Source organism: Lycorma delicatula, chromosome 2 (genome assembly GCF_047948215.1).
Source record: "Lycorma delicatula isolate Av1 chromosome 2, ASM4794821v1, whole genome shotgun sequence".
Classification (NCBI taxonomy): Eukaryota; Metazoa; Arthropoda; class Insecta; order Hemiptera; family Fulgoridae; genus Lycorma; species Lycorma delicatula.
The window spans coordinates 382,656-587,293 of NC_134456.1; the positions used below are offsets into that span (position 1 = coordinate 382,656).

Below are 204,638 nucleotides of genomic sequence, written 5' to 3' on the forward strand. Positions count from 1 at the left end.
CAGCAGTTAACCTGTTTGTAATAAAATGTGTATTAAATTTCATTATTATAAACCATAATTGAAATATATTCTACTTTTAATATTAGACATTTATGGGAGGCCATTCCACCATTTAAACATTTTAAAAAGAGCTCTTCTGTACAAAATAAAAGTTAAAAAGTTTGTACTTTGCTTGTTTCATACATTTTTTCTGGGAACATTACTTAACTTTTCTATAAGTAATGGCTGACCATCAATCAGGTGAAGATTTGTTCTGTAAATTTATTTTATATATAAACATCCTCCACCTATGAAGCAACATGTTCTGACTGATTTGATTCATCAATGCCCAGCAAAAAATACTGTAGATAAATTGATGAAAATTTGTATGCATGTTCTTCTTACAGTTTAAGTGCACATTAAGAAAGCATTTTTGAAATTTTCTTTTTAAAGGGTAAAAATGAGTAACAATAAAATTTACAATTTTTTGAATCTCAGTACCAAATGAAGATATCAACTTGATTTTTGGTGTGTGTTATCTTCAGGCGAATATCTAAAAACTAATTCCTAGATTTTTTGAAATTCCGAGTTTAAAGGTTAAAATGAATTTTGAATTTTTTGAAACCCGGCTATTTTTAATTTCTCAGCAACAAATGAAGATATCAATTTCATTTTTAGTGTATAATTTTCATATATATATTTTTTTATTTTTTTTATTTTTTGTCTTTAGTCATTTGACTGGTTTGATGCAGCTCTCCAAGATTCCCTATCTAGTGCTAGTCGTTTCATTTCAGTATACCCTCTACATCCTACATCCCCAACAATTTGTTTTACATACTCCAAACGTGGCCTGCCTACACAATTTTTCCCTTCTACCTGTCCTTCCAATATTAAAGCGACTATTCCAGGATGCCTTAGTATGTGGCCTATAAGTCTGTCTCTTCTTTTAACTATATTTTTCCAAACGCTTCTTTCTTCATCTATTTGCCGCAATACCTCTTCATTTGTCACTTTATCCACCCATCTGATTTTTAACATTCTCCTATAGCACCACATTTTAAAAGCTTCTAATCTTTTCTTCTCAGATACTCCGATCGTCCAAGTTTCACTTCCATATAAAGCGACACTCCAAACATACACTTTCAAAAATCTTTTCCTGACATTTAAATTAATTTTTGATGTAAACAAATTATATTTCTTACTGAAGGCTCGTTTAGCTTGTGCTATTCGGCATTTTATATCGCTCCTGCTTCGTCCATCTTTAGTAATTGTACTTCCCAAATAACAAAATTCTTCTACCTCCGTAATCTTTTCTGCTCCTATTTTCACATTCAGCGGTCCATCTTTGTTATTTCTACTGCATTTCATTACTTTTGTTTTGTTCTTGTTTATTTTCACGCGATAGTTCTTGCGTAGGACTTCATCTATACCGTTCATTGTTTCTTCTAAATCCTTTTTACTCTCGGCTAGAATTACTATATCATCGGCAAATCGTAGCATCTTTATCTTTTCACCTTGTACTGTTACTCCGAATCTAAATTGTTCTTTAACATCATTAACCGCTAGTTCCATGTAAAGATTAAAAAGTAACGGAGATAGGGAACATCCTTGTCGGACTCCCTTTCTTATTAGGGCTTCTTTCTTATGTTCTTCAATTGTTATTGTTGCTGTTTGGTTCCTGTACATGTTAGCAATTGTTCTTCTATCTCTGTATTTGAACCCTAATTTTTTTTAAATGCTGAACATTTTATTCCAGTCTACGTTATCGAAAGCCTTTTCTAGGTCTATAAACGCCAAGTATGTTGGTTTGTTTTTCCTTAATCTTCCTTCTACTATTAATCTGAGGCCTAAAATTGCTTCCCTTGTCCCTATACTTTTCCTGAAACCAAATTGGTCTTCTCCTAACACTTCTTCCACTCTCCTCTCAATTCGTCTGTATAAAATTCTAGTTAAGATTTTTGATGCATGACTAGTTAAACTAATTGTTCTGTATTCTTCACATTTATCTGCCCCTCTGCCCCTGCTTTCTTTGGTATCATAACTATAACACTTTTTTTGAAGTCTGATGGAAATTCCCCATTTTCATAAATATTACACACCAGTTTGTATAATCTATCAATCGCTTCCTCACCTGCACTGCACAGTAATTCTACAGGTATTCCGTCTATTCCAGGAGCCTTTCTGCCATTTAAATCTTTTAATGCTCTCTTAAATTCAGATCTCAGTATTGTTTCTCCCATTTCATCCTCCTCAACTTCCTCTATAACACCATTTTCTAATTCATTTCCTCCGTATAACTCTTCAATATATTCCACCCATCTATCGACTTTACCTTTCGTATTATATATTGGTGTACCATCTTTGTTTAACACATTATTAGATTTTAATTTATGTACCCCAAAATTTTCCTTAACTTTCCTGTATGCTCCGTCTATTTTACCAATGTTCATTTCTCTTTCCACTTCTGAACACTTTTCTTTAATCCACTCTTGTTTCACCAGTTTGCACTTCCTGTTTATAGCATTTCTTAATTTCCTATAGTTCCTTTTACTTTCTTCATCATAGCATTCTTATATTTTCTACGTTCATCCATCAGCTGCAATATATCGTCAATATACGTGCAATATACGTGTTTAATTGCTTCATCAATCTCTTCGTATACACACTCTACCTCATCATCATCATGGGCGCTTGTAGGCATATAGACGTTAACAATCGTTGTCGGTTTAGGTTTTGATTTTATCCTTATTACAATGATTCTAACGCTATGCGTTTTGAAATACTCCACTCTCCTCCCTATCTTCTTGTTCATCACTAAACCTACTCCTGCCTGCCCATTATTTGACGCTGAGTTAATTACTCTAAAATTACCTGACCAAAAGTCGCCTTCCTCTTCCCACCGAACCTCACTAATTCCTACTATATCCACATTTGTCCTACCCATTTCCCTTTTTAAATTTTCTAGCCTACCAACCTTTTTCAAGCTTCTAACATTCCACGCTCCGACTCGTAGAATGTTATTTTTTAATTTTCTGGTGACCCCTTCCTTAGTAGTCCCCACCTGATGATCCGAACGGGGGACTATTTTACCTCCGGAATATTTTACCAAGGAAGGCGCCTCCATTATTGCTATGTGAAAATGCAGAGAGCCACATTTTCTTGGAAAAAAAGCAGCTGTAGTTTTCCATTGCTTTCAGCTGCGCAGTACTCAGAGGACTGAGTGATGTTGATACGGCTGTTTAAGTCGTCCTGACTCACGCCCCTAACAACTACTGAAAGAGCTGCTGCCCTCTTTCAGGAATCATTCCTTAGTCTACTCTGTATCCCTGAGCACTCAAGCCCCCTCACCAACGGCAAGGTCTCATGATTCATAGAGGAGGCATAAATATATATATATATATATAGAAAACAAATGATAGATTTTTCGAAATTCGGCCTTGAAATGTGTGAAAAAATGTAAAAAGAAAATTGAACAAGGAATGCAACTTTTTTACATTTCCGACTATACTAAACAATATTCACTAGATTGGGGCTTGTAAATATTCTTCACATAAATATCTAAAAACAATTTTCGGGTTTTTTCAATTTGGATTATTTAATGGTTGCGATGGGGGTACGGTGGCTAAACCAACACAACTATTGTTACTGTATGTGTGACGCGACTGGCACCTGATCTATTTATTTGACTAAAACACATAAAATAAAAGTAATTAAAAAAATTTTAATAAGAAAGAGAAACGAATTACGGTCACCTCCTAGTGGTGTTTGTCGGGTAAAGAACTGGGTAAAATACATTCTTACTCGTAAAAGTTCGGGTAACCAGTAAAATGACGGTTCCTTTTATAATCACTCACTACAGTGGTTATAAAAGGTTTACAGTGGTTCACATGTACTGGTTATCAACACATAATAAAATTAATTTATAAATTTTAATATAAAATTTTTAGGTAAATCATGTTCTGTAATACTATGTATTGAAAGAAAGACAGATTAAAAAAATCACATAAATTTTATTTTGATTTTTGATTCATTAAAAACTGATGATTACATCCAGATATCTTTTTGAATCCCAATCAGGCATGGCATTTACACACATTACAAAATTGGCATTTCATTTCATCCTCTGAAACAATACCTAACGGCAGCCTGGAGATATGTATTAAATAATTCTCCATGTTTGGATCCCTTCCTTCGCAGCCTAAACTTTACAACCTTACTCCACTCATGGTTACGACTAAGTTTATGTTTTTAAGATTTGGTTCATCTGTGGGCCAGCAGTATTAATTTAAAAAAAAAATTAATTGGTAAGGTGGAACTCCAGAAATATGTCGTAAAAGAAATTCTGTTTAAAATATCCTCCACGTAATTTTGCGTTTGATTCCAGAAATTGTAGATTTCGCTTACAGTCAAAATAGTGTAAGGTAACGTCGATAGATAGCAGCACAACTTCGATTGTTTAGTAAAATAGTCCTTTACAAAATATGCAGTTTGTTAAAAAGTAAATGTTAGCATAAGATTCTGTCATTAAATTTATGAAGCAGTGGTGTATTTAAAACTCTAATTTACATTATTTATTTTCAACTATCAATTACTGATGATGACAATTTACTGCATTCCTGTGGTTGTCGGCATGCTTTGATATGCGGAGTAACTCAATAAACAGTACTAATCTTTCATCTGACCAATAGCATCACCGTGTACTCTGGCGGATTGGATGTATAATAATCCTGCGGCATTCTTCTGAGCCTGGTCGTCGCGCGTGTGTTTTGTCTATACCGGGTTCTGTGATTCGCGTGTATTATGTGAAATTTAGGGAATTTATATGAAGTGTTGTTGTACAAAAAGCAAGTTATGTGGGAAGCTAGGTTATTTTACCACTAGAATGTTAGTGGTGTCGTGGGTCGCCCTGAGTAGCTGTCTGATAACCTGTGTGAACGGTGAGTACTGTGCAATAGTAATATATTTTCGTATTTATTAACGGTATCTGTCATCTGATCTGAGTGGAGTAATGTTAATGAGAATGATAATTACTTTTAGTTTTATCATTTAACTTATTTTGCTTACCGTTTGGATATTTATGTATACATAGGTTAGGAAGCACTGCTGTTTTGCAACATAGAATTTTCATTTAATTTTGAACGTATTTATAGAATATAGCAATATTTATATTGCATTTATTGCTCCTTATCTATATAAATACGTATATCATTATTTTTAATGTTAAAAATATTTGTTCTGTCTGCAGTAGAATCAGTTGTCTTGTCCTGCTCTGAAGGGTGTAAAAGCCCCCTTTAAATAATGCATTAGTATTTCTTGTAGAGCAGGTCTATCACTCAATTCATATTGGATTTTAGAGGATGGTGGGACTCTAAAGATCTACGTAATGGCTCAGGCAGTGTCGAACTATGTTTTTTTCATAATATTGTATGAAGCGGGATGGTTTGATTGGGCTGGGGATTCGCTTATTGATAATGCTTAGGTGCTTTGTTCTATTGGGGCTGGAAATTACATTATCGTAGGACTATAACACCATGGGGAAAATCGCTCTGCGATCTTTCATTAACTTAGACTTTGTGGTGTGAACATATTAATAGATTATGTTGGAATTTCTTGATGAGATTGAACAGATCATTTAAAATCACTAATTTGTTAAGAGTTGACAAAATAAATGAAGTTATGTAGTAATTGTCTTACTTAATTTAATTGCAGATGTGAGAGTAATGTTTATTTGATTTGGTCAAAGTAAAACTGTCCAAACCCAGTTTAAGATAATTTTAATTTACTTTTTAATCGTTCCGTGTTATGAATTGCAGAACAAAACTAAACTCTACCAGCACAAGTCTGTGCTGGTACCTGATGAAGGGCAAAGGAGTGGAGAAATGTGAGGGAACTAATTATCTATATTGTTTATATACTGTTCTATGCAATAATAATTACATATATATATATATATATATATTTTTTTTTTTTCAAAACAAACATGAAAATGGTTCACTCTTCTCATTACTTGTCATTACTTGTCTGATTGTTACTCGTTCAGAGAAGTAATATTATGAATGATAAAAATGCCAGACCCTGGTTTGAAGTTGAATTCAGAAGTAGCTAATAAGAAGTAATTTTTATTGCATTATTGGTTCTTCAAGTGTAACTTTAAAACAAACTGGTATTTCAGGTATTCCGTTAGTTTAATTATTCAGTGATTCTCATCATTTTTTTGGATTCCTTTTTTATGTTTTCTTATCATTGTTATCAAGCTACTTTCTAAGGTAATAATGAGTGACGTTGGACTTATTTTTCATCGGTGTTTATATCTTGTTTGCCACTTTATTTCAACTCGTCTTTTTCCTTTTTACCCTTCAAAAAATTATCCTTAAATAAAATAGGCTGAACTCATTTTCTCCTCTACTTTTTCATCTTCTCAATCACATTTTCTTATTTCTTATTCAGCGTTTCAGTTCTGTAGTTTCATTAATTTCTTTGTGTTCATTGTGTCCCGTGAAAACATTACTATCAATCTACTAAAATAAGGTGCATAGGTGACAGGCTTATTTGACGTACTTCCAAAGTACATAATTGTTTATTACCTTGTTGTCTGTCCCTGTTCGAATAGTAGTCGTTTGATAGGATATGAGACTTGTAACTCGTGTTGCTTTTTTTTGTGTATAATACTGTTGTTTGCAGTAATGTTTATACAGCGATTCACTATATAAGTTTGAAGCTTGTATGTGAGAACATGAAATTGCGTTAACTTTTATTGTGTAATGAAAAATTCCAGGCCTGATTGGAACTTGATCCAACATTTTTTTTTTTTTTTTACATGAAACTAACTAAAATTCTACCTCTCTTGTCACAAAGGTTGGTGGAGTTTTGTTTTTGGGTTATTTGTGTTAAACTAAAATATTCATTTAAATTAAAAATCTGTGCAGTTAATGCGTTAGTACTGTTTATTTTATTTAGCTTATGATTTTACTTTTGTAAATAAAAGAAGCTTACTAATAATAAATATAGATTAAAGGTTTACAAAGATATTTTTAAAAGTACATGTATGGTGCATATCACTTCTTACCGGCGAAAAATTGAATAGATCTTTTTTGTTTACAGACAACATTTTTAAAACTTTGTAAAAAATAAACATGTATTAACCGTACAGTTCCCTTCGCACTGGCTCCTATTTGCCTTACTGCTGCTCTGCTGCGATACAATTTTAAAGTTAGACATATTACAAATTAATTTTAGTGAAATAAGAAATGAAGTAAATTAAAAAGTCTTAGGTAAATTAACTTGAGTTGTGATTGTTCCGTTGAACTTTGTAAGAAAAAATTCCAAGCAATCCCATTTAAATTACTTTAATTATAAGTGAAATTAATACAAGTTAGTAGTTCAAAAGTTGTACTTTTATTTTCTACAAATAGGAATGATTCCAACGGGCCATAGAAAATTTTAAAGTATAGAAATAGAGTCTTTTGAATTACATTTTGGTCGCTGATTTTATATAAGACATGTAATACGTATAATTATATAGAATATTTCATATTAAATTAACTTTTAGTACGACCGTTGTTGATTATTTTTTTGAGCCGTTTTTTATTTCATGATTTTAGTTAAACGTTTAATAATTCTATCGTTTTAATGTTAAGTTTGCGGTAAGGTAGTAGGCATTTGCTCTCTACACACTTCATTTTAACCGACGTGTTAGTACCTTATTAAAAAATCAATCGAGTTAAAACTCTTGATCTTAAGCCGGCCTTAAAATTATTACTACAGATTAAATTTTTTTTGAAATTCCTTTATGTATTAATAGTAAAGTAATCAAAATATTGTTAAAAAACTTATTTTTCTTTTGTCTTGCAATACTGCTTGCTTGGTGCGGCTTGGTTTTTCATATGAAGGCTAGAAAAAATAACAAGAGACAGCATTTTTCAAACTCTACTTAATTCCAATCGATATTCCCACACTCAAGCTTAAAACTTATCTGATGAATTAAGCGTTATCGGTTGTTATAGGAATGAAACTGCAGTTAACATTAAGTAATATCAGTGATATACAAGAATCGGTTTATCGATATAAGCTTGGCTTCACCCGTTAGGATTGTATCCTTCATACTATTTAATTTGTAGGATGATACCGTTTTGATTGTTCCCGGTGTTGTAAGTGAACAAACAGGTTGCAGAAAATGTAGTTTATTTCCATATTACTCTGTGGCAATATAATTTTTTCCCTCGGTTCAGTGTTACATTACTTTTTATTACGTAGTTACATTACATTATTTGCTTATTAATAGTCTTTCTGGGGATCTATTTTTATTTAAAGTTTTCCTACAATCTTTTTTGTGAAACCGGAGTCATCAAAGGAAGTTCCTTCTCAAAACCAAGTAGAGTCATCTAAATCATTGCTGAATTCTGAGAAAACATCTTTTTGAAGACGGTTAAAAACTTACAATTTTGATTAGATACGAACTACATATAATTCGGTAGTATTCAGAAAGGCAAAAATCATCTTAACTCTTTCACAGTACACTCCTCTACAGCTATAAATGAAAAGCGTTATATTTATTTTTACCACTTGGAAATTATTTTTTCTCATAATGTTTTGATCCCTTTGGATGTTTTTTGACCGATGGTTTTTTGTCAATTGGATATTTAAAATAAATTGTTTTATTAGTATTTAATTTTTTTTTTGTCCGCCAATTCAGTTTTATTAGTTACATGAAATATGTTTGGCAATTTCTTTTCTGGATACAGAGTTATGGGCAACCTTCAATTGCACTTTTAAGTGGTTACAATTTGAAAGATTCTTTCGTTTTATTTGCTGGTGTAGCGAAAGATATCGTGTTAAAATATAGCCGTTATAAAAAATCTTAAAATAATTTACGATTTATATTTATTTTAGCGATCAGTTTATGTATTTTTTTTAGGTATATTTACTTTACGGGTCGTATACGTAACGCGGAAAATAAAATAGTATACTAATTTTTAAAAGTTTGTTCCTTTGTACGCTAAATACGTCGTTTATGTAAAAGGCCGAAGCTTGAATTTTAGCGATCTATGTTAACAGGATCTATTTCTTTAAAGCGAGTAGTTAATTTGTTTATGTAGCTTGCTGTAAACGTAACGGTTGTGCACGATTAGATACGAGACAAGCCGTTCACGATAATAATATTATAGCTATTCCGAAAAATTTCAAGCATTCCGTTCCAGATGTACTCGAAAAAGTGAACAACGAAGCGGTTTCCCGTCTTCTTTTTTTGAGCCGAATAAAATGTTGCCGATCTCCGTGGCAGAGAGAGTAGTAGCGCCTCGGCTTTCATCCGGAAGATTCCGTACGGCCAGGAATGGCATTTTTCATACCCTACACGATTTCCACGAAGTAGCTTAAAGCTTTTCTTATGAAATAATTATTTACAAAAGAAAATAAGTAGCGCTAAATGAAGAATAGAATATAATAATGCTGACGTTATTATAGAATAATGTCAACAGCTACAATTAAACTACGATCGATAGGATTGTAGGATTTTATTTAAGGATAAGGATTTTATTTTTCACACCCGTTAATTTCCAGGATACTACCTGAAATATTCTATGTATTATGGCGGAACCGTCGTATCGTAAGACTGTAGTTTATCATCTTAGCTAGAATCGATATCTGTATTCGATTTTTATCTTTAGTTAGGCGATGGGTCGTTCACTTTTTAGAAGCTTTAGCCGAGTTATTACCAAAAATTCATTTATAAATGCTGTCGTTATTTAATAACATCAAGAATCATTTTTGAACAGACGATTTTATTTTAATTTTGTGCGCATCTTGCAGCAGATTGGCATCGGAAAGCGAATTAAATTTCAAAATCCTTGCCGACCGTATATCCTAAGCCCAGAAGAATAGGGAAAATTAACCTAGAAGATAAAAAAATGTTTTAATTCTTAAATAAATTATATATAGTCGAATTAAAGTAGATATTTGACTTTTGACCGATAGACTTTCTCCCGTTAGTCTCTAGAAATAAATACGCGTGTGGAACTGACGATTATCATAATTGCCGTAACCGACGATTTTCTTGAGTTTTTATTAGCGTATTGCATACAACAGAGTATAATTTGTTTGTTACTGATAGTTATACCGCTAAATAATTTTGATGAATATTGTCGTGTAATGATGAACGTATACCAGGAGTATAGTTTACGTTTGTTTTTTTTAGTTTCTTATTTCGAATAGAGCTTATTCGATCGAAGTATGTATAAATGCTTAATGAAAATTATTTTAATACGGATACATAATCGGTGCAATTTGATAGAAATCGTTTTGCGTATTAGGAATAAGTACGATTCCCGGTTGTTATAGTTGTTTATGTTTGTATTATGAAAGAGGCTAGGAAGAGTAATACGGAAGTATTAGGCTTGTACCGCCTCCAGTTAGGAAAGAAAATCTTCTGATCGGTCGATCGGCAGTGTTCCTTCTGTTAATGTACGCCAAGGATGCAATAAATTCCACCAAAATGAAAGCTCAAGGCCCTATAAGGAACCGTGTGTTCATCCTATATAAAATCTCTTACGGGATCGTAATTTTACGTTAGTTGCGTGTTGCTGGAATTACATTTTATTATTTTTACTGTCTTAGAGTTATATTAAGCGTACGGTGAAATAGTTATTTTTATTAATTAATTTTTTCTTTTACTTAACGATTGTGGTGAAAATTCGGGCAGTCATGTGGAAGTTGCGTAGAGGTCGGGAGGCCGAGGCATTTGGGATGCGGTTTCGAGCCGGGCCAGAACCGGATCGGAACGGTGATCACAATGCACCGGAGCTAAATTTCGTCCAGTTGCCCATCTCCCGTCTGCGGAAAAGGCTACAAAGCCTCGCGATGGAGGCATGGCAGCTTGAATGGCACACCACGACTAAGGGTAGATCCTTGTATAATTTTATACAGGATTTGGGAGGATGGTATGCCTCGAGTTCTTTCTTAAGGGCGTCGGGTGCCCAGGTGCTCACCAACCATGTGAATCTAAACCAATATCTGTTTCGGTTTCGCCTGGTGGCTGATGAGTTGTGTGTCTGCGGGGAGGTCCAGTCTAATGTACATATGATGTACGACTGCCCGGCCCTTGGGGGGGCCAGAGACCGTGCCACCCTGGAACTTAGAGGCCAGGGGGAAACCTGGCCGCTCACAAGCGGCGAGGCAGTGTGGCGAGAGCCGCACTGTCGGACCGTGTGGGAGTTCCTCGATGAGGTTGCTATGTTCAACCGTCATCGGTAAATTTAAGGGATTCTTAATGTAATCGCATTCGGACTCCTAATAGCTTTGTTGCTTGAAACCAACCTTGACAATAGGGCTGGCCATCAGCCAAATCAGCTCCAAGCGATGTTAAATGGTGGACAGGTACTAGCTGGCATACAGCGACCGAGGCGTGGCAGCCAAAATTGCTGTCCTTTATTTTATTGACTCTTATAGTTTTAAATTGTTACAAGGGGTGCGCCTCCCCGATCTAGTTTTATGTTGACAAGTGAGCGATTGGGACACTTCAGCGGGTGCTGTATGGCGCCCTGCTTGATTCGCTCACGCACGTTAGGTAGCTCATTAGGAGCTTTTAGGATTTGGGTCGCTAAACCGTTATGAGGCACAGTAGCCGTTCTTGGCACGGAACATTTGGTCTATGCTCTAGGGCGACCGAATGGGGTGGTGGTGGGAGAAATGCCAGTTAACCAAATTTACTTAACGATTGAAAATTACCAAGTCGATTATATGTATCGCTTACGTGTAGATAATGTTAAGAGCGAGAACTTATTATAGTGAAACAGAGTGGTAAAGTATAATTAAAAAAAAAAAAAAAATACCGTTAACTCACTTTAATCAGATAGTTTTCATCTAAAAATTCTTTCTTAATTTTTTTTGCATTTTTTGAAGGAACGGGTCAAAATTCCAGGTATCTTTTTTCTCCTTTCTGTACGAACCGTACAAATAAGTATCGACCCTTGTTTTCTTGTTTTTATTTCAGAAATGAAGTTTTTGTAGAACACCTCTTTTCTACCTTCAGTTTTTTTACTTTTTTCACTAACAAACTGCGCGTAGTCTCATTCCTTATCCTTTGACAATTATACCAGACTTTCCGTCGTCTGTAATGTGTTTTTTCTATCGTAATATAACTTTCTTTCGTCGTTTAACGAGTAACCAATTTTCCACGAAATATTTATCGGTAGGTTCCGTTAACAGGTGATTGTCTAAAGAGAAACTACTTCGACTTTATTACGTTATAAATAAGGGTTGTTTATACCCTTTTGACGTATGTTAATCGGATTTATAAATTATATGCTTTTCTACGTATTATTTTTTCGTAATTTATAAAAATCGTTTGTCCAAGTTTTTTACTTTTGATATCTATAACTAAATAACTTCTGTCGGTTTGTTAGTTATTAAAAGGTAAATAATGCGTTGTACAGTTAAAGCTAGTTTTACCGGATACAATATTAATAAAACTTTTTAAAATCATTTTCAAATTCAAAATGAAAATTTCTGTCGCATTAAAATATACCGTTAACATTTCGGGATAGGAATTTATTCGTACGATTTGTTATTACGTGTAGCAGAATAAACGTGTAGTGTACTGTAAGGCTGGGTGTCACCTAGACGGGTTTGGTTCGCCGATGTGCATCAGTATATTCGGTACGGGGAAGAAAAAACTACTCGTAATTTTACTCGGTAAGCCTGGCACGTGATGTTTGTTATCGCTAAAAACGGTTGTGGCATTTTCAGAGGTGACTGATGCTTTGTAAAGGAAAAACAGGAAAGTTAGGGTGGAGTTTTAAATAGAAAATAAATATGCGACGCACCTTTAGCGTTTAAAATTCAACAAATAGTCGATTAAGTACGACTCACGGGATATATTATATCGCTGTTATTACAAATTATATTATACAATAATATAGTACGGACTTGACGTATAATTTGTATATGGCTGTGCGATAATTTCTTAAATTCATCAAATTTGTGTCGCACATCCTAATAGTCGGTAGTATGGAATCCATTTCAGTCTGCCGAATTAAATAGTACGATTCACCTAAAGCAAACTGTAAAAGCGTAAGACCGTTTATTATTTGAAATGTATCGCCTTTATACAAAAATAATTGAATATAGTGACGTAAAAATATTCTACATTTAATAGATTTTGGTTTTTTAAAATTTTTATTTTCTATCTTGTTACAGTAAGAAGGAAGCGTGTGGTTTTTATACTTCATTAGGGTTCGTCACAGCGAGGTCTGTGTCGTGCGGGCGTATCTGTATCTTGTCTGGTGTGTAAGTCTACGTTTAGGTTTGCGGTGGTGTGTTGAAATGTCGAAAGCAGCTGTGGGGGTGTCTGTTGATGCTGGTGCAAGCGGCAACCCTGCCCGTACAGTACAATAAGGACGATATAAGCTTGTCGCCTGGCAATCTCCGGCCGCTTGTGTACAGGTATGCTGTATTTGCTAGGCGTGTAATATTCCCCGTCTTGCGTTTTTGTTTGCGTGAAGCTAAAGCCCGCATATCGTCCTTCACCCTCGTCAAAGCTGTCACAGTGTCTATAGACCCCTCCCTCCACGTTAATAAGAAATAAGATAAACCTTACGCACCTTTTTCCCTCCGTTCCATTATCGACGTATTATTGTACGGTAAATGTGTCAGTGTTATGTTTTTATGATTTTTATCTATGAATTTCAGGTATATTCCCTACTTTTTAACGGTACGTAGTGTGAGTGCGTGCGTACGATATTTTTGTCTGTAGGGTGGGAGGAAAGACCGAATGTGTCAGCCGGACACAGACCGACGCTAATTATGACAACCTTGAACTGTTTAATTGATAAATGAGTGTGTGTTGTACACGCTAAACCGTAGCGTATCGGTAAGTGTTAAAAAATTCTCGATTGTACTATCTTGTTACGGGTTTGCATATGTAGTAAATTAAGGTATACGGAATGCTTTTATGATGTCGACTAATCGCTTTATTTATTATCATCTCTGTCGCGTTATAAAATTCACGGGTGGTTTATTATTGTCGCTTGTGAAATATATATTTTAAATCATATTATATGATAAGCGTTCATTAATAACTTACTCTAATTTTTATTATTAGAGTATGCAGATTAATTTTTAGCTTAATAAAATATTAATAGTTTTTATTTAGATTAACGCTAACTAAAAATTTAAAAAATCGAATCAAAAGTTAACGGAAAAATCGGTAAGTTGCATACATTAGAGCTCAGTTTAATTAAAAAATAATGTTACAACAAAGAAAGCTTGTGTCTCATCGGGTATGATGCATTTCAATGACTTTTGAGGTTACCGCGAGCCGACTAAACGCATCGGCTTCCTTTTTATTCTGAAAACGGTATATTTTAAAGCGTTTAGTTGTAAATTAATTTTTAATATGATAATCGTTAGGTGTAATGAAATACTAACAGAGATTCGAGTTAGAAAACCGTTTACCGATAAAGCCAAGGTTCAATGGTGCTGCATTACGTTAACTGTTATGCATTAATCTGTCTACATTCATTTATTATTTATTATTACATTACTTTATTTATGAAGCGAAATTTTTTAAATATATTCATTTACATGTCTCGGTATTAAGGATAAGTTAACTTCGAGGTTGTCCTCCGTTATTCTCCCCAGAATTATTTTGTTGGTATTTCTGGCAGAAAATTGCAGTAAAATTTCGGGGAAAATATTTAAAAAATTCTTATTAAATCAATACGCATAAAAAAGGTTCATTTTTTAAAAGTATTAAAAAAATTGCAAATTGAAATGATTAAATATAAATTAACGAAAAATAAACCGAGATAATATTATTTGAAACGTTAATTACTTACACACGAACACAAATATTTATTGCGTAAGCCAAAAAGCGGCAGTATCTTCCAGAATCGGTTGAAACATGTTGCGATCATCCGTTTTCCCTTTTTTCCTTATAAGTAGCCGTAAAATTCTCTTGATATCACTGATTTATCGCGCATTTCATTTTTGGCTACCTCCCGTGGTCTTTCTATTTTTTGAGTATGCGCTTCTGTAAATGGATCAACGAAATTCGGCGAACGGTTCGCAGTATTGTGCGCATAATCCTGTTCGGGTTACGTAAACCGTTGTGTGCTGCCCGCAGATTAGAACGGAGGACGGATGAAAATATGTTTAGCTTAAACCGGCATTACGAATGACTATTAGGTATTTGCGAATAATAAAAAAGGAAGAATTAAATTAAGAACTTGTTTCAACAAATTATTTATAAGTTCTTTCATATTCGTTGTCGCAACAAAATTTATTGATTTTCTAAGTTCTACTCTAGGTACTGTAGCTAATTACATTTCTTTTTATCATATGAGGTCTTAAATAAAGTAATGAGACTCGTTGAGAAAACCTTTTATTTACAACCGATTATACATAGACTCTTAACACCTTCGAAGTAGTTCCCTTGGAAAGCACGCAACACTTCCCATTCTTGATAGCATTGTTGGAACTCAGAAACCGGAATGTCCTTCGTTCATCAGGTCGGTTACATTTTTAAAAATGTTTTCTGCTGTTCCAAAATGATGTCCTTTGAGTTGTTTTTTTTTTTTTTAAGTCGGGAACAGGAAAGAGTCACAGGAACTCAAGTCAGGTGAATAATATGGTTGAGGAACTGCAGGAATGTTTTTCTTCGCCAAAAACTCATTAATTGAGAGTGCAGTGTGGCAAGGTGCGTTGTCATGATGCGGCATACAGTTTTCTCTGACGGCTGGTCTTGCGGAGGCAACTCTTTTCCGCAGTCTTTCAAAAATTTCTCGGTAAACATAGTGATTTACAGTCTGTCCTGTAGGCAAAAAGTACTTATGGACAACGCCATAACTATCGAAGAAACAAATTAGCGCGGTTTTGATTCGGTCATTTTTGAGTTTTCGGGACGCGGTGAGTTTGAAGTGTGCCATTCCTTGCTCTGGTGTTTTGTTTCTGGGTCGTACTCAAATATCGAAGATTCATCATCGGTAATAACGTTTTTTAGAAAATCAGGATCGGTTTCAATTCGCCCTAGAAGATTGCGACACAGTTCCACCCTGTTATTTTTCTGTTCAACAGTGAGGTTTTTGGGACCAATTTTGCACTTAATTCGTGTCCAATTTGTTTGTCAAAATTTGATGGACCGTGGTACGGTTCAAATTCAATTAATTGTTCTGCATTCATTCTGACTGTTAATCGCCGGTCGTACCGTATCAAGTCTGATTCGCCCGACATTGTCGTCGCTTTTTGACGTTAACGGTCTTCTAGGGCGTGGATCGTTCGCAACTCATTCCCTGCCGTCTGAAAATGTTTTAAACCGTTTAAAAACCGGGGCTCGTAAAGAGCGTCATCTTCATACGCCTTTTTCAATTTTGAAAAAGTTTCAGTAGCATTCTCACCGAGTTTAACTCAAAACTTGATCGCACAAAGTCGCTTATAATTAGTATCGCTCATTTTTGTAACGACAAAAACTCGCGTCACGAAAATTTTTTTGTTTACGTCTCGTGGCGGCAACAATAGACTAAAAATATTAATACCTTATATAAATCGGCTGTTCATATAACCGTATTTTTACTAGTAACTTAACAGTGTTGCCAAAAAAACAAGTCTCATTACTGTATTCTCAGACCTCGTATTAATCCTTGAATTATCTTCCGGCAAGTGCGGTGAACTTGCTGAAACTGTAGGCCACTTTTGTGTCGCATTATCGATTTTCTTAATCGGCAGTTACCGGCTCGGTCGAATAACTTTATTTTGTTCACGAATAACATACTATTGTGAACCGTACCGCAAATTTTATTTCCCGAAGCGCGTTAGGGTATTATTTTAAAATACTTTTTTCTTATTTAATTTTATAAGATCGTGATGGTAATTAGTTTCAGCGTGTTAACGCGTTTACGGGTCCGACGTGCTATAAATTCTAATATTGATCTGTATATTTACGGATTGATTTATTTGAATCTTTGTTGTTATTTCATCGGAGGGTGTTGTATTCTATTAAATAGACTATTCCGTGTCCCAACCTTCTTTATTTGTTTTATTATGTGTATAAAGCGGTTAGTGTATATAATGTTTTAAACAAGCGTGATTTGTTTTTATTATGTGAATCTGTTGTGTTGTATAATAATCATTAATAATTATAATCATCTCGTGCTCGAGTCGAACAAGAGATGAACAACCGTGTGGGAGTGCTAGAATGCCTGTGAACCTCTTTTCTCGTATATATCCAACCGATTCAGCTTCACTAGACTGGCTGCGAGTGGACCTATGTTGTGTGTGTGTGTGTGTGTGTGTGTGTGTTAGATGTTGGAGCCACCTGTACGATCGCAGCCTTATGCGTTTGTTCCTTCTGTATTTTATCTCCTCTTTCTTAACGCACGCGCACACACGTACAAATACATATACATGGTATATTTATCTCTCTCGTTCACTCCCTTTTACCTCTCCCTCCCGCGTCTGTCCCGACCCGCCTATTAGATGCCATACCTCGTTATTCAAACGAGTAGTGGGCTTGTTGTGTTGTGTTATGTTGAATTCTCGGTTGTTGTATCGCCTTCTGGGTCGGTTTTATACGGTCTGAACCAATAACATCGGACACACTCTGTTTATAAAACAAAACATCATTCTTAACTAAACCGAAGATGCTTGTTGGTTACGCTACCCTTCTCTTCATTGATTATATTTTTACTGAATTTTTTTTTACTTTTTTTTATTATAGGTATACTATTTTTAAAAAAAAAAGAAAAAAAGAAACAAAGTATAAATCGATTTATAATATATACTGTGTTAATAATTGTTATTATAAACAATGTTTACTGCTTTTTGTAATAACTTATGCGGTAATCGATTATATTTCAGATCATTTTTTTTTATTAATTTAAACGTAAATTAGTAAATAACTGAGCTTTGGAAAGATCGCTGTAGTTATCCGAGCTTGATAAAAACAAAAGAAATAAGATAATAAATATCAAATTAATTATAATAAATGATTATTTAATTAATAATTTATTAAGAAAAAAATAAATTTAATATTCTTTTTATTTGAAATAAGTCGTAATTAAAAATTATATAATTTATACTTGTAAAATAATAAATAGAATTTTGTAGGGATTCAAGGAAATACGGCAGACTTGAGAAAAATGATCATCTGTATTCAGAATATTAGGTTGGTTTTGAGCGATATATTTTTCCCTTCTTTTGAAAACGGTGATAATTTTTATCGTCGGATGAATTAAATGTTTAAGCGTACCAGGCCGCGGTCATTTTGTTTTGAAATGTTTTTAAATTAATTTTTTTATGAGGTCTGTTCAGAAAATACCGGAACTTTATTTTTTTTTAAATTTATTATTAATTTTGCCGATTATTGGTCCTTGTCCCGTTCAAAGTACTCCTCTCTCTCTCCTATTCAAACACTTTTCTCAGCGTTGTTTCCATTTCGCGAAGCGGTCCTGGATAGCTTCACTTGAAATAGCCTTTAAGGTCATCGATAGTCTCAAATCGACGTCCTTTCGTCACCGATTTTAATTTCGGATATAAAAAAAAATCCCAAGTTGACAGATCCGGTGAGTAGGGAGGCTGAAGGAGGATAGTCATCTGGATTTTTTTGGCGCAAAACTGACGAATTGACAAAGCTGAGTGTACGGGTGCTTCGTCTTTGTGAAAGAACTATGAATTGTCTCGCGACAATTTGCGACTTTGTTTGCAGATTTTTCACGTAACCGTGGTAAAACGCCTTGATTGATATTAGCCTACGCAGTGATTCACCTTGAGGCAAGAATCGAAAAGGAACGATTCCATTAAAAAACAGAGAATATCACTTTGACGTTGGACGGAGACCGACTTGTTTTCTTGGGGCGTGTTGAATCTTTTGCCGAGCCGTTGTGACGATTGAACTTTTGACTCGATGTCGTAGCCGTAAAACCCGGCTTTCGTCTCCCGTTGTGATTTTTGCGTGAATTTTTCATCGTCATCGGTTTGTTCAAGAAGTCGCCTACAAACGCCCGCTCGTCCTGCTGTTCGGTCGTCAAACGAGGAACAAACTTAGCGGTAACTCGATGCGCGTTCAATTTTTCAGTCAAAATGTTACGGTACGATCCACTCGAGATGCTAACGTCTTCTGCAAGTTCTCTGACAGTCGATCGGCGATTTTCACGCAGCAGATCGTTGATTTTCTGAACGCGGGTGTCATCGGTTGAAGTCGAAGGCCTTCTTGGTCGAGAGTCATCTTCAGTTGACTGACGACCGCTTTTAAATCGTGAAAACCATTCGTAACATCGCGTACGACCCGGAGAATCATCTCCGTAACCTTGTTTCAAAAGTTGAAACGTTCATGTGAAAGTTGTCCCCGGTTTCACGCAAAATGTTATGTCGTATCGAAGATCGCGCTGCAGACACTTATACACGTTGCACTTAAATTACAATAACACGAAAACTAAATGAGATTTTAAAATCGAAAGTCGATTATATTAAAAGCTCTTCTCTACGCCTATTCGTGTGTTTTGGTGTTAAATTTTTAGAATTTTTCTTTGTCCTTAATCCTTTAAGGTTAGGTGAATCCGTTGCGTCTAGTGTACGGGAGGATTTTCAAAAATAAGAATTTTTTCTATACTATTAGTTTTTATATCGCGTAACGACTAATTAGTTTTACAGGTGTACCGTCGTGTATTTTGTCCTTAAAAAGAATTTTATCTTAACGCGTCTGTTTGTTAACTTCTTAGCGTTATGAAATTGCGATAACTTACGCCATTAAAACAAATAAATAAACAAAAATCCACTTTTTATGATTTAGGCGATGTATTAAAAAATGTAATTATTTTAAACCGAAAATTTATTCGTTCGTGTATTAATAATTATAAATTAAGCGTCCGTTTACAAAATTATTTACCGTTTAGTTTTATAAGGAAATCGGTCGCAGTGATTTTCAAACATTTGTACTTCTACAATAACAGTCGCGTCTACGCGAGTGTTTAGTTTGAATCTGTTTTCTGTGTAGATGGAATAAAATATATCGTTTATTATTATTAATTTTTTTTAATGCAATTATCTACACAAATGTGCTTTTTTTAGACAAATATGAAAGTTTTAGGTTAAGCTAGGTTCATCTTTGGATCTTGAGACCAGGACTTATTAATTAGAATCGGACAGGAACGGCGGGCAGGAGACGGAGAGAGAGTATTTCCAATACAAGTAGTAAACCGGTCTGGTCTGCTTCGTATGAAAACGAAAGCGCTCCGTGAGTCACGCTGGTACTGCTGTTCATCGTTTTTGCTAACCTATGCGATTTCCTTCCATTACTGTCATCGGTTTTCAAACGATTGAAGATAAAGGGAACAAAAGGACTCGTTTCTGACTGTACTTCAGTCTACATGAAGTCTTTTACCGGTCGATCTTCACCGGTCTGTTACTGGTAATAACAGTTTTAGTTTGGAATGATTACGTTAAAAATTAAAAAAAAAAAAAAACCACCCATAAAAAGTTTAGTAAGAATACCGAACAAACATTTTATTATTATTACTTCATTCCTAACGAAGCTATCTGTAACTTCTTACTATTAACACAAGATAAATCATTATTTATCTTTTTTTTGGCGGTTTTTATGGCGCTTATAATTTTTTCAATTATTAAAAATTAGTTTTTCTGCCATTTTGGGGGTCTTGCACTTCATTTACAAATTTGATATTTTATGAATTTTTTGATGTTCAGCATTTTAAAAAAATTAGGGTTCAAATACTGAGATAGAAGAACAATTGCTAACATGTACAGGAACCATACAGCAACAGTAGCAATTGGAGAACATAAGAAAGAAGCCGTAATAAGAAAGGGAGTCCGACAAGGATGTTCTCTATCTCCGTTACTTTTTAATCTTTACATGGAACTAGCAGTTAACGATGTTAAAGAACAATTTAGATTCAGAGTAACAGTACAAGGTGAAAAGATAAAGATGCTACGATTTGCTGATGATATAGTAATTCTAGCCGAGAATAAAAAGGATTTCGAAGAAACAATGAACGGCATAGATGAAGTCCTACGCAAGAACTATCGCGTGAAAATAAACAAGAACAAAACAAAAGTAATGAAATGTAGTAGAAATAACAAAGATGGACCGCTGAATGTGAAAATAGGAGGAGAAAAGATTACGGAGGTAGAAGAATTTTGTTATTTGGGAAGTAGAATTACTAAAGATGGACGAAGCAGGAGCGATATAAAATGCAGAATAGCACAAGTTAAACGAGCCTTTAGTAAGAAATATAATTTGTTTACATCAAAAATTAATTTAAATGTCAGGAAAAGATGTTTGAAAGTGTATGTTTGGAGTGTCGCTTTATATGGAAGTGAAACTTGGACGATCGGAGTATCTGAGAAGAAAAGATTAGAAGCTTCTGAAATGCGGTGCTATAGGAGAATGTTAAAAATCAGACGGGTGGATAAAGTAACAAATGAAGAGGTATTGCGGCAAATAGATGAAGAAAGAAGCGTTTGGAAAAATATAGTTAAAAGAAGAGACAGACTTATAGGCCACATACTAAGGCATCCTGGAATAGTCGCTTTAATATTGGAAGGACAGGTAGAAGGAAACAATTGTGTAGGCAGGCCACGTTTGCAGTATGTAAAACAATTGTTGGGGATGTAGGATGTAGAGGGTATACTGAAATGAAACGACTAGCACTAGATAGGGAATCTTGGAGAGCTGCATCAAACCAGTCAAATGACTGAAGACAAAAAAAAAATGAATTTTTGTTAGAACCAACTTGATAAGTTCGCCGTTATTACAACATTTTAATTTTGGCGGCCATTTTGAGGTGAACCCCACGACCGATTGCGGCGGTTCGTGTATTTTTGTAATCCTCTAACAATACTTAATCCGAAATCAAAATCCGAAACAAAAAGTGTTCACACGCATACATACTATACGTGCATATTGAATTCAATAGCGAACCGTTCGTTCGTTGAAAAATGCATAATCAGTAGGTTAGTTTTGTTAAGCTGAAATAGAATATAATACTTAAATTACTGATAAAAGTGTACCGTTAAACGATTGCAAATTAACTTCGCGTAGCGGTTGCGGTTTAAGTGTTGCTCGTGTTGAACGGCACTTTTATTATTTAATTGTTAACATACATTTTATCGCTTTCTTTTTCCTGTTTAGTCTCCGGGAATTACCGTTTAGGTATTACTTCAGAGGATGAATAAGGATGATATGTATGAGTGTAAATGAAGTGTAGGCTTGTACAATCTCAGTCCCACACATTCCTGAGATGTGTGGTTAATTGAAACCCAATCATTAAAAAACACCAGTATCCACGATCTAGTATTCAAATCCGTGTAAAAATAACCGGCTTTACTAGGACTTGAACGCTGGAACTCTCGACTTCCAAATCGGCTGATTTGGGAAGGCGCGTTCACCGCTAGACCGATTCGGTGGGTAGATTCCGTAGGTCTTTTTCTTCTTTTTCCTGTTTAGCCTCCGGTAACTACCGTTTAGATAATACTTCAGAGGATGAATGAGGATGATATGTATGAGTGTAAATGAAGTGTTAGTCTTGTACATTCTCAGTTCGACCATTCCTGAGATGTGTGGTTAATTGAAACCCAACCACCAAAGAACACCGGTATCCACGATCCGGTATTCAAATCCATGTAAAAATTCCGTAGGTCTACACGTCCAAATTATCACTATCAGCTTTGAATAAAATGCTGTTTAAAATTACTCTATTGTAAACTACGATACCGTTTTAGTGAAAACGTTTATTTAATTAAATTATTGTAATTAATCGCTAGTTAAATTTATTTCATCTACGATTACCTAAGGTAAATTAATATTTGTAATCGTGTTTTACCATAATTAGAAACAAAATTACAGATTCCAAAAAGTACAGTAACCTATTTTAAAGGTACAACATTTCTGATTAGGTACAGATCGACAGACAAGTCACTTTGTTCAATACGTATAAGGAACTAAGGACTGTACTGTTGTGTTATATCTCCATCTCTATCGATAGCCAAACAAAACAAGTAATGCGCTCTTCCACGAATATGAACTTCGCTTAGTCGTTTAGTAGAATTTGTTTTAAGCAGCGACTGAAGATATAATAAATCCACAAAAAAAAGTCTAAATTACAATATATGTATCGATATACTCCTTCACGATAAGATCGGGTTACCGGTTTACTAACCTTTCTTTTTCCTGTTTAACCTCAGGAAATTACCGTTCAGGTATCACTTCCGAGAATGAATGAGGATGATATGTATGAGTGTAAATGAAGTGTAGGCTTGTACAATCTCAGTCCCACACATTCCTGAGATGTGTGGTTAATTGAAACCCAACCGTCAAAGAACATCGGTATCCACGAAATAGTATTCAAATCCGTATCAAAATAATTGACATTACTAGAACTCGTTACATCTTATTCATCAAAACAAACGCACCAGTTTTTTAACGTTTTTTAAAAAATAATCATTTCTGACTGAAAGTTGTTGTTTCTAGAAAAAATACAGTTATGGAAAACCGTTGATCGAAACTCTCATATCGTGCGAGTTCAACGAGAAAACATTTGGCAGTTTAGATTTTTTTTTTGCTTGTTTCTGGTAAGCGTAAATTTCTGGTAGTTTAAATAACAGCATAAGATTACCTTTTTGTCCTGTATAAATTAACGGAAAGGTGATTTGTGACCGAAATAATATCGTTTTCGGAATTAACGTTATGAAGCTTCAGACTTATCGGCAAAGATCTATCGTGAACGATGTAGATTGTATAACGGAAAAATTTTGTAGTCTCGTAGACCTAGGAGTCTACGATTACGAATCGTATTGTTGTACGAGCGCTCGTACATCCGGTATTGTAGATACGATTCAAGCCGCATTACGTATTTCACAGCCGGTTCTCCAGAACAGTCTAATGCCAGATTTACTAGAGAAAATGAGGAACGGTTTCCCCGTTTCCTTTTCTGGACCGAACATACTATAGCTCATCGACATGTAAAACCCGCTGAAACGCAGGTTATATTCGGCCCTGTAAGCGGGACTTTCACTGTGTTCAGCGTACGGATCGAATACCCTCTGAGCGATGCATTTGTACCGATCGCTTTACGTATGTATTAAACGAGAAATCGATATCCAGAGCGGTGAATACTCTTGAAATAACGATTTACTCTGTATTTCCCGTTCGTTTTTTACGTCCTGTAAGTGTTTGCATTTTATTTATCGATCGATTTAGCTGAAATTTCCCCCCTGTTATCAAAAATGTGGACACCAGCTTTACGAAGTATTTACCCTTGAGATCTAACGGTCTTTTGTTTTGTGGCTTTCGAACGACTTATCGATATAAAACTTGCACTTTCAAACGGAAAGTTATGATCTTTGTGTCGCTTGATAAAAATTATGACCTATGAGTTCGATAACCGGTAAAAGATATTTAGATGTACTAAATCATCTAGTTATCGTAAAGTTATTGTTAAAAAATGCGCGGTTGTTAAAAAAAACTTTTTTTACGGATTAACTTCAGTTTGATTAATTTATTATCCTTATTCTGTTATAAAAATGAAACTTATAAAAATACTGGTTTTAGCGTGCTGTTACGACGGTAGATTACTTTAAAATAATTTTTTTCTCTTACGAAAATTTCGTTTTACGTTGAAAGATCTCCGTTTTTTTAAGCGGAAAAGTTAGCTATGTTTAATCTTGAGAGGAGAAAATGTTACCGTAGGGAACAGCTTCTACCGTATTTAATTTACCGGCTATTAGAACAGTTGTCTTTCTTTTTGTGAACGCATTTTTTTTGCAGTTGTAATCCGTGTAGGACTGCTGTAGATAGTTCACTTATCGGATTACTTTTCTGAATTTCATTGCCGTAAGCCGTAATAACTGGATTTGCGATCGTTATACTTGCGACAGTAAAAATAAAAAAATAAATCCTTACTTCCTAACAGTCATTTTACATCCAGGACTCCTTTCTTATCCGGTGAAGGTCTACGCTTCACCCTAGAATTCTGCAAAAAAGTAACTTGAACGATACGCCCGGTACTTCAAAATCGATTATGAAATCGTTCCGAATTTTGAATTTTTCTTGCCGTTGAATATTGTCTTCAGTCGCTCGCATGTTTTTTAAACCCGGATTTCTCGAGTTTTTCCGACTGTAACGATGCAAATAAACGTGGCAGATGTCATCCTCGCGATTCCCATGCGACTTACGTGAAGTATCAACGATTTTTATCTTCCTTAAGCGACGATTGAATTTACTATGATCTTTATAAACGACTATCCACATCGCAGATAATTTGTGAGAAGTGTAGATAGAAGTAATGATATGATTTATTATTATGACTTTTTTAATTGTTTTGATGTTTGTGCGAGATTTCGGCAAATCGGTTAGTAAAGACAAAAACCTATAGCCATAGGCAGCCGAAGACGGTAAACATTTATGAGACACATTACACATTCTACTCAATGCAACTACTGTAGGCATCAATTTAGAATAATGTGGATGTGTGTGTGTGTGTGTGTGTACGCGCGCGCGCGTACACACACACACACACACTGTGATATCTACTTTAGAAGAAATTTCGAAATTTCCTTTGAATCTGTTTCTTGAGGGATTTCAGTATCTTATGTAGTACTGCAAAAGGTTTTGTTTAAATCTCTCCCATTCCCTCAACAAAACATGTAATCGACAGATTATCGAGAATTTTTAATATGAGGTGTTTTAGGAGTAGAAGGGAGTGAATACTAGATCGTGGATACCGGTGTTCTTTGGCGGTCGGGTTTCAATTAACCGCACAAACTCAGGAACGGTCGAACTGAGAATGTACAAGACTACACTTCATTCACACTCGTACAATAATATCATCCTCATTAATCCTCTGAAGAATTATCTAAACGGTAATTACCGGAGGTTAAACGGGAGAAAGAAAGGAGTAGAAGAGGTATAGCCGTCTTTTTCGGATTACGTAGAGGGAGGACTTGTTTTTTAATTTTTATTTTTACTTTTCATTTTTTGCGCAGTGATCGGTATTTAAAGTTTTTTTTTTGTAAATCGGAGTAAAGAGTGGAGTGCGACTCTTTTTAATCCATAACAAAATTTTCTAAAATTAAAGATATTTTTTGTCATTTTCCTTTCTTAAATAATTAATCACTTTCATTGCTGTTAAACACAATATTACGATTTTAAAATTATTAAATGCCGTTGAGAAAGTTTTGCGACCAACTTTTCACTTTTTTGTTGATCGAATCCAATTTTATTGTTCAAATAATAGCCCGACATATCGTTGGGCTATTTTACGCTCAAAGTTGCAATGAAATAACGCCAACATACGGTAGTGACGTTGACGTTTGTTGTAATGCTTTGCTAGAACATTATTGTAATAACCCACCGAGTCGGTCAAGTGGTGATCGCTTCTTCCCAAAATCAGCCGATTTGTAAGATCGAATATTATACATCTATAAAGTTCCTCGACGATAAAAAATCCAGCTGACTTACATCCTAAAATCCTAAAATACGAACTGTTCTTTTCCATAGCAGATAACATTTTAACTTTTTCCCTATTTGGGTTTAGAGCAAAGGGTCGAGTAGAATTTTACAATAGTATTCGCTTTCTGATGTCGAACTAACGTTAAACGCATACGTATATCGCCGTTAAAGGTTAAAAATGATTCCCGATGTTATTAAATAGCAGCATTTATAAATGAATGTTGTTCGCTTGGAATTAACTCGGCTAATGCTGGTAAAAGGCGAACGACACACCGCTGAACTGAATAAAGATATCTAAATAGGTAAATTAAAAAAAATTGAACTAAGTAAAACGAATACTGCTACCGATTCCGGGTAAGACGGTGAACTGAATCCTTATAACCCAACAGTCCCGCCTTAATACCTGGAATGTCTCGGATAGTATCCTGGAAATTAACGGAAGATTAAGGATATAATCCTAATTTCTCCAGGCTAGTTTTTTCCTGTTTACCCTCTGGCGATTACCATTTAGGTATTACTTCAGAGGATGATATGTACGAATGTAAATTAAGTGTAATCTTGTACGATCTCAGTTCAACCGTTCCTGAGCCGTGCGGTTAATTGAAAACCGATCGCCAAAGAACAACGGTATCCACGATCTAGTATTCAAATCCGTATAAAAATAACCGACTTTATTAGTCGAACGCTGGAACTCTCCAAAATCAGCCGATTTGGGAAGACGGGTTCACCGCTAGACCGACCCGGTGGGTCGCTCGAGGCTAGTTTACTATTAATAAACCGTTTCCCGCGCATCATTGATTTTAAATAATATCGATGTAGTTTGGTTGCGCGCTGTTGACATTACAATAGGAAAACGAACGTAATAACTAATGCCGCTATATTCTCTTTTGTAAATAATTAATATACCGCATAAACCTGAAGCTTACGTGTGGAAATATGAAACGGAATTCTTTACCGATGAAAAATATCTTCCTGACCGGAATTCGAACCCGGGACCTTCCGAACGAAAGGTTGAAACACTAATACTGCCACGGAGGTCAGTAACATTATATTTAGCTCGATTAACAGACAACCGAAAACCACTTCGTCCCTCGCCTTTCCGCGTACGCCTATCGTGGGATAATCGATATATTTTTTTTATACTAATTATACTACCGTTGTGAATGACTTGTATCTCGTTTCAAATCGTATACAACCCTACAGTTACGGCACAAAATATAAATAAACTATTCTTAAATGTAAATATGTATGTATTCAATCTTGCGTAAAACAGCTTGCTAAACTGAAGTTTCGGATTTTTGTAAAATAATCCGTAAAATAATGTTAACTTAAAATATATTCTACTAAAATACGTGTTTTAAAAATAAGTCGTACAAAAATGTAAAAAACAAAACACGTTGATTGCTGTAACAAATATAAATCGTAGAGTATTTTTACCAAAAATAGATTAACAATATTCTATAAAAGCTGCATCGCGTACGGCATCGTTCGTCACAACAGCAAATAAAACGAAAGAATCTATTCAACGATGTCCGACTGAAAGAACAGTTCAAGGTTGTTCACAACTCCGTGTACATAAAAAAAAAATGTGTTAAACGTATTACAAACCGGTACACAAAAAGTAATTAATAATATTAATATATAAAAATAAAGACGGCTCTCAAATCGATCCGAATGTATTTGTTTCATGATTGGACACCGATTTGATGTATTTTATTTCGTGCAGCAACTTCCTCTAGCGACCTCCGCAGTTAGTTTCATCAAATATAGTGCAATGTTATAAACCCACCGGGTCGGTCTAGCGGTGAACGCGTCTTCCCAAATCAGCCGATTTGGAAGCCGAGAGTTCCAGCGTTCAAGTCCTAGTAAAGCCGGTTATTTTTACACGGATTTGAATACTAGATCGTGGATACCGGTGTTCTTTGGCGGTCGGGTTTCAATTAACTCAGGAACGGTCGAACTGAGATTGTACAAGACTTCACTTCATTTACACTCGTACATATCATCCTCTTAAGTATTATCTGAAAGGTAATTACCGGAGGCTAAACAGGAAAAAGAAAAAGAACATTATTGTAGTGGTGTTTGCTAATAATTAAATTAAATAAGTTAGCTTTGTGGCCGACTGAAACCGAATGCTATATCTGTAATTAATTTTGATACATTTTTTTGCGTTCTTTACATTTGTGCGGTAAAAGAGCTCCGATTACTTTTTATGATAGTCTTCTTAGCGTAAAATTTGTAATAATTTTACTATTCTTAAAAATGTTGCCGTCCGTGTCAGTTCGTACACCGCATCAAAACGTTTTCGTACGATTTAATGTTCCAATTTTGTGAGGAGACAACGTTCTGAAACGGTTCAAATAGAAGTATACATGTTTAATAATATACTTTGGGGGTCAAGACCCCGAAGTTAAGATTATCGCCTTAATTGATTTTTTCTGTTTATATTAATTAATATTACGATAACGTTAGCGTTTTCAATAACCGTTATTATCTCGTTCGTTGATTATTTATTATTATTATTATTATTATTAGTTTAGCTAATAATTCTTTTTTATTAATTAACCTTAGACCCTTCATCGGTTTTTTTATATTCTTTTTACAGTGTACTTTTTTGTATAAAAATAGACGAGACAGAATGATTTATTAATTTTATTTTTCTTATTAATTATTATCGACGTGAATTTATTATCTTCTGTTTGTTTATACTACAGGGTGTTCCATAAGTTTCTACGCAAAGGGAAAATAAATAATATTTTTGTGAAGGTCGTGGTGTATCAGGAAAAAATAGCGTCGATGGTTCTTTCTTTGTGATGATTTACGCTTTACATCTTTTCCAGATACGCCACGGCCTTCTTAAAAAAATGTTTACTTTCCCTATGCACGGAAACTTATGGGATTACGTGTTCTTCATTTCGAAACAGCGTTAGCTATGTTGAGCGTATTATTATTATTATTATTATTATTATTATTATTATGCTTTTACTGCCAACATGGGACCACTTAAGTCAATTTTAGTTGGATCTTTTCTGAGAAAAGCGTGTTATTTTACTCTTTCGAGCTGCCCAGTATTTCTTCATCCGTTCAGATCTTGCTTTCTTTTCTTCATCCGTAAACACCCTCTTCGTTGTATTTTGTCGTTTGTCTGTCTTTTGTTTAAATCTAATGCTTTTATCTTTTAGCTTTGTAATTTTTCCAGTTTTATTCTGTAGGTCGGTCAGGGAAATTCCCAATTCTTTCATATCTTCTCTAATTTCTTTGATCCATCCTACTTCTAGCTTTTGGAACCAGAGCTTTTCAATGATATTTCTTGACGGTCTTGTTTGCGGTGTCCTTATGAGATGACCGAAGAAAGAGATTCTTTTTTTCCGCATAGTATCAGTAACAGGCTCTATTTCTCGATACACCACCTCGTTTGGCACAATCCACCATCGGCCTTCTTTTTGGTGTTTTTTATCGATACACGTTCTGACAATTCTCCTCTCTATTTTCAGAATTTTTTCAATTCGGTTTTTCCGAGTGATTTTGAAAAGGGTCTCGCTTCCGTAGGTGACTTCCGGCTGTACTACAGTTTTATAATGTTTAAGTTTTGTTTTAGCAGAAAGGCATTTTTTGTTATATGTTGACCGAGTTAATTTTTGGGATTTAATCATTTTATTTGTCCTGTTTTGCCATGTCACTTTTTCATTTAAATTATAAGTTATTATTTCCCCTAGATATTTAAATCGTTTTACTATTTTAATTTTTTGATCGTTTACCGTAATGCGCTCTATTACCAGAGGATCTATGGCCATCAGTTCAGTTTTTTCGAAAGAGATATGAAGCCCTATCTTTTGTGCTAGGTTTTGAAGGCTCATGATTTGTGTTTTGGCTTCTTGAATATTATTTGCTAAAAGAGCGAGGTCATCTGCAAATCCTAGCCGATTTAGTGCGATGGAGTTTTTCTTAGTACCCGTTTTTATATTTTTGGGATTTATTTCATACCATTTTCTCATGACAAATTCGAGGGCGCAGTTAAAAAGGAGTGGTGAGAGGCCGTCTCCTTGCCTCAATCCAGTTTTTATGTAGAAGGGTTGAGAGTGTTCACCTCTGAATTTCACTCTGGACTGGGTATCGGTTAAAGTTAATTTTATCATGTTTACGAGTTTAGGGTGAAGGCCCAGGTTTCTCAGAATATTCAGCGTGGATGGTCGGTGTATACAATCATAGGCCCTTTTAAAGTCGACGAAGGTGATTATTAGTTGTTTTTTCCGTCTTTTATATAAGTCCATCATAAGTTTTAGGGATATTATTTGCTCCGGGCAACCTCTCCATGGCCTAAATCCCCCTTGGTATTCCCCAAGTTCCAGTTCAAGTTGGTCTTTGCATCGTTTGTATATGATTCTAGACAGGATTTTGTATGTGCAATCCAGGAGAGATATGCCTCTGTAGTTTTCAGGATTAGTTTTATCCCCTTTTTTTTTGTAATGGATGGATGAGGGCTGTGGTCCAGTGTTCTCGAAGTTTTTCTTCGTTCCATATTTTCACGAGGCATAGATGTAGGGAAGCTTTGACTGAATAAACTGATGAGTGTTTCCAGAGTTCTGCGAAAAGCTGGTCTTCTCCGCTTGCTTAGCCGTAGAGCGTATTATATAATTAAAAAAAGGTTTTCGTAAAGACACCTGTATTAATTTTTGTTTTTTGTAGTGTTGTATGCTAAGTGATGTTTCCAAGAATTTTTGTAAAGAATATTTGATTTTCTGTCGTTGTGAGCGTTTCATTTTATAAGTATTACAAAGATGTATAACTTTTGCTTATCTGTTGTGATAATTTCATAAGCGGTTGCTTCCATCTTAACATCCGTGTTATTTATTATTTTGAACATTTCTTAAAATGTCGGTCGGTTATGCTTCAATAAAAATTTAATAATAGTTAAAATCTAAAAAAAAAAAATTCTTACTTATATAGTTTTTTCCATTTTTATGGACGTATTTTGCTTTACTGAATTTTTCTAAAAGTTAAAAATTCAATCGTATAAGGAAACGAGTTTTTTCCTTTCTCTGATCTCTTATTGTAAGTCGGCGTGCTTTATTCGGCACTAAAGCCTGTTGTCCTATTATGTGAAGTCTACTCTGTCGCCTAGACAAAAGATGAAGGGAGGAAGTAAATTCCTGGATTAATAAAGGGTTAAGCATTCTTTTACCGTTCTTCTGTCGTTAATGTTCGTCGTTTTAAGATCGAATCGAATGAAAATTGATTTTCACACTCGCGTATTTTATCCCGTATTTAAGATTAAGAACCTTCTGCGCGTTACGTAACCTTACAGAAAAATACAAATATCTACTCTCTTTTCTAAATTTTTACGGTTTTTTATTCGAGGAAAATTACATTTACGTAAAAGATGATGAAAGACGAATATTTTAGCGTAAGGGAATCTGATCGAGCCTGACCGGATTTAAACCCGGATTGTTCACGACTCTTATCACAGATATATCGGCCTTTGTAACGATGCGAATGATAATTCCTTCTCGGAATCGGTACGATTATTATTTTTATTTTTATTTTGTTTTTATATATTTATAGAACGTATACTATTCTTTTATGAAGAATACAGACATCTTGGTAAAATGCGATTACCGATTTATTCATTATAGCTCGCAGAGTTTTCAGAAAATTCTTTCGTCTAACCTTTAACCCTAGAATGGTACGTATACGCCTATTAGACGTAGTTCAGTAGTTGAACAGCCGCCATTTTGTTTTGGAGGAGAATAATACCCCTGCCTTCTAGATATACTACACCTGACTCTCCATCGGAGGATTAGTGTACTTCAAAGCTCAGAAGTGTTCACATCAAGGTCAGTGCATTTTTTCTAACAAATCCTACCACGCCTCTCAGGCGTGTCGGTACTATTCTTGATGTATTTTTTTTTTTGCTAAATATAGCAAGCTATAATGCTTACATTATTTATTTGCACAATTTTTTTATGAAAAATAACGGTGACAAGAAGCCTTTGTCAAGATTTCACTTCCTCATGAAATTGGCCGATCAACTGTCAATTCCGTGGATGATGGAGAGACTGAAACAGTCACACATGCCTCACAACCTACGAAGCATCATAAAAGATTGTCTCGGTGTGGCGGATGCACCTGTTGAAATACAAGCGGCATCAAAATCTGAAAAAAGGCAGTATTGTACGTACTGTTCTTATAAGAAGAAAAGAATGAGTAAAGTGACCTGCTGCAACTGCAGAAAGCCAGTGTGTGGCGAACATTGTTTCAACATTTGCCAAGTTTGTAAAAAATAATAAATTTATGACCAATTTTTGTTTAAATCTCATTAAAGTGTTTTTTATATACCACATCCTTTCATTTAAACATTTTTACCTGCTTGAAAAAATTCCTGGGAATCGAATTCAAATTTATTTTCTATAATGATGTTTTCTTACTTGCAGTTTTGTTTAATATTTTAATTCTAAGAGCAGTTTTTCATTCTATGATATGTAGTAAGTATGCAAATAGAAGAAGATTTAACATTTATTGACATTTACAGAATTTAAAATATTTATTATACCATTTTTTGGCACTTTTCAGGGCTGTACGTCTATAAGACGTATAGGTACCATTCACTATTGTTGTGTATACGTACTATTCTAGGGTTAAATTAGCAGTGCGGTCTTTTAAGACTGATGTACGAAAAGTCGTGACAAATCGTTTACGTATTAAAAGTTTTGTTTACCTAAAGTACAATCCGATTAAAAAAAAATTGGATTTGGGCTTGTTACATAATACCGTTATTATTCGTTATATACAGGGTATTTTACTACGTTACGTACATTCTTTGGCGGCTCATTATACGTGTAAAAATAAAGAAAAAAGTACATATAAAAATAAATAAGGAAACGCTTCGTTAACGAGTTACGGCTGGCGAAAGATTTCGGCCAGATTTCATATCCTTTAGTGAAAGAAGCTATACAGAAATTTTTGGGACGTAGAAACGTAAGCTAATTTGACGGTTTCATATGAAATTCAATATGATAAATTAAAAAAAAAATTAGTCCGAGAACCGGTAACTCGGGGAGTTTTTTAAAAAATCGTCGAAAAACTCATAAAAGAGTCCAAAACGCCCTTTTTTATGATCGACTGGTAATATCTTTGTTAAATTGCCAATAAATTTATAAATTTTTTTTTAATAAAACATGTAGGACATTTAATTATAAACGGATTAATATAAAGTAAACAGAACGTGAATAACAGTTAAATAAAGTGGACTTATTTGAAGTAACACAAGGCTTAATTTAACGGGAAACTTATTTTTATCGATAACCTATTTGTTTTTTTAAAACAGGGGAAAAATGATTAAAAAAAACAGAAATTTCTGTTACGTTATACGGGAAAGGGATAGGGAAGTTTCCGGGTTATAACCGAATTGTGTATTTAAGTCTTTGTTAAAAAAAAATGATTTTTGCTTACTCAAAAAAAGTAATAATTTTTTAGAAGAAAATGTTGTTTTATAAATCGACAGTACAGTAACAGCTATCCAACAAGTTAAGTTTTCTTGAATCGTAATCGTGTTGTTTTGTAAGCTTACAGTCGTTTCAGTTAATCAGTGCGATTTTCCTGTTAGTATAAGTGATCCCGTTAAAGCTCATCAGGGCTATTAACGGGGGGTGGGGGTGATCGCAATCGTCACAAGGTGGGCGTCTTCCCCTAAGGAGGTTGGGATGTTAGTACAAGTAGCTGCATTGCACCATCATTTTGAATACGGTCGGTTATCGAAGTAATAATGCCGTACTTATTTTCGAATGAAGAATATGCCGATACGATGTTCGTTTGTAATGTTTGTAAAGGCTGTGCTACGGCCGCTGTTGAAGAATGTATCGAATTCGCAGGATTCCAAAAACAGATTAGCGCGGTAGTAATCCTATCCTTATGACTGTTCTCTTCAGCGCGATGTTAGCGTCGATGAAAGCATTATTTTGCTATTCGGCGTTGTTCCAGGACGCTTATAACAACCTATCCGTATCGTAAACAAAATTACATCTACATCCAGGAGACTCTGTCCTTCGCTTGGCGTTCTGCGATCGCTTAAATACTCATCGACTACTCTTCGAGTAATTTTATTTATCCGCGAGTTTTAACTCGTGAAAGCGTACGCTAGATTAGAAACACTCACCGGTAAAAGTGAACCCCATTACGACGGTAGAACTAACTTGCAACAGCGATTTGCTATTAATGTATAGCGTAGGATTATTCATATTCAGTCGATCGGACCGTTTTTTTCCAAGGGCGGTTAACAAGTAAGGCGTATTTACAGTTTCTTCAAAAAGAATTACAGCCGTTATTTGAAGATTTTCCTTTTGGAACACGACGCCGGATGTTTTCCAGCACGACGGCACATTTCTGTCGTATTGTTTCCGTCAACTTAACTCAGAAATTCCCGCATAAATGTATCGGTCGAGGCGGTTCACGATCCTGGCCACGATCTTACGCCGATGGATTTTTGTGCGGTTGTATAAAGCGTAACGTTTATAAGTTGAAAGTAAATACCCGAAAGGAGTTACTTGCCCGTATTCCGATGCTTTTGCGCTGTTAAAGAACAGCCCGATGAACTAAAAACAGCAGCACCAGCGCTCGACAAATGTGCATTGAACTAAATGGAAACATCGAAAATTTATTGTAAATCTTATTAATTTTTTACGTTAAAAATAATTTTCCAGTTAAATTTAGCTTTTCATCGCTCTAAATAAAAATCAGTTTTAATTATCAGTTTACTTTGTTTATAGTATTCGATTTAGAATTAAATTTCCTACAAGTTTTATAAAGAGTTTTGTCTATTTATTGGCAATTTCACAAAGTTATTACAAATCAAGCGTAAAAAAGTGCGTTTTTCGACTCCCGTTTTTCGCCGGTTTTTTTTAAAAACGCTACAGAAGTTACAATTCTCGGACTACATTTTTTCAAGTTGTCGATTGAATTTCATATGAAACCGTCAAATTAGCTTAGATTTTTGCGTCCCGAGAATTTCTGTACGGCTTCATTTCATTGGAGGAGATGAAATCCGGTAGAAATTTTTCGCCAGCCGTAACTCGTTAACGAAGCGTTTCCGGACCTATAAATTATATATACTTTTTTCTTTATTTTTACATGCGGAATGAGCCGCCAAAGCCTCTGCGTAAAGCGGTTAATCGCTCTGTATAAATCATAGTAATATCCAGTGTTTGTATAAATGTGCCGGTCGTTAAAATCTACGAGATATTTCTTTATGTAAATTTCTCTTCGATTCTGTTTACGAAAGCGTGCACCAAACCAAAACATAACAGCGATGATTTTAATTTAATTTAGCCCAACCCGTGCGAGAAAAATACTTCTCTTCGCTTTTAATATAATGAAGTAATAATTAAAAAATTAAATATTGCGATAAAATTATATATATTTATCTTAAAAAAAAAGCGTTACTGCTATGTTAATATTTCATGAAGTAAAACCAAAAAAATTTTGTTACTTCAAGGTATTCCTTCAGTACCCCATAAGCTGCTGTCTGTTAAACCACTGTCGCTGATTTTCAGATTTATCAAAATATCTTCAATAATATTTTCACAAACCGTCTGATTCTTGTGCTTTTTTCTTCTTTAATTACACGTTGAATGCGACTTTTCAAAGCGTTTGCATCTACTCTATAAAAAATCTTCTATCGATAGTTTTTTTACTACACTTAGCTTAAACGTTGTGTTATTACTCCCGGTTAACCTTTGACTTGTGCCCGTATCAATTCTATCGGGTTAAAGTTGCAACGATATGAAGACTCGACGATAAAATTTTTTTTAATTTTGCCATTTCATGTACTTAATAATGAATATATATTTTTTTATTTATCTGATTTTACTTATCGTATTAGTTCTATTTTTAATATGCCCTCGGTGTACGCGATTTTCTTCGATTCTAACCGTTCGGTAATTTTCGATTTTGAGTCGAAGCGTTCGGAATGTTTTTCAGTTTTCAGGTAACGGTACGGTATATTTTCGATAATTTTTTTAACCCGCTGCATAAAATAGTCGCCATTCATTTCATCGTGATACTCTTGGGAAGATCTGGATTCAAATACCCGTTTTAACTTCTTACGCGCGTTATAATCGATCGTTTACCTGTTACATCCGGGCTTTTCACCCCGGTCGACGAGTTTCATAAAAGCGTTTTTGCGCTCTTTTTTTCTTTATCCACACATACTTATTCCTGTACGTGTCCCGCATCAACCCGAGTTTCATCTACGCGATAAATTGTCTTGTCCTCTTCACGAAATCGCTTATCGAATACTCTACGCCGTGAAACAATATCTTGGCGTTCGGTCGGTAAAGAATTATTTTTTGCGGGCGTGAAACGAAAATTCATCGATTTAAAATACGATGCGTGTAATGTACTCCTAAAAAAATTCGGCGGGTCAGAATCTGTATTCACGGCATTTAATATTTTGTTCAAGTTAGAAAGCTAACCAGTTTTCTGAAATGGAAATAAAACTAACGAACCTTTTTTCTGATATCGCTTTTAGTAAAACCGTCCAACTTTTCAGTCGTTTTCACAACCTTTCGACAGCAACAGTAGCAATTGAAGAACATAAGAAAGAAGCCATAATAAGAAAGGGAGTCCGACAAGGATGTTCTCTATCTCCGTTACTTTTTAATCTTTACATGGAACTAGCAGTTAATGATGTTAAAGAACAATTTAGATCCGGAGTAACAGTACAAGGTGAAAAGATAAAGATGCTACGATTTGCCGATGATATAGTAATTCTAGCCGAGAGTAAAAAGGATTTAGAAGAAACAAGGAACGGCATAGATGAAGTCCTACGCAAGAACTATCGCGTGAAAATAAACAAGAACAAAACAAAAGTAATGAAATGTAGTAGAAATAACAAAGATGGACCGCTGAATGTGAAAATAGGAGGAGAAAAGATTATGGAGGTAGAAGAATTTTGTTATTTGGGAAGTAAAATTACTAAAGATGGACGAAGCAGGAGCGATATAAAATGCCGAATAGCACAAGCTAAACGAGCCTTCGGTAAGAAATATAATTTGTTTACATCAAAAATTAATTTAAACGTCAGGAAAAGATTTTTGAAAGTGTATGTTTGAAGTGTCGCTTTATATGGAAGTGAAACTTGGACGATCGGAGTATCTGAGAAAAAAAGATTAGAAGCTTTTGAAATGCGGTGCTATAGGAGAATGTTAAAAATCAGATGGGTGGATAAAGTGACAAATGAGGAGGTATTGCGGCAAATAGATGAAGAAAAAAGCGTTTGGAAAAATATAGTTAAAAGAAGAGACAGACTTATAGGCCACATACTAAGGCATCCTGGAATAGTCGCTTTAATATTGGAAGGACAGGTAGAAGGGAAAAATTGTGTAGGCAGGCCACGTTTGGAGTATGTAAAACAAATTGTTGGGGATGTAGGATGTAGAGGGTATACTGAAATGAAACGACTAGCACTAGATAGGGAATCTTGGAGAGCTGCATCAAACCAGTCAAAGGACTGAAGACAAAAAAAAAAACGTTGCCGATTATTTTTTTCGGAACTAGTTAAGGGTTTTCCCGGTTTATGTTTCACGACAGAATCTCTCGTCGTTAAAACTCGTTTGACAAAAAACACAGGGTGAATTAAAATAACATCGAATAAAACCGCTATAAAACCGTATCCTAACGTATGGAGTAACACGATAGCACAAACGGTCTGAATTTTTTTCTTTTTTCACTGAATTGAAGCGTAAAGCATTACGAATGATGTTATCGTTATTAAACATCGATAACCAAGACTCGCAAATTTTTAATCGCTTGTCATCGGCATACTATAGCGCCAGACCGCTACATTATTATACGCGTAAAACGATAATCGCACGCGGGAATGACAGAATAATTCAGACTGAAATACTGAGATATAACTCGTACGTGCTTAATTCGTACTTATATCTGCCGCACAGTTTCGTCGCACGACGATTAGTTACCTCCATTATTTAGTAAGCGTTAAGAATCACCATCGCTAGCGATAATAAATGTGCCGCAGAAGTAAAAGGAAGAATAGCGCCGGCAAAAGGAGCTTTCCGGGATAAAAAGAATATACCGAGTGATAATCGTACGAGTTTGCAAATAAAGAAACGGTGCGCTAAAACTTATGTCTGGAGCGTTCTAACTTATAGATGTGAAACATGGACGCTTGGGAAAGCAGGAAGAAGAAGACTGGAAGCGATGAAAATGTGGATTTGGAGGAGAATAACAAGAACAGGCTCGGTGGATAGCAGAAGTGAGTGAGAGGAGGTCCTTGCTAAGAAGAGCGAAATTGGTAGGACATGTAATAGGATATGACCGGTTGAGGGAAAAAACCTAGAGGTAGATTGAGAGCCATCATCAATAATGTTAAAGAAGAGATGGGCCTTGGTTCATATAATGAGAAGCGGAGATGAGAGTGATGTGGCTAAATCGACAAGGCGTACGTAGCCTTTGAGGGAATATATCGATAGTATGTTGTAATTTAGACTTTGTTTTGTGGATTTATTATATCTTCAAGTCGTTGCTTAAAACAAATTCTACTAAACGACTAAACGAAGTTCATATTCGTGGAAGAGCGCGTTACTTGTTTTGTTTGGCTATCGATAGAGATGGAGATATAACACAACAGTACAGTCCTTAGTTCCTTATACGTATTGAACAAAGTGACTTGTCTGTCAATCTGTACCTAATCAGAAATGTTGTACCTTTAAAATAGGTTACTGTACTTTTTGGAATCTGTAATTTTTTTTCTAATTATGGTAAAACACGATTAAAAATATTAATTTACATTAGCTAATCGTAGATGAAATAAATTTAACTAGCGATTAATTACAATAATTTAATTAAATAAACGTTTTCACTAAAACGGTATCGTAGTTTACAATAGAGTAATTTTAAACAGCATTTTATTCAAAGCTGATAGTGATAATTTGGACGTGTAGGCCTATGGAATGTACCCACCGGGTTGGTCTACTGGTGAACGCATCTTTGCAAATCAACCGATTTGGAAGTCGACAGTTCCAGCGTTCAAGTCCTAGTAAAGCCAGCTATTTTTATACGGATTTCAATACTAGATCGTGGATACCGGTGTTCTTTGGCGGTCGGGTTTCAATTAACCACACATCTCAGGAACGGTTGACCTGAGACCGTACAACAATACATTCATACATATCATCCTTATTCATCCTCTGAAGTAATACCTAAACGGTAATTCAGAAGCTAAACAGGAAAAGAAAAGGCCTACGGATTCGCTAGTAGTTGGAAAAAGCTGCGGAATAAAAAAATCAAATATTACCTTAATATAGTCCTTAACCGGTTTCTTTTGCAGTGTCCCTAGAAATATTTTCTGTGGTAGGACACAGCCCTCAATTTTTGAGCTTGACTCGGTTTCACTTCCACCGGAATTAATTTCTAATTCGTTTTTACTACCTGACGTCTCATCATCGTCCACCCGTATGTTTATAATTATGTTTTCAACGGCATCTTCCGTTAACGCATACATTTTCTTGTAAGAAGCCATTATTTCCCGAACTTTCGACACCAATCTTTTACAGTAATTGACGAAATTGCATCTAATGTAACCGCTTTCAGTTCTGTTAATGACATGTGGGACGCATTGCGGTCTCGAATTTTTTTTAAACCTAGATCCCAAATAAATTCAACGGGTTAAAATGCGGGTAGTAAGGTGACAATCTAAGCGCTGTAATTCCTTTGTTATTTACTATTTCGTCTAATTCATGTTGTAGTTCTGGGAGTATAGTTTGGCAATTTCCTAAAGTTCTTTTTTTTGTTACATCTGGGTCGTAGTTAATTTTATTTTTGGAGCCGTTCTTGATTATCTTTTTTTAATGAATCGAATGACGGAGATTTATTTCTTTTAATATATTTTGCTAAGGCGCGTTATCTTTGACTAAATACTATTTGTCGGTAGTCCTGGGATAACTTGCTTTTCGATATACGAGGGTAAGTCGATTATTATCCGCAATTTAGTTCTATTTTTGTTTATGTTGGTAGTACTGTCGTGTCGCGTAGACGGTGCACGCGTGGTTTAATTGTTGTTATGTCCGTGCAGGTTTGATGCTGCTAGGTTAGTTCCGTTATCGCCGCCCTGCCGTTAACCGTGGCCGCTCCGCTTTCTGTTTGCACCGAAGAAGAGCGACGTTCAGCGATCTGTTTTTTGCGGTCGGAAGGTGTATCAGGGACCGAAATTCATCGATTCAAAAACGGTCGCACAAGTGTTACGCACGACGAAGGAGCCGGACGGCCGTTTACCGCCGCAAATGAAGAAAACATTGAGCGTGCACGTGACATGGTTTTCTTAGACAGGGGCGAGTAACTACCGATGAAGTGACACATCGTCCGCAAATTAGTCACGGTTCTGCCTACGAAATCATCAACAACAGACGTTGATTTCATAAAGTATGTGCAAGACGGGTCCCAAAACAACTCGCACAGTCGCATAAACAAACGCGCTTGGACATCTGCCAAAAACATTTGGGTCGCTATGGTAACGAACCGGACATCTTCTTAGATAGAATCATCATCTAATGTCGGATCATTAGATCCGACATTAATGACGGATCCACGACTATTTTTAAGTAACAATTTTGGAATTTCCAATGCAAAGGACTGAGAATATTTATCACTTTTATTAGTAATAACACGTCTGCAAATTACATAAAGATAAGGATTACTACACGTCTATTTTAAACTTAATCTATAATTCTATAACTCACGCGACTGTGTTCGTCTTATCATTACTTAAAACAATCGCCAGAAATTTGTACTTCATTTACTTGTTAATCCTTTTTTTTGTACGATATGTTTTCATCGTGCCTGTGATTTAAAGTACATCGACTAAGAAAACGATCGTTCTTATTATAAAATAAGAGGCAAATAATAAAATTCATTATTTATACAAAAATAGCCGTAATTGTAAAAGAAAAACTGACGTTTCATTATTTAACATTGAAATTAAAACGACTTCATTAATATAAATAAAGCCTAATAAATAATATAATTTTATGTAACGCTATCACGATGCGTCTGCGTCCATACGTAGAGACGGTAATGTTTAAAACAGCAATATATCTTACGGCGCAAGTCGCAGTTACTTTACTAGTACCGCTGGAACGTGACTGTACCCAGCAGTAGTTTGTAAACTCTCCGATCGTGCGATTCGCTTTGTCAACTACACAGGGCGTTTCATAATGTTATTCGGAGTTTCGATAATTCATTAATAAAAAACTATTTCGCTCGTAAGAATAAAACAAGTACTGTACGAAAGAGTACTTCAAATAGTCTTTTTCCACATATACTAGGCAGTTAGTAAACCGTTTGCTCGCTCGGTGTTGACGGTAGAGAAAATGGCTGCCACGGTAAGCGAGAAGTCGTTTTGCGTGTTAGAATTTCACTTCAAAGTCAGTAATTTCTGCGCAACGTGCGTTTCGGTTGAAATTTCAAGGAGCCACCTAGCGACAATTCAATTCGTGCACGGTATAAACAATTCAGCGAAACCGGTCGTCCATCAACCTCAGAAGTCAATGTCAAACGTGTGCGTGCAAGTTTCATTCGCAGCCCGTCAAAATCGACTACGGCTGCAGGCAGAGAATTAGGAATTCCGAAAAGAACGGTGTGGAGAGTTCTCCGTAAACGTTTATTATGCAAATAATCTTCAATAAGTCTTCAATTAATCCGGCGTCTTTCTCGTGGAGATAAAACACGTAGGCTCGATTTTTGTTTACAGTTACAGGAAAAGATGTTAGATGAAGGTTTTGTAAACGAGATAATTTTCAGCGATGAAGCTACTTTTCATATTAGCGGAAAACGCCTGTGCGTTATCATCGCCCGGAATTTTCTTTAATAAAAAGGTAAAATAACACTTAAAAAATAAAACCAAATAAGGTTAAAATTAATATAAATTATATAATAAAAAATTTATAACTAAGTTAAAACAAAAGTTAAAAAAGTGAAATAAAAGTAAAAAACTAATGTCGCAGACGTAGTCTTTAAAATATAAAAGCTAAAATAATAGAAAAAGGAAACTATATAAAAATTAATCGATTCCGGTACTCGGATAATAAAATTAAAGACAGAACCAAAAAAATCAAAATTGAAAGTAAGGGAAAAAATTTATCAAAAACTCTTCTAGTATAAAAAATATATAAAATGAGATGTTTGAACGAGTTTGGCAAGAGCTAGACTTTCGTGTTGATGTGTGCCTTATATTGAACATTTATAGATTTTAACAAAAACCGTTTGAGTCCCTGCATCACCCTCGTACAACTTTCATTTAGGTAAGCGAAATACTTTTTTTGTACTGTATTTTTGTAACTCCTAAGAACATTATGAAACGCCCTGTGTAATATAACGTATTTTATTCTTTACAATTTTCGTAGATAAATGGTTTTTTGTTATGAAACATCGTAATTGAAAAGCAAACAATTTGTTTATTAGAAATATTTTTTCTTTATGAGGAAACATTTCAAAAATTATGTTGAATAATTTTGAGAAATATTTAAACCGTCGGTAAACTACTACGTTGCTTTTTATTTTCGTGTCGGATGTAATTTAAAATTGAAGAAATAGCAGCATTTCAGTTTGCGCCTATATAATATTAACTAATCTTGATCGGTGTTTGTTTGTTTGTTTGCTCTGAAAGGGTTTACGGATGAACCGCTCTATACTAGGCGTTCCAAAACTTGCATTATGGATTTTTCAAGTAGATATACAATTTTATATCATTGAAAATAGTAGAATTTTGCCTTAATCACGTATAATATTTACCAGTGTACCGTTGTTTTTGACAAAAAGTAATTTCTGGCGTCTCTCACTCGAATGCACAAAAAAAAAGTAACGGGACAAAAAATTAAATCTTTATAGTTTTCGATTTCAGGGTGCGTTTTAATCAAAGAATTTTTACATTTTATATACGAATTTTGAAGCGTCTTCGTTGGAGAGCTTATCTTGTACATTTGGATCGAGGAAGCCTAGTTCTGCTTATTTTTGGCAAAGTAATTTTTTTTTTACTCGCCGGTAATGCGTTCGATAAGAATTTTAAACTTCATTGTATGTTAGCGAAGCGGGGAAATTTAAAACTCCTGTTTTTATTTTAAAATTAACGTTTCTAGTTTTCTATCGAGTAAGATATACAATTTTGTTTGTTAAAAATAACGCTCGGCAGTTGCGCACCGTTACTATTTACGCACGCTTGTAGTCTTAGAAAACTTAAGTCCTTATATAAGATTCGACAGACCGACGGTTCTTTGAGCAGAAGGGTCTTGAACTGCGTGTTAGGCGGTTCGTGATACGTCGATGTTTTTTCTGGCGTTCTAACAAATTTGCTGCTCCTTTGTGTTTTAAAGTTAATGCGGATCTCTAAAATTTTAATCCGTAATTTAATCGCACGGACAGACGGTATCCGTCCGTGACGCGGAATATTGAACAAATTGCAAAATAATCTTCGTACATTTGTCGCCGAGTCACCGTTTCTATATATCGATTTAATTCAGAAAGCACGACGCGCACGTGACCGCCGTTCCGTGTTTACTCGACGGCATTTAGACTAATATAATAAATTCATCGAGTTTTTATCGCCCTCATCCAAACGTCAAACGAATAACCAAGCTTTTAATTTTCTCGCTTCTCTGACGTGCACCGTCCTTTAATGAAAACCGTCGATCTTCTTGGAACGGCTTTTGTTTGCTTGTTACTTGCCGAGGATGTATTTATTAAACGATTTCAGACGGCGAGAAATAAAAAAAACGAAATGAAATAATTTTTAAAGGGTTTCACCTGAGGTTTTTTCAAGTGTAAAATAAGATCTGCAGCCGAGACAGGAATACCGGATAATATAGTTTTGTTACCGATTCAGAACTTATTAAAACTTGCTTTGTAGTCGTGCCAAAAAACTAAAAGTCTTATTTTATTTATTGATACGCGTAGTTTTATCGCGTATGTTAGATGCCGTAACAAAACGATAGTAGACGACCGGACATGAAACACTAGTATCGACTGAAAATATCCCATTCTAGGAAAGTAACCGGTCGTTATCTTCGCATCTTCACTACGTCGAATATATATTTTTATAGCGGCATACTTTTTGTCTTGTTTCGGAAACGATTTCATAAGTTTTAAATTATACGGGTCATTCTTATTTCTATTGAGAAACTTTTTCATTTTTAAACGTCGATCTCTAATTTATTACAATCGATCTTCCAATCGAAAAAGGCATTATACCACTCAAAATCAGTATCTGTTAATAAACGACATTATAATATTTATTTTCTCAGCGTGTACGTTGCAGTCTGTTTAACTAGTGAAGCAACCCTCACGGTCCGATTAGATGAGGATGATATGTATGACGTGTAAACGAGGTCTAGTCTTGAACAGACTCTGGTCGACCATTCCTGAGACGTTTGGTTAATTGTACACAGTATCCGCCGTCTAATATTCAAATCTGTAAAAAATTCGACTAAATATTACTACGATTTGAACCTCAGAATCTTCGACGTAAAAAATCAGCTGTTTAATGCAAGATTTAAAATTTTCATGTCTTTGCAATTTTTGAACTAAACAAAAACGATTAAGGAAGACGATTTTATATAAAATTCTGGTTTTTCTTACAAAAGCTGTAAAATTTTCACCACCTGCGAGTCGTTTTCCGAGAGAAAAGGAGGAACTGGAAAGTAAAGGTAGAAAAAAATGGTAAATCCTCGTTTATTTCCAAATTGTAAAATTATTTCGTAGGCTCATTCCCGGACAAGCGATAAAAAATCAGCGAGTCCAGCCCGATGAAACGGAGATGATTTTCATACCTGTTGTTCAGTAGAGCAGAATACAGTGGCACCTTCAGCATATTCAGTCATGCATCAAAAATCTTAACTAGAATTTTATACAGAAGAATTGAGAGGAGAGTGGAAGAAGTGTTAGGAGAAGACCAATTTGGTTTCAGGAAAAGTATAGGGACAAGGGAAGCAATTTTACGCCTCAGATTAATAGTAGAAGGAAAATTAAGGAAAAACAAACCAACATACTTGGCGTTTATAGACCTAGAAAAGGCTTTCGATAACGTAGACTGGAATAAAATGTTCAGCATTTAAAAAAAATTAGGGTACAAATACAGAGATAGAAGAACAATTGCTAACACGTACAGGAACCAAACAGCAACAATAACAATCGAAGAACATAAGAAAGAAGCCCTAATAAGAAAGGGAGTCCGACAAGGATGTTCCCTATCTCCGTTACTTTTTAATCTTTACATTGCACTAGCGGTTAATGATGTTAAAGAACAATTTAGATTCGGAGTAACAGTACAAGGTGAAAAGATAAAGATGCTACGATTTGCTGATGATATAGTAATTCTAGCCGAGATTAAAAAGGATTTAGAAGAAACAATTAACGGCATAGATGAAGTCCTACGCAAGAACTATCGCACGAAAATAAACAAGAACAAAACAAAAGTAATGAAATGTAGTAGAAATAACAAAGATGGACCAATGAATGTGAAAATAGGAGGAGAAAAGATTACGGAGGTAGAAGAATTTTGTTATTTGGTAAGTAGAATTACTAAAGATGGACGAAGCAAGAGCGATATAAAATGCCGAATAGCACAAGCTAAACGAGCCTTCAGTAAGAAATATAATTTGTTTACATCAAAAATGAATTTAAATGTCAGGAAAAGATTTTTGAAAGTGTATGTTTGAAGTGTCGCTTTATATGGAAGTAAAACTTGGACGATCGCAGTATCTGATAAGAAAAGATTAGAAGCTTTTGAAATGCGGTGCTATAGGAGAATGTTAAAAATCAGACGGGTGGATAAAGTGACAAATGAAGAGGTATTGCGGCAAATAGATGAAGAAAGAAGCGTTTGGAAAAATATAGTTAAAAGAAGAGACAGACTTATAGGCCGCATACTAAGGCATCCTGGAATAGTCGCTTTAATATTGGAAGGACAGGTAGAAGGGAAAAATTGTGTAGGCAGGCCGCGTTTGGAATATGTAAAACAAATTGTTGGGGATGTAGGATGTAGAGGGTATACTGAAATGAAACGACTAGCACTAGATAGGGAATCTTGGAGAGCTGCATCAAACCAGTCAAATGACTGAAGACAAAAAAAAAAAAAAAAAAAAAAAAATTACCAGCTTTTATTACTGTGCGCAAGCGTACTGTCGGGTTAATTGTCTGCAATAACTCGACTGTTCGTCGATGGATTTTTAGACATCAGGTGTCATTTTGCTCAAAATAAATTCTTAATAAATTTTGTAATAAGTAAGAATTTTATCGAATAAATAATTACAAAGGTACTGACGATTAAAAAATTAAGATGGCCTCTATTTAAGGTAACGTTTTCAATTTTTTTTATTTTGTGGAATAAGACACAAGTATTGCGTTTGTCAAATTTAATTACCCGCTCCTGAGAAATTGCCTTTTTTTTGGTTGAAAATCATAAAACGGCATCCGGAAGGAAAACGCAGAAAAATAGGACTTTTGCGTCCCGGAACATTCCGTATAGCTATTCGGCAGTCCGTAAGCGATTTAAATGGGACTTACTTTTTTTACGCCTTTATGTCCCAAATTTAATCGATTAGTTATTTGATCGTTTACAGGATCGTATTCCATTCGCTATCCCAGCGATTACACCGATGAAGCGTTCGTTCGGTTCCAGTTATAATGTTATTCTTTTTGAAAATTTAATTTTTTAAGTCTGCGTCAAATTTACACAAACTACCAAATATTTACCGACCGTTTGCCGGAATTTGTGGAAGAACCGATCGGTATTATTTATATATTTTTGAATCGGTTTTATTATATATGTTACAGTTGATTTTATTTAAAATACGGATCGGTCGAAAAAGGTACCGGTATTTCGTAAACCGCAAAATATAAGAAAGTATCGATTCGATTAAAAAAAAGAAAAGAAAAGAGAATCTGGTGATACGACGTAAACAGATTATTACTAAGACTTTCTGTAGCGCTAGATTTATAATTTTTATTTAAAATTTTCCACAAATTTTGTTGAAGCGTCTCGTGTAATATTTTGAACGTTAGAACGCTTTAGAGGTATGTATCGTTTACATTGTAAAGTCGAACGCTAAAACCTTTTGTGAAAACACAATTTTTCTTCTTCGTTTTTTATAACATTGCACTCTCTCTTTTTCCCTGTTTAGCCTCCGGTAACTACCGTTTAGATAATTCTTCAGAGGATGAATGAGGATGATATGTATGAGTGTAAATGAAGTGTAGTCTTGTACGTTCTCGGTTCGACTATTCCTGAGATGTGTGGTTAATTGAAACCCGACCGCCAAAGAACACCGGTATCCACGATCTAGTATTCAAATCCGTGTAAAAATAGCTGACTTTACTAGGACTTTAACGCTGGAACTCTCTGCTTCCAAATCGGCTGATTTGGGAAGACGCGTTCACAGCTAGACCGACCCGGTGGGTTAATAACATTGCACTATATTTGATGAAACTAACTGCGGAGGTCGCTAGAGGAAGTTGCTGCACAAAATAAAATACATCAAATCGGTGTCCGATCTTGAAACAAATACATTCGGTTCGATTTGAGAGCCGTCTTTATTTTTATATATTAATATTATTAATTACTTTTTGTCTACCGGTTCGTAATACGTTTAACACATTTTTTTTTATGTACACGGAGTTGTGAACAACCTTGAACTGTTCTTTCAGTCGGACATCGTTTGAATAGATTCTTTCGAATATTTGCTGTTGTGACGAACGATGCCGTACGCGATGTAGCTTTTATAGAATATTGTTAATCTATTTTTGGTAAAAATACTCTACATTTTTGTATTACGACTTATTTTTAAAACATGTATTTTAGTAGAATATATTTTAAGAAGTTAACATTATTTTACGGATTATTTTACAAAAATCCGAAACTTCAGTTTAGCAAGCTGTTTTACGCAAGATTGAGTACATACATATTTACATTTAAGAATAGTTTATTTATATTTTGTGCCGTAACTGTAGGGTTGTATACGATTTGAAACGAGATACAAGTCATTCACAACGGTAGTATAATTAGTATTAAAAAAATATATCGATTATCCCACGATAGGCGTACGCGGAAAATTGAGGGACGAAGTGGTTTCCGGTTGTCTTTTAATCGAGCTAAATATAATGTTACTGACCTCCGTGGCAGTATTAGTGTTTCAACCTTTCGTTCGGAAGGTCCCGGGTTCGAATTCCGGTCAGGAAGATATTTTTCATCGGTAAAGAATTCCGTTTCATATTTCCACACGTAAGCTTCAGGTTTATGCGGTATATTAATTATTTACAAAAGAGAATATAGCGGCAATAGTTATTACGTTCGTTTTCCTATTGTAATGTCAACAGCGCGCAACCAAACTACATCGATATTATTTAAAATCAATGATGCGCGGGAAACGGTTTATTATTAGTAAACTAGCCTCGAGCGACCCACCGGGTCGGTCTAGCGGTGAACCCGTCTTCCCAAATCGGCTGATTTTGGAGAGTTCAAGCGTTCGACTAATAAAGTCGGTTATTTTTATACGGATTTGAATACTAGATCGTGGATACCGTTGTTCTTTGGCGTTCGGGTTTCAATTAACCGCACGGCTCAGGAACGGTTGAACTGAGATCGTACAAGATTACACTTAATTTACATTCGTACATATCATCCTCTGAAGTAATACCTAAATGGTAATCGCCAGAGGGTAAACAGGAAAAAAACTAGCCTGGAGAAATTAGGATTATATCCTTAATCTTCCGTTAATTTCCAGGATACTATCCGAGACATTCCAGGTATTAAGGCGGGACTGTTGGGTTATAAGGATTCAGTTCACCGTCTTACCCGGAATCGGTAGCAGTATTCGTTTTACTTAGTTTTTAATAATTTTTTAATTTACCTATTTAGATATCTTTATTCAGTTCAGCGGTGTGTCGTTCGCCTTTTACCAGCATTAGCCGAGTTAATTCCAAGCGAACAACATTCATTTATAAATGCTGTTATTTAATAACATCGGGAATCATTTTTAACCTTTAACGGCGATATACGTATGCGTTTAACGTTAGTTCGACATCAGAAAGCGAATACTATTGTAAAATTCTACTCGACCCTTTGCTCTAAACCCAAATAGGGAAAAAGTTAAAATGTTATCTGTTATGGAAAAGAACAGTTCGTATTTTAGGATTTTAGGATGTAAGTCGGCTGGATTTTTTATCGTCGAGGAACTTTATAGATGTATAATATTCGATCGTTTGTGTAAAATTTTGGAGCGATTGATTTAACATTAAAAACGGGAACCGATTTGGTTTTACGCGATGCGTGTTTGGTTTTTAATTTGATATTATATTGTTTTTTGCTTCGACTATATTAAGACGTTGCAAACCCGGCTGGATTTTCGGAGATTTAATTGTTATTCGAGTTTTGCGTATTAATAATATCTCATATTTTTTATCTCTTATATATTATTTGGTGTAAAAATGGACTAATAGATTTGATAAAACACCTAATTTTATTTTGAAAATCTTTAATTATTTTTTTTTTACCCGGATGTAGGCTATTTTTTAGCTTAAAATTTCTATGAATGCCGCACTTGTTTCTAACTGAAAATCTACTTATACTCTCATTCTTTAAAAAAAAGAAAATTAGTGTGAAAAAATGAAAGAAAATACAGTTAGTTTACAGTAATTTTGATTGTTGGTATTTTTAAATTTCTTAAAGACAAAGGGTTAAGTTAGCGTTGTGAAAGGATGTATGTATTTGTATGTGCGCTTGTGTGGATAAAGGAATCGTTATAACGGTTAACTATAAAGAGGAAAAAAATTACATCGGTTATTTTTAAAATTTTAATAAAAATAAAACGATAGATTTTTGAAAGACCTTAGTCGGTTTTAGTAACTTATCGTGAACGTCGATCGAATACACTTGACGATCAAGTATTTTACCTGGATGTAGTCGTATTGTTTAGGTGTAGAGTAATTTACTGGCAGATTGTAATACCAGATTACGTTAAGTTTAATGAGAATTTGTTTGGTTTTGTACACAACTATATTTTTAGTTGTGTTTGCTTTATAACCTAAAAAATATTTTGAGCTGTAAAAAATGAAAGATCTTTTTGATGACGGCATTAATGGAACGGTCGTCCTGCTATGATAAGAATAATGATTATAGTGTCTGATTTTGATAAGAAATATTTTTGTTTGTGTGTGTGTTTCTATATATATATATATGTCCGGTAATGTTAGTAGTTACTTGGGTATTGTACAGATGATCAAAGAAACAACTCGGCTTCAAAGAAATTCCATCGCGACTTATAATAAAACACGCTGCCGGCACTGAATCATACGTTGTATACGATGTTCCGACAACCCTCATCTACTTGTTTGAATATATACCACCTTGCTGATTGCTTTTAACTTGTCTTCGCCATTGCATTTTGTAATCGATCTGGATTCTTTTTTAAACCGTAAAAAAGTTTCGCGATTTTTTTGTTTGTTTGTATTACATTCTTTTGATTCACAAAAGCATCCGTTTCATTTCATAAAATAAAATAAAAAAAAAAAAATATATATATATAAAAACAGATTAAAAAAAAAAAATATATAAAACATGGTTTTGCGTCGAGAGTATGTGAAAATAATATAAACCTATCCGAATTTAAGCGTTTTTAATTACTTATGTTTGTGTTTAAATAGTTCATTCGTTTCATCTTTCTTTTATTTCTCCGTAATCCGTAGCCTCTGTCGTTCGTTAACAGGAAACTTTTCCTAATTTAAACCAAATAACACGTCATACGCAGATCTTAGGAATTAATTTTTTATCCGGTTAAAAATTGTAATATTTATTTATAAGAAGAAAAGACAGGATATGTCTTTCGTTCATTCCTTTCTGTGTTGCAAATCGTCTTTGCTATTTTTTTAATCTTTTTTACTTATGTAACTCGTGTACCGATTATAAATATTTTTTTATCCGAATGTATTTCATTTAAAATTACGGTTATAATCTTGTTTTATTTGTTATTATTCGTTATGTAATTACTTTTTCTTGAGATTGCTTGCGGCAGTGCTTCTTTAGCGATTAAATCGGTGAAAAATTCCCGACAGGTGGGGTTTGAGCTCCCGTTCAAAGTTTTCAAAAATATTTTTTGAAAGTTTTTTAATCGCTATTTTATTTTTATCTTTTGCTTTTCGCCTGCTAAGTGGAAGTAATGCGGTATTCTGCTCCGATTCCCGTAGAAAGGGTTAATGTAATTTGTTACTTTATATATTATATTCCGGTCTTTCTTATGTTTGTAATATTATTAGCGATATTGGCTTTGTAGAATTCCTCGCGAAAGAAAAGGTTTTTTCCTTAGAGTTATCTTTTAAAGGAACCGTTCGATAGAAAATTATTACGTTTAGTGTCCGTTTAAACCTTGCTGTATGTAAGTTAATTCAAAATAGATGCTAATTAATTTGAAAAACAGCCTTTAGAATTAGACGAAAAAAGTACCCCGTTTTCCGTTTGCTTCGGATTAAATTTTATAGAAAATTAATGTTTTAAAACGGTTAAAAACCCTGTTGACCAAGAAAACTTTTATCTCCCGTTTACGTATTATTTAAACATTTTTCCGATAGTCTACCTTAACGGGCGGAGGTTTTTTTGTAAATCGATATATTTCGGTTCTCGTTAAAGATAGGATTTTCTTCGCCGTTAAAGATCGCTATTACGGTACGTATGTAGTTTAATAATTTCAGTTAACATCGTGAAGGAAAAGAGATTGCGAAGAAAAGATTAATCCCGATTAAAATAGGTGGCAATTCATTACCGTTCGACCGTTCATTACTGAAGGGTACGATCGCATCACAGTACACAACATCGAAATAGAAATAGGAGAATGTAATTACAATGTTTTCTAGTTTTTGTTAAAATTGTCGCTTTATTAAACCGTCAACCGTCGACAAAAATTACGAGATCTGTTCAGAAAATAACCGAAGTTTATTTTTTTAATCTTTATTGTTAATTTTAAGATTATCGGTGTTTGTTCCTTTTAAAGTTCTCTCCTCCCCTACTCGCACTTTTCCCAGCGGTGTTTCCACTTCACGAACTATTTCTGGATAGCTTCGTTTGAAATGGCCTATGTGACGTATTTACTTTAATGTCATCGGTAGTTTCAAAACGGCATCCTTTCATCACAGTTTTAATTTCGGAAACAAGAAAAGATCGCAAGGAGTCGCGTTTGCCGAGTAGGGAGGCTGAGGGAGGATAGTCATCTTATTTTTGGTACAAAGCTGAGTGTGCGGACGCATTGTTTTGGTGAGGGAACCGTGTGTTGTCTCACCACAACTTGTGTCTCTTTTTGCGGATTTTTCATAACCGTTGTAAAACGCCTTGGTATTGCGCACGGTTCGCTGTTTCACCTTGAAGCAAGAATCCGTATCGTACAATTCCATTAAAATCGACAAAAAACATAGAACATCACTTTGACGTTGGACGGAGACCGACTTGTTTTCTTGGGGCGTGTTGAATCTTTTGCCGACCCGTTGTGACGATTGAACTTTTGACTGGATGTCGTAGCCGTAAAACCCGGCTTTCGTCTCCCGTTGTGATTTTTGCGTGAATTTTTTATCGTCATCGGTTTGTTCAAGAAGTCGCCTACAAACGCCCGCTCGTCCTGCTGTTCGGTCGTCAAACGAGGAACAAACTTAGCGGTAACTCGATGCGCGTTCAATTTTTCAGTCAAAATGTTACGGCACGATCCACTCGAGATGCTAACGTCTTCTGCAAGTTCTCTGACAGTCGATCGGCGATTTTCACGCAGCAGATCGTTGATTTTCTGAACGCGGGTGTCATCGGTTGAAGTCGAAGGCCTTCTTGGTCGAGAGTCATCTTCAGTTGACTGACGAGCGCTTTTAAATCGTGAAAACCATTCGTAACATCGCGTACGACCCGGAGAATCATCTCCGTAAGCTTGTTTCAAAAGTGGAAACGTTCACGTGAAATTTTTTCCCAGTTTCTCGCAACGTTTTACGTTATATCGTCGTTCCTGAAAGTCGCACATTATAAAAATCGCTGCTAACACTTAAACGCATCGCTCTCAAATAACAATAACACGTAAACTAAACGAGATATTAACGATCCAAGAACATGCGGTTACAGATGAGGTTATGCGGAACACGGTGTTAACCGTACGTCACTAAATATTTCTGTTAGTGCGTAATTAAGAATGTTCGAACAGACCTCTTCTACGTCAAATAAAAATTGTTCTTAAACTTGTTTAATGTTAATTTTTTTTAAAGAGTTGTAGGACAAAAAGTAGGAAAACATTTAAAACAGGCGATAAATAGGGATAATTTTTTACTTGTAATGTTAACTGATTTCTGTACATTTCATTCCGGTAAATATAAAAATAATCGGTAACGTAACAAAGAGCAAACTTAGTGCGGTATAAAATTCTATTTTCTCAATTAAGTACGCCATGAGGTATAACCTTTCAAAGTCAAAATTTTTCTTTAGCGACTGTCGTTATAAAAGCTAATACTAGCTTACTCGGCTATTCTGTAACGTCGGAGGATCATTTTTAGATCTAGTTTAAAATAGTTATTTGATTTGAACGTTCGTGTCGGCATCGAGTGAAGTAAAGTCACTGAAACAACTGGATCGGGCCGGTCTAGACTAGACCCGTACCTTATATGTATTCTAAATAAAATCCTTATGTCGCCGAGTCTTTAAAGTATCTTATATTGTAGATCTTATATCTCACTAAACTTTATAAAATACGAAAGAAAATAAATTAGGAGGGCGCCAAGGGTTGAGCACGAATGATGTCACACCAAGCGTATTTTTTTGTCGGTTTTATTACGATTAAAAAATAGACATTTTTAATTAAATTTAAAAAAAAATATATAACTTCGGTAGGTGAATAATATTTTTATTTTTTATATATTTTTTTAGTTAATCGTGGGATAATCTGAATTAGCGTAGAGCTTCTTTGGACGTCTTGTGGATTCCAGTGTTATTTCGTGGTTTTTTCAAGAGACATTATTTTTACATTGAATTATAAATGTTTGTTTGTGTGTGTATTTTATTTATTAATTTTTTTTCTGAGGTGGGTTGAATGTTGGAAAGAGTGCGAAGAGCGGGGTGGAGTGGGGCTGGTTTTTGCGGTGTAGGTGCCGCCGCGGGGAAATATGAAAATGATTTTTGTCTCCTTAACGAGATAGCTATTCTCTATAATACTCGCTCTCTCTTACATTTTTTTTATCTTTTTCTTTCGCTCACAACATTTCTCGGCCACTCCTCTATCATCCTTACAAGTTGTTAGTCGGTCTTCTTAACTCTCCTGCCGGCTGGTTCGTCGTTTTCGTTGCTGTACGTTCATTTCTCTTCTCACAATTTACTCTTGTCTCCTTCATCCGTACAGATAAATTACTTCTCGACTGAGATAAAAGATAGATATTCCACACCATGATGCCTCCTTCATGTTTTTATTTTTATAATTAAAATAAATAAAATCTCATCTTCGCTTAAACCTTTTTGTTCGTTTTTTTTTTTTAACAGCGGCGCTTTCTTTGTAACAACCGTCAAATTGTATTACACTTATTGTTGTTCATTTGATGAGGTCGAACCGTTAAACGTTATACATATAAAACTAAAATTAACCCGCCTGATTTGATTAAAGTAATTTTTTAACTAGTTAAATATTTATAAAAAACGAATCATTTTTAAATAATTATAGCGCTAATTATTGTGCTATTTAAAGACAAATTTCTTTCGTTTAAGAATATATATATTTTTAATTTTCAAGTACGTATAAGATAGTGACATGCGTACTTAATGTACGGGTTGTAATATATTGATCAGGTCGGGTGAAGCTGTTATTAAAATATCCTTAATGAATATTTTTACTTTCTTTCCCCGATGGCCGCAACGTACTCTTTCGGTACGTTGCTGTTGGTCACGAAACGTACTGATAGCCGGGGAAAAATAGTGGAATATAATGTTACAAAGTTTTCTAATTATAGAAAAAGATAATTTTCCAGTTTGTCGTAGTACATTTGCAAAAAACCCTACAATTTTTTTGTTGATCGTTCGATAAAAATCGTTTCTTTGAAGTTAGACTGTCGATCCATTTTAATAGTTTTTGATCGTTTGCGTATCGTGAAATTTAGATCCGTTGTTTTCTCATCACGAAATATTAACTTTCCGCGGCGTGTCTATTCGTATGTTATAAGCCTAATACGTAATTATGTATACTTAATCATCGAGTTCTCATGATTTATACCGTAGTTAAAAACTCTTTATTACTATAATAGAAACAAAAATATTTATTTGTTCTCCGATTAAATCACTACGTGGCATAAGACAATTCTTTTTTTTTTTACAAAGGAGAGAAATTTCGCAGTCATGTATATATATGAATAAAAGTAAAATATAAATGTGTACAAATGCTGATCAAAATGTTAGCATACACACACGCGTGCGCGCGCACGCAGGTCGCGCAGAGAAACGGGAAAATTTTAAATAGTTGAAAAAATGAAGTAAAGTAATTAACCTTTATTTGATGTTGAAAATATGTTCTACAAGAGTGGAATTTTCAGTATCCATTACTTTTTAAAAATTACTTCATTAAAGCGCTGTCCATTTTTTCTTACGCGTTCAGTAAGTCGATTCTGAAAGTTTTGCTTAGAGGGACGCAATGTGTTCTGCGGGATGTTGGCGATTTCCTCTTCGATCTGTGTTTTGAGCCGGGCAAGGTTTCTCGGTCTGCTCTTCAGATGTCCCTGTAAAACGAAATCGCAGACCGAAAGGTCTGGAGACCGGGGCGGCCAAGTGATGTTAGCAGTCCCTGAAATTATGCGATCCCTAAACAAACGTCTCGCTGCTGCCGTAGATTGTAGTGCGATGCGTTAGGCGGCTCTGTCCTTTTGAAACCGGGTTTGCTGAAGTTCAAGATTTGAAGAGGATGGATCCTAGGAGCAAAAATGTCTCTAGTATTTCGACTTAACGTTGAGACGTCACAGTGACAGCAGAGCCCCCTTCATCTTCAAAGAAGTAATTGAACTTACATCTTGCTAATTGAACTTACACAGTAAGTTTACCGCTGTGTAACGGACGCTGGTGAAGCTGAGCGTGGTTTGTTTGTGCCCCGCAGTAACCGATGTTCGGGGCTTCATCTGACATCTAAAGATTTCCGAATAAAGTTAGCGTTGTCATCGATTTTAGACAACAGTTTTTCACAAAATTGCAGACGTAATACGCAGTTGTTTGGTTTCAGTTTTCGGATAATTTGAATCTTACAAGGAAAAAATGTCAGGTGATGGAGTATTCTTTGCGCGTTCAATGTCCGAGCTGCAATGAAGAGGCATTTTTTCGCATCGGCGAGGACTCCTTATCCGCATCCGAGCACTGTGGCTTACGTACTGACAGTATACACCCGCTAGGTTTTTTTTTAAAAGCCAAACCGGTCTCTTCAAAGTTACGAACCCAAGTTTTGATTGCGTGTGAAGAAGGAATTTGACGTCGGGGCGGGATCTTATAGCGTCGCCGAAACACCGTTAGCGCAGCTGTCAATAGTTGAACTAAATAAACCGCTCTGTTTTATATCCCCACTGGAGGGTTTATCGGTCGATTAGAGATTGGAGTTTTCTTACCAGCGGTCGTAATTTTATGACGCTTAACGGTAATACTTGGTGGATGTGTAGCTTTGATATCTATTTCATTCTATTTTTTTAACGGTCATTTGACCGGTTCATTTATACGTGTCGTCAACCTTTTTTTCCCTTCAAATCAAAGGCTCAGTCGCGTCAACTTCTAATTTATTTTTTTTTATTTACGGATGATAAAATAACTGCGTTTATTTATGTTATTGCCGCTTAGTTAGTGCGTCTATATTTCCTTGTTCGATCAAAAGAATATAACCAGAGTTCTTTTTATTTGCCGGTTAAGTAATCTACCTTTCGATTTTGTTCAAGTTTTCAAAATTTTGAGGGAATCCTTACCGTTTGGAAAAAAAACGTATACTTGCTAATCGAACTCGACTCTATCTCGCTTCGTTCCTGTCGTACAGACTGCAGTTCCTATTATCCTATTACGATTTAAAAAGGGAGTGGCAAATGTTTGATACGGTTATAAAATAGTTATCCCTAAAATTTCTACTAAGAGCGAGTAAAATAAAAAGATATGTTTGTACGGGATTAAAAAAAAATGTTTGATTATAAAATTAGGCGGCTAACCTTATGCACGGTTACTCTTTTAAATAGTTTCGTTAGTTTACGATTTATATTTATAATATTAAAGAGAAAGTTGATGAAGAGGAAAAAGGGTCGGCAGTTATAAGTGTAATTTTTTAAGATTTATTTCTTGAAATGTTTCTTAATAATATGCGTTCTTAATATTCGTCTTATACTCTGCTTTTTCTGTGGAAATTTGTGAGCCTGCCTTTCTGGCCCAAATTGACTCGTTTCAGGCCTTTATCTTGGGAAGCTTTTTTACGTTCTCTTATGACTTTTTCCAAGACTACATCAAAGAGAAGAGGAAACAGTCTGCCCTCCCCGCAACAGAATCCTTTCTTGATTGAAAAAGGATGAGATATTTCCCTTTTAAATTTAATTTTGGACTTTGTGTCTGTGAGAGTCTGCTTGATGAGATTTATTAGTTTTGCGTCTCGCAGATTATTTAAGAAAGTTAAACGATCCTTACCGGTAATTAAATCATAGACTTTTTAAAATCTACAAAGGTGATCGCTATTTTCTTGTTTGCCAAGTTGTATTTTCCGATGACTGTTTTCAGGCTAAAAGTCTGTTCTGCGGTAGATCTTTCTTTGCTGAATCCACCTTGATACTCTCCAATTTGCGGATGAATTTGTTCTTGTAATTCTTTCTTTTAGAAATAATTTTATACGTAACCGGCAGAAAGATATTACTCGATAATTTCTGGCCTCCTCCGTTTTGTCCGCTTTTTTTTGTGAGTTGTTTTCCACTCCTTTTTGAGTTCTTTTTCCCCGAGTTTCTGTAAGCATTCTATACGGCGATGAAATTATACTATAGTTGGCATAATTTCACATTTCCGTTATGATGGAGTCTTCACCGTACGCTTTGTAATTTTTAGGCCGTTATATTTTTAATTCCTTCAGAGTTGGCGGTACCGTGTCTGGGAACCGTCGTTCTGTTTCTATTTCTGGGAATCTTTCCTCTGGTTCTTCACTTTTTAGTTCCCCAAAATATTACGCCAGGATTTCACAGTTCTCGTTGTCGTTAGTTGACATTTATCCGTTCTTTCTTTTAAAGCAGAGACTTTGATGAGTGCATTCGGTTAAGTTCTGCTTAAAGATTCTGTAGTATTTTTTTATATTTTACGGTTGAAAATTAATTAGCGTTTTTTTATTGAAAAAAAAAAACTACTAATTTTTAAGAAATTCTTACGTGTGATATACAGTTATTGTAGAATTACCGTACCGATGCAATAATTGTACCTTTCGTGTCAGGTTTTAGGAATTTGACGTGAAAAGTCAATCGTTTACAGAAATAGCATACCGATAATAATTATATGAACCCCGTGCCAAACTTATTAGAGGTAATGAGGAGCTAAGTGGTTTCTCGCCGCCTTCTTTATCGAGTCTAATGTATTGTTCCGTATCGTTATGCCAAGGCCATTAAAGTACAAGCAATAGTCAGCCCTAAAATTTAATCTTCTTTCTGTTACCTGCGGGGTTGCCTGTAGACTAGGTATTGTTCTTTGAGAGAAAGGAAGGAACTACGATTAGTAGTGCCGTTTGTACTTCAGATGTTCAATATGTATTAGAGCCGCTGTTAAAACAAGGACAATTAGTCCGTAGAGTACAGGCTAATAAAGTTTTTTTTTTATGGAAAAAATTGCATTATAAGTAAGATTTATATTTAGCGGCTGTTCAAATTTCATTAAATTCGGTCAGTCATTTTTTAACCGACGTAGAAAAATTTTTATTAATAAAATTGAATCTTTAGTTAATTTAGATATTTTACGTTAGTTTTCTAGTAGTTTTTAACGGTCTTAATGAGAGACGGATTCTATAGTTTGTTGAATTCTTCTTTGTATGTTTGCCGTTCTGTAGCTCAAGAACAGTCGATTCGATTTGAATAACATTTTTATAGTTATAAAGTTTATTTTCAGAAGGAACGATACGGTAGGTTACTTTTCAAAGAAATTCCTGTGGGCGTCACCCCCGCTTAATCAGTACTATTTTGCCATTTTTTCACATTTATCTTCCTGGCATCGTAGCTGTTGAACTACTGCAAGAAGGAAAGTATGGTAATCGATACAAAAAACGGGGTTTGGCTTTTTCGCATTTCTCAACGTTTCATGACCCAGGGACCTCCCCCAAAAAAAAAGTTTGGGGGATAATGTTCGTATGGACGTATCGGCGTGTTTGAAACGTAATAATGTTTAACTCGATGAAGCGATTTTGATGTAATTTTGTACAGAAATTCTTGTATACGGTGCAATTTGCCGGGAAAATTTTGAAGTCAGTATATCCAGGGATCGGAGTAGATAGTTTTTGGGATAAATTTTCTCAAAATTTTGCAAACGTAATCCTACTTTATATTAAGTTCAGCTCATGCGCGGATGATTTTTTTACCATATTAAAAAAATTTGCCCAAAAATTACCGTCTTCCCAAAATATTGAAGAAAAGCTGTCTTTTTATTTATTGCATTTTTTGTAACCGATTTTTTTTGTGTCATCCTAAGCTTAGTAGTAGTGCAAGTGACAAAAAAAAAATTATTGGGGGCAATAATGGTGATGGAGGAGCCGATCTCCTTTAAAAATATCGATTTTTGAAACTTTTTTGGTTTATTTGAACTTATAATAATAATAATAATATTACAATAAAATTTCATCAGATTTCATCCCATTCAAATTTACTCCTTTTATTGGTTGTAAATTTTTCAGTGAAAGTTTTGTTAGTTTCTTCCAGTTAACGTAGTTTACATAGAAAAATTAAAAAAAAAAACTTGTTGGAAGGTGATGTTGAACTTGGGAGAGCAGAAAAAACTAAAAATACCGATTTTATGAATTTTTTAAAATTGCTTTTGGTTTATTTAAACGTGTAATGATAATTTTACAATAAATTTCATCGTAAATTATCCCCACCCCAAAAAAAATCTTAGGTAACCTTTTTCATGTAATTATTTTTCCGCTGAATAAAAATTAAACGACCGATGCTAGGAAATTATTACAACAATGTCGACAACGTTTTTACATTCGGTTAACAAGTTTAATAGAAAATTAAAGAATGCAGGTATAGATGATACTCGTATTTTGTAAAATATTTTTTAACATTCTGAACTGGAGGATGTTAAAAGTTCTGTCTTTCTGGTAACAATATTTTTCTTCGCGTATTTTATTTTTTTAACAAAATAACTCTACGAGAACAAGAAAAGTCAAGGTAAAAAAAACCAACTTTTTAACAAAAATATTTTTTCTGAAATCTCTGACGAAGACCTTCTCTCTCTCTCTTCGATCGTATTCTCCTGGTGAAAATATATTTTTCCCTCGATTACTCGTTCTTTGTCAGAAACGTCATCTTAACAAAAGCGCTAGCGATCGTATATTTTTCACTACATTATTTCAAACATCATTTGATTTGGATTATTTTTAGCTAATTTTTGTGATGTTAAAATTAATTTTTACCCAATTTTTATCAAAGACTACTTATATTCTTGAATATTTTATATATACACACACATACGTACGATGCGGTTCAGAAAAAAACCTCATTTTGGGTATAAATAAAAAACCTGCATAGATAAAAATATTTTATTATGTACAACTTTTTTTTCTATTTAGCCTCTGGGAATCACCGGCAGATATTACTTCAGCGGATGATATGTATGAGTGTAAGTAAATGTAGTCTTGTACATTCTCAGGTCGACCGTTCCTGAGATGTGTGGTTAATTGAAACCCGACCGCCGAAGAACACCGGTATCCCATAATCTAGTATTCAAATCCGCGTAAAAGTAACCGGCTTTACTAGGATTTGAACGTTGGAACTCTCGACTTTGAAATCAGCCGATTTGTGAAGACGCGTTCACCACTAGACCAATCCGGTGGTTTATTACGCGCAACTTAAAACTACAGCTTTTGATCTATTTTTCTACATAGTCGCTATTTAAATTATAGCATTTGTTATAGCGTTTCACTAATTTACAAATACCTTCTTATTAAAATTCAGCCGCCTGGATATCTACCCTACCTTTCACGGCATATTGACGTTTTCAAACTGCTGCGACGCAAGCAGTTACTTCAGGAGTCTACTGTGAAACTTTGAAGAAACTTAGGCGAGCAATTGAAAACGAACGTCGCGGTTTGCTGTCATCCGGGTTTTTTTTTCAATGCTCGAGGAACTCAAGAATTTCTCAGTCGATTACAGTAGAGAATTTTTGATTATCCCCAATTACAGCAATTTTTTTCTTTTTGAAGAGATTTTCATCTCTTCACTCGCACGAAGAAGTGGCTGGCATCGCGGTATTTCCGTGATGATTACGAGTTCAAAATACCGTGAAAGGTCGGTTACGTACTCAGGCGGCTGAATTTTATGAAGAAAGTATTTGTAAATTAGTGAAACGCTACGACAAATACTTGAATTTAAATGGCGATTATGTTGAAAAATAGTTAAAAGTTATAGTTTTAAGTTGTATTTTTATCTATGCAGGGTTTTATACAGAGCGATTCAAAGAAACGGAAAATTTTGAAAGTCGTGTCGGTAGCTGTGGGCGATGGGCGATCGGTACCGCTTGATAAGTGGCGCCAGCCTCTCTAACTTAACCGGCCATTTACTTGTCGTGGATCCTTGGAGCGGTGCGCAACGTGCATTTGCTATCAAAGCGTTTTACAAAAACAATGACGGTGCGGAGGGAGCGCGTAGAGAATTTCGCCGTATTTTAATCGCACGTGCGATTAAAATACGGATATCTAATTTTGAGGAAACCGGTTCGGCGATGAAAAAGAAACCTCCAGGCCGTGAGCGAACCGTCCGTACACCGCAGAATGTTCAAGTTTTATAAGATGCTGTCACACGAAGTCCACATCCGTCGATCCGTCGTCTCTCGGCATCTTTACGATCGCATAGTTCAAGCGTTCGAAGAATGTTAGCGAAGGACTTGGAATACCGTCCGTACAAGTTGCAGATCGTCCAGGAACTGAAACCGAACGATGCGGTTGTGCGAGCACGATTCTGTAATGTAACGCTTCAGAAGATAAACGATAACGAAGAGTTTGTTCGGACGAAGCGCATTTCCACCTCGGTGGATTTGTTAACGAGCAAAATTTCAGATACCGGGCGCAAGAAAATCCTACGCGGCTACACCGGCGTCCGTGGCACAGCCAGAAAGCGACCGCGTGGTGCGCTATTTCATCTTACGGTGTTGTAGGCCCTTATTTTTTTTGAGGATGACAACGGTCTTGCGATTACAGTGACGTCGGCTCGTTACGTAGCCGCGCTTGAAACCTTTGTTGTGGAACAACAAAAGAGATTTCCACCGATTCTTAACACGGCCTGGTTTCAACAAGACGGAACAACGTCACGTACTGCGCGAATATCGACGGCAGCTGTACACCGATTGTTTGGACGACGTGTCATTTCACGAAACGGTGACATAGATGGCCTCCCAGATCGCCTGATCTCTCAGCTTGCGATTACTTTTTGCGGAGTCACCTTAAAAGCAAAGTTTTCCCCGCAGTAGACCTGCTACAACGGAAGAACTGAAGGCAAAGATCCGAAAAGCGATTGCGGAAATTCCAGTCGAGATGTTACGTCAAACCACCGACAATTTAACGAAGAGACTTCGTGAGTGTTTACGTAGCAGAGGAGGTCACCTGGAAGATGTCATCTTTAAAAAATAAACTAAAATGTACGTATCCTAAAATGGCAACATCTGTATAATTACGTGAAATAAAATGAATTTTCTAAAAAAAATCTTTCATTAACGTTATTTAATTTTTTAAATTTCCCGTTTCTTTGAATCGCTCTGTATTTATAGTTACGGAGGTTACTTTCCAAACCGCCGTCGTATATATGTATTATTTTATTTTATTCTTTAACAGTTCGTGGAATCTTCGGCTATTTTTGTTATAATCATAACTAGAAAGTATTTATTCATAGCTGCTATAGGTATAAATAAAGTAGATTAAAATTCTCGCTTTATGGTGTTTATTACAGCCTGTTAAAAATTAATTAAAATATTAGAGGTCACTGCTAATTTAAATTGCATGTTTGCTCGTCGATTTAAACGTTGTTTATTTTAATTATCGATTTATTTTATAAACGAATGACTTTACTGTGACGTGACACCGATCGTAGTAATATTTTAATTTTATTGAAAACGACACTGAATTAATTCAGCGTCTTACGATGTTAAAAAAGGTTATTTTTAGCCGGGTCGGTAGCGAGAATATATTTGCTTCTAATACTTTTCGATTGTCTACTCGTATACTAATTTATAAAATATAATGAAGAAGAGCGGATCGATCCCGTTGTCCGACGGTTAGGGTCATTTTGGTCAACCGGGAGTTACGGATAGTTATTATGAGGTTATATTACGTACAAACATTTCGTATCGTCTGCTTTTTTATTCTGTTTGTATGCGTCTGTGTGGGGTCTTAACAAAACGACAAATAAATAACAGCGATTATATCGTTCCCTGTAACATAGGCTCGTTCTATTATTTTTTATTTCTCTAATGCTGCCTTGATTATAATAGACAGATGAGATAGGATTCACCGTGACGTAAAACCGGATTAGAAGGATGGCTTGTTAATTTAGCGGCCAGTACAGACCTTGTTAACGCGGCACAACTTGCCGTATTTTTGTTTTGGATTTGTATTTGTGTGTGTGTGTCTGTGTACACGCGCGGTGATTATGCACGTAGACATGTTGAAATTAAATTACAAAATATATAGAGAAAATTCTACAAATTTATTTAACAGTACTCTAAATTATTATTTTAAAAATATTTCTCGATGCTGTTGCGTTTCATAAAGGTTTATGCGAACTTTTTACTCTGTGAAAAATAAGCATTCGACCCCCGCTATTGTTAACGCTTTGTTAAATTCGAAATTTGGAACGTGAAATACGTTTAGTTCAAAAACATTACCTTCTCCTTCGTTTTCCAGGTTCTTGTTTATTTCGGATATGTTAAATATAAGAAGTAACAAGAGATAAATATACAGAAAATAACACGGACCGTCAAGAAAAAACATTGTACGAGTATATATAATAATTAAAGAGTGCCGGTGATAATTTTGTATATTTTTGTACGCGGTATTAGTATAATTTTTTTCCAAATCGTTTAAATTTATCTAAATATGTATATATTTATTTATATAACCTATGACAATCTCGGTAACGTAAGGATTCCAAGGGTCATCGCTCCTTTTTGGGCGCTCGTGTAAAAATAATTCTACGACCAAAATGTTCAGACAAAACGTGAATTAACAATTACGATAGCGATTTAAAAAATCTTTATAGATTTCTGAAAACCTCTTCCGACACTTTTCCATCCCGTGTTGTGTTGAATCGGCGACGACTATGAAGCTTGGCTTCTTTACCCGATAATCACCCGACATACGGGCGATCGTCTTTTTGTACGTCCTGATTACCGGATCGGTCTATTATACTATCGTTAAACTAGTTAAATGTTAATGAGGCGTATCGCAAAGAATTCCCTGCGTTTTAACAGATGAATTGTGCGTATAGCAAAACCCCTAGAAAATAACCGAAGAAAAAGAACATCGATGAAGGAAACGGAATCACCGTTCGCCTGCAAAGGAATACGGTGTATTTTTATACTTATATTATTAGTTTACAGATAGATTCACCTTCAACCTATTTACGGACGTTGAAACTAAGCCCGTCTACATACGTTCAAACAACCTCTTCTAAAGGAATATTTTAGATCACACCTGCAGACGGCGGATGTACATTCTGCTCGCAGTATAGGGAGATCGAAGTACTTTTACCGATGATGGGAGCAGTACCTATTAATTATTACGTAGAACAGCTCCGCCTACATTCTGCAACAAATTATTTTTCCTTCGCATACTGAAGAACCACTTCGGGCCTCATTAAGGAAACCTTCGTCCGTCCTTAAAATCGTGTGACTTGTGAAAGCGTTCCGATTAATCGGTATGAACGTTCAGCCAAATTTCCGCTGGAGATAATGGTGATCCGTATAGGAAAACAATTCCCGTAATCTTTGCGCCTGTTAAGAGCTCTATTTATCTATATCTATGAAATTTCTTTATTTTTTATTTTCTGCGTAATCGAGAAATAATTTGGTGCGGACCGAGTATAGAAGACGTATCGGCTTTAAGGATCGGGAAAATTGAAGTCGACTAATAGAAATATCTGATGCTCTTTCTGATAAAAGAGGTAATCGGCCAAACTTTCTGACTTGTTTATCGACGTTTGACGTCTCCGATTTAATCGGTTTGTCGATTAGTTTTACTCTCTTCGTTTATTAATCTTTTTCATCAGACTTAAAGGAAAAAAGACGTTATTGCGGGCGTGATATTTTTACTTGTACGAAAAATAACCTGTAACTTACACGAGAATTTTCCTAAACCGTCTACTTTACTAATATTACAGTACGCGTTTAATGAATACGCGCCTGCCTTTTCGTTTGTGAAGTCCACAGTCTACCAGTAGTAGTTAAAATTTTTTATCGATCGTCTGTTTTTTATTTCTGAAGTACATGTAATAGCCGGTTGTCTGCCTAAGAGTCCTACGTTTTATTACTTTTTCCCGTTTGTTACATATATTGTTTTTAAAATAAGTTTATCGTTTTGTTTTACTTTTTGTTCTCGCGGAACGGGTAACGTAAAAAATAGTTTTTCCTTAAATTTAAAACCCGCACGGGGTTAAAACCCTGTCTATTTTTTATCGTCGGTCATGTGACGATCATCCGTGAGTAGTGTAGATCTAGATCCGTTTTTCAAAGAGTATTCCTTGTGAATAAATTTTCCAAACTTTTAGGAGTGTTGTATACGTCGCTGCCGATTAATAACTATAGACGATGCGATTCATTTTGCGCCTTAGTATTTATTTTATTTACGGTCTTGAAACGCCGGTGTCGTTAATTGGCTTCTAGTATAAGTTAGTACATGTATTTTTATACTTATATTATTAGTTTACAGATAGATTCCGGCACCGGTCTTAATGCAACCGTGGCCGTGGCCGGTAGGGTTATAAGTTCAATGTATTAGGTGTAGTAAGCCCTTCCTATTATTCTTACGAGTGTATACTTCTTTCGCATCGTTTCATACCTGCCCGTCCATCTCAGTCTTCTATACGTTCTCTTTCTCTCATTCACTCACGCTCACTCTCTCTCTCACACACACACACACACACACACTGGATCTTCACTATAACCATTCATTATAATAATTATTGACCAGTACACAACGGAGCAGCCCAGCAGCCTACAACACAACGAAATCGGTATATATAAAACAAGCATCGTGATCAATGTAACTGACTGTACTCGCTTATCTGTTATAGTTGGTTGTGATATACACACACACACACACACTTATACCTGTTGTCTATACCTTATATTTGTAGTACAGTCGTATTCAAAATAACATCGAGCTGCCGCTATAATGCTAGACTAGAGTACTACTACTATTACACCGATCTTGTTAAACTACCATGACTTATTAATGTTTCCTTTTATTATACCTTATGTTCTTTTATTTTCTTTCTCGCTCTCTCTTTGAATTCAGTTTTACGTTTGTTTATTTATTTATTTATTTATACTCTCAAACTTTAACTAAATACGCTAGTACGGGTGGTATATTTTGGAAAATTCTTAGGTAATTGTGTAAATATAGCTTATCCGGTGATATAAACTAAAACAGAAGAGTATCGTCGCCGTAAAATTATTAGTTCTCGGAAGCGCAGAGTCTGGATTTTTCACCCGAAAGATTTCTTTAATCGAATCCTAATTCAGGGTTGCGTACTTTAATCTGCTACAAAATTTCTCTCTAATTATTTCTACTTTTCTTGTAGCGGGACGACTGTGACATGTTGTTGCCGTTATAAATAAATCTTGTAACGGCTGTTGTAGAAATTAAAAAAAAAACACAACTTTATTTCGGGTTTTAAACTAAAAGGTCTACCTCATTTGGAAAATAACGAGATGGTTTTCAAAAGAATAAACCGCAAAAAAGTCGATAAAGAAGTACGCTCGGCCGATCCTATTACTTAATACGATTTTTAACTGCTGAATTCTGATAACGTAAACGATATTTTTAGTTACCTTTGTAACGGAATTTTTTAACTAATAGTAGTAATCGGGTGTTGAGTTACATTATAGCTTAGCTGGGATAAGATATACAGTAGCTTACATAATTGGGATAGTCGATATTCCATACACGGTTTGTTGTTCTTCCTCGAAAATAACAAGCGGTTTTATTCTCCCGATTATCTTCTCAAACACAAACGACAACTTTAAGTTACTTATTTTTAGTTTAAAATAAAAACCTATTATATAAGTCTATATATTTTGTAATTTTCATCGGTTTTGAATAACAATCTGAATCCGATAAAAAGAATTTGTATTAAAAAAATTGTATAATCTGATCGAATTTTTGTTATAAGAAATCGTGTCCTATTTACTGATCGGCATTCATTAATTTATTGAAATGTGACCGATGTTTAAACGATTACGGCATATTTTTTATTATTAATGTATTATCTTTCAGTGAGGAAAAAAATAAAAAAGTTATGGTTTTTAATGCTGTTTTTCATTACTTTCTATTGCGCCTATCTTTTAACTTAAACATATTAGATTTTATAGCTGACATCCTCACTTATCTGTTTCATCTATTTATTTTTTCTTTATACTCTTATTCTTCTCAAGTTTTTATCTTCCACGCGTTCTTCCATCATCAAATTAACAAAATCTGAATTCATTAATACGCGGCCTAGTCGTCTCCACGTGATTTTTTGTTTTGCGTCTTCGTTTCGAATTTTATAGAGCCGCTAATTATCAACATCATTCTGAAAAAAAAATTCTTTTCCGTTCTATTATCCGTGTTTTTCACTTTTTACTTCCGTAAATCGCTACACTCGACACAAAGAAAGCTCTCCTTCGTTCGTTCTTTGTAATTTTACTGTTTACTTAGAATTCTTTCGATTTTGGTATATTGTGTTCCGCGTCTTAATATTTAATTCCTCATATCGCATTTTGTTACCTTTTTTTTTAGTCTTATTTGCTTTTAAATTCAATTTTTCTCCTAGCAATAAAACCCTGCCGCTCAGTATTTTTTCTGATTGATTTTTACTTTCTCCCAAAAGTACGATGTCGTCGGCGAACCTTAACTATTTTCTCCTTGAATGTTGTTCTACTCTCGGAATTTCATCGGAACCTCAGAGACTGAACTCTCAGAAAATGGATAGGATGTGTTATCATCTGTTTGGTGAAACGTTTTAACTGTTATTTATAAATAAGCTTCGTTTGAACGAGCAAAATTTGTATAAGAAAATCTTTGTTTAATGAATAAGCTACTCTCGATTCCCTTGCATTTTGTAATTATTTTTTTCTTCAGAACCACAAGAATATATGACGATCTGGGCTATTACATTTATTTAGTTTTTGGTTTATTGTCTTTTGAAATTATGTTCCATTCATAATAAATTTCTTGGGCGCTGATCTAGTATTTTTTATTATATATATATATATATATATATATCCGACGTGATTGGTAAATTTCAAGACGGTTTCTGTCACTGCTCATTAGAAGGGGGATAGATTTTTCCACGTTTATGGAAGAGGAAACCTGCTTTGTCTTCGAAACGCCCTGAAAAGATCACCGCGATATCTTTATTCAGTAGAGAGTGGAATTCTGGTTAGTGAAGACGTGTTTTCGGCTCTTGGCGGATTATTGATTTCGCAAATCGGTTGAAAAAAAGAAACGACGAGTTTGTGGTGTTATTTTATTTGAAAACCGGGAAATCAGCTTCGGAGACTTACGAACCTTTAAAAACAGCTTTCGGGGATAAATGTCTGAGCCGGTAAAATGTTTTTATGTGGTTCAACAGATTCAAAGATGGCCGCGAATAAGTCGAAGGCGATTCCCGGTTCGGCCGGTCCTCGACTTCGAAATCCAACGAAAACATTGTGAAAGTTCGCGATTTATTTTGCTTTGGCCGTAGACTTATATTTAGGGAGACGGCTGAGGAATTGAATTTAAGTTTTTTGCAGTTTAGTCGATTTTAACTTAAGATTTGAACATGTGTCGAACGTCCGCGAAATTCGTTCCGAAGTTGTCAGACCGGCGGAAACAACACTGACTTGAAGCGTCCCAAGAAATTATTTTCGAGCCGAAACCGACCCGGATTTGTTAACTACGTTAATTGCAGGCGAAAAATCATCGGTTTACGGGTATTACCCGGAAAACAAAGCCGCACACAGTCCTTGTAGTGGAAGCGTCCCAAGTTCGCTACGACTGAAAAAAGTGCGACAGTCGGTCGAATGTGAAGACGATGTTGGTTTTCTTATCGTGCAACACGAATTTGCCCGTAGGGGTCGGTTAGCCAGGAATACTACAAAAATATCCTTCAATTTTTACGCGAAAATGTGCAGAAGAAAAGGCCTGATAAATTGGCTCCTCCACTTCGACAACGCACCGGATCATCGTGCGTTTTCGAGTGCGGAATGTTTGGTCAAATTCCTGTGCTTTCGCAACTTTCTTATTCCCTGGATTCTTAATCCCTTCCGACTGCTACGTATTTCCTAAATTGAAATTTTCGCTGAAAGGGGATCGATTTGACTCGATTGAAGACATTCAGGCAAATACGGAGCGGGTTCTTAATAACCTTACGAAAAACGATTTTCAGGAATGCTTCCAAAAGTGGAGACACCGTTGGAATCTGTGTGTTCAGTGAGAAGGGGCTACTTTGAAGGAGATGAACGTATACGAGATACGTATTTTTTTTAATACAATTCTACTATAGTTATAGTCGCCGCCAAGCTACAGCGAGCTTAGAGTGGCGACGATTAATGCCCGACGTAAAAACATGTTCTCGCTCTTACTAATTCCCCTTACCAAATAATTACTCTACTTTAGGTAGATTTCATAAGAAAGCTACGTATTGCAACGGGTACCACGATTCGACTTCAAAAAATTTCGACAGATCTTCGCGTTTCACATCCCCCAGACCGCAAAACCACCGTCACTTCAAATGTTTATATATACATTTGTATGTATATATATATAATTTTCACTTTTTTGTGGACACGATAACTTCCGTAATTTTTCGCCAATCATTTTCAAATTGTTCCTTAAAAGTAACTCGTTCGAAAATCTCGATCGAGTTCGTTAACGGCCAAAATCGGACCACGGGAATGGAAATGGTGGTGAAGAGGGGCTTTTTACGAAAAAACAAAATATCGCTATAACTTTCTTATTAAGTAAAATATCGAATTCGTTTAAAGTTTCTATTATTTTTTGGATAAGAGCCTAAAACTTATGTAAGTAAAGATTTTTGATATCGCCAAGTATCGGTCCACGGAGTAGGAAAAATGGGGTTTCGAAGACAAAAAAATTATACCTCTTTTAATAGGCGCAGTATCGAATCGGTTTAAAGTGGTCGTTAGTTATCTAAACATTACGTAAAACTTTTATCTGAAACAATTTTATGCGACTTACGGCAAGGAATGACCAAAATTTTGCTGAAATTGTAAGAAGACGGGCTTGTCGTACGTTAAACGGTGAAAATTTTTTCGCACGCAACCGTTGTCGTATCGAGTAAATTTGAAGTTTTTCTTAATTTTAAGGTGGAAATCTTTTTTATCCTCTACTTAGCACCGGTGAAATTTACCTCCGCTTTTCGGCGTGCCCAAAGGGATTTTTTAATAAATGAATCCAACAATTTTGAAACGATATACGGTCGGCTAATTCTGTACTCTACTTTGTAAAATCTAATAACGGATGACAAAATATTATCTATTACTAATAACTGTAATTTTAATTAGTTACTGGAAAATAAATTATCCGTTTAATCCCTCAGACCGTGATAAAAACTTTATACAGAGTTTCGTATACGAGGCCCAGCCGATGTACGAGCTTGTGACGTCACGAGCAGACTGCGTATTACTACTCGGCCTGAAAACATCAACTCCGCGTATCGGATCTATTACTTATTATCATACTGTACGCGGTAATAACTATCATATTTACTAATTATAAACGATACGTAATTAATTCTTTTATAAATTATTAATTTTTAATAACGAACAAAAGCTTACTTGAATTTTCTTCACGCATCTAACTCGTACTTGTAGCGTTCACCATCGCCGCTAAACGAATCACTGTCCTTGACACTTTCATTTTCTTTTTCGCTATCGAAGTCTACAGGTGTAATATAACGTTTTATCGTTTCATCTATCGGTGATTTTTCAATATTTTTTACTTTTTCACAATAGGATTTCCGTCATCTTCATTATCGGAATTAATTTTTCAACATTTGTGAAAGAAAACGTGTAACGACTCGCCGCATGTCATTTTTCGGCCGATCGTACCATCTTCATTGGATTCAGATCAAGATGGTACGGTGGCAGTCTAAGAACACGATGCTCATGTTTTTTTTCAAAAGTTCATCCAAGTCGTATTCTTGTACTTTAGTTTTACGTAACTTTACCGATTCATATAACTGCGGTTTCAGCATTTTTGAACCGTACGGAATTTGGGTTTTCTGCAGTCGATCGGTCGCATCTTTTCTTCTGGAGTTAGAGTTAGTCGCTTTATCGATACCTGTATTGCGATAAGGGCCGTTATCAACAACAACTACTGACATCGGTAGAAGATTTGGAATCGGTTTTTCGCGTGCCCATTTCATGAAATTGTCTGTATTGTCGTCATGATAGTCGCTACTTTTCGTCACACACACATGCGCGTGCGCGCGCGCACACAAATTAATTAAAAATATTTATAATTTTATTTAAGTATAATATTTTTTCGTTTATTTCAATGTTTTTAACTAAAGCGCGCGCGAATACCGTATTTAATTCGCGCAGGTGTGGTAGTGCTATCGGCGATGGTCGGCACTAACTAATTTCACAACTTAAATAGAACAAATTTGTCTTGTACGGTCGGCAGACTGGCGCGGCCGATAGGCTTAACGCACCAAGTACCGGACGATGAAGTTTGAGACGCAGCCAGACCGATCTCCTTTTTTACGCTTTAAATATTATTCATTTATTTAATTCTACCGCTCGCCTGTGACGTCGCAACGTAGCAGTAGTTTAGAGAATTTTTTGGGAAGGGGCTGCGATTTTTTAATTGTTATTTTTACATATTGTTATTTTTTAATCGTTAACAAATGCGGCTAATAAAGATACGACCTTAATCGGGCGAAATCTGGAGATACTGAGGGTGACCTTGCTCTACAGCCTCACCCCCTTGACCTTTTAAGTTGAAAATTTAACGGCGTCAGCGCTCCATATATAGAAGTAATCCGACCGAGTTTGTTCAAAATCGATCCTCTTGTTCTGTAGATATAAGGATTGCAAGACAGAACGCACACGTACATACGAACATCCGGAAAATTTCCATCTGGGGTTTTTTTTTTGGGGGGGGGGTTCCTTAGGCGTCAAAATGTCAAGTTCCGGTGAAAATCGCATATGCCAAATCGTACCGATTACAATACTTTCCCTTCTAAAGCTATAGCGCTATCTAATGGGGAAAGTAAAAACGTTCTCGTTAAAGATTCGATAGGCAAGAAGAGTTCTACGTGTAAACTTAAGTAAATACCGGTAATATGGCCGTGAGAACTTAGAAAATGATTAATAAATTTTGCATTTTACTAAAAAGTATAAACTTGAACCGTTTTAAAAAACGGTTTTTTTTTAACCGTTATTCGACGAAAATTTGAGAGGAGAGAGCTGAAACGTATCGACTATTTTTTTGTCTCCAGATTATAATTAGTTTTCAATATTATCTTGTTTATTTAACTTTTATATTAGTTAACCTAGTTAATTAATTAATTAAATTTTCATCGGTAAATTTTACGATAAAATAGTGTAACGTCGTTATGTTTAATTGTAGAATGAACGATTCTCGTTGCTATACAATGAGGTAGTATGACCTTGAATTTACAACGCTTCTCTTCTCTTCTTTTCTCTCGTCTGTGCACGTTAACCTTTTAAGATTACTTCCAGCTGCTATAGGAGCCTCGTCTTCGCTTCTTTCCAGTCTTATCTATACCTTTTTAACATACTTGTTTTATACGCGTGTTTACATACGTATACAGTGTTATTCGTGTTCTGTTTATCCAGTCGTTTCAAATGTGGAAACGATTATCTAGTTAATATTATTTCAGTTTTTTTTTTCAAAAATTGTTAATTTAAAAACTTATTTTATCGCGTATATTTTATTTCGTTAGTTCTGGTTTCCTAAATTTTTAGAATATTTAATTTTTTCTCGAAGTATTCCGACCGTTTTGAATATTTTTCATTGACGATTTGCACATTATAAAAGAGTAAAAATTAAAAACATTTTTCAAGTAACATCTTTGTTATTTGTTCCGCGTGATCAACGCACAGTGAAGCGGGATTTTTATACGATTCGGGTTAGTACGGCAAACTTTATGTATGTGAATTATAAATTTCTTTTTCGTCGGATCGTGAAACAAATTGCATCCTGCATACAGGATTTATTAAAAACTCTATCTCTGTTATTTTTTCTTTTGTATTTTCGTATATCGCTGCGGTGATTTCTATTTCTTCTGAACGGTTTTTAAAAAAAAAATATAACAGATCAATAAAGATGGAATAAACTTTAAAATTGTGGAAATATATGTTTATCTTCTCATTTATTGACGTAAATTAAAACTTATTCTGCTGTTGTTACGATCTACCGGCGAATAATAAACTATTATTTTGGTATAGCATTTTCAACGGTAGGTATTTTTTTTTTTTTTTTTTTTAATAATTTAGATCGGCTAGCTATGTCCAACCGGCGGCCCAGATATTCTTTTTGTGTGACCCTTACAGATTTTATATAGATACCTTTTTACGCGTTAAAAACTTAACAAACATTGTAATATATTTTTGTCGAGTAACTGAACTTCTGTGCTACGTATATCGGCTATGACGCTGAATAGCCTAATACAGTTTTAATGGCTGTTTTTTATATTAAACTATTTACAACTCAGCTGGCTCTTATATTCTTAAATGCTTTAACTTATGACGGTAAAGATACACTGTAAAAGATGTGTGTTTTTAAAATAATAGAATTTAAAAATGAGATATATATATATATATATTTTTTTTTTGTCTTCAGTCATTTGACTGGTTTGATGCAGCTCTCCAAGATTCCAAGATTCACATGCCTTAGTATGTGGCCTATAAGTCTGTCTCTTCTTTTAACTATATTTTTCCAAATGCTTCTTTTTTCATCTATTTACCGCAATACCTCCTCATTTGTCACTTTATCCACCCATCTGATTTTTAACATTCTCCTATAGCACCGCATTTCAAAAGCTTCTAATCTTTTCTTCTCAGATACTCCGATCGTCCAAGTTTCACTTCCATATAAAGCGACGCTCCAAACATACACTTTCAAAAATCTTTTCCTGACATTTAAATTAATTTTTGATGTAAACAAATTATATTTCTTACTTAAGGCTCGTTTAGCTTGTGCTATTCGGCATTTTATATCGCTCCTGCTTCGTCCATCTTTAGTAATTCTACTTCCCAAATAACAAAATTCTTCTACCTCCATAATCTTTTCTCCTCCTATTTTCACATTCAGCGGTCCATCTTTGTTATTTCTACTACATTTCATTACTTTTGTTTTGTTCTTGTTTATTTTCACGCGATAGTTCTTGCGTAGGACTTCATCTATGCCGTTCATTGTTTCTTCTAAATCCTTTTTACTCTCGGCTAGAATTACTATATCATCAGCAAATCGTAGCGTCTTTATCTTTTCACCTTGTACTGTTACTCCGAATCTAAATTGTTCTTTAACATCATTAACTGCTACTTCCATGTAAAGATTAAAAAGTAACGGAGATAGGGAACATCCTTGTCGGACTCCCTTTCTTATTAGGGCTTCTTTCTTATGTTCTTCAATCGTTATTGTTGCTGTTTGGTTCCTGTACATGTTAGCAATTGTTCTTCTATCTCTGTATTTGAACCCTAATTTTTTTAAAATGCTGAACATTTTATTCCAGTCTACGTTATCGAAAGCCTTTTCTAGGTCTATAAACGCCAAGTATGTCGGTTCGTTTTTCTTTAATCTTCCTTCTACTATTAATCTGAGGCCTAAAATTGCTTCCCTTGTTCCTATACTTTTCCTGAAACCAAATTGGTCTTCTCCTAACACTTCTTCCACTCTCCTCTCAATTCTTCTGTATAAAATTCTATATGTAAAATATATGTAAAAAAAAAAAAAAAAAAAATATATATATATATATATATATATATATATATATATAAGTTTAGTTAAATTTTTGGGGAATTTGATAAAAACACATCATAAAAAAATATATATATATATTATATTAAAAAATAAAAACTTTCTTATTTTTGAAAAATATTGTTTTATTATACTGAAAACTGTATAATAAAAATATAAGTTAAACAATCTACTTATAACAGGCGGCCGGCCATTTATACCTCTTGTCTACGCGGCGACCGGCTCACTTCACGTTCCTATTATTTTATTTGCCGACTACGATCTTGGGTTGAACATAGTTGATTTAGATGAAGATAGCGTTTTACTTTCCCAAGATAGTCACGTTCCAATTTTAATTGTACATTAATTATATTGTTGATTTTGTGTATTTTTTTGGTTAGACGTTATAATCAAATTTTATAACTACTATTACCTAATTTATTTAGCGGGAGGTAAAGGAATTCTTTTTGATAAAAACGTTTTTCATTTAAAAACTTGTTTATTCTTTTACTTTCTCGGAAAATATAGCTAGAGTAGCTGTATTAAAGAGGAAGGTATGATGATCGTGACAAGAACGGGGCATCAGGTTGTTTTTCAAATCATTGCGTTTTTGGTCCTAAAAATTCATATGTATGCGATTATATGCATCTCATCGCTTTTGGCCTTATATCTCAGAATTGATTTGATTTGAACCGATTTTCTTCAATTTCATAATTTCGTGCTATATATGAGGCATTGATCGTATTCATAGTTCGGCAAATTTGTTACCGACATTGCATGTACAGTATAAATAATCCAAAAAAACTTTCAACAAATCGACGCCCTCTTCAAATTGAAATATAAGTTTTTTGTTTTTTGCTCCTTATCTCCATTCGGTTTTAACGTTTAAAAGAAAATGTTTTGGTATGATTTTATACATCATATATAGGGCTATCAAAAGATACATTTTTCCAAAATTATAAACCCCGAACCTTATTTATTTTTTTTTTGAAAATGTTTACGTTCTTATTTTAACCTTTATTGGAGGGGATGTTAGATTTAGAAAAAAACTTTACTTAAGCAAATTTATTAAGCTTAATCTTTATAATATGAATATTTTTAGAAAACGTTTTCTTAAAATCGATTCTCCATCTGTAAATAATATTATATCTTATTTTTTGGTTATGGCTTTCTTTTAATTTTTATTACCGAAATTTTTTTTTGTATTTTCCTTTTGTCACTTTAAAGGCGTAAAGTTTAGGTAGTTTTGGCTCGTATTATATACCCTGAACCCAAAATAAGAAGAAATATTTTTATTACTATCGTAAAAGTTAGCTTTATTTTTTCAATATTTGTAACAATTCTTTTTTAAATTTTATGTTTTTACGTTAAGGTTCACTCCTTTTTTAAAAAAAACGTTTACTAAATTGTCCCCTCGGTGTAAGGAAAACCGCAAAATCAAAAATTGTTATTTATCTTTTATTTGAAATTGGAAATTTTGACGCTTAAAACTTATTTTAGTAATCATTGTAATCAATAAAAGACCCCCTCCCCCTTCATGGTTGCAGAGGCTCCACAATTTAAAAAATTTGGAATTTTTTTTTTTACTTATATTTACGCGTCATCATATATTTACTATATCATCGGCAAATCGTAGAGTCTTTATCTTTTCACCTTGTACTGTTACTCCGAATCTAAATTGTTCTTTAACATCATTAACTGCTAGTTCCATGTAAAGATTAAAAAGTAATGGGGATAGGGAACATCCTTGTCGGACTCCCTTTCTTATTAGGGCTTCTTTCTTATGCTCTTCAATTGTTACTGTTGCTGTTTGGTTCCTGTACATGTTAGCAATTGTTCTTCTATCTCTGTATATGAACCCTAATTTTTTTAAAGTGCTGAACATTTTATTCCAGTCTACGTTATCGAATGCCTTTTCTAGGTCTATAAACGCCAAGTATGTCGGTTTGTTTTTCTTTAATCTTCCTTCTACTATTAATGCTACATTTGTTAAAAAAGAATATCCATCTATCGAACCAGATATTAGAACCGTTTTCATTTAACTCAACACTATGCTGTATAGCATTATTATGCTAACGGTTTTCATTTTCAGTAAGTAAATCTTCCTTTTAAAAGATTTTTCTTACGATCTATTAAAAAAACAAAATTTACTCTATCAATGGGTTTTTAAATAATAAACCGTAAATATTCTGCGTTTCATCAGCGTATACATATAACTTTTGTACTCAATTTTATTTACGGTCGTCCCGGAGGTAAAAAAAATGTATAAACTCCTAAATTGTGATTTAGAATCGAAAGAATTTGAAGGAATTTAAAACCGAGTAGGGTATAAATAGCGCTGTTTAACGATAACAATTACATTAATTAATGATTATTCTGCGTTCAAAAAATATAATTTACCGTTATTTCACGTATCGACTATTTTAAGGTATTAATGGACTTCTTTAATGACTAGTATCGATTTTAATTTTATAAATTTGTAAAATTAGTAATGTAAAAATTAGAAAATTGTAATCGGATGAAAATATTTGTTATCTTAATGCATTTTTCTTCAATACCCGGTAACCTGTTGAACTATTATCATATCTTCACACGACTGTCCGCTTTCCAATCTTTTTTACTTGCTATAATTTACATGTTGAATACAATTTTTCCAAGCGTTTGCATCTGCTCTATAAACATCTTCTATCGATTGGTTTTTTTTTTACGTCGCTTATCTTAAACGTTGTGTTATTACTCCCGGTTAGCCTTTGACTTGTGCCCGTATCAATTCTATCGGGTTAAAATCGTAACGATATGAAGACTCAACGCCGCTCGGTTTTTTAATTTTGGTATTTCACGTACTTAATAATGAATGTATATTTTTATTTAACCGATTTTACTAATCTTATTAGTTATACTTTTAATATGCCCTCGGTATACGCGATTTTAACCGTTCGGAAATTTCCGATTTTCGGGTCGAAGCGTTTGGAATATTTTCTGTTTTCAGGCACCGGTACGGCCTATTATTCATTATTATGCCGGATCCTTCGGCAACAATTTTTTTAAACCGTTGCGTAAAGCAGTCGCCGTTCATTTGATCGGGATTCTCTTGGGAAGATCTGGATTCAAATACCTATAAACCGCCTTTCAAAAACCCATTTTCATTTCCTAATGCATTACTATTAGTCGTTTATCTTTCCAGCTGGTGTTTTCAACCCGGTCGACAAACCTTTCGTAAAAGAGTCTTCTTATCCGTCCAAACATTTTTCCGTACATGTCCCCCGTTAAGTTTCATCTAATTGATAGTCTTGCTCTCTTCTCGAAATCGTTTAATTTCTCTTAAATATTCCCTACGCCGTGAAATAATATTTTCGCGTTCGATAAATAACGAATTATTTTTGTGGACGTGAAATGAAAATTCATCGATTAAAACACGGTGTAGTTATACTTTTAGAAAAATTTTATTTCAGAATTTATATTCGAGGCGTTTAATGTTTTGTTTCGGTTAGGAAACGCATTATTGAAATAAAACGAATGAACTTTTTCCTAAAACCGCCAACTTTTCGATCGTTTTCACACGGTTTCGAATCTTTGTACGGCTAACGTGTTTACCGTCAATTTTGTGATTCTTTATTATATTAAAAATCGTTCTTGTAATGCTTGTTGCACTCCTTGCTTTCCGAACAATGTCGTCGACTGCAGTTTCAGGGTTATATTGTCTTAAGGTTGTATTACGTTTAGATTTTATTTATTAAGCGTTTGGGACGTCGGTATTAATACAACTGTATAAATTAAGTTTCCACTTACCGACAGTTTAAAAAGTGTAAATCCTAGTACTTTCGGAGCTGTTACTCCATCTTCAGAGATTTTTTAAAAGATGTTAATTTAAATTCAAATCGATAATCGTTTTTAAATTAAACTTTTACGTTTGTAATGTTGTAACGGTCAAGAATAAAATTAATTCGTACGTCAATAAGACAGTAACGTCATGTTTGTAAGATATTTGCGACCGTTATGAAATAGATTTAATATTAAATGAAATGTTACCGACCTATTAATAATTTAATTATTATATAATTTGTTTATAAAGGATATCATTATAGAATCTGACGTGTTCGTTCATCGATTTATTATTATTATTATTATTATTTAAATATATATGAAATTTTTGTAAGATGCTGGTTTTATAATAATTATTATTATATTCTAATATTTTAATATATTCGTCGGGGTTATAATCGTTCGGTTTATAAAATATGTTTGGCGAAATTAGATTTTTCTTTATTATTTTTAATAATACAACGAATGTGTTATATTTAATTCTTATGGCGGAGTAACAGCTCCGAAAGTAAAAAGGATTTACACTTTTTAAAATGTTGGTAGGTGGAAATCTAATTTATACAATTGTATATACGTTGCTGAATAGTTTTTTTTTTTTTGGCTATTTAAGGGCTTTCTCGGTTTAGTTTCACGACAGATTTGTTAAAACCCGATCGGTACAAAAACAAGGGTAAATTAAAATTAGTAAATAAACCAAATAAAATAGTAATGAAAATGAACTTAATACTGTATCGTAACGTATGAAATAATCCGATAACGCATACCGAAATACTTTCTTTAGCTAAATTAGAATAACGAATTGAAGTATTACGATTGATGTTATCGTATTTAAACATCGATAACAAGTACTCGACAAAATTTTTAATCGCTTATCATCGATATGCCACGGCGCCAGACAAGCGATAAATTACGGTACATTATTATAAGCGTAAAACAATTATTGTACTTGCACGCGCAAGTGACAGAACGATTCGACCTAGACTACCGAGATATAACTCGTATATGCTGAATTCATACTTTATCTGCCGCACAGTTTCGTGACGAGAATTGGTTAATAGAATTTAAAGTACAAGATTATTATTTTTTTTATTAGACAATAATTTACGTTAATGTTTATTTAGCGTAAATATACAGTGTTTACGTATAGTACAAGTCAATTTGTATTTTTATTTGAAAATCCTTACCTACCGATCGATGTTGTTTCCATACGTTAGGGGCGATGAGGGAAGCTTAACTCCAGATTTTTAACATCCCCCTCCCCCAGAATTTTGAAAAACTCAAAAAGTTTTTGAAATGCGTTTTTCTCTGAATCTATGCGTTTTAGAGAAACGTTTTACAAACAAAAAATGTAGAGGACATTCTCTTCTACAATTAACGTCTTTAAAATTATGCCGTATAATTTGAAATTGAAATGCTAGGTGGCGCTGAAGTTGTAAAAAACGTGTTTTTTCACCGGAAAAAATTGTTTTTCGTCTGTATTGCATTATTGCATTTGGAAAAGTCGTTAATCTCAAAAAAACAAACCACTTTTATTTAAACAATTTTCTTGTACGCGTTAAAAAATTTATCAAATCGGCTTTGAATGTAATGTTTGTTTAACTGTAAAATATTGGTTATACCTAATTCAGTTAGCTTATATATAGTTCAAGTAAATAGATTGTGCGTACGAGTGTTCAGACGGCTGATTCACAAGCATCTCTGTAAATAAAAGAAATACGCATCGTTAATATTCAGTTACCGCACGCTATTATATTTTACAAAACTTTTACGTAAATTTTAAATTTAAATAAATTAAGACACGTTAAACGACCGTTGAATATTTTTTACCTTGTTCGATACATCTGATATCCCGTAAGTATTTTATTCTTTAAAATCGTTTATTTTTACGTAGTTTCCTTGAATTTTTTAAGAGTTATGAAATTGTCAGTTTTCAACAACAGTAACAGCCGACTAATATTTTAGATTAAATTTTTATATAAATAAATAATAAATAAATTCAATTCGGATTTCGTCATCTGATCGCGAGTAATCCGATTAATATTAATATTGTAAGGCAGAATTTTTTTTTTCTATTCGCTTCTCGATAATTTGATTCAATAGTATCCGTTACGGTACCGTTTTTCCATTCCTGTTGACTCGTTTTATCGATGGCTTTTAAGCGTAAAATTTTTAACATTAGTTATTTTCAAAGTAGTATTTTCCGATTTTCTTTATTTTTTATTTGTTCACAAATTAACTCGATCGGATCGAGTTCACGATGATAGGGAGGTAATCGAACCGCGGTTTTACCACTGGATCTTGCCGATTCATCAATTTTATACGCATTAAACTTCCTTTTAATAAGTTAAACCCTTTACAGCGATCGAACCTTAAGTTCATCCTGTTCAAATATCGCTCCTTTTGAACTAAGCCGCATTTTGATATCGTCGTTCTTTTTCCGAGACGCGGCTGGAAACTTTTCCTTTTTACACGAACGATAAGGGTGTTGTCAAACACGATAACCGAATCGTCTTCCAAAAGAGATATCGCATCGTTAAACCGTTTCTAAAAAGTTCATCTCGTTATAATAGTCTCCTGTAGATTTAGATCCAAAAATCTAGAGACCGCCGTTGATAAACCCCGATATCACTACCGATGTGCGTAATTATGAGACGCCTACCTTTACTCGACGGAGCCTTATTACGGGTTGATAAGCCGTACAGAAAGGCTTCTTTTGACGAATTCGTAGATCTATCTTTACAAACGAAACTTTTCGTGCGGCCTTCGTCGACCCAAGTTTCATCGTATGATATATTCTACGGCCTTCTTATCTCATCTCGGTGAGAGTCTTCGGCATACGACGATATCATCCCTGTCAATTAAAGTTCTTTCGCGACCCCGTTTTTCGCATTTAAAATTCGTACTTTTTAACAACGTATAGAAAGTTTTTCTTCGGAAATCTGGTAGATCGTTATCGTCATATATAATGTAGGCGGTTCGTTCTAAAATAAAACTCGTGTACTTTTTTACGAATCTTGTTTTTTTCGAAATCGTCAACTTTTTTTCAGTCGACCCGCGAGGTTTTGTTATCTTAGGAGATCGTAATTCAGTAGTAGATGTATACTCGTAAATCACATCGCACACTGAATCGGTACAACTTACAGATAAGTTGTACTTAAGTTGTTGTACTTACAGTACAACTTACTTAATGTTAGCGGTTTTATTAACGCCATCGGATTACTTTGTATTTCGCTTTTGTAAGCGTTTAAAATGTTTTTTTCCACGACTTAAGAGCTTTTTTCCAAGGGGATATCAATAATCGTGCACTATTATCAGCTGAATTTGTTTCGGACGTGGTGTCAAAATAATGGTGTAACTCAAGTCGTACAGCCGGCCTCCGTGGTGCAAGTGGTAGCGTCTCGGCCTTTCATCCGGAGGCCCCGGGTTCGAATCCCGATCAGGCGTGACCTTTTTCACACGCTACAAAAATTTTATTCATCTCGTTTTAAGCGATACGTAACGGTGGATCTGGAGGTTAAAAAAAAAGTCGTACAGACACAAATCTAAGAATACACTATACTCGCGTTCCGGTAAACTTAAAAAAATGCATTATATTAACTGTAAATAAAACATTAGAATAAATAAGTAACGGAAACGCAAAAATCGAGCGCGAGTACAAAAGAATGATCGTATGAAAAGATCAGGAATTTTAATAATAGAACTGAGAACATATAACGTTATAAAACGTTTGATTACACAACTGCTATTTAAGTAATTGAACTCTAGTATAATTATAAATAACGTTTACAGTATTGTATTAGATATGGCCGTATTGTGAATCGGCACTCGGCAGAATCACGACTCGCTCAACAAACGCAACGTTTGTTTAGTCTTCGCTCTATAAGCTAATGAATACAGTATCGATGGGTTTTATAAATTACGATCAAATATTAAGCGTTAACGAAATTCATTTGAGGTGTATATGTTTACGCGTTATTCCTCGCACAACCGGATTATTATAATATCTTAAAGAAATACGCGGAAGGAATTTAAAACCAGGTGGGATATAAATAGCGCTGTTTAACGATAACATTACAATAATTAATGATTATAAGCAAGTTTTGCTGACAAATCAATTGGAAGTTCTTGACTGTATACATCCGGTTATGTTAGATATTTATTTTTTAGGGTCGCGTTGTTACTTCTGAAAATTTATTTCAGAAGTTTGTTAATACAAAGTTGTTTCCGAGCGTTGTTGATTTATTCATTAAAACGTTTTTTTTTATTTTAAGGAACCGTATTCGTTTTGTAATTTTTCTTCAAAATGTTAAATCGATAATTCCCGGGTATTTTGTATACTAATAAATAAGCCGCTGATTTAAGGTCTGGAATTAAGAAAATATTTTTTTTTTAAATTTCCAATAGGTAATTTTAAATTATATTTTAGTTTAAAACGTATTTGTATGCGGTAAAAAATTTACTGTTTTAATGGAAAATCACTGTTTTGACAGAGAATTATTTTTTTATACCGCTCACCGATCTGAGTTCAGTCATCTATATAGTTTTATCTTTTTCTTTCTCTTCTCTATAATGAAGGTTTGCGCGGTAAATAGGACTTCTTGACAACTTATTTTTATTTGCCTAATAATTTATTATAAAACACTGAAAAATACAAGGAATGTTCAGGGGGGAAAACCAGTGTAAACCCGGTTTTTTCTTGTTGAAAAATCAATGTATTTTTTCTATCTTTATTCTGCGCTTAACCCGCACTTTCAGGAAAAGTATAGGGACAAGGGAACCAATTTTAGGCCTCAGATTAATAGTAGAAGGAAGATTAAAGAAAAACAAACCAACATATTTGGCGTTTATAGACCTAGAAAAGGCTTTCGATAACGTAGACTGGAATAAAATGTTCAGCATTTTAAAAAAATTAGGCTTCAAATACAGAGATAGAAGAACAATTGCTAACATGTACAGGAACCAAACAGCAACAGTAGCAATTGAAGAACATAAGAAAGAAGCCATAATAAGAAAGGGAGTCCGACAAGGATGTTCTCTATCTCCGTTACTTTTTAATCTTTACATGGAACTAGCAGTTAATGATGTTAAAGAACAATTTAGATTCGGAGTAACAGTACAAGGTGAAAAGATAAAGATGCTACGATTTGCTGATGATATAGTAATTCTAGCCGAGATTAAAAGGATTTAGAAGGAACAATGAACGGCATAGATGAAGTCCTACGCAAGAACTATCGCGTGAAAATAAACAAGAACAAAACAAAAGTAATGAAATGTAGTAGAAATAACAAAGATGGACCGCTGAATGTGAAAATAGGAGGAGAAAAGATTATGGAGGTAGAACAATTTTGTTATTTGGGAAGTAAAATTACTAAAGATGGACGAAGCAGGAGCGATATAAAATGCCGAATAGCACAAGCTAAACGAGCCTTCAGTAAGAAATATAAGTTGTTTACATCAAAAATGAATTTAAATGTCAGGAAAAGATTTTTGAAAGTGTATGTTTGGAGTGTCGCTTTATATGGAAGTGAAACTTGGACGATCGGAGTATCTGAGAAGAAAAGATTAGAAGCTTTTGAAATGCGGTGCTATAGGAGAATGTTAAAAATCAGACGGGTGGGTAAAGTGACAAATGAAGAGGTATTGCGGCAAATAGATGAAGAAAGTAGCATTTGGAAAAATATAGTTAAAAGAAGAGACAGACTTATAGGCCACATACTAAGGCATCCTGGAATAGTCGCTTTAATTTTGGAAGGACAGGTAGAAGGAAAAAACTGTGTAGGCAGGCCACGTTTGGAGTATGTAAAACAAATTGTTAGGGATGTAGGGTGTAGAAGGTATACTGAAATGAAACGACTAGCACTAGATAGGGAATCTTGGAGAGCTGCATCAAACCAGTCAAATGACTGAAGACAAAAAAAAAAAAACAAAAAAAAACCCGCATTTATATTTTCCACGTTTCCAGAATTTTCTTATTTTATTTTACCGATATGAGAAAAATATATTCATTGTCGTATTTTAAACCGAGGGTTTCGTACCTAATTTGTGCTTAAAAATATTTGGATTATTTTAAAAAAAAAGCTCGTTATAGGAAGATGCGTTATATTTTGTCACTGTACTTATTTGAATCGAAGACGTCTGTCAAATTCTTCTAAACTTCGGAAATTCCTTTATGGTGGCTTGAATAAAGAATACGGGATTTTTTTAAATATTTACTACGTAATAATCCCTAATTGTACATTTTAGGCGACTGGAACAATCTCCCGTAAAATGTACAGTTTAGGCGGTTGTTTCACTATTCGGTCGTTTCCTGCATTCTGTTTTTCAATGGATTCTCATTTACGACATTATTTTATCTCGCCAAGTTGTCCGTGATCTTCCTCGCTTCTTATTTCCACTGGAATTTTGTTACAAACTTCTTTATATAGATAGCGTATCGTTGCGATGTTTTTAAAATTGAACGGTAATAAATAATTTTTAAACCTGACGGATCTTTTTCAGAATTCCGCCCCCTCCCAAAAAAAACAAAAAACCACTTAATTTTTTAACAAATCGGCCAAAAATTGATGTATTTTTAATACCCGATAAGAATTAGGTGCGAATGCATGTTTCAAAATTTTTTTTTTTTTGTCTTCAGTCATTTGACTGGTTTGATGCAGCTCTCCAAGATTCCCTATCTAGTGCTAGTCGTTTCATTTCAGTATACCCTCTACATCCTACATCCCCGACAATTTGTTTTACATATTCCAAACGTGGCATGCCTACACAATTTTTCCCTTCTACCTGTCCTTCCAAAATTAAAGCGACTATTCCAGGATGCCTTAGTATGTGGCCTATAAGTCTGTCTCTTCTTTTAACTATATTTTTCCAAATGCTTCTTTCTTCATCTATTTGCCGCAATACCTCTTCATTTGTCACTTTATCCACCCATCTGATTTTTAACATTCTCCTGTAACACCGCATTTCAAAAGCTTCTAATCTTTTCTTTTCAGATACTCCGATTGACCAAGTTTCACTTCCATATAAAGCGACACTCCAAACATACACTTTCAAAAATCTTTTCGTGACATTTAAATTCATTTTTGATGTAAACAAATTATATTTCTTACTGAAGGCTCGTTTAGCTTGTGCTATTCGGCATTTTATATCGCTCCTGCTTCGTCCATCTTTAGTAATTCTACTTCCCAAATAACAAAATTCTTCTACCTCCATAATCTTTTCTCCTCCTATTTTCACATTCAGCGGTCCATCTTTGTTATTTCTACTACATTTCATTACTTTTGTTTTGTTCTTGTTTATTTTCACGCGATAGTTCTTGCGTAGGACTTCATCTATGCCGTTCATTGTTTCTTCTAAATCCTTTTTACTCTCGGCTAGAATTACTATATCAGCAAATCGTAGCATCTTTATCTTTTCACCTTGTACTGTTACTCCGAATCTAAATTGTTCTTTAACATCATTAACCGCTAGTTCCATGTAAAGATTAAAAAGTAACGGAGATAGGGAACATCCTTGTCGGACTCCCTTTCTTATTATGGCTTCTTTCTTATGTTCTTCGATTGCTACTGTTGCTGTTTGGTTCCTGTACAAGTTAGCAATTGTTCTTCTATCTCTGTATTTGAACCCTAATTTTTTTAAAATGCTGAACATTTTATTCCAGTCTACGTTATCGAATGCCTTTTCTAGGTCTATAAACGCCAAGTATGTTGGTTGTTTCAAAATAGCAGGAAATATTGATATTAACAATAACCTGGTTGGAGAAATAACCTTCCTTTCTTTTTCCTTTTTAGCCTCCGGTAATTGACGTTCAGATATTGCTTTAGAGTATGACATATACGAGTGTAGTAGAGTCTCAGTTCGACCGTTCCTGAGATGTACGGCTAATCGAAACCCGACCGCCAAAGAACACCGGTATCCACGATCTAGTATTCAAATGCGTGTAAAAATAACCGACTTTACTAGGAATTGAAGGCCGGAACTCTCGACTTCCAAATCGACTGATTCGGGAAGACCGCTAGACCGCTAGACCGACCCGGTGGAGAAATAACGTAACAATCCGACAACGCACTAACGTGGTCTTTTATATCGTTCATTTTAAACATTCTCCATATTAACGTATTTTACATAATAAAAATATGAGCATTATCGCTTGTAATTATAGATACAAATTATAAATACTCGTATAATCAACCAAACTTCTCCTACGCTCGTTTCGATCGCCAACTTTGACTAATTAACAGTAATTTTTTGATTTTTTAAATAATAAATAATTGCGGTAATTACGGAATTTATTATTTAAATATTCATATATTGAAGAGTTATACGGAGGAAATGAATTAGAAAATGGTTTTATAGAGGAAGAAGAGGAAGTTGAGGAGGATGAAATGGGAGAAACAATACTGAGATCTGAATTTAAGAGAGCATTAAAAGATTTAAATGGCAGAAAGGCTCCTGGAATAGACGGAATACCTGTAGAATTACTGCGCAGTGCAGGTGAGGAAGCGATTGATAGATTATACAAACTGGTGTGTAATATTTATGAAAAAGGCGAAATTCCGTCAGACTTCAAAAAAAGTGTTATAGTAATGATACCAAAGAAAGCAGGGGCAGATAAATGTGAAGAATACAGATCAATTAGTTTAACTAGTCATGCATCAAAAATCTTAACTAGAATTTTATACAGAAGAATTGAGAGGAGAGTGGAGGAAGTGTTAAGAGAAGACCGATTTGGTTTCAGGAAAAGTATAGGGACAAGGGAAGCAATTTTAGGCCTCAGATTAATAGTAGAAGGAAGATTAAAGAAAAACAAACCGACATACTTGGCGTTTATAGACCTAGAAAAGGCATTCGATAACGTAGACTGGAATAAAATGTTCAGCATTTTAAAAAAATTAGGGTTCAAATACAGAGATAGAAGAACAATTGCTAACATGTACAGGAACCAAACAGCAACAGTAGCAATCGAAGAACATAAGAAAGAAGCCATAATAAGAAAGGGAGTCCGACAAGGATGTTCCCTATCTCCGTTACTTTTTAATCTTTACATGGAACTAGCGGTTAATGATGTTAAAGAACAATTTAGATTCGGAGTAACAGTACAAGGTGAAAAGATAAAGATGCTACGATTTGCTGATATAGTAATTCTAGCCGAGAGTAAAAAGGATTTAGAAGAAACAATGAACGGCATAGATGAAGTCCTACGCAAGAACTATCGCGTGAAAATAAACAAGAACAAAACAAAAGTAATGAAATGTAGTAGAAATAACAAAGATGGACCGCTGAATGTGAAAATAGGAGGAGAAAAGATTATGGAGGTAGAAGAATTTTGTTATTTGGGAAGTAGAATTACTAAAGACGGACGAAGCAGGAGCGATATAAAATGCCGAATAGCACAAGCTAAACGAGCCTTCAGTAAGAAATATAAGTTGTTTACATCAAAAATTAATTTAAATGTCAGGAAAAGATTTTTGAAAGTGTATGTTTGGAGTGTCGCTTTATATGGAAGTGAAACTTGGACGATCGGAGTATCTGAGAAGAAAAGGTTAGAAGCTTTTGAAATGCGGTGCTATAGGAGAATGTTAAAAATCAGACGGGTGGATAAAGTGACAAATGAAGAGGTATTGCGGCAAATAGATGAAGAAAGAGGCGTTTGGAAAAATGTAGTTAAAAGAAGAGACAGACTTATAGGCCACATACTAAGGCATCCTGGAATAGTCGCTTTAATTTTGGAAGGACAGGTAGAAGGGAAAAATTGTGTAGGCAGGCCACGTTTGGAGTATGTAAAACAAATTGTTAGGGATGTAGGGTGTAGAGGGTATACTGAAATGAAACGACTAGCACTAGACAGGGAATCGTGGAGAGCTGCATCAAACCAGTCAAATGACTGAAGACAAAAAAAAAAAAAAAAAATATTCAGAACATTATTGTTAATCAGTAAGGTTAGCGAACGCGGGTTAAGTTTGGTTAGATCATAAAATATATGTATAAATGTTTATATCTGGTTATTATTTCTTCTGTAATAAATGATTATATTATGGTTATTTCCCTTATAACAAATTTTTCTTTCAATATATTTTGTTTACGTTGAATTTTTATTTTTTACTTTGAAACGTGCATATTCCCACCTAATTCTTATTAAATATTAAAACACATCAATTTTTGGCCGATTTGTTAAAAAATTAAGTGTTTTTTTTTGCTGGTGGGGGGAAGGAATTCCATAAAATTTCCAACCTGACAAATAAATTTTGTAAGCGTATTATTTATTATATTTGAAGTACGCTGTTTGAATAAGCGCGTTTATGAACATCTCACGTGAGGTTTTTTTTAAAATACGACTAAGATAAGTAAATGTATTTATTCCTGTCGTCTTGCTTTTTGGTTGTTAGCGAAGAAAGACGCTACTATTCCAACTGGTTAGGGGTTCTACGTCGACGAGCACAACTTAACTGACACGAATGGTATGCGAAACTTCCACACCGGTCCGCATAACTACATCAAACAGCATCTTGTCTTCCTTCGTAATTATTTATTTAATGTCTTATTTTTAACCTTTCCATGTTTGCACGTGCCGTTTAGTATCATTAATGTAATATACTTCCGTATTTTTTTTTTTTTTACGTCGACTCTTTATTGACACATTTATATTTTTTTGTTTAATTCTTTGACGCTTAATTTTTATACTTTTAAATCAAGTCGACTTTTTTACTCGAGCCAAGTTTCGGTCAGTTTTTTCATCGAGCAATTTTCGATAACCACGTTACGCCTCCGAGATATATTTTAGCAAGCGGGAATGTTGTAGGCGATTATACTTGACCTAAATAGTTATAAAAACGAAAAATAAACTGATAGTATTTCAATGAGAGACGAAAGAAGGGGCCTTTTTAAAACCCCTAATATTTTTAATTAAGATTTTATTTTCCAAATTTCTATGTACAGGGTTTTTCTCTCTTGAATGCACTGAGGTATTATGAATAAAAAATCGAATGAATCTGGGAATTTAGGTAGAGGTTAAAAAAGCTATATTTTTCGAAAATAACTGACATTTTGTTGCTAGAGGGTATAAATTTTGATATGTTTTCAGACATTTAAGATGGATGACTGAAATGTAATGCACACTGGAATTTAAGCGGACAACAAATTGTTGCACAAAGCGACTGTTGTTACCAAATTGTAGTTATTTCTTCGACTGCTGAGCTGAAAGCTTAACTTAAGACTAAAGCGCTTATCTGATTACTCAGACCTCCTAGGTCTTTCTAATTCAAAAAAATATTACAAATAAAACCTTGAAAATAAACGTTTTTGGTTTTATCATTTGCTAAAATCCTGAATGTATTTCATTATTTTAAGATTTAGTGTTATACGATAGTAATATTTGAGGAGTTTGTTTATTAGCTTTTACAAAGTCGAGTTTTTAAGTTTTGTTGACAATTTTCCGGCGATTACCGTTGTTGATTAGGCTTTTTGTTATTAAATGTGACAAGGTTATGGTAGAAATTAATTCATTTTATAATCCATTATTTATCATTTTCAGTGAAATTGTAAAATATTTTTTTCGGTTTCATAAAATTTATTTATATTTACTTTGGAAAGTTATTTTCTTCAGGATTTTGTTAATTGTTTGTCGCAACAATTTCCTTACTCTCTTCGGATCACCGGGTATGGAAAGTCATTGAAAATTGTGATGTTAAATGCATTCTGAATGTTTCAAAACTTCCCTTTCTGTTTTACGCATTCGCTTATGGATTAATTAAATATGTATAACATTCCACAACGTCGATAGCGAATAGATCATTTTGAAAAATTCATTAAATTATTCTTGATGGTCAAGTAAATGAGGATTTTAGTTCTGCGTGGAAAACCCACTGTTCCTGTTTTCTTTTAAAATTTAAGTAATAAATAGATTTTAATTGTCTAGTAATTTTTTTGTGTTTTACTCTTTGTTGGCGAGTAACTTGAATATGAGTACTCTTTTACTAATAAGAAGTCGTATAGTACTGAAGTTGTTCACTCCTGTTTAGTGCCTGTAAGCACCCTTACTCAGATATTACAGTAATCGAGTGAAAAAACTAAGCCCTCTTTTCTAGTTTTTCAAAGTATAAAAAACTTTCTTACTTGCACTATAATTTAAGTGAACTTTTTATTGGTATTTAAATATTAATTTATGCGCATGCATTAAGTTAATTTAATGCTTTCCACTGCTAAGTTTTTCCATTTCAAATATGTCTTTAATGTTAGATTAATAATTTGAAAATAAAATAAATTTCACAGAGTTTAATTTTTTATTCTGTGTGTGTTTCCTTTGCGTTGTTCGATAATATGTGCCGAGTGTGAATACAGTTAACGATGTATGCAGTTTATTAGGTTGAACGATGAATTCTAGAACTCTTGCGATTTCCTCTATACCGTTCCTTCTCAAATAACTTTGGTGCTTGATTGTTTCTCTATCATTCTGTCATCTGGCTCTATGCCTTCCGCTTTCATGTTCACCTCCATGTTTTTAACTTTGTTTCATTTATTCTTTTGAAATACTTAATCTGGCCAATTTGCTCAATCTTCTGTATTTAGATTTTTGCTCTTAGCTCTATTCTTATCCTCTCATTTCTAATGTCAATTTCTCCTTCGTGGAATATTTGTGACAAACATTCAACTCGGTGAGAAGGAAGTTATTTTCAATGTAGCAGGTACACTTGTTTTGGATGTCTGTTTTTATAAGTATAAAAGGCTTTTTACATAGCTGCCATATAGGAAACAATTTCCATGTGATCCGTAGACAGAGCCACCGATCTGAAAACTAAAACGATGCAGTAATCCTAAAGATTTCCATATCCTTAGCTCAGATCCCTAGCTGTAACCCTATAAGCTGTAAAGTGGTGAATTTGATTTTTTACTTTAAGAATAACAATTTCTTCAAATTTTATTTTTGAAAAGTCAGTTGTCATGATAATTTTGAGAGTTTTATGTAGAGAGATGGTTCATCGGTCTTTTTATGATGTTTCTGTTTGTGACAATGGTTTTTTAATCGTAAATCAAACCAAATAATTTTCAATTAAATGGGGTTTTAAAAACCTTTTCATAATGTTTATAGTTGCTTTAAATCATCTTCATTGACTTGGCTGCAATTTTCTTTTTACTTTGGGATCACTTAATAGTTTCATTTTTAAAAATTAATGAGATATGTATTTAGGATATGATTGATGAGCATTTAAATCGTGTCTATTCTTTTAATATATCCTTGTTGTGTGTGTTTTTTTCTGTATTTTGTTATTTTGAGTATGTTAAAATGCGGTCCTTTTTTGTATGTGTAAAGTATCAGGATTATTGTTAATGTTGGAAGATAATAAAAAAACTTCTTCAAATGCTAGATATATCTCATACAGCCAAGTGTCTTGAGGAGTCATCTATTTGGTCTCAAGAGTTATTTTTTTTTCATTAGATTTAAACTTTCTGTTCTGTGATTTCCTTAAATGTGTGCATCATTGCAGATTAAAAACGTCAGACTGTATACATTTCACTTGTCTCCTATTTTCTTGCCAACAAATAGCTGCTTGTGATGTGAAGTTTACCCCGCCATGTCGTAACAGCAAATCTATAAGCCATTACTTATAGTACATTGAATTTTAGATTGTGTAGGAAGATAAAACTTTTGGATTTATTTGTTTATTATAAATTTTTATTGTTTTTAATATTTTCTATTGTTATTTAATTTTTATATTATAACTAGCTGAATTATATATGTTTATTTTTCTATTCATTCTTATTACTTTTTTGTTTCAGCATATCCAAATCTGTTATTTGCAACTTCAAAGGACATACGTTTTGCCAATGTATCTCGATCTATTAAACCTGTCACGCTTGTTAAGGTACATTATTAAATATTATTAACACGATTAAATAGCATGAATTACTGTGTAGAATATTGCTAGTTATGTTAGCAATGAGTTATCCATATAACTAACTATCTTTTATTTGTTGGAAAGTTAATACTTCACGGAAGACTTTTGAAAGCAGGCTTTTTTTTGTATCTGCAAATTAGCATAAGAAGAATTATATTTTAAATTCTAATATTTGAGCACAAAAATGTTTAGATTTTGAAAATTAAATCTAATCTTTCAGAGGTAATGATTTTTTTTTGTTGCTAATTTTTTGTTTTTCTATGGTTCCTTATTTGAATTTATAAATTAAATTTACACTTTCCTGCATTAAAAGTCGTAAACAGTTGGACAATGAGGTACTCATATTTATATATATATTGTATGTGTGTGCGTACACAAAAACAACACCATTTATTTAGTTGTGAAGCCATTTCTTTGATCGAGTTATCGACTCCATTTTTTTGAGTTGCGGAGTTAGAAAGAAATAGTATTCGTAACCTAATGCCTTTCTCAATTCTGTGTTTAAGACATCACCAACAGTCATGTTATATCTATTGAGTATTTCCAATTCATTATTATGAATGCTCAGTGTTAATTAATTTATATTTTTATTTGGAGGTCGGATTATTATATTCTACAGCCGATGTCAAAGAGAGGAGGAGAGAGAAAGAGGAGAAGACATTAAAAGTATAATAAAATTGCTAGGTTAGGATAAAGGGATTACTGTAGGAAGAAGGAAAATAAACATTTACGGTCGCATGATGTTGGAGATGATACAAGATATTTGATAGATGATTTCAAAATTATTAAACTATTATGAAAATGAACATTAAGAAAACAAAAATAATGAAGGTAGAAGAAAAACCGATGAATTTCTGCACAAAATAAATAATTGGACAAATAAATGGTCAATTTTTTATTGAACATTGTACATGTACTTAGAAATAATGTTAAAAGAAAACTGAAGCTATATTAAGAATTATAACAGCAATGTCTAAATGTACGATAAGAAAAAAAGAAAGGCTGAGAAAATGTGGACATAAAGGAAGATTAAACGGGCAGTTAAGATTGCAAAACAAAAAAGTAATATGAAGAGTGAACGAGAATAAAAGCTTGGTCATAACAATTCAGAATAGAGATCTAAACAGCCAGAACGTCATTAGGAGAGGAGAAAGATAGATTAAAATTGCGATAGAAAGATCACTAGAAGGTGTAATAAAGAGAGGGCATAACAAATTTTAAATGTTGACAAAGTAAAAGGAAATGGGACTATCAAGAACTCAAAAGTTTAGCTTGAGGTAAAAGAAAGTAGTGGCGGGTGATAACGGACCTACCTGAGGGCAGATAACCTTATAATGATGACCTGAATATATTGGGCTATTTGGTCTGTAGACTGTTTTGTACTGTTCTTTTATAAAAAGAATTAATCTTTTTTCTCACTTCTGGTGTCACATTTAATTAATGTGAAGGTATTTGTACTTTTATTTTCTTGTGTGTTTATCAGTGTGATACTTGCTTTGAATCTTGGTTATCTATATATATGTTTAATCAAGTATTTCAGCCATTATTTCTTTGTAATTATTAATTGTAGCTAATTGCTTTACGTAATTTAGTTCCATTTTAAAATTTCTGTTATTTGTGAGTTGTATATATCATTAATTGAAAAGTATTAGTATGATATATAGGTAAAAAATGAAAGTAATGCTATACATGTAAGTATGAAAGTAGTGTATGTATGTATATATATATATATATATATGTGTACATGTATACATGCATACATAAGATGATAAGATATATATATATATATATATCTTTTACTGAATCATATCCAATCTTAATAAAATATTTGTTTTTGATTGTAATGTCATTGTCAATTATATTAGATATTATATATGTTGAGCCAAATATGTTTATTGGAGGTTGAGTTAAAAAGTTTTTTTATTTATTTTTGTGATACTATTTTCTCGAAACAATTTATTATAATAATTAATTCTGAATGTTTTCTGGAAATGATTAATATTTTTTAATATGATATCCTTTATTTTATTCATGTATTTTCTTTTTTGGTGGATCCATTGAATTAACGTAATCATTATTATCGGTACATAAATTTATTTTATTTCTACAATCTGTGTTGTACATTGGGACAGGTGTGTTTGATTTTATTGTTGTAATGTTATTGTCATACGATTTATTTTTAAGTTTATTATTGTGCAGATTGAATTATTTTTATGTTTTCTTGTTTGAGTGCTGTTTGACATTGTTGCAGATATGATTTTCATTCTTATGATATTTTATTATATGTAGGTCTAGTTTATTTTTCTGGCTTTGGCCGATGAAGTGCCGAAATGTGCAAAAATACTCCTGCAAGAAAGTGTGGGTTTTCTATAAATAGGTAAAATTTGTTGCATGTAGTGAAAAGGTCTATCATTTTATGGCTTGCTTATTTTTTTTTTTTATTTGTCGAACAAAAATTTCTCTTATCTTCTTGTTGCTCATTTAGTTTTTCTTACTGTAACTATGTATTTAACTGCCTTGTAACACACATTAAAGTCATATTTATGTAAATGCGGTAGAAGTAAAGTGAAATTTCTATTTATTTTACATTTTATGATATTTTTTTTTGTCTTCAGTCATTTGACTGGTTTGATGCAGCTCTCCAAGATTCCCTATCTAGTGCTAGTCGTTTCATTTCAGTATACCCTCTACATCCTACATCCCTAACAATTTGTTTTACATATTCCAAACGTGGCCTGCCTACACAATTGTTTCCTTCTACCTGTCCTTCCAATATTAAAGCGACCATTCCAGGATGCCTTAGTATGTGGCCTATAAGTCTGTCTCTTCTTTTAACTATATTTTTCCAAACGCTTCTTTCTTCATCTATTTGCCGCAATATCTCTTCATTTGTTGCTTTATCCACCCGTCTGATTTTTAACATTCTCCTATAGCACCGCATTTCAAAAGCTTCTAATCTTTTCTTCTCAGATACTTCGATCGTCCAAGTTTCACTTGCATATAAAGCGACACTCCAAACATACACTTTCAAAAATCTTTTCCTGACATTTAAATTAATTTTTGATGTAAACAAATTATATTTCTTACTGAAGGCTCGTTTCGCTTGTGCTATTCGGCATTTTATATCGCTCCTGCTTCGTCCATCTTTAGTAATTCTACTTCCCAAATAACAAAATTCTTCTACCTCCATAATCTTTTCTCCTCCTATTTCCACATTCAGTGGTCCATCTTTGTTATTTCTACTACATTTCATTACTTTTGTTTTTTTCTTATTTATTTTCACGCGACAGATCTTGCGTAGGACTTCATCTATGCCGTTCATTGTTTCTTCTAAATCCTTTTTACTCTCGGCTAGAATAACTATATCATCAGCAAATCGTAGCATCTTTATCTTTTCACCTTGTACTATTACTCCGAATCTAAATTATTCTTTAACATCATTAACTGCTAGTTCCACGTAAAGATTAAAAAGTAATGGAGATAGGGAACATCCTTGTTGGACTCCCTTTCTTATTACAGCTTCTTTCATATCATAAAAAGAATGTTATTATTTTTTATGATATTAAAAAATAATAACATAATTTTTTTCAAAATGTTCAGTATTGGCATGTGTCCATAATCGTGCTTTGTTTATTGCATCTTTGATTCTACAATTTCATTTTGATGATTATGGTAATTTAATAAACCATTTTTATAATATCATATTTATTTAGTTTTATTTTTCCTTAAAAATGGAAGGAGATCTAAAAATCAGATTTTTATTATTTGATTTGTATGTTTTCAGCACACTTTGAGATGTGTAAAAATACATATAAAAATGTTGAATGTTTTTTAATCCATGTGTTATCTGCAATCACTCAAAACCAATAAAATTGATGCGATTGGATTATACAATAAAAGTTGTAAGAAACATGAATGACTGATAAGGATTTGACCATTTTGGGTAAAACATTGTTTTAAGTACCACTGAAATTTTAATTGTTAATTGGTCTTCTTAAAAATGTGAAACAGGAAATATGGAGCAATTATCTATTTTCCAATGATTTGTTTACTAAATATTATTGTAGAATTATATTATAGTTTTATTTAAGTTTAAATTTGGGGCGGGGGGCAATTTAAAATAATTGAACTTTCTGAAAATTTCTAATTTATGGTAGTTATAATTTTTTTCTTATTTTAAGGAGGAAATTATATGTTGTAAATGTTTACAGCGAAGTGAAGTAGTGTTGTGGATTGTTCACTTAATATTACAATCTAACTTTAATAAACTGAACTTATTTAAGGTTCCAAGGTTACTTTTTAGATTGGCTGAGTCTGTCATCAATTTGTGTGACGTTCCAAATTCTTATGAATTATTAGGAATATAATTATGTGTAATAATTGAGTAAGTGAACTGGAATCCAGTTTGTTGGATAAATAACAATAACATTTTCTTTTCTCCTTGTGACAACATATCTGAGGCAATATCACATAGTTTTACTTAGTATTTTAAACTAACTAAATGAATTTTACGGCAATATAATGACATATCACAATATGTTGCCGACTAAACAGTTAAAGGTAGTTACATACAAATTATAAAAGCGTTCAACTTAAAAGAGGCGTCCCCATCTTTTAGTTTAGTCTATAAATAATGTTTATTGACAAACATTTAGATAATAATTTACTGAAGGTGTTGAAAATGATGTCCATCTACTTCTATGCTATGCAGTTGTCAACACATTTGACCGTGTTCCTGGCTACTCAAGTTAGCTGTACTATGTCATGGCATCGTTAATCTTTGTTTCCAATTACTGCAGGGTGTGTGTACTGCTCCTATAAACAATTTCTTTTAAGTAACCCCATAGAAAGAAGTCTGGACTAGTCAGATCGAGACCTTAGTGGCCACAATCCTGTAGAAATAATGCTTCCACCAAAAAATTCTGTAGCATCTCTGTAGTAGAGGCAGCTGTATGGCAAGTGATGCCATCCTGTTGCAGCCAGCAGGTCACGCTCATCCTTTTGGAGTAAGGCAATGAACTGTAAGATAATTTCTCGGTAGGTGGCAGCATCCACAGTTTTAAAAAAAAAAAAACAAGAGTTTTAGTAGTATTATTTATTGCCTTGAAATCACACAACATATGCCTTTTTTGTGGGTGTAGGGGAGGTTCAAAGAAAATGTGCAGATTTTCAGTACCGCGGGTCCAGTACTTCTGACTGTTAACACACCCACCAAGGTGAAATCGTGCTTCATCTGTGAAAAATACTTGATCTAAAATGCCACTGTTGTCTTGAATGAAGTTCTTGAACGATTGATGGTAGCGGACCCGTTTAGCATAATCAGCATTATTTAGCGCATGGAAAACCTGCATTTTGATATCAGCATTCTCACTGCAGTGTGGGCTAGACCTAGTGAAATGTTCTTTCCTGGCTTAGTCTCCACAAAGATTTTTTAGGAGAATAAATTCTTGTAACTGGCGCTTCAATGTCCTGTATGATGTGTGTTGAACGCATTTCTAGTTTCTGGTCTTACACTGAATTTGTTTCACAAAATTTATTAACTAGCTTCTGATAACACTTTTCACTGGTGTTTCTTTTTCAAATTTTGCCCTTAATTTTCACAGACACACAACATGAGATTTTGTCTTTAAATAAGTTTCCACCGTGAATATGAGTTCTTCATAGGTAACCGTATTTTAACAAACACTAACACACAATTACACAACCTTGTTCATAAGCTAATGCTTAATACAGACGGAATACTCAGTCCTCCCACACCCATTCCAGCTCCAGTTATACCAACATCTTTCGCATAATTTTATCCATTTCGCACCAATATGTGCATTTCAACAAAAACTTTCATTTAATATAAACTATTAAGTGATGAAAGTGATGAGATCTCTTTTAAGTAGAATATTCTGTAGATTAATAAAATATTTTAACGGGGTTAATGTATCGATTGAAATTATATGAAATGCCATACAAACTTGGCAGGTAACACTCATTTTATTTCATTGAAATTAGTACCTAGTTAGTGATACCTTGACAAAAAGCATTTAACTGCGTGCATTATTTTAAGGTATTTGTTTCAATACTATGAGACTATACTCTTCAGTTCAAAATTACACCCGACCCCATGTTTGTCCTTGGTTGTTAATTTATATTTTTAACCTTATTCATGTCTTTTTGTGGTTTGCTGATAATGTTTTGAAATTTGTTTGTACCTCGGGGAATAATGAGAAGTCACTGTATGCCGGCACCATTTTTACAACATTGTTCGGTTACTTTAGCAAATTTTATTTTTCTGTTGTGGCCCCTTGGGAAGTTTTCTTATAAATCAAAATCTTTGATAACAGATTTCTTCATTTCCTTTGAGAGAAGCTGCCTTACTTGAAAAAAAAAAAAAAACTGGATAACTCATACAAATTATTGTGGGAAATTGTATCTCTTTAACTTGAAAACCATGTCTAAATCAGAACCTTACATATTGTTAACCATTATTATTTGAACATTACCTACCTCTGTTTCCTGAAGTTCTTGCTGTGAAAACCGGATAACTTGATTTCCGGTTTTAGTAAACAAGCACATTGTAATATGTCAGTTTCTGTCGACAACCGTCTCTGTAGCCTGTTCTCACTTGTGTGTGATCTTTATCCTTGTGTTCGAGTTGTTAACTGTATTTACAACAGTTGTGAAGTACGCATGTAGTGTCAAATTTTTTGGAGTTAAGTATAGTGCATCGAGTGCTAACAGAAAGGTGAGCGGTTTCTTTCGAAGATAAATTAAAAATCATCCGATCAGTGAACACACGGAAAAGTAAAAAAGGACATTTCTGCTGAGTTTAACATCCCGTCTTAGCATCTACTATTTTTAAGAATGAGGCAGCTATTCTGGAAACTAGTCGATGAAGGTAATGTGAAATCTAAGTGAAAAAGAGAAGCTGAGATTCCTGATGTTAAAAAGTTACGGTCGAGCGATTCAAACAGAGCAGAGACAAAAACATAACTTTGGGGAGTTCACTTTTGTAAGAAAAGGCAGAACATTTTGATGATTTGGGATTCAAGTTATCAAAAGATGACTGTACTTATTACAACTAACCGTTTTAGTTATATAAAGTAGGCGAGACCTGTTACTCAAATAAATTATTTACAGATAAGGTTATCCTTTGTTAAATAATTCTAAAAAATTCACCTTAAAAAGAAAAGGTTTTATGTTAAAAATAGTTGATTATTTGTGGGAACCTTCAGTTCGTCTGCATTTTTGTCTGATAGCTCTATTTCTATCTTCTGTTAGGAAAATGTATTACTAAGATTATTTACATTTGCCAGTACATGCTTTATTATTGAAGAAAAATACTAAGTATAACAACCGAACCGTACGTATCAGGTGATTAAAAAAGGTCTTCGCAGATTTAAACCGTATAAAAATTTACTGAGATAACTTCAAGTTTGTCACCAGATATTAACTTTGGTTTGATACGGTTTCCATTTGTAATGCGACATACATCCCGCCTTAAGTCGGGCATTACCTCTGCAGTCGTGTTAATTTGAAGTCTTAGCTCAACCGGATTAGCAGGCAGAGGAGGTTGTTCATAAACTCAATCTCCATTGAAACTACACAAGAAAAAATCTATTAGGGTAAAATCTGGGGAGTGAGGTGGTCATGAAATTGGATCTTCATGACCTGGGAATCAAGTATCAAGAAAATATTGCTTCTAGGTAGTAGCGAGGTGGTGCCCCGTCTTCTTGATAGTAATGGCACCATCTAACTGGGAAATTACAAAATTTTGAATGGTGTGCAGGATAAACTATACCGTTTACAGTTGCCTCCTGGAAGAATGGGCTGTTCAGTCTTTGTTTGTTTAGGGCACAAAAAACATTGATTTAGGGCCATCACGAATCTGCTGCAAAGTTTCATGAAGGTTTTCGCTACCCCGTATTTGGAAATTATGGATGTTCACCTTGCCGCTGATATGGAACATCGACTCGCATTAAAAATAACAATGTCTAAATACGTGTTGTTATTTGTAGTTCTATTCATCATTTTTACACAAAACTGCAGCCAAGCGACTTTGTGTCATCTGTAATTTGTTGTACAACAGTTAGTTTGTACGGCTTCAAGTACAATCGTTTATGTAATCGATGCCAAACGGTTGTTTGCAGAATCCCAGTCTTACATGATACACTTCATATTGATTTCTTCGGAGTATGTGCAAAGCTTTTTCTGAGTTGTTCCACAGCAGATTCAGGGATGCGTGGGCATCCTGGCGATTTTGTATGTTTATACAACACACCTGTCTCACGTCTCAAAATCCTGTTCAGAATAACCAGTCTCGATGAAGGTTTGGTGCCAAAAGTAAATCGTGCGCCTACCAGAAGGTTCCCTACCATATGCTACTAAAATTATGTTGAACTGCAGTTTCTGACTGCAAATCGTGAAACCAAAATACACAGTAAGCACGTTCTGTACTAGTAATTGTATTCACTTATAACAATGGAGATAGTGCTGGTGGCCAAATTCGATACTAATGAACTACCTTAGTCAAAACTTAATGCGTTTTGCTATGAAATGTGACCTCAGCTGAATCTGTAAGTTATCTAAATAAATTTTTATATGCTTTTAAAGTTGTGCAGCCCTTTCTGAATTACTTGGTATTATATCGATCTTTATATTTTAATATTTATGACGCAGGATAATCATTTAATTTTCTTTTTCTATTGATAGTCGATGTATGTAACTACAATATTTACTTTCTCGATTAGGATTTGGAAGGAGGCGCTGCGCTTGATTTTTATTACGAAGGATCGTTGGTCTGTTGGACCGATCATGGGTTGGAGATGATACAGTGTATCGTTTACAACGGTACACACACCGGATCCAAGGTGAGTTTCATTTCTTAAAAAAATGTTTATTATTCTATTACGTAGCCTATGTTAAATGTGTGTGTTATATTATTTGAGTTCATTTCTGTTTTTCCCTTAATGATTCACGCAATACTTACACCTAAAGTGAATGCTCGATGATGGAGACACGGTGGTTCTATTTGTTTCAATATTTTACTTAATCGCTACAAACAAGCATTTACATGCGCTCATCTTACACTTCGCACCGCACTAATATATAGGTGCATAATTTTTTATTTTCCTGTTTAGCCTCCAGGAATTACCGTTCAGGTATTACTTCGGAGAACGATATGTACGAGTGTAAATGAAGTGTAGTCTTGTACATTCTCAGTTCAACCGTACCTGAGATGTGCGGTTAATTGAAACCCGACCGCCAAAGAACACCCGTATCCACGATCTAGTATTCAAATCCGTATAAAAATAACTGATTTTACTAGGACTTGAACACTGGAACTGTCGACTTCCAAGTCGACTGATTCGGGAAGACGCTACCACTAGACCGACCCTTGGTGGGTTTATAGGTGCATACTTGGCCAGTATCGTAATCGATCGGTCTGTTTCATATTGGATCTTTTCTATGTCAAGTCAAGAATGTTTGAAACAATTCTGGTATATCGATTATATTGAACGTATGAACCGTTTGGAAACATCTTACGAATCGTTAATGAAATTAAATTTTAATCGAGTAACTTAAATCGACTATTTAAAGAATATTTCAAAATTCTTATTGAAAATCAGGTGTCGGGTAAAATACGAAATGTTATATATATGCGTTCACATGTATATTGAAATACATACATTTTTTTGAATGTTAATTATTAACGATAAAAACATGCAGTACAACGTTTTAAAAAAGATTCAACAATGATAAAAAATTTAAGTTTTTATACGGTTAAAGTATCAAATTTTAAATATGAAAATCAGGATATCCCCTCTTAAATGGAACGATATCCGTTTCAATTAAAATTAATTAATTGTTTTTTTATTTTTATAAAACTTTTAGTATATAATTTAATGTTCACGAGTGCCTTGTGTAACCGTTTTTTTTAATGGATCTTACCATCATCGAGGTACAATGTGGTTCTCTTGTTTTATAATAAAGATATTTTTTCAATCGATTGCTTGTTGTGTTGCAATTTACTAAAGATACACTGTAATGTACGAGTATTTTATCTTTTCTTTTTATTGTTGGATTTTTTTAACGTACTGTATCGGATGTATTTTTCTGTAAACGAGATTTAGTAAGATAGTTTCAGTTGTCAAACGCGGTAAGAAAAGTTCATCTTTTCTTCGTAAAATTTCTTAAGCGTTAATTTTTAAATGTTTTAACAAATATTATAATTATAATAAACATTCTGCTTTTTACATTTTTATTTTGTAAACATGGTGTTATTCGTTCGGAAATAATTTTCATTCGATTTTTATTTTAAATTTATTTTTAAAAAAATAGAGCGTCTTAGCTCAGGATTTAATTTGCGCTAATTTTTTTATCGATTTAATATATCGTTGTAGAACGGTGGTCTTTAATTACTTTTTTCAGATAAGAGTATAAGTAAAATAAAACTCTAACCTGTTTTTATAAGATCTAAAATGATCTGCAAACCTTTCTCTAAATGATCTACTAGTTTTCCCAAAATAAATTTTTGCTGCGATCATTGCACGTTATTTTATAGATACCGCACAAATTATTATGATCATTATCATCATTGTACATTTTTAAACGCTTTATTTTACGATAAGCTATTTTATAATTTTTATCGTTGTAAACCTAAACCAAGTTTTCAATAACGTTGTTAATATAGGAATACTTAATATAAATATTTTCAACCGACATTGTTTCGTTATTAGATTTTAATTTCTTTATTTTAGGTAAGTTGATTTTAGATCTGAGTATTTTATCTATTATTTTTGTAATAAAGTAATAAGGAGCGGGTTTGAAATTAATTAACGGTCGTATCGGGTTATTCTTTTTATGTATCTTTGGTAGACCGGTAAGTTTGGTGGCAAATGGCCTTAATGGATTCTTTTCGCTTCGTTAAAATTAAAAGGATTTAGTTTTACGTTCGACAAAAACACTAAAAATGTTCAGCATCGTGTTGCTAATTATTTTGTTATCTTTACACTGTCCTATTGATCCGTTGAACTGTTGATGTCTCTGTTGTTATTGTTGTCACAATGATAATTACATAAAGAATTGTGAACGGTATAGCTTGGAACATATTATTTTATAAACACGCGCGTGCGCGCACATACACACACAAAATTATAAAAACCGTTTACCACCAAGGGTACAGAATTTGACAATTCTTCTTACCTTATGCTTATTATTTTTTTTTCTAATGGTGCTTTCAAGCTTTTCCTTCATCAGCTAAACTTTATCTTCTAAATAATACATTAAATTCAAATCATTAAAATTATAGCGTATAATATGTAGTCATAAATATTAAAAAATATAAAATAACATTTTTTATTTTTTTTTATTTTTTTTATTATGCGGCTACACATACTTTATTACATACAGTAATATACTGAAATTATTTAAATTATATAAATGTGTTGCTATCTACAGGTGGTTTTGATAAGAAGATCATTTTCAAATTCTTTCTACATTAATCAAATGAAAATTTAGTCTATACTAGTATATATAATATTTTTCCAAAATATTTAATTTTTTATTTTTATTATCACACCGTAGAGGGTATACTGAAATGAAACGACTAACACTAGATAAGGAATATTGGAGAGCTGCATTAAACCATTCAAATGACTGAAGACAAAAAAAGAAATTATCACACCCTTTTACAATTTTTACTATACAGAGTTATCGTAAAAGAATGGTGCGGTTTTGAACACGGTTTAAATTAAAACAGAATTACTTACAGTTTATGTTTTTTTATTTTTCAAATTTGTCGTCTCAAACATTTTTTTACGTAATTAATAAATTTCAATATGTGCGTCCTTAGTCTCTTGACAAATGTCCAAACGATACTCGACTTCTCTCCAAACGTTGGTTAACATTTCTTCGTTAACGGTTGTCATCGCTTCATTAATCCTGTTTTTTAAGCGGTTTAGGTCGCGAATTTTTTGTGTATAAACAACGCTTTTGATGTACCCCTACAAGAAAAAGTCGCAAGGTGTCAGGTCTGGACTACTTGGAGGCGAAAATACGGGTCCTTGCCGGCCTATCCATCGATCTCCAAATTTTTCGTTCAAAGCGTCCGTGACCGATGCATCGAAGTGCGGGAGAGCACCGTCTTGTTGGAAATGAAGTCGATGAATGTTTTCGAGTTCATCCGGCTGAGGAAAGCAATAATCGGTTAACATGTCAAGATACACGACTCCATTAATTGTTTTTTCAGCAAAGAAGAAAGGCCTTATTACACGATTTTTCATCGCACCACACCAAAAAACATTAACTTTAGGCGAATCGCGTTGTTTCTCGATAATTGCGTGTGGGTTTTCAGAGCCCCATATTGGTGAATTGTATCTGTTAACATATCCATTCGCATGGAATGTAACTTCGTTTGTAAAAATTATGTCGTCTAAAAACGTAGAATTACTAAAGATGGACGAAGCAGGAGCGATATAAAATGCCGAATAGCACAACCTAAACGAGCCTTCAGTAAGAAATATAATTTATTTACATCAAAAATTAATTTAAATGTCAGGAAAAGATTTTTGAAAGTGTATGTTTGGAGTGTCGGTTTATATGCAAGTGAAACTTGGACGATCGAAGTATCTGAGAAGAAAAGATTAGAAGCTTTTGAAATGCGGTGCTATAGGAGAATGTTAAAAATCAGACGGGTGGATAAAGTGACAAATGAAGAGGTATTGCGGCAAATAGATGAAGAAAGAAGCGTTTGGAAAAATATAGTTAAAAGAAGAGACAGACTTATAGGCCGCATACTGAGGCATCCTGGAATAGTCGCTTTAATATTGGAAGGACAGGTTGAAGGAAAAAATTGTGTAGGCAGGCCACGTTTGGAATATGTAAAACAAATTGTTAGGGATGTAGGATGTAGAGGGTATACTGAAATGAAACGACTAGCACTAGATTAGGAATCTTGGAGAGCTGCATCAAACCAGTCAAATGACTTAAGACAAAAAAAAACAAAAAACGTGTGTAATGTATTGTTCTACTTAACATGTTTGAAAATGTATTAATTTTGTGTGCCCAAGAATGATTCTGGAATGAAAAGTTCTGTTAATAGTTACTTTGTTAGTTTTGTCCTGTATACAGTGGTGTCCTGTATACAGATGTTATAATTTGATTACTTTTACTAATTTCTACGTCAATATCTAAAAAAATTAATTTTCTGTATTTGTCAGTTTTGAAGGTAAATTTTAAATTATTATGTTAGGAATTAAGTTTTTTTAAAATTACTGAGTGTTTATTATTTATAATAGATTCATAGACTAGCAAAATATCATCAACGTAACGAACTCGTAATTGAATTATGAAAGTGTGTAATCCCATATAATATTCTATTCTCAAATTCCTGTAAATAGATTTCTGTCAGCTGATAATAGAAATCCCACGAGTAAAGTATTATCTTGTGTGTAAATTTCGTTGTTAAACTCAAAATAATTTTGTTGACATATTTCTGATGGTAGTTGTAATATTATCTATAAACTTCGGGTCTTCATTATTAATTTTCAATTTATTTCTTATTACACATCAATTTTATCTTTAAAGACGCTAAGGTACATTTTAGTTGTGTCAAAACTTATCATTTTCGTTTACCGTTAAACTATTTCATTTAACTAAATTGTACCAATTTTTTATAATATACTTATTAGGTAAATTGATTTTAGTTCTGAGTATTTTATCTATTATTTTAGTAATAAAACAAGGAGCGGATTTGAATTAATTAATGGTCATATCGAGTTAACTTTTTTATATGTCTTTGGAAGACCAGTAATTTGGGGGGCAAATTGTTAAATGGATACAATCTCATGTTATTATTATAATTAAAAATTGATTTATAATTTATTATTCTTTTTGTAATTTTTAGAAATTTACTAGTTGGGTCTTTTACTTTTGTAAAATTATTTTCAGTTATATATTTTTCAATTTAATTATTATATTCATCAAATTTCATAACAAACAGCATGTTTGTTTTGTGTGATTTAATAAAAAAAAAAAAATTAATTTTTTAATATTTAGGCTACACATTTTTATGTTATAATTTTAATGGTTTGAACGTGTGATGTGAAAGAAAAAGATGATGAGCGAAAACCTCAAAAACGCTAAGAGAAAAAAATAATAAGCATAAGGTAAGAAGCAATGTTGAATTCTGTACTCTTGGTGGTAAATGGATTTTATACTTTAGTCTTTGAGGTATTATTATAGAGGGGAATGTGGGCAAGTACAATAGCAAAATAATTGTTTTTTCTAAGTTAATAATAATAATAATATATATACTCGTATATATATTTTTATCAATATTGCTTAATTTGACCTTTATTATGGAAGCTTTAATTAAAAGTAGAATGAGTAAAAATTTCATGATATGAGGAGAGTTTAATTTTTTTAATGCGACTTGAAGTGTTATTATGATTGTGATTTTGCTATCGTGTACCTGTTATCAGAGTTTTTTTTGATAAGGAATTTATTAATTTTATTAATATGTTTTTATAACTTAACCTTTACTATATTAAAATTTAAACATCAGCTTCTAATCATAATATTTTTTGAATTATTATTTTTATTATAGTAATAGCAATAGTAACATGTGACAAGTGACGTAGAATATTATCACGTAGGTTGCCTTCCAATGTTGGAGATTGACTGTTCAAGGCCGGTTACATTTTATTACAATTGGTTCTTTGATGCTGTTTACAGCTATCTTAGTGTTTTTGGGTTCTTATTGACATATTCTTTCCCTGTGATCCAATTATATAACCAGCTACAGGAACAGTCGCAAAATTAATGATGGATGCAGCTGCCTATAGATAGGCTCTTCATTAGCTCATAAATGAGTTATAAAAAATTCCTAGAGTATTATATCAACCGTTTAGTCGACAATGGCTGACATTGTGAAGTAATGTCCTGTTTAAACTCTGTCTTTTCGTTTTGTTGTTTTCTCTGATTGTAGGTGATGCACTTACAGATAAATAGTAAACAGTTTAAATTTTCTATAAAACTACTTTAATTATCATTCTGTACTTGTAAACGGATGTGCTATTTTTATGGAAAATGACTAATTTGAGATCTACCTTTTATGCAAAGAATTAAATTTTATAGATTAGTACTTCAAATGGTAATTCTCTATAATGATTTGTCACATTTTATGGAAAATGAGGTTCTATGAAATCAGTAATGGTGCATATATATCATTTTGTTGGGATGATAAATTTAAAGACTTAAATCAGTTAAAAGTTTATTGAATTAGTTATTTGGTTTTAACTTTCTTAGGCTAGAAGCAATTCAGGAATATTTTTAGGTTATTAAGCTTTTGGTGTTGATGGATTGAAAACACATGTTCTCTTCTGTATTCCTGATCCACTGGTTTCTGTGGATCCTTACCGTGCAGTAGGGCTCTGTTCACTGTTTGTACCAGCCAACTGGGTAGACAGCTTCAGCCGCTGCGTTATGATTTAGAGTGGGGTAGCACTGCCGTTCCTACTGTGAAGAAATCACAGTAGGGAATGTTCGTGTAATGAGCCTTACGATAGTCTCATTTTCATTTATTATTATTTCAGTTTCTTTGTAGAGCTCGATGGAAAATTTAACCTCAAGTTATAGAACAAGAAAATGTTAACAGTATGATGCAGATTTGATTTTCGATTTGAATTTTTTCATAACTTAAAATTCAAGTTATTACTAAAGCTGGCTACGGTTGGGTTAGGGATTGACATCTGGCGAAGAAAGGTTTTAAACTGATAATTGGCTTTATATAGTTTTCAAACATTTTTTTTGTTGAAATTACACCGTGTGACTCTGATGATGTGAGATACTTTTTTTTGGAGAACTGTCATAAGATATGATAATAATTCATCTTTGCTGCGTCACCTACATTCTTTATCGTTTGCTAGTAATTTAATTCTTCCCATATCAGTCAACATTTCAATTCGTCCTCTTGTTTCCTTTTTAATGATTCTTCTTTGCTTACTGCTACTCCATAATATATAACAATTTCTATAATACATAAGATATTTTCTTTTTTATTGTTATGTTAAAGAGATCTTTTTTTCTTGTTATCTTTAAGATTACTTCATTCTTTTCTCTATTTAATTTCCTCAGTTTTTTCTACATTTAAAGAGTTTGCAATCGTTTCCTTGTTTTTTCCTTGAAGGTCACTTCTATATAAAAAACTATTTACTAAACATTATACAAATGTTTTTCTCCGGCCCTTGGTCCAACTGAGATACACAGTTTTATAAAACTTCTTATTTTCTGTGCAAATTATAGAGATAGCAGTAACTGAATCATCTGGTATGAAAGTTATAAAAATTGGCTGTTAGAAATTGCTGTTGTTACAGTGCCGTACGTAAGATATCTCAGAAGGATATTTGTCAAATTTCCTATCCCACAATGACATTTCTCTCCTTGGAAATTATAAAATGTGATATTTTCTTTCTACTGCTGGTACAGCCAAGCAAACTTCAAACCTTACTTTCCTCCGCATGCATGCACATACTTATATATATATATATATATATATATATTTTTTTTTTTAATTATAATAATTCATAACATATTTACCACTGTGTTAATATAATTTAATAGTAAATGAAATATAAACTATAAAAAACAGTAAATAGATAAGTTAATTTACTTTATAAATTCCAATAATCAATTTTCACAGATCCCCATGTTCAGTTGGTATTACATTCTATAATTACATTAATTTCTTTTTTAAAAATCTTGAAATTTATCATGGACGTTTATGCAATTCTGCTGTCCAGTACTGGAATGATTTAATACTTGAAATGTCATATTTTTCTGTGCTCTGTTGTCATTATTGCAATTGTAAATTTAATTTTTAATTAATTCTTTATCTTTGAATGTAATCTGGTGGTTCATCATTTTATAATTTTGTTTATAAATATAATATTTCTCGAATGTATTCATTTTTTTTGTTACTATCTTCCAAAAAACTAAATTATTTTTGAAATCAGTAATATGTTTACATTCTTACAAATGGTCAGCTACATTAGAAATATCTTTTTGTTTCATATGCTGTGTAATGTTCTGTAAATCTTTTTTAAATGATCTATTGGTTTTTCCAATGTATTCATAAGTATTATTACATTTGTTGTATTTAGTTTTGTGTATTCATCTTTATTCTTAACTATTATTTTTGTTATTGCTGTTTGTTAAATATTTTATAATGTGATAATTTGGTTTTTTTTTATGATTCTTATATTTATCGTGTACATTAGTAAATTTTATTTATGTAATTGTATTTTAGTTATAAAATATTATTAATCTTTGTGTTATTTTCCTGTTATATTTAGTATTTTTTATTAAAAATTTTTTCTATAATTTTATCATCAAAACCATATTTGCTCTTTTTAAAATACGCAATGGTTTTGATGATAAAAATATGTATAAAAATTGTAAAAAACAAAATAAAAAAATACCATGAGAGTTATATTAGAATGCAACAGGAAAATAACACAAATAAAACGATAGAAAAAAATTATTAATGTATACGATAAAAATAAATATAAGCGAGCATATAAACCAAGTAATCATCTACTCTATCAAGCAAAGTGGGGAGCATAATAAAGGTTGCAATTAGCAGCCCTCCTAACAGTGGTTGGTGCCTACTCAAAGATTTACTTACTTAAATCAAAGCAAACTAAGCATTACTTACTTATGAAAGGTAATGTCACTTCATTAAATACAGTAATGGTAAGAGTGAAAATCTACAACTTACAAAGTAGATTTTATTTAAAGGAAAATAAAGTACATATTTGGAAATAAATTAAGAAGAGTTGGGTCAGAACCATTAAAATATTATTTATTAATAAACATAAAGAACAAGAGAGGGCAAAAATTGAGCTGATTCTGTTTGACTGGAAGCCAAATATTTCATCTGCAGGGTCTCCAAACAGCCTGTTACAGAAAGAAACAGAATATATATATAATATTTTATATATTTATATTATTATTTATTTTTTTATTTCTTATTATATTTACGCTTATTTTAATTCTATGTTTACGGCTGTGATATTAATTTTTAATTTATTTTAAGAAAAGTTTTACGTTTAATATTAATTGTTAATTTTATTGTTCAATTTTTTAGTTTGTAGTTTATTTATTTATTTTTTTTTTTAATGAAACTTTATTCTGGGCGATGATAATGCAAAAGCATTTTTCGCACTTCACAAAAAAAAATTCATCAACATACTGACCACTATGCCAAATAACCTCTAAGTAATCACCAAACGCAGTAACAGAATCTAAAAAACTAATATCAAAAGTTGACTTTCACGGGATACTGCATCATCAGTCGGTACAAAATTCCATCAAAAACAAAAAAATAAATATTTTTTAACTGGAATTTTTTATCATTTCAGATTAAAAATTTTTAGTTTTTATTTATTTATTTTTTGTTTTTGATCGATGTAGTTTTGTACCGACTGATGATGCAGGATCCCGTGAAAGTTGACTTTTGGTATTAGATTTTTAGGTTCCATTACTGCATTTGGTGGTTATTTTGTTCTTACGTGAGGTGATATATATATATGTTTTTATATATGATATTTTCATGGTTCTAACCTATTTTTCTTAATTTATTTCTAAATATGTACTTTATTTTCCTTTAAATAGAATCTACTTTGTAAGTTGTATATTTTCACTGTTACCGCTATCGTGTTTGGTCATATGACATTAACTTTAAGGAAACTACTTGTTTCAGTAAGCGTTTGAGTAAGCAAATCTTTCAGTTGGGTTTTTCAAGTGATTTATTCTTGAAATTTGGGTTTTTTTTTGAGTATACCAACTCCAACCGCTACAAGGAGGACTGCTAATAACAACCTTTATTATGATCTCCCGATATACTTGTTAGAGTATTTTGTAATAATTAATATTTATAATAGAGAAATTAATGAATGTTTGCAGAGGATGCTGAAACATTGTTGTGTTTACTAAATTCTGAAACATTGTTGTGTTTACTTGATTCTTGATGTGATGGTCATATACTATTTTAGGTTGTGTTTCGTAGCTTTATTTGTTTACATAACTGTAGTTTTGAAATAGAGACCTGTCACCTATGCTGAAACTTTGTGCTGTGACCTATCCATTGCATATGTACCTGGTTGTATGAATATTATCTCCAGATTCTTGCTCCCAGAGATTCACTGAAAAAGTTTTTCTTCATAGTTGCAGTGCACATTTCTATAATTCACTTCCACATCATATATTTCACCAGAGTTAGTTTTGTCAAGGTTGATTACCTTTTGACAAATTAAAATTGAGACTTGTTTAATTTACTTATTTCTTTCAACCCTTTCAGTTTACTTTGTTGTCTGACCAACTTTCTTTATTTACTCTCTTTTCTTAATTTTGTTTGCTGTTTTTTGCATTTGTGCTTTTTTGATTGTAATTATAATTTTTTTTTTATGTTTGTAGATATTTGTATTATTTAATTGCGATAACGTACATGTTATAAATAAATATCTAAACTTAATTAGTTATACAGGTGTACAAAAAAATGTTGGGCGTTTTAAAGCTGATTAATATCTCATAACTGTGACTTACGGTTATGAATCACAAATAAAAGAGTAACTCTTACATTTTTTCCCTACAATTTTTCATCATGCTGCTTACATCCAGGTGATAGGAAAGTAGTCCCGTACTTTAACTTGCATGTAATAGAAGGGAAAGCTACTTTAATCATGTACCTCTAATCTGGTAGATCAGTAGGTAGCAGAGGCATACGCACAAGATTCTATATAAAACCCCAAAGAAAAAATCACATGGGGTCAGGTCGGATGACCTTGGAGGCCACCGCAAATAATTTCTGTCATCTGGTTCATACTAGCCATCCACTGCTGGAGAAAAATGTCATTCAACCATTGCTGTACAAAGTTATGCCAGCGGGGAGGAACACCATCTTGTTGCTGAATAAAATTCTTTGTTCTATCTTGCGGTTAAGAAAAGAGCTATGTATCCGGCATATCCAAATAAGCAACTTCTATTACTCTTCCTTCATTGTAAAAGAGTGGCCCATAAGCTGTTGGGATAAAATGATTAATTTTGGGAAGTCTCTTTCACATTGTAAGTATTCGTGGGGAGTTTCTGACACCCAGATATGGATGCGTGTGTTAATTTTTCCATTAAGATCAAATTTTGATTCGTTATTAAACTTATTACGATTAAAAAAGCCATCGTCTTCATGCTGCAACATCTCGGTTATGAAGGTGGCACTTTTCCTAATACATTTTTTTGGACTACACAGGAAAGACTTCCGGACATATTAAATATTTTCTTCAGACACCTCTCGGTTGCCCCGTATTCTTCCCTTTACATATCTGATCGTTTGAATCATTTATACCGTTGATGAATGTTATTGTCTCTTGAAGGATCATAAATAAACTTTCTACACGACGCATGTTGTTTGTAAGTACAGATTCACATTTAGCAAAATATAAAACACTGAAGCCTTCCTTTTTAGAAGTCACCATTTTCGCTAGTGACAAGTGGAAAGGTAGAGGATCAATTTACGGTCATGGGTAAACTAAAACCGTCCAATTTTCTCTTTGATTCCAACCTTAAATGAAGTCTGTACACCTCATTCAGGAAATATAACAAATTAAAATTCGGATGTTCTTTTTCTACATCTGGTATTACATTAGTTAGAACAAATGTTTTAAACAAATTTGACTGTTAAACTTTTACTGCTTAAGCTCTTTACCGTGTTATTTGCTGTAGAATCTATGTTATTTGTCGAATGGATTTAGATATACGATAGTATTAATGTATTAGTTGGGCTAAGACGTGTAATTAAAGTTATTATTTCAGATAAAAACTGCTACACTGTAACTGAAATTAGCATGTTATGATCGGTATAAAAAGAAAAAGTTAAAATAATTAGAGTAGTACTTTTTAAGCAAGTTTTTATTTTTGTAAATTTTTAAGTGTTCTTATCAAAGTTTTATCATATTATTTTTTAACAGTATGTTGTAAGTTTGCTTTTGTAATATTATTAAATATAATGTATGTATTTATTAAATAGTGACTCCATATAATAAGTAGAAATTATCACTACTTTGATTATAAATAACTCCTGTTTACACCTTGATCTGTAGCTTATAGTATTTTGTTTGTTTCTAGCATAAACAGACACAAAATTAATTCCATCGGTAGTATGTTTGTTTATGCAGATTTTTTTTCAGATTGATTTGTTTACATTAAATAGAGTTTTTTAAAATTATTTTTATTTGTTTGCTAAACATACTTATAGTTTAGCGTGTATGACTTGTGTTTGGATAATCTTTTTTTTTGTCTGGTACGTGTTAACATGTTAATGAATTAAATTTGTTTACAATTTGATCTGTTTCTCTTTTACTGTCTCCCTCTCTTTCACCATGCACATGTGTGTGTCTGGGGTTGTGTGCATGTGATAAAAAGGGAGAGAAAGAGAGAGAGAGAGAGAGAGAATGAATATAAATGTTTGCTTTTTGGCATAAAATCAATTTTTTAGCTTGAAATGTCTTTCCAATCTCTATTGGTATTCTTATTTTATTATTTGACTAAAAACATATCCAAGAGTCTCTCTCTCTCCCTCTGCGTGTGTGTGTGTATACGCGCGCGCGGGCGCGTGCGTGTGCGTACATGAGATGTGTAAATGAAATAATGAGACTGGTTCAGAAAAACTTATTGTTTACAATCCAATTATACATGAACTCTATTAACTTTGAAATAGTTCCCTTGGGAAGCCACACGACGCTTCAAACAGTTTTCTCACTCTTCATAGCAGTGTTGGAACTCAGAAACCGGAATATCCTTCAGATGGTCAGTTACATTTTTTTAATGTTTTGTACTTTTCCAAAATGGTGTCCTTTGAGGTGTTTTTTAAAAACATCTCAAAAAAAAGTCGCAGGGACTCAAGTCAGGTGAATACAGGTTGAGGAACTACAGGAATGTTTTTCTTTGCCGATAACTCAATAATTTAGAGTACAGTGTGACAAGGTGGATTGTCATGATGCAGCATCCAGTTGTCTTTGATGACCGGTCTCACACGGGCAACTCTTTTCCGCAGTCTTTCAAGAATTTCTCTGTAAACATAGTGATTTACAGTCTGTCCTGTAGGCAAAAACTCCTTATGGACAATGCCATTATTATCGAAGAAAGAAATTTACATGGTTTTGATTTTTTTATTTGCTCATTTTTGCTTTTTCGGGATGCGGTGAGTTTGAAGTGTGCCACTCCTTGTTCTGTCATTTTGTTTCTGTGTCATAGTCGAATATCAGTTTCAATTCACCCTAGAAGATTGCAATACACTTCCACCCTGTTGTTTTTCTGTTCAATAGTGAGGTTTTTTGGGATCAATTTTGCACAAACATTGTACACGTCCAATTTGTTTGTCAAAATTTGATGAATTGTTGTATAGTTCAAATTCATTTGTTCTGCAATCATTCTGACAGTTAATCGCCGTTGATCGTACCATATTAAGTCTCCGATTCGCTCAACATTGTAATCACTTTTTGACGTTAACAGTCTTCCAGAGTGTGGATCGTCTGCAACTGGTTCCTGCTCATATGAAAATGCTTTAAACTACCTAAAAACTTGGGCCTGTGACAGAGCATCATCTCCTTACACCCTTTTCAATTTTGAAAATGTTTCAGTAGCATTCTCACCGAGTTTAACACAAAACTTGATTGTACAACGTTGCTCATAATTAGTATCACTCATTTTTGTAACAACAAAAACTCATTTCATGAAAAGTTTGTTTACGTCTCATGTGGCAACAATAGACTGAAAATATTAATACCTAATATAAATTAGCTGTTCATATAATCATATATTTACTAGTAACCCTACAGTGTTGCCACTTTGGCTACCGTAAAAAACTACTGTCACACTAACTAGACTTCGCGCGCGCATGCGTACATACACATACGAGGTGCGACAATAAAGCAATGAGACTGATGTGAAAAAAATATTGGTTACCGTTTTAGTCATGTTTAGTGTTGTCTCCTTCAAAGTAGTTTCCCTCTGATTGCACACACTTATTCCAGCGCTTCTGCCATTGACGGTAACATTTCTGGAACTCATCTTCTGTAATATCCTCCAAGACCCTCGTCACAGCTTTTTGGACATCTTGTGCTGTTTGAAAATGGTGTCCCTTGACCGCCATTTTGACTCTTGGAAATAGAAAAAAGTCGCACGGAGCGATATCTGGTGAATAAGATGGCTGTGGTAGTACTGAAATTTGTTTTGAGGTTAAAAATTGCTGTACTGACAGAGCAGTATGGGATGGCGCATTATCGTGATGCAGAATCCAATTATCAGCGATGTTGGCACGGACACGAAGAACTCGTTTACGAAGTCTTTCTAAAATTTCTTTGTAGAAATATCGGTTAACTGTTTGTCCAGGAGGTACCCGCTCTTTATGAACAATTCCCTTGGAATCGAAGAAGCACACAAGCGTGCATTTCACTTTTGACTTTGACATGTGAGCTTTTTTTGGTCTGGATGATCCCTTTGAGCACCGTTGCGAACTTTGGCGTTTTGTCTCTGGATCGTATTGAAAAAACTAACCTTCATCGCCAGTGATAACACCGCTCAACAAATCTCGATTGATTTCCGTTTGCTCTAACAGATCGGCTGCCACATTTTTCCGTGTTCTCGCTGTTGTGTGAGATTTTTTGGAACCGTTTCTCGATCGATGTTGAGTTTTTCTGCGATCATTTTCACGGATAATCTTCGATCAGATCGTACGATTTCACGCACCCTGGTCAAGTTGACATCTGTCCGTGAGGTTGATGGTCGTCCACTGCGGTCTTCATCTTCAACATTGGTTCTGCCTTCACTAAAAATTTTATGCCGCCGAAAAACTTGAGCTCTTGACATAACCTCCTCTCCAAAAGCCTTCTGAAGCTTACCGTAAGTTTTCGTCGCGTTTTCACTCGATTTAACGCAAAAAGAAATGGCATACCGTCGCGCAATATTTTGCGGTTTCATTTCTGTGACGAGAGACACAAACACGTGTTCACTTATTACAGCACAACTCACGACCGAGCAGTCGCATCAATGTGCCGCTTGGACTAGAAGTAGCTTATAGACCAAGGTCAAAGATGGTGTGCCTACGCATGCTGCAGGGTTGCCACATCTTGCAAAGAAAAATCAGTCTCATTACTTTATTGTCGCACCTCGTATACATGTTTTAAAAATATGTATTAATGAGGAGTAATTTGCTTTTTAAATATTTCAAATTAATGTATTCTGAGAAAAGAGTATAGTTAGTTATTTATGTATTACATTCTTATCTGGCTTAATAGTAAGGAAATCATTTGTTTAATTATCTTTATACATACTTGTGTTACTTCTTGGTCTCTAACTGAAAAGCCATTTTCATATGAATAGTATGAGAGATTTTCCTAGATTTTTCTTGTAACACATCCATTACTAACTACTTGCATAAAAAGTGAATCATTAGCATACATGAAACAAAAATGTTTACTTTTAAATTAACTTATTGCTCAGTAGTAATGGTAATATAAAGTTTTTATTTTAATTTTATTATTACAATCCAGACATTATTTTGCATCTATTTTGTGGAGGAAGATAGGTTAGAGAAATAAGTAGTGAATGTGCTGGAGAGCTGACATTATCTGAAAAGTTGGAAAAAACTTATATGACAACTGTAGTATTATTGTTTTTATCAAAATCATAACTTAACAATACTAGAATTTACCTTTATAATTCAGTTTCAATAAAATTGTAACATTGATATAAAGTTGTAACATCGGTGGTAACCTTAAACCATCAAGTAACTATTAGTAGAGACTGTAAACTCTCTTATTATAATTGTTTATATTTTTGTGTAAAGTTATATAATATGAATTATTAAAATTTTGATATTTCTGTAATTAAAAAAGTTAACCGTGTAATTAAAAACTATTATTTTACAATAGATTGGTGTACATTAATTTGTGCTTTAAATTATTATATAAAGCCTACTCTTTATAACAGTGTTAATGTGTGTAAAACATGTGAATTATAAAAATTATTAGAGTTGTTTTCTTTCAGGGTGATGTTAATTGTAGATAAAGTCCATGTGGTGAACAGATTGATAATGTCACTTGTAGGTTTGGATATTGATTGTTGGGTATGACATGTTTGTATAAAAAAAGTATATTCAGCTCTGTGAAAAAGGCGGTGAAGAGGTGTTTAACCTCTTCACTCCTCATTTCATCATCCTTGTAAGCCTGTCACAGGGTGCTTATTATTCTTGATATTTGTGGCTATGTTTTTTCTCTGAAAAAACATAGCTTGTAACTTATGTGAGGTTGCTCACAATTATAATGGTTAATGCACCTTGTAAGAGAATGTAAATGTAAAGCAGTTAGAAGTTTAATATCATCTTTCATATTCTTGCATTCAGATTTCAGGTTAAAGTTTCTTGCGTGAAGGAAATTCACAGAAAGATACAAAATCAATCTGTTTACATTTTAACTAACTGTCTTTTTATTTTTTAAGTTGCTCCTAAAATTGCATTAAATTTTATAGATCATATTATCACGTATCTTGTTTGTGTAGTAAAATTTTAAAGTAGATTTAACCGTTATAATGTTGTTTAGAAACATGGGAAACATGCCTTTGTTATTATACCTTGATTTTTTACTTTAAACTTGATTATTATTAACTAGACATTAGAAAGTAATGAATTTCATATGTACATTACTAATTTACAAAGCGAGGTAATAGAATTAATAAATGATTTTTTTTTTTATTTCTGTACTGAAAGTAACTCGTGTTCTCTAGATGTAACAAGATTGTGAGAAACAGTTTGCCATTTATAAATTCTATGTACATGCTGTGATTGGAATGAAAAAAGTATTAAATTTATTCAAAAGAAATAATTTTTAAATTTAAATTTTCTGTAAAAGAATTTTTCATATCTATTTATTTGTTAATTTAAAATGTTGACGGTGAAAAATTCACAGTATTTGGGAGAAGAAATGCATGTTCATATCCTCATCATGTGATAATATCTATATTTAAATCTTTTTAGTCGCTAATGGAATGAAAAAATATAAAAAGAAATTTATTTTTGTTTAATTCACAATTCTCCGAATGCATTCTGACACGCTTACAACTTTAGAATTGGTATTATATTTATTATAATGATGATTTCATTACTGATGTCTGTAACTTGGCCAAATGTGAACCGATTGGAATTTTTAAAAACCTTCCAAATAAATTTTTATTGGTTTGCTGTGTGTTAAAAGTTTTGCTGGACAAATATAATTGGCTGCCTTCTTAATATTATTGCATTTTAAGCCGATTTTAAGATAACTTAAAAATAAAATATATTTTTAATGATAGGCCTGATTTTACATCCTCCATTAAGTTCTTTTGTTGTTTTTGATAAATAGTAAAAATAACTACTATCCATTATAGATTTTGTGTTCTCAAAACATGAATATACCAAGATGTAATTATATTTTATGCATAACTAATATATGCACTACTGGATAAAAACGGTTTATGAATAGTTTAATGGATACAGGCTTGTTGAAAGTGCACTGATATCATTGCCTAGTATACGATCTAGAAAAGCTGTTTTATTTAATAAGATCCATATTTTTTTAACCATTTTGGATTAGTAAATGAACAAAAAATTGTAAAGAATGAATATTCTCAATTTTTGATTGTGTTGCTAAGTGAAATTGTTACTTTGGCTGTAGGCATGCTAAGTGTAACAAAGTCGAGGTTCAGTCTCAGATTACAATGTTGTGTTACTTTTTTCAGATTGGTACTTAACAAAGTATATTGTGAAGGTTTTTTTCTTAAGAATTAAGGAATGTGTAATAAATTTGTGAAATTTATGTAATTAATATTTATGAGTACATGACAAGATTGTTGTGAACTGAGATAATTGGATGGGTAGGTTAATAATTATAAGCAATTAGGGATTTCAATAGATCTTTTATTTATGCGATTAAATTGATTGTAGGAGGTTGTTTTAAGTTTTTGAGATAAGATTAATTAAATTATAACTGGTATGAGTTTTGTTGTTATTACCTTATTTTAAGATATTGCAAGAATATTTTGCTTATCAAAGTTTGGGACACAGTTTGATATCTGTGTGAGAAATGACATTTTTTAAAAAATTCGTAGACGTATTTGCAGATGTTATTTTCTTTTTCTGAGTCAATGTATAATGAAGTACTTGACTGTACGTCTGATTAAATTTGAAAAATACCCATTTTTCTTTCCATTATAGATCAGCGTTTCTCAACCTAAGAGTCATGGTGATACCAAGGGGGGTCACCAAATTACCCTCTTACTTTACATGTAAGCAATAATGAAATAATTATTTGAAAAAAAATCATTTATTAAAACATTTTACTTAACATTTGTAAGTACACATGTAAAGAAAATAAATTAATAAAATGTTTGCGTTTGTCATTCATTTAAAAGTTTCTACCTACATGGATCTATGTTAGAAACACAAAAACTAACTAACTGTTTTCAAATGATAAAAGATGATTCCTGTATTTAGTTTTTAGCGTAACCATAGATGAAAAATCCAGTTCACAGAGGTAAGACATAGCAAAAGAGATTAGTATTTTTAATGCTTCTGTGACTAAATTTCCATATTCACTTCAAAGAGCAAGCCAAAATGTATCTAAATTTTCAGATGTGAATTGTAGTTGTAATGTTTTATCAGCAGACATTTTGATGAGCTGGTCGTGAATCTCAACCGGTAACTTAACAGCTGTAATGTTTTTACAAAATTGATTCAATACCCATCACTTCAAGAAATCATTTTTGTCTTCTGGGAAATACTACCCCAAATGAATTTGTGGCCCACGCAAGTGCATCTTCCTGCTATCCAAATTGAGGTGAATAGTAGTTTCTTCTTCATCCAAATTTTTCTCAATATAATCGGAAGTGAGTGGAAACATAAAAATTTTTGCTTTGAAGATGAGTAGCCCAGATATCAAGCTTCTTAATGAAAGCGTGAACGTTATCTGTCATTAATAAAACGCTTTTGTCATGTTCTGGTAAATTCACATTCAAGTTGTTAAATGCAAAAATACATCAGCTAAATAAGCCAACAGCAGAATAATTTCATTATTCTGTTTGTTTGTTAATAATTTCAATGGTGTTTGTTTATCCTAGAAAAATATTATTAATTCATCTTGCAATTCTAATAATCAGGTTAACACTTTCCCCTGTGATAACCGTTTTAACTTCTCTAGGGAAAAGAAGAGATATTTCTTTTTGCCCATTTCATTGTATAGTTTAGCAAACAGTCTAATCTATAACTGTAGACTTTTAATAAAATTAACCATTTTAACAGCTTTACAAAAAATTGGTTTGAAATTTTCCAGCATTTTTTTTGTGATAAGAGCATGTCTGAGAAGGCAGCACTGTGTGTCCATTCATCCCTTGGTATAAGATGATCTTTTTATTTTTTTTCAGAAATGATTGTTCTTTCCTTTGCATCATCACTACATACTGCATTACATCTTATCCAGTCTGTGTTATAGTTTTTAGTAGTTTCATTAGGAACATAAAAAAAAATATTCAAAAAACATCAGAAGGACATTGTTCTGTTGCATGACCAGGTATTGATTTGCAACCCATTGGGTTGGTCTAGTGGTTAACGCGTCTTCCCAAATCAGCTGATTTGGAAAGTCGAGAGTTTTTGGTGGTTGAGTTTCAATTAACCACACATCTCAGGAATGGTCGAACTGAGAATGTACAAGACTACACTTCATACATATCATCCTCATTCATCCTCTGAAGAATTATCTAAACGGTAGTTACCAGATGCTAAACAGGAAAAAAAAAGAAAAGAGGTATTGATTTGCAAAGCAACATATTTTTTTTATTAGTCTGACTCTATCGCATTCATATCTCACAAAACATAAGAACTGAGAAATGTTTACCAAATCTGTTGATTCATCAAATTGAATACTAAAAAATTCACATTAACTCATTGCTGAATTATCTGATCATGAACATCGATACCATGCTTTGATACTGTGTTGTTAGAAGGTGGAATATTTTTCAATTTCTTTGCTTCTTCCTCACCTATTAAAGTTCAGACCATATCAACTGCAGCAAGCAATGTGAGTTTATCTGCGATTGTATGGCATTTAGCCATATTAGCTACATCTTAACGAGATAAGATGCTTCAAGTGTACTTTTATCAGCATGGCTTGATTTATAAATAGAAGCTTGTTGATTTCTCAAAGTATGTGATTTTCTTTTGATATATTCCAAGGGTTTGCTTTTATGATCTGGATGTTTAGTTCCTAGTGTCGAATTAATTCTAATGGCTTCATACTTTCATCAGAGAGGACTTGAAAGCAAACAATGCACTTCAGTTTTCCATTCAATGAAGTAGAACCGTAATTTAAATAACTGTCATTGTACAGTCTTGTCTTTTTATCAGTCGATTCTGTGGATGTAAATGGCTCACTTGTTTTTTCATAAATTTATCAACTTTGCATAAGATCTAATTGAAAAAAAAAAAAACAGTTACACTTGTTTGACCACTCACTAAAAAACTGAAATCTCAATTATTATTTTCAGTAAAACTTTACGTTTAAAAATTTAAATAAAGACACGCTTTGTACTTGAAAATAAACAACATTGCAATCCCTTACTTCTCTTTTATACTATAGAGAGCGTGACATGTTCAAACGTATCATGTGCACGTTTGAAAGTGACGTTCTCACAGCAATTATTATGCATGCAGACTAAATTAAAAGGAGCACATTCACATCAAGTTGGAACCTGTAAATTGCTCATGTTTGTACACTTCATACGTGCATGTTCATACCTGTCGCTGTCAATGCAGATTAATAGTTTTAATTAGATTTTATTGGGTATTGGTTGAGGGGGGGGGGGGGTTGCAAAATTAATGTTTTTTTTTTTTTTACTTTTTGGGGGTTGTGGAGCTAAAAAGGTTGAGATTCACTGTTGAATCTCATTCTTTCTGATCTGTGATCAGTGATTAAGGAAGGTTATTTTATGTATTAAAATTTGAGGATTTTTTCTTTAAATACTTCTTTACTGTGATTGTTAGATAATATATAGTTCTTTATGTTATTCTGTTTGTAGTGAATAATGTTAAAGTATGCGATTACACATGTTTTATATGCGTATACATTTACAAATAAGTCTGTTAAATTTACATTTTTTATTTTGTAATGCTTTACAATTAGGATATCATTAAATGTTGTAATGTTCTAGTATAATTTTTTGAACAGTAGAAAATAAAAAACTTTTAACTGGTAAATGTAATTTTGTTCTTTTAAAATCCTCAAATTTTTTTTACCTTTAAAATGCTTTTTATACAACTTTTGAAATGTTAACATTTGGTCTCAAGGGTTTTAGATGTATTATTGTTATTCTGAAACCTGTTAGTTCATACAGTATATACAGTTCTGTTAAAATATACTATTTTTAGTTCTTTAACATTTCACTAATTTAGATGTTTGAATTTCAATAATTGACATTTGGTATTATGCGTATTCTGTGAATTTAAGAAATAAGAACTGATTTTTATGAAAATAATGCATATATACATCTGTTTATTTACTTTTCGCAGGCTGTTGCTTCCTGCAACAAATGAAATACAAAGAAAGACTATCATGATGTTATTTAGTACATATTTATACAGTTATGGAATTCACTATTTGTGAACATACCATGTACAGTTGATAATATTGGTTAGGAGATTTTATTAAAATATTGACATTAATATATTGGAAATGAAATGTGTATGTTTGGAGCATGCTTAGTAATTTAATGAAAGATAGAAATGGAAACTTATGAATTAAGTACAATGACACCGTTTTTGATGCCTGGGATTTTTGTAGCATGTATAGCGATGTTGAAAAACAAAACTGATACGCAGTTGAAAAAATGAATTAAAAAATGTAGTTTAGTTTTAGAATAACTTCATTATTCTCTTAGTTTATTTTCATTTTTTGTGTATTCATACATAATTAAATATCTTTCTAATGTTCATACAATATATATTTTCAAAATATGTTATAGTTTCAAATATTTTATCGGTCAATAAAGATAATTTGATTATCGTACTAATATTTTGTGAAAGCATTTTTATGGCTGTTATAAAGATACCACCTCATGTTTTCAACATTTTTTGCTGCGATCAGCCAAGCTTCTCATCCAGAACCCACATGTTAAATTGATTTTACTGTAGCATCTATTTTTTTTTTTTGTTTTGGTTAGACTTAAAGTTATTGTTTCTGTAATTCTTCTTTAATATCTCTTAATATTTTTGTTATTTTAATTATTTATTTATTTTAAGTGTATTGTCGTTCTATTTAATTCCCTTCTTACCCCTTACTATTGGCTGAAAAGTTAGGTTAATATCTACCCTTTCCTTGTTCAGCTTTTGTGTAAAGTCGGCAAGTACTCAGAAATACACTTTTTCCCTCTAACTTTTTATTTCTTATATGTAGTCGTTTACAGTATCATTTTTATTGATTATTGTTAATTTATGTTATAACCTATAATCTAAATTAGTTGTAGTTTGTTTAACTTATAATTTACAGTTTAATTATAACTTAATTTGCAATCAAACATAGTAACAATAACAGCAGTTAAAACATAGTTAAACTATTTTTCAAACCTAACATGTATAAAAATTGTATATGTTAACATAAGCTATTATACCAAATCTTAACAGGGAAGAAGCGGGTTATGTTATGTATTTTTTGGGTTTGTTTATCAAACTCCTAACCGATAAACAGTTCATAAAATTATATCCTGCAGTTTTGTAAAACACTTAATTTATTAATAAATATTTTGTCTGTATTATTTATTAAATGTATGTAATTTATACTTTAATATTTTCAAAAATCACCCTTTAAACATTAAGACAATATTTATAAAACTAAGAAGCTGGTGGGTTTGTTAATTCACTTAGTAATCTTGAATGATGATGAATTTCATTCAACGATTGATTTTTTATTTGAAAAACATCATTGTATACTCTTTAACTGCAGTGCTTTTTTTTTCTTTTTACAGTTCAAGGTAATTCAGACTGGTTTAATATCACCTGATGGATTAGCTTGTGATTGGTTGACAAAAAAATTGTATTGGACTGATGGAGAGACTAATAGAATCGAAGTGGCAACTATTGAAGGACGACATAGAAAAGTACTTTTCTGGGATGATATCGACCAACCGAGAGCTATTGCACTTGCTCCAATGCACGGGTAATGTTTATTAAAAGCTGTTTTATTTTTATATTGAAGAAATTAACATTTTGACTATCGTTACAGTATGTTAGCGGTAACGAAAATACAAATTACTATAACTTCCCACATTATTTTGAGTACGGTTATAAAATTATATTAATCCGATCAGCCCGAGTACAGAATTAATAAAATAAAATAGGATGACACCTACCTTAGTCCATAATCCAAGCAATAGCGCTTTTGCGAGTACCTTGCATCATCAGTTGCTCTATAATTTTTCAAATATTTTGTTGTAAATTATACTTTAAAATTAAAATTGTTCATTGCAAATTGCATATTAAGATTTAAAATTGTTAAAAGATCCTTTTTCAATTAAATAATAACAGAAATAGAATTAAAATTTTTTAGACGGTAGCATAACTTTGGCTAGCTAGTCTACCTGGATTTATATTTTATTTTTATTATTAATTTTAATTTACAATTTAAAATTTTGAATAAAAAAAAGATTAGTTCTATTTCTGTTTTGATTTAATTGGAAAAGGATCTTTTAACAATTATAAATCTCAATTTAATATGCGATTTGCAATGTACAATTTTAATTTTAATGTGTAATTTACAACGAAAGATTTGAAAAATTATAGAGCAAGATGATGCAAGGTATTCGCAAAAGCGTTCTTGCTTGGATTATGGAATAAGGTAGGTGTCATCCTGTTTTATTAATTCTGTACTTGGGTTGATTGGATTAATTTGTATAGTGCAGAGGAATATGATTCCTGAAAGAATCTATTTTAAGTTATATTATTATGTTTTATTTTTGTTAACATTTTGTATTTTATTTTCTGATGCAGCGTCATGTTTTGGACTGACTGGGGTGAAGTACCGAAGATAGAACGAGCTGCAATGAATGGTGATCCAACGACAAGAAAAGTAATTGTTAGTGAACATATATTTTGGCCAAATGGATTGACTATAGATTTTGAAAATAAACGTGTTTATTGGTCTGATGGAAAACTGCATTTTATTGAGGTGCGATTTTTTTTATCTGTTATACATATTGCTTTAAAAAAATTATAACTATGATTAATTGTAATATTCTTTAAACTTTTTAAAGCGATGTATAGATTAAGTCAATTAAATTTTTCTTTAATTTACAAAAATATCATTTGTATAATTGAATATTACTTGATATTTCAGTAGGGTTGGCATAGTGATGTGCAAAAGTATATCGAGATTGAAGAAGAAAAATGGTTAACCTCTTCACTGCAAAATCCATATGACAAAAACTTCTTAGTCCATAGGACAGAATATTAGTTATTTGTAAGGATGAATAAGTTATTTTTCGGCTGACTTGCTTCTCATTTTAGGCCACTTAAAACTATCTGTTGATGGCACTTAAGACGGACTATATATGATTTAGAAAACAATAATTGTAATAGAAACATCACAAGAATTAATTTTTCTTTTTGGAGGTATTGTTTACTAGAAAAGTATAGTTTCCTGACAACCAGAATAAACAGGGTTTTAGTTTTGAAATCGTCTTTTGACCTGAACAATTGCAGCAGTGCAGAGTAAGAAGAAATCTTGAATTTTCTCATAGAATCAAACAAGTTATTTCTGTTACCAGAATCTTTTAAGTTAAAAGTATTTTCAATTTCCAGATGTTAATATTATAACATATTTTACTAAACTCCAGCATAATGATTGTATTTTAAAGAAAAAGTAAGTTATATTTTGTTTTTTACTGATTTGGTAATTTAAAAAAGTCTTAATAAAATGAAAACATTATTAACAATTTAAAAGGTTTTTATGTGTTGTTTTTTAGATGATGGACTATGATGGACGTAATAGAAAAACAATTGCTGAAGATGGAGTTGATTACCCCTTTGCTCTTGCTTTTTTTCAGGATAAACTGTATTGGACTGACTGGCATACTTTGTAAGCTATTATTTTTAATATTGATGTTTTATAATTAACATTTTCACTAAAAATGATGTGTAAAAACAGATGAAAATTACATAGCAGAGGTGATATATCTAAGTAATATATCATAATGATATATATATATCTTGTGAACCATGGCTGTGCTTTGCTGAGTTACAGATGTGTTCAGGAGTTACTAAACATTTTCGATTAAGCATTTTTTTATGTAGCTGTGTTTTTTATAATCATGGTTTGATGTACAACATTACCTTTAACATTTCATAGTATGATAACTGCTTGCAGTATATACTATCACATTAGCAGTACCAAAAAGGTTTGAAGAGCCCTGTGCAAGTAAATTTGGTAGTTTTTCGTTAGTATACGAGGACTATTTATAAATTAACCTCCAGTTGAGTAATAAGTATAAATAAAATAAAATGAAAAAAATTTACTATGTACAAAAAATTATGTATATGCTTATATTATTTCTCAACATAGTCCCCCTCAAATTCAAGTATTGTTGAATCATGACACCAGCTTGTCTATTCCCTCTTCAAAGAATATCATTCCCACCCGTACATTAATACCATCTATGAGTTCATCACTGCTTTTGAAGTGTAATAATCAGCCATTTCTTCAATTTTGTTATATAAAAATCAGACAGAGTCAGATTAGGATTGTAAAGGTGATGGTAAAAGATCTGCCACTTAAACTCGTTTAGTACACCTCTAGTGTTAGTGGTGGTGTGAAATCATGCATTTTCATGCAAAAAAACAATCCTCTTTGTTAGCAACTCTTAATTATTTATTCTGTATTGCACTCCTAAGCTTTGTCAGTGTTTTAGAAAAGATGTGTGCAGTTACTGGTGGCTTCGTAAATTCGGCCAACAAAATTTCTTTACAGTTCAAAACACGGTAGCTTTAGTCTTTTGCTCAAATTGGTTTGCTTAAATTTTTTGGGTTTGTTCACCAACTGTGTGTGCATCCACTGTTTCGATTGTTCTTTTGTTTCAATATTAATAAATAGAATCCATTTCTTGTCCCCTGCAACAATACTGTCAAGAAATTCACTTCCTTTATTCTTGTATGGAAGAAAAGTCAATGCAGCTCCCCTTCTTTTAGTTTTATAGGCATTTGTAAGTTTTTTGGGTACCCATCGTGTTTATTATCTATGAAAACCAATGTGTCTGTAACAATACTGTAAAGAGTTGATTTTGAAATTTGAGGAAAATTTTTGCTAAGTTCAGTAATTGTGACATGGTAATTATCATGAATGGCATGTATAATTTTTTTAACAAGTTCATTCATAATGGACTGTTGCTCTCTATCTTCCTTCCCTGAATTTTGTGCACCATTTTCTTTTATATTATTATCTTTTTTTTTTGTTATATTATTATTTTCTCTTATTTTAACTATGCACATTTGATGGTGGATCTCTGCTGCAGATGTTCCTTTTGCTTACAAAAATGAACGATGCTACATAACAATTGACGGGAGCTGCAACCATTGTCTCCATATTTCACTACATTCTGTTAGAGTGGTACAGAATGAAATGGTGACTGTCAGTATACATGATGACATATAAGCTAACCTGATGTATACTGCATATGCTGTATGTTAGTATGCGAACTGGTTTTCTCTTATAACAATCAACCAAAAGTTAATTTATTATTAGCCTAGATATTTTCATATCTTGTATTCATCTTTGATTGTATATCATTAGTTTTTTCATTTGTATGGAACCCGTGCTTGTATTTTTGCATATTTATGAATTTTTTTAATTTCCAATGATTTTATTCCACTTCAAGCTGCAGCAAAGGCTGTAATTCTACTAATTATCACACAGTAGCTTTCTGAGTGTCTCTTTACCATTTCTTCTGTGAGGACTGCCTATTATTTTTTTACAAAAACAATGAAGCAAAAAAAAAATTTTTGCTACAATTGTTATATTGTTTCAAAAATATTCACCTTTAAGATTTATAGACTTTTGCATGCTCCATTCAAACCGATTCTCATAACATTTTTTCCACTTTGAAGTCCCTAAAAACATGGCTTGGTTTTGAAAGAATTCAAGTGCTTATTGAGGTGATGAAAATTTTTGTCCATGCATTTTTTGTTTGACATTTGGGAACAAAAAGAAGTCGTTAGGCTTCAGGTTAATGTGGGCAGTGAGACATTAATTTGATGTTTTTTTTCCATCAAATATTGTTTGATGTGCTGCGTGAAAGCTGGTATTGTCAAGAAGAAGAATAATTTGACGTTTTCAGTTGCTTTTCTTGATTTCACTGATGACTTCTGGCAAACAAATTATATACAATTCGGCATTAACTGTTTTGTCGATTCCCTAAAGCAATGGTTGCTGCACGTGCAATATTACTGAAGAGACATGCAATTATTTTCTTGGAAGTGTTTCGCGAATGAACCACTTTTGTTGGATTGGATATGGTTCATTTGGAACACCCAAATAAATCATTGTTGCTTAGTTTCCAGCTTGTATGAATATACCCAAGTTTCCTGTTACGATGTTGTGTATGGATTTTGCATTTCCTTGATCAAATTTTTTGGGCACTTCCTTATACCAATTATATGAGTCTGTTTATGAGCTTCAGTCAAATTATGCGGGATCGATTGGGAACAGATGTTTTTCACAGGTAAATGTTATTACAAAATAAAATGTGCTGCTCTTTGCAATTCAATCATTTGCCGTTTGCAAATGTCTTTGATATGTCTATTTCACAGTAAGTCACATGTCGATCCTCTTCAACCATGTTGTGCACAGCATTGATTTTTTTTGGTCGACCTTCTTAAAATTTATCAATGATGAAAACATGAGCATGACAAAATTCTGCAAACCGATTGTAAATAGTCTTTTCTGATGGTGATTCATTACCGAAAGTTGAATGAAGTGATTCTAGGCATTGTTGTCAAGTTAGGCTCTTACTAAAATCATAAAAAGTTATCCAACGAAAACTTTCACATGAAATTTCCATTTTTTCACAAAACTGTTTTTTTTTTAAAAACTCACTAACAAACTATTTGGCTGATTTCTGAGCTGCAACTTTTGTAACAATAAAAAAATTCAGATTTTACAACAAATAGGAATGGTATGTCTCAATAGTGCCATCTAGTGGTTGATTGTAAAACCTTAAAGGCGACATCCATATTTAGCAGAATAACAAATTAATTGCATTCCTGTATACCTTCTGTTATCGATTCATACTTTTATTTCTAATTTGTTTGACTTTGCTGGTACATCCCAACCCTGTAGGGAAAGACACCCACTTAGTGACGTTTCGGTCGCCACACCACCCTTCCCCTTCCTAGCCCTGTTGGGCTTTGAGTCATCTATCTCCCTCTGGCTTTTTACATCAGGTAATAAGCCTGGCCTTGTTGGGATGCCACTAATGTAAATGCCTTGGTAGACATTTGCATCGGTGATTTATTAACTCGGCTTTTCCTTTCGCTGTAGGCCTAGTCCGGACATCTTGAATGTCCTACATCATATCCCTCTGAACTAGCTAACCGAGTTCGCGGAAGCACAAACCCCACGCCCAGTTCCACTTATTATGAGCCAATTTTGTGAATGTCTCATAAATCAAGGCAAATTAAACACAACATACCACCAAAGATGTTGATCTTTGAACAAAATTTAGTCCTAGTTTCCCTTACTGAACTCAGCTTTAGTTCAAACCCCAGACTTAGATTAAATTAAATTATGGACTCCGGTCTGGATCACTAGGGAGAGTTGGACAGACCTCCTACTCCTACTCGGTTCCATCACAGAGTCCCACATGACATTCACCTCATAAACCATCGTCAAGATGCCTCACGTCAAGATACACCTCACGGCTGCATGGTATCTCACATGCCCTCGGCAGTGCAGTCGCCATCCCGCCGACAGTGTCATTTGCTCATTCTAATCTGCCCTTGTCAAAACACCGCTATACCTCACGGCTGCATGGTATTCCATGCCCATCGGCAGTGCAGTCGCCGTATGAACTAACCACAACCAGGTCCAAACCATTCACGGCAAGCTTAACAACATGATGGGTGTCAGAAGCCTGCCGTATGAAGACACTATCTATAGACTTCCTACACAGCACGGCAGATTTACTGTTACTTACAAAAAACTTATTCCAGCCTGAAAAACCTGGCAGATCTCCCTTGACCACATACAGGTGCTGCAGAAGAAGAACATCGAGGCTCCGTTTCTCAACAACCTCACCTAACTCAACTTGGACTGCATAAGCTCCCTGGGCATTAAGTTGACCAAACCTAACCATCGAGAGAGTTAAAGTACATCTCAACTGTTCTCAAGTAACAACCACACTCCTTACTATTAACCAAGTGCCTATTACTTTTGCACAACCTTTTACAGTTAATGCAACACGTAGCCTCTCTCGCTGCACGTCAAGGTACTCCTTGATGCGACAGGACGCGAAATCTGAGAAAATTTGCCCCTCCGATATGAACTTCTGATGGAGACCAGCCCGTAACTCCCACTCTGTGATACTGTGGGGCATCACGCTTAGCAGTCTTGAAGACAAGCCTACACTGTTCCTTGAAAGAAGCCTCATCCAAGCCAGTGTATTGCTGTCGGATGAGAGACAGAACCTCGTCATCGGAGAGGCTGTGTTTGATGTCATATACGATGACACAGGGCCTACTCAGATGCTTGGGGTTTACCTTCACCTCAAGCTTCTTGACTGTGGGAGACTCCTTAATGACACGGACTGTCTCCTTATTTTTCGCAACAACTACCAGCCCTTTGCTGGTCTCCTTGATGTCCCTAATCTTCAGCTGATTCCGGTCGCCAAGATGAGCAGCCCGGAAATCACGCTTCAGTTCTTGGCTTGTTGTATAAATGCAACCCTTTTACTTCTATAGAAGTAAGAAATGACAAGCCTAAAATAGACAAGCGCTAACTGTGTCAACTGACTGATAATCAGTGAAGCCTTGATACTGCTGCAAGGTACACACACAACCAGCAGCCAAAAAATTACTGAGAATAGACAAAAACACAGGAACTCTGAACGCACTTAAGGAGACCAGAGTAGCACTTTGCTGGTATAACATATATCCCAATTTTTTTCTCATTAAACCCTCTATCTTTGTAATAAGACCTCCGGCTTTTTAGCTGCCTTGCTGGCCTCGCGCTTGGTGTTCAGCATGTCAGCGTAGCACCTGCGCTGTGCTTGGGCCTGGACTACCTTGGTTTGGATTTTGACCTTGTGGGGCTTAGAGGCCAAAGCCTCAAAGCCTTTTACCATTACCGAAAACTCCTCCTTGAATTTGGCGAGACGGGGAAGAACTGTCTTCCTTGTTCCCATGCTGACACCGCTGGGAAGTGCCAAGAACTCAAACAAGAAGTCCAGGTCCTCCTGGACTACTTTAGCCAATGGGGCAGAACTGGCAGGTCTGCCTGGATGAGAACACCCATGTACATCTTGCTGACACCGTCCTCAGAGGAGTTCGTCCATGACACAGGCTCCGGCTCAGGCTTCCTCTTCCGCCTGGACTTCCTAACCTCCTGGACTTCCTAACCTCCTGGAACTCTGTCATGGCTGAAGATTCTCTAACCTGACAAGACCTAACGAAACTCTCGCTGTCTTCCTTCTAACTGAAACACCGGGCAAACCCACAAATGTGATGACTGCCCGCAGTTAGCATGGACAGCTGGGGACCTTCTGTATTCCCATGTCACTCTTTGTACCTCTTGGCTGCTACTGGATCGATCGGATGCAATACTAAACGTACGGCACAAAACCACAGATTACGGCTCTTGCTCTGAAAAGAGCGCAAGCAGGACTAGGGAAATCCCTTGCTTGTCATAGGGTCTTACGACCAGGAGTCATTACCACCTTTTAGCCGCGATGAGGTGAGTACGCATCGTATAAATGCAACCCTTTTACTTCTGTAGAAGTAAGAAATGACAAGCCTAAATTAGGCAAGCGCTAACTGCGTCTACAGTTTGATAATCAGTGAAGCCTTGATACTGCTGCAAGGTACACACACGACCAGAAGCCAAAAAATTACTGAGAAAAGATGAAAACACAGGAACTCTGGACGCACTTAAGGAGACCAGAGTAGCACTTTGCTGGTACAACATATATCCCAATTTTTTTCTCATTAAACCCTCTATCTTTTCCCCACCGATTGTTATCAGAGATTTTTGTAGATCTATAAGACTAGCCTTCATACCTTTCATTTATTTCTTAAGGTTTATTATGAAACCTCCTTTAATATCCTTTTCTGAAATCACCCTGCCGGTTATTTTTTGAATTTCTTTTATTTTTTATAAAAATTTACACATCAAATGAAATTAAACTTATTCACAGTTAATTGCATTTGTTTTTCTCATTTATTGTCAATATTAATATCACATAAACTGAATTAATTATTATTAATGCACTTTTCTGACTTTTTATTAACTTGTTTACAGATCAGTCCATGTAATAGACAGACATTCTGGTGGTGTTCCTAAGGAAATAATAAATGGTGATTATGTACCGACTGATATAAGGGTTTGGGAGGCAAAGAGACAACCTTATAAGGATACTCCATGTGCTCGTAACAATGGTGGTTGTTCACATCTTTGTTTACTCACGTCTCAGTCTCCAGGGTATTCTTGTGCCTGTCCAACAGGAATCAAATTACTTGATTATTATACATGTGCTGAAGGTGAGGTCTTTACCTAATTAAAAATTTATTGTGCTCAGTTACTTATCGATAAATTATTTATAATTTTCTGCTATAACTTAAAAATAGTATTATTACTTGTTTGAAGTTTAGAACACACGTGAGGTCATTAGAGATTTTTTTTATTATGTGGCATCAATTCAACTGTCAGTAATTATTTATGTAATATTTTTGCTGCTTAACAATTTCACTGGTAGGTTCTGATCAGTACTGGTTTTAGATATGATAAAATTTGCTAAGGCAATGAGACAGAAGTAGCATGTACATGCAGTTACAAAGTAGTAATCTACCTCATATTTTTTCCAGAAACAATTTTTCTTTTGATGGTCAATGTATATATTTTTTTTATATTATTGGAAAAAAGTATAATGATTAGTAAATTACCTGTAAATATTTTAACATTAAATTAGGTTGTTTTATAATCAACACTGCACCTGTTCATGCAGAGTAGATTGCTTATTATAAAAAAAATAATCACATTAAATAAAAAATGTTGAAACTACTGCACTCTGGAATCCAAACATTAGAATATGATTTTTTTCTGATTGAAAGAAGAATGAGACCTCCCTCATTATTATATCAGAATATTTTTCATAGAAGCTAATTTTTTTGCTTAATTGATTGATTATTTATTGTCATATTGATTCATTTTTATTATAAAAAGAAGTCTGATATTTTTGTATTTATTAAAATATCAAACTGAGATTGTTTATTAAGAAATTTGACAATCTTGTGAAAAAGTGAGATGGGATTGGTAGTATTTGATTATAGTTTATTATTTTGCGTGTAAATTGATATATTTTTATTATTAAATTATTGTTTTATTACTTTATTATTAAATTATTTTTTGTTGTTTTTTTTTATTTTACAGGTGCTCAAGAATTGTTATTATTAGTACAAAGAACTGATATATCTGTGATATCATTAGACTCGCCTGATCATACTAATCAAATATTACCTCTTCATGGTATTAAACATGCTATAGCTATTGACTATGATTCTATTGATGGGTACCTTTATTGGACCGATGAAGATGTAATTTATTTTTATTTACTATTATAAAAAATAAATAATTCTCAGTTGTGGACAATATAATGCCAATTCTTTATTTCTAATGAGTATATTATTTACAATGTAACTTGGCAGTAATGTTTCCCAGATCAGTGACACAGAAAGTAGTTAATTATTTTTCACACTTCATGCTAAAATATTTTCACACTTGAAATTTAATTTTTTTTATTTATTTAATTTAATTTTAAATTAACCCTTGAAAACAAGTTTTTAAGTTTACTCTTAAAAACAAAAAAAAAAAAAAAAATTCTATATTAAGAATGTATTCTCATTCTTGAATGCACAGAATGTGTTCGCGTTTTATATATTGTGTTTAATGTATTTCATCTTCTTGAGACATTGCTTAGAAGTTATTAGCAGTACAAAGAAAAAAAAGTTGAATTATTATTTTAGAATTTTTATTTTAATTAATTTATTAAATTCATATTAACACTCTGAACAAATCAGTTTTGATTTAACTGTGTTATAGAACTTTGAAGTTTTGAATGTTGTAAATTATAAATATTCATGAAATAATTCATGTTTATACTTGTTTATCGGTAAGCTTCTTAATTTATATTTATATACAGAGTTATCATAAAAGAATGGTGCGGTTTTGAACATGGTTTAAATTAAAACAGAATTACTTACAGTTTATGTATTTTAATTTTCAAATTTGTCGTCTCAAACATTTTTTTACATAATTAATAAATTTCAATATGTGCGCCCTTAGTTGCTCGACAAATGTCCAAACGATACTCGACTTCTCTCCAAACATTGGTTAACATTTCTTCGTTAATGGTTGTTATTGCTTCATTAATCATGTTTTTTAAGCGGTTTAGGTCGCGAATCTTTTGTGTATAAACAACGCTTTTGATGTATCCCCACAAGAAAAAGTCACAAGGTGTCAGGTCTGGACTCCTTGGAGGCGAAAGTACGGGTCCTTACCGGCCTATCCATCGATCTGTAAATTTTTCGTTCAAAGCGTCCGTGACCGATGCATTGAAGTGCGGGGGAGCACCATCTTGTTGGAAATGAAGTTGATGAATGTTTTCGAGTTCATCCAGCTGAGGAAAGCAATAATCGGTTAACATGTCAAGATACACAACTCCATTAATTGGTTTTTCAGCAAAAAAGAAAGGCCTTATTACACAATTTTTCATCACACCACACCAAACATTAACTTTAGGCAAATCGCGTTGTTTCTCAGTAATTGCGTGTGGGTTTTCAGAGCCCCATATTCGTGAATCTGTTAACATATCCATTCACACGGAATGTAGCTTTGTCTGTAAAAATTATATCATCTAAAAATGATTCGTTTTCACTTATTCTGTCCAACATTTCAACAGCGAAATTGTTTTACACCATCATCGGGTTTCAATTCCTGCAGTATCTGGATTTTATAAGTGTGTAATTTCAGTTTTTTATGTAAAACTTTGTAAACTGTTGATTTTGGAATACCTAATTCGACAGGAGATGGACTTCCCAGGACTTCTAATTGCCGATTGTCTAATTAGTTCAACCGTTTCGTCTGGTACACTTGGTGTGGCAGTTTATTTCTGTTTCTTAACCGATCCGGTTTGTTCGAATCATTTGAACCAACGTCTTATGTTATTTTTGTGTGGTGGATCTCTTCCGAATTCACGTCGAAACGCACGTTGAACTAAAATTACGGATTTTAATTCAGCCATTAATAAAACACACTTTGCTTTGTCTTTATCCGAGAACATAGTAACTTGCTAAACTCACCGCAACAACAATACAAGAACTGACTTTGTAGTTACAACTACTGATAAACAAACTTTTGGGTTGGAGGCTTTCAGGGATACCAATATAAGATCTAGAAATTTCCCTACAATCTTCCTATGAATTACTGAAACCGCACCATTCTTTTATGATAACCCTGCATTTTTTGTGTTATGAATATTTATTTTATTAATAAATTATTAATTGTTAAAAAATTATTTTTAACTGCCTTATTTGTGGTAGTTTTCTTCTTCCACTTTTATTCCAATTAGACGAGAGTTGGCGATGAATAGTGTGTATTATGCTCTTATTTGAGGAGTTGTAGCTTTTGAATATTTTTTATTGTTTTATTACTTTAAGTATGTGTATGATCTAATGATAGAGATATTATGTTCATTTATAACTTATTAAATGAACATAATTTTTTAGCGTTATATTAAGTAAATTATAGAATTATTGACTATCGCTTTATGTAAATGTACAACTTGTAAACATAACATATTATGTGATGAATTTATCTCACCTGACATACGAACAAGAGTTGTTAACGAGATATATATTATAACTTCTTTATTAATAATATCTGTTTGAGAATTTCCTATTTGGTCTCAAGAATTCTGTTTTTGGATGCTTTATAGAATGATTTTCTGATTTCTTTTAATGTTTTCCTTTATGGTTATATAAGCAGTTGGAATAAAAATTTAACACATTTTTTATGATTGGTAGTCAGAAAATTTTATAGACTTATGAATTTAAAAAAAACATTACATGTAACGACATATACACATACTGTTTTGTTTATAAGATGTCAAATGATATTCTTAATCAGAAAATAAATTTCCTGCATAATAAATAAATACCTTTCATATTTAAAAAAAAATTGTAATTGTTTAATTTTATGGTAACAACTTGAATTTTTAAAATTTTTACTAATGTTTAATAGATTTAAATAGGTTTTTAATTAGATTTTTTAAATATGTTCTTATTTAGGCTAGAGTTATAAGGAGAGCAAAAATTGATGGTTCAAATCAAGAAGATCTAATAACAACTGAAGTTGAACATCCTGATGGAGTTGCTGTTGACTGGATTGCTCGTAATTTATATTGGACTGATACGGGTACTGATAGAATTGAGGTTGCTCGGCTGAATGGTAAAGCAAGAAAAGTAAGCTATTGAATTATTTTTACTATCAGTTTTCTAATTATAGTGTTCATCATGAATAAATATTATATGTTATTGTAAAGTAAGTTCTGCTATATTACTAATAGCAGGAAAATTTATTTTAAAGTTTACAACTTATCAGCTCCCCGTCACAGCTTCACCTGCACTATATGGTTACTTGTGTTTCCTGTAGTGGTCAGTCTTATTATTTTGTGTTTTTTAGTCAAGCAACCGGAGGCAGATGCACCAGTCGTGCATGCAGTAACGATGGCAACTGGCTATGTTGGTTGAGCCACAGTGCCATATTCCTTCGCACCCCTTAAAAAAATCGGAATTAAAAAACTCCAAAAATGGATTTTAAATATTTACCTGAAGGTATTTTCAAGCCCAAATCTTCTGAATATCTAGTTCACTATAGTTGTGATTGGGAAAATTTACAATTATTATTCAAAATTTTTTTTACTTTTCTTCATCCCCTGTCAAGGTCGAATTTCAAAAAGCTAGAAATTGGTTTATTAACATGAAGATTACACTCGCCAAAAATAAGATTGATTTCTTGTTATCAAGATATTAAAAAAATAATAGGGTTTAAAAAAAAATTCAAAAATCCACCTTTGAAACCTTGGAAACTTGGTTTTTTAACCTTTGAAACTTGGAATTTCAAAATATCTAGAAATTGGCTTTTTGATATTCATATAATCATTCAGTTCAAACCCAGCTCAAACAGTGATAGACACTGAAAGTTCACAATTCATTAAAGTTTGTGCTTTAACTAGCAAATCTCCACTACTATATATATACAGTACAGCCTCGCTATAATGCTGCTCGATATATTTCAGATATGGATATAATGTGGATTTATAACCTGTCCCCCAAAAAGTATCTGAAAAAAATAAAATAGGATGAAGAAATGCTAGTCATCCTACTACAGGTGATTTTTTAGTCCTGTTTCCCAATTATTAATGTCTGCTAATTTTTTTCTAAGAAAGGGAAATTTTGTTTTGCTACACGAAGTTGGTAGCGCTACTTAACCGGTATAGATACGGCAGTGTGAATTGATTCTCCTTGAGCTGTGTAAACTTTTGTGCCGTTTCCGGTAGTGTTATGAACAGAAAGTCTCTTATCATAGAACGAGTTTTCATTCTTGAACAATATTTTGCTATGAAATCATACGCAAGTATAAAAGAATCATTTCAAATTAAATTTGTTGGTGCTCCTCCGCCAGAAAAAATGTCAATTTCTAGGCTAGCAAACCGATTTTGAGATACAGTTATGCTGTAAAACCTACCATAAATCCTTTGGAAATTGTCAACAATACGCTTCTAATATAACATCTGTCAATTAATCACGACCAATTTTAAAGCCTTGGAATTCCCAAAAACATGATTCAATAAAACTAAATAATGATTCTAATAGAGTAATAGGAGAAATTCTTATGGTATACTGCACATAACTCATTTCCTGTAACAGCGATAAGACCATCACTGTGCTGCCTGTACAAGGCACAGTATATGGTATCTGAATGTTATTAAGTATTTTTATATTTTTATTTATTCCGAGTTGCTTTTACTGTGTTTATCAATATCGTTAAGTTTTATTATGTCGGTTAATTTATTAGAGTTTGTAGTGTTTATTTTTGTTCATGTTTGCCTAACATGTTATCTAAGTAAAAAACATATTCTGTAAAGGAAAAATTAAAAATCATTGAAAAGGTTAAGGCAAATTGTATGAAAGCCAGTTTATCCCGGGAATTTGGTGTGCCTGAAGGTACTGTACGTGTTTGGGTGAAAGAAGATAAATTGTATTCTTTTATTGATTCGGTAGATGAAACAGTTGGATGGACTTGGTCGCAAAAACATTAGATCCTGTGATATTAATGTAGGTAAGTGAATGTACCTTTGGTTTTTGCAAAAAACAGAGTGAAGGAGTACCACTATCAGGGCCAATTCTCAAGCTCCAGCACTAAATTTTCATGAACAAATTAACAATGAAGAAGAATCCAATGCTTCTAGTGGTTGGTTATCACAATGGGAAATCTGTCTTGACATAGGCCAAGTAAATATCGAAGGAGAATCTCATTCAGCAGATGGGATGGCAGCCAAGCATTTTCCATAAATTATATTACAATCAGCCTTATAGAAGAGAATAACTTCAATGACAAACGGTTGTATAACTGAGATGAAACTGCTTTGTATTATAAAAACTATTGCCAAGAAAAACATGAGATGCGAACCGGGTACTAAATAAGTCTGGTATGAAAATGAACAAAGAAAGGGTAACTTTCCTTTTTTGTGCCAATAAGTCAAGAAATCATAAATTGAACCTGTTGCTAATTGGCAAGTATGCCAGCCTACTACGTTGCTTCAAACATGTTAATATGAATTCATTACTAGTTATTTTTAAAAATAGTAAAAATACTTCGATGACATGTAATATTTTTTTAATGTGGTTTAACGATGAATTTGTGCCTTGTGTTAAAAATTATTTACTAGTTCGAAAATTGGAAGTAAAAGCTTTATTACTTCTTGACAATTGCCCTGCTCATCTTCCTACTGACTTGCTGAAAGCTAAAGATGGGAAAATATGGCAATGTTTTTACTCAAGAACACCACATCTTTGATCCAACTAAGGAGTTATTTGGGCATTTAAAGATTATTATCGACGAGAGCTACCGAATGCTAACGTTAACTCAGAATTACAAGTAACAGAATTTCTTAAAACTCTCACTAAAAATTGTTATATACAGTGCTGGAACAGCATGGAGTAATGTAAATTCTATTACAGTTAAAAATTGTTGGTCGGTATTGTCACAGAGTAATACAGAAGACATTGAAACAGGAAATGTTCATATTTTTACTGATGAACATGCACTGGAATTGTCAAATTCAACCGGGCAAGAATTATCTGTAAGTGATCTCACTCAATGGGTTCAAGAAGACAAACACCTGTTGTCCATTACATGACCGATGAAGAAATTGTAAACTCTGTTTTACAACCTAACAATAATTTGTCAGAAGGTGTTGCAGAGGTTGCTGTTACAGAGAAGTCTACACCCTCCATAAAAGATGTTCTGGAAAATATAAAAACATCCATATTTAACATGGATGGAGTAACTAAGTGATAGTTATGATCGTCATTTATTGGATTTACAAAGTCTAGTCATATATTATGAAGAAGAAACATACAATTGTGAAACAAAAAACAATAACTTCTTATTTAAAAAAATAATTTACATTCAAAGAAAAAATATTGTATTTTCACATTTAACTTGTTTCTATGTAAGTACACATTATACTGTACTGACTTTTTCTATTAAAGCATTATTGCTTGATTATTTTTTTTTTTAATTGATCCTCTTTGTGATTTAAAATTTACTTCTCAAAATAATGCAGTTAGTCTATAACATGGGAGTCATGTAAGTCGTCATCCCCCAATAGCAGGGTATTTTTTTTTTTTTTTTAGTAAAATATATCTAAAAATCTTCTCGGTTAGGCCAAGAACATTGGTGATCGGGTAGTTTTTTTGTTTATCCCGAACAAACAAAACCCTCTTTATATAACAGTATTTTTATATAATTCTTCATACTTTAAAATATTTTTCATCATAGCCATAATCAGTATTGAGAATTTATTTAAAGCTTGTCAGAAGCTTTTGGATACTATTGTTGTAGAAATCAGTACGTGTGTCATTAGTAATCTTGTAACTTAGATTTTACAGTTCATCATTAACATTAAAAATATTGATCACTGGGATTTCCTTAATTTGTGGAAAGAGATGAAAGTTGCTAGGACAGGTCCAAGTCAGTTTTTTAGGAGGTTGATCTAATTGTTTCCATCCAAATGATTTGTTGTAATTTTGTGTAACAGCTTTGTAGGGTGATCAAACATTACTGAACAAAAAAATGCCACACATCAACACTTCTTATTTACTTTCATTCAGGATAGATTGTTGTAATTTCGTCATTATTTCACAATAAACAAAATTTAATGTTAGCTTTTGGGTATGATTTTATGAAAAAATATAAGGTATTCCAAAGCATCTGAGTATGATCTTTCTTGTTGTAGAATTGTTTGGTTGAGTTTGCAAGAAGAGTGTTTTTCTGCTTTAAGAGACCATCCCTCAAGTATTTTGATTCATATGCGATATGCTATGCTCAATCCTTGTCACCTTATCCCTTAGCATTTCATGTTCTTCATCCTGTTAACATATAAAAAATGTAAAATCATTTGAAAGATGTTATTGTGCTTCTTTATATGCATCCAATGTGGACAAATTTTTATGATTCAAATTATATCCAGTGTCCCAGGAGATTTTGGACATCAAAATAAAAAGGATTTATGTGGACAAATACCTTATTTTGCTTCATTTTACCCTCTGTTCGCATTATTTTCTTCAATATGATTTACATCTTAAAATGAATTAGGGTATTTTAATGACAATTTGTTTAAATTTATAAATAAAATTACACTTCTTTGTTTAAATCATTTGATTAACAAACAGCTGGGATATGGCTGAAATTGTTAAACTGGGTTGCAAAAGTTATGCATCTTGATAATTTTGTACTTGTTTTCAGGTAAAAATTAATAATTATAGAAATTATTAATTATTTTAAATCGGTTAGTAAAGAAGTGAAAACAGACACAAACTGTCAGACTGAATAATTGACTGTCATTTATCAAAATTGACACAAGTTAACTGGATTAAGCCTTTACTTTCATTCAGCATAGAATTACATGTACTGGTTGAATCTGATTTGAAGTCCCATGCAATACACAAGTTAGGAAAAGGGTAAATGGTACATAAACAGAAATACAGTTGACAAGTGCCAAAATCAAAAATATGTTGTGGTTATTAGATGACTATTAAATCATTAAATGCAACCGATCTTTAATGTAATACTTTTTTACATAAAGAATGTATACTTTTATAGGTAAGGGACTTCAGCTTAGCCGCAGTCAGTCTGTTTATAAGCTGTATACTACTCTTTTTATTAGACACAAAGTATATGAACACATCATCTAGTACAGCGTTATTTCTTATAAATAGAATGATCAGAATACATTAAATTGATCTATATTGTTGAATTAGAAATATTTTGTTTTGGTGGGACTGAATTTTCCCTTATGTTTATATTTTGTATTTTATATTTGTTGCGGTTTATTTTTTATTTTATTTTACTTGCAATATTAGATTCTAGTCTCAGAGAATTTACTCATTGTGTTTTTTTGCTTGTTGGCTTAATACTAGCTTGACTGAATTTTAATGAAATTATGCAATACTGTTATCTCATTCTTGGTCATCTGCTAGTGTTATGCATAAAGCAATAATTTACTTTGAATTTCTTAGAAGATTCTGCCTCTATCATTCAGATTAGGTTATCTCCCTACTGAACCTACAGTCGCCTGAGAGTCTATAGAAAGAACCATGATTAATCGTGGTTTTAAGAAAAATTAAAATTATATAATTCAATACCTTTTATTTATAAGATATTTTTAATTAAGCCATCTTAGTCAATAATTTCTAGTAATTAATGAAAAAAAATAAATAGAATATAAGGGGAAAGGGGATAAGAACAATAACCTGTGAAATTTATTTCAAAATTTTTTTTTCATAGAAATTCAAAGTTTTTTACAAAAACTAAAAAGATTATCCTCTTTTTGAATTTTATTAAAATTTTAATTTCATTTATTACAGTAGAACCTCCATTAACATGGCTTCCAGTTATCCCTCCACAAGGGATTCAGTTATCTGGGGTCTTCATAACCATAACTATAAAAGAAAAAAACAATATGGAATGCTGTATTAGGCCAAAAAATACCGTATATATTCTTCATAAATGTTACCTTAAACGGCACTCTACTACAGTGGAGTACTTTGATTGCATTGTACAGTACATACTACTATACTACATTAATACAGTAATGCAGTTTAATTTCGTAAACATGAGTAAATACGTGTTATGTTGAATAGACTTGACGGAGCATGAAATTCTAGAATTCTTTACCAGCTTTTCAGGAAAGTTATCCCCATTACCAATATACTGTAATGACTTGGGTACAACACAATGCGCAGGCGTACTGCACATACAATGTACAATGGACCTTGATGGCTGTCCACTCTTTGTGTGTTTGTTTTATCTAGTGCTTCAATCACACCATTTTATATTGGTTTGCTTGCTAAATTGGGGTTTATATTTATAGGTATACGTATACAATTTTGAAATTCTCAAAAATGTCTGGATCAATTTCATTGAAATTTATATATGCTGTAGTAGTGTATCTGAAGGTGTGCATGTGAAAATGTGATGAAGATTGGTTGAGTTGTTCTTGAATTATGCCCAATTTAAGGTTAAAAAAAGTTGAGCGTGGCAAGTTAGAAGCTTACTTTGTTATGATGCTGCAAGTTGGAATGCTGACATTTATTTTTCTGCAGTTAATATTGTTAGCAATATTAAATCAAATTAAAAAAATATTAAAATATTAAAACCAGATTTAATTGACAAAAAGTTGATACTTTTGTGCAGAATTACACAAGAGTTTTTTTATATTGTATATATTTATTATAATAGTTTTGAATGATAAATAACTCAAGTAATAGGTAATTTAGTTTTAATATATATTGATAAATAAATGTAATATATATAAGTAAATTAGTTCAAAGGTAACAATTAATTCTTCATAGCATTAAAGTATTACATATAAATTTTTATGTATTTTTATTTATTTTAAAAAATGCATCTTAACTGTAATATTTCTGTATACATTTTTTTTTTTAGGTTTTAATCAATAAAGATCTTGTTGAGCCAAGGGCAATAGCTGTTTCACCTGAGAAAGGATGGTTATTTTGGTCAGACTGGTTTGAGAAACGACCAAAAATAGAAAGGGCAGCACTTGATGGTTCTGATCGTGTAGTTTTGGTAAAAGAGGGTTTAGTATGGCCTAATGGTATTGCACTAGATTTGGCTGCTAACAAACTGTATTGGTGTGATGCTATGACAGATAAAATTGAGGTGATTATCTTAAGTTAAACATTCTAATTTTAAAATGCATTTTATTAATGAATAATATAAAAAGGTAATTTTACTTATGTACAATAGGAAACTGGTGAAACATTACTGACACATACACATACATATATAGATTTGATAAAAAATTATGATGGTAAAAATTTCTCAGATTTCAAAATGGTGATCTTGTCAGTTCTTTTTTATTAAATTTTATACCTCAATAAAACATTTCTAAATATGTGAATTTGCCAAGGAGGACTATCGTGAGTCTGGCCAACCAGATATCCTCCAGTTTGATTTCATATAACAGAAATCAAAGAAGGCATTAGTGAGTGTTCAGAGATCTAAAAATGAAAAGGAACTTTTATATTGCTGCCCAAGAACTTTGGAAAAGGCAGTTGGATCCATAATTCATCACACTAAAATTCATATTGACATCGGGGCAGATATTTTGAGTGTTAAGTTAATTAAATCATATGTTATATAACTTAAATATAATCTATTTTTCATTTATTTATATACATAGTTACAACAGGCTTACACCCTCTAACCATTAATAGATGAATGATAATAAATTTTGTAGCATGTGAAAAATCGATCACTGACAGGGATTTGAACCCAGGAACTCTGGATGAAAGGCCAAGAGACTACCACTTCACCACGGAGATCGCCAAAATGAGGATGATATGTATGAATGTAAATGAAGTGTAGTCTTCTACAGTCTCAGGTCGACCAATCCTGTGGTGTGTGGTTAATTGAAACCCAATCACTAAAGAACACCAGTATCCATGATCTAGTATTCAAATCCATATAAAAGTAAATGCCTTTACTAGAATTTGAACCTTAGAACTCATGACTTAGAAATCAGCTGATTTGCGATGACGAGTTAACCACTAGACCAGCCCGATGGACTAAGGGAAGAAATCGGGGCAAAATCATGCACACTGTAAATTGAGAACAATGTTTCCAGATCTTTGTTTGTATGAACCTTTTACATTACTTTGTTAAAGAGAAATAAGTCTATAAAGTATGACTGAAACTTCCTCAAACATGAAAACTATTACTGTGTTATACAATCTTTCAGTTTTTAATAGTAATTGTCACTTGGAAAGAAATGTAGTGTTTAGATTGTAGTGTATTAACAGATAATTTTATTTAATTAATTTTTTATAGGTTATAAATATGGATGGTACTGATAGAAGAGAAGTAGTTAATGAAAATCTACCTCATGCATTTGGTTTAACGTTACTAGGCGATTCATTATATTGGACTGATTGGCAGAGACGAAGTATTGATAAGGTGGACAAAAATACTGGTAATTATTTTTTTTTATTTTAATATTTTAAAGAAAATTTGATAAGCAGTTTATTAATATCTTATTCCGTCAAATCAACTATAATTTTAAGTAGACATTTTGTGTTTGGTTGTCGATAAGTTTTGAAAAATGAATGATTTTATTTTGTCTTAAATTTGTGATAGGCTAATTGTTCCTTGTATTTAAAATCTTTGATTTAAAATTTACAATTACTAAAAATAAATATGTAAAAATAAGAACATTTAGTTTGAATAAGAAATTGAAAAAGTACTTTTTTTTTAATATATCTTTAAATAAGTTTCAATTAAGAAAAGGAAGAAGCTGACCAAAAAAAAATCAGTTTCTTAGCTTTTTCTATTTCTTTATTCTCACTGTTTCCTGAATTTAAGACAGGTTATGTGGTCTACTGTTTTACGGTCAAATTAAAAGTGATTTTTAAATTTGTTTTGGGTAGCTAATCTTATTTTAATATTTATTACAAGATTTTTACAAAATTTATTTAAAGAATAACAGCTACTTCGGTACACAATATCTTCCTCATATGTTATGTACAGAATATGTAACATTACAATTGTTACAGTACGGTATTCAGTATGTAACATCTGAAGAAGAAGGTACTATGTACTGAAATAGCTGTCATTTTTTTAAATAGATTTTATGAAAATCAAAAAGCTATTTTATTTTTATTTTATTTATTTTTTTTAAGCGAATGACAGTTACATGAATAAAAAAAATGAGTTTTATCTCATAAAATATATTATGGTAAAATTCTTTGGAACTGACAAAATTACCGAAGTAGAAAGTAAGAAATTGGGTTTATAATGCTACACTAAAATGTTAATTTAATTAAATATCTTGTATACTAGTTTTTAAATTTTTTTCAGATATAGCCAGAACAGTGAAGCGATGACATTTTTGGAACGCTGGTTACAGTACATAGTGCTACAGACTTAAATAAATATTACCATTATTATTGGTATGATGATTCATTAACATTTATGGAGGAAATATATAACAAAAATTATTGTTTGTTGTTTTGTAGTGTTTGATGAAATGCGTGAATCTTATGGGATGATTATTTATGAATATATTACTTATCAAAGTTTATAAAGCGCAAGCATATAAAGTGCAAAAGTTCTACCTGATATCTGAAGTAATCTTGACACTGCTAAAATAGTACATCGGGAGAGATAATATATTGTGACAGGATGTTGGATAACAAAGAAGTCAGCTGCCAGTTCAGCAATCAGTTTCCATCCTTTGTATTAACTGAGCTTTCTAAATTTTGATGAGTAATTTGTTGTAGATAAATCAAATTATTATGTTTAATTTTTTATAAATTTTCAGGTAATGACAGAGAACTAATATTAGATCAGTTGCCAAATGTTATGGGAATTAAAGCTGTTGGAAAAAATATGGGCAAAGGTTGGAATCCTTGCAAAGACAACAATGGAGGTTGTTCACATTTGTGCTTAAATAAACCTCATAATAAATATATATGTGCTTGTCAAATGGGTATGTATTGAAATACTAGATTTTTTTTTGTTTGTTTATGTTCAGACAATTCCATTAACGTTTTTACTGATGCTGTCAAAATACATTGCATGTGATTTGCAATGTTGACATTTATTCATTTAAGATAGTATATCATATTTGCTAAACACTTGCCACCGAGGTTGTTTATTAGTTTAACCCCCTATTATTTTATTATTGTATACAATAATACCCCTTATCTTTTATTATTATATTAAATACTCAACTGCCTTTACAGTTGATAATTTAAATTTTTCCAGCACATGTTTTACACTTATTCATTTTTCAGCCTGTATATTTCTTGTTTTAAGCTCTAGTTATATTAAAATATTGTAATTATTTAGTTATACATGTAGTTTATGATGATTGTCATCTTTCATCTTGAGTAAGGTCATATTATATACTGTGATGAGTTTTTTTTAAATATCATGTCTTGGTTATCAATATGGATTCTTAATGAAGAAATTGATGATTTTTCTTTTGTAATTCTAGTGGAATATTTTAATTTAGTAAATCTGGAAGTTTAAACTGTTAAATTTCTTGTTTAACTTATTTTTGTTTACATTTTGTAATTATTAGTTATATATATTTTTATCACAGAGTAGGAGCATTAGATTCAAAATATAACTATAAGGGCACAATTTTCCTGTCGATCTAACGAGGTGGAAAGGTCCCTAAGCTTGCCTCAATTAACATACTAAACATTGAGACCCACACTCTCATTTTGCTTCGTCACCAATTTTAAGACATCTGAATGGATCTAGTATAATGGCCCATTCTATATCAATATAAATGTGTCGTAGTTCCTTTTTTCAGTTGATATTAGTTAAATATTGAACTATTGAAAAATGTTGCAAACAAAAGTTGTAGAATGGAAAGTTTTACACAATATACTTTCAGTAATATTTTTATAAGATCATAAATAAATGTGAGAATGATGCGTTACATCAAAAACAAAAAAAACCTTTTTATCTTAAATTAAATTTTTTCAAATTCCTAAAAATAATGAGATCGAAAGTTAACAATCAATAAAGTACATATTTCTGGATATCTTTACCAAGTTTAACATAAAATCTCTACAAACATTTATTTATATTGCTGTTTTCACTGTTTGGTGTAAACTAACCCATTTTACTAACGGTATACTCGACAAAAATCAGTCAAAAAATTAAAATTTACGTAAAACATCTAAAAGTAATTATTTTCCCTTCTATTGCTATTACTTAATATTTAATATTGTAAAATTTTAGTAAGTTGTGATTGGTTTTTTAGTCCCAAACTATGTTTTTTGAAAGATATGATTTAAAAATTAATAATATTTAAAAAACGACAGTATATTTTGCTACAAAACTTATTACATTCATAAGTAATCACCTTGAAAATATCTTTGCATAGTTGTTTTTTTGGGTTTGACTTTATTTTCAAGCCTTCGATAAACAAATTTGAAAATACTTCAACCTGACAACATTGTACTATAATATGTTACTATTAAATGTAGAAAATTCTTTTGCTTTACCAAATCCTTTTAAATTTACCAAAAGTTGTTCATTTAGGTATCATTTATCGATGGCATTTTGATTTTTTGCATTATCTGATCTAGATGATTATTTGATCTAGATCAAAAGATATATAGGTGTTTGTTTATTATGTACACGTGTAGAAACAGTGACACCTGCTACTTCATATCTCTCCGCATAGGCAGTATATAGAGCGCTACTTTATTCCACTAGCTCATTTATTTGTAATCTGATTGTAATGTGTCTACTTTTTATGTAGAATTTTCTGCTCTACATTTTTAACAAGAATGACTTTTTTCTGTAAAATCAATATTTAACCTACAGCCAAAATAGAGAAAAAAAAACTTGGTTCTTAAATTTTATTTTGTTTATAAACAAATGTTGGAATGGTAGTGAGGTTTTCGACTTTTAGTATGTTAATTGAGGCATGCTTAGGGACCTTTTTTCCACCTGGTCTGATTGACAGGAAAATTTTGCCTCTACATTCATGTTTTGAATATAACGCTCCAATTCTATAAGGAATAAAACGTTCAATTTTAGTTGGTACCTTTAGGTTTAAACTGATAAGTAAATGTTATAAACTACTAATATTTTATTTTAGGTCATGAGCTATCTTCAGATGAAAAAACTTGCGTAATTCCAGAAGCATTTTTATTATTTGCTAGAAAAGAAAATATTGGACGTATTAGTATAGAAAATGCTCACAATGATGCTATTATTCCTGTCACTGGTATTAAGGATGCAAGGTAATAAGGTCAACATTTACTAAGTTTTTCATTAGAATTGATATGCTCAGCAATAATGTGTAGTTCTTTATTTAGTACGTTAAACAACTAACTCCTACAATCTGATGGTTCTGCAACATCAAAATATTTCAGTATTTTGAAATAAAAGAGCTAGTGGTTTTTAGTAATGATTCCTGAAAGTTAAAACCATTTGATGCAGTTACTGTTTGGGTGGTTAACTGATTGTGATATTTTGTGGCTAATGATCCTAAGAATTGGTTACTTGAAAAGAAAAGAAAAATTATTTTAATGACAAAGTGTTTATTTTTATTTTTTAGTTTTTGTCTCTAGTTGAATAACTTTTAAAAACTATTCATTAAATATTCATCTAAAAAATTTCTGTTCTGCAGTTTACCTTTTATCTCCGTGGAAAAAATTTTGATGTGTTTTAAATTAAATTCTATTTTGAATCAATTCAGTTATTTTATTTGTAATGGCAATTAAAAAATTAATTAATTAAAAAAATAAAAAACAAAAATAGGGAAATCTATTTTTCATAATTTACCTACATATTAACTTCTTTACCAATGACTTCTTTATGTAATTGTCTCACATTCAGACATTTACCATATAAAAGGATACAGTAATATATTATGGTAAAATTGGGTTTTGCAGTTTCTAGTTGGAGAAATCTGTTGTTAGGTACTCGGCCAGTTATTAATTTCTTCCATAAACTCATTAATTTCAAAATTCTGGTTAGCCGACTAAACCTTCTTGGTGATGAGATTGTAGTCACTGAATTAAAAGTCTGAGCTGTAGGATAAGTAATAAATATCTCCCGCTTGAACTGTTCAAGTAAAACCTTTATATGATCAGCTGAGTGGGATTGTGCATTGTCAAAATGAAGAACAACACCATTTTTGGTCCTCGTCATTTTGATTCACTTTTAAAACTTCATCATTTCAGAATAAATTTCTGATGTTATATTCTTTCCACGAAAGTTTTATGTTTATACATTCTTTCAACAAAAGTTAATGACAAACATTAGCAATAATTTTTCATTTAAGTAATGCCTACTTTTTTTTTTTGGGCTTGCTCTCTCTTAGAAATTTTGTTTCAATATTTCACATTGACTTTATATATTTCACTCATAATAGCATTATTACCATGAATATAGTATAATTTTGTATGTATATTGTTAGTAATGTATCCACCAACTTGGAAAAAACAGATCATTCCCATATACCTCACAGTCAACAGGACTGATAGACCGGTTCCATGTTTTGTCGATGTCTACTTCACTTTTTGAAGATATTTGAGTGGCAGGTAGATGTCTAATGAGGTTATAGTGTGCTGGTGGCTATTGTGTGTTGCTATGGCAGTCAACTTATTATTTTTTTTTGCCAGTCAGCAGTCAATTGTAAAGTAGGTTTCATATTATTATAAGATGTGACTCTAATAAGGTGATTTTAAAAGTTGTATCTTATAAAGTGATAAGATATTGAATATTTCTAAAATAATTATTTAATTTCTTTTTTTTGTCGCAGAATCATATTTTATTTTTTTTATGTAAAAATTTATTTTATTTAAATATTAATTTTTTTACATTCATGCAATAGCTAATCTGTAGGTTCAATATAAATGAAATAAATTAATTTTGGTTTTCAATTTATGTTCTAGTGCTCTTGATTTTGATATAATGGATGGCAGAATATATTGGACTGATGTTAAAATGAAAACTATCACAAGGGCATATATTAATGGTTCACAAATGGAACGGATCGTTGAATTTGGATTGGATTCACCAGAAGGTATTTTATTTATTTTAAAATTCTTATTTATTAGTAAAAATTATGTAAAATTAAAAAAAAGAAAAATGCTTTATTGAACAACTTGAAAGGGGAAAATGAATAAGCTGAAGTCAAGTCAGTTTTGTAATACAATATCTTAATTACATCTTTTAGATCATTAATTTTCAAAAGGCTTGAATGATGTAATTTTTGTATCTTGTATATAAATACATCATTGAGTTTTGTTTTAGTATAATACTGGAGAGTTTCTTCAGTTGTGTTTACAGTGTTTGTAAATTATTGAGGGAGTTTTAATAATGTTTGATTTGTTTTACACAGTAAAACTTTCAAAACATTTAATGCAATTAATGTTGAAATGCTATAAAAGAAATTCCTTTTCAAAAGAATTAAAAAAAAAAAAAATGGTTTCACTGTAGGTTTTTTCATCATATTTACTGCTAAAATCATGTATCAAATGTCCAACTTTTGATTAATATTTGAAATTTACAGTTACTGTAACATTGCATTCATATTAACAGCTAAGCATGTGAGTTATTTATATAATCTGAAGCTGTGTTTAGACTTTTCCAGTGTCCTGTATATGAAAATCAGAAAAGTATTCTTACAGATAAATATATTGTTGACGTGGAGAATTCTCTGCTACTAAAATATAAAAAACTACATATTTGATTAAAACTAATGAAAATAGTGAATAGTATTTCTCAACCAATGATGAATCGACCTGGAATATTTAACCTCTTGACCACTGTCATTGTTATTTTATAGGTTATATCAAACCACTTCGAAGAGTTTCAAATACATTATTGGATGCAATCCAATGGTAAAATAAGTCGTGTTTTCACATTAATGGAACCACTTTAAAAAACGTTGATTTTTGTTCAGATGACCCAATATGAAGGGTTAATTTCAAAGTTCTATGAACCAAATTTATGTCGCTAATGTATTATGTTTTATGTTTCAAATTTATTTGACTTTATATTTTTACTTTAAAGTAAGGAACACATCTAGAAATAAATTAGAACCAGGAAGACTGTTGGAAGTTAACAAATTCATTGAAAAAAGTTTTTTTATTTCAATATAAATAATTTTTGTTTGCGATTCTGAAGAACAGGAACTAACTACAGTTTTCAACATTTCATAGTGTACGGTTTGTTCATACGCTGCATAAATTTTGTAATAGTTTGTTATTATTGTTTTGGATTATTCAAACATGCTGCTTTTGTAGTTAACTGAATTTACATAATATTAATTATTTATTTATGTTAGTAATTATATCTCCTTAATATTATTACTGTTAATGATGAATTAATATGATAATAATATTAAATGATAATGATAATGACAACGATGATGATCCTTAAATTGGTTAAACGATTGAATATATATATATATATATATATATATATATATATATATATATATATATTTATTCTTCATTATATAATTTTTTTTCTGTAAATATTATTTAAAGATTTTATAAAAATAATAGATATTCTATATTGCTTATAAAGTGATATATGTTGTACCATTTTAAAACTTTGACTTACTTGTTAAGTAATTAAGTCTTATTAATGTACTTGATACTTTATACTTTAGGTTTGGCTGTTGACTGGGTAGCACATAATATTTATTGGGCAGATACAGCCAGCCGTCGTATTGAAGTTGCTCGATTAGATGGAAGTTCTCGGAAGGTTCTCATTTGGTCTAGCATACAAGAACCGCATAGTTTGGCACTAGATCCCCAACAAGGGTTAGTATTTCAACATTCAGTTGCTGTTTTTTCTGATAACTACTTGGTTAGTTAAGTTGTTGATAATTTTTTTTTATAACTGTTAAGTTTCATCGGTTTCAACAACTTCATGATGTATTTTAGCTATCTTTACTTAAATTATCAGTTGGTTTGTAATTTTGTTTATATTGTAGATGTAATAAGTTTTATAATGAACAAATTAACAATTTTATTTTTAATTTTGTAGATATTTGTTTTGGACGGACTGGGGTGGCCAAGGCAGCTTAGAACGATCTGCCATGAATGGATCCAACAGAACAGTACTTATTCCACGTCTTGGTCATGCAAATAGTTTAACAATTGATTATGTTCAACGTCGATTTTATTGGGCACAGTTACAAGGCTCTGGTGCTATTGAAGCTTCTGATATGGATGGAAAAAGGCGCATTCAGTTACTTTCAAAAGAGGTTGGACGTCCTTTTGCACTAACACAATATCAGGTCTGTTTCATTTATTAATTTGCTTGTCATTTATCATATGTTTTATACTTTCTTAGTAATAATATTTTGTTGACCTATTAAATGTACATTCATTTTTTTTTTTGTTCGGACTGTGTTGAAAGTGTAGATTTAATTGAGGGAACAGTATGTAGTTTTTTCTCTGTTTATGAAATTAATTTTTTGCCTATCTTCTAGATTGCATTTGCAAATTCAAGAGTTGTAGGCAACCTACAATCTTTTCAAAAGTGACACTAATCACTCTTGAAAGTTGCATAGTCAAGCTAAAGAGAAACAAGATCTGACAAGATGCATTCTTGGAGAATAAAGAGTGAAATTATTCCCCTTTACTTACTTTCCTAGTAGTCTATTAAATTTATGTCATTCTTTTTCTTATACAGAACAATATATACTGGACAGATTGGAGTGGTGGTTGGATAGAACGAGCGGATAAGGTGACTGGTGGAAATCGTACAAAAGTACATGAGAGATTAGATAAAATTACAGATCTCCTTGTTTTCCATGCATCGCGTCAACTAGGCTGGAATCAGTGTGCAGTTAATAATGGTGGCTGTAGTCATCTTTGCCTAGCATTACCGGAACGTCTTTCCATTAAATCAACACCATCCAATACCACAGATAATGCTACTACTGCTGTTTCTCCTACTCCTTCATCACGCCAATTGAATTCATATCACTGCGGTTGTCCAACACATTATACTTTAAATAATAAAAGTTGTAGCGGTAAGAAAATTTTAATTTATCATTATGTTAAAATAAAGCACTTCATAATTTATGGTAAAATTATTCTCTTGTCACATTTGTTTTATTTTAAATGTATTGTTTGTATTATTTAAATGTATTAAAATTAATTAATTAAATTAAATTTAAATTAATTAATTAAATGTATTAAATGTAGTATTTAAATGTATTATGTATTATTTGAAATTGGTATATTATTATTATTATTATTATTAAATTATAATAAAATTTTTTCAATGAATTAATAATTATTAATTCATTTTTACTTTTTTTTAGGTAAAATAATGACTGCAATGGTCAGAAAATTAGTAATTTTCTGACTGCTCTATATATGAAATATATTGCACATTTTTCAGAAATTATTTACATTATCTGAGGAAAAGTTATAGAATAATTTTTTTGATAGAAAATTATTTTTATTATAATAATATCCGATTAAAATTTTTTGTATTTTTTACCTTAATGACTTTGTAAGAGTTCCCCTTACTATTCAATATTTGGGACATTGCAATCGAATGCTTATTTTCATTTTTATAAGAGACTACTCTGTATTTATTGTAACTGTACATAATTATAATAGTGGAATAATCTACTACTGTAGTTAAACAAGTGTGCTGTGGGTTTTTAATTTTAATAGAAGTTCATTATTTTAGGATTAGCTTTTAAGAATTGATCACACTCTGATTTTCTGACAAATGATGGCAGTATTCATAAATGAATTCTAAATTCTCTGTTATTTTTTAATAACAAGTTCTGTTTTTCCCTTTATTATGGTATTTGTGATTGTCATTTAAGAAGATACACTTATTTTTTGGTATATGTATTGGTAAAATATGATTAATGCCTTTCATATTATTTATACTGTTGGTGTAATATTGGAATGACATAATAAACCATTTTTTATAACAATAAATTAAGAAAATTAAAAATAATACTGATCAAAAATATTGTAGGAATTAAATCCTTATATTATGAAGCAGCTTCTCATTACACCTGAAAGATTTCTTTCTTGAAGGATATAAAGTTGTGAATAAAAATGAAAGGATGTAAAGTAAGGATATGATGTTAATGGCTAAAGCTAATAACTTTAGTTGCTGTACATCATCTGTAAATGCTAGGTGTATTTTCAATGCTTGCCATTAGCATTTTGTGGCAAATGAAAATGGCAGTTGATAAAAAAAACAATACAATAACAAAAGACTACACGCCATTAGTTTTTTAAGCAAATTGTTGAATTCTTTGGTCACCAGTAATGATTATGTGTGGTTGTAGATATAGTTCTGGTTTAATGATTTTACTTTATATTAATCTGAGTAGACTTTTATCATCAGTTCTTTCCATATTTTCTCTTTTTTTTTAATTAAATTGCAGAAAAAAACTTGTGAAACCTATATAAAATGAGGTTTACAGTTATGTGAAAAGAAAAAAAGAAAAACCCTACCCGATCTGATTTTAAAAGAAAATTGAACCTGAAATATAGATGTACAGAAAAACTGATCTGTTAAATGTATTTGATGCAAATGTTGACAGACTTTTCTATCTATTCATCTCTTTAAATTACTAACATATCCCTACCACATATATGTGTATTATATGTAAATACACCTTTGAAGTTGTACATTATTCTGAAATGTTTTGTTTAATTTATTGGTTTTGCTAATACAAAATTAAGTTAAATTGCAATATTTCATTATTTAACTAAACATTTTTAATTTGTTTATATTTCAATTTTGATTATTTATCTTTATATTAATTAATAATTAATATGCAATATAAATTTATTAATTATGTAGTGCTAGTTTGAAACTATTTGCTTTGATTTCTGACTTTAATTTTATTTTGATTCTGAATGTATTTATTTAAAAAAATAAAGTAGCTTATTCATTTTATTGTAGTAATTAATAATGGTGGCTGTTTTTTAATAATTTAATTTAAATTAATAATTTTTTTTTTAAATTTACTGTTTTAGTAAATTGAACGATTTAATGATTTTCAAACATATTCTTTATTTGCATAATTTGTGCTTAAATGTAAGTGCTGATTTGTGTTTGAAGACATTTAATATTAAATTAATTTTTTTATATTTAAATTTTATCTTACTATTTTATTCAGTCATCTTTTAATGTAATGATCAGATGTTTGTAAACAAGATCTCAAATACAATCCTAAACATTTTCTATGTTCTGAAAAGAAATAGTAATAGGAAAATGTAATACCTACTGTAAATTAATTAAACTAATTAAATAAAATCTCAAAAGATGCTTTTACCTAAAAGTTTTATGAAAAATATTAATAAACAATAAAAGTATAGCTAAGAATTTATGAAGATAAAATGTGAATTAACACTTTCACTGTCAGGCCACTAAACAATCTTTCAGTAGAATGCTGAGCATTTGTTATGTTTTTCAAAAATTAGTAGTTGAATGTCTAGGAAATGTACTCGTATAGCTTTTGTATTACCTTATGAGAAAACTTGTTATTGTTCTTTTAATGCTATAATGCAATAAAGAGTTGCTTGTACGACTTTTATCTTGAATGTTTGTTGAATGTAACCCATTTCACAAGAAAAACAAAAAAGTTGATGGAATGAACATAGTATGTTGAAAGTTTTCATTCTTATTAAAAACAAAAGATCACACCAAACTATCATAATTTTTAATAAAATAATAAGTAATAAAAAAAGGTAGACTTAATAGTTTTTCTTTTGTGTGAAAACTTTTGAAACACGGTTCTTTATACATAAGAATTCCACACTTATTACATCGGTATGAAGTGTCTTTTATGATTGCTTTACTCAACTGTTTCTACTCTTGTCAAAGCAAACACACTTTGTATCATTTGTAAATTCTTTTCTTGTCTGAAGGAACAGCATTATTCTTTTCTGAAAATTTTTCTATCTTGTAGCTGGTTGAGTTGTTTACAACTGCTAGACAGATATGGGAGAATCTTCCAACTGAACAGGCAGATCTGGAATAGCGGTAACTGCGGTGATGAGAGTTTTTTCTGTACTTGATTCTAAAAAATATTGGAATTGACAATACACAGTAGTAAAATGAAATATCTGTTTTCCCTATCGCTTCATTGATTTTTGGTCAAAAGCTCTGTTATACATACACTGATCTAAAAGATCAACTCCTTATTTATTTTTGTTATTACCTACAACACAGGCAGGCTTTGTCATTCCTTTTCTCACTCTGTTACAGTATGTTATCTCAGCTGAGTGTCTTGTACTCAGCATGTAACTTTCTCTTATAACTTAACTCTCTTTACCCTCATATTCTACTAACATGCAACTAACAAATTACCTTTCCTTTAAAAATCTGCTCTACATTTTTTAGTTTTGATTTTTTCAGAGCCCATAGCATTCTTTGCATGATTAACATTACAATATCAATAAGAGCTCTTTTCATTTCTTCAAGCTCTGCTGCAGAGAAGTACTTGAGATTTGTACAAAACGTATTGGTAATAATGTACATCCCGCCCGAGCAAGTTTTTGGTGATTTCACCAATTACATTTTTTTGACCACAGCAAATATAAAAAATTCCATATAAACTTGATATACTTTTATGTCATATCTATTAGGCTTTGTGGCATTTAGTCCTTAAAATAAAGCCTGCTTCTAAATTCACTTTTACCCTCATCAGTGGCAATATTTTCAGCAGGCTAATAAGCTTATTAAAAAACAAAGAGTGCGTTTCTCAATAATGCATTCAGTATTCTGCTTAATGGTAATTCAACAGATTTACCATTGAAAAGAATGTTAGATAAAATGGGTAGAAATCTGTTCTTGTTCATTAGGTTGGGATAAAAGTTGCATGATACCTCTGGATTTGTAGATCAATAATTTTTATATGTGATTTCTTATCAGTATCATATGAATTATCATGGCTAAAACCTTTTTTTTCCCAACAATTACAGCCTTCTATTCAGACATTTTGCAAGCTGCTGCCAGAGACTCGCTTACCTTCAATTTTCATAGGTTTTGAGCAGCATAAATATTTGTTTGGTGTTTGAATATATTGAGGATTTTGTTTTCTCTGAAATATGAGAAAATCACTGATTGAACTATTTTCATCTATCTGAGGAATATCTGTTATTCCACTACCACCAAGATAATCATCATTATTAGGAACTTGAAGAAAGTCAGGCCACCCGTCTTCATCATTGCTTTGATTAACACTAGACCTGCTTATCTCTCTCCTATTTTGTGAAGTGAGAGTTAATTTTTTGCTGTTCCCATAGACATATCAGTAAAATCTCCATCTTCATAGTCTGAAAAAAGTCTTTTGATGAAAATAAAGGCATAAATAAAACTATAAACTAGAATAAAAGTAAATAAAAATTTATAAAAACAGTTCTGTTATAAATCTGCAAAAAACTAAACAAAAAGGAAAATCAATAAGAGTAAAATAATATAAATTGTTATTAGTAAATCTGATCTGTAAACATTCATATTAACCTGAATTATGAGGAAGTACATATCTTGGATATAATCTGGAGCATCAGAATCATAAAAAGTATCACTTTCACTGAAAGGTCTGTTCAATTGTGCAACATCTTCATCAGAAATTCCACATCTTTCCATATTCAGCTGCACGTAAACACAAATTGACCAATTTAAGATAGTGAGGAACAATGAACTACGGTCAATGTCTTGATACCGAGTGTAAATATGGATGCCATCGAATGACATTGGCAATGTAAGTGTTAAAAGGTCAGCATTATGCAAACTTAAATTTTTAAATATTAAAAATTACAAAAATAGAAATATACATCGATTTGAAATTATGTCAATTCTTTTCAATAAAATTTTCATCGATACATTTGACTTCTAAAGTAATTTTTAATAGATAATGGCAAATGCAGACAGTAGGAAAAAAGTAATGAAACAGTATGCTATGGATAGTATAGCATGAGTTATTTCTAAGTTTTTAGACTGCCTGCATTGAAAGGGTTAAACAAACATCTTAATATATTTGTTATTTGTTCATTCGTAAAGTAATGTATTCTGTATTTTTCTGAATTAAACTTAAAAATTTTTTCCTTTCTTGCAGCTCCTTCAATGTTCTTATTATATTCACAACGCAACTCACTCAACCGTCTTCTGTTAGATACAGCTGATTGTCCTGATGTTCCGTTACCAGTTCAAGGACTAAAAAATACAAAAGCTCTTGAATTTGATCCTGTATCACAGTACTTATATTGGGTTTGTATATAGTAATCTAATTATTCTGAATGTTATAGTCAAAGTATAAAGTAGCTATTTTAAATGTTGTTCATATGCAGTTGTTAAAACTTGTGTCAATTAGTGTAGTTGTAGTGTAGGGATGGATCTTCCTTTGCAGAAAACATTTTTCATATATTTTTTTTATAGCTACCAGCTGTGCTGTCATATTTGTAATTATGTCTGTATGTTTCCCAACTGATGCCTCTAAGATGGCATCTTCAGCTTGGGATTCACCAGGAATCACAAAAAGCTTGTTGAACCTGAGGAATTCTGTGCTTGATCAAGAAATTGTGGATTAGATGTGATCATGTGACCCACCAGGTTGGTCTAGTGGTGAACACATCTTCCCAAATCAGCTGATTTGGAAGTTGAGAGTTCCAGCGTTCAAGTCCTAGTAAACTCAGTTATTATTATACGGATTTGAAAACTAGATCGTGGATACCGGTGTTCTTTGGTGGTTGGGTTTCAACTAACCACACATCTCAGTGTGGTTGAACTGAGATTGTACAAGACTACGCTTCGTTTAAACTCGTACATATCTTCCTCATTCATCCTCTGAAGTAATACCTGAACGGTAATTCCCGAGGCTAAACAGGAAAAGAAAGAAAAAAGATGTGACCATATGGGCACATTATTTTAGTACAGAGTGTTCAACTTAAAAGTGGGTCCATCCACTTCTACATGCTTGTCACATGTTTGACCATTTCCTGGCTATTAGTTGTACCCTGTCTGTTTGTTTCTTGGATGGCATTGGTAATATTTAGCTCCAGTTCCTGCAGGGTGCATAAATTGCTCCTATAAACAATTTCTTTAAAGTAACTCCACAAAAAGAGGTCTGGACTAATCAGATCAGGGGATCTTGATGGCCACAATCCTTTAGAAATGATTCTTCTACAGAAAAAATTCTGTAACATCTCCACAGCAGAGCAAACTCTGTAAGTAGCACTGTCCTTTTGCAACCAGCAGTCATACTCGTCCTCTTGCAGTAAGGCTATGAACTATTGGATAATTACTTGACAGCCAGCAGCATCCACCATTTTTTCAAAAAAACAAGACTCCTATTATTTGTTGTCTTGAAACCGTGCATCAAACACCTATTTTTTTGTGGGTGTAGGAGAAATTGAAAAAAATGTGCAGGTTTTCAGTACCCCAGGTCCGATACTGACAATTAACATACCCATTAAGGTGAAACTATACTTTATCTGTGAAAATGACTTCATCTAAAATGCCACTGTTGCCTCTAATAAAGTTCCTGAACCATTGACAGTAGTGGATCCTTTTAGCATAATCAGTATTAGTCAGCTCATGAAAAACCTGCATTTCAATACAGATAACATTTCAGCATTCTTCTCAATACAATTTGGGCTGGACCTAGCAAAATGTTCTTTTCGTGCCTTAGTTTCCACAAAGATTTATGAAGATGTAATTGCAGCTTTAATGTCCTGTATGATCTGTGTCAAGCATGTTTCTAGTTTCTGGCCTAACACTGAATCTGTTACACAAAAATTTTTAACTAATATCTGAATAACACTTTTAACTGGTGTCTCCTTTTCAAATTTCACCCACACAACATGAGATTTCATATCTATATACATTTCCATCATGAATACAAGTTCTTCAACAGTTAACCGCATTTTAACAAACAGCAAGGTTGCAATTATGCAACCTTGTTCAAACACCAATAATAGACACAGACTGGCAATACTTAAATATGCATGCAATAAACAGTCCTCCCCACTCCAGCTCTAGTTGTAACAATATCATCCACATTATTTTACCCATAGCATACCAATATATGCATTTTAACGAAAATATGCAGTTAGTATAAAATGTTGAGTGATGGGGCCTCTTTTAAGTTGAACATTCTGTACAATTGCCACTTCAGTGTTTCAGTGTTTCCCATCGGTCTGGTCTCTTGCACTGAACTGCATCACGTAAATGACACAGAACCTCCAGGTAGTACTGTTTGTTGATAGTTTGGTCTTCTGGTGTGTGTATTCGTACGCATAACTCAGTGGTCATGGAAAAAACAGCATCATTTTCACTTTTTGTCTTACTTGTTTTTTTCTTTGTTCGACCTTGAGGATTATGGTGACTTCCAGTGTACCGACTGAACTTGGTTTCCAGGTTATACTTGTTTGCTCAAGATTCATCATCTTAAGACCAACATATCAATATTAAGGAAGTTAGGATCCCTGTAGGTACACTTTAGCATGTCGTGTGCAACCTGACAGTGAATCCTTCAAGTTGCTGATTAAAATTGAATTCACAGGGCCATCGCTATTCCCAATACCATTTGCAATTTCTCAGATGGTCACCTGACTATTTTCTATTGTAAAACTGTGCATGTCGTTAGTGATATTTGGATTGTGGCTTGTTGATGGCCTACTGATGTACTGGTCACTCTCAACTGTAGTTTGCCCATGTGACCAAATGTTTGGCCATGTAACCATGTCCTGTGTGAAGATTGGCCATTTTGAAAATCACACTGCTTTTTATGTGATCTCAGAATCTTAATCTTAAAAATCTTTTTACTCTGAGGATTACCAAGCTTTTAACAGAATTTAATGTTAATGTCCTTGGTTCAGTGTGTTCTGTTATGCACAAAATAAAAATGCAACAAGCACTTGTTAGATTAATATACACAATAGGCCATACATACACAATATTTTTAAAATACAATGACTGCTCATTATTTTACTTTTGACGTTTAATTGTTAAGAATATTTTTTTTAGTCGATAGTGATTTTTATTTGCTGATCATGACATTTTTTTTTTCTGTTAGATTGAAGGTAGAACACAATCAATCCGCCGTTCATTAGACAATGGTAGTCATGCAGGACTTCTTGTTGGCGGTGGTGGTGGAGTACATCATCAACCCTACGATCTGGCTGTTGATCCATATAGCCGTCTTTTATATTGGAGTTGTGCTATTAGTAATACTGTTAACATAACTAGATTAGAGAATGGCTCAGCTATTGGAATGGTAGTGCGAGGTGGTGATGGCGAAAAGCCTCGCAATATCGCATTACATCCTGAAAAAGGGTTAGTAAGAATGTTATTTTTTCTTAACATAATACTAATTTAATTTCTATATCTTGAAAATCTGTAAAAATATTTTTTATTTGAAATACATTAAGGTAGCCGACTACCAGCCAATTAAAATGAGACAGTTTTTCTTTTTCATACTCAGGCTTTCCTTACTTGATTAAAAGACTTACCTTAAAATTTACTAAAAAAAATTATAATAAATGAAGTTAAATATTATTTTAAGGTTTTTGGTGCCAGAATCCTGGATATAGAACAGCTGGTTTGGCAATATGCTAACTGTCAATTCCAAAGATTATTTGTTCAAGTACTACAGTTAGCATTGTAGATTTAAATTCTTTTAGAAATCTTTAAACCTTTGAAGATGCTTTATAAACAAGCCGTGCTCAATTCTGGGCTGTATCTTAAATTAAAATTTTTCTTTGAATTCCATTCTTCAAAATTAAATTGTTGAAATTGTATTTTTCAGGATTGTTTTTAAAGAAAGGTTTACAATGATGGAAATTAAATTCCATAAAGTTTTCAGCCATTATTGTCAGAATATTTTATAGAATTCTGAATTGAGGATTTTGCACCGAGTAATATCATTTCTTTTTTTGCATAATATTTGTTATACTGAGAGCTTATTTTAAAGTAAAGATGATTTTAATGTAAACTTTTTAATATGAACAAAATATATAATTAAACTTTTTATTGAGGGATTAGCATAGTAGCATTTCATGGGCTTATTAAGATTTTGTTGTTGTACTCCTTTCAACCAGGGTCAATGGCTTCTTCCAATGTGTCATCACTTTTGATTGGCTTGCTGCTTCAAAGTTCCTTCGACTCTTTAATGCACTGAAATCAGGAAATTACTCAAGGCTAAGTCAAGACTGTATAATGAATGATTGTCAATAGACTATCAAATATTTCCAACAAATAACATGTCAGTAGCAGAATCTGAAAGCGCATTTATTATGTTTTAACAAAACATCCTTTATCACTAGTTCTAGTTACTAATTTTAGATAACACATTACAATTTCCAGAGCATTTTACTGTGAAAATCAAGTCCAAATGAAAGATATTAGTTTATTGTTTCTTACTTCATCGGTATGCCCTTCTTCAAGTTATTGGTGATAATTGAAGTTGACCTCAAGTGTCCTTTGTCATACATATTTATTCTACCGTTCAAAAAGACTTATACTATTCACAGTTACCAGTCGCCTAAGAATTTCAGCTCTTCTCGTATTTTGAAAGTCCAAAAAAGTATCGCTTCTCTGATTTAAAGGTTAGTTGAACCTTAATTCATATGTGAATAGCCAAAAGGAAGCGAGGCAAGTGGCTAGAAGTAGAGCCAATAAATATCAATGAACTGTTGAATTTTGATTTGGAGATATCAACTCCGGGAAGAGAAATTAATGAATGGTATTGCTTTCTGAACAGCCCCAATATTGAGGAATTTGTAGTAGAAATCGGTACCTTAGAAATTCAAATGCTGCATATATTTTTGTAGAACATTGTTTAAAATTTTGACGACGAGAAATTTTATCTTTTGAAGTTTTCTTTTTAATTTTTTTAGAATCTATTCTTTTATGAGCAGTTATTAAAAACTGTAAAAAGTAGTCCTGGATAAAACATTACCTATCTTAATTTATTATTTGTTTCTATGTTTTTTCTTGTTTTTTTTGGTTCAATTTTACCATAACAATTTATCATATGCTTTTTATTCTGTTGTTATTTATGTCATTCTGTTTACTTATTACTTTATTCTTTTTAGGTATTTGTTTTGGACTGATGTTGGTTCAAAGCCTAGAGTATTAAGGGCTCGGCTTGATGGTAAGAGACAAATTGTGATCGGTGTAGAATCCATCCCACCTACTGGATTGGCTATTGATCGTAAGGATAATCATGTATTTTGGTCTACTGCTAAAATGATAATAAGAGCTGATCTTACTGGGGAAAATAGGTAATTGTTATTATTTTAACCCTGCTAATTTTTTTTAAGTAGTTGATTTTGTAAAGATTGAATTTTTAAGTCGCTTTTGGATAATTCGATTTTTAAAAGATATAAATTATAAAAGTTCTCACATTAATCGACAAGATTGTACTTTCATTGTCCTTTTAAAATGCCAGTACATTAAAGCTGCAGAAGAAGTAGGAAACACCAAGATTTGTTTTATCGTTTTTCTTTGCCTGTTTGAGACAAAGGCTTATCGACTACTAAATTTCAACTTACAGTGACATTAATACGAATGTTAATGATTTTTGCTACATTAATTACCACCAAAATAAATTCGGTTTAATATGATTACTCCTCTGTCATAAATATATTTTATGTTGGAATGATTGATTCCAAAATTGATCGATTGGTTTCTGTTATTTCTGACAGTTATCTTCTACCTTTTTTAGACTTTTTTCTTGTAAAATTTGTAAAGAAAATGTTTCTTTATATCTTACTTTTACAGTTATTATCCGTTTCAAAAAAGTCCTTAAAACCCCCAAGGCAAATGAAAGATCTTTAAGAGAAAAAGGCTTTTTATTTTTGTTATTAATTAGCCAACATTTTTTATGTTCTTTCTTTTACTATATCTTTTAAATAACCAAATGATTTTTAACGTTTAATTTTCTAGATTTTTGTTAATCCTTTCCCTTTGGTGAGACCTTTCTAGAACCATTATTTTTTTTTTAACTGCACTTTTAATCATTCTAATGGTTTTATTAGATGCAAATTGAAAAAAATAAATTATTGAATAATAAATTGTGAAGCTACCTAGACAGATATGATTTGCTAATGTTTCTTTTTTTCTGTTGCACATTTCTTTGGCTTACTTTTACTTTCTCAGTTTCACTAACAAAATCACTATCATTGGACATCTAAGTAAACTATTTTAATTTTCACAGATATCCTTATTTTCGTTTTCCATTGTACTCTACTACATTCCCTTTCCTGTTATAATGATGCTATATCTTGTTTTGTTGATATTTACTTAAAATATGTATTCTTTTAAAAATATTAAACCAACAGTTAGTCCAACAATTGAGTGTCCAACAATTTGTATAGATCATTTTATTAAATAAATAATACAATGAATGTTATTTATAACATAAATCGATAATATATTTATTATTAGATAAAGAAGTTTTGATACAATGTTTGAGTTTATGTGTTTTATTGGGTAATACAAATAATATTTTACTTTTTTTTTATGATAGACGCACTGTTGTCAACAGTCAAATTGGCCAAGTTGTTGGGATAGCTGTGTTAGGTCAACATGTATATTGGATTGATCGAGATCTGCAAACAATTGAACGAGCTAATAAGGATACTGGACTTGGTCGTGAAATAATAATATCAAGAATTGCTCACTTAACTGATTTAATTTCTGTTAATATTCAGGTATTTTATTATTATTAATAGCGGTAGTAGTTGTAGCAATGAACTGTATTTTTATAGTGTAACTTTATTTTATGTTTCAAGGTCTTGCTGTCAGATATACAGTTTATTGTATTTTGGGTGTGTACTAGATATATATGTAAAGAAAGACACTTAAAAGTTATCCCAAGAAATATTTTTCAATATTTTAATTTATTTACTTGTTCTGAGTATACCTAAAACCTGAAAAAGAACTGTTTAGTAAATGTTGGTTGATATAGAACCTTGTGAATTAGTTTTATTTCTAAAAAATCTATTTTTTAACAAGCTACAAGATCAAGATAGTAAATACTGCTTAAAAGAAATAGTGTTGTAATGCATGTGTCATGATTTAACTCTTAAAAATAAACTGCTTTTTACTCATTAATAAACCAAGGTGTTTTATAATATTTTTCTTTTACTGCAACTTTTTTAAAGAGATTAAGGGCTAGTTAATATAACATCAACTTAGTGGAATCGTTTAAGTTCTTTAGAATTTGAATGCAAGTGCGGTAAAATCTCATCAGGACGCTTAAAATAAATATTAGCATAAGGAGTGTTTGCAAATTGAAAGTGAACCTGCTTAAACTTCTAATAGAATATTCACTATGGCAAATTTTACAAGATACTTTAGTTATGTTTTAGTCAAAACTGATTTGAGTTAACTCTTCTACTTAAATCTGAGGCTGTCCCTTTATGGGTTGATCATCCCCAAACTCTACCTTTTCTTTTTTTAACCCTTCGTCCGTTCTTGGACAGGTACTGTAGAAGTTATCACTTTCTGCTCATTTTTGTTGTCATATTAGAATGGAAGAGCATGCTTCTTGTTGGGTCTTGTTTGATTTTTAAATACGGGACTATGTGGCACTCCTATTTCCTGTTTTCAAGTTGCATAGAATGCAAGAATATTGCCAAAGATTCCTTGTTGGTAAAGCTAGGTCTTCTGCTTCTAAAATTTTAATGTTAATTTAATGATAATGACCTGAGAATTTTGTTTTCACTCAAATTTAAAAAATAAACAACCTTAAAATTTAAGAAAAATCAGAAAAGGAATTTCAGGATATTAGAGTATTTATATATTGCAGTTGAAGATTAAAGAAAAGTTATATGAAAATTTATAAATTGTTTCAGATTAATGTATTATTGATGTTTACAGGCAGAATGGTTACATCCTTGTGGAGTTAACGGTGGTGGATGTAGCCACATGTGCATACCTACAAGTGAAGATCATGTCGAGTGTTCCTGTCCTCATGGATTTTTCTTGCGAGATGACCAAACAACCTGTTCAGTATTACCGGCATGTGGTCCTGAACATTTTCCGTGTGGTTCATCAGGCACTGACTGTTTCCCTCAGGCTTGGCGATGCGATGGCCAAGCTGATTGTCCTGATTCAAGCGATGAAATCGGGTGTCCTGATTGTTCTCCTCATCAGTTTAAGTGTCACTCGTCTCAGTGTATAGGTAATATTATAATTAATTTTACTTAGAAATTAGATCTAGTTAGAAAGAAAATAACTATGTTTTGGTATATATTGATAATGATGCTTATAATCATAATAATAATAATTTATTTTCAATCAAATCAATATTAACAATGTAAACATATTTATAACAAAATAATATAGGCATAATTTGAAGGAAATGTTAGGTGTCTACATAAGAAAACTTGTGTTGAAGGAATAGTATCAAGAAAATAATCCTTTACGTGTTCACTTGTGGCTGACAGCTAATTAAATCTGTGTAAATTTACCAAAAATTTGATCTCATTTGATATTTTAGATAGAAATTAAAGTAACATTATTTTTATCAAAATCTGTGTTTGTTTTAAAAATTAAAATTAATAATAATAGAAATAAGTACCTTTACAACCGTAGAATAATATTTATTTTTTAAAAAAAACCAACCGAACAGTATTTCTTTGTTATTCTAATTCTTGAAGTGCCTATTAGGAGAAACTGGGTCCCTAATTCCATCCTTCTCCCTCAAATACCAAATAACAAAGAAGATTATGCCCCAGAATATTAGATAGGATTAATTATTTTTGTTGTGATAAAAATAATCTGTTATAAGTTTCACTTTTAATTCTCTAATGCCACCTTGAAAAATGTGCATTGGCGATCATAGTATCAAATAAGTTGGAAGTTATTGTTTTGATGAAAATTTTCAATGTACTCTTTTCTTCTATACCGTAAAATATGAGATGTTTATAATTAGATTGATAAATTAATGATAATTTATAATTATTATAAATTAAAGAAATTATATTTCTAATTATTTAAGTAATTAATTATTAAAGTAATTAGTAGATGATAAAGTCTTAAGATTTAGGTACAGGCATTAAGATTATTGTTCATATCTCACGCAAGAAAATTTTAGCATTTAAAATCATTGTACTTATTTATTACGAGAGGTTTTCTCTTAAAGTAAAGACTATTTCATTGTAAAAAAATTTGTTCTGAGAACTTAATAAATGTTTTTTATTTCTCTTAAACTACATACCCCTTTTACTACTTCTCTGTATAATCACCACATGAATTAAGACATTTATTGTAGCGATACACCGGCTTCAATATACCCTCGTATTCTACCGCCAGTCCATTTAGCCACTGATTAGCAGCATTTTTAGCTTCATCGTCACTATGAATTGCTTACCACTCAAAAATTATTTCAATTTCCCAAACAAATGGTAATCAGAAGGAGCTAAGTCAGGACTATACAGTGGGTGATTGTAAATTTCCCATCCAAATGTTCTCAGTAAATCATGTGTCGGACCTGCATGTGGACTGGCATTATTGTGTAGCAGGATGACGATGTCGGTCAGCCGCCCATGCCGCTGATTTTGAATGGCACGCTGTTACTCATGTAGAGTTTCGCAGTAGGCTTCTGCATTTATAGTTATTCCATGTGGCATGTGAAATCAATCAGCAATATGCCTAACTGTTCCCAAAAGACTGGCCATTATTTTGCATCAAATAGTTGTGTCATGACCTTTGTTGGTCTGGTTTGTGGTCGAGGATGACCCCATTCACTTGACTGCCATTTTCTGTCTGGGACGTAATATGAAATCCATGTTTTATCGCTAGTAACAATCGAAGATGTGCTGTGTAGCGCATCAGAAATTCTGAAGCCTAAATGATCATGAACAATGCGACCAATAACAGCTCTTGAAACATCAGAAAGAAGAAAGTCCTGGTTGGAAATTGTTAAGCAACTATCTTTTCTGATTTCATCATCGACGTGTTTCAAAAAGTCCTTGGTGATTATCGAGGGCCTCCCCGAACGTTCTAAATCATGTACATTAATTTTGTTATTTCTAAACCTTTTTTGGACATTTCTTTCATTCATTAGATTGTCACTGTACACAACGACCAACTGCTTATGAATTTCAGCCGGCTTAACGTTTTGATGTTTAAAAAACGTATGACTTCACGTATTTCACAGTCGGCAGTAATCAATTTTCCTATTCATTTTATAACGTAATAACTCACATGTAATCAAAGGTACTACAACGTGATAACTTACAGACAACAATGCAGTTTGTACATTACTAGTGTGGCAATGAATGACACAAGATCGCCATCCTTAGGCAGAGAAATTTCCCAGCAGTCTTTACTTTAGAGATATCTCTTGTGTGTTAGTAGTAATAGTATGAAGATAATTTAAAAAAAATTATACACTAAAGGATGTATTATGTTGTGGTTATTTTATTATACAAAAAGGAATTAATTTATCTAACCTCAAATGTTTCTTGAAACATCTTAAAAATGTATACTTTAATTACAGATTTGAGTTGGGTGTGTGATGGCACTCCACAATGTCCTGATGGCTCTGATGAGGCATCGTGTTGTCCTGGCGCTCCAGGATCAATGTTTCATTGTGGTGCTGGTGGTACTTGTGTTCTTATTGCTGCTGTTTGTGATGGTTGGAATCATTGTTCAGATGGATCAGATGAAACAGCTGTTGCATGTTCATCAAAACAAGTGAGTACTTACTGTTATCAATTTTCTTATTCTTTTTGTATATTAATGTAAGTTTCTTTTAAGGTATTTTATTTTTTGGACTGACATATCATTTGTTTTCATTGATAGTTACAGATGGATCATATTTTGATTAAAACACCACATTTTTTATGGTAATAATTTTTTAATGTTAAAATAAGATTTATTACCAAAAAACTTTTAACTAAAAACAGTTTACTTTGGGCAGTTATAAGCGGTTTGATTTTCTCATTATTGGAAATTGTTTCACCATTTTATTTCCATATCAGTTATTAATATTTATATCTGTTTTTTTATTTTTATGGTGATTCATATATAACTGATTTATCAGTTATATTATAAACAATTAAAGAAAAAACTATGAGAGTGATTTTGTTTTGTCTGCTTGCTGTTATAAGCTATTTTTATATTTATTCTGGAGCTCTTCATCTTACATTTTTGTAGAAAGGCTTTGTTATCATGACAGTCATTGGTTATATTAAAAGGATTCAGACAAACCAAACGGTATATAAAATATGATGTAAATTTTTTTGCTTTAAAATGTTTTCAATTATTTGTTATAATTACTAGAAATTTTTCAAGTTGATAGACGTGTATTTGGGAAGCGATTTAGAAGTGCTCTAAAATATACTTAAATATGTTAATAATAGATAGGTGTTAATTTGAATATTTATTGTTCTATTGTGTTGTGACAAATACTTTTGGGTTAGTAAAGCAAATTTACTTTATTGTTGAGGTTACTGTATTTATTACTGTTTTATGAGAGGATTTATAAATAAACATAAGCTATGTTGTTTTTCCTGCTGGTTATATCAATTTTGAGCACTTTTACAGAAGTAAAGATTCATTTATGTCTTAAAATTTTTATACAGGTTTTATCAATCTTTTAATAAAGTTTTTTTTATATTTTAGAGTTAAGTTTAACAAAAATTTATGTAAATAAAGTTAAAACCTATAAACTTGGAACACTTTTTTTCTAAAATTTGTTTTGAAATTTTGAAAACTATGAATTGATGAGTTGATGTAACTTTTCTATTTTTTATGGTTGATATATTATTGTTTATTGGCATTGAAGTGCACATAAATAATATGGTAAAAAAACATTAACTTCATTCAATAAGGAATTACTAAATTTCAATAAGCTTATATTTTTACAGTATTGTAAGAGCAGTAACAGGGTAAGTTACTCCCACTTTTTATTGTATATCATTCTATTTATTTAACTGTATGTTGGTTCGTATACCGTATACTTACAGGAACTTAACAAAAATGCACGCCTTCTCGCAGGCTTTTGACAAGGTGTGGGTGATGCAATGAAATACTTAGATAATGCCTAGCATGTAAATAATTTTTTTATAGTATATATAATTTTTTTATAGTATAAACAAACAGGTTTTATTCTGATAGCTTAAATAATAAAAAAAAATTGATTATTTTATATTAGTATTAATTTTTCTTAGGTTATTTGGTTTCATAATAATTACTTAACATTTAAAATAATTTATTCATTCAAGTGATTTATCTTCATTAAGCATAGTAATATCAGTGTAAAATGGTGTTTTGTTGTTTTGTTTCACAGGTTGATCCTTCAGGGTCTCACGTTCCACATCCTCAGGGAGGAGGTATTCTCCTTGTTGTTCTCATTGTTGTTTCTTGCCTTGCATTAGTTGCATTTGCTGCATATAAGTGTCGTGGAAGGTATGTACTTAATTTTTAATAGGTATAAATTGTTAACTGATTAACTTAATAAGCTGATCTCTACTGATTGCTGATATATATATATATATATATATATAGTAATTGAACTGGATCGCTCTTACCAGGGAAAAAGTTAGGTGTTTGTTTTAATCAGCACTTTTTGATGTTTATTGTCAGTCTTTAAGTAATAGTTAAAATACACCTTAAGCAGTAGATTAAAAGGTGTTTTTAAAATTCCCGTTTTACTTAATTGGTTTATAAACTTAAGAATTATGTAACAAATTACTCAGGAAGTAATACTGTTATAATCTAAAGGAGAACAAATTATTTGGCCAGTATGTTATTCCTTCTCTGTAAAAATGTTTGGTTATTTCTTTTTATTTAATTTTATTGTGTTAAGGTAAAAAGTATTTACATATATTTCCTTTAACTTTTTTATACTGAGAAGAATTATGAAATCATTATTATAAACGGTACATAAATATCTCACTGTTAACTTTAAAATATACAGGAAATACTTAGTTCTACTGTTGCACCATGAAATCAGTATTGTAAAAAAATACATTAATTTTTAACAGAAATTGCTTAACTTTAACAAAAGAAAAACTTAATTTAAAAACACCTAATACAAAAATGCAAAAATTTACATTTACACCTAATACAGTCAAATAAAATTTCATCATAAAAAAATTACATTTAAAAGAGCTTATAAAATTCCTGACAGAAATATGAAAATGTTCTATGATATTACATTACAATGCTTCTGCTTAAGGTATGCAAAGATAGATAGTAAGATTTACTTTTGGTAGTTCTTAGATTAACTTATATGAATTAAATTTCCTGTAGTAAATAGCTTATTAATGATCTTAATTACAGATTTGTGCTTTATTTAATCTACGATGATATGGCATTGGCTCTATTGGTAATCAATTTATAAAGAATAAATGTACAAAAGTAAACAAGAAGTGCAATTTAATACATTAGCCAGATATGGAATATATATGAGATGACAATGGTTATTTCTAATTTTAAGTGAAGTGTCAGTTGTCTAATGTGCTAACATTATTTATCAGTGTTGCACGTAGCAGTTTTTCTTAAATATTTGGATGCTGTTATTTAAGTGTTTCAATATCTGATAATATCTACAAGTTTACAGATAAGATAATCTGTGAAATCACAAATAAGTATTTTTTGCTTCTTTAACCTTTTGTATGCAGTTTGTTGAACAAGAAGTACTTCTCAGTATATGTCTACAAAATCAATTTAATCAGTATTTATTTTCAACATTTCATTGTTCCATTACTTTTTTAGTGATTTTCGTCTATAACAATGATTATACATTATTAAATATATCTAGTTAAATGACTTAAAAAATTTTGTAACTATGTTCTGATTTTTGGGGGTAAATATATCTTTCAGAAAAAATGAAGTGCTGAAATATTACTATTATAATGTATTGTGTATGATAATGTTTATGCGTTGTTATTGCCAACTTATCATTTCATTCAAAAGAGTATTAGGTATTCTTTTTATTACACTTAAGTATTTCAGTGCTCTGCAGTTTTCTACCTTAACTTAGGCTATGGAAAACCTTTTATTTTTATTAAATATAAGTTACCAACAAAAAAGGTTATTTATCTTGTTTAGTATGTAGCGCACATTTTTGGCGATAATAAAGTTTTATTCTTTAAAAAATTTATCTTTTAATAAACAAGAAAGAATCGTGAAGAGATTTTAAACATTATCACTAATATTGGGAATAAGTTATACTAGGGTTTAAAAGGTGATATCAGTAGAAGAAGCAGAAAACTTCAGTTATTTCTGTTCAATTTTTGAGAAGGACTTACACAAATCAGTTTTTGAGCAAGCTGAGGAGTAAGTAATTTCACTATAGGCAATATTGATATGGGAGGTAGTGACAGGAAGGATCTACATCAACCAAGCATACTGCATGTAGTAGGTTGTTAGTAAGATTATTTAAAATTGTTATTTACAATTCTTTAGAAATTGTTTGTTGTAAAAAAGCCTAGGAAAGAAAATGTTGTAAGATTTGCCTTTTACGATTGTGAAGGAAGGGTGAAAATTAGAAAATAGGTTGGTGGAAAGAATTATAAATATGTTTTATGATGATATGAAAGTCTGAAGTTGTAGTTAATTACTTGGAAATGTAAATAATTATGAACAATGATTGCATATTTTCTCAATTTCTGACTATATTAAACAACATATTCACTGGGTTTGGGGTTGGAAATGCATTTCAGATAAATATCTAAAATCTTTGTTGAGTTTTTTAATTGAAATTTTGTAAAGGGTGTGATAATGTAGAGCATGTGGCTCAACCAACACATCCACTGCCACTGTTACTGTATGTGTAATGTGACTGGAGGTACCTACCTCCAGTGACTAAAAAACTTAAAATAAAAAGAAATTGACTGCGATGGGAACCACAAATAAACATATTAAGAAGGCAAAGGTGTGTCTGGGATTCTAATATATATACACGTACACACACACTTCCCTTAAACTATTTATTTGCCTTTATAGTACTTATCGTGTTTTTAACGATGATTTAATTGAGAGAATATTGTTAACATGGATAATAATAGAGCTCCAGGTTTTTTATTATTTTTTTTCCAGTTGGAAAATGGTCAAACCCTTTGTCCTTTCAGTTCTTTGTACATAAAAAGATTTTTATTTTCTAGGGCAAATACTTTTTAACAGAACCACTCCCTTCATCTAGTTTTGTAAATATTTTAAGTAGATTTAAGGTTAGTATTTAAAAATTGCATATTTAATTTGATAAAATAGAAATTAATTTATTTTTTAATCTATTAGTCAAGTTTATTTATTTTTTATTTTTTTTATCGAGTACTAGCTTGTGGTGACGTACTAGGAGCACTCAAAAAGTTATCTACCTAGGGGTGTTGCAAGTTACATATTGAGATGTGTTTGATACCGTAATACAAGTGTTGATACAGTAGTGCTCCGAAGTTAGTAACCCGACTACGGCAATGGATTTGCAGAAATTGAAGCAATGATTAGTTGTAAAGTAAGTGGAGCAGGGAACCCATCGAAGATGATTCTTGCAGTGAAAGACTTGTGGAAGCAACCACACCTGATATCTGCCAGAAAGTGGACAGATTGTTTATGGAAGACAGGCGTGTAAGGGTTGCAATACTTGCTATAGAATGTGGAGTGTCCGAAGGAACCATTATAACAATACTTCATGACCATTTACACATGACAAAAATCAGTTCCTGATGGGTCCCGTGAAACCTCACATCACATCAGAAGCAATGTTCTGTGCAGTTGAGTGCGCAGAACTTGCAACTGTGTGAAAGAGGGATCCTATGCATTTTTTCAGCAGGTTGGTGACCGGTGATGAAAAATGGGTTCATTACTGGGATCTTGAGACAAAAAGTGTCCATGCAGTGGAAACACTAGAATCCCCAACATCCAAAAAATTCAAGACCCAGCCGTCGGCTGGGAAGGCTGTGGTCACAATTTTTTAGGATACTGAGGGAATTTTGTTGATCGAATACACTGAGCACAAGCAAATTATCACTGGTAATATCTACGCTGAGTATCAGAAGCTACAGGCAGAAATAAAGAAAAAGCGAAGAGGGAAGCTAACCAAAGGATCTTGCTTTTGCATGACAATGCTCCAGTCCACTCATCACACGTAAAGCAAACTTTAAGCTTTGAGGGAGTGTATATTTCAACAACTTCCTCACTCTCCTGGACCTGGCCCCCAGTGATTTTTTCCTGTTCAGAAACCTCAAGAAAAACCTTTGGGACAGATGTTTTCACAATGATGATGAATTGAAAGCAGCTATTTCAGGATATTTTGAGGAGCAAGATAAAATTTTTTTACTCTGGCATAACCTCTGTGCAGGCTAAATGGAGCAAGTGTGCAGAAGTGCTTGGGACCTATATTGAAAAATAAAAATGATACTACCTCTCTACTACCACCCTTTCTGAGGTAGGTAGAAAACTTTTTGAGTGCCCCTCATATTTAGAATGGTTAGAAATTATTACAATTCATAAACAACGTATTCAAAATTTTCTTTTTAATGTTTAATTAAGGACTCCTGTGTGGGAGCGTAGGCATTGTGATTTTTCTTAGTAGAAATATCATTATTTTAATATGAGTCTTTTTTTTGTTTTATTACTAATTAATTCTTTTTAAGTTTGTGTACAATAACCAAACAGAATTCTTGTACATTGTAAAAACTAAAAGTTATTAAAAACCCACATACATGATAATAGAGACAAAATTTGTCTGATCTTGTTTATAGATTATACGTGTAATATTTCAGCTTCTAAACTAAGCACAGAATTCTTTCTATCATTTCTTAGTTGGGAGGAGCATTTCTTTGAAGTCCAGAAAATAGCCTGTGTGGTAAGTAGGTTGAAAGATATAACTTTAAAAACTTATTAAAACTGGTGCTTCATTACAGATATTTCGGGATATCATTAAAAGTGGTTGTGTAGCTTTGGCAAGGAAGTCCTGCAATTGCCATGACAGGATTAAAATGTGTTTCTTTTTTTTGAATTTACTTTTTATTTTAATTAATTTCCTGTGAGTGTTTATTACATTTACAAAAAAAATAATAATTACTGTATTCAACCTAGGATTAGTCTACTGGTTAAACTCGTCGCAAAATCAGTTGATTTTTGAAGTCAAGAGTTCTAAGGTTCGAGTCCTTGTAAAGGCAGTTGCTTTTGAATGGATTTAAATGCTAGACAGGTACTGTGGATACCTGTGTTCTTTAGCGGTTGGGTTTCAATTAACCGCATGTCTCAGGAGTGGTCAACCTGAGTCTGTTCCAGGCCACATGTTTACTGGTACATTTACACTTATACTGCACTACTTCTGCAGCTACATTAGGCCTGGCAAGCCAGGCCAGTAGCGGTAATTGCATTTGCCTACATACATACACCCAGACGCAGCAATAGTTGGAAAACTGTTTGGAAAAAACCCAATTATTTTATCCGGCTGTATGATCTCTAGTAAATTAGTTTAACTAAATAAAAAACTGTGTGATATTCTGGAAATACTTTTATGCGATTCATGTTGAGAGTACAAAAATTTATTATTGCATTTTTGTTTGAATTTAAGGTGTGCAAAACCAAATCCTGGCCTGCCATGTGAAGGTGATTCAGCAGCAGATCCATTATCACCAAAACCACAACGTGTTTTGCCAATTGTGGGAGTAAACCAGGTATTAAAACCAGCTGTTCCTGCTACAGTCAGGATGTCAACATTGAACGGTGGAAGCAGTTCCAGTTATGAGCGTAGTCGGAGTGCTGTAACTGGCGCCTCAAGTTCTGCTTCTCTTTTATGCTACCCTTTAAATCCTCCACCTAGTCCAGCAACAACAGTTCAAAGAGACGATTACTGTTGCCCCCGATATAGGCCTCCTCCACCAACACCATGCAGCACAGATGTCTGCGATGAGTCTGATTCTAATTACCGATGTGATAGTGATCCTTTTCCTCCACCTCCTACACCTCGCTCCCATTCATCTGGTCCTCCTTCACCATCTTCATCTACATATTTTCATCCCTTACCTCCACCTCCTTCACCAAATGGCCGCTTTAATTGCTGACATTACCTATGCTTCTACCTCACTTATTTAATTATGTCACTCAGCTGACATATTCAGTTTCATTGTAATAGCTTTAAAATAAAAAAAAAATAAAATATAAATTGCCTTCAGAAAATAAATAATCTTAAGTTTTAATTCTTGAGATCTTAAACTAAGTTCAATTTGTGAGTGTTTCAAGTGACACAAATTTTGCAGAAGCTGATAACTTTCTTTTAGTATGTTTGCTGCGGTACGGTGCATATATGTACCGTAATAGGGAGTTACTGTGTGCTTGTCTTTGCGTAATTCCAGTACAGACAGATTGGTAAGTTATTTAAATTAACTCTCATGCTGTATGGGTCTCATTGTTACCATATTGTACTTGATGACTATGCGTTATGGCATATAATGTGCCATATGTAATGAATATTTTATTTTTCTTTATAACTAAAATTATGCTTTAAAACGATTTTATAGTTTATGATATCTCTCAGAAAAACACTGAACTAACTCTAGTTGAAACAGTTCTTTTATACATATTCTTATTTAGCGTCTACTCGTAATCAAGTCAAAATAAATCAATTAATTAATTTGGATGATATTTACAAGCAAGCGTATAAACATTTTGTGTGAAGCGATTTCAGACCCAATTATCTGGAAATAAATTTTATGTTCGTCTAGTGTTTATATAAAAATATTTCAACATATATTTCATTTAGGAAAAATAAGTTGACAAATCAAAACAGTGAGTAATGGATTAGGTGACGTAATATAATTAATTTAATTTATAAATAAAAACCAGCATTTATAAGATTAAGTAATATTATGAATGTTTTGTTGAATAATTTATTGAACAACTTGTGATAAAAATATATGAAAAGGAAATAAAATTGTCAGAAAGAGATTAAAAAACAATGTAATATGCGGTATGGTACAAATGTATACCAAACGAAAATCCAAGGTCAAACAGTTCAGCATATAGAGTAAATTCGTATAAAAACTAGAAGCACAGTACAAAGCCACAGGACAGGTAAATATATGCCTTAATACATAGTGGGTAATTACTATACAGCATCATAGTTGCCTGTGCAGCAAGATGGTTTAGTTCCCTATTTTATCTGCCGCAGTGAACGTGTTAAATAACAAAAAATTAAATTGACATTCTCAATTTAATCAAAATAAATTTTGTCAGATTACAAATATTTTTAAACTAAAATGTTGTCAACAAGAACTATTCTTGTCAACAAGAAATTAAACAAATACACTTTCTGCGACCGTAAAATAAAGAAAGACATAAAATTAGTTTTCAGTGGTATATTTAGCAAATTATTGATACAAAAAACTTTTCTTAAATAATTTATTATATAATATTTCTAATAAATTCTTTTAAAAAAATGTAAAAACACTAAGTATACTTGCTTCAAAAAAGTTTGTAACAGGTTTTATACTGCATAGTTTTGATTGATGAATAGAAACATTTACAAGTTAATGAAAATTATTTTCCGCTAAGTATTTCCATATTACATTTGCATCTATGGTTTTACGGCATGTTTGAGAAACAAGAGATACGGCTTGAAGAACACAGCATTTTAACTTTACAGAATACTAAGAGTTAGTTTGTTTTTTTTAGAACTAAACACAAAATATTTATGGTATGGTTTAAACAGGAAATATGTTTTTATGAATTTATACAGTTTTATTTGAGATTAATAATTTGTATGAAAGAGATTGATGCATCAGCTACAATGTTACATGGTGCTGAAATTTAATGGAAAGCTTGTGTATATGTATGTGTGTCCAGGAAATTTATTAAAATGAAAAATTAATTGAGCAAGGAATACACATGACACAAATTTTAATTACATATGTTGCAACTTATATGATAGTACAGTAGTTATCAACTGTTCTTAAGTAAATTTCATTTTTTTTAAAAAAGAAAAATTATCAATTTACTCTTCTGAATTTTAATTTTTCAATTTCCTCATAAGTACTGTACTAGGCAATTCTTTTTATGTACTACTACAATGCTGCTACTTGTAAATGAATGTTTACTGTTAATTCTGTGTATTACTGACAAAAACAAAGCTATTTTAATTTTATTAACTTTAATAAATCCTGACGAGTTAAATTATCATTTAAATGACCTTTAAATCAATATAAACTTATAATTCATTCCAGGCTGGTCTTGCATTGTCTCGATGCATCATTAGCTTCATATTGGAAACATGTATATGTTTAATGTGATATTAATAGTGCAATGAGCATTTGCCATTAAGTATTCTGTATTTTTATTTTATTTTATATTTTTTTATGTTTTGTACTGTGTGTATATTATATACATTAACTTTACCTAAATGTAAGTAAACGCACTCGCATAAAATTCATTTCAATAAAGTATATTCTCTCATTATAATTCAGATTTTATTCTAATGTAACTTAGATAATAAGTTAAAATAAAAAATTTGTTGTGAAACATATCTATTAATATATATATATAAAGAAAATTATAAAATTTCTTTGTTAAACATTTTATTAAAATTTGGTATTATTTCATTAAAAAAAAAAATTAATGTATTTAATTAAGTTATTTATGTTTATTTTCTGAAGGCAATTGTAGTTTTTTTTTTTATAATTAGGTAATTTACTTAATACTTTACAGGGTAAAACTGTTTTTATTATTTTTAAGGTTATAATCCTGTGTGGTTTTATTCCTTGTGCAGCTATGTTTGGCAGAATATACTCCACTGTATAATAAATATAGCCTATTATATAAGCATTTAATAACTTATGTTAAAATCTTCATGTTTATTTTCATCCTAATTACAAGATAACCAGAAGAAATTGAAATGAAGTATTTCATACAAATAACACTCCAAAAATGTTTTAACTCAAAAAAATAAAATTTATTTTTTAGTATGTAGTACAGATTTAGAGACGTTTCTCTGCTTATGCCAAGTTAACGCAGTTTTTCAAGTCATTCTTAACTGTTGTCAGGAAAATTTTTATCAGCCTTACGGTAGATGATATGAAAAATTAACTACTGGTAGTAACTTATATAGAACAGAACCAATCTGGAAATCAGATCAACATTGTTGGTCGGTAAAAATGATATTGGGAGTTTTGTGTAGCAGTTTGTTGACTTCAATCTGGTCCTGAAATATGAGGATATTGTATAACGTTATTAACAAATAAAATAAACTGTAACGATTTGTTGTAAATAATATTACTTGTTAACATTAGCATCTTTTCAGCATTAGCTTTGTTAGTTGATGGTTTAATTATTTAAAGAATGATAGTACATAAATTAATTTATTAGAATGATCTATCGTAAAACAAATCGTATATTCGGTTAAGTTAATTAATCTGACCGACTTGTCATGTCATTAACTAATATTTGTGTTCATTTCTTCACCTTAGTAATTTGTTGTGTAATTTATAATTATCATTATTATTATTGTGTACATAAATTTGTATATTTAATGTATATTGTGTGTGTGTATGTGTGTGTGTGTGTGTGTGTGTGTGTGTATATATTGCAGAGTATAATTATTTTAGATTTCCTTATCTGTGTGAAAATTAGAATTTTGAAAGGAAAAATGGAAATAGAGAAGGTATAAGTTTTATTTGTTTTTGTTATTTAATGTTAACAAAAATGTAATGTATGTAAGAGATGAGTTCATAAAAAAAAAATTTGTAAGAAAATTGTTAATTGTACATCATTATTCTACCAACAGCACGGTGTTTTTCAGAACTATGCAGTCTGTTTAACTTTGTCATAAAACAACTTTTCTTTCTTAATTATTGTGGTTAAAAGTATTTAAAGGTGCTGTGAGCCTATATTTATTTCTTAATATGTTTGACTTGAATTCATAAATAGAAAACACTTGGTAACCATTAATACAATTGTATGTTAAATATTTTAGCATTTTCCAAGTATGAATTTAAGTTGTCATTCAGCATAGCTCTTTGTACATTTTATTCAGGTGAACATCATCATGGATAAATAGGAAGTTACATTTCAACTCGCATCACACAGCCGTAGATCTCCATTTCATGAAGTAGTGTACAAAGTGTTAATTCACACTGACCAAAGGTTTCTGAATAGTAGCATTTTAATACTATTGTTCTTGAGTATGCATAGAGTACATTTTGTTACTATGCGATACATTTTAATTTTTCAGTTAATGAAGAGGGATATTGTTTGTTTCAAATTCTTTATAAATTATTAGATCATTTAACGAAAGTTAAAATAATTAAAGTTATATTTGCACCGATAACAATATGAGTTATGTTGAAGACTACCCTGGTTTTTTTTTTATAATAAGCTCCGTTGCAATATAATGTTCATAACACTGTATGATCTTCATCAATTTATTTTTACTTTCTGTAAATAGCAATTGATGAGCATTTCTCATGTCGTAAATTAAACGTGAGATTTTTTAAAGTTAGATTTTTGTTCATTGTTGAGAGTGCTAACAAGTATTAAATTATGTAATCTTAACAAATTTAAAATCATGATAGTTAAGAAAAGTAAAGTTTTAAATTTGTGGCATTATCATCTAATCTAATGGTTGCAGCTAATCTACAACCATCAGGTGTTACTATTGCAGGGAGAAAAGCACTTGTGGCTACTTTTTTTTTTAACTTGATATTAGATTTTTTGAACCCATCACTTATGTATGTGTGTGAAATTGTGCCTTTTGTAGCAATTTGCTCTTAATAATGTGTACAGAATAAAAAATTGTATATAACAGATTGATGTGTGTACATTTGTATTTATGTATGTATACATTTATAAGAATGTTTTAATTTTTAATGATATGTGCCTTATGTTCTATAGATTCAGAATTGCAACTTAATTAACAATTAAAAGTATGTTTACCATAAAGTTCCTGAATATTTATACAATAACTTGTTTATTTCTCTGTTTGAGTACAGTAATGTTAAGAGAATTTAAAATGTTTATTCAGTGTACATGTCAGTGATTACAGTTTGCATTACATATTTTTTTTTTTTTTTTTTTACCGTAGAATTATTTTTAATTAGTTTGATTTTAATGTATAATCTATGTACTTTTATTATATTTTTTATTGATGAATTAATCAATTGTTATTTCCTTTGTAATTTAATTTCTTTGTAAAGATACTAATTTCAGCTGAATTTGTTTTTAGCAATAGCCTTCAATGTTTCTTGTTTTTTAAAGAAATCTACCAAAAAAATTTAATTAGCGATTATTAGAATAGATTTTTGGAACACTTATGAATTAAGATAAAAGCAGTTATCTTATTTTATACCAGTTTTATGTGTTTGTGTACAGTGTAGACAGAAAACTCATTTCCAATTTTTTTCCAAACTCATAGTCATGTGGGAATTAATTTGGTCAATCTAGACCTCTGTTGTGGTTTTTATTACACTTTTTTTTTAAATGAATGTTGAATTTCAACAAATATTATATATATTTTTATGGTACCAAGAATTCAGTATTGACACAAATGTTTGTTTGCTTATATGTTGAAAACATGTCGTAACTTAGCCATTTCTAATATTATTGGTTTAACAGTAGTGCTACTCAGTACTTTGTTTTAAATCTTCGTTTTATACTATATTTTTTTTTTTTTTAAATGATTTAGAAAGTATACAAAGTACTAAAACAATGACTTCTTTGAAGTACTCCTTTGAAATAAACACCTTTGTTTACTTCAAAATGTTTTTCGAGATATTTATACCAGTAGATCGAATTTGTACTTTTATGTAATATTTAAAAAAATATAACCAACAAAACATTAATTTCTTATCGCAAGGATAATATAATATTAATTCTCTTAATTGTATATTACCTCATTAGTATCAGTTAGTAAATGCTTTATGTTAAGTGATTTTTTGTAGCGAGTATTTATCTAAGATCAATAGTTTATTTTGACATCAGTGGGTTATTGTTTTATTGATTTACTATTATTTTCTTTTTTAAATGCGAATTATTTTATTAATTTTTTTTTTTTAGATGATGGGGGTAGTAAAAGAATGTGTAATAATTTAGCCACAGAGTAAATCAACAGCTGTATTTTATGCCACAACTGATCTTAAATGTTCATGCATTCCACAATACTTACATCATCTACATTAATTAGTTAATACTTAATTTTTTAAAAATTAAATTATTTTTAGATTATAGACCTTATTGATAACAGTTGTATAAAATTCATTTCTTTAAAATAACTTTAATGTAAATGAAAAAAATGGATTTAATATACGATTAGTATTATATGACTAATGAAATATTTTTCACTTCATCCTATGTAATCAACACCAGAAGTGAATGAAATATATATATTTTTTTAAACATTGTATGGTACATATATATATATATATATATATATATATATATATATATATATATTGTATATACTGTATGTATTTTGTACATTAAAGCAAATTATAAGTGTATTATTTTTATTTTTTATTGATAGTTTAATATTTAAAATCGCTCAAAGTTGATGTAAATTTTTTATTTTTTACTTTTTTTTATTTCATTGTTAACCACTTAGTACACTAATTTCAGTTGTTTACAAAGGAAATTATTTTACAGTACAAAGAAAATTGTTATTTATTATCTTTAGTAATAAATTATTTATTTTTTACATAGACTACAATTCACTTTAGAAGAGATGAGCTGCTTGACAAATAATAATACAGCAGTCATTCATTCTTATGATGATAATAGCTATTACAATGTGTTTAGTTAACATATTCATATTGATGCATATGTTGTTTAATATTTTATTTTATTACTAACTTAGATTAAACTTTACTACTTTTGCAAATTACTTAAGTTTTTCTTAATTTCTTCACAGTGGCTTTAGAAGTTTCTTTTTAGATTTTTATTTATTAAAAATCTAAAAAATGATGAAATGTGTTTGTTTATTTCAACCGAACTGTAAGTATTTTTTTAGGGGGGATGTAATCAGGAGAGCTATAGTAAATTTTTATTATCCAAGAAAAACAGTTATTTCAAAAAATTTGTTATTACTAATCATATTTAAATATCTAAGCATGTACTATTATGATTTTGGGAAATAGTTTATTATTTCCTTGGTTAGTAGCAAATGTAAATTAATTATCATTTTAATTTTATTTTATTATGATGATTCATTATAACAAGGTGTTTTGATTTGAGATGGATACCAATATTGTCTATTCATGTCTGTTTCTTGCCATTCATTGAGTATCGATCGTTTTTATCTTGCTCGTTCACATTTACTACCTGTACTAGGTCGATAGAATTTGCCTTCTGTATAATTCTTTACAAATTTGCCTATAAGTATCGCATTTTTTGTTTATTGCTTAAAAATGCCCTGAGAAAAAATATTTTACATGTGTCCAGTGCAGACAGTTGTAGCATTGTAAAACAGAAGGGGAAAATAAATAAGATTATTTAATCGCACTTTGGCATCTTTTATTTAACTTCATTGACAATACACTGAAAATACAAACAAAAAAAATAGATTAAATTATTTTCCTTCATTATATTTAAAAAAATGACACTATTATTTAATAAGCTGAGTAATTAGAAAGTAGCATCATAGTATATTGCTATACAAGATAGTTCAAGTTGCTATACAAGAAGAGTTCTTCATTTCCATTTTTTTGTTTAAAATTATCTCTATCTTTATCTTTCTTTTTTATTTTTTCTAGAATAATCAGTTTTTCTTAAGTAAATTTTTATTTTTAAATGACAAAATAGTGGATAAATTTTAATTCACTATGTAAATCCTGAGAGATATAGTAGTGTAAGGAAGTTTTTATATATGCTTTTTCTAAAAACAATTTTTTCTGGAAAGTTAATTTTAGTTTTGTTATATTTTAATTATATATAATTAATTTTTGTTTTAATTATATAAATTCTACCTGTTGTTTCTTTGTGTGGAAATTATTCTAATTTTAAATTTACAGTAATTACATTTGTAATGCAGGAATAATGTAATAACTTGAATTTTTTCATAAGGTTATTGTGATAAAATAGTTTTATAAATAAGTACCGATAGAGTAAGATTACCAGTAGTAATTATACTAGTAGTACGCCCTACCAATATATCTTCTTACCCAAAATACTAAAAACTTAAAAAATCTATGTACAAAGAAAGTGCTATAGTAAACAGTTATTGCAGTATAATTATAAACAGAAAACACTCATTTACTATGTAAGATACCTTTTTAGATGATATAAAAGGTGATTTTATTTCTACATTCAATCAGTTTGGCATTTAAAACCATCTTTTTTGGATGTCAATTTTTTTATTGTTTATTAATTATATAAATTAAAGAAGACTTTTTTCCTCCTGCATCTATTTAATTCTGTTGTCTTGCCTTTGGACATTTTCTATTCCACCATCTGGAAAAAACCCCAAATTAGTCATTTTTGATAAAACATATTGAAAAGCACAATTAACGATAAAAAATAAAGTAATTAAACATAATTAAAACGAATCGCCTATATCCTTGAACTGTGAAAAAAGCTCTTAGAAATTGAAAATATTATGAAATTATTTAACTCTAAGTAGAACAGTTAACTACTAACTTATTCTCTGGCTGATATCCTATTGTATTGGGCTTCCTACCGTATGCTGATGCATTAACCAAACTTAATGTTTAATTCATCTACAAACTTTTATTCTTTTGACGTCCTCTTTATTTCATCTTCCGTTATGATTTCAATACTAATTCTACCTTAAATCTCACTTACCTGTATATCTAACCAAACATTCTTCTCTTTTGAATTTTAAAAGTTCTCTCTGTTTTTTTTCTTTTTCATATCTACAAGAAGTGTATAATTTTTTTATTTATTTCCTGTATCTTAGTATTCAAATTTCTTATTCATAAACAGTGTACTACGCCATTTGTATTATATTTTTAAACTTAATTCAGATATGTTTCCATTTTTTTTCTGCAAAAAGGCTAACTAATATCATTTCCTTTTGACTCTTTTCTTCCATACAGATCTTTCATTTTTTTGAGACTGAAGTGCTTTCCTTTCTTCAATCCATTTGTTGCCTGCATGTTTTTTCTTATCTCCTTCAAGAACCTTAATTTTATTGATGTGTTATCTGAATTGTTCTCTATTTAATCAGTCTTTGTCATTAATTTTAAGTATTTCGAGTTCTTTGATTTGTTTGGTATAACCTCTCATACTTTTCTTGTTGAATAGTTTTTCAAAAATTTGTTTGTTGATTCTGGAAGGGCTCATTCCAACTATGTGTCTGTGGAATATTATTCTTCCCATTCATATTTTGGTTTCCACGTTTTTTAGTTTTCATAAATTTATGCCCTTGTTCTGTGATTCTGAGTTCATGGATTCTTCTTAATATTCTTTCGTTTTTTTTTAGACTGGATAAGCCGGCTGTCTATATCATACAATATTTCTGGGTTAACTACAGAGTCGTAATGTTTGATCTTGTCATTGTTAGACAGGTTTTTCTAGTTACAAATAAATTTTTACCTCCTAAAACATTATTAACTGATAACCATTTCTTAATATTAGTTTATATTCTACTTTTAGTTGTGCAGTTTCACATCTTTTTACATCATTTAGTGACTACAATATAATCTATGATCAGGTTAATAAATTTTTCATAGATTTCAACTAGAATTTGATACACCTTTCAATAGTTATTGTTTAAAGGCAATTATAAACATTATTATATCTCAACAACAATAAAAAATACAGCAAAATTTACCCTTTTCATTATAACTATTTATTTAGAATTATAGTTTTAATTAAACTTAGCTGCTCAGGAATATATTAATACATCTGTAATCCATTGTTTCTCTGTTATTAATTTGATTAAATTAAAAAAAAGCACAATTTTATTTTACTTTTATGTTGGTTTATTTCTTGTTAAAGAAACTAGAATTATGCTACCATTATATATTTTTTTATCTAAATTTGCTTACAACACTTACACAAGATTTTGAATTGTTAAATAGTACACCTCTTATCCAAACTAATAACATATTATCTATACAATTACTGTATATAGAAATGTTTGTCATAAACAACTAAAATAATAAAAATTCTTGTAATCTAAATTGTGGTCATCTCTTAGTTTAAAACTTTTTACAGTACCTTTTGAGTGCTAGGTTTGACAAAATATGAGTATACCAAATATTTTTACTGTAAAATTGATGCTAAAGTTGACCATAATTTTCTTTAGGATCTTAAGCTTTCGTTGAGTTGTTAAATCATTAATTCCTGTTTAGTAATCTGATTGTTTAATATAAAAAATATAGCTTTTATGAATTAAATTACAGTGCTGTAAAAGTGCAGAGTTTGGTTGATAAAACTAGCTCTTGATTTTTAAAGGCAGTTTGTGTAATGAAAGATAATTAGGCTATTGTTTTACCGATTTGTTTTTAGTATATTTTTTTACTGTGTATACATTTTTTTAATTTAAGTAAACTAAAAAATTATATAAATCATTTTGTACAAACATAACTAATTGTTAAATTTTTAATCTGTAGTTTACTTTTATCAGAAAATCAAATGGTGTTTAGACAGAACTAGTAAATGCTTTTTTTTTTTTATTATTTGAATTTAATCTTTTACGCGTTAATAAGTTATTTAAATTATTTATTCTTATTTTTAAATAATTCAATGCAGTCTCAGTAGTTTAGACAATAAGAGGATTGTGAGGAAAGTGCTGGATGTCGGTAGAAATTCGGATTTCAAGAAAGCCAAGTTTAATCAAGAAAAAATGTAGACATGTGGTAGCTAGCAATTGAGATTTTTAAGAAAGTAGATTATTCCCAGAATAGATATAGATTTTTAGTTGAAATATTCTCCTGCAATATATAATCGTAATTCATATAACCAAAAAAAATATTTTTTTAGTGTATGTAAAAAACGTTTAACAAAAGAGAAATGCATTAATAAAAAGATATTTTATATTGTTTATTTTTATAATGGCTGATATGTACTGTTCTTCAAACCATTTAAGAAATACATTACGGTGATAGAGTTTCATTATAGTATATGACAAGTTTCTACGGTACAGATTCTATTTCAGCAATATTTAATTATATGTTTTTGAATTCCTAGAATATCAGTTACAAGTTTGTCTTCAGTAAGCATTAACTCTTTTTCATCTTCTCCTTGAAAAAGAATCATAATTTTTCTGTGCAAAATCCTGATGTAACAATATTTCCAATAAAAATGATAAGAGAAGCTGTTTGCTGTTGTCCATACTGGTCTTCTTAGCCTTATTATTTTGGCACTATTTGTAACCATAATTAATAATACTCATACTGATTTTCAGATTTTAGGAGATATTGTGGCTACAACAGTTTAAATATTCAGTTTACAAAAATTAATGTAAAGGTCATTCAATCTCAAAAGAACATGTTCCACGCGGTATATAGTCAGTGTGACAAATAGTGCAGACCAGACTGCAGAGATTACACTATAATAGATGTAAACTGAACAAAACAGTAAACTAGCAATAGATAGACTATCTTTTTCTCACCACCCAGTCCCATTCTTTACAAAGTGTCATAACTTTAATAAGAGTAATACAGTGGCTCTGGTATTGTCTTACCAGGTGAGAGGGCTGTCTATAGACCATCTAGATTGCTGAAGATGCTGCCTTGGTAAAGATGGGCCTCCTAATCCTCCACTGAAAAAATTACAAATCCCTGTTTATTATGATGTGTAGAAATGATCTAAGGATTTATTTGTATAGTAGTCAATGGAAGGTAGTTAGTTACGTTTGAACTATAGATTTAATTATAAGTTATTATATTTATATTCCTTTAAAAGTCTATATATTTGTACAAAGAGCATATTAAATCAAATGATAAGGGTTATCATAAATCTTTTAAACAGTTTATTTTAATGCTTTTACCACGGTTAATCACAACTATTTTTAAAGAATTAATGATTTTGTCATTTTTATACATCACATAACAAAGCTGATGATAACCTTTACTTGTAAATATTTATTCTTTACTGATATCATATATGTCGTTCAATTCAGGTATAACTAGATTCTGTATTTGTGTAGCGTACAAAAACTTGATAATGTACTTGAAATAATAAAATTTAAAAGAAAATATACTACAACTTGTTTTAACAGTAAATGCTCTTGTGTAAATGAAAGTAGTGATCACTTCATTAAAAATAAATAAAAATATTAGTTAAAAGAGATTGTAGCTGCTAATAAAACAGTAGGAAAGAGTTGCAATTGTGACAACAAAGATTTGTTACGTAAAACTGAAATAAATTCGATTGGTAAAATTTTTATTCCACAATTAGATCTGTTCAAACTAACTGATGGATAAATAAAAAAAAGTTCATTTAATAATAATATAAAAAAGTGTGTCCATGAATATGATAAAAATCAAGTAATAAGTGCAATATTACATCACAGATCTTCAATTCGTGAAGGTCATTCATTATACTAGTTTTATTAAAAAAGGAAAAATATGGTATGAAGTGAATGATATGACTATCAAGAAAAAAAAATTTGCTGTGAAATTAAAAAAAAATGTATGTTCATTTGTTTTAGAAAGGCAATAAATTTTAATAATAAATCCATAAGATAACAATCAGTAATTCATAAAAAAATAATAAAAGTATAATCTAACAAAATGCAGTTATATCCAAAAAAATTACACTAAAATTGTAAACCGTATGGTAAGAGTCTTGCAGATATCATTTCTTCCACTCAAAAAACAAAAATTTCTATCATATAAATAAAACTTGTTAACAAAATTATACTGATATCAAAAAAGGTAAGATACTACATTTCTATTATAAAAATCTGTTATTAATTTAGAATTTTGTTTAAAAAAAAAATACATGTTAAATATATGTAATAGACAGTAGATATACAATGATAGATAATAAACAATATTTAAGCGTTCCATATAAGCAAAAAATAGAAATATTTGTTACAAAACTCTTACTGGCCTCATTTCATTTATATATAATACAATAATCTGTAAATGTGATGTAATTACATATCATATTTACAGAAATAATACTATTCTTAGATTATTTGTTGTTTAATAAATGAAATCGGGCCAGTAAGAGTTTTGTAACAATTTTTTCTATTTTCTGCTTCTTATATGGAACATTTGAACATTATTTATTATATATTATTGTATATCTATTGGATGTTACATATATTTAACGTGCATATTTTTTAAACAAAATTCTGAATTAATAACAGATTTTGATAATATAAATGTCTACCTTTTTTGATATCAGTATCATTTTGTTAAAAACAGTTTTATTTATATTAGAGAAATTTTTGTTTTTTGAGCGGAAGAAATGACAGCTGCTAGACTCTTACCATATGGTTTGCAATTTCATTGTAATTTTTTTTGATATTAAATAAACTATTATAGTTTTAATTATTTTTTCAAAAATAATTTTTGTATAGACTGATACTTTTTGAAAAAATAATTAAAACTGTTGTTTTAAAATGTGATAATCTTCAAATCCTAATAAATGTGACCACAATAAAACCAAAAACTTTAAGAAAGCAAAACCACAAGATCCAGACCAGCTTGTGGTATTATTCAGATCTCATGGTATATTGTTTCAAGTGCATGTCGGAAGTTCTTCTACATCTGCAAATTCTTCAGCTGTTTTTTTCTTCATAGTAGACACAATCATTTTACAGATCATGCCCTACTTTCTCTTGCTGTATAACATAGCCACAACAATATTTTCCGGCAAAACAGCCCTATTCTTTCCTGGACCTCTTTTCTGTCTTCAGCCCATCTTCCACATTGAAAAATGGTGTGTTCTGCTGTGTCACTTGCTCCACAATATATTCAAGAATCGACCCTCTTCCTCTTTCTATCAAATAAATATTTATTATAGCAACCACAGCCTGACAGGAATTGGGTCACCCCAAAAGATAACTTCCCATGTCCCATCATCAGCTATGGTTTCAAACAAGTCTTCTTGTCCATTCCCCATGGATGCTCTTGACATCTCCTCTGCTATTTCTCTATTAGCTCAGTGTATGCCTGGCTCTTCCTTTTTCCATTCACTCTTTCAGCCACTTCTGCCAACAATTCTAGTGGCAGGATTGCAGTTATGACCTAATGGCTTCTGTAGAAACAGTCTTGTATGCGCATGTCACACCACACACCAATAGCTAAGGTCCTTTGTAGACTCTCCAGTCTGCAAAGAACTATTTTCTTTTTCAGTGCTCTTCTCCAGACTGGGACCTCATAGAGTGTGACAGACCTTGCAACGGACACTAACTTCCTTCGTTTTGACGTCCTTGGTCTGCCAACCCTACACTGTTGCCACCATTCTGCTTTGTTTATAGTTTCTACGTCGTGTAGCTAAAAAGAGCACTTGTCATCGAACCAAACACCACCGGCTTGGTCTCCACACCCCTCACCATTAATTTTATCGGCCTCAGTTTCTTTCTATCGGCCACAGCAATCAACGTGAGTTTTTTCAGCCACCGAATGTAGCCTCTCATCTATCATATGAATGACTGTGTTGCCCTTCCTCACCACTTCATCCTCTTACTTCCCAATAATGACTAATGATAAGTCATCACAAATATGGTGGCATAGACTCCCTCTGGATACTGCAACCTGGACATTGTTATATGTGAGGTTCTACGGGAATAAAACAGTTATATAATTACAGTGATTATTTATATTGTATGATTTATGTGTTTGAGCACTAACCTTTGAAAGAAAGTTTTATTGAAATATTTATTTATTATTCACATTAAACTGGAGAACAAACAGTTTTTTTAGTCCATGGAGTTGGTAGAGTTTTGTGTTTTTTTAGTTTTAAAATTTAAGTGATACCTTTCAGTTTTGAAACCTCAAGAGGAGGCGCCTGGGTTAGCTTGACTCTCTTGTCCCTCTCCCTCCCTGAGATGCATTTTTGGTATCTTAATTACCTTCAAAATCTAATTGATAACAGATTCTTTAATCTTTGTAGTTCAAAGAATGTATAAAATGTAGATTATTTTTATTCTGTTGATTGTTGTTTTAAGTTGCTTAAATGTATTTCATTTTCATTTAAATAACTGTACAACCCATACAAACAACTCATTTGACTATAAATGAATAAATTTAATTTTACTTTCTCAAAGACTTTTTGTACGCATGAAAACAAAGATCCTTCAAGACCCGATTCTGAATGTTAAGTGTTTACAACACTATTTTGAAGAAGCTTCATTTTTAACAAATATAGTTTGTTCATTTTGAACAAACTAGCCTAGATGTGGGTTAGGTTTTTTAAATTTCACCTTTAAATGAGATTTATAGTAGCATTTAAAAAATGAGTTTTTCGTGGGTTATACCTCTTTGTTTATCTCGGTATTGATAAATCAAATTTTTAACACATATAGTTTGTTCATTTTGAACAAACTAGCCTAGATGTGGGTTAGGTTTTTTAAATTTCACCTTTAAATGAGATTTATAGTAGCATTTAAAAAATGAGTTTTTCGTGGGTTATACCTCTTTGTTTATCTCGGTATTGATAAATCAAATTTTTAACACATATTTATCTTACTGGATAACATTTTGCTTCTATTTTTTATTATGAATGTAAAATTTGTATATATATAAAATATTGCATATGATATTATTACATGTAACTTGGACTGTATTGTGATAATTATTGTGCCACGTTTTTCACATTATTAGTTTACATAATTATAGTGTATGATACATAAAATTAAGTTATCATTAACAACAATAATATTGTAAATATAAAACAATGGTAATAAATTGATTTACAATAGATAAAAAATAATTTATAAGTGTTAGAATAACCAACGAATAATACTTCTATAATAATAGTATATACCTTTTATAAATTAAAAAATATTTATTATATTTATAAAATAGCTAATTCATCCTAATAAACCAAGGAGTTCCTATATAGTTGAGAATGAAAAATAATTTAATACATTTGTAATTATTTTGTACAATTATCTCGACTGTGATTTTCTTTTTTTAATTATTAATAGCCTATTTTCTTAATAATAAGAATATTACAGAAAATTATAATACTCAGTTTATTAGTATACAGGTTCATCAAAATTAGTTGTATAGTTTTTTATAATTTCTTAGAATATTGAACAGTTAGAATGATCTTTTTTGTATAAAAATTATAATAATGCTTTTTACAAATTTTTTCCTTTTTTAATCCTTTTATTTTACTCTGTATTTTATGTGCTATTGTACAATGTCCTCTCATAGAAAAAATCTGAAATAAAATGGCCCGGAATAAAAGTGAAAACATATCTCTACACATTTACAATTTCATAAAAAATTAAGAAAAAAATTAAAATATGATGTTTTGAAAGGTTCTTATAAGTTGCATTTCAATAAAAAAATGTTGCTTGGGTTCTTTGTTCATTATATGTTGTAGTTTTCATCTGTTTTTCATTAGTTTATTAATAGGATTTTTTAGTGTTTTACAGAACATTTTGAGTTACTGAGGTGTTGTTAAACCACTTTGCTTTTAATTTAAAATTCTTTGTCTCTTAAACTCTTAGGTTTTATTACCTTTCTGTTAGAATATGCTGTAGTTACAGTTTGTACTTGAACACTCTTTCAGTCTAATTTAATAAATTTAAAAAAACAACGTTAAATAAATTTTTTTTATTGATTACTGAGAACAACTCGTGCAAGTGAACAAAGAAAAATCTATTTAAAAGAAGACATTAAAAAAAATGATATACTTACTTGTAATGTCTATAAAATTAACAACTCTGTTGTTATGAAACCAAAATTATAACCCCAAATTGTGGGGAGACATTTGTGATAAAGATTGTTAATAGTATGTTGTTTTTTAGTTCAGGTGTTCATGCTTGGTGTTTTCAGGTCATATAGTTCTTATGGTTTTACAAAATAAATGACGGTGAGCATAAAATGTGGAAGTGCAGTGAGTGCTCTGTTAAAAAAAGTTCAAACACATAATTAATGCCCTTACAATATGAAAACATAATCTTGAACATTGAATAATTACATGTTTAGTTCATTCATTTTTGTATATTTTTGTTACTGAACTTAATGTCGATCAAATTATCTTGAGTAACAAACATTATTATGGAGTTTTATATTAATTTTAATTTAAAAAATCAGTAGGATATTTCAATATGTCTTGAATTCAATAAATACTGAATGAATGCCTTGCGTGATGAACCTGCATAAATTTTTGTTTAATACTATTTCTTTAATATTTATTTCATATCCTTCCAATTATTCATGTACTTGTAATTATTTCATCGTGTTTTATTCTTTTTTTATATCTTGTCATAATTAATATTCATACTTTATTGGAAATCTTTCATTTGAAAAAAAATTAAATCGCAAGAATAATTCTCTTTTCTTCATAGAGTTGCTCTCTTTTTAATTTGTCTTTCTTTTACCAATATAATGTATTGTATTTCTTTCATTTTATCTTGTTTCATAATGAGCATGTATTTTTTTGAATTGCTTATTTTTTATAATTATTTTGTAATGTATATTAAGTTATTTTGTTTTTAATGTTAATTAAAATTTATCACTCTTCTATTATATTTTTATCTACCTGGGTTTCTTTAAATACTAATTTTGCCATGTTTTTTACATTCCAGTTTAATTTTTATTTTCTAATATGGTGTATTTCATTAATTTCTTTCATGTTACTGTGTGTGTGCATAACTTCTGGGATTCAGTCATTTTTCATAAATACAAGTAGATTTTAGTTATTGCATTTTGAAGGATATAAGTATTTTTAATTATGTTTTGATGTTATATTGTTAATATTCAAGTTTACTATGTGTGTGTGTGTGTGTGTGTGTGTGTGTGCATACATGCAGAATGACCAGCAAGCCTGGTTATTCTACTGGTGTTAGAGTCAGTGTCATCGTATTAAATCTTATTTAATTGTTTCATCTGCTTTTCATCAAAACAACTTTTACTGTCGGTAGGCTTCATCTCTTTTTATGAAAAAGATTCACTTATTTGAATATATAATTTTAATTGTACATCATATGAAAAAATTCTTTATTTCAATTTTAAACAATATCTATCTATCTACTGATATATTTATATAATTAGCTTTAACATATTAAAACAACAAAGTAAAACACTTTATTATTGACAGGTATGTTTTTTAAGATTTTTTTGGAGGAAATTTTGACACTGATTGCTAGCAGTTGCACAGCTACAATCATGGTGATTTTTCCTTTTTTTTTTATGAAAGTTTGAAATGAGTTTAATTTTTATTAGATAAAAACACAAGAAATTAATTTTGCATCTTTTATATTCTTTCACTTAATCTTATGCAAAGCTCGTATATATTGCAATAAAATTTTTTGTCAATTGGCAGTTAATCTAGTAAATATACAATTAACATCTCCCTCCATAACTCCCCCCTTAAAGAATATTTACTTATTATTGTTTGATTCCAACGTATAGTAACAATCTATTATTGATGATAATATTCATTCTAAACAACTATATTATTACAACCAACAACAATATTATTACATTGCATCACTCTGTGTAACAATTAATACATCCTAAATAATCTGCATTGCATCACATTCCTTACATTATATTAACATTATAATTATTAATGGTTTTTTTTAATTAATTTTTATTGTTATTGGTTTTTTTAATGTATATATACCTTTTTTAAATTTAATTTTAGAACTCTAGTTAACTATAATGTTTTATGTGTACGTACATAAACTAACTTAAGTTATGGAATCTACAAAATCATTTTTATTGTTATTTTATTTTGTTTACGGTTAATCAGTTCGTTATTTAAAATAACCAATATTGTATTCTGTTAATAATTATTACAATATATTAAAATTTTTCTGTTAATTATGATTTTTGTTTCTTTAATATTGTTAGTAATAGAAATTTTGTTATTGTATGTATAAAAGTTTGTCTTCAATGATGTTTATTTTGGTTTGTTTATTGCCTTATCATTACTTTATTAATAAGTCATGTTCAGAAATAGATTTAAAGTGTTGTAGCTTGTTTTATTCTGCACAAACTTGGTGATATTCTTTAAAGTTAAATAATGCAGGGACTTGACCCAATAATTTTTGCCATGTTGAAAAAGATTTTTATATGGACAAATTTGACTGTTTTATGATTCAGATAAAAATTTAAGCATAATTATGAACATTGATTATGCTTACACAAATTTTAAAGTCACATTTTTTGCAGTGTTTAAATTATAAATTAATGAGCAATTAAAAGAAGAATATAAAAACAGGATTTCATGTGATTTTAAATATATTTTAGAATTAACTTGCTAATTTTTATGATAAATTGTTAATTGTTACATGCTGAAAAATATAATATTTCTTTTTGGAACTCATTTTTTTTTTAAATCTTAAAAGCTCATAAATTTTTAATAAAAAAAATTGGGTTTTTTCTGGGGAAATATTGATAATATATTTTTAAAAGCCAGTAATCTACTGTGTGCATTTAATTTTACAACCTTCATGAAAAAAAAATTTGTCATTTGAAACAGAAATTTTTTCAAAATTACTTTGAAAGAATATAGATGAAATTACTTACTATTTAAATAATTAATATAATTATAAAAAAAACCTTTTAATTATATAAATTGCCGTTCTCTGGGGGGCAGATCTCAGTGGTAGTGTCTCTACCTATCATCTGGAGGTTTTGTATTCAAGTCTCTGTCAAGCGTAGCATTTTCACACACTACAAAAAGTTAATTTCATTATTATTCATTAGCAGCTGTTAACAGGTTGCTAGCCAAAATGTGACAGATTATTAAGGAGTTGGGCTTTCTCTCCTTCCAAGTCAAGTACAGACATTCAACAAATCTATTCTTTGTTCTGAAAGAAGATATTTAATTACGTGAATGAAAAAAAGATTATATAAATTGTAGTAAGAGATTACCGCTGGAAAAAAAACCAAACATTAAACTTTTCTTAAGCAGACAAACAGATTATTATTTTTTTATATACAGATATTACAATTAATTTATAAATCATTTCTAATGTTGACTTGTTTATTTAGTAAATGTTAAAGATCATTTTCTTCATTATTTATCTATACATTTAATTGGTATATTTTCTTTATGACTGATGAATTCCCACTCATTTCACTTCTAGTTCATGTTTCTACAATCAATCACTCGCTCACTACTGTAATTGTTTACAAACAAATATCCTATGTGTAAGATGAAATTTACATTTTCTCAAAGCTCTTAATTGAAAGCTCTAAACAAAAATTTAATTTATTATTTGAGCATATTATACATGAAAATACACTATCCAGAAAAATTTGTTTACTTTTTTTATATTTGATAATAGTTTTAAGTAAATAATAAACATTTTTTTATCTTAGTTGATAATATTTTAAGTTTTTTTAATGGGCATTGTACCAGTATTTTTTTTACTAAGTATCGATTCTTCCATAATCAAAATAATTGAATGAAAATTGTTTATAAATAAAAACTATATTATGCTAGACCAAGTTATGGAAATGGGAATCTCAAGATCATGAGTAAAGAGTGTGGCGTTACCCTGTCTTTTCTCCATTTATTTACTATATTAATATTGAATTGTCATATAAATTACAATATTAGCTTTGGAGTAGAGATTACTATTAGACTGATTGACCTTATGGCTCCCATTTCTATAACCTGGCAATTTGTAAACAATTATCATAAAATCATTCTAAATAAATTATTGTAAAAAACCAAGTTATAATGTATAAAATATATGTAAATTAAATATTAACATATTTAATTATAATTGTTATTATAGTAATTATATATATAATTTGTTTTTATATTTTATTAAAAATAAATATGTCAATTATATTTTGTAAATTGTGTTTTTTTTAATTACCAATTTTATTAAGATGATCTTAGTGTGTGTACAATAATTTCAGTAGAACTCTACTTACCAAGAACTAGCATATAGTGCTCATCAATTTTTGTAGTTGATATTAATCCTCTTTTTAAATTTTTTTGGCTGTTAGGTGTGTCTTAAATCATCCATTTCACAAATGATTTTGATTCTCTAATGGTAAACCAGTCTTACTACAAGATTTAGTCTCCATCTTGCAAACACTTTTATACATGACTGCCTACATAAAAATAATGGACTGGCAAATTCTTATTAATCTTGAATAAACACATTACCATTCAATTTTCTCAAGAAGAGATTCCTCTCAACCTATCAGGATATAAACTACCAGTAGTGACATATGGAATTTCTTCAGCTCCATGTTTAGTAGCTGGCTGTAGACAACAAAGATACACATTGTACGTCTACAAGTGTTACACTGACAGTTCTTTATCTAGACAACATCTGAACAGAGACTTAATTAATATCAGACGCTTTGCAGCTATGAAATCAACTAATAGACTTATTCAAATAAGATGGATTTAACCTGAGAAAGTGGTATGCTAAAGAGCAGGTTTACCACCAGAAATTCTTAAAACGGGTTGCAATTTATTTGGATCTAAGTAATGATTATACGGTTAAAAAATTACGTACTCACTAGAATTCTCTACTCAATACATTTCAATTTACAATAAATGTGAATAGAAATTATATACAGAGCGAGTCAAAAGTACAGAAACCCCTAACAACTTAAAAACCATCTCCGTTAGAATACTGTAAGTTTCAGAGAAAGGTATCGCTCAACTACTTTCTTTTGACGAGAAATAGAATTTTAACCCCCTTATTGAGGGATGGCCCAGGAGTTATAATTCAAATATTTTAAAAAGTAACACTCTCTGTGTGATAGATCTCTTTAATTTTTTGACAAAAAAAAATTGTATAAATAAAAAGTTGATCTGTACCCAAAAAGGCAAATGTACCACCATGCAATCAATAAATATAAAATTTTTATTAACAAATTGATCAAAGAAATAGATTTTTATTTCATTTAAAAAAAAACATTCACTACAGAATTAAAAATGTTTATTTTGTTGTAAGAAAAACAATTTGACTTGATGTTTAAATTATGGAATGAATTATACAGTATTATAATGTGTATAAGCACAGAAATAATTTGCTTATGTAGAAGTAAGATTTATAGATATCTTCATCAAACAAGACTAGATCCTACCTTCTACATTAAATACTGCATTGCACAAACATGTTTACATATTCTCTTTTATCAAATTATTAGACATTTTTTCAGCAAGTTGTCTAAAAAGAGAATTCGTTGGTGAATTTCAGAAGGGAATAACACATCAGAATATTATTACAAGGAACAATTTATAATGGAGATTAAAACAATTCATGAACATAATGCAGGAAATGGAATGAATCGAAAAGTAAAAGAGCAAACAGGTCTTACTGGTCTTGTACTGTAATTTATGATTGCTGTCTACTTTACAAGAGACAGTATACTACCTATTCTACCAATATCTATTCTGACTACATGTGCATGTATGCTGTAAACTTAGTTTTATAATACAAAATTAAACTCCAACAAAATGCGTTTATATCATGAGATTCAATTAATGTGTGTCATTAATAATATCATTAGATTTTATTGTTAATTTAATGAATGAAAAGATGAGTAATTTAATTGATTTAAAACTCAATAAATTATTTAAATGAAATTATTTAGATAAACATATTAAAATTGAAACAGTAAAAAATAAAATACTGGATTTATGTTGTATTCAAATTAGATTATTATGACAGATTTTTATGTACTCTATTTAACCTTATGAGTTCATTTCTTTAATTTTTGATAATTTATCTGATAACTCCTAAAAAAAAAATCATTATCCCGTTCTGTTTCATCACTACTTTCAGCATTCAGGTGGGTAATCAATCTGTCAACTTCATTATTCACATGACACATCCTTTACTCTAGAAGTATTTTCAGTTTTAATAACATATCGGCAACATTTCAATCACATATCTGCAACTGTAGAAAAAACTTTCAGACTATTTATTATTATATCTTATGCTTCACGCATTACATTTTGATTGGGCATGCAATATTTTATTATTCCCCAATTGGGTTCATGTCTGGGTGACAGGCAGTCTAAGAATAGAATGAGTGTGTTCTTGGAAAATGCTATTAAAAGAATAAGTTATAGCTGGACTCGATATCCATCAAGTTGATCTAGTGGTGAACTCAACATCACAAATCAGCTGATTTTAAATCAAGAGTTCTAAGATTGAAATCCTAGTAAAGGCAATTACTTTTATATGCATTCGAATACTAGATCATGAATATTGGTGTACTTTGGTGGTTGCGTTTCAATTAACCACATCTCAGGAATGGTCGACCTGAGACTACAAAACTACACTTCATTTACATTCATATGTATCATTCTCTGAAGTAATACTTTATAGCGGTTCCAGAGGCTAAACAGTGAGAGCTGGACTCAATATGCTCGTATCAATTGAGTAACTTGCTTTAAAAATTGATTGTTCAGATTAAATATTTATATATTATAGCTACTTTGAATTTCTAATGTACAGCTTAGCACAGATGGAATTTTTTCCACCTTGACACAAAGGTATGGTAAATTGTCAAGTGCTAGTTTGCTGTTTCATTGTACAATTTTTTTAAATTTCACTTTTCAAACTTATATTGGTTCATATTTCCATGGTAGTCACTGTTTTTGAGCTAGTGATCCATGATAGTAAAGTATCAGGAATAGAATTGTTTTCCTATTTGCATGAATTATAACTCTTTCACCTCTAGAAATTGGTGGTTGGGACTTCCTCTCTTCTGTCCTACCATGATTGTTGAAAAATTAAAATTAACTTTCATCCATAAAAATTATACGTTTCTCTCCTTTAAATTTTTTCATGGCTTTCAAGTAGAAAATAATATTTATAGCAATATTCTCTCCCTCAAACAATAATTTTCTATTATCAGTTATCATTACTCAAATTCTAAATCATTTAATAGTCTCTAAACATGTTTAATCCCCTAAAAAACCCTTGCTACCTTAGATCATGTTTAAGTTTATTTTATAACTTCTTTAAACTTAGTAAAGTTCTCTCAGTCAATTTTCCAAACAGCTGATGAATTAAAACTCAAATGTTAGTCGGGTTTCTTTCATGTAATAATTTTTATTCAGAGGAGGAAACCTTTATAGGCAACATGTGATCTCATACCCTATAGTAGTATGGGACTCTCCCTTGCGGCCTACCCACACTAAAACCCCTCCCTCTTTACAACACGGATGCCAAGCCCACCTTAGGGTATTATCACAGCAATCCATGTGTCTTGTCTCCATCTGCTCCTCCATTGCTGGCCCCATGCCTCGAACTTGTCAAGTTTCTTTTTTTTTTTTGTAATTTTTACCAAAAGTGTTAAAATTTGACTGTTCCTCTTTACCTGAAGGTATGCCTACAGCTTCTTTCTTTGTGAATGTTATTTCACTGTCAAACACACCAGTAACTTTAGTGAACTAAAACTGAACTGTTTATTATGTGACTTGTAGAAATAATCTAAGGATTTATTTGTATAGTAGTCAGTGTAAGGTAGTTAGTTACATTTGAACTATAGATTTAATTATAAATTATTTTTATATTTTTTAAATACCTTTAAAGTCTATTATCTACTTGTATAAACAGCTGATTAAATCAAATGATAAAGGTTGTCATAAATCTTTTAAACAGTTTATTTTAATACTTTTACCATGGTTTATCACAACTATTTTTAAAGAATTAATGATTTTGTCATTTTTTTTTTTACATCGCATAACAAAGCTGATAACTTTTACTTGTAAATATTTATTTTTTATTGATAACATATATGTCATTCAATTCATGTATAACTGGATATCTGTGTTTGTATTCATAAACCACAACATAAAAATTTATTAGTTGTGAAGCAAACATTTTTATTTACAATAATGTAATTACAAAAATATAAAAAAAATCTATACTAATTAATTATTCATTCTTCTGAACTTATGTAAATTTAATCTTAAATTTTAATGATAAGAAATGAATTTAGTATGATAATATTATTTATTACTTTTAAAAAAAATATTATTTACATCCTCCCACTTTCCCTTAGATGCTCATTACTTCCCAAGACCTAGGACAAAAAGGCAATCGGACCAGAAAGGAAGAAGGGCACAGTAGGCCAATTTCATAAAAAAACTCCAGTTACTATATACTTGCTGAAATGAGAATGTAAAAATGAAAATATTATAAAAAAGAAGATTACTCTTAACAAATCACAATGCACTTTAATAGTAAAAACAAATCAATGATAGTAAAATAAAATAATCATACAGTTAAACAGACAACTAGCTGTTTACCTTCACAAATATACAAATACACCAGTAACTTTAGTGAAATGAAACTGAACTAGCTGTGATAGAATAAAACAATTTACATCTGATTTCTTGTTTTTATTGAGCAATCCCACCTTTCATAAACTTTAGCGTGTGTATAATTTTCATGGAATTATATATTTTTGGTATTAATTTAATCATTAGATTCACCATAGAAGAAAAATATCAACAGATTTATCCTGTGTAAGTATACTACATGAAAGTATTGAAAATGCTTTTAATATTGATGATATTAATAAACTTGCAGCCTTCTTTCAACCAACAAAACCATAATTCAACTGATATCTAATTTATAACAAATGGTAATAAATTAAATTGCTTATAAGTAATTCATATTCGTATAACTTGATTATGGAAAGTAAATAAGCGTATTCAGTGTAGACAATATGTATGATTATTAAAAAAAAAAAAATAGTTTTAATTTAATGTGTAGATAATAAACAATGACATACATTAAACATTATAATGTTTAAAATGATGAATAATAGCTCTAAAACCCCCTCATAGTGTTCACTCTCACAGGGCCAAATGTCAAGAAACTTGTACTAATTTTATATACCATTCTACATTTGTACTAATTTTGTACAAATTCACCCATTAAAATGTCAAAAATTGAGGTTGTAGTCATAAATCTTATAAGCTTTGTGAATTGAAAAATATTAAGGTATATGACAAAATAGTCTTAAAAAGGCACTGTGTTTATGAAGAATTAAATGCAAGTTAATTTGACACAAATTTCAAATTTAAAGAGATTTTTATGCTAAACATTTAGTTTAGTATTTGTGAGTTTATGCAAACTCACAATTTTACAACCTTCAATTGTATTTTGGCAAAATAAATTTGTTTCTTAAAATTAAGTATTTTTATTACCTTACAAGTTTGTCTTATGTCTTTGGTCAAGCATTTCTTAGCTACTATTAATCCTTAAAATTTGTAGGATATTGGTAACATCATCACCCAAACTGTTTAAAGTAACTGACAGTAACTAGATTTCAATTATGATCCAGCATTATATGAAACATCTGTAATAAATTAATTTATTCCTGATAATGTTAACCCCTCAACT

The 204,638-nt window shown here is 31.8% G+C and overlaps 1 protein-coding gene across 1 annotated transcript; it reads left to right on the top strand.

Moving 5' to 3' along the window:
* Positions 1–4,749: 4,749 nt before the first annotated feature.
* Positions 4,750–179,532, top strand: arr (low-density lipoprotein receptor-related protein 6). Its single transcript, XM_075357774.1, has 25 exons — positions 4,750–4,916; positions 93,445–93,530; positions 102,305–102,424; positions 125,652–125,842; positions 126,673–126,850; positions 127,647–127,759; positions 134,186–134,424; positions 135,314–135,477; positions 138,229–138,402; positions 145,175–145,408; positions 146,579–146,720; positions 148,068–148,235; positions 150,372–150,516; positions 152,176–152,306; positions 153,903–154,056; positions 154,283–154,535; positions 154,934–155,276; positions 160,350–160,501; positions 163,308–163,567; positions 165,328–165,516; positions 166,764–166,947; positions 168,119–168,422; positions 170,745–170,941; positions 172,539–172,657; positions 177,780–179,532. The coding sequence occupies exons 1-25, from the start codon at positions 4,802–4,804 to the stop codon at positions 178,267–178,269; spliced, it is 4,845 nt and encodes a 1,614-aa protein (XP_075213889.1). The 5' UTR covers positions 4,750–4,801; the 3' UTR covers positions 178,270–179,532.
* The last annotated feature ends 25,106 nt before the right edge of the window (positions 179,533–204,638 follow it).

Excerpts from the sequence above, each read along its gene's own strand:
- arr (XM_075357774.1), top strand. The coding sequence starts at position 4,802 with ATGAAGTGTTGTTGTACAAAAAGCAAGTTATGTGGGAAGCTAGGTTAT. Across the intron at positions 93,531-102,304 it reads AACCTGTCACGCTTGTTAAG|GATTTGGAAGGAGGCGCTGC; the intron begins GTACATTATTAA and ends TTTCTCGATTAG. Across the intron at positions 126,851-127,646 it reads GAAAACTGCATTTTATTGAG|ATGATGGACTATGATGGACG; the intron begins GTGCGATTTTTT and ends GTTGTTTTTTAG.